This window comes from Brachyistius frenatus, unplaced genomic scaffold (genome assembly GCF_029030835.1).
Source record: "Brachyistius frenatus isolate BFR_SWC_R1_liver_20210118 unplaced genomic scaffold, ASM2903083v1 Contig_29, whole genome shotgun sequence".
NCBI lineage: Eukaryota > Metazoa > Chordata > Actinopteri > Embiotocidae > Brachyistius > Brachyistius frenatus.
In genome coordinates, this window is record NW_027210628.1 from 1,399,950 (window position 1) to 1,645,779 (window position 245,830).

General features: G+C 41.1%; 13 protein-coding genes across 25 annotated transcripts in view; 5 read left to right on the forward strand and 8 right to left on the reverse strand.

Moving 5' to 3' along the window:
* acbd6 (acyl-CoA binding domain containing 6) overlaps positions 1 to 23,404 on the reverse strand; it is a 32,242-nt gene extending 8,838 nt beyond the window's left edge. The window contains exons 1-6 of the mRNA XM_069699065.1: positions 22,942 to 23,404; positions 22,658 to 22,722; positions 22,238 to 22,334; positions 19,038 to 19,114; positions 14,461 to 14,566; positions 10,909 to 10,998 (exon numbers count right to left, since the gene is read on the reverse strand). Of these exons, the coding sequence (XP_069555166.1) occupies positions 10,909 to 10,998; positions 14,461 to 14,566; positions 19,038 to 19,114; positions 22,238 to 22,334; positions 22,658 to 22,722; positions 22,942 to 23,217 (711 nt within the window). The 5' untranslated portion in view covers positions 23,218 to 23,404. The remainder of the gene's footprint in view (positions 1 to 10,908; positions 10,999 to 14,460; positions 14,567 to 19,037; positions 19,115 to 22,237; positions 22,335 to 22,657; positions 22,723 to 22,941) is intronic.
* A 1,498-nt stretch (positions 23,405 to 24,902) lies between these two features.
* xpr1a (xenotropic and polytropic retrovirus receptor 1a) lies at positions 24,903 to 90,483 on the forward strand. Its single transcript, XM_069699060.1, has 16 exons — positions 24,903 to 25,305; positions 31,045 to 31,096; positions 72,080 to 72,181; positions 75,647 to 75,867; positions 76,052 to 76,201; positions 76,338 to 76,421; positions 77,044 to 77,125; positions 77,265 to 77,452; positions 77,838 to 78,017; positions 79,974 to 80,142; positions 80,994 to 81,194; positions 86,974 to 87,140; positions 87,338 to 87,477; positions 87,720 to 87,944; positions 88,745 to 88,815; positions 88,878 to 90,483. Exons 1-15 carry the CDS (start codon positions 25,237 to 25,239, stop codon positions 88,800 to 88,802), a joined length of 2,088 nt encoding a protein of 695 aa, XP_069555161.1. The 5' UTR covers positions 24,903 to 25,236; the 3' UTR covers positions 88,803 to 88,815; positions 88,878 to 90,483.
* Positions 90,484 to 94,163: 3,680 nt separating this feature from the next.
* On the reverse strand, positions 94,164 to 111,353 carry sin3b (SIN3 transcription regulator family member B). 3 transcript variants are annotated; one of them, XM_069699057.1, is made up of 19 exons: positions 110,841 to 111,353; positions 109,457 to 109,563; positions 108,749 to 108,902; positions 105,801 to 106,166; positions 105,298 to 105,453; positions 104,750 to 104,878; positions 104,456 to 104,545; positions 104,172 to 104,290; positions 103,584 to 103,797; positions 103,018 to 103,134; positions 102,618 to 102,856; positions 102,052 to 102,235; positions 99,971 to 101,027; positions 97,726 to 97,895; positions 97,456 to 97,629; positions 96,818 to 96,910; positions 96,630 to 96,724; positions 95,591 to 95,789; positions 94,164 to 95,441 (listed from the first exon to the last, which is right to left on the reverse strand). In XM_069699057.1, the coding sequence occupies exons 1-19, from the start codon at positions 110,949 to 110,951 to the stop codon at positions 95,205 to 95,207; spliced, it is 4,011 nt and encodes a 1,336-aa protein (XP_069555158.1). In that variant the 5' UTR covers positions 110,952 to 111,353; the 3' UTR covers positions 94,164 to 95,204. The 3 variants fall into 3 exon arrangements, with proteins under 3 accessions (XP_069555158.1, XP_069555160.1, XP_069555159.1); XM_069699059.1 differs by lacking the exon at positions 110,841 to 111,353 and adding an exon at positions 110,610 to 110,668; XM_069699058.1 differs by lacking the exon at positions 110,841 to 111,353 and adding an exon at positions 110,190 to 110,234.
* Positions 111,354 to 111,748: 395 nt separating this feature from the next.
* On the reverse strand, positions 111,749 to 122,221 carry haus5 (HAUS augmin-like complex, subunit 5). 2 transcript variants are annotated; one of them, XM_069699061.1, is made up of 19 exons: positions 121,694 to 122,221; positions 121,529 to 121,591; positions 121,257 to 121,289; positions 120,862 to 120,886; positions 120,596 to 120,728; positions 120,074 to 120,233; positions 119,797 to 119,890; positions 119,218 to 119,309; positions 119,054 to 119,108; positions 118,824 to 118,951; positions 118,647 to 118,728; positions 118,353 to 118,507; positions 117,783 to 117,945; positions 117,471 to 117,551; positions 117,187 to 117,332; positions 116,614 to 116,710; positions 114,654 to 114,792; positions 114,327 to 114,459; positions 111,749 to 112,049 (listed from the first exon to the last, which is right to left on the reverse strand). In XM_069699061.1, the coding sequence occupies exons 1-19, from the start codon at positions 121,789 to 121,791 to the stop codon at positions 111,947 to 111,949; spliced, it is 1,980 nt and encodes a 659-aa protein (XP_069555162.1). In that variant the 5' UTR covers positions 121,792 to 122,221; the 3' UTR covers positions 111,749 to 111,946. The 2 variants fall into 2 exon arrangements, with proteins under 2 accessions (XP_069555162.1, XP_069555164.1); XM_069699063.1 differs by lacking the exon at positions 121,257 to 121,289.
* A 1,357-nt stretch (positions 122,222 to 123,578) lies between these two features.
* Positions 123,579 to 128,678, reverse strand: LOC138621204 (fizzy-related protein homolog). The gene is made up of 14 exons (XM_069699066.1): positions 128,542 to 128,678; positions 127,908 to 128,017; positions 127,170 to 127,298; positions 126,260 to 126,323; positions 125,849 to 125,979; positions 125,620 to 125,702; positions 125,318 to 125,501; positions 125,124 to 125,189; positions 124,938 to 125,040; positions 124,582 to 124,766; positions 124,263 to 124,496; positions 123,934 to 124,038; positions 123,719 to 123,811; positions 123,579 to 123,625 (listed from the first exon to the last, which is right to left on the reverse strand). The coding sequence occupies exons 2-14, from the start codon at positions 127,977 to 127,979 to the stop codon at positions 123,584 to 123,586; spliced, it is 1,491 nt and encodes a 496-aa protein (XP_069555167.1). The 5' UTR covers positions 127,980 to 128,017; positions 128,542 to 128,678; the 3' UTR covers positions 123,579 to 123,583.
* An 8,140-nt stretch (positions 128,679 to 136,818) lies between these two features.
* Positions 136,819 to 143,257, reverse strand: rx1 (retinal homeobox gene 1). The gene is made up of 4 exons (XM_069698938.1): positions 143,203 to 143,257; positions 142,073 to 142,402; positions 138,348 to 138,601; positions 136,819 to 137,310 (listed from the first exon to the last, which is right to left on the reverse strand). Exons 2-4 carry the CDS (start codon positions 142,374 to 142,376, stop codon positions 136,819 to 136,821), a joined length of 1,050 nt encoding a protein of 349 aa, XP_069555039.1. The 5' UTR covers positions 142,377 to 142,402; positions 143,203 to 143,257.
* A 7,239-nt stretch (positions 143,258 to 150,496) lies between these two features.
* matk (megakaryocyte-associated tyrosine kinase) lies at positions 150,497 to 166,024 on the reverse strand. Its single transcript, XM_069699067.1, has 13 exons — positions 165,791 to 166,024; positions 165,435 to 165,482; positions 163,825 to 163,938; positions 163,618 to 163,733; positions 162,969 to 163,188; positions 161,498 to 161,591; positions 161,274 to 161,339; positions 161,012 to 161,111; positions 160,715 to 160,799; positions 159,725 to 159,798; positions 159,349 to 159,544; positions 158,685 to 158,771; positions 150,497 to 155,042 (listed from the first exon to the last, which is right to left on the reverse strand). Exons 2-13 carry the CDS (start codon positions 165,441 to 165,443, stop codon positions 154,842 to 154,844), a joined length of 1,362 nt encoding a protein of 453 aa, XP_069555168.1. The 5' UTR covers positions 165,444 to 165,482; positions 165,791 to 166,024; the 3' UTR covers positions 150,497 to 154,841.
* A 170-nt stretch (positions 166,025 to 166,194) lies between these two features.
* zfr2 (zinc finger RNA binding protein 2) lies at positions 166,195 to 188,116 on the reverse strand. 6 transcript variants are annotated; one of them, XM_069699074.1, is made up of 19 exons: positions 187,985 to 188,116; positions 185,187 to 185,418; positions 184,782 to 184,896; positions 183,931 to 184,158; positions 182,879 to 183,213; positions 182,486 to 182,674; positions 181,993 to 182,233; positions 180,945 to 181,126; positions 180,389 to 180,508; positions 176,647 to 176,792; positions 175,948 to 176,074; positions 175,531 to 175,829; positions 175,004 to 175,172; positions 173,547 to 173,721; positions 170,112 to 170,200; positions 169,205 to 169,300; positions 168,777 to 168,888; positions 168,382 to 168,479; positions 166,195 to 167,892 (listed from the first exon to the last, which is right to left on the reverse strand). In XM_069699074.1, the coding sequence occupies exons 1-19, from the start codon at positions 188,035 to 188,037 to the stop codon at positions 167,719 to 167,721; spliced, it is 3,180 nt and encodes a 1,059-aa protein (XP_069555175.1). In that variant the 5' UTR covers positions 188,038 to 188,116; the 3' UTR covers positions 166,195 to 167,718. The 6 variants fall into 6 exon arrangements, with proteins under 6 accessions (XP_069555175.1, XP_069555174.1, XP_069555173.1 ...); XM_069699073.1 differs by having other exon boundaries at positions 184,782 to 184,899; XM_069699072.1 differs by having other exon boundaries at positions 183,931 to 184,155; positions 185,172 to 185,418.
* A 1,484-nt stretch (positions 188,117 to 189,600) lies between these two features.
* atcaya (ATCAY kinesin light chain interacting caytaxin a) lies at positions 189,601 to 200,322 on the forward strand. Of its 3 annotated transcripts, none has more exons than XM_069699076.1 (13): positions 189,601 to 189,877; positions 191,443 to 191,542; positions 193,583 to 193,641; positions 193,734 to 193,979; positions 194,372 to 194,545; positions 194,829 to 194,931; positions 195,047 to 195,178; positions 195,434 to 195,520; positions 195,841 to 195,939; positions 196,169 to 196,204; positions 196,479 to 196,550; positions 196,943 to 197,001; positions 198,070 to 200,322. In XM_069699076.1, the coding sequence occupies exons 2-12, from the start codon at positions 191,466 to 191,468 to the stop codon at positions 196,974 to 196,976; spliced, it is 1,119 nt and encodes a 372-aa protein (XP_069555177.1). In that variant the 5' UTR covers positions 189,601 to 189,877; positions 191,443 to 191,465; the 3' UTR covers positions 196,977 to 197,001; positions 198,070 to 200,322. The 3 variants fall into 3 exon arrangements, with proteins under 3 accessions (XP_069555177.1, XP_069555176.1, XP_069555178.1); XM_069699075.1 differs by having other exon boundaries at positions 189,602 to 189,877; positions 196,943 to 196,991; XM_069699077.1 differs by lacking the exons at positions 189,601 to 189,877; positions 191,443 to 191,542 and adding an exon at positions 192,245 to 192,531 and having other exon boundaries at positions 196,943 to 196,991.
* Positions 200,323 to 203,099: 2,777 nt separating this feature from the next.
* Positions 203,100 to 207,822, forward strand: mibp (muscle-specific beta 1 integrin binding protein). Of its 3 annotated transcripts, none has more exons than XM_069699079.1 (8): positions 203,100 to 203,345; positions 204,456 to 204,546; positions 205,121 to 205,169; positions 205,425 to 205,599; positions 206,206 to 206,277; positions 206,423 to 206,529; positions 206,707 to 206,792; positions 207,060 to 207,822. In XM_069699079.1, the coding sequence occupies exons 1-7, from the start codon at positions 203,320 to 203,322 to the stop codon at positions 206,790 to 206,792; spliced, it is 606 nt and encodes a 201-aa protein (XP_069555180.1). In that variant the 5' UTR covers positions 203,100 to 203,319; the 3' UTR covers positions 207,060 to 207,822. The 3 variants fall into 3 exon arrangements, with proteins under 3 accessions (XP_069555180.1, XP_069555179.1, XP_069555181.1); XM_069699078.1 differs by having other exon boundaries at positions 203,103 to 203,345; positions 207,057 to 207,822; XM_069699080.1 differs by lacking the exons at positions 203,100 to 203,345; positions 205,121 to 205,169 and having other exon boundaries at positions 204,458 to 204,546; positions 207,057 to 207,822.
* A 6,858-nt stretch (positions 207,823 to 214,680) lies between these two features.
* loxl5a (lysyl oxidase-like 5a) lies at positions 214,681 to 217,960 on the forward strand. The gene is made up of 8 exons (XM_069699335.1): positions 214,681 to 214,822; positions 214,952 to 215,017; positions 215,669 to 215,777; positions 216,379 to 216,498; positions 217,137 to 217,293; positions 217,468 to 217,563; positions 217,713 to 217,805; positions 217,922 to 217,960. Exons 1-8 carry the CDS (start codon positions 214,681 to 214,683, stop codon positions 217,958 to 217,960), a joined length of 822 nt encoding a protein of 273 aa, XP_069555436.1.
* A 5,623-nt stretch (positions 217,961 to 223,583) lies between these two features.
* Positions 223,584 to 231,976, forward strand: mydgf (myeloid-derived growth factor). The gene is made up of 6 exons (XM_069699086.1): positions 223,584 to 223,799; positions 225,029 to 225,079; positions 225,184 to 225,245; positions 225,549 to 225,630; positions 228,414 to 228,486; positions 230,301 to 231,976. Exons 1-6 carry the CDS (start codon positions 223,638 to 223,640, stop codon positions 230,378 to 230,380), a joined length of 510 nt encoding a protein of 169 aa, XP_069555187.1. The 5' UTR covers positions 223,584 to 223,637; the 3' UTR covers positions 230,381 to 231,976.
* On the reverse strand, positions 231,773 to 241,162 carry LOC138621210 (mediator of DNA damage checkpoint protein 1). The gene is made up of 3 exons (XM_069699081.1): positions 239,815 to 241,162; positions 235,350 to 236,466; positions 231,773 to 231,846 (listed from the first exon to the last, which is right to left on the reverse strand). The coding sequence occupies exons 1-2, from the start codon at positions 240,934 to 240,936 to the stop codon at positions 235,492 to 235,494; spliced, it is 2,097 nt and encodes a 698-aa protein (XP_069555182.1). The 5' UTR covers positions 240,937 to 241,162; the 3' UTR covers positions 231,773 to 231,846; positions 235,350 to 235,491.
* Between the last annotated feature and the right edge of the window lie 4,668 nt (positions 241,163 to 245,830).

Sequence of the window (245,830 nt, forward strand, 5' to 3'; positions counted from 1 at the left end):
TTTCTCCTTGAGCTCTCTTTTTTTTTTCTCTCATTTTCTTGGTTCTCAGTAAACTTTCTTCAGGCTTTTTCATTCTCTCCTCCTCCCCCCCCCCCACACACACACACACACCCCTGGCCTCCCTTTTTTCTGCCCCTACTGTCCCTGACAGCAACATTAAACAAGTGGGAAAAAATGAACAAGCAATTATGATTTATGATCAATGCATGCAGCAGCTGCTGACTTTTATAATGACAGTAGTCGGGGGAGGGAGAGGGAGAGGGGGAAGGGGAGAGCGAGAGAGCGAGAGGGAGGATGAATGTATGTGTGTGAGTCTGTATGTGTGTGCGTCAGTCTCCGGGGTGTGTGTAGATGAGGGGTGAATCGATAGTTGACTGGGATCATTGGTATGCAGATTCCAGCAGATAGCATTATGATGAGCAGGTGCCATTAATCTGAAAGCAGAGCACAGATCTGAGCCAGAAGAGAAGGTGAGCCTCCTTCAGTGGGTCCCATCTGTAATCAAAGCAGCTACTGTGCCACTAAAACCACAGACCAGACTTCCTACACAAGTCAAAAGCACCACAACTCACACATACCTTACAGCTGACACATACCAGGAGTTTGTAGTTATACTGTGTTCCATCCTGGTTTTCAAAAATAGTTAAAAAAAAAAAAAAAACAACAACAACAACATAGAGATAATTTAGTCTACTTCATTTTTTTGTTAAAGTTAAAATATTGTCAGACAGGTGCAGCTTGAAAATTCCCCTTAATTGGTGCTTTTAAGAAAATTAATATAAGAGTTAGCTAGAGAACTTTTAATCCAAAAATTCATACTATACTTTTATAATTATTCATGTTTGCTTATTGTATCTCTGCACAGCAGATGATTTTCTAATCTCTAATGATATGCAGGTGCATCTCTGATATGCAGATACATCTCTGATGACATAATCCTCATCAAAAACAGAGCAGAATCATCACTTGGGCTAATGTGGATGCATTTCCTTTCTCAAGCAAGTTTCTGACACATGATTTGCAATGTGTGCTACTTGATCTGTCTTTAGAGGCACCGGGACAATCAATAGAAATGAGTTGTAGTCTTACAGGTCAGAGATCACACTTATTCTATGTTTTGTAAAATAATTGCCAGAAATGTGAGAATTACACAGAATAAAGACAGTAAATCTTCTGAAATCATAATGTTTGAGACTTAGACATTAGACGGACGTGTGCTTGCACGAGTTTGCCCTTTGTTTGCCACGTATGCTTCTGAGTGTTTATCCTCGTGTGTGCGATGGGAAGGCCCTCCTTTTAAAAGGATCTGCAGACCAGGGGCCAGCCCTAATTGAATCTGGATCTCCTCTCTGAGCCGGGAGATGTAACCTTGCCACTCAGCGTGTGAGCACTGCCACCCACGGTCAAATTAGCCTGACACCAAATTCACTGCCCTTCACACCTCCTACGAGTGTCCTTCAGGTGTCTGGGTGTTCCCCCTTCCCTCTCACACCCATAGCTGCCGTCAGCAGCATCACAGCTGTTGAGGCCTTCTGAACAGGTTATCCACCCCAAAAACAACGATGTCTAAAGCCATGTCTAAATATAGTGTCAAACCTCATTTAAATGACTAGATCTTCTATCCTCTCTCTGTCACACCAGACAAAAGAAGCCTTGAATTCTCAAAATCTCCATCTCTTGTCCTGTTTCCTCCGTGCACATCTTCCTCCCCTGCACACTTGTCTCCCCTCCCCGTGTCGCTGAGCCTGCTTGTTCCCATGGGACACCTTAGCCTCCATTAAAGCCATCAGAGGAGGAGGATAGGGTTAAGGCTGAGAATTAACATCGCCAGAGGCCCCGTCTGTCCTCCTGCGGCTCATCGATGATGTTTAAAAAGAAATATATGAAATAAATAAATACATAAAAGAGTGTAATATGAAAATCAATGGCCGGGCAGTGGGGGCTGAGGCTGAGGCATTTGGAGTGAGGGACTCATAAAGCTGAGTACTGCGGGAGACTGATGGAAGGCAAAACACTTACTTTGTTTATTCTCTCTCCTCACCCCCATCCCCTCCCCTCGCTGTCTGAATCTAGCTCTCACTCTCTCACTCTCCTCCTCCTCCCCCCTCTCTGTCTGAAACAGTCGAGGACAGCTTTAATGCTCCTGACAATTTATGTGGACGGTTAAGAACGATGGAAATCAAATAGTTGAGTGTAGGCAAGGCCCCAGTGAGTGGCCAATAAGAAAGAAACAACAGCTGATGATGGCAAAGAGGACTGTTACCTGCTGGAATGGCTCTTTAGGCTGCACTATTACTGTCAAGTCGCTGGCTCTTTTCTGAGTGCTCATATTATAGATTCATAACCGTATCTATGTCCGATAGGCCCTTTTAACACAGCACGGCAAGACTTTCATTTCATCGAATCGGGCTAATGTGCACCGAGTACTAAATATGAATCCTATAAGAGCAACTTACAGTGTGACTTATAAAATGTCAAGAGCTGTGTGAGGTGGCTGCAGGGCCTTTTAATGTTTGTGAGTTATACTTGAAGGAGGTTTGCTTGAAAATGGTTAACTTGTAAGAGACCTGTTTACCCTAATCTTCCAAAAGAAAAAAAGAAATCACAAAATAATAGCAAGAGAATTATTACCTTCCATGCCAGATAAACATGTACCACTGTCATGCTGCAACACATTGAGCACATATGGTGCTCAATGCTGATTGGTTAAAGGCTGCTCCAATAGTTTCAAAATTAACCTGAGGTCTATGTCCATTGGGATGCAACAACTGGAAGCAATCACCAATGAAGCATGGTCAGACCCATCTATTCACACAGTGAATTATGGTCTAATAATACCAGGTTACCTTAACAGTACTGTCCTGCTTCCCCTGCACTAGTTTCTAAAGTTAAGGAGCAGTTTTATCATCGTATATCTAATATGATCTGGAATGAAGAGGCATTTTTCAGACCAAACAGTTTTAGGTACTCTTGACATTTCTTCACTGGTAAAAGCCTAAGGTTGCTTGTTGAGAGGAAATACCAGCGAAGATATTTATATTTTGCTTTATCTCATAGTGTTGTCTTTTGTGGCATAGAGGCTCAATAAAACGTGGCCTTCACTGTTTGTCTAGTTGTCTGTGATTTGTTCTATTTTTTTAGGCTTTTGTGTCTGCTGTTTACACAGCTTATGTTTTAGATGGAGTTTTTAAACTGGCGGTTGCCTGTGCTCCACTGGTTAATTGACAAATCAATGTAGAATTATATCACCACAGTTCCTCATGTAAAGGGAAAGAAGCGACAACCTGGAGTAGGACCTAAAAAAGTACCCAAACACAGAGTTCTAAGAACTTCAAGGGTTCTCGGTTCCTGCTGTGCAAACACAAAACAAGGGGGAACTCCTTCCTATACTCTTAAAAGTATGAAAAAGCTCTTGCAGTTTGAAAACGACTGATATGTATTTTATAAAAGATCCAAAAGAGGAAACAAAATACCAGTGTTCATTTCTATCTGTCCAGAGAATTAAACACCTGACAGTTTTTTTTTTTAAATCACACAGCAGATGCAAAAGGCGTAAATACCATGGTATAAGTAATACGGCAAAATCTCAAACAAATCAATGTTCTATCAGAGTGTACATTATCATATTGCGCGACCTTACTAGCGTCCATCTTGCATCTTTGTTTATTCTGCTCCATTTCACCCTCCATCTTATTTTGTTTTCCATTTTTATTCTTCTCAATTCTCAATAGATTTCTTCTCCTTACTTTCCCACCTTGCTGCCTTTTCTTTCTTAACGACCCTATATATTCTGGTGGATAGGTTGCACAATTACACACACACACACACACACGCACGCACGCACGCACGCACGCACGCACGCACGCACGCACGCACGCACACACACACACACACACACACACACACACACACACATGCACGCGCACATACACATGCGCGCACACACACAATTATGACGAATCTTGCGGGATATTTGTTATGACTGGGCTGACTGAGCCATTAGTTATAGGAGGCAGTGCTGGGAAAGGGGAGGGATACAAACGTGTAATAATGCCTCTACCATAGAATTTCAATCAGCCATCGCGGTGTGTGTGTGTGTGTGTGTGTGTGTGTGTGTGTGTGTGTGTGTGTGTGTGTGTGTGTGTGTGTGTGTGTGTGTGTGTTTGATCACAAAAGCAGTTGACACCACAGTAGAGGACACAGATGAGAGGGTTCTGTGTTCTTTGTTTGTACGACAGTAGGCCGAGCTTCACTGCAAAAAGCTGGTCCACAGTAGAGCTACATAAGATCCATAAAAAAGACTGCACTTTTTGCTGAATGTTGCAACTTCAATATGAAAATATGAAATGTAATTAATATTGATACAGTTTTACTATGCTTTTTTGTGAAAAATGTGCATGAACAGATGCTAATGCTTACGATGTGTTCAGTTTGATTAAAGTGAAATATTTTCTCTGACATGCGACTTGATTTGTGAGCCAGGAATTTGGCAAACCAAGAACGTCTTATTTAGGAAGCTGTCTGAAAACACTTTTTCTTTTGAGAAAAAAAGGCATCCTTATGCTCCCTGCTAAGTGCGGTAGTCAATATTCATATGGCAGATTGACTTTTTATATTTTTTCCATTAATTTAACATGCAGTACATTCAGTCACAGCAACACTGGATTATTAAACTAATTAGTGATTTAAGAGTGTTTTCTTACAAATCAGCACTTGTGTACATCTTGACAAAGTGTCACTGATTTTATAAACATCCTGCAAAATGGTTGATTAATCGTTTAACTCATTCAAGAAGCATAAAAGCTATATATTCTCTGAAATGGAATATTTTACAGCTTTACTTTTATAATTGCTGCAATCTTTAATCTTAATATTGCATAACAAACATGTTTACGTTTTAAACTGTTGGTTGCACAGAACAAGCAATTTAAATTTGTTTTCTTGCACTTTAAACAAATTTGCAAAGTATTTTTCAATACTTTCTTATGTTTTAGAGGCTAAAAAATTACTCGACTAATTGAAACAACAATCATCAGATTCATTTGTGATGAAAACATAGCAGCCTTAACTGGTAGAGATGCCTAAGCTTAGCGTGGATTGACCTCAGTGTGATATTGAAGCTTAGAGCATTTTATCATGGCTCAGTTTATAAAGTATACAAATTACCTACAAGGTGCCTGATGACAAATGTTCAGAGTCCAATATTTAAAATTTTTGAAATTTATTGTATTGTTTAAGTCCAAAATTAAGAGGTACCAGATGTTTAGGTTACTTCTGTAACCCTGGATCTCAGAGTAGAACGAGTGAAATGTTTAACTATGGGATACTATTGTCATTACATCCCTTCATTTTTATGAAGGACCATCGTGGTGTCATCATGATTCAAAATAAGCACACCCTTTCTCGCTCACCCAAACAGAAAGAAGGGCGGCCTGGTGAGACAACCCTCTTCATGCTACTCAGCTATGACAAGAGATTATCTCAACTTGTCTTTTATAACACTTATTTTGATGTCTCACTGTGGGACATTGAGACTCCTGTATAGCCAGGCAGATTTATCTCAAACAACTGACTGTCAGCTCTTGTCACGCTGAGGTGTGTGGATGAGGCGGGTCCACAGAGTGAGCCACGCTCAGGACAGTGGGGGCGAACAGTAAACCGTACTGTACTACAGTATAGTAGTAAAAAGTATGATGACATACAGGCCAATGCAAATTTTCTCAACAAAAATACACAACATAAACACAAATATTCTTGCTTTTAATTAGCCAATATACTGTATATGTACATATCGATAGAATAATAATCTCCTGTCTCCACACTAATATCATATAACCCTATAGAGGGTAAGAACACATACTGAAACGGCTAAGTTCAACAGATTTGCTCAATTCTTCTCTCAATTCTTCACTGTCTGACTGTCAGCATGAATCAGTCTCATGAATTCACTGTTTGGCTTCATTATAAACATAAATCAACAGTCTGAGTCCTCCCACACCCTCCACAACAATATCAAATCAATGGGTCCATGGAGAGACTATGCTGTTACAAATCAGCTATACAGACATCTACACGCAGAGCTCTCTCCCTATTTTACACATAAAGCAGACAGACACAAACTAAAGCATGCTGTGTCTGATTTGCACAATAAAAAGGTACATTCAGACAGAACTTCCAAAGGATATATCCTGCTCCCAGTCTCCAAGGCCCAGCTCCTGACACACACAAGCATCCATACTACCCTGATGTCTGTGTAGGTTCCTCGTGCAGACTGTGTGTATCAGACTTGTTGTGTGCTCTCCAGCCACCAATTGTAGGCCACCCAGTCAGATATTTATTACTATTGATCTAGCTGGTCCTGGCTGGAGACTTTTGTTCTGCCGGCTCGAGGCTCTGACCTCAATTAAGTTATGAATTTCTATCTGATAGACTGGGAGTGCTTGGGGCCGGCCGTGGCCGTGCTACCACGCTGGATTAATTAGAATTAGCGGTGCTGCGAGTCGCCCTCCCCGCCTCATGGATCATGTTGTTTTAATACAAAGTAGAGGCGCAGGCAGGGAGGGATGGAGTGAAGGGGGACGGGGGGCTATTGGGGGAGAGGGGAGAGTGATGAGGAGAGGGGAAAGAGGGAGACAGACAGAGAGGCAAAAAAAAACATGTAGGAATGAGTCGAGTGAAAGCGCGTGAGACGCAGCCATGTGCTTTAAACCTGCGGTGCCTTCTCCTCCCATCACCTGCCCTCATCTTAGACATTAATGTTTCCTTCCTTTCTAGCATTGTGTTTGTGTTGGGTTAACCTGCATCTCACCTGCACTTCCTCTTTGTCAGCCTAATCCTCCCTTGGTCACTTACCACCCTCAGTAATCACAAATCAGTCATTATGAAATTCTAGTCCTGAACACTCCTGGTCTTTGTTGCAGTCTGCAGCCACTCTGAACCTTTTTAACTCCACTTCCAGGTCACATCCTATCTCTAAATACATATTTCTATAGCAACCTGAAAGTTTTCTATGAAGGATAATGGGGCGTCTGGGATTTCCACCCGGAAAACAAAAGTTGTGTGCGCGGGATGATGGTTTGCTGCGAGTTTGGGATTACAACATCTGGACAGAGGACACACAAACAAACATACATCTTTGTCCCATGAAAGGACATAGTCTTTAGCTTTAAGTTATTCATTGTAACTTGTAAAATCACTTAATTCCTGAGATTGGGACGTTATGCACTGCAATTTCCTGTGTTTTGCTTTTATTTGTTTCAGTGTCGTTAACACCGAACGTTTCTTAGTATTCTTATTAAAATACAGCGTACACACCACAATACAGTCCTGAACTTATATTTGCTGGTGCTTAAACATTCTGCCAACTTTTATTAAGACTCAGTGAGGTGTGACACTATTAAACATTGATTAATTTACATTTAACATGTTGTATTCAAAATGTTTTTACATGTTTTTCACATGGGTTTTGTTGACTTGTTTCCTTGGTGTGGGTTTTGTGGCCATGCTACATGGTGATTTTACACTAAACAATAGATTTAATCTCTATTTTATTCTGTTGCATTTCTACAATTTTACTGGAAAACATTTTATAATTTAGCCAGGTCAGAAACTTGTAATAAGTGCTGGGTTTCTGTTGAAATTTGAAGACATCATTCCCAGTTGTTTTGCTCCCGATATTAAACCATCTTTTTGTTACCAGAGAGTAAAGGTCTATTTTGACAAAGTAAGCCAAACTTGTATTAGCGTTTAAATTTGCCTTCACATACATCAGCTGCAAAAGAACTTTGTTTGACAAAATACAGTCTAAAATAGCAACAAATCACATTCTTGTCTATGAGTCCTAAGAGAAGTGCCCAGAAAAACATGAAATTTAAACATCTACAAACAGATGACAAGTAGGCAGCCTCAATTTGCTAAAGAAGATCAAGCAATGTGACTGAAAGCTACAGAACAGCAACTGAATGTGAGTTATTTTGTCAGAGAAAAATAATTATTAAATTTCAAGTAAAGTAGACTATGATTCTGACAAATTTCACAACTTTTGATTATCAGAGCACATTTCATTCATTAGCCAAAAAAAATACTGAAATGTAATATCCAGTTTTATTTGTAATGTCCTGAAACAGGCTACAAATGACATATTTAGACAAAACTGAACACTAATTAGTGATGGATTTGTCCTGTTTGGATCCGTTTTCCCTGCTTTCGTGATATGATGGAATGTCCTAAACTTAAGCTTATTCCTCATTAATTCTAGCACAAAGAATATAGTCCAGTATTTAAGCCTTATTTTCCATTATTACATTAAAATGAGGTTTTATTGTCATCTTTCCTACAGTTGGTGCGGTCTGCCCCACTTTCTGTGGGTGTATTAGCTGAGGGAGCAGTGATACGGTGAGGAGGAGGAGGGTTTAATGTGCTGCAGCAACACCAGGGCCTGATCTACAGTTGGCAGGTGGCAGATCTGTGATCTGTGTATTCAAACACACACAGCTACCTATTGTAGTCCCCCCCTGCCTTGATCCTGGATTAACTATCAAACGAGCCCTTAATGCAGGTTACCAGGGTTTGGGAACAATTCACTAAAACAATCAGTTGATTAATTTCAAACGATTTCCCTCCTCTGCCAAGCAAATGATAATAATACTTTTTGTTTTAACTCTCAAGGCCCCCTCCCCTTTTTAATCAACAAATTAAACATAAATCATGTTTGATCTTTATTTACTGGTTGCTCGGCAGTTGGTAGAGGTCAAGAGAGATTACTGGTTGCTCTAATAGCTTGCAAACAACCCAAACATTCCTCCATTCCTCTCATGAATATAAACCTCCCATACCCTTTGTTTCCTATACTCTTTATTGAAGCAGACAAAAAAAAATACTCTCCTTTCCTTCCTCTCTTCCCTCACTGCTCTTCTCCTTGACTTCACCCCCCCCCAAAAAAAAAAACCAAAACAAACAAACTAACAATAGGATGTCCGAGCACGTCCTAATGAGAAGCATATCGTTCTGTAAGCTTTACATAGTGAGATAATTTGGCATTGTGGGGGAGTGGTATGATTTAGCGGACTATATTTTTCTCTCAGCCACCTCTCTGCCACCTCATAAATCTGCTCCCAGTAACTCTGATGCAGAGGTCCAGTTTTTTAATATTCAGTCTCCTCAACGGCCGACTTTCTCTGACACCTGAGAGATGGGCAGGTGGGAAAGGTCCCGATGGCCTGTATACACGAATTCAGTTTGAGTCTATGCTCTGATTGGCTACAAAAACCTGCTTCTGAAATATGCTTTTAAGCTTTTTAGGTTTTGTGAGGACATAATTCCTAAAAAAAAATAATGACAATTTTAAAGCATGATGGGATTTAAAATAATTTTAATTGATAAATCATTAACTATTTTCATCCTGTTTCTGTTTGCTCCATTACAAATGATTTATGAGGAAGACAAAAACATATGTGTTGCAAGACAAAGTTAGGTAGAATCAGACAAAAGTATGCAGGAAATAAATCAAGTCAAATTCAGTCATCTTATCACTACCTGGGCAAAGATTTATGTTTTCTGCTTTGACTGCTGAAAATTCGTGGCACTTAGAATTATTAATTTACATTTTAATGATGGGTACACGACTGTAAATGTGCTACATCTTGGAAAAAGGGACAAAAGCTCCTGTCTATACATCAATCCTCTTGTGCTGTCATTATCTTGATATGACTGTAAATCATCAGTGAAGTGTTTCATAGTTATCCCACTGTTAAGTCTTTTATGAGCCATTCGCCACAAATCCACCCCTCCCTTGCAAGTAGTCCAAACAAAAGGGCCACGCATGACCACAAAAGAGAAAGTCATTTGTGAAATGTCCTGATTATGTGGGTTGTGCAACGTAAAACAATTTGCCTGATTACTTCCAATTGATTCGTCCTTACAGTTAAAACCTCAGCGTGCAGCCCGATGAGCTGCACTGTGTCGTGCCGCCGGGCAGAGGCAGAGGAGTAATTTCTCCGATGCGCAGCTGAGCCAGCTTACCGCCAAAGCTAAAGCCTCCTGGATGCTGCTAAACCTTGGGGAGCCTAAACACTAGGCTAGCTACCAGCTAACTCTGTCTGCTAAAGCCCTGAGGGATTTGTCTGAGGCATAAAGTGAATTAAAGGTGACCTTCTAAAAGGGATGCAGAGAGAAAAGAGAAGGGCAATGGGGATGCTGGAGATGTCACTATCTGCTTTCTGTTTACCTGTGCATATGGTCAGAGCAGTGCACCAGGAATTACACACCTCCTGACACTTCCCTCTCATCCCCAGCACTAATTCTAACCAGCACAAACACTGATATGTAGTCATCCACATCGAAAACATTCTGTACGACGTTTAAAACAACATACAGCCATGGATGTGTGTTAAAGTTATGCTCTTCCACGACCCAAAAAATACAGCTCCACAGTTTATTTCTAATAGTTGAAACTAATAATGCAACGGAGATCTGAAGTCATGCAACAGTTCTGAGCAGGTTGTTGGTCCACAAGCATGCTCTCCAAAATGTCATACATTTTCTGGAAAAGCTGTAACATATTATTATTATTAAATTATTATTTCTATTCATATGCTGTATGACAGAAAATCACAGGGCTTGTAGTTGTTAAATATCTAATATTAACAAAATAAATGCTGTTTTATGATCAAATGAAACTAAAAGTTAGCTTGAAGTCGGAGTCTTACTTTGGCCGCATCGTCAATCACTTCAAGTTAAACATCACAAGTATTTGAAGCAGAAGCAGTCTTTGTACAATGTCTGGTCAATTTTTACACCCGTCCATAATTGCTATTCTGAGTTTTAGGCACAAATTCTGAGTGCTGTATATGCCTTTAATTGTTAGCGTAAGCTGAACAATTCATGTTTGAGACTGGATAAGCTGCTCACCTGACTGTTGATGTCTGCTTTTTGCTGCAGTAGTACAGACACCAGCTCCTTGTGTCCTCTGTCACAGGCCCAGTGCAGGAGAGCGCGGCCCTGCAAACACAAACACAAATGTGTACTGTGAACGGCATGGACAAAAACACAAAGAGATGACAAGACATTTAAAAAGGCGCGGGTATGCTTAAATCAGTTTTTATATGCAGTGTCATCTCTGATTCAGCTTTCATTTCAGACACTGTGAATCAGCTATGAATTCACACATTCTCTCACACACACACACACACACACACACACACACACACACACACACACACACACACACACACACACACACACACACACACACACACACACACACACACACACTACAGGGATCCTTCCTCCTCTATCTCATTCAAATTAACCAGACTTTAATCCGTTCCTTTACTGCTAGACAAAATGAATTATGCATTTCCATTCAAACCCTTTGGACCTGAGCTCCATAATGACTTGCAGACAGTGTGACAAGATATGTGGACTTCTGTATATGTGTGTGTGTGTGTGTGTGTGTGTGTGTGTGTGTGTGTGTGTGTGTGTGTGTGTGTGTGTGTGTGTGTGTGTGTGTGTGTGTGTGTGTGTGTGTGTGTGTGTGTGTGTGTGTGTGTGTGTGTGTGTGTGTGTGTGCCAGGAAGACCAGCAGGTGGTTGGAGCACAGGCCGAAGTCTCCAGGACAAATTACAGAAACCTGCACACATTCTGTAAAGCTTGATCGATGGGACACTGTGCACAAAACATGAGCAGCCCCCTACTCTATCTCTCTTACACACACACACACACACACACACACACACACACACACACACACACACACACACACACACACACACACACACACACACACACACACACCCTCTCCTTAGGTCCAAGATCCTTGTTCTAATAAAACCACACAAGCTCATTTTTCAGTGAGGCCAATTAGGTAAAGCAAACTCTCCAAGTCCAATTCTGTTGCTTAAATCATATTGATCACCATGGCTGCATGTTAAAATGGGTACTTATGAGCCAGGCCAGAATACCAATAAGTTGGTCTCTCTATGTCTCTCTCTGTCTCTCTCTCTCTCTCTCTCTCTCTCTCTCTGTCTCTCTCTCTGTCTCTCTCTCTCTCTCTCTCTCTCTCTCTCTGATTAAGAAAACACTGAATGTGTCAAATAGAAAAGGCAATCATTTGAAATTGAGAACACAATAAAATTTAGACCAGGCTTTGGTATTAAGAAAGGTCTCCTGTGATCAGGGCTGAAAAGGTCCTGTCCAGAAAGGTGAACCAGTCGTTAATAAAGTAAAAGCCTCCCTTATTTTACTTCAAAAAGTTGGACATATTCCTTCCCACTGTGGAAGACAGAAGCACTGCTGATAAGCATTTACTAGAAATAGTACCACAAGGCCTCACTAACCACACACGCAGAAACACACATGCACACCCTCGTTAGTATACTGTACATATACATGATGTATGTACAGGTATGAAAACCTCATTGCACCTTTCCCCTCTTTTATCACATCGTCCTTCACTCGCTCAGCTCTAATACTCACACTTGAGATTTACGTGTGTGACGTAGTGCACAACAGTAAGCATGCAAAAAAATTATGTAAGTGCGCCCGTTTAAAAAAAAAAAAAAAAAAATGCATGCAGTTTGGTAATTTTGATATAAATCACATGAACAAATCTCAGACTCAATAAAACTAAGTAAAAATAATTATTTAAAAAAAATACTCCATAAATTTACAGACCACTTTAAAGGCAGGCTATAAAAATAATTTCTTAGAACAATTTAAAGATGTCATCTGTTGTTTATTTGTTAAGAGAGTAAAGCACAGTTTTGGTCCACTCAAGCAGTCAACAGCTCCACTTCTAGTGCTGCTTTGTGGTATTATTCACAGTATCTCACAATATTCTGCCTCACCTGTTACTGTGGTGGTATTGCACCTATAAAATGGTTTTGCTGTCCGGCACAAATGACCAAATACAAAGTTGGAAGTTCTGACATGCTAGGTCCAACAAGTAATTCTGCTTTAATAGAGTCATTTAATGCCCAAACACTGATAATCAAATAAATAATAAGAACTGCAATTCATTATAATGAGTATGGTCAGGGCTTTGAAATTTAAGCATTTTAATGGTTTTGATACAGCAAAAATTAAAGTAATCATATCACACAGATATTTAGAATTGTAAATAAAAGTTTTTATTTAAGCAACACGTGTGTTCTCTCTTTGGGTGAACGATAAATAATTAAATTTATTACTCTTATTTACCTGCAAATAATGTATGTTGTCGTCAGTCACTTAATTTAGAAACTGCATTCTTCTTTGACACATCACACATTTTAATTTATATGAGTTAGATACAAAATAGAACAATCTGACATTTAAAAAATGTTTCTGAGAAATACCAGAAAGTTTTATCATAGAGAATATCACATTATTGCCATGTCTTCCTTTTTCATACGAGTTTATCAACAATAATCATTGGTGGCTCCATTAAACTAAACTATTTTATTACTCCTTTGGCTCTCTGGATATTTTTTTTCCCTGTTTTTTTGGTTTTATTGTCTCTTGACTATAAAGCGAGTGCTAGATGAGGCAGTGGGATAAGTTAGCCTGGCATTGTGAAAATCTACCACTCACTTAATGTCTAACTTGTTATTTAACTTGGTTGGTAACTAGAAATCTGTAGCAGGTGGGTATTAAAACAGACAGTACTGGGACTGAGCTTCCTTCTGCTTCTCTCTGAGCTGCAGACGCTGATCAGGCCTCCCGATGATGTGAAACTTCGCCACTGCCCTCTGCTGTCCAACAAGCTCAACTACAGGTTAGAAGACAACTACAATGGCTGTGAGCAGACAAAGCTTCCTCTGCCGAGGTCCCTCAACCATCTGGCCTTTGACTGTGAACTCACCAGCCGACAGGCTGTTTATGTGGCGATGAAAGAGAGGCAGGGATCGAGCCATTTGGCCTGGCCGATAATGAATGGATCTTAGGGTCAATCCAGAAAACACTGCGATGGTAATAGCCGGTCACACAATTTACGCATTTGAGCCTGAGCAGTGGTTCCCCTGTGTGTGTGTGTGTGTGTGTGTGTGTGTGTGTGTGTGTGTGTGTGTGTGTGTGTGTGTGTGTGTGTGTGTGTGTGTGTGTGTGTGTGTGTGTGTGTGTGTGTGTGTGTGTGTGAAACCATTATGTAACGATTGCAAAAAGAGAACTATCTCCCCACTGACCTGTATTTATCATGACACATCTCTGATCATTTTCAGCTGGCCTCCTGCGCGAAGGGTCACAGTGAAGCATAAAGCCACACAGCTGCTACAGATTCAGCGTATGACTTAAACACACTTCAGCTCGGTGAATGCTTCCTGACACTGGGTTCTGAGGTGAAAGGTTGACTTCCCTCCTCTACTTCCAAAAATAAAGTGTTGCCATGGTAATCATATTCTACAGAAGAACTATCAATAGCAAGTCTCACATGCGACCACTCCAGCTTCCCTTGACATGTTTCTTGGCTCTGTGTTTTGTACGTACCTCTTCATCTTTAGTGTTGACGTCCACTTTCTGGGAGCTGATGGCCTTGCTGATGTGGTCGATGTTGTTTTCTCTGCAGTAGTCAAAGATGTTCTTATCCTCTTCCCTGAGAGCAAAACATGAAGAAAAACAAAGACAGAAAAGAGTCAGTCAACTTCATCTTATTTTTAATCATCATTTATTGTTAAAGAGTTGGATGCTTTGCTTTGGTTTTTCTTGGCCAGATTTTGAGACGTATTTCTGAGATTTCAGAGTATTAGGGGTTGATTTTAAATGACTTATACTTCACAAACAGTGTCACTTTCAACAAGTTTTTGGGTCTGAGTTTTTCAAATTCTATTCACCTCTATGGTCCTGGTTGGAAACACATCTCAGAGATGAACCTTTGGACACTGGCAAATAAAACTAAAGCTCCTCTAAGTGGCTGAAATATCAGCCAAAATATTGTCTTTTAAAATTTGGGTGAACTGACCCTTTAACTTCCTTGTGGGCCGTTAATAATAGTACTAGTATTTAGTCATCAAGCAGAGATAACAGATAAACATAAATCGCGTCTCTATGTCTCATACTGGAGCCACACGTGCCACATCCCTCGGGAACACTGGCATACAACACATACGAGACACACACGCACGCACGCACCCACCCACACACACACACACACACACACACACACACACACACACACACAACGACACCATCCCAACTCTAATTATATCTCTGTGCCTCTAATCACCTCCTGGCATTGGGGACAGGAGTGAGTGCTGACGGGGGGGGGGGGGGAAGCAGGGTACAGTGGTGGCAGTGGAGAGATGTTGGGTGACGGGGAGAGAAGGGGCAAAATCTCATTTGGAGCTTTACGCCTTCACCTCCCTCTTACCCATGCCGGCCATTCAGATTAATTGAATTTAGTGCTCTATTGTCTGACAGCAACCCCACATACCTGCTGCTTTACTACCACACAGTCATTCATTTATCCCCAAAGCCAAAACCCCCAATTCCTTTCTCTGACACCTGCCTGCTCTGCTGCACTGAGCCTCACGAGTCCCAGAGCGCATGGCTGGTTCCAGCCACACAGGAGCCACTGGGTTGTTTCCTCGTGAAGACTGCAGGAGGATGTTTAGCTCAGAATGGGGCTCTCGCACTCTCAAGGTTATGGGTTAAATAATTGTACCAGTCCTCCGTTTGCACGGTGGAGATTTGGTAACAGCAAATCATAAAAGTCCTTTATAAACGAGTGGCCCATAGTGATGTTTTTAAAACTCACAACAAATTAAATGGGTTTCTTAGGATTTCCAAAAAATGTGGTGAATTTCTACAGACCTCCATGATTTTGAAGAGAGAGAGCAATGGTTTTGCCATATTAGAAGTTTAACTTCCACTTGGCTACCCATGCAAGCTAAACAGTTTTTCTTTCCTGCATGGTGCAATCAGGCGCATTTGGAGGAATCCTGCCAACTATAAATTGTATTATCAAGTCAAAATAAGAGGCACATGGATGTTATGGGTTTATCATGGGAAAAGGGTATCTTACAATTGATGACACATGACAATTGACGATAAGAAATCAGAACAGAAATGTCAAGATGTTTGAGGTAATTTAGAAGCAGTGCCAACATCATTTAGTTCATCCGTCAGCGAGCACTGGCAGGTTTATTTCTCACCTGTAAAATGTTCAGTTTAAAGGAGCAGTGTCTCGGATTTAGTGCCATCTAGTGGTAAGGTTGCAATTTGCAACCAACTGAATACTGCCTTCCCTTACAAGAACATCGAAATATCTACGGTTGTGCTCTCTACAACCAGTGTTTGGTTTGTCCCTTCTGGGCTACTGTAAACATGGCAGTGCAAAATGGCCTGCTCCGTGAAAGAAGACCCGGTCCCAATGTAGATATGAAAGGCTCATTCTAAGGTAAGGAAAACACAACGATTCTTAGTTTCAGGTGATTTTTTACACTGATGACAACATAATTATGAATATTATATTCCATTTCTGACAATAGATGTTCCTAAATCATACACACTGAATTTAGTAACTTCAGTATATTGGTATTAGGTTTTTTTATACACATATTTTTTTTATATTTCTCAGTGTTTTCACCAATTTGGCTTGCTTTTCAGTTTAGTTGTACTCAATCACAGTACAAGGAACTCTATTATATTCTATTCAATATGAGTAGTAGCTTCTATAGTATCACTCGGGTTATCGTCACAATTGCAACACAAAAAGGGAGGTAGGTCTTGGATTGGCTTTGCCCTCCTCTTAAGACAACTACAGGTCAGGTTTAAAGCAGTCGTTCCCACAGAGATCCACTGCCCTCCAACATCATCCTCTAACAGGATGACCAATCAGCTAAAATCTCCATCCATGGAAGGGAAATTCTTTTGGCCCACAATCAAAACATTTTACTGTTTACTACATGAGGATACAAAACTGACACCGATACAGCAACACACAAAGAAAGTTTTTCATCCGCTGTTTGTTCTTTGATGCTCCCCTGTACTTCCTTTTCTTCAGCTTTTCACCTACATGCTTTCTCTCTTTCCCTTCTCCCCCTCCCTCCTTTACTCTCCCCACCATCCTCTCATCAGCCTGTGGTGAATTATGAATAACTCATTACATTTTTATCACAGCTAGGTTATGTATGAGCACATTCATTTACATACTCCTGATTACCACTGCTATGTTTATTCATGAGACTCTATGCTGGGACACTCCCACTTCCTTGTCTGATGGCCATGGTGACCCCAAGTGTCCCTGATGTGTGGCCGCCATCCGTCTCCCCCGGCAACTAATCAATAGGCCGGCTCATCAGTCTTCTGTCAATGGTCGGACAGGGCCGGCCTGACGGGTGCATGACACATATAAAGCGCAAGCGAACACGCGCGCGCACACACACACACCTAAGTAGGTAGTGTAAGGTTATATAATACACACAATTGCAAAAAAACAACCAACATTTGTAGTTGTGATCACTTCTCGCACAGTGAGAGCACACAGGAACCCTCAGACACAAACACACAGGCTATAAACAAACACATGATTAATGTGGGGCCTATAAACGACATGACATCAACAATGCCGCTAAGCATGCTGGGAAGGTCACAGGCTACTCTGTCATCACTGGGGTACCGAGGGTTTTGTGTTTGTGTGTATATATGTTTGTGTGTACATGTGTGTCCAGTCTGGTGTACTGGCAGATATGTCCTTCATCCATCAGGCTAAACTGGTCACAGTGGTGGAGAACACTCATCTACCTGGCCTGAGCTTCACTGATCAACACCAGGGCCACACCATCCATCACACACACACACACACACACACACACACACACACACACACACACACACACACACACACACACACACACACACACACACACACACACACACACACACTACACAATCTGTCATCACATTCCCGATAGGACCCTGGCCGATGCTCCATGGCGGTACGAGAAACAATGAGAACTCAAATAAGTCAGCTTTGGCTCCAAGCAAAGTGTTCGGACAACAAAGCCTCCAGTGTTTATCAGGATCCTTTTTCAAGGTGGATGAGAGAATTACAAATGTAGCATTCAAAGCCTCCTCAATCACACACTGATCAGCTCAGTAGCCCAGGGACATTGCTAATCAATCCCGCTTTTGTCGATACACGCTCCGCAAATACACATACACACTCCAAGGTTGGGATGAGCAGTGAGCAAAGCAATTAACTCCCTGTCTGGTTAACAGGTGCTTAGCTGTTTAATATGGAGTGGGTCTGTGTGTTTGTGTGTGTGAGGAAGAGGAAATTGAAATGCAGCAGAGCAGTGACTGTGACAGTTCTGGCTGGGTATGTATAGTTTCGGATGGAAAATCGCAGTGACGTATAGCAGTAAGTGTAAGTTTATGTGTGCACACGTGTGCGTACGAGTGTGTTTGTGCCACGTTAACGCCCTCTTTCTTGCTGCTTTCCCTCGGGGCGTCACAGGCTGCTGGATATCACTGAGAGGAGCATCGTTCTGGCAAACCTGCTGTACTTGCCTCGCCCCACTGTACCCGCCGCGTCTTCATCACCCCTCGAATCATAACGTAATTAAAAAGGGGAGACTCTTCCTGAGACCGTGCATACTAATCACATGGAGCCTTTTATGAGGAAAACCTGCAGGATTCACACATCTCATTTTCATCTCCAAAAGAGCTCTTTTTTCATTGAAATGAAGATGGGTTTTTTAAGCTTGAGTAAGTTTGCCAGCAAGAGTAAATGGAGGATATATTTAATTAACATAAATCAGAACTGTATGCCGTCTGCAGGCCCTAACTGCGGTTACGGTCTGTTGGATACAATCAAACACAGTATCAAGACCAGTGGTTAACAATGCCAGACTTACACTGAGTTGACCTAAGCATTGAATGAGGGGTGATTCACAACTGGAGGAAAAAGAGAAGTCTGTTCAAGCAACCTCAAGAGCTGGGAAAAGCTTTGGCATCTGAAGCCAAGTCTGAAGACTTCCAAAAGATGGCGTCTTTCTCTGCATTATCAATATAACAGCTAGTTTCTGATGTGTCTGTGTTTGTGATACTTGTGCTATAAATACCTGATCATCTCCTCCTGGTATAGAGAGCTGACTGTTGCTCCTCCGAAACCTGTTCTCCTTTCTGCTCCTCGTCTTTCCTGTGAAAACAATACAACATTGAATATCCACCCTGCACACACTTAAATATGACATTTACAATACAGATGTTGGCCACTTTTCACTCACTTAAAGTGCACTGATAGCTTGTGCCAAATGCCAACCCAGTCTACTTTGGCTTAGTGGGTTTCTGTCCTGTATGGACAGAGGTACTGACCTTACTGTTTTGTATGAACCCAGTGCAAAAGGGTTGGGCCCTTCTATTCACCACGCATAGCTCTACCTATAACCTTTCACCTATTGCTTTTGTAAATGCAATGCATGACAAAGAGGACGTGTCATTTTGAAATAACCCTCTGGGGCTTTGGACATGACCTCATTGGTAATAAATGACCAACAACATGCATGAAAACAGTAAAATCTATTGTGTCTTTGTGACTCTTGTTAATCTTCTTACATTCAGTTCAGCCGAGACTTTATTACCCACAGGCTATTCTTCGCTGACCAGTCTCGACTCACAAAAGAACCCACACAAATCTGATTTTACAAAATGGGGAGAATAGGGCGAACATGACAAGCGAAGCAAAACAACTGTGCGTGCACTTTTAGGACAACCTAATTCACTTCAGAAAGTCAGAATATTCGCTGATGCACAGGCCCTGCTCCTCTGCAGTATAATGTAATATAAAGCCAGTGTCTGCTCAACAATTGAGACAGGAACAGAGGTCAAATTGTGGCTATTATTCTCTCCCGTGCTTCTCTGTCCATGCACTCCTACTTACACCATTTAACTGTGCTTCCAATAGAATAGCCGCTGCCATGCTATGGCACTTTGTTACAATACAATCAGGCTCTTTTCAGGGTGTGTGGGGGGGCAGTTGTGCATTTGCTGGCCTGTCTGCTGGGCTCTTCCCTGGCATTGTGTAACCATGGGGCAGAGTCAGCGAGTATTGCCCCGCCGCATGGCCAAAGAGAAATGTGTAAGGATTGGATATTTGGTTGACAGTGATGCTATTAAAGAGACACAAATGAGGAAGGAGAGAAAAGAAACGGGGAAGGGAAAAGAATGAAGGGGTTAAAGAAGAAGATGGGGGTTATGATTACTAGAAGAGAAGCCGGTAGCACAGAGGTGGAGAACAAAGAGGAAACGTAGTCAACGTTGCAGACATCAGACAGAAACAGCGATGAGACACAACAGTTCGACTGGTCTCACAGCACATGACAGGCTTTTTAAAGCAGATCATGGTATTCTTTTGCTTTTCAGTTGTTGAAGAAAATCAACCTAATTCCATCTCTCTGGGGCTGTGCTTGCAGATGAGACTGGGAATCCATCCCCCTGTTTAGGGGGTCTACTACACTTGTAGAGGGAATCCACACATCCTGTTCAGATGTCTGCATAGTGAATACATGGCAGGCACCCCTTACGTGTCCTGACAACCTGAAGACTTGCACTGACCAACTGGAGGAAGATGTTTTCCAGTTATTTCATTTACTATCAGACATTAAGAATACCTGCCGTGTGGATTATTTACCATTATCTTAAAACAGATCTTTTAAATACTTTCAACATCTTATTCTCAGTACTACTACCATCACGAGTAGGTACAAAAAAAGAATGGTTGACATCATTAATGTCAAGTCAGACTTTTAAATAGTTATTTAAACTAATGCTACAGCCAGTGGCTCCAAAACATATTTGGACACTTAAGCCACACAAACTATAAAAAAATACAGTCAAAGCACGTATCTTAAAGAAAGACAACACAAGTAAACTTGTCATGCAAACTATTCTACAAAAAAAGAGAGGAACAAGATGATAAATCAATAAATACACAGTTAGAAATGAAGCAAAATAATATTTGGACACTCAATAGTGGCTTTACTAAAGTGTTTTAATATTCAGTTTGTCATCCTTCAGCTTGCATGATTTCATGAGAGAGTCTGGGCATGGAATCAACCAGTTTCTCTAATAGCTGTGGCGAAAGTTTATATCTGAAGGAACTTTATCAGACGCGACACAAAACATTCTAAAGAATCACAGACACTTTAAATCACGTTTACGGCCAAGCTGTGAAACTGGAGCCCTTCCACTGTACTGCTGCTATAAACTTGAGCACTATAGGTTTTTAGATCACCATTGGAAAATACTGTATTCAAAAGCTGACTTTTAAATATATGAAAGCTATGCAAAAATGCAGCTATTTGCCCTGTTAAATGCTAGAAAAACACATTTTATTGGTCACATCATAAATGGCAAATGTGTTCTTCTTTATGTGGCAAGAGTAAATCTCTTCCAAAATAAGAATGCAGTACAAGTACTAAATGCTTCTGTTGTTGCTGCCTCAAAAGACAACCTGTCCATGGCAACACAACTCTCCTGACACAGTTGAATGACACGACGCTGGAGTGCATAGAAACGTAAACAGTTACCACACAAACTGGCACACAACAGCAGCCATACTAAAACAGCTTCTTGTATTATTTATTTCCCAAAATGCCAACTACTGTGCAAAACAACACCATCCTTGCATTTATTTTTAATGCTAGTTACAGAAAAATTTGCCACTACAGGCCTGAAACAAAGTGACAATGTGACACTGACATCTACTGGAAAACACGCTGCACTGCATCCTGAAGGCTCAGCAGTGACATTGGATGGTTCTATATTTGTCACCTTTCTCATCTTGCTGTGGACGTCTTAAGGCCTGTTTTAGGCAACATGAACTGCTTGGGGGATGGGAATTAACATTTAGCAACATTTTTCTATCTGGTATATGAGGCATACAAGTTATCAATCACAGACAATTTTGTCTGATTAAATGAATGACCTTCAGTTTAGTGTCAACAAATGTGACCAACCAAACCAGATAGACAGACTTTTAAGCAGGACAACAAGTATATATTTGACCACATCTACAACTCACTTATTAATGATGTTAATTCATTCACTTAAAGGCTTTTAATTAAACCTCCCTGTTCCTCATGTTAATAAGCATGTCCACATATTAAGACTTTGAAATATGTATTGCTCATTTTAGAGTGTATTTTATAACAATATGCAGAATACTACATATTTCTTTAGTATAGTAAACAATATGCAGTAGTTAACAATCAAGATTAGTGTTGAGAATCACCTCTGACTTCTCAGAAATGGTTCTTATTACCTTCGTGCTGCCTTCAGGGTCTAACACATTGACACAGGAGATGTACTCTTGCATTGCCTGATCCGCATCCATGTCTCCAAGCTGCTTCCAGGCTTGCCTGTTAAAACAGTTCAATTCTCATCACAATGATCCACAGTTGTACATCAAAATTTGTATTTTAGTTTATGTATTAACTAAATTAATAGTTGTCAGTAAAAAAAATAGCAGTAATCCTGAATTTTATGAATGAAAAATGGTTTAAATTTAATCGATGCTTTTTATTTATATTGTATAAATGAATTGATATAATATCTTCCAATGGAGATGCATGTTAACATGTAGGTTGTCTCGTACACAAACAGTCTCTCGCTCTCTCTTTCACACACACACTCTAACATTGGTGCGAACAATAACATCACCAACAACTTAAAAGTTACATACCATTTTCTCTGCCCTTCAAAGTCAAAGAAGCCAGGCTTTGGTGTATTGCACTTTCCAACTTTCACCTGTGGATACAAGAGCAAATGATTTAGATGATCTGATATTAACCAGGCCTGACACACAAGCTGACAATATGCACCCACGGACCTGACTCATCAATCAAAACCCAGAGCGGCTAGATAAATATTCAACATTCACTGATTCTAATCCTAAACCAGTGTGCCGGTACTCGAAGGCTTAAATCTGACCAAAACGAGCATGCTGCCGTTTAATCCGACACTTACCTGCTTGTAGCGAGCATACAGGTACAGCAGCTGGTCCCTGCTGGCCGTCTGAATCAAATCTCTTATGCGGTCGGCTGCAGACTCAAACTCCCGCGCTAGCTCATCTCCCTCCAACCGGCCCATTTCCATGGCACTGCAGTCAAATTTATCCAAACCCAAGTCCGAATCCGAGTCCGAGCCTGCTCCACCGAGTGGCTCCCCTGTGTCGGGACGGGCTGGATCCGTACCTGAGCCCGTCGCGGTGTCCGGAGAGGACGACGGCGACCCAGAAGCCATTGTTATTATTGTTTACGCCGTACCGTCTCAGACGACGAAAGCTGCAGATCTGTGTGAAAAAGGTTGAAAACAAAAAGTGAGTAGCTGCCTGATGGATATTTGAAAAGTATTTAAACGGTGATTTCGTTTTTAATCCGTTATCGTTGCGAATCCGTGACAGTCGGAATTATTTCCCCCGTTGGTCCGTCTCTGGTACTGTCAACTAAAGGGGCCGGTTAAACCCACGGATAAGAAGAAAGGTTCCGATGTCACACCTGTGCGCTTCAATTGCTTGTTGGTGAGAGAAAAACACATCAGAAACAAAACCACGAAAGTATAATAATAATAAGTGACGTTCTCTATATGTTTCACAATAACTATTTTAAAGTAACAATATTAAAATGTACAGAAAGTTTTTTTTGAAGTGTTTTTGTAGTTTATGGTATGCATGACAGGTGAACTGATCAGAATAGCTGGCTATTAGCTAAAGTAACTTGCAGTAGGCCTCGTGATACTTTCAATTGATAAGAAATTCTTATGAAGACATCTGCACATGTAAAATGTAAAATGTTTGTACTCTAGAACACCTGCCAGGTCGGGGATTTCTGTGCGTAACGTGAACTGTGTGCTGCTTTTTGCTTGTTTGTTGACTAACATTAATATATGTCTGCCAGGTGACACTTCACCTAACCCAGGTAAATATAAGTTGGGCTTTAATTGTCTCAGTTATACAGCAAACCACTTGTGTAATTACTTTTCTGTCCAGTATGAGTGTCCTGTATCAGGTTCAGTTTGCAGGTGGGAATTGTAATTGTATACGATTGAAACAGGCGCATTACAATTGACCTGAAACTAAAAGGTGTGAAGGTTTCTGTTGGCAACTGTAATGAAGCGCATGTCGGCTTTCGCACTGTGCCAACGTGCAGTTGCGAAGTTTGTCCAGCAGATGCTGCTATTGGCATAATGATGATTTAGTTTGGTGACTGCGACGGGCACTGACCAAATTATCCCAAATCAAGATTTCCCCAAACAAAAAGCAAACATAGCCTACTGTCTTAAGAAATAATTGAGCAAGAGTCTAAATCTGACCAATAAAACTGTTAAGTTAAGAAACCTTTTTTTCCTGACACAAACAGAACATAGCCCAATACAAAAAAGACCATCCAACTTTAGGAGCATATGGCCAATATAATAAGTATGAGTATCTTTTAAAAAGGTAAAAACTACAAAAATAATAAATTGATAGTGTATTATTGTGTTCTTGTCGAACTTTGCTTTTCAGGTCACAAACTACAAACAAAAACTTCTGTTAAACATCCACGTAGCCTATCTGTAATTTGCTGTTCCACTTTTAGGTAACATGTAGGCCATAAGCAGATGGTCTTCTTTATACATAACTGGACTGTTTATTAGAAGCATAACAAAGAAAAAAGATACGCAGTCAGTCATGATTAAAAATGTGTCTTCATAGTATTTTTGAATGGAGTTTGGTAGGATAAACACTGGATGTTAACAGCAAAGTATCAGACAATGTAGGTGTACTGTGGGCGTAACTTGTGTTTGTTTACAGACACTGTGCAAAGGGAAACGAAGATTAAGTAATAAAGGTGACGGGATCCCGGACTGCTCTGCCAACAGTTTAGGAGGTCCCAGCACCGCCCGGTGCCACTGCGCGCCCTGCTGACGCAACCACGTCACTGTGGTTCATTGCGATGGCGGACTGCAATGTCCCCAGACCTGCCCAGGGAGGGACCGAGCAAAGTCACTGAGCCACTCTCATCGGCTTCGTTGTACTGCCGTCTGACCACCTGTTCAAGCGAGCCCGCTGCCACTGCCGTCCTCCCCGTGAAATAGTATGTGGGACGGGATCCGCTCAGAGTGCACTGACCGGGACGAGCCAGAAGTGGAGTGAGAAGGAGCGGAGTGCGCCGGGCTGACGCGCCGCATGTTGAGCCAGCAAGTTGCCTGACACAACAAAAGTCGCGTTGACGGGGAAGGGGACAGCCGCTCACGGATTTAACGGAGACTTGTTCCGGCAAAATGAAATTCGCGGAGCATCTTTCGTCGCATATCACTCCGGAGTGGAGGAAACAGTATCTCCAGTATGAGGTAAAGTGAAAGTCATCTTGTATTTAAAATAAACGCCTTGAGGATATGGATATTGGAAAACAGGTGCATTCATTCGTTTGAGGAAAATACAAGATAAAAGTCATTATTAACTATGACATATTTTTAAAAGGTCATTCAAATATATACATTTTCCAATTTCAGTCCAGCTCACTCCAGAGAGCAATAAACAACGGGAAAAAAGATAAGGAATGCCCTATTGTTTATGGAGGGGAAATTGACTGCAGTTGTTAAGAACCATAGGGAGAATTCAGCGTTTATTATTCCTCTTTGCTTAGTTTACATCATGCAAAAATGAACAGATTGAGCAGTTTACCAAACAACTGAATTTCTTTTACGCTGGGAAAAATTAACAAAATAATTTAGTATTTCATTTTAATATAAATATTTTGGTAAGCTCTATAAATAATTAATTTTAAAGCCTCACTTTATTTTTTACATTTTCCATACAAAGCAAATATTGGTGTCTTTAGTTTTATTGGCAGTAAATTTGAGCTCAATGCCTGGATTTTTTTTAAATTTTTTTTTTTTTTTTTTAGTTTGACCATCACAGAACTGAGCTTGTATAGACTACATGAAAAAAATGAAATTTTTATTGTCCAAGGTCATATCTCCAACAAAAGCAAATATTATTTGCATCATGCTTTCAATTTTAATATTTGCATACATTTAACAAGGGTAATATCCCAAATGCTGATTTGTTGCAAAATTTTGAATTTGCATTTCTAATTTTTAATTTTTTTTAATTTTTAATTTTTTTTAACCAGAGTTTTTAAAACAGATGTGTTCATTGTATTTTTATAATTTGAAGACGTTGTAATTCATATTTTTTACAATAATACAGGAATGGCTGTCTTTTATGAATCACATTGGAGGACTTCATCTAACAGGATTTTCTGTCTGGTTTCTGGTGTCTGTGGATTTAGGGGGATCTTTGTGTGCATGGATTTTCTTTGTTGGTGTACAGTGCTTAAGGAGTATTTTATTTTCACACTCCTTTTCTTGCTGGCTCTACATTGAGAGCCTTAGTGCAGGCATGCAGTGACAGGGCAGACTGCTCAGTTCCATTTAGCTCTATGAATTATAGACAAAGACCCTGTTCTGTTCACCCTCAGTAGCCTTCGTGCCAGACTCAACAGACTCACTGCACTGGTTTTATTTTGGTAACATGCCCTGAATATTGTTATTAAGTTGGGTAGTTGCTGCAGCAGACATTTGGATCCCCATCCTGCCATGAATGACACGCTGTCATCATTGTGTAATGAAAACATCTTCAGGCAGCATAATTACAGTGATAAAAAAAAATGAAAGGGAGTGAGATATTAAACAAACACCAGGAAGAGGTCAACTTTACAGTGGAGCTTTGTTTAAAATGATTATTAATGTACGTACGCAGCGTATCTGGTGTCTTTGTATGTACAGACTGAAGCACAATGAGCCCATGCAGGGACAGATGCATGTCCATACCAGCCATTTTACACCTCCAGTCTTCAACGCGGCACTCACTGACCTGAGATGGATGATGATAGATTTCCTCTGTCATCTGTGTTTTTATTCAGAAACAGTTTTATTTAGTAAAATAATCTTGAATTTGAACATTTTTGTACAGCATTTTACCAGGATATACCAGTAACAAGTAATTATATTCTGTTATGTATGGTTTTTTGTGTACACAGATAATGTGATTGATTTTATGTGCTCCAAAAAGTATGTGGTAAATGTCTGCGAGAACTGAAAGGTTGACTAACTAATGAATCCATTAAAACACAAACGTATCCAATAATTGATACGTAATTGCAATAAAGCCGACATCAGCATTTTCTTTTTTAGACCATTCCAAAAACGCAGCCTGTCCAGACATGTTGTTGTCACGTACGTGACTCACTATTGCGGAATTATGTAAAACAAGAGAGTTTTACTCCTGTCCATACACTTTGTATTCTTTCTCAAATCTGAATTATATATAGGCTGTAGCGAGAGAGAGCCTTTAGTCTTTGTCTCACATCTGTAAACACCACCTGAGTGGGTGCGGTAGGGAGAGGGCTCAGGCCTATGGATGATGGACATCTCATTCAAGAATAGGATGACCCCTGGAGCAAGTCGATAGACAAGGATAAACAAGAAGTTATATTCAAGGGAGTAAAGTCAGTTGACTGCAATAAAATTAATCACTTTGATAAAATACAGACTTTAATTTCATTCTGAAAAATACAAAGCATTGACATGTTGCTATGGTGCAACTCAAGCAGTCTGAGTCTATGGACTTATTCAGTGAAGAGATTGGTGGAGAGAGATTCAGTTACTATACAGTTATGGCCATCACAAACAGCCCCTATGGTTTGTAAATACAAACCATAGGGGCTGCATTCGCCACTGCAGCTAACACAGTATTGTAATTCAGTTGTGTATCTATTAAACGACACACTGATTATTTGAGCAGCACAGGTCATTTTTAGTCCATGCAGGAGCCAGTGCCACTCACGCAGCAGCTGTATCTGTGACTTATGCAATATTACATCTGCCCACATCCAAACTGACTGCAGGTTGAAGTGATATTATTGCCTTTGTGTGCTGTTGGATTAATTAACCTCTTGTCCAGTTTTCACTCTCCTCCGTTTTTAGAGCTCTCTATTGTGTAGAAAACTGTGTGCCTTCTATTTAGATTGGTCAGCCAGTTTCTATGCAGATGAGAAGGATGCGGCAAAGTGGCCGTTCCAGCAAATGCAGGCTCTTGTTAGGGAGTCATTTCATTCGAACGTGGTAGCATTGACAAGGCGATTGAGTGATAAGAGTAATTAGGTGTGTGCTTCATCCTATGGGATTGTAGTTATAGACCTTTATGCTAAACAAGTGTTTGGTATGGAGGTGAGCGTGTCCTGCCAACTCCAGAGGCTTGTACCAAAAGGCAGGGGATGTAGGCTGATATGAAGAAGATTTAAAGCAGTTGTATAAATCTCAGCCACAGTGGGAATTTACTGTCTGCTCCTTCATTTGATTTCTCTACATGCCGGAGAGTCTTATGTAAAAGAAAACTTACATGTATTACACTAGTATTATCTATGGCAACTGTTGAATTTAGATGCATATTGCGTAACTGTAATGTAAAGTCCAGGTATACGGAAAGGACGAGAGGTTGGGATTCAGGTGTGTGTATGAGTGTGTGTGGGCGAGAGAACAAGGCCACTTATGCCTCTGCAGTCTAATCAGTCGTGTAAGCTTAGAGAAGGAGGAGGAGGGGGCATGTGGAGATTCACATTTACAATTCAAACTAGCAGAGTAATGTGTTGAAGAAAATCAGGTGTGTGTGATTTGGGTAACTGATGTTTGTTCAAAGGTTAAGCCTTGTCGTTCTCTAATTAGTCTTAGTGATGTAATTTGAATGTCTTCAGGGGCCCCAGTGAGCTATGATTTGTTGCAGACATAATGGAAATGGTACATAAAATGTACAATATTGCAAACAGAATCTGCATCCCGTGCAATGAAAATATGATTTAGCATGTTCTACAATATGAACATTATGTATACAACAGGCACGGCATGGCGACTGCTGTGAACCCCCCTTTCTATACCTCCCTCCTTCCTTCCATCCTCACCTCATCGTTCCTCCCCCACTGGGAGGACATCTGGTCCCCGACCAGTCCTGCCCTCTGCTCCCCTCCTCCCATCCTCTCCGCCCATACGCTCTACTCCTCTTTCTACACGCAGGGATCCACTTAGACATAGAGCTTCACATTCAAGTGATCCATTGGCTTTCTGTTTGAGCCATAGATCTCTTCAGATTAGCGATGCCTACCTGTCCATCTGCTCAAGCACAGCGATAACAATCTCAAGCATCATAGAAGAATGAGCATCCAGCACTCATATATGTTGGTTACTTTCCACTCAACATAACACTGCTATTAATGGATCCAAAGACAACTTTCAATCAGCTGGACCCTCTGCAGAGGAAGCTCCAGTTTAAGACATGTTTGGTGCGTGTGTCACGCATAGTTGGTTTACTGAGCATCCATTACCATCATGTTAATGCATGGTCATTGAAACCGATGGCCCCATTAGGTTTAGCTTAGTTATTGTCTACAGGTTTCACCACTGATTACTGCCAAGCCTGCAGGTTTATCTTAAGTCCCCAAAGAGCCACCCCGCCCCCTTTCTCATCCCAGCCATCACCATGGCAATGCCTCCATCTTAATGACCCCCAACCCCCCCCCCCCCCGTCTGAATCTGAATGTCTATTTCCCACCTATTAGTTGGTTGCGTTGGCTGTTGGCTATTGGGTATTAGCCCGGCTTTAGCCACCTCCAGTGGTGCACTTGCACAGTTGGTCTCCTCCTCTCCTGTTCATCTTTATCAGACAAGAGACAAGGCTACATAATGTTTACCTCTTGGCTGAGGCTCCAGTGTTGGAGTATCATTGTACGTGTAATTCACAGAGGAGAAAGTATCAACAATCCAGGCTGCCACAGTATTTCAGAGTGGTTTCCACCCACTCTGCTCTCTCACTGCCATGTTACAAAAGCAGCAGGTTCTATATGAACCTGGACAGAGACGGGAAAACATACAGCTTGTCAGATTTTGATAACACAACAATTCCCTCCTTTGACCGTGCAGGATATTTGGATATTGAAGTGTGAATTGAATTTTGTGTGGAAAATTTGGCACACCTCAGATTTTAGCGGTTTACACTCCGAACCTTCTAATTAACAGTTTTTATGAAATAAAACTTAATAAAGTGTACTAGACATTTTTGGCTATTTTACTGGGGCCATTTAGTTAGAACAATGTCTTCATTGAGAAACAGGACTCAGCTCCAGTCTTTTTCTGGCTACCACTGATATGTCCTGATGAGCCAGCATGCAATCATCTGTCAGTTTCCATTTCTTTAAAGATCAGTCTTATTGCAGAGAAATAACCTCGTTTAACCACTGCAGCCATCTCCACTTTGAATCTGTCAGTTTGTCTGTCTGCTTCTGTCTTTCTCTGCATCCGCTCTTTAAATTGGCAACATATACACTTTTATAAATGATCAAACTGTCGTAAACCATTGATTTTGACTACAACAAAAGTCTTAGTCTCTATTTGTCATGTGAATTATTTTAGAAGTTGTTTGACAAAAGATTTTGTTACTCCATTTAGTGTATAATCTTCTGTTTCTGTGAATGAAAGTTGCTTTGAATAGTGAAACAGGAAAGAAAAGCAGATGGTTTGACTCCACATGACTTTGCAATACACAACAACAAATGTAATAAATATTACAACCTGATAAGAAGCAAGTATCATTTAGAGTGAAGCATATGCAGCAAAGACTGTTCCAATGAACAATGAACAGCTGTGGCCATTTCTGTAATCTTCTCACATGGAGAGTCAGTGCTTAGTTAATGGCTGCTGTAAAAGTAGATGTTATGTTTCTAATACTTCTGTAATATCTCAAGCACTTGAAGCACTTTTCTACTTAATCTACTTCATGTACTTTAAATACACCTGCAGATCTCATTTGGAACAGACTCATGTCGTAATTGTTTAGACGATTAGTTGTTAATCAGTCCATCTAAATCATGCTAGATTTACTTCATATATTTATAATCCTCTCTCTTTGAGAAATCCATAGACTCTGTGAATGCTGACATCCTGGCAAAAGTGAATCCCCATTGTACACACTGGTCTTTTATGTTTCTTAGGTTAGTGTTTCCAGACAGTAATTTTTTTCTCTCATTTCCTCATCAGGCGTTCAAGGAAATGCTGTACGCGGCCCAGGACCAAGCTCCATCCATAGACGGTAAGGAGACTCCCTGTTTGGATAAACAAACCCAGACACATGGGCAGACAGAAAAACACTCACAGACACACACTTGTGTACCCGGTGCCCCCTGTTTGGGCATCCCCAGAATAACAACCCTTCATATGCTAAAAATAGGTGGAAATCACTGCTAACATGCTGCCACTTACTCCAGTGTCTGACTTAACAAGACCAAAGTCAATTACCAACTCCATCTCAGCTAACCTGCTTAGAGTAATATCACATGGAAGGAGAAAAGTGCTGAGAAGTAGAAGAGTTAAATGTTTGATGTGATGTGAAAAATATATTTTTATTTCACTTTGTGTCAATGAAAAACAGGCATCATTTAAACTATCTGGATGCATTCAACTCTTTTATGAGTGTCAAAACAACATCCTAAAATTTGAAAGCATTGCAGCCGACATGGCAGAACAGAGCTAGAGTTCAATGGCCAACAGTGCAACTGTAACTGTTGCTACACAAGTCTGCAAAGATAAGGAAGGCCACTGGCTATAATTACTCTTTGGCATCAACTGCTGTGTGATGAGGGGAAGAATGTAAACCATTTGTTTTTATTTTAGATACCCGTTTGTAGAAGTAAACAACTTTTTTTAGTTGCAGGACTGAGATGTACTTCACGATGTTGTGACACGCAGCACTGTCGGTGTGACTGTGTGTGTCTGAAGACTCTGTGACATAAAAAAAATCCCACAAAACTGACTTCTACCATGCTTGCAACGGATGTATGTGTCTGTACAGTGATAGATTTTTCAGTGTTGTGCAACATGTCCCTCATAGAGCTGCTGCTCCCAGAGCTAAGTTCAAGCTGATGGACTTGATGCAGATGGGAGTGTGATGCGATTCTGTCCATGAGTGACAAAGACGTAACACAGTCAATGAGCCTGTGTGGAGGACAGTGTGTGTGTGTGTGTGTGTGTGTGTGTGTGTGTGTGTGTGTGTGTGTGTGTGTGTGTGTGTGTGTGTGTGTGTGTGTGTGTGTGTGTGTGTGTGTGTGTGTGTGTGTGTGTGTGTGTGTGTGTGTGTGTTTAAGCCTGCATGCGAGTCAGCTTCAGGCACAAAGATCAGTTTCAGATACTTGTTAACTTTTGGCTGCAGTGAAGGGAGACACTTAGGATTTGTTATGTTAACTACTCTATGACATTTGATGTAAATGTATACACAAGTAAACATTGGCCTTGTGTGCCTGTTTGCAGCTTTACTATTGCTTGTCCATTTACTGTATACTTTTGTAGGACACACATCTTGTTCATTGATAACATAGCTGTGTCTCTCCTTTAAGCAGTGTTGGTGTGTCGGATGATAGATTACTTCCTGTCTCAGGTCTGAGTTGTTGTCGTGGGTCACTGCTTACTCTCTGCCAGCTTGTCACATGATATGTGAGCATTTCTTATGAATAGAGACGGGATCAATCAATCAGTATGAAATCATACTGTGTCATTCAGCTGCTATCATTGTGACATTTCAAAGTTCCCCACTCGATCATATTCATTTGTCTTCTTTTCACACTTTCTTTTTTTATTGCAGTGTATCAGTGGCATGTGTTGTGTTGGATAGAAGAAATATTTTGAGCCTTTTGGTGTTTTGTGGGAAAGAGAGAGGCCGTAATGAAAACAGCAGCAGTGACAAATAGTGTTATTGAGTGCTGAAAAGCACATTCTCCTGTGGCTGGGATTCGTTGACTTTTCATAAGAGAAACAAGATTAGCAGGTGTTATAAAACACCAGCTTACTGCAGCACTTTCTATTCACATCTAATAGAGCCAAGCCGTCAAATCTGATTAATCTTAAACTGGAGGAGAATGATATTGGGAAAAAAAATTGATTGCACATATAATTTTTTTCTTCCCATTTTAGACAAAGCCCTTTACACTGATGGTGGCACAGGTGTCAAGCAGGAGTTCAAACCCCCAATGAACAGCTCACATCCTTAGCCACAGCTGCCTTGTTGTTTCTCATCTTTAAAAAAAAAAATCAAATAATACAACATATATTTTCAGAGACAGTTTTTACAATCCTATTTTCCTATTACTTGGACGGCTTTACGTTGCTTGTTTTGTTCAACTAACAGTCCAAATATATTATGTTTGCTCTCACATTAGTCAGTTAGAAAACAGCCTATCCTAATACTAAGGAACTGGAAGTAGGGTTTTTTGCATTTTTGCTTGATTAATGAATGATGAAAATAGCTGCATTTTTTTTTTTTTTTTTTTTTTTTTAGCGATTGCCTTATTGTTTACTATAAGGTAGAGAGAAGTCTACCAATGAAATTGTGAAGCAGTTAACATTGTGCATTTATAAATTATATGCTGACATAATATTAAGTGCAATATTAAACCATCATTTTATTTAATCAATACCACTTTCACTGTTTTGTTGGGTAGGATGTGGTTGAACCTGGCAGCCCAAAAGTTGGTTGTTATTATTGGTTTATAACTGATTTGGAAAGACTAAATTAATGATTTATTAACATTTAGTAAAGCCATTATTGACAGCTTATAAAGACTTTATAAATGGTGCTGTATCAGAAAATGTTACCATTTAATATGTTTCCTGAGTGGAAAACTAATTATGAGAATTTGATTCAAGGGTGTGCTCCTCTCCCTCACTCTCACTCTCTCTCTCTCTCTCTCTCTCTCTCTCTCTCTCTCTCTCTCTCTCTCTCTCTCTCTCTCTCTCTCCCTCTCTCTCTCTCTCTCTCTCTCTCTCTCTCTCTCTCTCTCTCTCTCCCTCTCTCCCCCTTTCCCTCTCTCTCTCCCTTTGTCTCTCTCCCTCTCACTCCCTCCCTCTCGCCCTCTCTCTTTCTCTCTCTCCCTCTCTCTCTCTCTCTCTCTCTCTCTCTCTCTCTCTCTCTTTCTCTCTCTCTCTCTCTCTCTCTCTCTCTCTCTCTCTCTCTCTCTCTCTCTCTCTCTCTCTCTCTCTCTCTCTCTCTCTCTCTCTCTCTCTCTTTCTCCTGTCTCAGTCTTTACAAAAAGCAACATTTTGGTATTCAGAAGATGTATCCCTTGCCTGAGGGAGACAGTTTACTGGGTAATAAGTATTTGCTCACCCACTCCGCTCTGGACACCCTGCAGTACCTGATAGAGACCTGAAGCAGACAGACTGAACACTGAACAGGCAGCACTTCAAAGCCTCTGTCAGGCCCTCTACATATGTGTAGTTGTCAGATTGTGAGACTGTCACTACACATACTCAACAACAGTAAAAATATGTGTGATGTTTATGGTTTGATCGTTCCATAAATGCATAATTGTCTCATGCTGTGTAAGGCCGGGTACCAAACTACAATTCTTTTATGGCACTGACTGATTTGCTTTTATTCTATCTAATATTAACATACAGAGGCTCCACTTGGGCAGCCCACCCAGGTAGATTCCCAGGTGTTTCAACGTAGGTAAATCTTACTTTATAACACACTAATTTCACTCTTTTCAAGCTGACTTTTGGCCACATATTGTTCTGAATTGTGTGTGCTGCAGTAACGGCTAGCTGGCATCAACCGATATCCTGCACGTGAGGCGTTTAGGTAACATCCGTTAATGTAGTTTCTACCTATAGTTTGGAAATTCTTTAGGGGACATCCTGAATTGTAGCTACAGAAAATAACCTGGGTTACCATCTCTTCTAAATGACATGAAAAAAAAAAGTGATGTAATTTTCCTTTTCTTAACATGGATATATAAAATTGCTATTAAAAAATGTATCATTTAGGAACCAACATTTTTGAAAGATACCTGACCTAATGTTGTGTTATATGTTGGTGTGCTTGTTTGACTTTTGACTGTCAGCATCTCCTTTGCAGAGCGCCTCTGTGGGACCATACCACAGAAATCTTTCACCACCATTTTTAGTCACATTTATTATTCCATTTCAACATGAAGGCTTCACAGTAATTAAGAGAACTTGCTGCAAACTGACATGCACCAACACATGCGCAATAAGTTGTCTCTGCTGCTTCATATGACCCGTCACCTCTCGTTAAAGTCCTTTGTTCTAATTCCCTCCATCCCTCATTGGTCCTTGTATAATTGTAATTAAAACACGGCTGTCTCTGCACTGTGGCGAGCCAGTGGAAGACAACAGAGAGAACAGCTGGTTGGATCTGTAGTTCCTCCCGTTCCAGCCATTAGAATGAAGTATGCCACAATCCAATTCAATTAGCCCGCTGATTATTACAGAGATCTGTGAATAATGGCCCCAGATAATAAACGCCCAGCTTTAACAGGAATCGGTTTATTGTCTGTGTGTCATTCCAGTAATGTTCACATAACTACATTTATATTATAAAGTATTTTTATAATCCTGCAAGTCATTCATTTGTTGTTTGATTCGTTCGTGCAGCAGGGGAAGGATTTCATTCATTCATTGTGTCTGTCCTTCTGCTGCTCTGTTAATGGTAACTGTGATGGTATCTGTGCAGGGCTGGGTTAGAGGGGGAGTTGTGGGAAGATGGTAGTGATGGCACTGCTGGATACACCCGAGTCGAAGAACACATGTCTAAGGAGGGTAATGGGTTGACACTTTATTGACTTACAGCTCAGGGAAGCAGGGGAAGGATTTTCATCTGAATCAGTTAATGTCAGAGATGAATGAATCAGAGCAAAGAAAAACCAACTAGAATGAATGGATCATTTCTCATGTTACACAACATATCTTACATTCAAGGTCCTTCTTCACTAAATGTCCTCCTTCTTTTCACTGCTCTCCTGCGCCTTGGCTGTCAGTTGCCACATCACCTCAGGGATTTTTTGATGATTTGCAGTGAAATAAATAATGGTATAAAAGCAGCTGTGTGAAAGTACAATGCTTGCAAGGCTTCTTGGTGTGGAAATGAACTGCTTTACCATTTTTATCAAAAAGAAATGTGAAAGAAACTTTATGTAACCTTTTATACTTTATCAAGCCTCAGCAGTAATGTAGTTTAAGGTGTTGAAATAAGGCGTCTATACTCCATGAATGATGACCAAAACTTTTCATCTGGTATGTATGATGTTCAAATCACGTTTTAGTCAATGCAAGGTCCTTGATCTCATAATGGATTTTGTCACTCGTCATCTTCGGAGCGATGTCTCATTCAAAACAGAGCAGATAGAATGACAGTGTCGTTATACAGCAGAATGAAATGAAAATGTTCTGCAGGTTATCTTCATTTTACTGAGTGTGAAACTGCTGATGGTGACATTTAGGTACCAGTGAACCGTTTTTGAATGTCCATACGTTTGCATGTATGCAGGTTCTCATCTGTAGCATGGGTGCAATTGAACATGCAGACTTCACATTTATAGAGAGATCTAAAGTGTTTCAAAACATTCTGGTGGTTCTGACTCGGTGCCGAGCCAATTGTGTTTAAGTCTTCTAGAGTTGCTAAGCTGTGTTCAGAGTCGGGAGAGAGACATTTTTTTCTGTCATTTCAACAGAGAGCAATATAAAAACATCTTTTAAACTTCACTCCATGGATATGTGATAAAGATAAAAGAAAGAATAACATAAAACAGAACACAAACAACACCTCTCCATAGAGGCAGATGGATGCATGGATGAATCAAATTAATAAATCACTCGTTAATTAAGTCAGAAGAAGGAAACCTCAAAGCCAGATGTTCATTGTTTCATCCCAGACACCTGTACCATCACATCATTCTGTTCTCTGCAGTGCAGCCCGTTAGGTTTTTGTTCCCACGCTTCCCTTGGACAATATCATCCCCTCTCTGCTTTTTGTAACTCTGATTACAAACGAATAAACAGAACAGCGAACCACGCCTCTTAGCTCCAACCACTTTCTAATGAATATTTTTGTGTGCTTGTTTTTGTACACCTCATCTGCTTAATGAAAGTGGCAACATGAATCCCAGCCACAAATCACCTAAACTACACTTTTCAGCCAACACTTAGTCTGCTATTTTCTATTGCTGCCTATGCCTGTTGCTTGCCCGCCATTTTGTCTGCTGCTGTGGACGACCACAATAAGGGGTTAGTTGAAAAGCTGCTGGCCTGTGTAATACAGTGCTGATTGTTATTCAGCTTGCGTATTTGATGGAACAGCAGCTGTTATTACTGTTGTTGCTCCCTGTTGGTGTCTTTCCTCACCTCCTCTGTGGAATAGCATTCTAATTTCTGTAATTTTCTTGCTTTGGCATGTAGTTGAAGTTTATTGTTCAGGCAGGATTACAAAACATACTGTATTGATGCATGTGTTTTTTTGTTTAGTTTTTTTCCCTTTTCTTTGAAAATTGTGTTGTTTGTTGCTTTTATGTGAATCCTTTCTTACAGATCTCTTTGTGTGTACTTAAAAAATACCTATACAGTATCGTGCAAACATTTTAGACACTTTAAATGTTTAGATTCTCATCGATCAAACAATACCATCAGGGCAATATCTGAACAGTCACAAATTCAATCTCTAGCAGCAAGACAACAAGCCTGGAAACACAGTCACAGTCACAAACAACTATCTGTAGTCACAACAACAACAAGGAGAGTTCAGGTAATGGCACAGGAACATCATCAAGTCAGTCTGGGATTACATGAAGAGACAGAAGACACCAAGAAGAACTGTGGCAAGTCCTTTGAAGATCTTTGGAGCAACCCACATGCAAAAGAGCCTTGAAAAAAAACTGTGTACCTAAGAAAGTGGTGGAGTGTTAAAGGCAAAGGCTGGTTACACACATGCGTCGCTATAGCTAATAAATAAATTAATACATAAATATTTCCATACTCTCCCAAGACACAGCAGCTCAAGGATACATGCCGAACACACCAGATAGCTCTGTGTGTGTTATGAAAGACAGACGCTGGCAGGATGGCACGAGGTCAGGCAGTCAGGAGGTGATAGAAGCAGGAAGGGAGACAGATGGACATGTAGACAGACAGGTAGACGTGCAGAAGGGTGCAGCAGGACAGTTGTGTGGTAGTCGGGGTCCCCCGCCTGCCTGCATTATTGATGGGCTCTTTGACAAGCTGCTGCTCGTGCTTGCGACCAAGCACTAATTATTGGGTTTTTGTGGGGGTTGGTTCCTTTTTTTTTTTTTTTTATTGGTCCTTAATATTGGTGTCACCTCAGTAATGAAAATGCAAGTCAAAGTAAATCAATAGAGCAACACTGGTGAAACACAACTACACTATGAGTAGGGTGAATCTAATGGCACAAACTGAGTGAGACCTTTTAGACGTATTGAAAATAAGCTGCTGTATGCCAGTGCCTGTTTCACTGCTTCATACCATATTTTTTTTCCAGGAACAGAGAAATATATATCCTGTTGAGATTATTAGTCCATAATAGTGATATCAAGATCCTAATTAATTATATACCATAATTTATTTTGTGCTTTTGCATCCATAATCAGATTTATAAAATGGTTTTCTCTTCACTCAAGCAGGTTTAGCTTCCAGAATGGATTCAAACTAACCTTGATCTTACAAAGCGATGTACGGGGGACATGGCTGTGGATTCAGAGGTTAGTCTTTTGATGAGGCTTCTTATTATAGGGGAGGAAAGCCGGAGGATCAGGGTCAATAAAGTCCTTGGATTGCTATCCCAAGGTCAGGGACTAATCGAACTGAGGTAATGACCGATGAAAAACATGATAGGTAATTGGGAGGAAGAGTGGGATGAAGAAACATGGCCAGCACTCTCTGCTTTTATATTTTCTGGGATGATTATGAAAGAATAAAGACACGGCAAGTGTTTGGAAAGAGTTGGGATTGTCAGTGACCAGTCTGGAAGAGAAAACGATAGAAACAGTGAGAGAGCGAGAGAGAGAGAGAGAGAGAGAGATCCTTGAGGCAGCAGACAGACAAACAGACTGAGTGGGAGGTCCCTGGGCTCATCTCCAATGCATGTTACCCTGCATTAACACAACAGCCATCCCGCAAAAGAAAGACAGTGAGAGAAAGAGAAGCATGGTAGATAAAAGTCTTCTATCAGCCATCCATTATTCATCGGTGAATTAGATCTCGCTTGAATGAAGTGGAGGAGAAGGTGAAAGAGGAGAAAGAGGGAGAGGGAGAGAAAGGTATGGGTTGGTTCCGAGGAGGGATCTGGCTAGCTAATGTTGTGGTGTTAGAAAAGGGTGAGTAGTTCAGATGAAGATGGAGCTCCAGCAGAAGGGGTAGTTATAGATTTGGGGCATTTGAAGAGTCTGTGGGGGATTTCCATGGATGAAAATGTAGTGTTTGCAAAAATGGATCTCAGGTGTAGACAACATGGCAAAGAAGGAGGAGAGGTGATAGGGACGGTTTCGGGAGGGGATGGATCAGAGACAGGGGTGAAGGAGAGGTCAGTTGTGCTCAGAAGAGTCGAGGTCACCCTGTAACCCTCTCACATCTTAAATGTAGTTATGAGGGCTCCCAAGGCTTATGAGTCCTTTCGTCAACAACTTGTCATTACTGTGCCTTTCTATCCCTGCATGTGTGTACGTGTACATATGTGTGCACATCTGTTGTGGCCTTATGAAAAAGCTGCCATTCAAAGGAGGATAACAAGCTGTGATCTCTACATCTTCAAAGATGGACACAAACTAAAGACTGGTCCTTCAGATGAACTCTAAATATGTTTCTGCAATGCAGCATCTTTACTCAAATGAGTTAAAAGTCCTGAAGAGGTTAAATACACAAAAAGCATAGATCATATGATCTGGCTGTTTGCCACGTGCACATGCTCATATACACAGCACCAGCAGTGATCTCAACAATCTCAAGCATGGTGGGCATGTGAATGTAATGAGATCTGTCTCTGTTGATCAAAAACTCAGCTGTCAAGGTCTCGGGGGTTCATTATATTTGTGTAGCATTAGTAGGGCTTCAAAACCTTAATCTAACCTCCGTTGTAAGGCAAGTTATTTTTTTTTTAATCGCTGATGAGAAGCCTAATCAACAACTTTGGCTGCCAGCCAACAGATCAGCGCGGCTCTGCAGAGTGTAACCAATCAGTCATAGCTGACCGCATGGCATTTATCTAGCCTGGATTCACACAACTGTTTCAATGGATTAAAATCAATCCTTTTTTCTTTTTGTCAATTCCATTGCTCGGTGGAAATTGATATGAAAAAAAATTGCACCAAATGATTTGGATGTCATGCACACTCATGTGACTTCTGTTCTGCACTCAGAGATTAAAACTCAACAGTATGAGTGATAGAAAATAACAATGCAAAGCAGGGAGGTGATGATGGATGGATAGAGAGAGGAATAAAGACATGCAACCTTGTCTTTGCAGCGTGTTTTGATGTTTTTATCTTCTCATGCTGTCTCTGCCACACATACAACTGACTGCGGAGGGTTTCACAGAAACACACTCGCATGCATGCAGAGACACTCACATGCACAGAAGGAGTTGGATGCTACTGGGCGTTTGGGTGTGATTGTAAGCTATAGGTGATGACAGCAGGGCCATATGCTGATGTATTTCTGTTTTTTTTTTAGTGCGGCAATTAGAGTACGACCAATGAAATCATTACACTGCGCCCACTCCAATCTCTCTCTTTTTCTTAATAAAGGTACTGGGAATATTACACAACCTTCATTATTGTACAAAAGCTTAATCGTAAGCTTTTGATTTCTGTTATCTTAATAATTTCTCTGCAAATTATACGTTCGTTTCTGGTGAGCATTTGTGTGGTCTTGTGATGCATAGTGGCTGTGTGTGGGTGGGTTTGTGCTGTATGTGTTAGTGGGTGAGTAGGGCGTTGCAGAAGACACAGTGTCCTTCACCGTAACGGTTCACTGCTGCATTTCTCTGGAGAGACAACTGGAACCTGGCTCAGATTGGCTCAGAGGCATGAACACATGGTGATGATGTACCAGTATATCTGAAGCTCATACCAGTCTCTTTTCTTCTCTCCATATTGCTGTATTGACTTTTGGTCGATTGTCAACACAATTACTGGAGGAGCAGCAATAGAGAGATCTATTTAATTGATGGAACTTTTTTTTTTTTTAGCAGCTGACAGGTTCTACAGAGTTTTTACATTAAATGGTGATGGGCTCCATTGTATCAGGGCCACTGTGCAAGACTGCATGTACTGTATGCACTATGGATGGTGGGTTATAAAGGTGGCAAATACAATATTTGTGTTTCCTGTGGTCCGATGCTCCTGATATTTATTTTATGTTCTGCCCACGAGCAAAATGAGAGGGAAACACTCAAAAGATAAAGAAGTGGCAGCAGAGATTGAGTAAGGGCTGACAATGACAGATAAAATGAGAGAAGCATGAAAGAGAAAAGGGAGGTGACATTGGTGGTAATTGGAGGAAAGGAAGCTGAGGCCTCAGGGAGCCTCTTTATCCAAACATTACTATGACTCTCATAAAAGATGTGTGAAAAAAAGAAAAGAAATGGAGTCAAAAAAGATGAGAGCCTGGCTCGAGCTCTTTCATTTGCTTATTCAATAAATTTGGACTCACTGCACATTTTAAAAGCTTTCCATCTATGGCAGCAATAACAAATCATAATTTAAAGTTTAATACATTTGAGGTGAAGGGGGAGTCCTTTCAGGGGGCAGGAGGATATTGGTCCAGATATAATTTCTACTCTTATTTACACTGTATTGTCTTATAATCCAGAGACAAGAGGAGAAAGAGAGAGAGAGAGATCAATAATTCACAGCTATTGTTCCCTCCCGGACAGTCTGTCTGTTTTTATATTAAATGTTGAATTATTAACTATGTGTGAGATTAGAAATACGGTTAATCTTCCTCCTGCTGCCTGTGGGCTTTCAAAAACTGCCCCGTCACTCACTGGCATCCACAAGAGCCAGCAAAAACACCGACATGGTTAAGTGGAAGATAAATTCAATTAGTATGAGAGTATTTTTGGCGAATGGTGTATTAGAAACAAGTGGGGAGATAAGAACTGAAAAACAACTCCTCTGTGTGTTGGCTCACATCCTGTTCTCTCTCACCCTTATCCATCATCTCAAGCTTCCTGTCACTGAGTTTAAAGTCACCATGTCAGGACTGTTAGTGTTCATCATTCTTAGTTCCTGTTAGCCAACCCTGCTACCATATGCTGGCCTGAGGGAATATGCATATTTCACGTTTCCTGGTCAACATGTGACTGTTGATAATAACCAGTGAGTTTAGTGTTGGTATAATTGACTCACTGTGAGGGTGAAGTCCTGTGTCTCATGGTCTGTTTCCTGACTTCTGAAGTGGCCTCTTCATGTGCAAATTTTTTTTTTAAAACATTCCTCTGTGGCTTTTCATTAGAAACAACAATTTGTCTGTGTTTCACATTTCGTCCTCAGGCTAACTGCATGGCTTCTTCTTGACAAGTGCCATCTGATAATTAGGCTTCATAATCACCCCATTAGTATGCAGCTCAATTGAGCAGAGAACAGCTTATTGTTCCCCTGGCATGAGCAGCAGACATTTGTAAAAGGATTATTGTAGATTTCTTGTTAGTGTCTTTATGAGAATGAATCATGTGTGTAATGAGTTAAATTGTTGCATTGTTAATCTCACAAGCATTTGTTTTTAATGTAGCCAGCAAGTTGTGAAGCTAAATTATTGCAGTGGTGACAAATCCTATATTAGGATTCTAGTTATGTTTTTGAAAGCATAAAAACATTGAGGTGGAGGGAGTGGTGCTGTGCTTCTAAGCGGGTTTCACTGTACAGTTGCAACCTTAATGTCTGTACCTTTTTGTGGACACACAAAGCCGTGCTGAACTTTCTCCATCACAGTTACCATGGTACCAAAGAAACAAGCCCGAATCACTTGAGCCTTGTTTTGTTCCTGTGACATTCAGGACCCAAACACAATAAACCTGGAACATGTAGAACTGAGGGCTCGGGTGTTAGGGAGAATTATAATGCTGTTTTGTGAAAGCATGCTGATTCCTCTTCTGTCCACAGATGCATACGTACAGGAACTAAAATTATACTTGGCGGTGTGACAGAACAAACCTGTTGTCGCACTGACTCTGACCCTGTTTTACAGGGCTTCAACCTGAGGATCTGTGTATAATAAGAACGCCATATACTCTTATACACACTGTATTTATTGTGTACTACTGTCAGACAGACAAAGAAAAGTTTTTTTTTAATTGGTGTATACTATTTACACTGCCATTTTTCCTTTCTTGTAGAGCAGCTCAATCACTTTTCTTGTAACCAAGAGGTTTATTTGTGCTGCTCCTGCTTACCTCTATCAACAGCACCTTGGAATACAATATTTTCACATATTACAAGTATCCCTGCTACTTTAAATCATAAATATAGAGGTAGAAGATGTATTTAAATATATATATATTGACTTTAATTTTACTTGGAGTCTAATTTTGATGTTGGGCACCTTCTGCCGCATCTCCTTATTTTTCTTACTTATGCAGAAGAAGTGACGGGCTTGTTTCAAAAAAATATATTTTTATTTCTCTGGAGTCTTCTCTGAAACTTGAGCCACTCCTTGATTTCAGATTTCTGTAAAGTAGGAAGGGACTCCTCATCCTTGCAGATCTTGTCCTTTAGTGCACCCACAGGAAGTGGAGTTTCTGTGTGGAGGGCCTGGATTAACCTCTTCAGCAGCATTTGTTGAGGTCTGTCTAGAAGTTTGATTTTCAGATCCTCCATCTCCTTGCCTCCCTGTCAGAGGCGTCTTGTTGCAGGAGTTTAATCTTTTGCACCATTTATGTCAACTCTTCAGTTTAATACCTCTGGAGAATCTCCTGGTATAAAACTGTTAATGTCTCAACCTCGTTCCTCATTGCCTTTTCCTTATTCACAAGCATCTATACTCCTCTGGTCTGTTGAGCCAGCTGTGTTTTGGTTTCCTCTACTTGTTGGCCAAGTTTGGTCCTCGGTGTCGTCAGCTCCTCAAAACACTTGGGTCTCTCTTTGCGTCACAGGTTGCTCTTCTGCTTTGTCCAGGTCTTCACTCTGTGAAGCTCATTGGTCACATATTCTGCCTGGTTCCAGAGAGATTTCTTTTAATTCACTTCTGACTCCAGGTTGACAGAGAGCTCTGTGACCTTTTGATCATGAAAGAAACTGTGTTCCTCTACCCTTTAGAGTTGAGCTTTTAGCTCCTCTACCTGTGCTTTCCACCCAGGCAATTGTTCATGACCATAGTGCACTGAAAGCCACTGTTAAAACATATCTCAGCCAAACATAGATAGTTTGGATTGTGGCAGATTAAAACTAATATCAGTAGAGATATTTATAGTAAATGCAGCAATTTAATTTCCACTATTACTTATGACAGTTTTAACTCTCTTATTGTCATTACTGCAACTGCTCTTTAGTTTATGATGACAGTTATCCTGAGAATTTTTTTTTTACCCATAAAACATCTGTACCTGGGGATACATTGTAGTGGTCTTTGCTACATGATTCGATTTAATATCTTTGTGTTTGAATACCAGAGACTTGGAATATATAACATGACAAGGGAGTTTTTAAACTTTTGTATTGCACTTGCATGGGGCAGCAAATATCACAATGTGTATACTTATTCAAACTATCACATTTCTGAGGCTGAACTTACCTAAATATCTTTGATCAGTGACACATTGGGCGACGACCTCACATTTGTGCTGAATGAGGACTCCAGTCTGCAGAATAAGAAGTGTTTTAACAAATAATTAAATGACCAATATGCTCACTTACGTACATGCTTTAAATTAGAGTCTGACTGATACTGGATTTTTAGGGGCCAATACCGATATTAGGGAGTAAAAAAAACATATCAATTTATTGTCCAATATTCTTTATATATATACTACAGAATGTATAAATCCCTCAAATGTGATAAAGACTAGGCAGGATTTTTTTTTACAGTTTATTGTCCACTTTGATATCAGTGCAATAAAATAAAACAAATAAAACAATGAATTTTACATTTTTACCAAGATTAAAACAAGGCTATAGTTTTGTTGTTGAAAAAAATTCAAATTTTTACAACACTCCAAATGCAAAATAATTTCCTGTGAGAATAGAGTGGAAATTCAGACTGAAAATGTCTATTTCTGTTGTGATTTTTGTTTATAGTACTGTATGATGGTTTTCTGTCTGGGCTACACAGAAATACTGACTCAAGAGGTTTGTATTGTGCAGTTGTTTATGTTTTTGTGCACATTCCAGGTTAACAAGGAGCAGGTCAGATCTTCCAGGGTAAATTTGCCTGCGCTCAAAAAATATCAGCCAGATACTGTTTGCTGCAGGGCTTTAGGAGGCTGTGTCAGGATTGTCTGCTGACATACAAACATACAAACATGCAGACAAACACATGCACCACTCTGACACCACAGAAATCTTGGGCTCTGATTTGGTGGTCTATTTGTACTGAGGCCAGATGAAGGTATGGATGGGAATTCAGAGCCCCAGTGCTGGCTGATGGTTGACAGACAGTGGTTGCTTCTCCTCTATTTGCTGCTCTTTAAACCCAGCAAGTAACTACCCCATGCTGTCGAGTGACACACACAGACTCTTGCACATACCCCCACACACCACACAAATACCGCTCACAAAGTACACCCTCCAGTCTGTGTCGCACACACAAAATCTACACAGCATGCTCACAAACAAGCCATGTGTCCCATATGCTTCCCAAACACCCCCCAAAGCACGCGCGCACACACACACACACACACACACACACACACACACACACACACACACACACACACACACACACACACACACACACACACACACACTTTTGCATATCTGAAGTTGTGAGGACCCTCACTGACTGCATTAACTAACTGAACTGTAACTTTAATCATCTGTCAAAATTATGGAAATTTAAGATGCAGTGACGTCAGATTAAGAAAAACATTTAGGAAGCCAGTTCCCACCCGAAAGATCTGAGCTCAGATAACTAAACAGACTTGTTGGCCTAAACACTTTCTAACAGTGCGATAATTATATCTTGATGTCTCTTAGAGGATTGTGAATATTTATGCCTACAGTTCCTACAATTTTCTGGCCTCATATTTGGTGACTGAAAGATACTAAAAGCGCATGACAGTTTTGAAATAAACTATATTTGTTTGGTATTGTTTTCATGTATCGCTTTCTAAAAGAAAAGAAACACGGTGGTTCCTGCTCATGTAAATCATTTTAATGATATAACACTGAAGCACCCCAAGGTCAGGGTGCTCCTAATCACATTGTGTCAGGAAATTGCTCCTAATTTAATAACATCAAGTATTGGATTCCCTTCTCCCCCGCCAGGATGGCATAGGTAGAATGGCTCATTTATAAGTTTGCGTTACAGTATTATAATAAGGAAATGGAAACAGAAGTTCCAATAGCAGGGTTCATCCAAGATTAACCTGGAATAACCTACATCAATATCCACTGGGACTAGAGTTAATATCAGCATGGAATCATTTTAGTGTTACAATGTTGAACTATCCAAATACAATGATGCAAAGTCAGTGTGCTATATTAGTGAAGAGCAAACAGGCTAAGTACATGTGTGACACTCGTGTGTGGCGTTAGTGTTGGCATTCTTATAACAACACACATTTAGACATCCAAGAATACTTCAAATCTGTATTTTAATACTCATCCTTTCTTTACTCTTATTTTACCTTTTATCTTCCATTACACCATTTGAACCTCAAACAGCTTCCCTTTCCTCCTCTTTTTCCACCTCATACTTCTCATAGACTGTATATTTAAGTGGATGCAGCCTCTGGCTCTTACAAGTGAAGCCACTTCAGAAATGCCTTAAAGTGCAATGCAACTGAAGTCCACTACGAGCTGGCATCAAAAACCTCTTACTCCAGAGACTCCCATTCAACTTCTTTCATGATGCTCAAAATTAATCAATTTTCCACAAGTCATTATGGTGTCTTTCGCAAAAGTTACTTCCTCTTATCAGTGTTGTAGCGGTCCATCTGAAAAGAATTCCGTAATCAATCAGATGTTGGCCCGATTATTGACATGTCTGAGGTGCAGTCAGTTTACCGGTTTAGAAAGGTGTTGTGTCCTGGGTTCTCAAGTCAGATATGCTACCCTCGAGGCTTTTAAACAGCAGTTCACTAACCACTGGGTTACCTTACAGTAGGTTGCCACCTAATGCTACCTTCTTACCATTGATTCCCTCTGTCACCCAACTGATCCTTTCTCTGCTATTCCTCCTTTACCTCTGCTTCATTGGAGACATACTGAGTTGATCTTGAATGTCGCTAGGACTTTTTACGTAATATTGGCTGTGTTGTTGTTAAGATACATTCAAAACGTTCCTGGCAGCAATGGCAGCTCTGCTTGAGGATTTTTCCCAAACTCTGTAAAATGTGTTTCCTTCTCAGAGGAAAAGGCTTTGTTCCTTGTTTGTTAATCTGCCAGCTTCTCAATAGCTCCCATGTTACACAAATGTAATGTGTGTGTGTGTGTGTGTGTGTGTGTGTGTGTGTGTGTGTGCGTGTGCGTGTGTGTGTACGTACGTGCACACACTTGTCTGAGTGTGTGCGTTGTATTTTTCTCCCTACATTTAAATTCATTTTGACTTTAAAGTGAAGTTGTTTAGTGTGACTCTTATCGAGAGGCTGCAGCTGCTGTTGTGAGAACACCGTAGCAGCCTGGAGGGACATCTTCACACACACGCACACACACCTTGGTTTACTCGCACTGAGCTGACGAGGCATACACCCTTAAACAAGCATGAATAATAGCATGTTTGCACATGTACCTGCAGTATGATAGACCTGTGGGACTCTTTTGAGAGTGGAGGAATATCTCATTTAGTTACACGCTAATTTAGTTTCACACTGCTCAACGCGTTTGTTTGTGAGAAAATAGTATTGGCACTTTTTCTACGAATCAGGCCAATTTTGATTTGTGTATCCAATTAATGACAATAAATACTACACCCAGAAGTGGCCATTGATGATGTAAATTAGTGTTAAAACTGATCAATATGTGATATTAGTACCATACCTGACATGTTTAATGCTTGGTGTTGCCTCTGAATTTGAGAAGAGGAGCTGTAGTTTTCTGTACATAAATAGTGCATAAAATAGCAATGCTGCTCATCTTTTTTCTATATGATGCCATGTCTCAGGCGACATGCTCAGTTTCATGGGTGAGTTTTAAGCTATGCCAACGTCCATGCTGTCAGTGTGCAGGCTATGACCCCGTCTGTTAATGGCATGGCCACCTTGTAGGTTAATGGATACTGAATTTCATCCACCTCTATTCGCGGCCATTCTGCGTCTGCCATGGTTACAGTAGTGGAGTCAGGGCTCTGTTCTTCTTAGATTAATGGCCTCAGCTTGGACTATTGACACAACACTTATCTTGTTTTTATGAGTTCATCGGCTTCTATAAACCTCAGATGCACACATGCGCACAGTCACACACACCAGAGTGCACACACAGACACACACCTGGCAGAGACTGTTTTACATACAGTTACAGTTATGTCGTTTATTCTCCGTATCTCAAATGTAGTTTCCAGCCCAATCCCAATGGCTTTACGCTCCAGATAAGGTGAAGAGCTGAGTTGGCCTTTACCAAACTATCAGAGGAGTGGACTGCATAGGGACAGATTATAATATGTTTTATTCTGGAGATGGAGGTTTATAAATCTATTATTACAACCTGGTATGTAGTTGCTCTGAAGATGGTAATATTCATCCATTGGTCAAATACTACATTGCATTTCACAATGCTGTAAATCTTACTGACATCTCTAAGTAACTCCTTTTCAAGAAAATGTTTTTACTCGAGCTATCATATGCTCTTAACTGTCAGTATCCCGTTGTTTACAGCTGTTATCAACTAGCTTTTTATATCTTTTATAATCTGTTTCCAAGTGACTATCTCTAATTATGCAGTTAATTATTAATAATGCACAATTTCATTTCAAGTATCACAGAACAACTCAGCTATACCACAACTACAAATCATAACGATACAGGTAGAACTTTCATGTCAATAATTATATAGATTTTTATTTTTTCTTGTTGGAGTGTAATTTAAATGTTAGACTTCCTTTCCTTCCTTTTCTTCTTCAAGCTGAAGAAATGACGGGCTAATTTCCAAAGACAATATTTATTTTTCTCTGGAGCCTTCTCTGAAACCAAGATCTCTTCCTTGAGTTCAGGTTTCTGGAAAGTAGGAATGGACTCCTCCTTCTTGCAGACCTCAAAATAACACCCTCAAACCAACTTTGGACAACAGAGAGGGAGCACTGTTGTTTTCAGCTTAAATGAATCAGCTTCATGAATCTGACACTAAACATAAAAACCAGTTGAACAAGTGTTTTTCTGTGCATTTTCTTTTCACTTGTTTCCCTTACTTGTTCTCACTGGATTTATTTTCCTTCCTGCCGGTTTCTGCTGCTCTGCATCAGGTGTTCTAATGCTGCATTGCTATTTGTTGATGGAGAAAGTAGGAGTGTTTGTTTTAATGCAGCTGATGTCTTTAAGAAGAATGTTGCAGAATCTTTTTCATTTAGAAATGAGAAAAGAGGCATGAATCAAGATCGCAATTTTAATACAATTATTGTTCATCTCTAGTTAGACATGCTTTCACTAAGATGGTAAACATCATGGTGAGTCTGTTAGTTCAAATTACTGCTGTCCAACCTCATTAGCATTGTTGTAGAGTCTGTTAAGAGTTAAAAACGTGCATCAGAAGTCTTTTGAAATTCCAGAAAGAAACAAATATAGAGGAAAAACACCAGTTTGGTAATTACAATAACAGAGAAGGTATCCCAAGCTCTATGTACTGGTGATGTTTGTATTGTTATGCAGTGTTGCAGCAGATCAGAGAAGGAGAAAATGAGAATGAGCAGATGAGGTGTCCCTGTAGGCTCCGCTTCCTATGTACCTGGAGGATCAAACACCAAGAGTGAACCAGATATCACAGGAAGCGTCAGCCGCAATTAGGCTAACAGATTGCCTTGCCCAAACTTATGTCTGTCAAAGTGAGGAGGGTGCTGCATGTGTGTGTGTTAGAGGAGAGGAGAGGAATTGGTGTGATACAAACTATTTCACCTACACCACATTCAACCTTTGTCAGCCCTTCCTGAGGTGCTTCTGTCAGCAGGTACTGTATATACCAACACACACACTGGATCTGACCAGGTAATAATATGCTCCATAAGAACTGTGTTTTCATCTGTCAGATCCAGATAGATTTCAGTGCAGGTTGCTGAGTCTTATAGAGCCACACTGGACGAAAGAGGAAATATTGCAATATCTAATTTAGTTAAATATGTTTTCTGTCATGCGCCTTCACACTTCAGAGCTTTGAGACCATATTTTTCTGCAGCGAGAGATTAGTTTGAATGGCATTTGCCACAGTTTGAGGGAGAATTGGTTTTAAAAGAGGCAGATAAGAATAGGACAAGTAGTCCAATGGACACTTTAACACATAAAATAAGAAAGTTTTAGGTTTCAATTGTGAACTCTTTAAACAATATACTGCAACATAAATAATTGAATTGATGAGAATCTGGGGTCCAAATAAGCAAACTAAAAAAAACAAAGTTCAGTAATTAAATTGGATTTTATAACTGCAGTATAAAGAAATACAAGTCCAGGTAGATATACTGTGCTGGTGGGTTGTAACCTGTTAAGTCTACAGATGGTACGAGACAGTTGGGCGTATGCTGGGCTGGTTGGCCATAATAATAGCTCCCTGCTAATAGCAGCTGCTTGACATCAGTCATGATTGGCTAAGGTGGGAATTGACGCTTGCGATTGGTTGATGGTGGTTAGATACAGGCTGCTGATGCTTGCCGCCCAGTTGCCTGGATACAGCCATCCCTCACTGTGTTAGTGGCCTTGGCAAAGTGACGGACAGCATAAATGCTCTGCAGAGGAATTTGTCAATCTGTTGATTCTACTGAGGATTTCTTTATCATGTCTATGTAATGGATCTGTACTGTTCTCGGCATTGCTTCGTATGTCTTTATCTGTCTTGTTCTCTCTTTTTTCATTCTTTTTTCACTGCATGCTTTTTTTATTGCATTGATCCATCAATCTGAAATGAAAATTACAGTACAATATGCTGAAACACAAAAGTACATGAACAAAAAAAATTGGGTTTCTCAAATTAATGTTTTTCATGCAAACATAAATTTCTTATGACATTGATTTTTAGAGCTAAACAGTAATAATGTCTGACATCCCCTCTGTGTCATTCACTTTGTTTCTGGGAAAAATATATTTACAAATTTTCCTTGACATTTGGAATGAACTGTATATTCATCTTTCTCCGACTCCTTTAGTCACCCTATAAACCTCAGTGGTACCACCATCAGGTTACATTTTCCACATATTGGACACTTTGGTCAATATGAAATTATCTAAAAAAAAAAAAAATCTGGATTTTCATTAAATTTGCTGTAGATAAACCACAATTTATTGAGTGTACGTAATCTTTTATGTGTCATACATCATGATTTTGTCTACCTGTTAAGACCAAAAGCAGCAGGGTAGACGCAGTACTCGTTGGCCCGAGGCCACGAGCTGCACCACGCCTCCTTCATTGCTGCATGGTATGGCTGCAGTCCAGACTCCGAGTCTCTCAGCAGACCGCCTGTTAATTTGTTTCTCTTGGTGGACAGACAGAGGACTCCACGACGGCTCATTTTCCTGGACACTTATGGTCTGTTTGTGTGTGCATGTGTGTAACCTTCCTGCAGTCAGTGTGTCTCTGTGTATGAGGCCGAGACGGTATAGTCCGAGGTGGCTCGTTTTCATCTCTCGGGAGCTTGGCCACAGAATGCTGCCAGACCGTGAATGTCTTCTGCTTGTGATTCATATCTCAGTCACGTTGTTAATCAGGCCAACATAGATATGAACAAAAATACACGCTTTATTTTACTTTGAAAATCACAAGATAGCCATCTCTCCTTTGCAGACTTGTCTACTACTAAAAAATGGCAGGAGGACAATGTAAAAGTGAAATAAAAGATCTAACAACAGAGAGGATGAGGTGGGCATTTTACAATAAGAGCAGGAAACCGACAGAGAGATTTATGCCAGAGCATGCAGTCATTTATGTGTGAACACACAAAGAAGATGAACTCATTAAACTTAATGTGCTCAGTGGTCAGTGAGTGGCCAGCTGAGCATAAACAGACCTACACATGGTTTTTCACAATCTGACTGTAGTTAAGTAGCCCCATTATGATGTCCCCTAACCTGCTGAATTTCGACGTCTTCACAGCAGCAGAAACATTGAGGATCTTTGTGGTTTTGCATCTGTAAAATTACTAGAACGGTCCTCACCTTTCTGCACTGCAGTATACTAAGAACAAAACCCCAGTGACTTCCTGTCAGCTCCCAGTGTTGTCATCACCTCAGCTACCTCAGCCACTCCCACCCTGATTGTCTCTCAAGGCCAGTGACATGCTCCTGTTGACCCCTCGCCTCAGTTGCCTTGACAACTGTTCTTTATCTGGGTGAGGTACTGCTCACTTTCTCAGTGATGGTGCGATAAGTGCTACAATTATGTAAATTCTGTCCAACCAAAGTGTTTTTGCAGATTAAGCATAGCTAGCTTGAAAAGCTCGCCTGATGCTTTCAGCTCTTAAATTCTGTAGTTAACAATCATACTGCATTGTTGCATTACTGCACACCTCTGATCCTATCCTTTCTCTCTGTCACACCTGATTTAAAAAAAAAAAGAGGAAATATAGCAATCGTTACAGGCATCCTTTTAACTAGATTAATGGACAGATAAACATTTTAATTTACTAAAGACATAAAGAGACTTGTCAAGATATTCTAAGGAAATATATAAAGACCATCACAATGAACAAAATCACTGCCTTGTTTACTTATTAATAGACACACAGTACTTCCCCATTGTGAGAAAAGATATTTTATAATTATAATTATTATAATTATTATATCTATAAAATGCAACACATGGAGTTGTGGGATCATTATCTTAAAGTAGAAGTACCATGAATAATATTTATTACTCAACTCTCAAGTTTTTTTTGGGAGGGGGATATACTTTTAAGTTTTCACAACTTCAAAATTTTAGTTTAATGAATGATAAATGAAACTAAATGTAACTGGGAGAATTAGTCATTGTAAGTTAAAGTGCTGAAAGAGATGAATGATCAGACTGGTGTTCTTTTTACAGCAGATATCAAGTACAAACAATTTGTCCTTTATTGTTTTCAATTTAAATAGTTAACTGCAGTACTTTTGGCATTTAAGTTAATTCTACTTAATTAATGCATTACTTATTTACTTAAGTCATTTAAGTGCAGTCACTTGCCTCAACATTATGAAGTACAATCAACTTATCTAGGTTTACAGTGTACAGTGCATTTAATGTGTTTCACAGTGAGAATTGGGACAAAGCCCACATTGCTGTTAGGATACATCAGCAATTTAGTCATAATTTGTTGATGCTACGTTATATTAATGCGGCATTGGAATTGAATATGTATATAAGCTTCAGCTTGCGAAAATTGCAAAAGCCATAAAGTGTAGGCCCAATTTTAGTAAACTGATAATAGCAAAGTCTTTGTGACTGATTGGTTTAGATGTCTCTGCCCAAATCAAATAAATCTGACCACAACTGTATGATAGGCAAGTTTTACGTGTTCTGTTTTGCAGATTTACCTCAGTAGTGTTGAAATAAGTCTCTTTTCTTGAGTCATGCACATCTTTTAGTTGTATTTTTCAAGGATGTTGCCGAAGCCTTATCAGAGCAACATATTTCCTGAATTTATTTGGCATGTTTCTAATTCTCAGTCACCCTCTGCTCTTTCATATCGTCTGCTTACAACCAAACCTCATTGTTTCCATAATCCTGTTAGCAGTGCTTAGTTATGGCATTTTGAGGGAACTCTTGTTTTCACTTTCAGTAGCAACCCTGTCCCTAAGAGACAGACTCTCAGGGGCTGACACAGTTACACCAACAGTGGTGCAGTGGAGTTTGGCTTTGGCACAAACTCTACTGCTGTGACAAGTCTTAAAGTGTTTCCCTGGAGAGCTAAGGCTTGAATCCTGGTCTGTCCTTGCGTTGCCATTCTTCTCCCTGTTACCTCGTAACTTTGCCACTTTCTGAATCACAGCCAAATTTAACTGAAAGTGCTTTAAAGTGTTGTGTACTTTACTTGTATTAAAACTAAACAGTAAACCATATTTAAGAATCCTATTATCTTTGAAGAGAAGAGCAAAAAAGTATCCGAGTTGCATGGCATAGTTATTTAACTGATGATAGAGGGAGAATTTCTGTGTACGTATCTGTGAGTGAAGCAGATGTTGCTGTAGAAGAAATAGACTGGGCAATTGTATATCAAAGATGATTGTTCTCCACAGGGAGTAATGCTGCAGCTAAGACCACAAAGCCGATGCCACCTGCAGAGCTTCGCCACTTTAGTCATGATGTTTTTAAAGACCGTCAGTGCTTTCATATTGGAGAGTAGAAATGGATTTCTTTTGACTCAGCAGATCTCTAGCGAATTTGTCTGAAGGTCATTTTTAGTCTCCAGTTTTGTTTGTTTTTAACTCGTCACTTATTCCCTTATTTTAAACATTACTTAAATATATGTTGCAACCAACATAATATGTCAGCAATAGATGACAAAATCTTCTTTAAATATTGCATAAACAGAAATCTAAATTATATAGTAAAAGAATGCTTGAGTCCTCCTGTCAGACAAATAGAAAGAAGAAAGAAATATTGTGGATATTTGTTTTTTGGTTTGTGTGTGTGCGTATGTTGTTGAGAAAATGTCTTTACCGTCCTTTAAGACCCCTTGAGAGTTGGGAGTGTGACCATCAAGTCTTACTCAAGAGTGTCCCCTTATTACCCAATAGCGAAGGATAAATTATTACAACTATACATTAATATACAGACAGGTTCAGTTAGATGTTAGTGTAGAGCTCAGTTTAATACACAACTGTACTGTGTGAAAATATACTTCTACTAGTGGTTAAAGGGTGATTTGGTGGGACCATGCTTGTTGGCGTATGCATATGTGTTTGTGTGTGCATTGGTAGATGTTGGTTGAAAGGGCTCTTTTGAACTTTGGGGCAGTGCTGGTCTTTTGTTGTGTGTCTGTCAGTCGCCCACGCTCACTACACCCCCTCTCACTCACCCAGCATCCTCCCATTCTCTCCCTCCTCGTCTCCCATCCTCCAACCACAGCTACAGGCTCTTTCATCTACCCTCTGTTGGATGAGGGATGGAGTGGTTATCTGTATGTGTGTGTCTGCGGTTTCCCATAGTGAGTGAAGAGCAGCAGACATACAAACATTTGACCTTTCACCCTGTGTGTTGTTGTCATTCATTGTGTACCTGGCTCGTCATGTTCACATTAGCTATCTGAACATGGGAGATGACTGCTGATGCTGTTGCTGCTGCTTGTAAATGGGAGATGCTCACAAACACACACACACACACACACACACACACACACACACACACACACACACACACACACACACACACACACACACACACACACACACACACACACACACACACACACACACACACACACACACACACACACACACATACAGACCATATTGACACATGTGTCAGGAGTAGAGTAAGATCAATTTTGCCCCTGGTGTCCTTCTAAATGGCATTAGAATAACATTAGAATACTAATAACCACAATATCATTCTCTGAGGTCCCTGCTGAAAAAGGTCACTACAGACAAGACAATGCAGGAGCACGAGGTGTGTCACAAAAAACACAGAAGTATTTATGTTGAGATGTAATGTTTGCATATTTTAGTTGAAATCCAAGATTTTACCTTTACAAATTCCATTGAATGAATTAAAGGACTGTGCTTTTTTTTTTTTTTTTTTTATCTCGTGGCCATGTGTTTAATTAGGTGTGAAATAGGCTTGAGGATTTCCTTGTTAAGGATTTTCCAAATGGACAAAAAGGATACAATAGAATTCTCACGATTGACATCCAGCTGTATCCACGGTAATACAATGAGGCGCCCAATACCGCCGCATTCAGCAATGTACGCGCACACAAAAACACACATGTAACACACACACAGTGCCTCATTAGGAATTGCAAAGGAGGGGCTAAACCTTGTGCTGAAATTGGATGAGAGGTGAATGTAGACAGAAGGAGAGCATGTCGCTTTAAAAACAAAGCGCTATGGTGATTTGCTGTGATTACACATGAAAAGGGAGGCTTTTAATGGTGAATACACATGTTTATTTTGATAGCTAATCATTTATTCTTTGATTGTAGAGTGTGAAAGGTCATTTAAGAGAGAAATGACCTTCATCTCTTTCACTTGGCTGAAAAATCGTCATGAATCTCCAGCTGCGTTTTCTCTTTCTCAGCATCGTATTGTCCTTCCCTCAGCAGATGCCTTGTTTGTCACTTGTTCTATTTTCTGGCCTCTATCCATCTCCTGCTGGCCTCAAGGCCAAAGTCCACACAGCTGTAATCACTCCTCTTTAGCCTGCTAGCCCACATAGGACCTTTGCACTGTCACTGCTACTGTTGAGACAGAGGAGGGACTGAAGCAGTGTGTTTCATTTGCGGGATGGTTCATTGGCAGACTAAACAGACAGCTGGGGGAAGTGTTATATAGGAAATGTCTGGTAAGGAGACTAATATAATTCAGACTGAGCCTGCTCTCAGATAAAGTTACAAGTGCTTATTGCCTCAATTTTGTGTTTGCCTCAAGCACCATACAGGCAAAGACTGTTAAACTGGATGACTGTTTTCTTTAAAGCTCCCCGGCTGTGTCAGAGAATAATTATGGTGCATATGTTTGTTTCTGTGTTATTCTTCTTGTACAATATGTGTTTAAAAGTGCATACATGAGGTTAATTTCCTTGAAAGAGGCCTTCACAGTACTGCTGGTGCTCAGAGCTGTAGGTACACACACACTCAAAACTTCAAACAGGCTCAGATATGAACATGTTGCACAATCACACACATACCTGATGAGTGGCTAAAAGTAAATGAAGCCCCAGCAGTGATCCTGTGAGCCAATCTCTGTAAAATATTAACTGATGTTTGGCCAGAGGCAGACTACAGTATTAACCTATTTATTAGTTCACAAAGAGAAAGAAGACCCAAGAACATGCTGTCTGCTCCAGTGCACTGCTCTGTCTGAGCTGAATCATCAAAGTCATATTTAAATATATGTACAGTTGTTGTTAGCATTTGACAAAATGTTGTGATTTATTTCTGAAATTCAGTTAATCAGTAGAAAGTGGTTTTTTTCCCAGCAAACTATATGATGTTTTTGATAAAAGTGATTTCACATGTAAATCTATCATTTGGAAGATACGGATTAAGGGTCAAATAAATGTTAAATATATTGTTTAAAATAAAGTACAAGCCAATACAGGGCCTGTAATATTTTGTGTATTCAGTAACATCACTTCGAGTGACTTTAATGAATAGCTTAATAGCACTAAAACTGACTAAAAGCAACAAGCTCTGTGCTAACTGTGCATTTAGTTAATTAAATGTAATTAAACACATCCGCACTTGTGTAAAACCACCACATTAGAAAAGTATGTTGCCTTGTTGCACTGCCAGCAGCATGGCTGATATACCTGTAGGTCCTCTTGGGCTGGTGCTGCCACATCCATCACAATAAAGGTTGTTTGTGTTGAGCACCGCTCTGCTCTGTGGCATTTTAGGGTCCTTAAAGGACAGTCAAAGCCTGCTGTAATGAATAACCCATCAGCCAGGCTGGTACTCCCAGCCGCCACGTGGGCCCTATCTGTCACATCCATCATCTGCTGTGGGGGCCGCCCAGCCCAAAGGGAGGGCCGCTTAGTCAAAGATGGGGGGTACAGGTGTGTCCACAAGGAGGGAGGGTTTGTATGAAGGTCTTAGGTCCTGCTTTCAGGAATAGTGGCCCTAATGAGCGGTGATGAGTGGAACAAGGTTTGAGGTCTTGTTTTCTATTTCTTAAATGTGACATAGGAACAACAACTGGAGAAGAGAGAAGGGAGGGAAGAGGAGGGAACTATGGGAATAGCAATGTAAGTGGGGGTTGGGGTGAGAGGGAGAGGTTGTCCTGGTCCAGAGGGGCTTCAGAGACACAAAGAGCTATAGCTCCCAGGGGACCCTCCTCCATCAGCCCACCCTGCTTATATTACTGGCCTGATTAATCTCATGCGCCAGCTATAATGTAGCTATAATGTATGATTTCTTTCTCTCTCTCGTTCTCTCTCTATCTCTCTCTTTCTCTCTCCAACACACAAGCTTCTCAGGTATTCTTGGGTCCCTATGGACACACCCCTGTGATCTGTCACATGACTAGCTCCCATGGTAACAGAGAAAAGACTTATTAGCATTCTTAATTAGCACTTTATTTATCTGCACTGTATAATTGTGCTTTTAATTGGTGTATTTTTCCATCACTTCACCTAATAGTATGAACTAAAAATAATTATACTACTTGAGAATGACAGTTTTAGAGAGTTCAGTCAATATTTATTTGTAATTATTTGAACATCAGCGACTATATTCCAGAAATGTAATACTTTAATTCTGATGTGTCAGAAGACATTTTTGTTCCACTTTTATCATCTATTATGGCAACATTTACATCAAGTAAACTAAAGCAAGATACAACGTTGTTGTTTCTGTGCAATCCATACACATACAGTCAGAGATTCCAGGCTAGACGGGTGGGAGATGAGTTTTCTTTTATAAACACATACTCTCCCAGCAGGGCCTTCTACATAAAAGGGTTTTCATGTTACTGTGCCAAAAGGTGCCTAGAGTGTTGACTGTGCTATGTAACATGTCAGTGTCAAACTAAAGGTTAGAAGATGGCTGTGAGTGAAGTGATTCCTCGCTCAGCTGCTTCTGACGTGCCTTTCAGTAAAGTATTTTATTCTGCCAACAGTGTAATGGTTTTGCTAGAGAGCCAGGAGCTATGAGTGTATGCAACTTTATTATAAGGACCTATCAAACATGCTTAATACTGCTTCTCATGAAGAATATCAATTGTGCAGCTATGTATGTGCTGACATTTCTCTTTAGCAGCTGCGTTTTGAGCCGGAAGTATACATAATGCCTCGTCTATGACTGAAATGCTTTCCTCTGATGCCTTTTAGGAACATGCATTCAGCTTAATTTGTGTTCTGGGAAACTCAGCCCACAATATTGTTTTATTTTGCCATCTATCACAGACTGGTGCTTTTTCAGGCTCATTTCACAGTCAGTTGGTGTGCATTGCTCTTTTCCTTCCGTTCAGTAAGATGTGCAGCCCGGTCTAATCAGAGATCACAGTATTGATTCCTGGGCGCACACAAAAAGGGCTGTTGCTTGCCATGCAATACAAAGGTACTGAGTAGGCCTAATCAACACCAATTGATTATTTTATGCTGACTGCTTACTTCTGGTGTGCAGTTTTCTGTTCAACATGCCTGCTATGAAATCTGTGTGCGAGATATAACGCTGTCTGGAACATTTGTCTTGACACAGGAATAAATTGAGAATATATAAGTAAGTGAGACTGCATTTGATCAAATAATCAACACAGACACACTAAATCATGTTGCTATCATAGTGACATATCTGACATACATACATACACACACACGCACACACACACACACACACACACACACACACACACACACACACACACACACACACACACACACACACACACACACACACACACACAGATACTTGCAAAAGGAACACCTGCTCATTCGCATGCATGCACACAGTCACACAGTGATGTGAAAGCAATTGGTTGCAACAGAGGAGAGGCCAACTCCCAGAGTTGGTTGCTAATGGCTACAGGATCCAGCGGAGCAGAGAGAGATGTCGATAATGACAATGTCACTCCTGGCCAACCAGCGCTCAAAAATGGGACAGGACACACACACTTACCCATACTCATGCAAGTCTATTGGTGATTATGTAGCGCACGCAGGTACACACATTCAAGCACACACAACTCGATGCTGAAATGGAAGAGCAATTTTCTTCTACAGGTGACTGTGTTATTATAGCTGTCAAAAAGCAGCTCTTTTCCTGAGGGATCATTTTAGCTCCAAGTCTAATGTTTGAATAAAGGTTTTTTTCTTTCCTGTTTTACACTGCGGGTACTATAATCAGCATATGATTTTCCTAAATATTCATTTGAATTTCAAGGTCAAGTAGCAATTCATTTTCTTAGACCAAATTATTGCTTATTTCAATCCTTGCTTTTGCCATTCATATGTTTCCATCTTTTATTGGATTTACTGTATTAAATGGGAGAGTCTGCCCTTTTCATTATGTCTGCCCTGGTCCTCCAGTGGGTTGTGGCTGCTTCAGATGTGAGACAGTTAATTTCCTCATTACATCCATCAGCAGTGTCCACTGTTTCTGAGGTGGCTGGAAGCATCCCTCTGTTTCTTTGTTTGTTTCACAATGATCTTGACTCAGTTTTTATTTTCTTCTTTAAATGCCTGATTTTGCTTTATGACTTTTCACTTATTAACACCAGTGAAATCTTTAGCGCATTCAATCAGTCGGATTGACCAGAAACCTCCTCTGTCTTACGACACCGCATACGTTCCCAATGTAACTGCAGGCCAACCAGATAACAATGGAGCTCATTTAGATGATGTAAGGCTATGCAAAACCAACAAGGCAGCTTCTCTGTTCGGTTCTTCAAACAGTGTGTTTAATAGTGTTTCACACAGGCTTTAAATATTAATTCTGAAGTATCACCAAGTGAAGTATGCATAAATGGAGAAATGAAATAAGACAAGCCTCGAGTTTGGTCCGTTTAGCCTTCGTCATCTTGCTACTTTGGAGCCAGAAGTGACCATATTTGGTCGAGCTTGGGAAGCGAGCGGTGGATCTGACTTGGTCTGATTAGGAACCCGAGGAAACTATTTCCCGCCCTCTGATAACAGAAACCTGAGTGCAACAGCGGCCTGTCAATCAAAAAGACACGCCCCCCCCCCCAAAATGCCGCTTTTTGAAACCTAATATCGAATTAATGATGGGATTATTTTCAGATGGACTGCCAGACAATGAATAAGAAGGAGTGACTTTAGCGAGTGACACCACAATGACTCGTGTAAAAAATTATTGGTTTGTTTTTCTCGAGAGAAGTTGAATGGGATACTATGGAGCAGGAGACTTTTTGGAGCCAACCTCTCGTGGCCCTCTGTGGTATGGCAGTTTAAGACACTGCTGCACTAGAATCATTTTTCAGACCTGGAAAATACATCCACGTTATACACTGTCTATGGTTGAAAGCCTTGACTTTCTATATCTACTGTAGAAATGGCTGCACCATTACAAAGTAAATCAATACATATTCACAGGAAACAATACTAATCTGCATTTGTCTTTGTTTCTCTTTATGATAGACAGTCCCTCTGACAGCATATTACTGCTAATGTAGTTCAATGCAGATGCAAACAGGGGCCCAATGACTTCCTCTGTGGCTGCCCGTCCCTGTTATTGTCCGTATGAATGCAGTACATCTAGGATGCCACCCTCATTCCTTTCACTTGGCTGCATATGGATCAGCAGAACAAGCTCAGTGAAGAGGAAACATGGGGAGAGCAGAAACAGTGAGGGAGGTGTGAGAGGGGGTAAACATGTAGTCTGCCTCAAGAAGAGATCAAGAATGAAGCCGAGCGGTAAAATGAGACATCAGCAGCACAGTGAAGCATTTCTGATGCTCTCTTTTCTCCACAGAGCAGATGATGATTAATATCAGTCATGTTTGTGTAACGCTGAGAGCGGAACATAAACCTTATTGTAATCCTAATGAGCCATGACCATGTAGACCAGCCCTGACTAATGGGGTTAAACTGTCACATGGTCATCCTGACAGAGATTTTGTTCTGGATCTAGTCAGTGTTCCCACTATAAGATTTATTTAGTTTTCTCTGCTTTGATTTTCCAGGGGTGAGACTGTGGTGGAAAAAAAAAGATTTGAGCTGGACAAAGAGTATTATTCGGTCATTAATTTAATGGTCATGCAGATACGGACAACTTTCTGCGCTTATTCAAGACAGTTGCTTAAAGTTAAACAAATTGGAATAGATTACAAGCTAATACAGTGGAAATATATGCATTCGCCTCAGGCCGTTGTCATGGGCTGTGAGTTCTCTCTATGCTGATGACATCTGCTGCCCTCCACCCGTTGCTCAGCCACCAGCCTCCCTTCTGTCTCCCATAATCTCCCCACCCTTCTATCTCTTACTCCAGGACCACTCATCTTCCCCCCACAAACCTATTTTTTGTAATTAGGTGTTGCTTCAAATAACTTTTTTCAGCTCAGTGAATCAGGGAATCATTTTCCCAAAGCACCCTGGTATGTTGCGTCCCCGAGCTCTGTGCTGCCATATTGTCCAGTCATAATCAGAGCATTTCTATGATTTAGGGAAACAGTCATTTCTAATTGTCTTTAGAGCCAGATAACTGAAAACTCTGAAATGACAGAGGGATATTTAATCACTGGCCATTCATTCCATAAACATGAAATTTTATCGATACATACTTAAACATTGCAGACACCAGATGTTTCTTAAGCGGTAGCTATCAAAGTGGCAACATCCCCTAATCCATAAACCCATTGATGTTTAGAGCACTTGGGTTTCATAGTGTGAATCTTTGTTTGGTGGTAAATGGCAGCAAACTTCAGTCTTGCAGTTACTTGATGGACAAAAATTCTGCTTAAAAATGTAGAAATTATTGCTATAAATGTGTAAGCAGAGATGTACTGTTATATTAAGGTGGTGTTTTTGGCAACTGAAGAAATAGTAATAACATTACCTACAAAATAATGTTTTTAGTAGAAGCATGTTCCATATCTGCCTCCATTTTTTGTAAAAAAAACTGTAACAGTATACCGGAGACTCTCAGAGAGGGTATCTTACACTCACCTCACAGACTGACTCCGCAGTGACTGTTCCCTTTTTAAAAAGGTTCCATGAAATCAGACCTGATCTTTTGCGATTAGATTTGCTTCAATTAATGTTGTATTAGGGATCTGTGCAGTGCATGAGTTTGCATACTGAGACAGTGATACTCATCCATGTCCTTTATTGGACTGCTGCCAGGAATAAAGTCTGTATTAACCAAGCTGTGGCACACAAAGAAAAGAAATGTGATATTGACAAGAACTATCACATTAAACAGCAAGCACTGAAATGGCTCCGAATGTGATGAGATTTAACATATGATAAAAATATAGATTGTTCCGACTCCACAGTGGGTCTCCAACCACAGAATTAATGTATGCTTCATTTTAGTTTATAATATCCCATAGCAATCTTTACTGACAGACAAATATTACTTTAAAATATTCCTGATCTAAAATGGCTTAAGATGTCTGACAAAGTTTGAGAGATGTGATTGAAGCTGAAAAGTCCAGCTGAACATTTCACTCTGCGAGATAAATCGGACAGCTTAATTCACGCTGTTATCAGTTTGCCTTTTCGCTCGGTCTCTGCCTACCTGTAGGGAGATGCAGGGAGTCAGTGAGACTCGCAGAGAAACTATCCTGATCTTCAAGGCCCTGCGTGGTGGTGGGAGGAGAGAGAAAGGTCTGGGCCAAACTTTCCTTCACTCTGACTGTCGGAGATAACACTTCACAGCAGCAGCTTAGTAAAATAAGAAGAGGGAGGGAAGAAGGGAGAGAGAAATAGAGAGGGGAAGGAACCGATAAAGACCGGGAATAAGGGAGAGAATTACTCAAACTAACACACACTGACTTTTTTTTGCTGGCCTGTGAAGAATTAAAAGCAGCAGTAATTGACTTTCCCGTCAGCCTGCTGGTCAGTAATACTGTCTTCTGTGGACTTCCTGTTTGTTTGATTGGAAGAATACATAGCCTTTTACTTCTCTGTCTCATTCCCCCCCATGGAATTTCCTCCTTCATCTCCCTTGTTCCCATTTAACCTCCTCTGTGTTTTCAACCATACCCATTTAGCCCTCCACTGAACTCCAAATCGAGTCACCACAATGTTTATTTCTTTCTGTGGTGTGCTCCTCAAATTGTGTGTATCTCTGTTCTGCAGTCAAACTGGGTGTGTATATCTGGGCTTGTAAGGGATACAGGAAGTATCAGGGCTCAATACAAAAATGTGCAGAGGATGCAAGGGTCACTGACAAGGCAGATTTTACAAACAACATCATCATACACATGTATAGAGGCTTTAGTGGAAAAAGAGAAGTTACAGGATTTGTTATGGACAAAAGAATAAGCAGCAAAGATGACCCACTTCATGTGATTCTCAGAAACTTTGCCTATTAGTGTGCTTCCATCAGCCTTATTGTACAAACATCCACATCTTGTTTAAGGACTTACTTCAATAATTGCTACTCAGTGAAAAGTTTTGTTTTTTTTTATATATATATATATATACACCTACTTAGTTATAGAGTTTATTTTAAAGTAAAAGTTTCTGTTTTGTGATAAACAAGCAATTTAGAAAGTAATGTGTTTTTCCTTGAACTTTTTGTGTATAAGAAATATACCATAAGTTCAAATGTCCACTTTGGCTTTCACAGTACATTAAATGACCTACTGACACCAAGTCATCTACAACAAACCCTTTTCACTTTAGTTTCATCACACATACTGCCTCTGTAGCCGTGATTGACAACATCTTGAGCCTTTTCCCTAACGACACAGGAACTCACGCCCGAACGTGAATGATGATGAGCTGGTACTGTTGGTACTTGTAGTTGTGCCAGTCTCCTGACAAAAACATGACAAGAATTTATGGCACTTTGATTGCTTAATCTGACATAGTCACCATTGTGAAAAACAAATATATTGTGTAGTCTGATCCCAGCGTAATTAAACTTTGCGTTTAATCGACTTTAGCAAGCCTGTATCTTCCTCCCTGGATGTTCCAACTTCCACCCTCGTGATTTCAAACTCTGCATACAGTTATTAAAAACGAAAGAAAATGTGTTTAAATTTTTAAACCTAAGCAGACAGAATATCCTTTCAAACAGTGCTTTTAGAGTTGTTATATCACATGTATTTTTCTTCCTTTACAGCTTTCCGTCTCCATCTCTCTCTATATCATTTCTCCCTCATATTTCCCCCTTGGCTCAGTCTCTTTCTTCATGCCTCAGTGTAATTCTCCCGTGTCATTCAGTGTGTTTGGGTGTTGTGTCTTTTCCCTCTGGTTCCCGGGATCATCTCACACCCCATCTGGCCTCTTGCTTATACTCTTTCCCTCTCATCAAGTATTCACTCTGCTGTTGGTAATTTACCCATCACATGTGCCTCTCACTCCCTCTCAACCTCTCTCTCTCTCTTTCACTTTCTTTTACACACAAGACAAAGATATTAACACTTCTTGGGATGTGTGATTTTTCTCCATCATATCATATTCACTGCTCTGCCTGGGTATAGTTTATTTTTTGGAGCTGCTTAGCTTGCAGTCTGGCAGTATAAATAGTGCACAATGGATCGGAGGCTACAGTAGTTCCTCATCCTGCCTCCGGTCCTCCCAGGCTGGCAGTCTAGCCCAGTGAGTGTGCATTCTTAATGTTCCCCTGGCCTCGATGAGAGAGATGATTGGTAGAATTAATTGTGGCTGCAGGGCTGAATGGGAATAAGTGAGAGAAAAAAAAAAAAGGCGAGAAGGGGTGGGGGTGGGGGTCTGACTGGTTTTAGTGTTGTGTTTCCTTCCTTAAAGCCTGGCACTAGAGGATGTTGAAGTTGTTTTTAGGCTCTCACTCTTTTTGTCTCTCTAGATTAATGTTAGACGAGAGTTAGGGCAATAAAATTCTCTTTTATAGCTCCGTTTGTCTTTCTTTTTGTTAGTGATTTACACCTGGGGGCTTGCAGGGAAGAGATAAGTGAAGCTGGTAAGAGACAGTCGTAATGTAATGGTCTCCTTAGCTCCCCTGACAATAATGCCATCAGAATATAGTTTATATCGTGCAGTGAGGTGTCGTTAAATGGGATAAACGGAGCTTCAAAAGAGGGACATCCAATTTGTGAGTGTGTCAAGAGGCCTCTTTCCATTTGTGTGTGTTTGTTTTAGAGGAATGTGAAGAAATAGATGCTGATGTCCTCTCCCCTCTCGGCTCCGATGTAATGAGAGGTGATATCTGAGCTCCCAACACAGAGGAAACCATTGCTCTGCCTCTCAGTGCATTTTTATCTTCCTTGTCTCTCTCAATTTAAGACCAGTTGACTTTCAGCTTGAAACATGTAATAGAGTAAAACAAAATATAAGGGGGTGATAACAACAAATTGAAAGTTCAACCAGGAAATTCTGTGACTGTCCTTACAAAAAAGCAGTCCTGGTGTGAAGGAGTGACATGTTTGTGTTCGTGTCGGTGGTTGTTCTCATCATGGTCGGCAAGTTGGAGGGTCTCCATGAAGGATTTATATGCTGGTTTCATGAGGTCGCGTCACAGAGTGCCTGTATGGGAATATAAGTTGGGGGTGGGGGATGTGTGTGTGTGTGTGTGTGTGTGTGTGTGTGTGTGTGTGTGTGTGTGTGTGTGTGTGTGTGTGTGTGTGTGTGTGTGTGTGTGTGTGTGTGTGTGTGTGTGTGTGTGTGTGTGTGTGTGTGTGTGTGTGTGTGCGTAATGTGTTTCGGGGGTGAGTGTAGTAGGGTTCTGGGGAAGCTGTCTCATCATTTATTTATACAATCTACAGAAGAAGGGGTTAGCGGAGAGAGGGGGGCTGCCTTCTACAAGCCGTCCTGGGAATACTGTAGGTCAAGAGTTGTTTTTCTAGCTACCAGCACAATTCTTTGTCTGAAAAAGTGAAGCCAATGAATGAACACAAAATAGTAGCGTAGATCTACTGCTCTCATAGCATGTTGTGCACATGCATGTCTCATTATTTTGAACACAAAAACCCTGGGTATGCTCCCTCACCTCTGGCTGGTTTGGATAGTGCTGATGCTGAGTTTAATGACTGAGAGTTAGGGACACAAAATATGCTTGTTCATTTCATATAATTATAAATGGAATATATAGATTATAAATATTTCTTTATTTATTGACCAACAGTCCGGCAGAATGTGTAAAATCCAGGCATCACATTGGGCTCTGAAGACTTGTTAGCAATAGATATGTTTGTGGGCTATACGTCTATGTTATAATTTTTTATTATCTGGGCTAAAAACATCTAAAACTTTCTAAAATGTTCTTGATAAAGGATCAGTTAAATAATTAATTTACCAACTTGTTTTGGGAATGAGGAAATATGTAGGTCTTATTGCTTCTGCGTGTCACTCAATCAATTGCTGTAATTTAGAGTAGTTAAAAGTTCCAAAGCCATATATTGATTTTTCTCTAGCTTTATTAGGTCTTTCATAAATAATACGATGCTGTGAGCAGAATGAGAGGCTCAGCTGCCATAAATTATCTGTCCTGGTTGGTCAGGTATATCAACATCTTACTGACTGACAAATGTCCTCACACATACTCTAAACACAAGTCAGTTTAGTTCTCTGAAGGCAAAGGACAGTCGTGTTTGTTGTTGACACATGAAGTGCCTGGACTGAAGTAATGTCCAAGACCTGTAGTTTAAATACACACACACACACACACACACACACACACACACACACACACACACACACACACACACACACACACACACACACACACACACACACACACACACACACACACACACACACACACACACACACACACACACACAGCTGTACAACAGAGGCCTATCACCACACAGCTCACACACGCGCGCGCGCACACACACACACACACACACACACACACACACACACACACACACACACACACACACACACACACACACACACACACACACACACACACACACACACACACACACACACACACACACACACCATGAAACAAATGCCAGGGCATTCAAGACTCCAGGGGACCTTTAAACATTGGCTGGAGGATAGGATGGAGGGGCCTCTGTTTGCCCTGCTGTCTCTATGTTCTGTAGGTTAGTGTAGATGCAGATGTCTGTTTGCAGACCTGAGTCGCACACGTAAAGGAGGACACTGACATTTTGGCAAAAACAGAGAATCAAATCTTGAAATGGGAGTTTAGCAGTGAAACAGTGTTCTTTCATTGTAAAACAGACACAGTACACATGTTTCAAGATGGATTATTGTCAACAACATAATGATGGATTGAATTTGTATCCATATTTTTGGGGCAGAACGTATCTGTAAACTTAGGAGAACAAAGCTTTCCCATCCTGTCTGTAGACGTTTGTCTACCTTCAGACCCATTGTGTGAAAGCTGCTGGATTCCTGAAAGCCATCTCTATCATCATCCATCCAGACTAGAGATAATGAGAAGCCATACTGTACAGCTGACAGAGACACTGTAAGATAACATGAACACTGATCCAAGATATGCCACATGTCACAGTTGCTGCATTAATGTAGAATGTTTCTATAATTAGGTTTCATTGCATTTCCTCTGTAGCACAGAGGCAGATAAAGGATTTGGACAAGGTAACTGTGAGCTGTAAATTATGTGCATATGTTCTATTCCTGGTTGAAGGTAAAGTGAGAGGTTGAGAGGAGGTAGAAGACAGAATCGTTTCAGCTGAGCTGTTAGTAAAGTCTTCAAAACACAGCTGGGAGGATGAATTCAAAGATGAACTCTGACTGTTGCCTTTGTTCTCACACATCCAGTGCTTCACACACATAAACGTATCAACATAAAGAGACGTGTGCATGTTCTGTGTGCACACCTACATCGATGTGCTCCTCTATTTTCGGGGTCGGCAGGAAACAAAGAGACAGAGGTGCAGGGTCACTTCATAACCCCACTCAAACCTGAAAACTGCCCTCACATCTACCCTTTCATCCAGCACCACTGCACTCCCACCAGCACACTCACTCTGTTAGTCAGTGTCCAGGTGGGAGAAAAATTCACAAAATATACCTTCATCCAAACATCTCTGGATGCTAAAATAATTCAGAAAACGAATGAAAGAATACAGAAATCATGTTAAGTGATAAAATGTAATTGAGTCTTTTATGAGTCAATTACCGATTAAGGTTCCTGACATTTTCCAGATTTTTTTGTGAGTGCAGTATGAGATTATGATCAAATTCCACCTGCCATTTTAAAAAAGAAAAGGATTCTGTCTCTGATTAAGGGACATTCACATAACTGGATGGTACCCCACAGTTTAAGTTATTACACATAGTAAGACATTTCCAAACAGGTGGTTTAGACAACTTGTTTCTAATTAAAAGAAAGGTTTTTAAATTGTAATCTAATTGACAATAGTTTCATAGCTATATCAGATTTATTTGAATCCTAATATTAGGTGTATGGATGTAAAATAAGCCAACGTTCACTAACTGCTCCCCATCTTCTCCTTTCCTCTCACTCTGCATCGCTATCCTTTAGTGCTCCTTCATACAAAGTGTTCATTAGCAGTGTAACCTTTTGCTTTGAATTACATTACAGCTCAGTTTGCTGCTTGCCTGCAGGTCCAGCTGAGGAATTGTGTTGCACCATCATTCATTGTGTCATGGCACACTGGCCTGAAAGGTACTCGGTCATTCAGCAAACCTGTTAATGCTAGCTAGCCAATCCCTCAGCAGTTTGAGCATGCATCCATCCATCCATCTGCAGAAGGGCAGCCAGCCAGTCACCCTGTCAGCCTGCCGGTGCTGAGGTAGTCAAACTCTGCAGGGTTGTAGAGCTCAAACAGTTGTGACCGGAAACCAAGTGCTTACTTTTCTCTTTTCATCGATTCTCTGTACTTCACTCCTTGTTTTAGTAGATTACGTGCTTTCTCCAATTTAGTAGCTTTTTCTTATCCCCCCTTCAATGTTATCATATTTTCTTACCTCGTCTGTAAAGCGCTGTGACCAATTCAAACAGGCACCATGTGCTACTACCACAGCTCTGTCTCGTGGATTTCTCCTCTTTATCCCTGATGAACTGACTTTTGACCCGAAGTGGAAGTTTGTTCTTGTTTGCAAACTGGATGCAAACTGCATATTCCTTCATAAAGCGATGTCAGCTGTATGCAGTCCCTGTTTCAACTGTTGTCATTACTGTAATGGTCTTGTTTTGGATGTTTAATGAGCACTACTTTCACTTACTCAGAATGTAGCTAACATGGAGTGAAAGGTATTTTTTCAGCAGGAAATGTTCCTTTCTTTATGCTTCAATGGATTTGTCCTTTTCCAGTAGACGTTAGGCTATGGAATTTTTTGCACCTGGAGAACACACTTTAATTAACTCGCAGTATAATCGATTACCCCAACACATGTGCAGGCAGTTTTCATTTATATTTCAGTGTAGAGCAGTTTGACTTTAAAGCTGCTGTTGAAGAGGTTTCCACCTTTTCATCACACTCTTATACATCCCTGCTACAAGTGTGTGTGTGTGTGTGTGTGTGTGTGTGTGTGTGTGTGTGTGTGTGTGTGTGTGTGTGTGTGTGTGTGTGTGTGTGTGTGTGTGTGTGTGTGTGTGTGTGTGTGTGTGTGTGTGTGTGTGTGTGTGTGTGTGTGTGTGTGTGGATAGAGCGAGCAGTGATATTGACAGACTGCTGCCTGGGGAATCTCTTTCTTATTACTGTGCCGAATAGAAAAGCCTCACCATGAAGCAGTAGCAGTCAGGGCTTATTTTGTGATAGCTAATGTTTACAAAGTGATATCATCAGTGGATCTCTGACACTGTTGCTACTTTATCCAGCAAAGTCCACATATCTCTGTATTCAACTTGGAATTAACTTCTGCATTTGACATTTAGGTACTTGTGACTCCGTAGATCTGATTGATGAGAATGTCAGATATTTATGGAAAAGATATGAATGGTACATGCAGGAATGTTTTTTTGCAAGCTGGTTTTATAAATGTATCTGATCTTGTTACAAACTATTTGACCTGTTTGCCATTATTATTATTGCACTGCTTTGTTGCTGCTCTGTCATTTTTAAGGTAATTTTAGCAGTGTTTAGTATATGTGCAGTATATGTGAGTGTGCAGAACCATTCACAGTGTGCCTGTGTATGTGTGTTTATAGGGTAACTGGCCATTGGCTACATTATAAGCTCTGTCAGGTGTTGGCTGGTCTGCTGTGAATGAGGCAGAGGATTATTTGAGACAGAGCATCAATGCTGATTGAATTGGCTGTTCCTGAAAAAGACATGCAGGGTTTTGTCAGACAGAGGAGAGACAGGAGGAAGCTGTTGATCTAATTGTAGCTCTGAATGGAAGTCTGTTTGCCTCGGTGCTGATGAACCTGAAAGGAGTACTCTGAGATTTTGGAAGATTAGCCAGTTGGTGAATTCACGTAATAGTTGATGAATACACAGAATCCAAAACAAACAGCTGCACATTCCCATACTGTAGTTTACTTTAATAATTGCTAACAATTACAGTAAACACCTTTCAAAGTGAAGAGATCCTTGTTTTTGTTCTAATATGCTTTTAGTGTTTATTCCATTATTCTGGATTTGTGTACTTTAGTTTAGTGGCACTAACATACAGGGTAACTTATTGACCACCAACTTTTTCAGTAATAACATTATAATCCAACCAGTCAATAATAAAGCAAGTGAATAAGACTAATTCATCACTAAGCTACAGTAAATATACTGTGATTCATATTTAACATTCATGTCCTGAACTTTGAAAGCATCAGTAGAGAAAAGCATGAAGAGAAACTGTCCTTCACCAAAAAGAAAAGCTGTAGATGTTATCAGCTTAAAGTGTTTTAGCCTCTTTAACATAACAGATATACATGTTATGTACAGTGTTTTGTAAAGCGTTAACAAGGGGAAACACGATTTTGGTGTCTACAACCTCAACCTACTTTAGCTGTATATGAGTACAGCTGTGTTGCTACCTTTCTTGTTCACATCCTTTACAAAAAGCTTTGAGATAAGCTTTATCCTTCAGTACCAAGTTAAATAGTGAGCTTTGCCATTACTTACTCAACTCCTGTTGTGTTTCCCGGGTGTGTGTGTGCAGCTGCGGGAAAGTTAATCACAGAAAAGAACATCATGATCATCAATGTGCTTTGAGTTTTCTAACATGTACTTATTTCTTTGGGCAAACAGCTGATCACAATTTCTTTTCTTTTCTTCTTTTTCCAGTCACAGACGAAGACACAGTGAAGAGATACTACGCTAAGTTTGAGGAGCGTTTTTTCCAGACCTGTGAGAAGGAGCTCCTGAAAATCAACACATTCTATTCGGGTATTTATTTACTTCAGTTACTCTTCAGATAACAATTAATGGAGAATGCGTGAGATCTAAATCAAATAACAGATGCAGTTTCAGATCAAATAAATGAAATAGTAATCCTGTGAATTGTTGTATTGACTGTGAATCAATCATCTACTCCAATATCACCATAATGTAATTAAAAAAAAAATGCTTCAATCATCTTTAAATATTGTGTTTAAACCATAATGTAAATACTGTTATACATGTCAGCTTTCATCACATATTTTCATTTAGATATTAGAGTTGCTGCACAATGCTTTCAGTTCACACACATATTTCTATATATTCACATGTCTATATTCCATTGCGTCTAATCTCTGTCATTTGATTGAAGTAGCCAGTGAACGTCACATTTGGGGGGGCGGGCCTCCTTGTGTGTATTTCAGGGAGCAAGGGGGAATGTGTGTGCTGTGAAACATGAGATGAAGGCCATGATATATTCTGGTATTCTGGTACCAGAAGGTTGCCTTGTAGTCTTGAACTTCAGCTCCGGGGGAAGTGGGAGGATCTCTAAAGACAGGCAGTGCTTCCTCTCGAGGCCGTGTGGGAAACTGCAGGCTCACCAGGTCAACAGAGAGCCAAGGTTGACTGGAAAGATTGTTCCAGCTCATAATGATGGGACATTTCTGGCAGATTGATGGCAAGAAGAGCAAACCAACTGGGCATAAATCATCGGGGAGCTTGTTAGCAGGAGGTTGATTTACTGAAGTACTGAAGCAACTTTGAATCTCTTGAGTTTTACTCTCCAGCAACAGTATATGTCTCAATCACTGGCATAAGTCAGACGTTTACAGTTAGCTGTTGTGTGCAGGACATGCCTTGTTAAGGAGTCCTTCATTATGTTGATCCATTATCTTCTGCTAAAAATCGCAACATACATTGTTTACCTTTTTTAAGAGCAGAATGGGCACATTAAAGTATGATAAAAGGATGTAATAGCACTTTTTGAAAAAGCCAAATTACTTTAACCCAATAACAGTATATTATTGTCTATCTATGAATGTCTGCATAACTTATAAGGAAAAGAATACACTAGAATAGAAAACAATATTCATTTAGCTGTCATGTCTGATCTTTTCTTTGCTACATGTGACATGTGGTAAGTCTGTTGACAGCAGCAGTCATATCCCATCAGTATTACAGTCAGTGAGTCACCGTATCTTCACCAGACCAGATGTGTGAGGTTGCTTAAATGTTGTGTATGAAAACATCAACATCTCCCTCGCCTGCTCTCTGGCGTCTTGTTTATCAGGCAGCTTTATCTGATGCCAGCTACTCTGCCTGTATGTGTGTAGCGCTGGAGAGCTGGAGAGCTAGAAATAAATTGTGTGCTGACTTTACATAAGACACTTGCCTCCACATAGCTCTTTTCCTCCATATCTCCCTCTGAAAGGGGTCCGTGACCTCTCAAAGCCATTCTGCTGCAGTGCGCTAAAATCTAGCCTGTTGGACAACACTTTCATCATTATTGGTTAAACACACACCAAAAAAGAAATGGCAGGTTTTGCTAAGTTTGCAGACTGCCATTTACTGTCTCTTTCTGGAAACTGAAGAGGAACACAAGATTTTTTTTGAATACTCCTCTAAACCCACACCAGTGGAAATGTAAACCACCAACACCTGTCTGTTTAAGGTTCATTAGCCCCACACACAGACGAACTGCACAGCCATGTCCTCTGTTGTGCCTCTGCACCCCAGACCTCAGATTTAATCTAAACCTATTTGTGTCAGGCAGTCTGGGTCCTGACTTTCTCACGCCTCCTGCTGCTGTCATGTGTTCAGTCGAGTATTGTTATGACAGACGGTACGGGTCCGATAGGAGGATTACTGTTAATTTAGATGTCAAAGAAGAGCTGTGGCATTCCTGTGAGCCAGGTAGTGTGATATCCGGAGCATGTGTGTCGGGGTGTGTTCAAGCAACAAAGCGTGAAAGTGACCAGAGGGTGAGCCCTCATTTTAGGAGAAGAGGAGCAGCTACTGGAGCCCCAGTTTTTCAAACTGTCAGGCTGGCAGCGTGGTTCAAACCACAACAGATTTTTTTTTATCAGACTACTGTCACATATGCCACTGCTAAGAAATGTCAGTGTACTTTTTGCGAGTCCATGTCTGTTTCCACTACTGCTGGAGAAACTTTAAGTCATAGCCAGAGCTGAATTCTCGAAAAACACAGATTCATAAACAGTTAGTTTCGGTAGTTAGCTTATTAGCATATTAATTAATTATTAGTTAGTGTATTAATATCTTATGTAAACACATGTCCAATAACAAATCAGCACTGTGGATGAGTTAAAAGCCACAGTGTAATAGGAGTGATGGGTAAGGATGGGAACAGTGAGGAAGGATTGGCTCAGCCTACACACACTTAAACCCACTAAGCCAACTCATAAGAATTGTGAACAGAAATTAAACCAGCAACTCATTGGTAGTTCACTAGTCGACTTCAACTATGTACTTCTATTATAAGCTTTGAACATGAGTTTCATACAAAATAATATAACAAGGAGAAGAAGAAGAGGAGAAGAAAAATTAGAGAAAGAAAAAGAAACGCGATGGGATTTTATTGTTAAGAGACTGAAGCTGGGATGACTTCTGATTGGTTAAGAAAATACAAATACAATAGGAGAATGAGGGTTAATGTCTATCAGAAAATATGTAGAACTGTGAGATGAGTTAGTGAAATGCAGATTACTGCCCGGGCCCTAAGTGACTCCCTCCCCTCCTCTCTCAGTCTGTCTCCCTGGATGTATTAACCTATCTCTGACCCAGATAATGTTTCCTCAGTCTCAGCATTGACAGGATGAGAGGAAGAGGAGAGGAAGAGGAAGAGGAAGAGGAAGAGGAGAGGAGAGGAGAGGAGAGGAGAGGAGAGGGAGAGGAATATATGAAATATAACATATTAAATTGACATCCTCTGTAGTTTCTTGGAGATCATTATAGGAATCTGTCCTCTACCAAGGTCAGTGGTGTCAAGCTGAAGCAGCTAGTTCCCAGAGCCAAAGTTAAGAGGCTCCTTTTTTTCCCTCCTGCAGGAAGAATTCTGAGATCATCAAAATTCATGTCCAACAGAGCAAGAAACTGTTTGCTTCTTCGTACTGTTTTTAAATTATGTTCTTTTAATGACTGATATATATATAAACCTTCTCCCAGGAGGATGATATTGATCCAGAAAATATCATCATTACATAACAGAAAAGGACTCATTTGAATTTTTGGGATTAAACTACACTGACTACAAGTTTTTAGTGTTAATAGCCATTAATGCAAACAATGGATTAAACTGGAAGGCTTCAGTTGTGCTGTGCAGTTCTCTGAAGTGTGGATATGTGTAGTACACGCGTGTATAATTGTGGTGCATTATGTAAAGTGCTCCCCCTCCCCCCATAAAGCATTCAAACCTCAAACTCTTTATTTATCGTCTTATCTGCCCCTCTGTAGAAAAGCTCGCTGAAGCCCAGAGACGATTTGCCACGCTGCAGAATGAACTGCAGTCGTCACTGGACGCTCAGCGCGAGAGCAATGCTCCGCCCGGCCTGCGGAAACGCAAGACCATGTTTCACCTGTCGCAGGAAGAGCGCTGCAAACACCACAACATCAAGGACCTGAAGCTAGCATTCAGCGAGTTCTACCTCAGCCTCATCCTGCTCCAGAACTACCAGGTTTATAGCACATACACTCAGAGATGCACCTGCATGCAGGTTAATTAAAGTTCAGTGATCAAAATAAGGAAACAAGCAATTGTCTAGATTAATAATCACTAATATTTTCATACAATACGTTATGCTTTTTGTTGTTCTGTTTGTTGTTGATCTGTAACAGCTGTCCCCTTGTTGTCGTCCACAGAATCTGAACTTCACTGGTTTCCGTAAGATCCTGAAGAAACATGACAAGATCCTGGACACTTCTCGCGGGGCCGACTGGCGTGTGGCTCACGTGGAGGTGGCACCTTTCTACACCTGCAAGAAGATCACACAGCTCATCTCCGAGACGGAGGTGCCAGTTGCTGCAATCACACGCATACACACTATAACTGTAACACAGAGACATGAACGGAAAACAAAACACATACATCAAACCCTACAACAAAAACTCCCACCACTAAAAGTAACTGTTGTTTTTTTGCGTGTAGACCCTGGTGACCACAGAGCTGGAGGGAGGAGATCGTCAGAAGGCCATGAAGAGGTTGAGAGTTCCTCCACTGGGGGCAGCTCAGGTCAGAAGTACAGCTGCTTACACCGGAAATCAATCAGTGATTTGTATATCTAAGTTTTACCTCTCAAAACTCTCGACTTTTCACCTCTCCTGCAGGGTAATGCCTAATTATATCTTCAGGATGCAGGAAGGGTGTTAATTTTTAAAAGTAATAACTAAGAAAATTTATGAAATATTTAAATATTTGTATATATAAACATATATATAAATATTTGCCGTCATCTATGTATTTATTTATGTTTGCCTGTACACAGATAAAAACCAAAAGGTGAGAGGTTTTCATGACAGAAATAGAGGGAGTAAGATGGGAAGACACAAAGAGAGAGGAAACCATCAGCCTTCAGTATTGATTTTATAAGTGCCTTTCCATTGTTGAACAGACAGGATATCTTTCAGAAATAATCTGGGCCAGTGGCCCTTCACCCCCTGATGTTATATCTACTGTTATTACTGCATTAATTAGTGTCATGTCAGGCCCACAGTTTGCAAATGTTCTTGCAGGACGTGCCAAAAAAAAAAAAAGACTAGAGATGCATCAGTGGTATCTGAATTTCTGAATCAGTACAGTGGTTAGGTGTCTGTATTAATCATGTTTCTTTTGTATTTCTCTCTGCCTGGATCAGCCTGCTTTGGCCTGGACAACCTTTCGTGTGGGTCTCTACTGCGGCTTCTTTATCATCCTCGCCATCGCCTTCGTTCTCACTGGTGAGTCACACAAACATTTGAATTAATCCTTTTTCAGTCCCGCCTAATTTTGAATGTGTCCCTGTAAGATATCTGGTCATTTTGGTAGGTTGTTTGAGATTGATAGACAGTGTGTTGCTTCATATTTTATCTTCATCAGGTGCTGTTTTCATCCGCTACGAGAACGTGTGGCCTCTGGTGCGAATCTATCGGGGCGGTTTCCTGTTGATCCAGTTCCTCTTCCTGTTGGGCATCAACACATATGGATGGAGACAGGCTGGAGTCAACCACGTCCTCATCTTCGAGATCAATCCCCGAAACAACCTCTCACACCAGCACCTGTTTGAGGTCAAATAATGCATGCAAAACACAAAGGTTTCTGTAATTGGACTAGAGTCCCGTGTTTTCAGGAAATATACTTTGTGATAAAGAAAGCCAACTTTAATCTCAGATTGATAATCATATATTATTTAAGTATGCACCGGGAATGAGTGGGGTTGTTTAGTCACAAGGGTAATCCAGATTCAAGGAATACATTATCATGTAAAGTACAATTTCATTCAGCAGAAACAGTATGTTCCTAAAGTCTACAGGGTTTTATTTAGACCCTAAAATTACAAAACAGAACATAATTTGCACTTCATTATTCAGATTACCGTGTTAATTCTGATCATGTGTCAAAGATGCTTTCTTTTAATGCCGGTCTCCTCTGTTTTCCCTCTCTGTGCTGCAGATCGCTGGTTTCCTGGGTGTGTTGTGGTGTCTCAGCATCCTCTCCTGTCTTTACTCGGAGTACACCTACCTCCCCATGCAGATCAACCCCCTCATCCTTTATGGCTTCATGGTGCTTTTCCTCATCAACCCCTTTAAGACCTGCTACTACAAATCACGTTTCTGGCTCCTCAAACTGCTGGTCAGTCCTTTACTGAGATTTCTTTTTCTTTTTTTCAATTCAATGTCATTTTTATAGCGCCAAACCACAACACAAGTTATTTTTAAGGCACTTAAAATAGTAAAGTCCTTAAAACAAAACCTTTCAGCATTATAGAAAGGAGCCCAACAAATTTAACAATTCCCATAGAGCTAGAGCCTTGTGTAGTATATGATTCAAAAAGGGATTAGACAAACTGTTGGTGACAAGGGTGTAATTTCTCTGTCTTGGTGATATTATGGCATTAGTTAGCTGTATGTGTCTTTCAATGCTGTGTACTTTGTTACCACATTGTGCTGCAGTTTATGCACTGAATGTGTATATGTGCGCATGTGTTTATGTGTAAGTGTGGGTTCGCATGTCAATCTCACACAATGAATTCAGGTACCATTTAGATATCCATCTCAAATCTCATGTTTACAAAATCCTCCTATGTTACTCTGTTCTTTGTCTAAGATGTGCTACAGGAGGGTGGAGTGTGTGTGTGTGTGTGTGTGTGTGTGTGTGTGTGTGTGTGTGTGTGTGTGTGTGTGTGTGTGTGTGTGTGTGTGTGTGTGTGTGTGTGTGTGTGTGTGTGTGTGTGTGTGTGTGTGTGTGTTGTGAGACAGAGGGCAGAGGGTTGAGGGATAATAGAATGCAGCTTGTCTCAGGGGAGGTGGAGGCTGTGACTGTGCAATCATTACAGGCATAGATCTATCAGTATGCTGATGCCCTGAGCTCCTCCGCCCCTCCTCCCTCCTCCCTCCTTCTCTCCCAGCTTCAGCAGCCGACCCCCTCCTCATATACTTGTCTTTTCCTTCACAGCTCCCCACAGTCCCCAGCACGCTCCCTCAGCCCTCTTCCACTGATGTGGCTCCATAATAAGTCTTTATTGTTCTTGCACCGACACAAATTTAGAGCGGATATAAGTCATTTTTTTATGATGATCAGACATGTAGTGCCGTGGCTTAAGCAATAAGTGATAAAGGATATATCAGGAGACACTGTAGTTTCATTTGAGCAAACACTGTTGTTTTCTGTCTGTGCATGGCGTGCTAATGTCCTCTGATGACAAACACCAGACAGAAGAAAAATATTTCATCAGAGGACAAAGTGCAGAGCCAGCACCTGGATTACCAGTGTTTACTCAAGAAATGAAAACTTCAACACGAGAGTGCAGTAGCCTTAGCCTTGAGACATCCTCACAGGGTGGATATGAGCAAGATGGTCACCCGATCGATACTGACTTTGACTGACAGGTTCAGAGGAATACGTAATGAGCTGATATGTGTAAAAACAAAACCAGATCAATATTCTTTGACATTTGCTGCGAAGGGAGAGTATGAAGGGTTTATGTGAGAGCGTGTGGATGGAGAGTCACTCCTGAATGGCAGACGTGGCCTCGGGGGGGTAAATGGAAAGAGTCGAGCAGGGTTGTATCAATTAACAAAGCGTCGTCAATAACTGAGCTCCTGCCAAAATCATATCCCAAATAACATTCCCTGAGAAACGGGCCACAAAACAAAGGCAGGTTGTTTCATGTTTGTGTTGTACAACAACGATTAGTGGCACACAAATAAACCAATTCATGCATGCTGACACAAAGCACAACTCATTAGAGTGTCCTGCAGCGTGCTGATAAGGTCCGGAGGCTTCATCCTTCTGTGTGTTGCAGATCATTAATAGAAGTCGCTCCCTGCTTTGCACTTCGCTACTGGAGCACTGCAACAATTACGTGCTAATTATTTGTCGACTAATTCAGTTCCAGCGTTGAAACATAGACTTATCTGAATCAATGTGGCATCTGAGGTCAAGTTTGCAGCAGTTAAATCAGCCAAGGTGTTTTGTAAAATGCACCAAACATTTTTACTTGTGCTTTAAACTATTCCCACTTGCAGAGGTGTATCGTTGCATTTCTTCTCTTCACCTGCTGTCTTCTACACTCTTGTTTGTCTCCAGTTTCGCGTGTTCACTGCACCATTTCACCGGGTGGAATTTGCAGACTTCTGGCTGGCTGATCAGCTCAACTCACTGGTGTTTGTCTTGATGGACCTGGAGTATCTCATCTGCTTCTACGTCTTTGAGCTGCAGTGGAGCAACAGCAAGGGCCTGCTACCCAAGTTTAAAGGTGAGGCTTCAACCGATGGTCAGAATGGCTGTACCTTTAACTTTATGTTGGTTTTGCCATCTGTTCCTGGTACAAAAAAAAAAAAAAAAAAAAAAAAAAAGTATAACAACTGAAAATACTTAAATTATACACTAAAATTTCTCTAGACTCACAATTTTCCCCAACTCCTCTCAAGAAGAAATACTAATTTGTGTAATGACAACAGCCTGAGTTAACAACAATGCATTTCAACATTTGTAGTCCTACAGAAAGTGCATGTTTTTTAATACTTTTTTTCTGTTACTGGAAAAGTTATTCTCTACGTATGTGTAGAAACATCACGTGTATTCAGATCTCACAGAACACTGATGAAAAGCATTTAGTAGCACGTTAGAAATGAAAAAGGAAAGACAAACTCAAGTAGATATAAAATATAAAAGAGGCATGTTGAGCAAAGTGGAAAAACAAAAAAACAAAATTGCAACTCTTAAACACTAAGGGCCTGATTTACTAAGATCTCAAATAAAGGGTACTAAATTGTGTGTTTTTTCCAAAAGTTTGCACATTTATTTTGCACCCGTTTTGCGGGTGATTTATTAAAAGTTATTGCGTCTTTGATATCAGGTGCAAATCGCTGTATTTAAATGAGGTGTTTGCGTGTGTTAAAGTGATTCCAGCAATGGAAAACAGAGATAATGGAACGTAAATGCTTGGCCACACAGAGGTCGGCATGTGACTCTCATAATGATGAGCTGTTTAGTGGGAGGAGGAATGTGGAGAGAGGGTTGTTGTAGAGAAAAAGCAAAGAAAATGAAAAAGACAATAAGAGATAATAACATAATAATGTGCTATTTTATTTTTTTCTATTCCAGATCCTGACAACTACGTGTGCCACAGCTACTCATACGGTCTGCGCGCCATCATCCAGTGTCTGCCCGCCTGGTGCCGTTTCATCCAATGCCTGAGGCGTTACCGTGACACCAAGAGGGCCTTCCCGCACCTGGTGAATGCTGGGAAATATTCTACCACCTTCTTTGTCGTCACCTTCGCCGCCCTCTACGCCACACACAGAGGTAGGATCCAGGACACACAAACATACTGTAATATCTATTTAATGAGTCATGTATCTGAGGTAGTGGGTTTGATCTGAGCTGAGGAGACATGGCAACACATCCTCTGTCAGCTGCACAGATGTAGCTCCCAACACTGAATTATAGAGGAACTCAAAAGAGACACAAGTCTGTCTGAAGCTGGAAATCTACAAGCTAAAGCAACAGCACTGGTGTGTTGCTGTGTTGAAAGAGCATGTCAACACACAGGCTTCGCAGGCTTTTGTGTTGAGTCTTGTGCGTGAGAGAAGATGTGACCTTGAGTGCAAGCGGTAGAAGCTGGCCTTGGTTTCCTTGTCAGTGCCTATAGCTATATAATGGAAATGGGAAAGGTTTGTCAAACACTACTGTGGTGAAGGAAGGAGGGATATTTCCAGTTGAAATCTACCAGAAACAAGATGAGAAGGGAAAAAAAACATGTGAAACGAGAGTGATCCACATTAATAGTCAAGTCACTCTCCCTCTGACAGCTTCACAATTAGCCTAAAATTATTCGGATTCAGAAGTCATATCACAAAGCGGTTCATGTTCAAAGACACAGAGCCCAGGCAATAAAAGTGTCCCTTTAGCTTGCAGCCTTTGCATTTCAGCTCTCCATCACAGATATTTGTCCATGTGGCTCGTTTCAAAGCAGGCGCTCATGCATTTAAACTCTAACTGGCATTTTGCAGGCAAATGTATTTATTTCCCAGCAAAATGCCAGCTGTGAAACTTCATCTTCAACCTTTTACGCTGCTAAATGTTATGTCTCGGCATGACTTTATTCTTTTCCCATATAAATTTAAATCAATACATTTTCTTGGCAAGCTGACTGCCAGTCATGTTGAATGCAACAGGAAGAGAGACAAAGACTGACAGACTTCTTTTTTTTTTTTTTCTTCCACAGCTCAGTAGGAAAGGCATCCATTAAACCATATCCTTTCCTCCTCTTCTGGTCTGAAGCCTGTGTACCTTTAGACTAATGGCCTCTCCTCATGTGTTATTCTGTATGAAGCTGTCTTTGATAATGGAGGCAAAAACTGATCACTGGTTAAAGTGAAGGAGGAGGGTGGGAAGACAGATACTTACACACACTCGTGGACTGTGAGTGGGGAAGGTTGAGGAAATTGCCTGATGTCAGGATATTTTAAGTGTCTCTTGCAGAAATTATTGTTCTGGTATATTTTGAAGCTTTTGATGAATGAATGTGGGTACCAAAATCCTGCATCTAAATATGGAAATGATGCGTAAACAGCCTCAGACACACCACAAGTATAAGGTACTGATATTCTCTCTAGTCTCAGTGTAGACAGGACAGATGATATCTGCATCACCCAGCAGACCTGCAGAAAGTACAGCCGGTCGGTGTCGTGTTCATACCGCTGGGTCCAGCTGTAAAAGGCACCCGGAGTGTCAGTCAACATCTGGCAAAGGTCCCAGTGTCAGTGAGTGGATGTGTCACCTTCATTGCTAACCTGATCACAGCTCCGCTGGTTTCAGTGTGACCTCACTGCCTCGCCACCTCACTAATTCCTGGAACTGCCCACATTTAGCTCCGGGAAAGCAAAATGATTAAACCATAAATGCAACAAATATATCATGGGCTTCTCTTCAGTGAACTGAGTGGTGTTCATTGGCCAGAACTTCCATTTGCTGATCTAAATCTGTAAAATTACGAGCCAAAGTCGTCTCTCTAGTGTTTATGGGTCAAACTGGGATGCAGCATTTGGAAAGAGAGTCACAAATTTATGTTTTTTGTGGGGTTGAATCCTTTTTTATGTGGTGCAGCAGCCTGTGCAGATTTCTCCCTTTAGAGAGACTTTCAGTTCAGTGCTGTGAATAACTGATTGGACACCGTCATGAAAGTGTAATCTCAGCAGATGCTCTGAGGCCTGTAACCTGAGACATGATGATGGAGGATTTCCTGGTTTAGGCAGGCAGAGTTCCCAAACCTTGTGAGATGTAGTGCGAGGCCTGACAGTGAGGCAGATGCTTTACTCAGGATCAATACAGGCTCAGCTTTATGTACAGTTGCTTAAGACGTATTGCTGTTTTAGATGCAGGGGAGTTAAAGGCCTAATGCTAATTTAGACTCTTTGGATTTATCCAGTGGCTTAAAGCACAGACATAAGAGCAGGACAAAGAGAGGGGATACCACTATGCAAAACGTAAATCAGAAAGTATTATGTCCAGTCAGTGCCTGGATCGTTCTAAAGACGCCCGTCTGTATGTGATATCAACATCAAATCCTCTCAAACCAGCCAAAATAACCCCCAACCAGAGAGGAACATTTGTCTCGTCTTGCTGGTCTCTGTGAGAGGTCGACTGGGATGATGAGGTGTGGAAATGGATCGAGACCAAAGAATCAGTAAATTTAGTACTGATACAGCAGCGAGGGGAGGGGGGGAGAGGAGAGGAGAGGAGAGGAGAGGAGAGGAGAGGAGAGGAGAGGAGAGGAGAGGAGAGGAGAGGAGAGGAGAGGAGAGGAGAGGAGAGGAGAGGAGAGGGGAGGGGAGGAGAGGAGAGGAGAGGAGAGGGGAGGGGAGGAGAGGGGAGGGAGGAATTACCCACCTGGGGCCGAACATGTCTGCTGGAATAGAGATGAGCCCAGAACTGACAGCTTTTATAACTTCATTTCATGTACTGACCCCTCGTTCATTATCAGGAAAGGAATTGCTGCACACACATTAACCAATGAAGATAAAACGACTCTGCTCTGAGCCAAACCTCTCTCTCTCTCTCTCTCTCTCTCTCTCTCTCTCTCTCTCTCTCTCTCTTCCCTGTCTGCCTGCTTGAACTTTAATTCACCCCTGCTCAGGCCAAACAGACTCCTGCTACAAACGGTCACATCTGGATTCAGACACAGCCTGAAAGTTTGAACAGCACTGGATATGTTGAGATGGAGCTCACAGTGTTAGAATTAACGTATCTGGTTGGATGAGGTATGTGGGTAGTGGTGGAAAAAGTCCTTAAGATCCTTGACTAAAATGACCAAACCACACAAAACACAAAATGTAATTGGAAATATTAAAAGTAAAAAAATACTCACTCATGACAATTTACCCCTCTAATCGCAATTATTGTTTACTTGTTAATACTGATGGAGATATAACTGCTTTAGTGAGGTTGTAAAGTCCCGTGGTTCCCAACCTGGGAGTCAGGCCCTCTCCAAAGGTCACAAGATAAGTCTTTGGGGTCGAGGCATGATTAATGAGGTCCAAAAGAGAAAAAACTAAACAAATTTTTCTTTTGGTCTTTTCTCCAATCATTTTTTCTTTTTTTGCAGCTAAATCTCTCCTACTTTCTGTATAGTTAAGCTGAACTCAGCAAAATCACACAGGGGATTTATTCTGTGAATATAAAAATAAAAGAAGAGCTGGAAGAGCTCTTCAGGTGTAATAACTGTTTGAGCGGAGGGGAAAAAAACATCCAAAACTAACAAACCTGCTGTGATGTGACTTGGCTGTCACATCACAGTGATGTGATTTTAATGCCAGATGTGCACAGGGTCTTAAGTTACCTTCCACCTCTGTGAGACTGAGCGGGGCAGGATTCTTATTTCAAACCTTTTTAGAAGATTAGATTTGCCTTCATTTAACGGCTGACACTTTAAAGAGAGACTTGAAACAGGGGCAGAGACAGAGAGGACACCCAAGGATTTCTAATTACCTTGTTGATAGATTGTGCTGCCATGGGAACAGATGTGAAATCATTCCAACAACAGGTCTGATTAATCTTGTTGTGAACTTGATTCCATCAGTTGGAGATGGGCCTGAATCAACTGAGCCCACTGAAGTGCTCTGTCTTTAATAGTGTTTAACCTCCTGGGTGCCTATGGACAACAGTCGTAGCTGTGTGTGTGTGTGTGTGTGTGTGTGTGTGTGTGTGTGTGTGTGTGTGTGTGTGTGTGTGTGTGTGTGTGTGTGTGTGTGTGTGTGTGTGTGTGTGTGTGTGTGTGTGTGTGTGTGTGTGTGTGTGTGTGTGACACAGGCATAGAGATTGAGTGTGTGTGACAGCAGCCAGTGACCACCGTTAGCTCGTACTGAGCGTCCAATCAATGTCCATTTCACAGTGCTTAACCTTTAAATGGTCGAGCAGCGAAGCAGTCGGGTGGACAACAACATCAGACCTCACAGAAACTGAAGGGTTAAATACCTCAACACTTTACAGGCTGAGGAAATCACATCAGTGGATATTCTCCAGTGAAAAGAGTCTATTGTCCAGGACTAAGTTGAATGTACAGCTGCGGCCGTAGGGACTACTTGCATCCCATCGCTCAGCTGCGGCAGCGAACAGCACAATGGACGCGTCAGTTTACGGAGCAGTGCAGCAGTAATTCTCTGTTAGAAATGTCCCCACTCAAATCCCCGGCGTCTCGTTGGCTGGCAGCAGGAAGAGGCAGCGACTATAATAAATGGGAGCAAGCCTGGTCTCTGTCTGTGTGAGTAACTGTGAGAGGCCGCTGGGTGCTGATTTATACATCAGGCCCCACTGAGGAACAAGCAACTCACATCCACTGTGCTCCCACATAGACACAGAGGCGCTGCTGAGCACAGCTGATCACACTGGCATTACACAGTACATCAAACAACTGTAAACTAACGTAGAGACTGTTCAACAGGCTTATCATTATCATCAACAAAAGATTAACTGTTCAAAAATAGGATGATGCCAAAGGATACTTTATCTGGAAACTGGAGAACTTGTAATATTACCATGAAACTGCAGTTAAAAGCTTCACATTATTAGTGAATAATGCAGCCGACAAGTCTGAGTATTTACTCCGCCAACAAAGTACAGAGTCCTTATTTGGACATTAGAAATATGACAGATGGATGAAGCTGTCTTTCATTCCTCTCTACATACTTTCACAGCTCGGAGACACTCGGGGCAGAACAGGCATGCCACTTTTACGCAATTAAAATCATGTTGATGCTTATCATGGAATCAAACACTGAATTAAAAGAAAATTAGTACAACTACTTATCATATAATTTATCGGTTTATAAACTGAAGATGAATCATCAGCAATTTCGATGATTGATGAATTGTTGATGGGATTTATGGTGTGAACATTTTCATATTTTTCTGTGTTATGTTCTTTAATATCCAGAGCAAACTGACGGCAATTTTCCACTATTTACTGACACTCCATAGATAAACAATGAAGCGAGTAACAGAAAAATTCAAATAATTGATACTTGACAGATTCTTTGATAATAAAAAAATAACTGTTAGTTGCACTTCAATAAGAAATACATAGACCTGCATGAGTCATGCATGTCATGTCAGCCTTCTAGAAGTTAGGACACAGTGTTTGGAGAAACATGTGTTTTATTAGGACAACATACATTAATATTGGCATTAGCTCAGAAGAACACGCATATACGCACTTCTTCATGTCTGACTTCTGAGTGGAGCCACAACACAATGCAGATTAAATATTTTCTCTTTTTTTAAAAACAGTTTTGTGAACAGTGTTGTAGAAACTCTATAGTCTCGAAAGTATAAATCTTAGTGAAGACATGAACACTGCCTCTGGGTGTTTCTGAAATGAATCATTGCCATTGCAATCATGACAGCAGGGATCCCTCTAGTGGTCCAAATATGAATTAAACGTTGCACCCACAAGTTGAGTGAGGTGGTACATGTGAAGCTCCTGTTTCTTTAAGATGTGAACAGATCATGAGAAGGTCATTGGGACTTAAAGGAAACTCTTGAATGCAGTCATTTGACGTTAGTTGTTATTGTGTGTTTGTTTCAGAACAAGGACATACGGACGCCGACATGTTCTTCTACCTGCTGATCGTGTTCTCCACCATCAGCTCCCTGTACACACTGATCTGGGATCTGCGCATGGACTGGGGTCTGTTTGACCGTGGAGCCGGAGAAAACACCTTCCTCAGAGAAGAAATTGTTTACCCACACAAGGTAAAGTCTGGCAGAGACCTCCTACACACACACACACACACACACACACACACACACACACACACACACACACACACACACACACACACACACACACACACACACACACACACACACACACACACACACACACACACACACACACACACACACACACACACAGACAGACAGACTAACCCTTCCTCCTCCATGCCCAGGCCTACTACTACTGTGCCATCATAGAAGACGTGATCCTGCGTTTTGCCTGGACGATCCAGATTTCTCTGACCACAATGACCAAGATCCACTCTGTGGGCGACATCGTAGCTACTGTGCTGGCTCCTCTCGAGGTCTTCAGGTGGGTCTGAATTACATCACAACTTTTAGTTCCTCACAGACTAACAGTCAGATGTGGTGCTCTGGTCTACAGGATCAGGAACTCTGACTAAAAAGACAGGTGGAAAAATTCTCTAAAGCTTATAGAGATACAGTAATAAGAGATGATGAAGGCACATCTGTCTTCTCTAAAAAAAAAAAAAAAAAAGCCAGACAGTCCCACAGCACCCAGACTGACTTGTACCTTCATCTTCCTCACGGCAGGCGCTTTGTGTGGAACTTCTTCCGTCTGGAGAACGAGCACCTGAATAACTGCGGTGAGTTCCGGGCGGTGCGCGACATCTCCGTGGCGCCGCTCAACGCCGACGACCAGACGCTGCTGGAGCAGATGATGGACCAGGACGACGGCGTCCGGAATCGCTCTGGCAAGAAGACCTGGAAGAGGTCCTACAGCCTGTCACTGCGACGCCCCCTGCTGTCCTCCTCACAGTGAGAACTCCTTACTGACTTCAGGCTCCTTCACTCTGGCACAAACATAAAAAGTTTAGTTTGATTTCTGAAGACTGAAGAGGCAACAAAGGATAAATGACTGTCGATTTTTTTTTTTTTTTTTAATCTTAAAAATATACTAATAATAAATAGCCAGACCTGAAAGAGATGAGACATTTCTCCTCGTCCTTATTAGGTTTCTTGTATAAGGTAACACTACAATAACGTATATGATATTTATGAAACACAGTCTATCAGTAATGTTCTGGACTTCCTGCCGTCATTGCTCCCGGTGTTTTTACAGCACATTTTTATCAGGAAGCAAACAATGTTAATGTATGGCATAACTCAACATACAAATATGAAATGTTTCAAACTCAATGTGTAGGATTTAGAGGCATCTATCGGCAGAAATAAAATATATTATTCACAATTAGGTTTTCATTAGTGTGTAATCACCTGAAATTAAGAATAGTAGTGTCTCCTTACCTTAGAACGAGCCCGTCATATCTACACAGGGAGCAGGTCCCCGTCCACAGAGCTCGCCATGTTTCTCCAGTAACCCAGAAGGCACAAACCAAACTCTGACTCCTTAGAGGGCCTTTTGCCTTTTTAACGGGTTTCGCTGCTGCCAAAGATTCTCTTACATGCATGGAAACAGAGAGCGTGAGGAGAGATGTTTAGTTGGTGACAATCTGCAACCTCACCACTAGATGCCACTAAATCCTACACACTGCTCCTTTAAAAGGTCAAACATAGAACATTAATATAAACAACTCTTTAATCCTCTTTTTTTTCAGATCGAAGAAGGACACAAAGGTGCTTATTGAAGATACGGATGATGAGGCCTTCAGCTGAATCCACAGCGCCAACACACACACACACACACACACACACACACACACACACACACACACACACACACACACACACACACACACACACACACACACAAGCACACACTTACACATTTGTACTATACTTATAAGGACCTCATTCACTACCACCCAACCTCAACCCTTCTCCTTCGTAGTTTTAACTGTAAGTCTGAAGCTTCAGTGTAAACCTATAAACCAGCGAGGCCTGTCCTCGCCTTTATAAAACTTACCTCATCTTTACATCTTCGTGAAGAGATTTTGGTCTTTATAAGTATAGAAAAACACACAGTATAACGCAGAAACGCACACAAAGATAAACCCGCTGAAGCACAAGCATGGTGTAACGTTGCTACAGTCGAGGAGAGAGAGAGCGAATGTCACAGTCAGACCGATGGACAGACGTCAGAGGGAAACCTGCACGTTACTGGACAAGATACAACAACACTGGATTATCCTCTTCTTTTTTTAAAGGGACTTCTTTAGTATCTGTCATTTACGTTGACATATTTGTTCTTTAGATCCTTCTTGAATTTCGTCCTGGGTTTATTTAGGAGGTGCTGCACAAACAGGCTACAGACGACTGTTTACACATCTTTTCTAACTCCACTAGGATCAACAGGGAGAAGACAAAGCCAATCAAAAGACTAAACACTCAGAAATAGAAACCTGAGGAAGGACTCTGCTCACATTACAGCATATCAAAACAAATCAACTGGTTTCAACTCGTTGATTCTTTTTATACTCCCTCGTTTTGTTCTTTTTTTTTTCTTCCTTTTTGTTGTTGTTGTACAATCACACACCCTGGAGGCACTTGCAGGAAAAGTGCATTTAATACACAAACCATGACAAAAAAAAAGGATGTTTTGATTGAAACATTTCTAGTCTGTGAAGTTGCTTTGTATTATATTTCCTATATTTCGATGTGCATTATTACTCTATTGTAGTTGTTAAGTACTTCTACATGTGTCGTTTATACTAGTGAGACTAGTTGGAGCATCCTCACGATGATTTTTGATGTATTTTATAACGTTTGGAATGTTTTTTTTCTGCGTTCAACTCGTGCCACGTTTTTTAATGAGCTCTTAGTTAGACCTCAGTTTATTCCCCCGACCTCAGATTAGTGCAAAAACTGGCTTGTAAAGCATCGTGTCATGTTATCTTAAAGTGCCCTGTTAACTACAGCAAATGTACATGCAGTGCTAATCTTTACATTATTTACCAAAGTTTTTATTGTTATGAATGTGACTGCGGCTCGGGTATCTTTGTGCATCGAGCTGAGAACACAGCGCTTATTTAAAGGTGTTTTTTAATTCAAATCAACGTTTTTTGGGGGGCTGTTTTAGCAGGCAGGATCTGTCTTGTCGGACATCCCAGTAACATCAGTAGAATTACTCATATTACTGTCAACATGTATCTGAAGGATAGATAGAAGGATAGGATGCGATGTTTGATAACCTCAGTGGAAATGTGAGTGTATATGTCAGACTGGGAGCAGGAAAAGGAGCTGAAACATGGAGCGTTTTTTTTAACATTGATTCATGGAGGTACATTAACCAAACAAGCGCTGTGTTGTTTGGAAGGATTCAGTCAGATTCAGGTCAGAAAGATGGACTGTGACAGCACAATGATATGTATTGTCCAAGATGGATAGATTTCTTACAGGAAGAAAAGGAAATGGAAAAAAGTGATCAAACAGTCCAAAAATATGGATATGAAAAGGCTTCTTCACTGTCCTTATAGAGCAGAAAGCCTTGTGTGTTGTTTTGCTATTTGGGCGAAGTTTAAAATGTGTTTGCACAAAAAATGCTGTTTCACGTTTGAGATAATTTCATTGCAGTAAAAATGTAACTTGGCTCTTTTGTTTGTTTCACCCTCCAAACTGGGGCCAGACAGAAAACGTTTGAGAACCACTGGTATATGCACTTTGTGCATTGTGACAGTTTCTATGATTTACCACACGGGGGCGCTGCTACCCGTGTTGCCAGATTAGGCGGTTTTCCACTGAGCTGCTCTGCATCTTTCGGTGTTTATTTGTTAGGTCGTGGATACAATTTTGATTGTAATAGCTTAAACAGAGAATACGTTAACAACAACATCCTTAAATTTAAAAAAAAAAAAAAACCCTGTCCTACTTCTATGACCATCAGGGTTTTTTTTTTGGCAGGCAGTCTTCAAATCTGGTGACACTTCATGAAGTCATTCAGTTCTCTAATAGTTCATATCTACGACCTGTGGCATGTTCCCGAGCAGATCTGACCCTGCACCAGTCAGCGCCCCCGTCACCTGATACTGTTGCTTGTTTGTTGCTATTATTCAGTATCTTAAGACATGATTTCAAGTGTTGTGGCTTGTTGGATCAGATCTAATCGTAGATATTTAAAGTTAGTATCAACCAACGCGAGATGTGGTTCATACGAAGAGCTGCTGGTTGTAATTTCAAAGTGAGTCGCTGCCCGGTGTTTGAAGCTCGTCGGCTTTCAAGAGTAACTTTAATGCTGGTGTGTAATTTGTGTTGGACTTTCTCTTCCTGTTTGACCCCGTGGCTCCCCTCTCTGCTCCACGGTTCCTCCTTGTGACGACACCGTGTCACCACCGAGTAGTCGTAAGACGAAGCCCAGAGATCTTAGAGACACATTTCCTACAGAAAACTCCTCTTTCCTTCCCTCTCTTTTATCTTTTCTTCCCCCTCAGCGGCTGATAGACTGAACAGCTTCTGTGTGCAATGAAAGAGCTAGAAAGTTAAAAAAAAACTAAAAAAAAAACTGTGTTGTATCTGTTAAAAGTTTAGAAGGCAGAAAGCTTCTGTCCATTTAGATACACTGAACACACGCCATAAGCACACACACACACACACACACACACACACACACACACACACACACACACACACACACACACACACACACACGGCCTCTCTCTCGTGTCGGAGAGCACCACACCAGATCGTTTTGTAAAAAGGCTGTTGTCTTGCCTGCATGCTGCTTTAGTTTTACATTGTACATAGATCTTAATTTATTTGACATATTGTGTATATTAGTAATCATTGTAGCCTCCCAACAATGATGGATTTCATACGTTGCCATTGTTGCTCCAGGACAAGCAGTATTTTGTAGGTGATGAGGAGCTTTTTTTGTTGATTGTTCACAGTCCTGCACTCCTTCTCATGTGTAAATCTGTTTTAACGTGTTTGTATAAAGATAGAAGAAGAAGAAGAAAAAAAAAAAAACAAGTCCATAGAAATGGAGAATGTGATTGGTTGTATCTTGTTGGTGATTCCTTTGTATTTCAAGGCTCCGTCATCTCCGGGGGGTTTTACGTGCAGGGCTCATGGAGGAGGTGGGGGCGAAGGGAGTCCCGTGTCCTGGAGCTGGAGTCCCGTTGGGAACATGTTGTGTAGGTTACATCTCACAGAGGCGGTGGAGCAGGACACAGGGACTGACCCCCAGTCCAGAGAGGACCCACACCATAACAAGATACCGTTAGACTGATCCCAGATCTGCCCGAGTAGCTCTTAAATATCTCGCAGATCTTTACGTGCTCGCCGGAAGTATTTCGAGGTGCTTCACATGTTTTGGTGACCAGCGTTTGTTTCCACATGTTTAGTGTGTGTGACCTGCTGGGAAAAAAACACACAAAAAAAAACAGGGTAATTTTGTACAGTTTGTGTTCGATGAGATGATCATAAGCCCTGACACCCCGTTTTTTCCTCTCATGGGAGGAAACCTCAGACGATGAACTGCTTGCTGAAACCTTCATGATGTTAAAGTGCTTGATATGTGTGCATCCTCCCCTCCTCTTCCTCTCTCGATGTTGTTTGTACCCTTTCTCTAAACTAGCTGAACGTGACAGTGCCTGTGGTTTGATAGATGGATGTTCTACTTTGATAAGATACAAAAAAATAAATAAAGAAGAAATGCATTGTGGCTAAATGTGATTTAAAGAGACATAAAGAAAGGAAAATGTCTTACAGTCTGAACCATCCTCCCCGAGTCCCTTTTACAGAGTAGTTTGTACATGTTGAGTGTATAACACTGTTCTATGATGGTTTTTCTGATAGTATTTGTATTTCTGTATACACTTTGGTGATCCTGTCATATCTGGGTTTTATAAACCACGATTATTTTTAAACTCACTCCGCCTCGTCCCTCTTCTTCTGACTGACCGTCTTCTTTAATGTCTCCAGGATCTTTGTCCTCTCAGGTGAACAAGCAGCTTTGCTGAGTGAGTATTTCCCCTCGGTGGGGCCCCTGATGCAGCTCTGAATACAGAGACGCATCTTTCCTCCTGCACACGGTCACTTTCTGTGGTTAACGGGGTCTTTTCCGTTTCCTCCTCGGCATTCTGCTTTCACTCCTTCACTTCAGTCTTGATGTCTGGAGCAGTGTTTTTGCAGCGCGAAGTTGATTATTCATCCGCTCTTACCTTCAAGTGCGTGCACTCGTCCAAAAGCGCTGGCAGCGTCTGGGGATTTGATGTTTCTTTTCCCTTCATTCCCGGTGGGCAGACTGATGCAGTTACGTTGAGCGTGCCAGCGAAGGAGAAATGAATCATCCTGAAAAGCCTGAAAATCTTGCTTCTTGGCAGTGAAGAAGCACCAAAGGAGAACACCGTTAACTTTGTGATGAATCATCATCCAGCAAGCCCTCTTAATCCTCCAACAACAACAACAACAACAAATCACAACAATCTCTTCCCGTTTCGCAGATAAATGTTCATTTCTGACCTGCAGTTAAAGAAACAATCTCTCCTCTGTCCCGTAGCTTTTCTACAGTCACATCACACGGTCTCCCTCAGCGCATGACGTTTGCATAAATAAATCTTAATATTATCCAAATCTGATCTTTAAAGAGCAACACTCTGACAGCTGGGGGAACTCGGCGTGCTGAGGATGATGGTGTGACGTGATCAAAAGCGACAGATCAACTTTGCGATGCGTTTTGTCAGCGTTCGCACGAAATCAAACTTCGATCCGGCGCAACGGGCCTGCAGTTAATCGAGCTCATCATATTTAGCTGCACAGAACAGTCAGTCATTTGCGACGTCTTCGTTTGTTCTGCCGACAGTCAAAACCCCCAAACACGCTCAGTTTTCAGTGATAATCCTCACGAGTCATCTACAAGCTACCGATTTTCCGTCGATCGCGTGTCGTTTCAGCTCCAAAGTAGTTTGTGTCGACCATCTCAACCTTACAGGCTCTAGTTGTACATTCAGCCGACCGTACGAAATAAGGGCTGCAAGTTCTGTTCCCAACATACTGGAAAAAAAAAAACCAACAACAATGCAGCGGCTCAAAGTTGCATCCAACATACCCACAAACAACCTGCCAGTCACCATCTAAGAAGGTCACAACTAGGTTGTTTATTTTCTGATAACTGATACAGGATAAATGTTATACATTCTATTTTAACACTGATATTTTGCTTTTATTTTCAATGTCAGTATGCAAAAAACAAACAAAACAAAACAAAAAAAAAAAAGACAATGCAAAGTAAACATTTGGTGAAATCATGATTATGATACATAATTTGACTGCTTCATCAATATTAAACCAATTTGTTTTAAGGACTCCTTGTTGCCCTGGTGATAACTTGTTTAGCTACAACACAAAATTGGAAGAAAATACAAAGAAACAAAACACAAACATCGAGAGTTGGCTGATAGCAAACACTGTAAGGAACCACGTGATCTGTAGATGTATCAATCAGCGCGTGTAGATGCATATATAAAACTACAGGATCCCTGTTGTATATATGCACATACAGTAATAATGCAGTTACTATAGTTGTAGAGCCTCCGCTGGGCCTACAAACAGACAAAATGAAGAGAGCGGGATACACATACATACACACGTTAACCATGATCTCTCCATATAAACACGCAGAAACCAACCAATCAACAAGCAGAAGGCTCTCTGGCTTTAGAAACTAAAAACTACACGACTTTAAAAAAAAAAAAAAAAAAAAAAAGAAAACAAAAAACAGACATTCACATTTCTGAAACAAATTTAATGATCTCATGACTTGTCGCCTGATCAAACGTCTCTGTCGGTCAGTCTTACCAACTTTAGTGCCACCAGAGAAGCTAGAATGATGAAGATGCCGAAGAGGATGAGCTCCGTTTGTGCCGTTGTGTCCAGCTCGCCCTGTCGATCGGGGCCGAGTTCACTTCACTGTCTGTGGGCCCTCGTCTCCACACAGTCACTCATTCACTGACTCGCGGTGTTTCTGCCAGTTTCTTCATCCAGGAGTGAGAGTGAATGAGTGAGCGTGTTGTGGAGGAAGGTGGAGAAATGGGACTGCAGCTGTTTATGTCTGTGTTTAGTGTACAGATGTCCTGTAAGTCCATGCATTTACCTGTGTCTGTGCGAGAACTGCGTCCATCTCTACGGTGAGGGGGGGGCTTTGCTACCACTGTAATGGACCTGGTATCTGTTGACCGTTTGCCCTTTCACCTCAGTCGACAGGCACGTCGTCTTGCAGGGGATGATGTCCTCCTCCTCCTCGCCCATCAGCCAGTTCTGCACCGAGCGCTCGGCCGAGGCCGTGACGTGATTGGCCAGCCAGCCCTGGTGCCACTTGTCAAAGCGTTCGTGCTGGCTCGCTGCCACCGTGTGCTGCGACTGCGGAGGGAGAGGAACAAACAGGATTTAACGAGCAGAGAATGTCCCGGCGACGTCGGATCTCCCCGGCGTTACTCGGGTCCACCGGGACACTGACAACACCGCCTCGTAGACTGATGTCTGAACATGCGACGCCGACTCCGGCCTACCTTCCTGGCCTTGACCAGCGCTCCTCGGCGGTACATGTAGTCCTCGGAGTTCATGACAAACACCATCTTGTGAGTGTTGAGTTTAAAGCGACAGTCCAGACTGCCGGCGTTCTCCACACCCAGCTGGCGGTGCCACTCTCTCCTGCAGCGCATCGCCTCCACCTGCCGCACCTGCCAGCGACGGAAACGCCGCAGGTTCCTGCCAGACAACACGCACGCGTATTATTACGCTGAAATGGTTCGATTTCAGTCTTCGTCTGATGCGTCATCAGAATGAGATGTTTGTAAAAACCCGGTTAATCTTAACAAATGAGAACATGAGATGATGCTGCAGCTGTAACGAGGTGACATTAAAGTCAGATACATGTGGGAACAAACTTTCTAATTCCAGTAACAGGTTGTTGTTGTTTTTTTCATGGCTGTGGCACAAATGAAGTAACCGAACTTCAAACATGAACCATGTCCTCAGCTACAGCGATTGTTGTGTTGTAAACATTACAAAGATAGATTTCTATTTTGCACATTTCAAGTAAAGCGGATGTATTTTTCTTAAATGGTGCACTGAAACAAATCTTAGCAGCATCTTTGCAATCTTGAAGTAAAAAAAAAATGCAGCTTTCTGCAGGATATCGCATCAGTTATAGGTGAGATGTTAATGAACTATATTGTCACTTTGGAGGACATAATTTGTGATCATCACATTATACACATCAGGTAGAAATGTGCACAAGAAAAAAAAAAGTTGAATCCTTGTACTCTGCGAGCACTACATTCATTTATTTTCAACAACACCTAAACGCCGACTGTGCAGAAATTCAAACGTTAGTTGGTGTTGTATTCAATTCATTTTAGTATGAAATGTTGAAAGCAGGAAAGAAGCCGAAAAAAGATCTACCGAAAGTGTCTCAGTCAAATAGTCACAAGTTTATCTGCCCGTGTTACTTCTGCTACACAACAGCTGGCTGTGAAACTTGCATGCAACAACCGAACACTGAGCTGTGTAGAAATAATATGTGTGCAGCGTGTGCGAGTGTCATACCTGGGCAGAAATACAGGTTTGAAGAAGTATCCCTCTGCCTGAGAGCACAGACTGGACTCTGCCCCGACAAACTGCTCCATGTAGCTCGACAGGCACTGACGGAAGAGACAAGAAGTTGAATCAATGTTCGACTTAAATCGGACGATCAATTCGAACAGTTCTGTGCGGTTTCTAAAACGCGCGTTTACCTGAACATCCAGCGGGTCGTCAGCCTGAGCCTCCTCAGTGTCCAGCAGCTCCACGGTCATCGTCACATGACCCTTATTTTGGATGAACATCGCCTGGCGAGAAAGAAACGAAAGTAGAGCGTTGTGAATCAACTCGGAACAGGAGGTTCATATTCTTACAACCGATATTAAAGTTGTTAACGTGTGTTATTAGCGCATTACGTTGGTCCAAGAAAGGTGCTGAAGTTCTGGCAGCTGATTGTATGCGAATGAGAGTCAAGAAACTGTTGGTGGTGGTGCAGTAAACCTGGCTGTAGTTGAGTCATGTCATATCCAGGTTAATGCTGTTACACCACAGTCATACTATAGAGGGTAAAGCTGCAACAAACTTCGTAAAAAGCCTTCAATGTCCTCAGAAGGAAAAGATTGAAAATGATGCTTTCGTGAAGCAGTAAAGCAGGCAGAAGCTCTCTTTGCTAGAAAAACAGCTATTAAAGTTGCACTTTGCTTCTCACAGTACATTCAGTGCTGAGACTTTTACTATCCTCTAAAAGTACTGAGAAGCTGTAAACAGCACTTTCCCACTGCAGAGAAATTAGAGGTTGATGATGAGAAACGGGCCACGTGCGCATTGACCAGGACTTTATTTCCCCCCTCACCTTGAAGCAGTTCTCCTCAGCCATGACTCGCTCGGCTTTCCACTGGTAGCTGGTCTCCCACGCTGCTCGAACACACTGGGAGGACAGGTTCCCCCCCGCCGCCCCCCGCTTCCTCTCCGCCAGGTACAGATCAACCACCTGCAGACACACCTCGTCGCTCACCAGGTGCTGCAGCTGAAGTCAAACAAGCGCGGATTACAATACGACAGTCTTTAAAAACGTCTCTGCTGTCCAACACGCGCGCTCAGCGTAAACGTGAACTCCTCTTACCTGCCGAATGATGTTGTGGATGACCTTGTCGATGGTGAAGCCGATATAAGCGTGGATGGTGAACATCTCCCTCAGCGTGTCTTCGTACTGTGTGGAGTCCAGGTTGCCGTCGAGCAGACTGCGCACCATGTCCAGGAAGGCAGGGTAGTACTCCTCCAAATCCACCTCACCTGTGGGAGTGAAGGGACGTCACAGTTAGAGCAGCGTGTCGTTACAGTGCTGCTGAGTCAGCGCGGCGGTAAGAGTCATAGCGGCGGTAAGAGTCAGAGCGGCGGTAAGAGTCAGTGCGGCGGTAAGAGTCAGAGCGGCGGTAAGAGTCAGTGCGGCGGTAAGAGTCAGCGCGGTGGTAAGAGTCAGCGCGGCGGCAAGAGTCAGTGCGGTGGCAAGAGTCAGCGCGGTGGCAAGAGTCAGCGCGGTGGCAAGAGTCAGCGCGGCGGTAAGAGTCAGCGCGGTGGTAAGAGTCAGCGCGGCGGCAAGAGTCAGAGCGGCGGTAAGAGTCAGTGCGGCGGCAAGAGTCAGTGCGGTGGTAAGAGTCAGCGCGGCGGTAAGAGTCAGCGCGGCGGTAAGAGTCAGCGCGGAGGTAAGAGTCAGCGCGAGCGCGGTGGTAGGAGTCGGCGTGGACACCGTGTCTTCATTTGTATCGTGACAAAATACCAAAGTTTCAAAAAATATTTCGACTGACAGCAGTGACACAAAAAGGTGGCCAGTGTGGAACTACAGGACGCTAATTCAGACCGGTAGCTGCAGCAAATAACAAGCTGAAGGAAAATCAATCAGAAAGAAAAAATACCAAACGTGATGTTTGCAGCTTTTCTTGGTCTTAAACTCTCTACTCTTTTAATTCCTTTCCAGTTTTGCTAAGAAAAATGAATGTTTAGGAGTTTTGGACTGCTGGTCGAACTACACAAGATTGAATGATCGAAGATTCCATGACATCCCCTTGTTCTACAATATGGCATTTTTCATTACTTTCTAAAGTTGCATAGGCCAAACATCAAATAGAGAAGATAATAAGCAGATTACGCCATAATTAAAAAAAAAATATATATATATAAATAAAATCAATCATTAGTTGCAAATTTCTGTGCAGTTTTTGTTGCTTCTAAAGTTTTGGGTAAAAATTTAGTTTAAACAATTTTACCTGGAGCCCAGCGGGTTGCAATAATGATCCAAAGTCATTTTCAAAAACATCTTTGATTGGCCTTGAAACTTGTACTGCAAATCAGTTCAGGACAATAAAAAAAAACAACATTGTGCTACACTCCATTAAAACTCCACCTGAACTGAGACCAAATATCACACCATACCACGATACTAAGTTTGTAACCAGAGTCAATCAAATAAAGATCTTATTCAAGCAGCACATAAAGCGCTTTCTTTTCTTTTCAGTCTTCAATGGGCTGCAGTTTTAAATATTGGCAACTGTTTTGATAGTCGGTTAATGGTTGAGTAATTTTTTAATGACAAACTGCTGAAATTGTCTGATTACAGCATCCTAATATTTTCTGGTTTCTTTGTCCTTCATGGTAGCAAAGCGAATATTTTTTTGGTTGCGGACTATTGGTCAGGACAAAGAAAGACATTTTAGGCTGCAACTTGGGCTTCTAAAAACACTAGTTGAAATTTTAAAAACAAAACAACAAAAACAATTTTTGGGGGGAATATAATCAACAGATAAATTGATAAAGAAAATAAGCATTAGTTGCTGCCCTAAAAGAGTTGCATGTCTTTCAATACAGTGAACCCTCGTTTTTCGCGGGGGTTACGTTCCAAATAGAAACCGTGATAGGCGAAATCCGTGAAGTAGTAACCTTTATTTTACAATTGAAATAGATAGAACTGGACATTAAATATATCTACGTTACATATAGTCGTAATGTGATTTCAATGCACGATGCAAATCCGTGAAGCAGCGAGACCGTGAAAGGTGAACCGCGTTATAGCGAGGGTTCACTGTATACCATTCTGTGTATGACTGTGACCATTATTTAGGCAATACAACTCAATGAGAAACTGACTTAAATGCACTTCCTGCTTCAGCACTCTTTAATAAAACTTATTATCACATCATTCTGATGAGGGTTTTTGTATATTTGCGCTTGTGATTATAATTCAAGGATTTGAAACAAAATAACCACCTACACTGAGCTCGTTTGTCCACACCAACTTAAATATGACAGCTGACTGACCCAATTTAGATATATATTAATATATGACCACTTCTATAACCAGCAGCTGAACTCACTGGGCTGTTTGAGGCGGAGCTCCATGGCCAGGTCACACGCCTTTTCCCTCCTTCCCTCAGCCATCAGCAGCCTCTCTCTGCTCTGCTCCGCCCGGTGCTCCAACAGCTGCCGCTCAGCCTGACGGTAAACCCGCAGCAGCCGCGAACACAGAGTCTGGTGCAGCCGCAAGAAGAAATACCAGTTGTTGTTGACGAAGAAAAGGTTGTAGACACCGTCCAGGTCCTTCTGGTGCTCTGCTTCGGGGTCGCGCAGGTCCACCTTCTCCGCGGCCACACCTGAACCCGTCTCCATAGGTGTAGACCCAGGGGTGGATGTGGTGGTCCCTGCTGGCTGGCTCGTGCTACTGGAGGTGGTGGAGGCCTCTGTGTCTGCAGGTTGGGATGGGCTGCAGCGCCTCCTCCTGGACTCACCATTGAGGTGCTGCTGCAGTTGGGACTGGTTCTGAGACTGTGATTGGGTAGGCTGGGGTTGGGACTGACTACCTGTGGCTGCTGCTGCATTGTTAGAATTACCATTTCCGCCTCCTGCTCCTCCTCCTGCTGCTGCTCCTCCTCCTGCTGGTGCTGCTGGTGGTGCTGCTGGTAGTGCTCCTCCTGCTGCTGGTGCTCCTCCTGCTGCTGGTGCTCCTCCTGCTGCTCCTCCTCCTGCTGCTGCTGCTGCTGCTGTTGCTGCTGCTGCTGCGGCGGCGGCGGCAGCGGCGGCGGCAGCGGCGACGGCAGCAGCAGCTGCTGCCGCCACTGCTGCTGAGGCTCCTCCTCTCTCACCTCCCTCCTCAAGCTCAGCCTCCTCATCTGTCCAATCTTCAGTATCACTGAGCTCGCCGCGGCGAGAGAAGAACAAGTCGGGAACAAAGTGCTGGATGATGCGCTTGATGTGGTCCTTGTCATCTTTGTGGATGGTGGGCTGACGTTTGACATGGTAGATGATGAGTGAGGCAGCGTCCTCCAGGATCTGCTTGTCCTCGTATGTAAACACCATGTGAGGCTCGCTGGATGAGGCCGCGCCGTTACGTCCCTGCTGGCCAACCCCGCCCTCCTCTGTGCTCTGCTCCTGACGCTGAGATAAGAAAAACAAATAGAGATCAATGCAGGGAGATGCACACATGCCGAGCTGCATCGTGATTTAAGAGAAATTAATCCCCTGTATAAACTACAGAGAAAAAGTTTTCCCCAAACAGCAGCATTAACACAAAGGATACAAAGTAAAGTAATGTACAAGGGCTTAAAACTTTCAACTCAAGGTCTGTTTTGTTGCTGGCTTGTTCTGGAGCTTTCGACTGACTCCCACCATCCTCATCAGCAGCCAGAGAATAATTGGTTGCCATAAAAGGTATTTATGATTCCGATTCACTCTTGATCAATAATTAGAGCCTTGAGTTGAGATCGTTATGTCAACGTCTGTTTCCATTATGTTGGAAAAATTACTCAAGAGGCTCGGTTCAAAATCAAACACATCGGACATTTATTCTTGCAAGAAGGAGGAACTACATGCACCCTCAAAGAGAGGTGTCCAGCATTGCTCCCCCAGCAGTGCTCCACGTCACTCCTCCGTAGGGCAGCTTTATACAGTTGACAAACAATTGACAGTCACCCCCATTCCCTTTGTATCTGCTTTTGTATGGTAATACTGAGTTGGTTGTAGGTCACAAGACAAGGACACCGGGGAGTCGTCAATTAGATGTAGAAAGTAAAACAAAAAGAATCACTTGCAAATAAGAGAGAAAACAAAAGAGACTTTTTGGAGCCTGCTTGACAAGAGACTTTCCGGAGCCACAATGCAAACGAGAGGAAGAGACAAATCTTTTTTTTCCATCACATGGTCACTAACAAGATTGTAAGCTCAACTTTTAACCACTAGATCGAACTGCTGTTTTTGTTTTTGTTTTGAGAGCTCCGGCTTTGAATGCATTTAGGATGGGGATCATTATCAAACTAATGAACAATGTTACAGCGTCTTACTGTGTCCAACTGCAGATATGGATCTACAACATTAACCAAAAAACTATACAGGAATGTCATTAGATGCTTCACACCTCATTATCTTTTCATCATCATTCAGGAAGGAGGACGAGAGGTTTTACCTCATCATAGACGCTTTCAATCTCATTGAGAAGACTCTTTGACCGCAGGGCCTTCATGTCATTCTGTTTAAAGTTGACTCCTTGGTGGTCGAGGGACTTCAGATAGGCCTTCTCATACTGCTCCCTCCAAATCTTATTAAAACCCTGTTGGGCCTCTCTCCACTCCTCTTCCTTGGCTTTCAACCTGGAAAGGAAACCCCAGCTTTAACAGAGATACAGTACTTCAAGAAACTGGCTCCATACTCTGGAATAGGTTGTGTCACCATGTTTGTTAGTGTGCCTGCTTATTCATGTGTTTGATTGTTAGGACTAAAGTGTCTGTAGAGGGAAACATTTTAGTTTTTCACAATGTGACAGGACCACTGCCACAAAGATCCCTGCCTGCTGATACAAGGATCTTCCTCATATTGTCAGCAATTAAACATTTCTATCAGAATTAGAGCATTTCACAACATAATGTTAATGTATGTGCATATATAGGTGTAAAGCAAGCCCTGCAAAAGCTAGTGCGGTCTGAGATAATAAGATCAGTGAAGAAATGTGAAAGAACACCAAAAATTCCTGACCTCTTCAGCACCACAGGCACAGCGGTAGCAGGACTCTTCTTCAGTCCCTCAATGATCTCGGGGGCTTTGTCGCCATAGATACGATACACAGCACGACGCTGGATGACCTCAGAGGTGCCGCCCAGGCAGTCGTCTAATCTGAATCGGTCCTGGTCCTCTGGGGAGAGGCGGGACAGCTTCTTCTGGACGCTCTCTAACACCCTGATGGTGGCCAGGTTTGTCTCCAGAACAACATCCAACTACAAGTGTCACAAACACAGAGCTTTTACAAATACAGGAAAGTGCTGTATGTGTTAAAGCATACAATCTCCTCTATAAAAAAATAGCAGGGGGTCACAAAAAACATCAAATAAAATCCTGAGAGAAGCGTGAGCAGAATCATTGTTAAAAATGTACGTACCTCGAATCTTTCATCCTCACAGCGATGCAGCTGCTCCTCATAAGGAGTCTTCTTCGAGCTGACGAAGGTGGAGTCCTCTGACCAGGAGGGGAACGACACCCAGGTGTCGTTCAATACCTACACGTACAGATGGAGATGTAAAAAAGTTAACCATAATCAATGGGAAGAGCCTTTTTACAAGAAAATATCTCATAATGACAAACATTTTAATTATTTGTTGTTTTTATGAGTGGGCTCCTGTTTCATTCGTATCTATGTGCACATTCAGTAGTATTTACGTGCTCAAACGCTGGTGACCAAATACACATTCCTGTCATCTGTGTCACACAAATATTAATTGATCTACAGGTGGCAGTAATGTTCAAGAAAATGCATCAATGCACCAGCAAAGGCAGGGTGAAGGAAGAAAACACAGATGTAAACAAAGACAAGTTTCAAACTCATACAAAAAAAAAAATCTGGAAATGTTTTGTAAAGATGGAAATTTACAAAAATGTACACAGAATCTTTGCTTACAACTTCAATGATCCAGTGACATGTCTCTGGTAAAATGAAAGTGGGTGTACCTCCTTGCATAAGGCAGTGCGCCCGCTGCATTTAGGCTGCTGGTAGGTCTTGGGCAGTGCTCTGTAGCTGGACCCTAGGCGCTTGCAGGAGGCATAATCCACCTCCCTGCCTCCTCCCCCCTCCATGTAACGATCTGACAACCCCGACACGACATGAGAGAGCTCTTTGTCCCCCAGAAAGGACTTGAACTGTGTGTACAGTTCAGGAAACTTCCTGCAAGGAGATTAATGAAATCATGATTGACAGATAAATCAGGACAACACCAGCTGACCTAAAGCTTTTCCCATCAAAATAATCATCTTAATACATTGTTCTATCATGCTCCTGTAATTGTCATATCAGTGCCATCTGAATATAACTTTACAGATTCTTAAATGGACCCGAAAGTCTGTTATAAAAATCAAAAATCAACACTTTAATGTTGCACTAATACCAGAAAGCCTTTTCCACAGAAACTGACATGAGCATCTACACTTTGGTCAGGCTCCCTGCAGCTACTCTATTAATTAATTTGCGCATCAGTTTTTCTCATCTTAACCAGTCATCGCACACATTTATCCAGCTCCATTATCTTTCCATCCACTCACCCCAGGAAAGGAGTTACTAGCTGCAGCAGCTCAGCTCCTGAAACGACCTCCTGGTTAAACAAGGCTATGCAGCGCAGGAAGTTCTCATACACTTCCTGGCTTTTAAACAGGCGACGAACCTAAAAGATGGGTGGATTGACAACAAAATTAGACCGATCACAAAACAGTGTAAGGACAGGAAGAGGAAGAAGAAGAAGAAGAAAAAAAAAAAAGGAAGCACAGTGGCAGTGGGTCAAAAGAACAGTAGGAACCAGAGATTACTGCCACGGAAACTGATGCCTCACCTTATCAAAGAAGGAGAATTCTCTTAAGACTCCATGTTTGCCAACTGAAGCAAAGGACTGATCTTTGGTACAGGAATACTTCATTTTTTTCTAAATAAAAAAAAAAAGAAATTTATATTTAATGATCTTTACAAACTGTACTTATCAAAGTTCTTGTTGTTGGAGCATTTCAGATGCACTTGGGAATAAAAAAAAAAAAAAAAAGGTTGTTGAAACTTTTAGAGATCAAGGACATGTATACATACAGCAGCTTGATGCATTGCCTGAGGCGGTTATTCTAAATAGAGACTTTACCTTTAGTAGTGGGGACATGTGCTGCAGGAGTATGGGTCTGGGCCTCTTTTTGTTCTGTTTAGTTATCATGTCCTCTTCCTCCGGTCGTTTCAGCTGGTCTTTCCCCCCTGTCAGCGAGCTCCCTGTGAACTACAGGAGAGGAAGCACACAGGGAACATTTTAAAAGGTTAATTGGGCATTCAGTACAACTGAAAATCATCAGTCTCAATGAATTGATTGGTAAAGGAAATAGTAAAAAAAAATAATAATAAAAAAAGGCACCATTAAAATAGTTGACAATTATTGTTCTTAATTAACTATTTCAGCTCTACTTTGAACTGATCTGTCATGTTTTGACAAAACACTTTCCATTACTGTTTTTTTACTGCACTGACAATTAAATGTGAATTTTAACAGGCTGACATGTCTGAGTAGTATCATAGGAATATAAAATGTCAATAACAATTCAACTGTGAGCTTTGTTAAAATACTGGGAAAGGAAAATCTTGGTTTGGTTTCAAGTGTGACTGCAAATTGTTTCTGTCCCAACCGATCTCCATCTGACTGACCAGTGATCGCTTGGCGTCAGGCAAGAACTGTCCAAACTCGGCCAGCAGGTCTTCCTGTCCCTTGAAGAGACTGGCAACTTTAGAGAACACTTCATCTTCTGTCATCCCACTGCTGCCTCGGCTGCCTCGACTCTCCTTCACCTCCAGCTGCTCTTTCTGAAGGGTTGTACGGAGAAACATGATGTAAACATAAAAATTATTTTAGGAAAAGCTAATTGAAAGTCTTTGGCCTTTGTACACATGGCCAATAATATTACGTAGGAAACAGAAATGCTGTCACCGTCCTCAAACGAACAGACTGCTGTGGAAATGTTACACTTCATCGATGATTTTTATTTTGTCGTTTAATTTAATGAAAAAATAGTATAAACCTATTTAAAAAGGGCTCTGACTCAATACTGGAGTATCAGTGCTGAGGATGTCTCCGTCAAAATCTTTGTGGCAGAACCGTATAAGAAAACTACTCTATCATAATATGCATCTGCATTTCATTTCTACAGTACCTGATATGTGTGAAGAATTTCTAGAAAGGCTCTGTAGATCTCTGGGTGGTCCAGGAAACGGTTTTTAATCTTGTTTACATAGCTGATGGCACTGTCAAACTCTACGGGGCTCGTCTCAGAGGCAGGTGGGGACACAGAAGAGGTGGTTGCCTGATTCTGGCTCTCTCTGCTGGTCAGGGGAAGAGAGAGTCTGCTGGGAGGCTCTGGAGGTCCTGCTGAGGTTGAGGACGATAGGGACTCTGATGAGGCCGCTTTGACTTCACTAGTCTGGGCAGGTCCAGCTTCAGTCTGGGCGGCAGAGGCACTACCTGCGGTCACAGCCACTGCAGGGGTGGTCAGACTCTTCCCCTGCTGGCCTGGGGATATCTGCACAGATGGACAATGAGAGACAAAAGATGAGTTTTATAAAGGTGCTTTGAGCAAACTGTTGTTTACTTCAGCTCAGAATTGGGGATAAATATTAGCCAGTATACTAGTGCAGGTTACGGTTCAAATTTAGAAGTAATAAATTAAAATGTACCTGTGTTGCTACAGAAATATTAAACTCTTAACATGACTTGTTTCTGAAATCTCTTGCTGGTTCATTCAGTGGAAACCCCACAAAAACACCAGTCTGAGGTGGAACAGGATGGAAACTGATATAAACAACTTTCAGAAAAAAATAAAAAATAATGTGTGGATTATTTCTGACATCTTTAAAACATGGAAAATTGCAAGGCAGAATTGTTATGTACATCTCATGGACATCCTTACACTTTGGGATTTTCAAGCAGTATATCCTGTACAAATTTCAGATTTAGTACCTGTACATTAAAATAAATTGATGCACAGTAAACATAGTGGACTCTATATGGTAAATAATGAATGACTTCCAACACAGAAGAAGTATACGTTTAATGCTGCAACATCACACATGTATTGTGTCTACTTTGCTTAATATTGCAACTATATTGATGGAAATAGTGAAGATCCAACAGGCCACTTCTAATGACTGCTATTATGTTGAATGGATACAGGACTCAGAGATGTGACTATTTGTATACAACTATATAAGTTCAAAACTTTATCGTAAAACTGTATTCAATCAACCTGGCTGGCAAAATGGTGTTGTAACAACCTGATTGTAGAGCTCCTCTGCTCTTCATGTTGTCAGAATTCCTTTATTAAGTCATCAATCCCCCCCCCCCCCCAAAAAAAAAAAAAAAAAAAAAAAAAAAACATATCTCACAGAAGAAAAACATCACTGGCTTGTGGTTCTTCACTATTTCTTGAAATAAAACTATAAGTACAACTTTGCAGTTGAATGCCTACGCCAACAAGTCAAGTTGCAAGTTTACATCCATATCTGTCCAGAGTCATAATAGATGTAGTGAAGAGTTTGATGAAATTCAATAAAAAAGGAATAAGTGAAAAGGTTACCACTATATTGACATGTATAATTCCAGTTAAAAATGTCCAGTGAGAAACGTGCTGTTCAGAAAATAAACTTGATTAACACAATAAAAACATCAGATTGAACATTCATCTGGTTTCTTCAATGTTGTCCATTAATGGGAGTTTTTCCTCATGCGAGTTGAAGGGCTAAAGATAGAGGATGTTGTTTGCTGTACAGACTTTTGATTTGTGATATAGGGATATATAAATAAAACTGTTAGACTAGGCTTTGTTAAGTTTTGATGTTCTTGTTCTATTTTATATCAACTATATTATTAAGTAAATTCATCGAGAGAAACAAAAAGGGGCAAATTTGTTTTTGTCTTCACGTACTTGGTGAGTAAATTGGATTTTAATAGAACACAAATTTGTTGCCATGACAGCTGACAACGCTTCCAATATGGACATTGCTGCAAGGAAACTACAAATTCAAACACATGGAAGCTTTGCATACATTTTCAACCTGACAGCAAAGACGATCTATACAATCAGCACAGCTTCCAGGTGAACACCCAAGATTAGTGTCGCCAATTTAGCATCCAACCAAATGTGAAATATGGTCACGATCTCCCCTTCTATTCCTTGGTTAGGGGGTTCAAAAATTAGCCTGGTGTTATCAGACCCAAATTCACTGTGTGACTAAATCGGTGAGGTCATCGGCATTGACCACCATATGCACTGAAACTAAAAAAACTTGCCTTCAACTTGAACAAATGTTAATGTAAACAGGGTTTGCAGACTATAATCACAGTGAAGACAACTGAAGGGGGGAGCCCTAGTCTGGCGTAGTCAGCTTAGTGAATAATGGCCAGAAAAGATTTTTTGCAGAAAATGTTGATGCCATGGAGAAGTTGACCTTTAATCTTTTCAGTATTAAAAGTCATCCCTACATCTTTTTATCCTGAAACTTTTCTGTGAAATGTTGTCATAATTAGTGAAGGAGTTCTTGAGTTGTGGCCAGACATGTTTTGTGAGGTTACAGTGACCTTTGACCTCCGAATAGATTTGATTTGGTTTTGAATCACACTGCATAAATTCATTAGAAACTTTTAGTTGCAGTCATTATTGTATTACGCTCTCAACGATGTATGCATCAAACTGTCAAACTTTGTCTACCTTTTATAGACACCTTGCATTTGTGCAGCTCAGCATGGCATATTTTGGATCTTGTGATGGATATTTAAGTGTTTGTTTCTGTAAAACAAATAAAGAGAAAACGCAGCACTCCAGGCGTGAATCTAATGTAACTACCAGACACGACAAATGTGCTGCCACAATTTTTGGTGAAACCTTCATCAGGGCTGTTTTTGAGAGGCAAAGTGCTCCAGTGCAGTAGAAGCACACCTGCTTCTTCTTAAGAATTTAAAAGTTCTGTGAGCTTGAACATACAGCGCCTCTCATCAGGGTACAGATCTGTAAGTATTTTCTCATAGTTTAATAGATAGGAAGATAAATAAAGTACTAGTTTCAAGAATGTATCTACTTTGTATTTACTTCAACTGTAAGTGTCTTACCTGTGCAGAGAATGGAGACTGGAGAAAAGCCATCCCATTCTTGGGGACCTCTATCCGATACCCCGGTGGTAGGAAGGCATTGAAGCCCAAGACCAGGTCTGGGTGTCCATGGAACAGTTGTGACACGCGGTTTATCACCCCCGGTGTGTCGATGCTGTTCAAGGGGACAGACACAGACATGTTAGTGGTGCATTTCACAGAGCCAAAGTAAGATTAGCTCTCTCATACACTGCAAAAAACAACAAATGCTTCATCAGCACCTTACAGCTTACTGTAGTTAATTTTTTTTTAAATCATATCACCCACTCTTAAATTTAAAGTTAATAATACCTGTTGCATAATCGGAGGGGGAGGCTATTTGCAATTTCATACTCATTGATAAGCTCTAAAATGCGTTGCTACTCCTTAGGTAATTTATGTTTTGCAAAGTAATCAAACGCCACAAAGAAAAATTTATGATCAAAACTCTCTAACTTGGGGCGACTCAATAGCTGAGTGGTTAGGGCGTGTGTGCCTCCGACAACAAATCCCTGACGCCAGCTGGATCTTTAACTGCATGTTGTCCCCTTACTCTCTTTCCCACTATCTCCACAGTCATGATCAAATACAAGGCACCCAATGCCTCCCCCCCAAAAAAAAAAAAAAAAAAAAAAAAAAAAATCTTTAAATAGATACTCCTGGATTGTTTGCACAAATTCCCACCGATACCTCTGTGACTTGAACTCTTTCATGATGTCGAGAAACTTGTTGTATATGCCAGGGTCGTTTGCGAAACGAATTTTGACTTGGTCCAGATATGACAAGGCATCTTCAACCTAAACATAAAGAATTCAAAAAAAAAAAAATCATTAGCACAACACAAAGCACCACCAGCCTCAGCTGTGTGGAAGCATGTTCCTCAACATCCTGATCACAGAGCTGTTAAACAGGGCATGCTTGCACAACAACACAACATTGAGTCTCATTAATACCTGCATACATTGGCCATTACTGCGATAAATGCGAAGTAGTGCCGCTGTACAAACAGAAATATTGGTAGTTGGCAGTATCTTCTAAAAGCTGGGTGATATCTTTCACAGTAATTTACATATATAGGTAGTTTGCTTCCCTCATTGTCAGCTCAAGTGCTACATCAACAAATCCTCTAGTTAGCAGTACAAGCTGTACAAGTAACGGCGAAATAAATAAATAAATGCATGGGCAAAATACGAGAAACCCCCTTCGTTCATTTGGTCCGCATCTTTCCTGATCTCCCAACAAGAAGCCACGCTGGGGTTTCTTTTTTTCTTGGGGAGGAGGGTAGCGATTAAAAAAAATAATAATAATAAAAAAATGTGTTCACACAAAGCATTGTCACAAATAGTGCACCTCAGAAGAGGGTTGTTGTAGCTAACGTTAGCCAGCCTCCGACAATAACTCCACCAACACTTACAACACCTACCCGCATACAAATTTACACAATACGTTTTAGTCGCAGCTGGTCTCCGTCCAACAGTGTCGTGTTGGCGAAAAAAAAAACAACAAAAAAAAAACAACAAAACAAACAAACAAAAAAAAACAGAGCGATTTATCAAAGCAACTGCGATTAACAAAAGAAATGTGTAACGAAGCTGCTAATGAACTGAAGTAGCCTTCGTCGGCTAGCCTGGCTGACGTCCTCCACTTTGTTCAGGGAGGCTGAAAAAAAAAAAAAAAAAAAAAAAAACCCAACAAGGAGGAACTTCCCACAACCGAAGGTCTGAGTTACCGTCTCCACACAGCGGCTGCTATTCATCTGGTGAATAAAGAAAGTAGCACCGACCGAGCCGCTCGGCTGTCACTTAACATATTTATTAAATGCAATACGGCGTCCGCGTCTAACCTTTTTAACGTGGCTGTTCGGCTGTTCGGCTGTGAATTACTTTTAATAGGCCGGCGAGCTAACTCTCGTTAGCCCGCCGTCCGTCTCGCTCCTCTCGACGACGGAGGAGAGAAAAAAAAAAGAAAAAAAAGAAAAGAGCCTCAAAATCCAAAACGCAACGATCCGACCGACAAAATGGTTGTGACTCCGAGGGACTTTTCCCCCCTTGTCGTGTCCGTTTCGTCTTCTTACCTTCAGCTTCTGGAAGTGCTGCTGCTGCACTTGCTTTTGTGTTATAACGTAAGGCTTGTCTTGAATTTGGTTTACTTGCTTCGCGGTGCTGTGCGCCTGAATCTTCGCCATTATCCCGGGGTGACGGGGAGGCTCGAGAGCCGCTAACCGCAACTTGAGAGGGAAGCTTCGGCGTTACCTCCGGTTGTTGGCTAGCCGACAAACCGTGCTCTCGGTCGGGGAGCCAGCCTGCCAGCGAGCGACCCTACTTTGCCTTAGCTGGACAGTCTCGCCTCGGAGGCAAAGAGGACGGGGGATCCAGCGGAGCGGAGGGTGATGACCGACGAGCGGCTACTCGCTGCGACTTTGATTTAACGTCGCCATCGAATAAAAAAAAAAAAAAAAACAAGCCGAGGCGAGGAGCGTCGGAAAATAAGCACAGGGACAATGGTTGCCGTTTATCGTATTTAAAATAACTATCGCCTGTCTCTTTAAATTCGGCGGCAGCGGTCTGTCTTGGCGTCCGGAAGCCAGAGTAGGAGTGAAAAATTGAAAAAAAAAAAAAAAAAGGAGTGAAAATTTGAACTGCGCAGCCGCAACGATGGGAGGAGCTGAGCTCACAAGAATCAGATTGCTCCACTCCCCCCCTTCACTGCTACAAAGGAACAATGTTACTCCATGCAAAACGATAGCCACATACTTCAGACTGTGCCCACAACTACAAGATCAACGGTGGACGGAGCGCTGGCTGGGACACAGATCAATACTGGGCTATTGATAGACATCAGCAGCTCATTCAGACGGCATATGACCAAATGCAGCATGGACACAGCTTGATTTTCAACATAGGACCTGGAGGCAGTTTGAAACAAGTTCACTGTATTTGTGAATGCATTTCAAAGAAGACAGCGACAAATATTTGGTTTAAATTTCTTGAGTATTTATTTCATGACTGTGCTTCACTTTGTAAAACATGAGGAGCAATGATGACAATGACAAACTCAGGAAAAAGAACTGATTTATGTATTAGCACTTGTGCACTTCCAAACTACTGCAGTGTGGTCATGTTGCCACTGAAAGGTGCTGAGAAAGATCGTTATCATATTTTTAAATCTCCAAGGAGTCCACTACGAGGTTTTGGCAGCTAGTCTCCACCTTTGTAGCCACTGCTGAAAAGTCAGTCCTCCTTTACTGATCTCAGGTAGGACATGTTGGGCTGGTTTATCCCACCTACGTGAATGAATTCAAACAACACAAAAAAGTTAACACAGAAACCAGACACTTAACTCTTGAGTGAAGGTATATATACACAAATTAATACAAATACATTCTTTAAATGCAAACAAAACAACAACAGTTCAAGAAAAAAAATTTGCTGTTAATGATTTTACCGTTGTAACTGAACATACGACTAGAAAAATATCGAATCAGACTAATTATGAAATGCAAAAATCACATAAAATAAGTCATTCAGAGAAAGTTCAGTAGTACACCTCATCCTTTGTATTGTAATGCAGCTGTATGCACACAATGTAAAAGTCTAGCCAATAAGTTCTTGGAAAACCAATTGGTGTTCAGAAAAGGCTGTTTGCATGATAACGTGTCACATTCACTTTTAGATGCGGTTTAGGTTATACAGTTGAAACCAGAAGTTTACATACAAGACACATAACACTTTTTTTCTCACTGTCTGAAGTTAAATCAGACTAAACCTCTCCTGTTTCAGGTCCGTTAGGATTACCAAAATTATTTAACTTTTGCTAAATGTCACAATAATGAGAAAGAGAATATTTTAGAGAATTTTTCATTACTTTCTTCAAGGTCAAAAGTTTACATACAGTTCCTTAGTATTTAGTAGCATTGCCTTTGAACTGCATGACTTGGGTCAAACGTTTTGGGTATCCTTCCACAAGCTTCTTACAGTACTCTGCTGGAATTCTGGCCCATTCCTCCTGACAGAACTGGTGTAACTGAGTCAGGTTTGTTGGCCCCCTCGCTCGCACACGCCTTTTCAGATCTGCCCACAAATTTTCGATGGGATTCAGGTCAGGGCTTTGTGATGACCACTCCAAGACATTGACTTTGTTGTCCTCAAGCCACTTTTTAACTATTTTGGCAGTATGCTTCGGGTCATTGTCCATTTGGAAGACCCATTTGCGCCCAAGTTTTAGCTTCCTGGCTGATGTCCTGAGATGTTGCCTTAATATTTCCAGGTAATGTTCTTTCTTCATGATGCCGTCTATTTTATGAAGAGCTCCAGTTCCTGCTGCAGCAAAACAGCCCCACAACATGATGCTGCCACCTCCATGCTTCACAGTTGGGATGGTGTTTTCAGGTCTACAAGCTTCCCCCTTTTTCCTCCAAATGTAACGGTGGTCATTATGGCCAAACAGCTCCACTTTAGTTTCATCAGACCACAGGACATGTCTCCAGAAGTTAAGGTCTTTGTCTTGGTGTCTTTTTGCAAACTGTAATCTGGCTTTTTTATGTTTCTTTAGGAGTAATGGCTTCCTTCTTGCTGAGTAGCCTTTCAGCCCATGTCGGTGCAGGACTCGTTTTACTGTGGATAATGACACTTTCTTACCAGCTTCAGCCATCATCTTCACAAGGTCTTTAGCTTTTGTTCTGGGGTTGATTTGCACATGTCGGACCAAAACACGTTCATCTCTGGGACACAGAGCCCGTCTCCTTCCTGAGCAGTGTGATGGCTGGACATTCCCATGTTTATACTTGCGTATAATTGTTTGCACAGATGAACGTGGCACCTTCAAGCATCTGGAAATTGCACCCAAGGGTGAACCAGACTTGTGGAGCTCCACGATTCTCTCCCTGATTTCTTGGCTGATTTCTTTTGACTTTCCCATGATTTCAAACAAGGAAGCAGAGTGTTTGAGGTGTGGCCTTAAAATACATCCCCAGGTGTGCCTTCAATTAACTCACATGTTGTCAGTTAACCTATCAGGAGCTTCAAAAGCCATGACATCATCATCTGGGCTTGCCCACGTTGTTTAAAGACATAGTACTTTTGGTGTATGTAAACTTTTGACCTCAAAGAAAGTAATATAAAATTCTCTAAGAAATTCTCTTTCTCATTATTGTGACATTTAGCAAAAGTTAAATAATTTTGGTAATCCTAACGGACCTGAAACAGGAGAGGTTTAGTCTGATTTAACTTCAGACAGTGAGGAAAAAAAGTGTTATGTGTCTTTTTGCACAGTGTATGTAAACTTCTGGTTTCAACTGTATGATAGACAGAAGACGGCGCTGCTTTCCCTACTGCAGTCCACTGTAAAGCTGTGTCACATGAGGTGATCTTCAGACCCCAGCAATGAAGCTGGAAGGTGACATTTTATCCAATACTAATGAAGATTAAATTATCAAAATATACACCCAGATTGGAAAAAAAGAATTGTCCTTTACACTTATGAAGGGAAACTATGTACTAAAATATTAAACGTGTTGCATCCATTGTTTTAAAGCAGGTTCCACTTCAGAAATGTGACTCACCAGTAACAGATGGCAGTTTTGACTTGGTCTCCGTAAGAAAGGCCTTGTGCACAGCGGTGGGTGAGGCCTCTGACTCTTGGTACCAAAGACTTCAGAAGCTTCTGGTCCTCCTCCATGACTCTGGACAGCAGAGCTAGGAGGCGTAGTGTAGACAGACAGTTTTGCTGTTATGAAAACTGATTTGAATCCATTGACCATTGTTTTATTTGCAGAGATAACACAAATTCTTCATTATATACAGAATGTGTACAAACAGCCAAATGCTTCACTTCTTTCTGAGTTTTAAGCATGAGAAAAGCTTCTCTGTTGATGAGTTCCCCTGATTACCTTTTTGATCAGATGCATGCAGCTGCTCTGTTTCCTTCTGTATTTTCTGCAGAGTTGCAGAGAGAAGTTGGAATAGCTGACGGAGAAAACGCAACTCAAGCTGTTGGGAGCACGACTGGGAAAACAACTCCTCTGGAGCCTGAAGGGTAAGAAGAAAGAGAAAAGTTTGTTTGCATCAAAATCAGTGAAAAACAAATCTATGAAATGGCATGCATACATACAAAAGTTAAAATTACACAGTGAGTGTTTGTAAGAGTTGCAGATAAAAGATAATTCACAGCTGCCCAATAAATACAAGGCTGGTTGTATTGTGCCTCTGCAGGAAATCTGATTTTCACGGATATAATTTTTATCATCTCTGCTCGTGAGAGGACTGGAGTCAAATGATGATGGTGACAGTCAACTGGTTCATCAAAACCACTCGGGAACATTTAAAGAGCAGCTGCTAACACTACTTTCATAGAACAAACTTCTATAGAGATATAGCAATTATCCACAGGCATTTTCATTAAGCATTTTAAGGCTAAGACGATCAGAACTAACAAACATGTTCTCAGTGTTGATTGTAGATCAACGTGTACTTCCTCCTTACCACTCAGAGCAAAAGAGCATCTTAAGGTGACGTGAAACCTGCAGGAGGAACCATAAACTGTGGATTTTACTCATGTTTTGTGCACCTTCAGCATGAACAACAATGCTCTTTGTTCAGTAACATTTGATATAAAGACTGTTTAAATGAACTACTCCAACACAAACACACAAATTAACTGAATAATTGCAAAATAGATTTGGCAGTTACTGTTGTCTTCTTCTCGTGTACACACACAGTCCCACATGCAAATATACAGTAAAGAGACAGTAAATATAACATTCACATCTATAGATTCATGAGACCCTCCAATTCTGTCCTCCTGCCACTCAATGTAAACCAGAGTTTTTCTGAAACATCCTACTGAAGTTCTGTAGACAGGCCGTTTACCTACTTCTACACTTCAGACATGTAAGCAGTACCACATACAGTGGGTTGCACGTTAATACAGTCAAGCAAAGGTCGTCCTTTAGACATTCCAACAATACTGTAAAACTGATTGGTTTAATCATTTTTTCCATCTTTACCTGTTTGAAATTAATGTTATAAAATGAGGCTCTCAGTAACATTAGTCGTAAGAGGCAGCAAACTGGAAGCTGTACAACAGGCATTATTTTTAGGAATGATTTTAAGTGTGAAAAACATTTCTCTGTGTTGTTTACAACACAAAATGCAGCACATCTTACCAACTGTTTAAAATGCATGATTCCTTTAAAATGTAAAATATTTATTTTCAGCACCACGGACGGCCGATCGTAAGAAGCTCTTAACGACGTGTGCAAGCAATTGTTCTCAAGTGCTGTTTGGAAAACATGTAGAAATTTAAGACCATTTGTAGACACCCTCAATCAGTATTGGGAAACGAGGCCCAGTTCTTTTAGGGGAAAGTGATTCCAAAGATTTTTTTTTTATTTTTTTTTTTACAAAATTCACACTGTGAAGACGAGTTGTTGGAAATCACAGCTCAGGACGCACAAGCTGCTTGGCAGCGCTCTTTGTTAACACAGCGACACACTTCATTTCAAAAGAGGAGACCATACATGTGTTGTGTTGTAGCGCATAGTTGGACCCATACTTCTACTTTGACCACTACTACTAGTAACAGATTTTGGTAGAAATAATATTCAATCTTAAAATCTATTTTAGGTGGTTTGCTTTTGTCTACAAATTTATGGTCTCTGGTGAAGTGATTCAATATTTTTGAATCTGGTAAAGAGTTTAAAATACATAACACTGCTTCTCTGTTTTATTATGTTTTTATATCAATCAATAACTATCAACTCCAGTTATTTATCAAACTGACTTAACCCAAGGACAGATGTGAGTATGAAGCCTTTGTTCTGGGCAACAAGACAAAGAAGGAGCTCTCACCTTGTACAGAGGGAATGTCAGGCTGTGACACAAGTTGCTGAAGGTCGGAGACTGCAAGCGATGGATGGACAACCACAAAGCAGGAATTCTTTGTATTCTGAAATATCAGAATTTTTTTTTCACTTTTCTATTATTGTCAAGCAACTGTCACCACTTAATAAAGATGTTGATCAAATGTCTTTTTTTGAAATGCGCTCTTTTGAAGAGAGTTAAATGCTTTGGTCTGCTGCAGCCACAGATGCCCCACGGATGAAGCAGAAGAATTTCCTGACAGATAATCATTGTTCTGCTGTGCTGCTCTCACTCCCTGTGTGAATTTGTTAATCATCATTACAGACAACAAAATTGAACACAAGAGACAGCGAGGATAAAAGCTCGGCAGCGTGTTTTGTGTAACCTTTTTTACTAATATTGCCAACACATTTTACTGCCAGTAAAATGTGTTTTGGGATAAAGGCACAGTCTGGGAGTAAATTTAGGACCCTTTTCCAATCTGTGTATTACTAAAATAACTCTTTGGTTACCTAGTAACCGAGAATTACCCCCTTCAGGTATCAAGGAGCATGTTTTTACCCTTCAACAGTCCTGCGGTCCAGAGAAAGAAGTGAAATTGTTCCAAACTGTCTGGCCTCCTTAGAAATTGAGTTCCTCAGACTGTTGGCTGCAGTGGTGACGTCTTCAAACTGTGGCACAAGCTCGGCCTGGATGAATTCCTGCAACTGAATCAAAACAAAGCGATTGAAATCCTCAAGAGATTTTATAAAAATGCGCATTTGTGGAAAAAGATTTTTAGCGCAAGAAGCAAATCATACAAATAATTCCTCTACTTCAGTGTGATAGGTACAGAACATGCAGACCTCTCTGTGAAGACGAATCAGCTGCGTTTTGGCTGTTGAGTTCCCCTTAATCAGACCTCTGATCTGCTCCTGTCTGAGCATCTGCAACGACACAACAGCAGAACACGTTTAACGATACGTGACGTCACAAAGGCAGCGACATCTCTGCACCTTGACTTCGTAAAGATTTTTAACTCCATACAAAAAACAAGCACATATAACTAAATTCTCAACCACATTTACTACATAGTATTTAATGTACACAGAACATATTTTATCCAAGATCGACGTTTAAAAAAATGATAACGTCTCATACTGTCCATTCACTCTCACCACTAGCTGTCTGAAGTCCAGAATGCTCTGCCACTGGCTGCGGAGATTTCTTAGCGCCTCCTGTCGGCTTCGTGCATGTTGTTCAAGTTGGATACAGCGGTCTCTGATGTGATCTCGGGCTGCTGCCTGCATCACACACTGCAGTTCCAACTCGAGAGCTGACCTGATAACAAGGCAGAGTCCCAGAACTTTAAAAAAGTGTAGTAAAAAGAAGACAGAGTAAATACTTTTCAAGACTTGTTTTGGTCCAAATCAAAGCTATGTTCACATGCAACAGTGGTGGTCTCTGAACTTTTTGATTGCACTTGTAGCTGTTTGCAAATACTATACAAAAATAAGTGTAGCAAAATTTGAACAAAAAAACCCGGACAAACTGCGAATGTAATGTTCAGTCTTTAGCCAGAAGGCTTAAAGATAATTAGTTCCTACTCACAGAACAATTGTGGTGTTTTGATTGACTTTTGTTCTCTATAATAGGGAACTCAGCTACAAAATGCAGTACTATTATGCCCTGGATGACTACAGTAATATGCTTGTCAAAGTAAGAACCTGTAATGTGAGTGTACTTACAGTGCCAAGGTATCATTGTGGAGTTCGTAAGCAATACCCGACACCTCCTGCTCAACCTCCTTCTTTCTCTCCTGCAGCTGGTTTTTGAGCTGCTGGACTCTGGAGCGAGTCTGGGCCAACTCTACCAAACTCTGCTCCACCTCTTTCCAAGAAGCCTGGAACAACAAACACACATGCAAATCCACAAATGAAAATATATCACGCCAAAATATCAGGAAATGCATGAAAACGTACTCTTCTGCTGTGATTTTCCTAAACGCTATATTACATTGAATGTGAGTGCATGAGTGGCACCTCTAACAGCGTCTTAATCGGTGGTAACTCATTCTCCTCCTCTGCCGACATATCCAGGAGGTGATTGCTTTCATAGCGGAACCTGCAAGTAGCATGGCAAAGAAATATTTCACATTGAAAACTCTCAGTTTAACATGACATGAAAAGATAACATCAGTCATATGCAGGCTGCCTCACCGCAGAGCTGACACATCCCGGGTCACATCCAGAGAAGATAGTTTCTCCTCCAATTCATTCTGCTCTCTCGAAGCTAAATATTGCAACGCAGAGAGGACGTGGTTTGGAGGGTAACCACCCAGCACATTCTGATGACACGACGAGCAACATGTTATTTCAATGTCAAAATTAAAAAACAGTTATACCCAAGAAACAAAACATTTCGTGAGCTCTGATCAAAGTACACAAACCTCCACAGCGCTCAGCCAGTACTGAAATACAGCAGTCCTCTGTTCACGGGTCATACTGAGAAGGGAAAAACAAAGATGTAAAAGACTGAAAAATGAAGATTATATATTTTCTTTTTTCAAAATCTTGTGAATCTGTCAGATAGTGTATCCACTGTAGTCCTTACTGTTTGGCAGCAGAGTGCTGTGTTTTCAGTTCACTCTCTTGTAAAGACTGATAGAAGTGGACCCTGTCGTCACACAGCTCTCTCACTTCACGCTGGCAGGAGAAAAGAACAGAAAAAGACGATTTCCTTCAGTCAGCAGCTGATCTACAGCAGCTTCTTTGGTCTGCATTTTATTTCAGATTTGTGTGGATATTGTTGATCAACTTTATTTTCTGGCAGAATTTGAATGAATTTTCTCAAAGCTGGCAAAAGAAAATCAAATCATGTGTATCTCCTCCAACTAAAGTACCATGTTATTAGTCTGAGGATGATTCAACAAGTAAAAACCAGCAGTAATTTATTGCTGCTTCTCACCAAAGATTATTTATACTGTTTTAATTAATTATCAAGTGCCCTCAGTCCACTCACACTGTGCAGCATTTTTGTCATATGCCCTATTTGCTGTTTATTTTTGGGGGCTTTCTGATTGAGATATGCAGAAATAGCTGGCAGAAATATTCTGTGTAACTGTGTCTGTCTGATGAAGAGCACTTGAAACTCAACTCAGTAAAATACAGACCGGATTTAGGCAGCTCTTACCAGGACTTGTGCCTCTGCTGCTTTGGAGTTGAGGTTGTCGTCATCTCTGCTGCAGGAGGACTTATCATCAAACAGCACTTCAACCTCTGCTTTCCTGCCATACACACACACACACACACACACACACACACACACACACACACACACACACACACACATTTTTTTTTACATATTTTAATAAAGAGAACTGCGAACCGATTTATGATAGTGTGTAAAACATCTACATTAATAACTACATAAATTCCAGTTTAAATACAAAGTGAAATATTTGCCTTACCTAGCCATCTGTTTCAGTTCCTGGCAGTGCCCGCTGACTTTTTGCATGTCAACAGAGAGCACATGGCGGCCCAAGACGCAGTGCTTACTGAAGGCCTGGAGAAGCAGCTCTCTGCGTTGGCTGTCCTCCACGTGGGCCCAGGTACGACTGATAGACTGCTCTGTATAATAACAACAGCAGAAAACATTGACACAGGAGACCACTTTCAATAGCATAACTACTAAAACATAGTAAAGGATAGCAGTGAGCCTGCTTTCTGCCCTTCACCTCTCAAAAGCTAAATAAATAATCTTGTCATGAACATCTTGTAAAACATTTTTTGACCTGCAACAATATAAAAAAAAAAAAAAAAAAAGTCCATAATCATAATTTGCACCCCAAAGCATTTTTAATAACTTATATCCAACATATTCTTCATTCCCTTCATCAATCTCAGTGTCTCTCAAGTCGGCATCCACTCAAAATAGTGTATATACAGTAATTCCCAAATTACCCAGGCTACATTTCATATGATGGACTAACCTTGTGTGGCCACTTGCTCCTCTGTTCCACTGATTTGGGAATCCAGGTGACTGATCTCAGCTCTCAGCTGCTCGATCTTCTTCTGAAGCTCTCTCCGCTTTGCAGCCTCACTCTGGCCCTCAGCCTGCTTCAACTGTGCGTGCAGATATACCGGCAGGAACAAACATAGTTCATGTATACTGAAACAGCACTTTGTGCATCATTAATGAAATAACTGAATATTAATGAATTTAACTACTGGAGAAAAAAGACAAGTTGTATCCTACCTCTTTGTCTTGAAGCACTTTGTACCTTTGAGATCATAATGTCAAGGAGATAACTATTTGATTATTTGACAGCACAGCGGAAGTAACTGGTGGCCGCAATCATGGGGAAAGAAGGAGGGTGACGTACAACAAAGGTTTCCAGGCAGTTGCTTAAACCAGGCCCACTGTGACTTCGTGTTATGACAGGACTTTGAGACACCCCAAAAAAGCATGCATGGTGATCTTGGAAAGACAGGAGTGGCACAGTCTCCAAGTGGTGTCAGAGACACTCTCAACTGACCAGAATATTTAATATACAAACACTACAAAAAACAACTTGAATTTCACAAAAATCTACCTCAAATGGTCATGTCCATAGTGGCATTAAGAGTCTCAGTCCATGCCAAAAAGGATACCACTGAAAATTGCCACGCATGATCCTTACATTCCTGGAAGAACAGATCAACAGTCAAGAAACTGCAGTTCATTATTTGCTACTTCATCGACTTTAAGAGTGCACAGAGGGAGAGACTGCAGGTTATTTTATAAACCAAGGCACTCATCAGATGCCATGATCTTTTTTTTATTATGAGCAGACAAATAGGGACTTAAAAGGGACAAATAGAGGAAATCAGCAGTACTTTAACCATGAGTCAGTGATCAAAACATTAAGAACAGCAAGACTGACCTCTGTTGAAAAACGTGTTGAATGACATATTTCCATATTGACTTCCCTGTCCCGACACATAGCCTGGAAAACAAATAATCAGCATGAGATCAAGGCTAAAAGTAAGCATCAATCAGCAAACGTCTGTTTACTTTGACAGGAGAGAAAGTAATATTATATACCCACGTTTTAAAATAGCTGTCATTTGGCAGGCTGTCCGGGGGCAGATTAAACTCGTCTGTCGCCCAGCGTTTCAACTCCTGCACCAGATTTCTGTCCGCCATCCTTACAGACAAACTTGTAGCAAGCTAGCTAAAGCTAGCAACAACAACAGGCTACTATTGTTGTCAGCTGGCGCAGTTTGCGTCAGTCACTGACCTGATTTTTGTCCTTGAATTTACAGTGCCCTTACGATAGATTCGTCTTCATTTGAATATATAAAAGTTGCGGTAGTAATAGCAATATATTTTTATCCAAATTACTCGAAGTTCCCGCTCGCTCACGTTACTTCCGGTCAACATTTCCGTTCAACTGGCGCCGCCTATTGACATGTTCCGTATCTATGGCACCGCCCCTGGCTGCAGTTGGTTGTTGTCATGGATACAGACGGTATTTGCAGGGTCGACGCCAGATTGGATCAGCCTGGAGGAAGGCCCCTGCTAAACTGTATGCTGCTATGATTGGTTGTTTCAATGTCAATCACCACGCTAATGTTGACCCGCCCACAACATAACAGCCAATCAAAGGCAGAGCATCCCTCCCGCTGATTCGCTCTCGTACCAGCCGTTTTTTGAGGCGGTTTTATCAATGGGTATTCTACATAATACAAGAAATGGACCGAATCCACTTTACTTCAAACGGAACAACTTAAATATGACAGCACAAAAAACAACAACAAACGTATGAAAATATTTTTTTATATATATAATGTACCCACACAAACGTTGCCAGTTAAGCAAACTAAAGCTTTCTAATACACCAGAAGTTTATAATGTTCAGTTTCCATGAAAATGTTTTAGAGATTTTTATTTGGAAGTATGAAGTTGGTGGTAAATTGCATTATATATTATTTCGCCTAAATAGTGTGGACAAAATAACAGAAACACCTGTCAGTTAAAACTGAATATAACTTTCATGTAAGTAGGATTTATTACATAATTGTTTTATCAGGCTATCTTTTAGATTGGTGTACCTAATAAAACTGACTATATACATGGCATTAGCACACTAAACCTTATGTATTCATTATAATTTCTCTTTCAAATAATCTCTCATTTAAAATTAGTGCAGTGAAACTAAAGTAACTAAAAGAAGTTGTAACGTTTCAGAAAATGTAGGCCTAATAGAATAAATTAAATACCACACCACGTCGGACACTCAGTCTTCAGTCCCTCCCTCTTTTATTCCTTCTTTTACTGCAAAAATGTAACAGTGTAGTAGATGTCTAAATGCACAGCATTAGACTTTTTGCACACAGAAGCAAAACTGCACCATTTCAGCCACTCAGCCAATACTCTTCACAAGATCACAGTAATTATGGCGATTATGTTTAGTTTTTCTTTTTTAGTCATAGAATGACATGGCATTTTTCTCCACTGAATCTACATCCCATAACAGATGAAGGTTTTTATCATACAACAAGTGAGTTAAATAAATTAGACCTGAGATAAAGAAAAAGAAAAAGAAAAAGAAAAAGAAAAAGAAAAAGAAAAAGAAAAAGAAAAAGAAAAAGAAAAAAAATATTGTCCACATTTCAGATTCAACCATGTTGAAAACATTATCACAATATTTTTAAGTAAGGCTTGTGATTTCTAATTGTGAATACAAAACAAAAGGAAATCAACCCACTCCTGCATTTTGCAAAAGTAAAAAAAAATACATTCATAATGACCACACAGAAGTCAAAATTTCACAAATAACTGTTAGGAAAAAAAACGTGGTCAGTTCTGAAAAATATCTCACGAGATGCCTCTGATTGTACTGTATGTCCTTAAGCACCCTTCTGATGTGATATCCAGTAATGACACCACGATCCACTCAAACTAGTTTTTTTTTTTTATTATCTTATTCGTTGTATTACCGTATCCTGGTGAAGAGGTTTAAAACTGATACAGATTCCTAAGATAAAAGACAAAGAAACGTGGTTAATTACTGTGCAGGTATGAGTGGGTGCGAAACTGTAGAAGCTATCCCAAAACTGTGCTGTCTCACCTTTGTTGACCGCGTCTTACTGAATACGTTCCAGAAACGGAGGGTCTCATCTCCAGCTCCTGTCACTATTGCCTCACCGTCCGGGGACATGGCCTAAAAGAGAAAAAAACAAAAACAAACTATGACTTCCAGATGTTCAAGCAAATATGGCCAGCTTCTGCATTAACATACGTAATAGCAAGATAGTAGTCTGATCAGAAAGAAAACACACTGACCAGGTAGAGCACTCTGTAGGAGTGTCCGGTGAGTTTGGCCACCTGAGTGAGAGCTGGATATTTCCACACCAAGATTTGGTTCTGAGAGTATCCATGGGTGCTTACCTGGAAAAAAACAGAAGATTGTTGTTGCTTCTAATATTGAACTGCAGTGGATGCACGTTTAGGAAAAGGCAGTATTTATGAATACAGCCAATTAACAGATGCACATTTAGTAAGAAATCTTTGCAATTTGTTATAAATAGTTTCAAGGAAAGTGTTGCCTTCATGACAGTTACTTATAAAGCCAGCCAATCAACTATGCACTGTGTGTATCTGGAGCCACTTACCAGCTCATTAGCATGTTTGGACCAGGCCAGGTTGCAGACCTGAGAGCCGGTGTCCATACACTGCAACGGCTGTGATGTCAGGGTATTCCAAAAGCGAATACAGCGGTCGGCAGTGCCGCCCCCAGAGGCCAGCAGGCCGTGCTGGTGGGGGGACCAGGCGATGGCTTTAACTGCGGCCAGGTGATCCATGTATGTCTGCACGGGGCTCAGCGATGAGTGGTTCCACACCAGCAGCTGAGTCCACAAATGGCACCCTCATTAATGAGAACAGTGCGTAAACAAGCAAAGACAGAGGTGGCTTCATTAGCTCTAACTCTACCTTATTGTCGTTGCCACCGGAAGCAAGCAGCTGATGGTCAGTGCTCCACTTCAGGCCACACACTTCCTGTCTGTGCCCCTGCAGCCGTCTCTCTGACTGGAGTGGAGGCGTCCGCACATCTCTTTGAAGAATCATACGATCACGGCTGCCCGAAGACAGCTGGTCTGCATTCCACGCCAACGCACCTGTGCACAGGGTAAACTTTATTTATGCTTGGTTACACTCACGACATGTGACTAAATTGCAGAATTTTAATGACTAATTCAAATTAATTCAAAGACTGTGGCTTCCGGTCCATTTGTCTTAAGCATTCTTGTCAAGTCCCTTTAAGAGTTAAAACACAGCAAAGTTCTCACCAACTCGGGCCGTGTGACCCTCTAAGGCAAAGAGTTTTTTGCCAGCACCAGCGTCCCATATCTGAACGTAGCCTTTGTGAGTCCCCACTGCCACGAGGTTACCCTAAAAACACAAATCATTCTCTCACTGAAAAAAACCCAACTCAATTCCATAAAGTTTTCTGACAGTAAGCTGTGTGTACTCACTCTTTCAGACCACCCAACGGATGTTACTGAGTCTCCCTCCACTGATAAATCACACAGCCTTGTTACCTGAGGAAAACATAATCCAGCTCGTAAGTCATTGTGGCAACAGCATCGTAACAATCACTGTCGAGAAACAGAAACTTTTGTTCAACTTCATGATCCAAAATGACTTGCAAAGAGACACTCTGCCGTACCTGGCTGGTGCAGGCACTCCACAGGTAAACACATGTGCCCAGCCCGACACTGAGCACATTGAGAGATGACCAGTCCACCAAGTTGAGGTAAAAGTCATCCTGCAGCTCTGGAGCATCCAGAACTTTAAAGGGGATCTTGGAGATCTTACGAGTTGGTTTCCTTGGTGAACGTAACAACTTCTGACTGCAACAGGAAGTTTAGATATTATGAAACCCTGACGCTAAAATGTCCAGTTTCCTTATATGTGGGGCTGATTAGTAATGATATCTAAAAACAAAAAAAGCATTTAAAGAGCTTCTACCTTTTATTGCTGACAGGTGATAGAGAGTAAGGAGAGATGTTGGTGCCATCATCTGGTGACGATCTTTTGGTGTTGAGTGAATACTGCAAAGAACACACATCAGCTTCATTAAAAAGCACTAAAGAAAAACTGCACACAGTTTGAACAGAGACACGCTACTCTGTCCTGTCAATGTATGATAAATGTGCTGCATAATTCAATAAAGGAGAAAAAGAAGAAATGTTGATACATTGAAGAGACTTCTCTTCTCGGGTGTTGATGGCTGGAGACGTCTGTCCTCCGTCTGGGGGTCCTGGATCTTTTCTATTCCTGCTCCCAGCAGCTCGTTCTTTAGTAAAGCAGAGTAGGCCAGCCCGTCCGCTACAAGCACAACACAGGGAATTATTTGGTCCATAAGACAGTAGAAACTGGCATGAAAGAACAATTATACAGTGGTGCAAACGCATGTAAACCCTTTAGAATGTTTTATATTTTTGTATAAATATGACCTAAAACTTCATCACATTTTCAAACAAGCCCTAAAAGTAGATAAAAAAAAGAACCCAATTAAACAAACGAAATATAGAAAATTCAGAAGTATTCACAAACACATAGACAAGTCACAGAATTTCCAAAATAATAATTTCCAAAAGTTATTTACCTTTGATGTTATCAGAAGAGGCATCCTTTGTTTTTCTGTTCTGACTTGGTGACTTCTCGTTTTCCTAAGTAAAAATCAGAAAGATACCGTCTTTGATCTGTCACAAACTTTTCTCTGAATATTTAAACCATCAACAATCTCACCCAAACACACGGAAACATTTTGAGGCTTCAAAGAACACCAACAGTACCAGTCAAATCTTTGGATACACTTACTCATTTAAGGGTATTTCTTTGATTCTAACATTTTCCCAATATTGTCAATATCTAAGAACAAAATAAAATTATGTATTGAACCTATTTTCATATTTTAGAATATATGTAGAATATATATATATTTAGAATATGTAGCCACTTTTTGCTCTGGATAAGAATAAGGATAATTCTGGTTTATTTCAACCTGTGTTTTTTCCATTAATATGTCTATTGTGGCTCTATGGGTCACGCTAACTTTGCGTTGTCCACCTCCATTGCAGACATTTAAGAAAACGAAGAGTCACTCAAGACAACATACATCGAGCTAGCGTGTTCAAGCTTTCTGCCGCTGCCCAAAAAAAGTTTATTTCAAGTCTAATTGAAAGTAAACAGCGTGTAGCTGCCCAGAACGGCCATTTTGCAAATTGCTGTTGAAATCTCGAACTGAGCGGCTCTCTGGCATCTACACGCACACAGGACAATGAGACAAACCAAACCTCCAGGCTCTTTAAATAATATTTGTTCTTTGTTTACACATTGTTTGCTTACTGCATGAATTCAGATGTGACATTTCATAGTTTTGGTGTTTTCAATTTTGTTCTACATTGTTTAAAATAGTACAAAGAAAGGGAAAACCCTTCTGTAAAAACAACTCTCTGACTCATAGCATAGCATAGATACACTCCTCAACAAATTTGCAGATTACAAATTCATACATTGATCCTGTGAAAGTTGATGTTCCAGTTGGCTCCCGCTCTGGTTGGAATGAATCTGTCTCCGAGTTTGCTGGGTGAAGACAATGGGGAGCTGGTGGGCGTCCGACAGTGCACACTCTGTGGCAGCTTCTGCAACAACAACAAATGAACTATATTTGTTAAATGAATTCATGGAAGTTTGGTCACTTTCTTTATCAGTTCATTTATGACCTATAAGGATAATATCATATATTCTGGTGATATACCATGTGTTGTTAACAGCTCCAGCAAAAGTAGTATTTTCTCTTTTAACTTCTCACAAAATAGCTTTTGAAATGATCCAATACTTTACCAAAAATCAAAGATTAGAGAAAATGCCCAAAAACAGATTTGTTCATTAGAACTTTGTTTCTTCCTCCCAGCAATCATCTGACGGTTTAACCCCTTGTCGTCATAAAATAGTTAAAACTGGCTCCACCTGCAGCAGCTACAATAGTAACATGCTGCTTACACACCGACACTTCACCATTAATACTGTAATGATGTCATGTATAATGATATATTAGTCGGAGGTACCAAACCAGCGCTGTTATTTCTGTACTTTTACTGTACTTTTACTTCAATAGAACTTTTCATACATGAGTTTTACTTGAAATGAAGTATTTTTTACTTTGCTGTGTTGGTAAAACATTTGAATACGTCATACTTCTTCCACCATTGACAATAAAGAAGAGGAAAACAAAATAATAAAAGACTCACAGCAGGGCTCAAGTTGTCATTGTCAATGTTGATTTGGCGGAGGAGGCGATGTTCATATTCGGGATCCATCATCGACCCTGATCTCTCAGCCACAGGCTGGGAGGAAAAACCTGTGCAACACAAGTAACACTCAACAGTGAAAACCTATTGTGACTGGTTTTTTTGTTGTTGTTTGTTTTAAAGGGTATCCCACAATGCAGCAGGGGGAATAGGCAATGTAGTTCATTGATAACACTGCTTGCAAAATATAAAAGCAGGAAGTTCAATTTGTAATTATAGTTAAGTCTATCTTGCATGCTGTTGGCAGAAAACAGCTCATCGACTGCCCAGAAAATGTACCCCGATCATCAAAATGACAGCAAGTCATTTATTCAGCTGGATCAGATTCTGGATCGAAACCAGAGCTGCATTCAGACAAAATACGGCACGACTAACTTTCAACCAGCTCAATGAATCTGAAAACATTTAGGAGCCTCGCCCGGACCTATATGTCATCAAATTGGCTTCTTAGCAGCAATTTTTGCACTAATTTTTTTTTTTTTTTTTTTTTTAAATTGAAGAGGTAGCTAATGATAACAGGCGTTAGCTGCCTATGCTAACTGCTAATGTCCTCATATCTGTCCAGATAACATACCTGCCTACACGGAGCCAGCTCCTGAACCCCACCACGGAACAACAACAGCAGCGACAACCCGCAGGTCAGAGGAATCCGTACGATGTATTAAAAGTTATTCACTCTCAGATGGAGCTGGTTGTTGTAGTTCACTTTGGTTGAGGTGTAAAGTGCATTGTGGGATTTGTGTGTCACCCCTGTGACGTATGCCTCTCAAATCAAAACAAGGAAATGCCCCGTGCGTTGCCAGTGGCCGTTTTGCGCACATTTATTAATAATAATAAAAAAAAAAATTAAAAAAAAGGGATTTATTGCAGTGGTGGTGTGTGAGGACTGAGGTCCTCAGAAGTATTTCACTCCTAAACGATCATCACACTGCGGATACAAGCTTATATGTAACAGTAAAAGTATTGGAGAGATAGTTCTTCTCAAATGGTTTCTTTTAATCAGTTAAATTTAATTCAACTCTATAAATAATGTTGGGATCTGATTTGATCTGATGCACATCAAACTTTAAAAAGACGTTTGAAAATATTAAATACAATGCATCTCTCACTTCCTTGTCATGTCCAACTTTTAAACATAGAGGGCGCACTAGATCTATGTTAACTCAACACCAGGGCGTATCAAACTCAATGACGAGAGGGCCTCATAAGATCATCAGTTAATAGCTACAAATAACTATATATGGTAAGTATACTACTTCATGGAATAAACTTATAACACGCATCACTTTTATGGTATTCATTTCTGACAGCAAAATACAAAATGAACCTAGTAAAACAGATTGCTAGACTGTTTATGATAGGCTACTATCAAAACAATTTCAAGAGACATGAGGTAGTTATAGCCGTATTTGTAAAAGCTGAAAACATTAAAACAGCATCCAGACAGGCATATTTTTGCAGGCTATGCAAGATTTCAAATGGGCCATATGTGGCCTGTGAGTTGGAATAGCCCTAAGCCCCAAGCCCTACGCCCGGCATTGGAAGCAAGCAGTGGTAAATGGATCTTTTTATCCTAGCAGTCTACAAAATAGTTACAAAATATTTGGATTAAAACACACACCAACGGCAACAGAGATGCCATTAACTTGGGGTTCTGTCGTGCCTGTCTTCACCATATAGACTGGAGGAGCCAGGGGTTGAACCACCAACGTAACAGTTAGTGAGCAACCCACTCTATCATCGGAGCCAGAGTGTTGTGACCTCTACTTTACTTAACACAAGTCATTATTCAGCTTGGAACCATCGTGTTTCTAAATTAAATTGTTTTAACGTTCACTTGGCTTGCTTTACAACTTTTACCTGAAATCTGATAAAGATGTGTTCATACTGTGCTTCTATGGTGGAGGATCATGTGAGAAAAAGTGCCAATGCAGCAATGTATTGACAGGTAAAAGTAGTCTGTGACAACTTAAAGTCCTGCAGGAAAAATACATTCTCAAGTAAAACTACAAAGTATTATACATATATGACATCATTAGATTATTATAGTGAATCAGCATGTTACTGCTGGAGCTGCTGGAGATGGAGCTAGTTTGAACTATTTTATATACAGTTAACAACAACACGCCACATTGTTCTGTGGCCTGTAGTGTAACGTTTTGCTGAGGGACTCTTGAGTAAAGTGGATGCTTGCTTTCAGTGGGATACGGAAATTGTTCCATTGGATCGTTTTGTGCACATTATCTGTTGCAAATCCTGCTAAAACTGGGAAAAGAGGGGATGCAGAGTTATGATGAAATATTTGATAATCTAATCAAGTGTGAAGCCTGGTTTTTGGTTTACCACAGTTCAGATGTATTTTTAGACCTGATGGCTTGCGTGCCCCACTCTATTGTTCTAGATTATATTGTAAAAAGATTATACTTAAGATTCATAATGTGTGTTTGTGTGACCGTAATAAATGTTTGGAGTTTGTCTTCATGTTTTGTGCTCATCCAAAAACACTGCTGAATGTACTTTCCTGCCACCAACCCATTCTATACAATGATGCAGACTCTGAAATGCACAGCTAATGACCATGTAGCAATAACAAAAGGCTGAGCTCTGGGCCTTCAGTGATGGCAATTGTGGTGATAATAATCACACACTGAGCGCACAGAGGGCCCCCCTATGAACTTCACTGTGTTTTCTGGTGAGTGAGCCTATAGAAATTTACCACATCAGACACACAACATAGTTTCACAAGTGTGAAGGAAGCACCACACACACACACACACACACACACACACACACACACACACACACACACACACACACACACACACACACACACACACACACACACACACACACACACACAGTCTGTCTATCTGTTTCCCCTCTCACAGACACACCCACACAGCACTGGCGCCAACAACCAAATCCGCTGCCCCCCACCCCCTCCTCCTTAACTGACCTTTAATTATGTCATGCGAAAAAGCTGTCCCATTGAAAAGCTCTCTTAATCAAACCCAATTAATTCCGCTATTTTCCCTTATTATCCTTTGCAAGGAACGCGTCTTTCCAATAAGACTGTTAACTCCAGCCGGGGCCTTTTCAGATCTACTGGGGTGCAGGAGCAAAATAATAGACTGCACAATTAATCAATTAGTCATTAAGGACTCAGTTGTTCCTAATGAACACAGTTACAGTGCAGCAGAGGCGAGTTAGGGCTCCCTCTGAATGTCTTTTTATTTGTGGTGTCCTGTGGCATCTTCTTTTCTGGAACCTTTACAGTTGGACTGCACAGGAAAACATGAAAATGTGCAGATGAAAGAACTGATCTCCTCTTAAAGATTTTGTATTGATCACTTTGTCATGCTGTTTACAGGCTACCTTGAGCTAGTCCAAGTCAGTTACAAATCTTTATAAGCAAATTGCATGACAATTTCAAGTCTTTCAGAGTAAGAGAACAGTGCGACTTCCAAAACCTCATTTGAGATATTGCGTACTACTGAAAAACTTTCTACAATAACTTTCTGCATCATCTGCTGGACGTCGGCCTTTAAAAGGACACAGCATTGGAATAAAGTTGGATACAGTGGGATTTTTTTTTTACACGCAACTACTTGAAGCACTTTCAATGCTTCAGTTTAATAATTAAATATTAAAGCTGTCAGGCTTTTCATGATGTCTATATTGCTTTGATACTGAAAAAAGTCTGAAGGCAGATCAGATCTTCAGGCGATCAAGTCATAAGAAGATAAAGTTTCACAGTAGTCAAGTCACGCAGTCCCTTTGCTTCAGAAAGCCATGAGATACAGTCAAAAGCTCCAGGAATGTTCAAGCAAGTGGACATTTAGAATATTTACTAAACATAATATGTTTATATTTCTCCAGGTTCCCAGCCTCTGTTTATCTCTGCATACATGTTCAGTTTTGCTTCTCTTAGTTGCAGGTGAATACCAGCCCCCATACGCTCACTGGTTATGTTTAATCAGTGAGTGCTTCATTTTTGTGTGAGGAGACAGAATGATGATCAAATTTGTTGTCCCAGGAGTCTGGGACAGGGAGGATTAGGAGGTCGGGTCCTGCGTCTTACCGCCACAAGTCTCAGCGTTTTTGTCATCTTGTGATTTATCGTTTGACATCAAGCAATATTTTCACAAGATTGATTTTCTGTACAATCCAGATGTCCAGATAAGATTAGGTTATGTTTTGGGTGAGCACATATGTAGCCTAATACCGAGATGTAAAAAATAGATGTAAAGAATATTTTTATCTTTTTGGCAAATTCTTAATAATTTTTAGAAACCTTAAGCATTTTTCTGGTAGTTTAAAGACTAAAAGTTTAAATAAAAATCGAATTTGGCTCATTAAATATTATAAACGTTTATTATAGCTTATGTTTATGTTTATAATAACTTTCCATCAGAACTTTTTTTGGGCTCATTAAATATTATAAACGTTTGTTATAGCTTGTGTTTATGTTTATAATAACTTTCCATCAGAACTTTTTTTTTCATGTTGATCTGCTGCTGCTCTTTTTCCCATGCTTTCTATTGTGCCACTCACTCCGGCTCAACGCATGCCTACCCCGGCCCCCGGCTGTGACTATAGCCCCGACCCGGCCCCAGCTGAGCAGTGCCAAGCTGTCCAGCAGTTAGTTAGTGTCTGTTCAGGCCCAGCTCGGCCCGGCCCAACCCGGGTACTAATCCCCGGGCTGTCAGAGGACCCCGCTCTGAACTCATCCTGCAACACAGGAAAACGCTCTAATTGGGGGATTTTCTACATCATTAACTCTGATGAGCAGCCATCCACCCTCGCCCCCCTCGCACTCTCTCTGTCTCTCTCTCTCTCCCATACTTTTCTCCAACTTAATCTCTTTCTTAATGTTCTGACTTCCACACATACTCTGTCTCTTTCATCCTCTCTTGTCGAGAGCATTTTTCTCTTTTCATACATACGGTGTTGTGTTTGTTCCACTCTTCTAGAAACCCACTGACCCTATAAAGCCTAGAATAAGACATGAAAACAGTGAAAGTCAACAACAAACATGTTACATTCACAAAAAGTTAAAAATCTATTTCTGTAATCCCTGACATCAAATATGGCTTTTCTTCTGTTTTTCGTATCACATAAAGTTACATCACACGATTCCTGATTCTGTATCCAGCTCCAGTTTGTGCTTTTAATACATGACCAGTACATTTGAGTCACAGAGCTAAACATCTGATTTTCTGACAAATCAATGAGGCAGTCTTTGAAATACACAGACATCCATCAAAACATAACTTATTTTGAAGGTATTTCCAGAATCCTAAATCAAAAGAAAATAAGACTGTGCAGATAGCTAGAGACAACGTAAGTCCCTGCCCTAAACACAAGAGCACCATGTTACTATTTTTCATAAACTGAAAAATATGGGGAAGAAAAATCCTGATATACCTACATTTAAATGTATTGTACATCTTAAAATCCTGTTTCTTACTGAGCATAGGAAAATGCAACTGAGAAATGGGTTAAAAATCTTTTTTTTAATCATTTAATGTATGGAATGTCTTTATTTGTTTCAGAAAGTTGAAAAGAGACTAAAGATTTTGGAAATACTTTCAGAACAACTGTAAGTACTGTTAAACAACATTTTCAGGTTTATCAAAAATCATTGGGAACATATTTTGTAAAAATTCAGATACCAAGCCAAGAGATGTTCTGGTAACACGAGAGGCACAAACCAACCACATACCAATCTTGCGTAAAGCCGAATCTAATCACTTTATATGACATGCCAAAAATCATACAAACATTGCCCTATTACATCCGCGGGCTTATCCATATGGTCCTTGAAGTGAGGTCTGTTCAGACCTCCATCTGTCCAGGAAAGTGATTCACACGCTGCGGAGGCCTGCGAGCGCAGCGGCACTGGTCCCCTCTGTGAACATGTGTTGCAGCGGCTCAGCCTTCCAACCTGCCTGCCTGCCTGCCTGCCTGCCTGGGGGCAATTAGGGAGCTGGGCCCTGTGGTCAGAGGCCCCCCTGGGAAGCCCTGATTGATTGGAGTCTCATCTTCCTAACAGGCTGGCACCCTGCCACCAAACCCTGGAACAGCAGAGAGGATTGGGGAGGGGGTAAAAGAAAGAAAGAGCTCTTACATGACAGAGAGAGAGAGAGACGAGGAACACAAGTGTTAGCAGGAAAGAAAGAATGTCTCTGCCCATGTATGTCAGATGATAACGATTATACTGTAGTAATCTTGGATTGCTCTTTAGTCTTAGTGAGGTAAAAAAAAAAAAAAAAAAGAGAAAAATACAGTGACTGTGTGGGAATGAGTGCACAGGTCAACATGAAAGCACTGCAGTGAGAGAGAGATAAAATTTCTATCAAACTATATTTATTTTTCAGTAGATCTTCATTCTTTCCAGAAAATGGACATCAATGATCCAGACAAAATCCCCCCAAAAAAGAAAGAAATAAAACAATGATATCACTAAGACAGACATAACTAGGACATGTAAGACAATATCCTGTACATTTTCACAATTAAAAAAAAAAATTAAACAAAACTAAAACTGTTCTAGTGCAATTCTGTCCATTACCTAACCTTTGGCTTATTCTTGGCCCAAAAATCACACTTAAATGTTGCGTCCTAAAGAAGCTCTTAATGTGCAAGGTAATCCTCATTTCCTGTGGGGTGTGAGGTCCTGGCATCATCCAGCGGGGAGTCTAAACATCACTAATGAACAAAATTGAAAAACTACACGAGGACAGATGAAGAGCAGCGACTGTTTTCCCTCTCTGAGCATGTACAACCACAGATTTTAAACGACTAAAGATTTTTTTTGCGGTTTTGACATCATATTGAGGTGAAGTATCACGATCAAATAATGGGCAGTCATGGAGAAAACAAGTCTCCTCTTTTAGAAAAGAATCTATGTATATAAAAAAAAGGAAAAAAAAAAAAAAAAAAAAAAAAGGGTTCTGAAATTGCACTTTAAGATAATGGGTTTTCTCTTCCTCTTTTTCCAAGTCAAAAAAAGTTACCATATGACATTTCTACCTGCACATATTCAGTTTAGTGATTATGGTACCTGCAGATGCTAAAATATCTCACAGCTGAAGTCCTCTCTATTTAGTCCTACTGCCCATGTAAAGCATATCATGTTTAAGCTCGAGCTTCTCTACCTTTAAGACAATTAGAGCTTAACTCTGTAACAGATGGTAAAAGACCAATATTGTGTCACTAATGACCATAGCAGCGACAATCCATGTTTCTTCTCATTTGATTGAAGAAAAAAGGACTTCCATAACAAAATGGTTACAAGGGCCTATTTAGTGCAGCCTGAGACCGTTTCCCCCCCTTCAGTTTTAGACAAAGAGGATACACTTGGATCAATTGTGCCGAACAAAGACTAAACTATGTGGGGTGACGCATCACACAGGGCTCTTTCTGCTGCCCTGCACGTACACGCAGCCACCCAACACTGAGCTGCCAACAGGTTTTCTCCTCCAACAGCCACTCAAGCAAAAACAGGGTTACTCCACTGACGAGCATGTTTTTCTGCCTTTTTTTACTTCCTCGTTTCCTCCTTTCCTTCCTTCCTTCCTCCTTTCCTTCCTTCCTTCCTTCCTTCCTTCCTTCCTTCCTTCCTTCCTTCCTTCCTTCCTTCCTTCCTTCCTTCCTTCCTTCCTTCCTTCCTTCCTTTCTTCCTTCCTTCTTTCCTTCCTTCCTTCCTTCCTTCCTTCTTTAAAGCATCTCAGCACAAGTTAGAAAAATATATTTGTGCTGGTGTATTTTTGGTATATTCTCATCCCTGGTCCACAAAGGTGCTATCACATCTCTGACAGTGTTAGTTCCCACCAAGCAATTATGTATTTTACATTTTGTGACCCCATAATTGAGAGATTCTTCTCTCCTCAGTGAGGCTCGCTGGTCCTTTGTTGTCATCTTCCTCCAGTCACACCAGGGTATCTAAGATACTCTATGGGCTCAAATATCTAAACAGTAGCAACATAAACCAGACTACAAGTGGGAGATGAACTGAAAAATCACTCGCACAGCTCTTATAATCTAAATAGATGAGTGACATGTGCAGTCAGATACATTGTGTTTTCATGCCTCGATTTCACATTAAACTGAGACCAGACCTTCACTCACAAACTTCTCTGCGACTCTGATCAGCTGACCCATGAAAATTTGACAATTGGATTAATTAGCAAAAACACAAATTCAGTGAAGAAAATGGGAAAAGAAGGGAATGGATGTGATATTTTGTTTGACTCAAATGATTTTGATGGCCGACAAGAATAAATGAAAAGGATTGGAAACAATGATAATTTCCACATTTTGGCAATTTTCATACCCCCATTGGGTTCCCACTGACAGCACTTCTTCAATAGAGCTGCAGCAAAGGAGCAATAGATTTCACTCAGCATCAAAAAATGATTTTGCCGTGACTTATAGGTGTTAAGAGCTTGTTTGTGACCTGTCAGTATAGAAGTTTGTATGTAACAGCTCCTGGGGTGCAAGTTAAACGTTTGCTTTTACAGCACTGAAGGCAAAACTTAACACCTACAGATTCACGGGAGATTTTAAAATTAACAACTTGTCTGTTACATGTCCTTGAGATGAAGGGGGGAAAAAAAAAAATTAAAAGAAAGTCCCCCAAAAAAGGTTGTAACATTCTCAGTTTTCACAGTTCAGGATCCACTTCTTTTGCTCTGTGGGTGACAGACGTATCACTGCCATCTTTTCCAACATGTTACTCAGCGTCGTTACCCTGAACCCTAAGAAAAGACTTCAGCATCTCCCTTTCCCAACGTCACTCACATGGTCTGCCAAGTTTGTTAGTCACATGGGTTGCCAAGTTTGTTAGTCACATGGGTTGCCAGGTCTTGTCCATCGACTGGATGTGCTCCTTGGCTTTCATTCTCAGGGCAGCGATACTAGAGCTGCGCTGGTCCACGTCCTCTAGAGGGTATTTATCAGGGTACGGTGCTGGACACTGGTAAGGAGGAGGAGCCATACTCTGCATCCCCTGACCCATGGACGGGTGAGGATGAGAGTGAGAGTGAGAGTGAGGATGAGGAGCATGAGGAGTGGAGTTGAGGAAGCTGTGGCTGGGATAGCTGGGCTGGAGGCCTTGAGCTGGACCCATGAAGCCCGGGATACTGTGGACAGGTGTAGCGCTGGACAGCGGGGAGGTCAGCCACGGGTCCAAAGGGAGGGAGTTGGTCATTGGACCCATGCTGGTGTGGACTGGTGCCGGACGGTTGAAGGAAAGCATGGGTGAGTCGTGGAGCTTCATGGTGCTGGCGTCCATTTTTTCCTGTCGACGCCATTTAGCTCTGCGATTCTGAAACCAGACCTAGAAGAGAAATTAAACTGGACGTGAACGTAATGAAGAAGGTCAATTTACAGTTTTGGATCAAACCATATTTGTTTTGTCATTATGTTATTAATCTGTCTGAGAATATTATTTGAGTCTATAAGACCAGGACCATCAGTCTTGATGCAAGAAGATGACTTCTGAAGGTATCTGTGGACAACTGGAACAAAATAAACCAGTACCCGGTGAAAAAAAATAGGACATTCACAAGTAATGAGACCAAGGATGTTCGGGAAATCCCAGTTGTTAACAGCAACTCAACTTTACATAGACAACTCCTGCTCCTCCTAAAGCTATTTGAATTGAAAAAAGCAGCAAAAATGTGGAGCTGTACTAAAAATCTACCAACACTTTTAACCTTGGAAATACCAATCTGATAAAAAGTTTCTTATTTTGTTTCCATTTTTGTCATGTCATAACAATTAAGCAAACATCAACCGCTAATGAAGATCCTTCAGATGTAGCTAAAAGCTCTGGAAAATTTCCAGTCAGTGGACTTCATGCTGGAGAATTCTTAGTTTCTCCTAAAGAAGGTGGTTTTGTCTTCTTCACCTCCTGTTCCCGGGACCAACTGCTTTTTAGCTGCCTTTCATGCCATCCAGTCTTAAGCTTGGCCCTTTGGTTCCTCTGAGGAAACCTCTGTCCTAAAAAAGAGTTCATCTTCTAGTCCTCGTGAAGTTGGCAGAGTATGCTTGGAACCACGCACCCGTCTTGCCTAACTGTCTGGTACAATCTCCTCACCTGAACAAACGCCAAGGGCTTTGGCTTGATTTGGAAAGGCCAATTTAACTCATCAGGTTAAATGAGATGGGAACTGAGGAGATGTTTACTGTAAGGACAGCACGCAGATGTATAAATCACAAACTATTACTGTATCATTGTGCTTTTGTAGTATATTATACTACAGAGTAATGTAATAACAGTCTGGCACAAGAGAAAATTAAAGAGAAGCAAACTACTACTGGCTTCTTGTTTCACATGCTGAAGGATCTCTATGATGTCGTGGTTCACCTTACCTGAACTCTGACTTCAGGGAGGTTAACCTTCATGGCCAGCTCCTCGCGGCTGTATACGTCTGGGTAGTGGGACTTCTCAAAGGCACGTTCCAGCTCATGCAGCTGGTAGGTGGTGAAGGTGGTGCGGTTGCGCCGGTGTTTCTTTTTGGGCTGATCATCCTTGCCTGGCTCTGGAGACTTGCCTTCATCACTTTCCACGCTCTTCCTCAGCTCGTTCAGCTCCTCGTCACACTTGTTTGTGAATAAGCCAGTGTCTGTTCGGGGCAAAAGACAAATTAATCAGCAGGTTTTTTTTTCCTTTTTATATTTCATAAAATAAAAATTTAAACATTTAAATGAATATTGAAAATTTTGATTATTAAAAGAACATTGTAAAACAGAAGGACAGTTCAGACAGAAAGGAAACACAAATGGCATCTCGAAATGAAGAATGCAATGCTCACTTTCCAGTAGAGCAGACATTAATTTGACATCTGCAACAATAGGCTACTGTAGGTCAGTGAAGCAAGCAATTCCCTGAAGCTCAAAAAAAGTCAGAAACATTCCTAATCAGATTTAGAAAAGTTGTTTCCAGTGTTTATCTTCTCCAAAGGTAAACAGTCTTTAAAAAGATATTTGGAAACAAAAGTCTTACCTTTCTTTTCACGGACTCAACTGTAAATCACACCATTGTTTCCACAGAATCACATATGTAACAGGATTTACTGACTGAACTGCACTGAACGGCTACACTTAGTTAATCCCCTTAATACAGTTAACATGAAATCAAAAGCAACAAAAATATATTTTCCTAAAATGCATCAATAACATAAAAAATGTCCGTAGTCCGTCATCATTTCATAAGACCAGAGCGACAAGCTAATGTTTCCCAACACTACGAGACTTTCACTGAAACAGTCCCTCTTTCTCCTCATGTCAAACAATTTCTCCTGGCCTTCCTCTCAACTGTACCTCCTCATCTTCATCCCTGATCTTCAACGTGAATCCCCTTCAACACTCAAGAAACACAGAAAACACTGCAGGGAAAACAACAAAATCTTTAACATAGTCAGGACCAGACTGTTGGCAGTTAGAATTAGCGTAACCGGTAAGTAATTTAATTAAATAAAGTACAACCATGATGATCATCCGGCAATCAGATCAGTTGCTCTTGAGCAGCTTCTGCAGAAGTCTTGATGTCTGCCAAGATTGGACCTGAGTCAAAGACTACATCACTCAGGTTGTGTTAGATAAGTTGTCAATCACAGGAAGTAGGTTAACTTGACTTTAAATACTTTCTTGTGTAAGATGTGCAAATTTAGAATCCCGGTACAGTGGAAATTAGGATGTGGTCTGTCAGAATTTGAAATAATAACTGCAGAAATTATTAATCTCGTGTGAACCTTAAGCACCAACTATATAGTTGGATTAAAAAAAAAAAAAATCCCATGTGGTTGTTGTAAATCTAATTTCACAGCCACATTCAGTGGTTGGAGTTTGCTGAGTTGTTGGAAAAAGTGAGGAACTGGGCTGCAATACCCTTTGGCCGCTGGGAGCAGCAGAAACATGTTGTGATGTGTTTTGAAGTTATTCATAGGGCAAACAGTTGCTTTCAAACACATCCAGCAGTTACATCTGGAGTCATGTTCCTGCTCACCTGATAAATATAATGTCCCAATAATCACTATACTTTTTGCTGTGTTTTTGGGTAGCAAAACAGTGAGCTGAAACTTGCTGTAAAGCGCTGTAAAACTGAGAGGACTTGCAGATTCAGGTGGTAATCCTCTGTGAGGTCTTCATTGTTTTCATATTGTCACAATATATTAATAGCCTACTAGAAAAACATCGATTACATCTTTTTAATGTCAAATGTCAGTTTTGAAATTCAAGAATGAAACCTGCACCAACTACGACTACAATAAGTTTAAAAGTTAATCTTCCTCATCACTAGAGTTTGTAATCTGTATGAGGTTTATCAACATCACGGTTCAATATCACAAGATCTTCAAAATGTCTCCATCCTTTCAGAGCCACATCCTAACAACTGCTTCTATGAGTCTATGTTAGCTCATTTCCGTTAATGGGATGTGTTGATGGAGATAAAAGAGAGGTCACTGGTCTTTCCACTGGCAAACGGGAGCAAAGACAAACGCAAAACCAGGATTCGGGGGGTTCATTTATCCACCTCTCATTAAGCACCCATGACAAAGGCCAGGCTCTGACAAAGGCAGAGGTCAGGTCTGGTTCAGTGACCAGCTCTTGGCCTGTCAGCCCATCACAGCCGAGGGTCTGAAGCCTCCCCACTGTTTATCAGCCAGCAGAACATCTCAGCACAGAGAGGGGGGCCGACTGACACCGAACACAGAAGAGCTGCTCATTCAGGAGGAACTGGGCTGACTTCATAGGACTGATAGATATAAAAGGGTGATGTCATTGGTGTTGATGTACGTTAATCCGAACAAAACTAAAATGAATCACTTAAAATAATGTTCCTGGAGGGGGTAGATCCCTCCGCAATTCATGTAAAAAAACATATTTTTGTGGGGGATGGGGGGGTTCTGCCTCAAAATCTCCAACCACCTGCCTGATCCTGCAAAATAGCTTCAGATTAAACGTAACAAATTTGATTCTGAGCGAGAACGATAACAATAACACCCGAATGAACGACTGTACAATCTCATCTATGCAGAAGAGAAGATTAGGGGAATTCCACAAGGGGATGGGATTGGTCTTGGGGACATAAACCCCCTGTACCATCTTGTCCTCTGATTTATCTCTCAATCTCAGTCCACACAGTTCATTTAATGCAACAGGCTCTGCATGGCAACAGTGGCACACTAACGCTTTGAATCTTTTCTCTTTAACTGGATGTAAAATGCACAACTATGCTGCATGTACACATATGATCTAAAGCTACTGGAACAGTCTTGTTGCAGAAGGTCTGACTTATAATAATAAAAACTGAACCTCATGTCCACGGAGACCAGGCTGCTGTCATGTTCTTACACAGATGGATAGGATTGATTTCAAAATTTTTGTTGTTGAATAAAATTGTTTGTATTAAAGGGATGTTCCATTGTTTGGTTAACGTTGGTTTATCGTAGCTGCAGTTTTTTAACTTCTTTGAAAGAATTATCCGGACCAGATTGTAAACTTTTTGTAAAAATGTAGAACCACTGTGGATGTTTTTGTCTGTCTCCATCTTTCTGTGGTCTCCTTTAAGAGACTGTTTTAATTTTTAGGTTTTAAAAGCATGTATTTTTTTTAAATGTATACTGTGTCTGTTATTTATGCTGTTTAATGTTTCCAAGTTACAAGTATATTGTGAAACTTGACCAGTTTATTCTGGTTCTGGAGCAAATTTTGCAGGGAGTATGAAAGACTGAGCCTGTCTTGGTGGACAAATAACTTTATGGCCAGCAAATGTTTGCTCAGAGGCATCAGTGTCTTAACTTCAGTACAGCAAAATCTATTCTACTTTACCTGATTCTAATCTCTGAAACTCTGAAGTGTAAAGTTTACACCAATCTAGCCTTTCGGGACCAGAGGTGCTGCTACTGTATTTCCTTGAACAATTTTATATGTTTTGAGGCAAAAAAATCTGATGAATCATAAACTTTACCCTCAACAACAAAACCTCATTTTTCAATATAATGAATAACTTATGTGGTCAAACTAAATGCTAATGCTGTTAAAAATAGTTCTGTTTTGCCAGTATGGACACCAGCATCCTCAGCTCAACTCACCGTGGTACTGCTGCTCTGTGCTGCTGCCCCTCAGAGAGGAAAGGTGCCCGCTGTAGGACGGGTGCGACGAGGGCTCCTGCTGCTTCTCAGGTTCTGCCAGGCCATCGATGTTCAGTTTGTGGGGTCCCGGCGCCCCGGCGGGACTTAGCAAGGGGTCCTGGTCTTTACTGAAACCCAGGATGACATCAATGCTGTGGACGCGGCCCCCTGCTGCGACGCCCCCACCTTTCCCCATTTCGTGGAAGTTGCTGGGTGAGAGGCAGCTGTCGTCCACCATGCTCATGGTATCCAGTGATAAATGCATTCGAGCGTCTGGACAATCACCTGGGCCTGTAATCAGAAGAAAGAGGTTTAGGTGAAGGACTAGGTATAGGTCGTCAGCAATCCCCTAGTTATCTTTGACATCTCACCTCTCAAACCTCCATCCATCTAAACCTGATTATCCCCTTCAGAGATCAAAGGGGTGAGAGGTTACCCCTCTCTAAATGGTCAGCACTTACAGCCATGCAGTGTTGATTATGACGATAAATCAACTCCATAATTAAACATTAACACTTAATTTCCACTCATTCTAAATCAAATAAATAATTATCATAAAAACCAAAACAATTTCATACAAAGGCTCTCTGTTGAAGTAGAAAGATGATATTAGACATATTATTAAAAAAAAAAATTGGTCATCCAACTGAAAATATCTACCATACCAAAAACCTCTGACAAAATTGTTCTTGTTGTTGTCATACCTGATCAACTAAATGTATAAAGTCTGCTGTTATAGATTATTTTTATGCACAGTTCACACACAGACCATAAAATCTTTAGATAAAACAAATAATTACAGTGGACGTGTTGGAAAAAACATATCTGCAGAAATAAGTTGAGGGGAAAGGAACTGCACATGAAAATGAGCCTTCTGGCAAAATCTGTCACTTCAATGTGAACTGTCTGATGAATAAATATGGAAGCTGAACAGTAAAGTCAATTCAGAGGATTGAAAGCTGAAAGAAAAACAGATTTTGTTTCCTTCTATTTATACTGTAGTTCATTTTCTATAATGCAACAACAATTTCAGGGACTTGTTACCTGACAAGAAAACAGACCCTATAAAATGAGCCAGTGGCAGTGCCTACCTCTTAGAAGTAAATGTGTTGAACTGTTGAAGTTACTGATGCCAGTGCTCCACCTGTTCCTCTCAGCAGCTCACCCTCCAACTTCTCTCTTGCCAGCTCCACTATGTGCACCGCCTGCAGTCTCTCAGCTCTGCTTACCTCGCATCTCTCTAAGTAGTTTCCCTGTGTGAGACAAACAGTCCTGACAGAAACACTCCAAGAGAGTACAACTGAGAAAAGCCACCCGGTGCAAAGAGCATTCAGCAACTGAGTTCAGACGCCATCCACTCCGGCTCAGAGAGGAGAGTGGGAGAGGAGGGAGACGGCGAGGGAGAGGTGGACAAAGCTGAGGCGGCGTAGGAGGTGAAACGAGGGGATTATAGGACAGGATTGTTAATTGCAATCCTTCCCCTTTAAGAGTGATTGACAGAGGTTTTTTGCTCAAGTAACTGTTTTAAATGTCTCCTCCATTCACTCCCGCAGGAGAAGGCCGGGCGAGTGAAGCCCAGACGAGACTTTCTTTCATTAATTTATTGTTTAAAAGACAAAAGAATCACTGAAAGTTTTCACCGAGCACACCCAGCCCCCATTATGTGGAACTACATGAAGAGAAGAAACTTTAAAACTGTAACATGATGTACGTTGTACAAAAAACAAATCACAGAAATCTATATGGGGATTTAAATAACAATTTATTTTTACATTTATTTCAAGCTCTAAAATGATAAAAAGGAAGTCAGATCTTGGTCTTAAATTATGTTTTATTTTGGGTTACACTTGTGAGTGATTTGTTTTTCTTCATCTGATCTGACAAACATTTTTAGATTTACAAGGTAAGTCAAATGAAAAAATAATCACGATATACAACAACTCAATTATTGATATATTTACAAGAGGAAAGTACAAATATACAATATAAAACAGATCTGCCATCATAAATGTAATTATATAGTTCATTGTGAAGTTAATATATAGTTATTATTGTGTTTTCTTAGATATGAAAATTATTTGCAGTAGCTATTGCCAGCTTGTCATTTGTGAGAAGGAACTGGAAAGTATTTTAATCCTTTTGCGTATCACCCTTTTACTTCCACTATTATTTCCCTTCTTATTTCACTTGCATGTTAAAAAGCAACTTGATGAATACCAGATTTTTAAGGTTTATTTGCTTTGGGAGGAATTTTTTTTTATGGATCTGGGGCAGATGGCACTTTTTGGACAATACTAACTCTTTAATGAAAGGCCAGTTAATGGGCATGCCCAAAGACATGAAACATGTTTCCATGAACACTGAAGTAGTATTGTAACACTTTGGATTTAAAACCGTTTCTGTTTTGACAGGAAGAAGAAGAATCATCTTATCTGCCAGTATGTTAAATACATGTTTTTGCACACAGGAACTTCAGTTCTGCATTCAACCCATCCAGAGCAGCTGCAGCATCTAGGGACCTGTTGCATGTTAGTTGACTTGCTTAAGGGCACTAGTCATGGACATTTTTCCTCAGCGATGTATGGAATCGAACTATCAGCCCCTCTGTCTTTTAACTTTCTGGCCGTCCCAGAGAGCTAACACACTAATCCACAGAGCATGAGCCTAACCACTTGGCTATTGGATCACCTCCAAACAGTCTGGTATGATGACAGTAAACTCCTTAAGGTTGTGATACTTGATGCCGGCTAAAACAAAGTCAAAAGGGTTAGTTTGTTTCATCGAATACTTGAATCTGGTTTCCTTGTGTCTAGGAGCACGAAAAGCAAGTAGAATTCGTAACACACTGCAGAGATTTCTTGTGAGCTCAAATATCTTTAAAAAACATTTCCAATATTAGATTCTGAACCACAGTAATGTCACCTCCATGTTGGACTAATTCAACCAAGCAAACTTTAGCATGGCTGCACGGTTTATGATAATAAAATAGTCATTAACATTACATTACAGACGCCAACTACATCTGGACCTTATGGACTTAAAATTTACACTCAGCAACCTCAGATATCCACACTGCTGTACCATAATTTTCCAAGTATTTGATGATGGATGTTATTATTGTGACTATGGTAAGAGAGAGTGCCTTTCTGAGTTTTTCAGGCAATTGGGAGTATTTATCAGGCATCTGGAACAAAAATTAGCAGGGCTTGGGACCAAAAAGTCTCCGGTTTGATGGAGCAGCAAGAAAAACATCCATAGCTGAAGTGCACCTGAGCAAAGTACATCAACCCCAACTGCTCCAGGTGTGTGCGTGTTCACTGATCATGGCTGGGTTAAATGCAGAAGTGAACTTTCTGTGTATTACTATAAACATGTCTGCAACACCCAGGCAAAAACAGTCTTATTCTTCAAAAATTAAATGTTGAAACAAAATCACAGTTCAGTCTGATTATCCGGTGAACTAATAAGTTGAAGTTATAACATGGTGATAAACTGCCTCATGTAATGTCATTTGAAGTAATGTCAGCTGGGGCTCAATAAAATAAGTAAATAAAAAAATATGTTGAGATAGAAAGAAGTGAGTTTATCAGTCTCGAGGCTAGCAGCTCAAGGCTACATTTGCCATGACTAGGATAACATGCGTTACTTTTCTCCTCGCCTATATTTCTTTAAAACCTGTCCTACTCACCATGTGATTGGCTAGTACTTGTTATCTTTATTAGTTACGTTGGTTAGGTTCAGGCCAAACGCATGAGGAGTGAGGTGGTTTGGGTAAGACTATCAAGGTCCGTGCTAATCAAACGGAAGAGTAGGGCTGGGTCTAAATTAAAAATGGTGTGCATAACACACCTGAATCCACGATTGAACAGTCACAGTGCTGGAGTTGCATTGTGGGTAATGTAGCCCAAAAAATTTTTTTTTTTTTAAAAAAGCGTCCAATTGTGGGGATGCAATGCTAAATGCTAAATGATTGACTGTCAGACTGTTATATATACTGTCACTGAGGTACTGCTGTTATAGCTGAATGCAAAAACTAAAAGTCGTTTTAATTAAATTGATAACAAGTGTGGGGAGGAACTCGGTACATCAAACATATGATTAAATTACATGTATTTTGAACGTTACAGTAACTCAGAAAATAATATGTATTACGGTTACTATTCAAAATGTTGGTGATTACAAAGGGGTCACATCAGAATATAAAAAGCTAATATGTGTAATATAATATTCTGCTGCTTTGTATCTTTTCGCCACGCAGAAATGTCTCCAGGGACCAGATCAATAGTATTAGAATTGATAGTTTTCCAAATATCTAACATCCTTTTAACACATCATTAGAAAAGTAGTCAAAAAGTAACACATTTTAATAAGCTACATTACTTTGACGAAGCAATTAAAACGGTTACATTATTACATTTTCTACAGTGTAATCTTTAACCTTTTGCATTTTAAAGGACCCTTCCCCACACTGTAGATAACTTATTGGTGTAATTTAAAGAAGGCAAATGAGTGAAAGGTCAGTATAGCTCTGGATTCAACAATTTCAATTAAAGTATAGGACAATATAATTACATTATAATATACATCTCTTTAAACTGAAGTATTAACATCATGAATAATCATGTACATTTCAGAGCAGAAATTACTGTCACACAATAAGAATATTTATATTCCCTGAACAACCGTCCATCCCCATTAGAGCCAGCAGTGTGTTGGCAGAGGGACTCTCATTGCCTACAAGCTTATGGTGCAATGATAGTCTAAGGTGCTCATTTTACCCTCATGATTTTGTTTACACATTTTTGTCCTTACGCAGATTCTCCGTTATCCCAAATGAGCACAAATTGGTTAAGAAGGAGCAGTGTAGTTATCAAGCTGCTTAGTTTTATCAGATGACATTGTAAGTCCCCCTGATCCTATTAGAGGTAAAAGCAGCTAACGTGTAAATGCGCAGTGTCAGCTTAGTGAGGGAGGTGGAGAGAGAAAGAGGAGGAGGACGGGACGGAGAAGGAGAAGGAGGGAAGGGAAGGATGAGAGAGAGGGTGAGGCGGAGGGAAGGCTGAGGAGGTGGTGTGGCAAGGAGGAATTCATGTGACTGATGTCTGTTATTCTCGCACGCACGCACGCACGCACGCACGCTCGCTCGCACCTCGCACGCACCCCTGACCATCCCCGACCTGTTTCATATTTTTACAGCAATATATTGGGTGGGGTGGGGGTAGTGGAGAATTATCAGCACAACCGTGTTTCCAAAAAAGTTGTAAAATGTAAAAACAAAAAAATACAGAATGCAATGATTTGCTAATCATATAAACCCATATCTAATTGAAAATAGACCAGAGACAACATATCAATTGTGGAAACTAAGAAATCTGTTTTATGAAAAATATTTGCTCATTTTGAATTTGATGCCAGCAACACATCTCAAAACAGGCAGCGGCATGTTTACCACTGTGTTGCATCACCACTTCTTTTAACAACACTCTGTAAATGTTTGGGAACTGACGAAACCAGTTTCTGGAGTTTTGAAAGTGAAATGTTGTCTTATTATTGCCTGATATTCAGCTGCGCAACAGTTCGTGGTCTTCTTTTTAGTATTTTTTCTTTTAAAATATTTTAAACGGGTGACGGGTCTGGACTGCAGGCAGGCCAGTTCAGCACCCGGACTCTTCTACTAGAGAACCATGATGTTGAAATCTGTGGTTTGGCATTGTTTTGCTGATACAAGCGAGGTCTTCCCTGAAAAAGACATTGACTGGGTGGCAACATATGTTGCTCCAAAACTTGTGTATATCATTTAGCATTAATGGTGTCTTGGTCTTTTTTCTAATTAATATGGGTTTTCATGATTTGCAAATCATTGCATTGTTTTTATTTACATATAAAACAGTGTCCCAACTTTTTTGGAAACAGTGTTGTATATTTGAATACTGTGATATTTAATTATGGCCCTGCTGCAACCACAGTAATCAGTTGATGAAATGCTAATTTGCTTTGGCAGTAATGCTATTGCAGGTAGTTAGGTGAAGGTGCTAACAACTGTAGCTCTAAACAGACTGTTTAAGCCACTGTTTACACTTTGGACAAACAGGCATACAGATCAATGTGGCCAAGCCATAGCTTTTATTTGTTCCTAAACACTGGAGCTTACACTTCCCACAATGCACCTCGACAGCGTCTGTTGTTTGAACCTCACCGTCTTAGCTGGTAAACACTCGTCTTTTTTTAACCCCCGAGTCAATGTTTGTAAAGTTTCAGTCACCGAATAATAACATTTGAGCTTTAGCTAAATTGGCAAATGTTTCAGGATTTTGATCCACTCGTTGTGGATAATTAGATCTATTATCATGGCTTACACCTCTTGCTTAAAGTGATGCTCTGATATTACTTAGCTCCTTACATCTAACAAGCTCTCGAGATCGGAGCCAAAACTTTCTTACACGTCTGATCGCGTCATTGTAGGGTTGGTGTCAAGACCCTTTACTGAATGCAAAACAGTAGATACGCAGATTGTGACACATTATAACTTATGCATCGGAGCCATATTTAGCTTAAAGTTGGATTTAATCTGATAGTGACTTTGTTTCTGAATTCAGTTATTTGCAACAGATAAACTGCCAACCTTTTCAGTGTTGTGGAACTCTGCAAAAGGAACTGATTGAGCAAAAACTATTATTGCCTTAATGTTGTGCAGTGCGTAGTTATATCTGTATCTAGCCAGATGAGCATGGGGAGTGGACACCCAGGAGAAAGTAGATCTATAAAATGTTTATGAAATGAAAACTTTTCCTGTATTATTAAAATCAGAAACCACTATTCCAGTATTTTCAGAGTAAAAAGTAAAAATATGTGGAAATGAAAGTATCATTGAATCAGTGCACATTATCCATCCACAAACAAACAGACAGCTGCTCTTGACCTTATTTTTATATGTAATTGAATTAGAGGTGCCCTCCATCCTTCCCCCCAGCAGGTTAATCGTGGCAGCATGTTTCGGCTCATCCTGATTGGTTCACTAATATGACTGTCAGCAGCAACAAGATGAATTTCAGCTGAAAAATTAGTTTTCTCTCTGACTTTGAGACTGCACTCTTACTTGTTATTTGTCAAATTTGAAACTAAACTAAATAGTGGCATGTACACAAGTTTGGGGACCTTCCTTCTTCTTAAGTGTCAGAACTTCATTAATTTGTTAATTGACTTATTAGGACTTGTACGGCAGGCCATCGGTTGTCATTAGAGATCGTCAGCTAATGAAATTTCAGCGCTGGTAAGCTTTCTTAAAGTCTTGTGGTAGAATTCAACAACAAGGATCCTCAATGCGACTGAGGAAATGAAAATGAAGGAAGCTGACAAAGCCGAGGAAGCAGGACTAAAAGAAGATGTCAAAGGGTTTCCAGTCTGCGAATAGATCCGGAAGCTCAAGAAAACTTTTTGATAAAATGTCACATCTGATGGGCAGACAGGAAACGATAACCTCAAGTGTGACTGCTAAGAAGCTGCAGGACGCTGTCACAGGATGTGGTCCAACGTTACAGGGTCTTCATCGAAGAGGCACCAGAGGAAAATTTCTCCTGCAACCTCATCACAGAAGCCAACGTTTAAACGATGCAAAGCAAAGAGTCATTTTTAAAACAAGTGCTGCGGACTGGGAAATTGGAAAAGTGTTTGATGAGAAGAACGTGCTGCCATCTGTGAAGCGTGGGGGTGGGAATATTCAGCTTTGGAGTTGTGTTCACAGAGACAACTATAGGATAACTGGGACCATGAGAAAGACAAATGTCCTTCAGGACAACAATGTGATGCAGAAGGTTACAGAGATGATAAGGTGGGAAGCTCCTTTGCCTGTTAGAAGAGTTCAGAGTTCAGCCAGGTCCGCGATTCATACCGACTCTGCTAAGCTTGACCTACTTACATATAGTACTTTGTGTTCTGGCCTAATTTATAGTTGGCAGAAAAGGTGAATCCGGGCTGCACTATTGACCCCGTATTCACGTCACTCGATGACTGATCCCAGTGTAAGTAATTGGGTAAAAGAGCTTTTCTTTAAAAAGTGTGTGTGTGAGTGATCAGCCTCAGAGCAGAAGGTGCATCACTTGTATAAAGGTGGTATGCATTGATCAAGAGGAAAATTCTGTGGCAGGAATTATTAAAAGGAGTGAGACATAAAACTCAAAATGACTAGTTTTGGCACAGATAAAACTTCTGCCAACCAATGTGGTGGATCGACTCAATAATAGATGGATTCGCTGACCAACTAATGTGACAGTGAAGAAGATCTCATATCCTTCTCTTAAGTAAAAGTAGCAACACCACTTTATAGAAATACTCTGTAATATTTTTAATATATAACATATTTTCTAATTACATTTTAACATGTTTTTATCTTCCTTCGAATAATTGTTTTATGTGAAACACTGCATGTACTTTTCTTGCTGTAAAGCACTTTAAGCTGCATTTCTTGTATGAAATGTATTAGGTTATAATCATTATGATAAGTAAAAGGCTGTATTTAAATTGTTTCCTAAGAATTAAGTAAATCATAACACCGTAATTATAGAATGCTCAAAATAATGTACTCAGAAGTGTCCCTTTCAAATCTTGGCCCCAATTAAAACATTTTCCCAGAGTTCCCAGGTCCCAAAACTGTGCAGAGATGGCAAGTAAACCAATAATCGTAATGGATAAAAAAACATATGCAAATATCACACCTGAGAAGTTGCCTTTTAAAGCCAATCAGTCTGGCTTACCACACTAAAGACTTGTCTTTAAAGGGTTGCAGTTGATTTCTTTAGCAGAGGAAGATTGCTCTCCAGGGATGAGCAGCTCCTGCCATGATACAATTTTCTAGGAAGAGCATCTTTAATCCAATACCTATATTGGCTCAGACAGCTGGGCTGCTGCTTTGGTAGTGACCTCAGACCGGCATGAGCTTCTTAGCGTATCTATGGTAAACAAAACTGTGAGGTACGGTGCCACGGCTGACATCCATTCATTTTACATGACACAGTTGTTGTTGGACATGTAACGTCGTGGAGACGCAACTTTTGAAAGGCCAAAAATAAGGCTTATATTGTGCAGCCTGTAAGTCGAGGCACAGGGACACCAGCAAACTGAATTTTAAAAGGTAAATAGTGACGAAGTCCAGACTCTCAGCTTTAATTTGTTTACATCCACATTTAAACTACTAGGTGTGACTGCAGGATTGTTGCAGTAAATCATCCCTGTCAATGAAAAAACTATGAAAAACTGGGAGTTGCTGCAGTACAGGCCTGCTGGAGCATCACCAGGGACGAGTGTCTACTGACGTCTACAGGTAAAACACTCCAGCCGGTCATCCTCTACAAAGGGTTTACAAACAAAAATAACACATTAGGACTACAAGGTGATCTCAGTTTGTCCAACTACAGCTGGTCCCATTATAATGTCCCGTAAATGTTACAATTGATTAATGCATCCTGAAATCTGAAGCTCAAAGTCAACATTTCAGGCTCATAGTGATGTGCAAGGACACAATAAGATTGTGTTAATGGCATCCTACTTGTGGGCTGCACTGCATGTCTGCCCTTGTCTATCCTCTGTAACCACTGAAAACAACTGCTGACAGCTCATTGTCTGTCAATGCATGCCGCTACGGCAGCATTAGCTCAGTGCTAAGTATTAGTAGAAAGCGCACTTTAGAAGGCATTAGACCATCTGAGAAAAACATCTCACCCACTGACATATGGTTACCAGGAAAGCTTTGGCCCGATATCTCCACACATACACACACACACACACACACAACAGCAGGGAAATATCTGCCGATATTCGTAGAGCTCATCCTTAGCAAAGGAAGCACATTATTATTATCTTCGTTTATTTATTTTACATTTGGTTCCTTTATAAATCCTTGCGCAGAGAATTGCCGCTCATCCCATTAGAGAGCTTCAGAAAAACACCGAGCAGATTGGACAAATCGTGGAGGACCCGCGCTCTCGCTGTGTGATAACGAGAGGCAGAGGATCAAGCCTCAATTTGTGCTCCGTCTCTTGAGACACTGACAAATACCAGGCTTACGTAGACTTAAATCAAATGACATCTTTAATTCTGTCTTGTGACAAAAAAGAGGCTTCATTTTGTGATGAGATTTGCGGTGAAAATGTTTTAGTATTATCAGGAAAATGAAAATTTTACTGCATTTTTTTTTTTAGAAGCAGCTGATAATCACATGCTTTGAAATGAGCAATATGTGTCCTGTGATAAATAGAGTGTGTGAAATAAACATCTGAAGTCCAATAGATTAGGGAAAGCACAAAATATACCTGCAAAAAGCCCACGAGATCCCAGGAGGACAATGGATAACACAAAGTCACTCCTATAATCTCAAAATCCAAATAAGGATGGAAGAGAAAGTAATAATAAATGCAGTATTTCCCATAGATTTAGTCCTGTGAAAGAAATTAAATTTGAATGAATTGAATCAAAGTCTACACCAAGTACTCTGACCAGTGGAGTGAGATGGACAAAGGGACAAAAAACAACATTAGGCTTGGTTTCTAAAAAAACAAAAACAAAACATTATAAAGGAACCCCCAAGATCATCTTCGACCACGACATTCATAAAAGTCAGAAAGAAGTCCTGCGAAACCCTCCTAATGTTTGAACTTGTCCATTTCTATCCTCCCTTTCTCTTTCCGAGTTGTATGTTTCTTATTTTTCTGGCATCTCTCTCTGACATAAATACAAACTACACCTGCCGACTTTACATGTAAAACAATTCTTTTTTAAATAATATCATATTCAGACATCAATAACACACTAACTAAATTCACTTTCAAACATTTAACATGTCATTCAGAAGATTCAGACTCCGTGTGCAGTATTTCTACAACACTATGGCACTGCCACTCATATCCATTCTATGAAATACTACTTTATGGTGATACTCTTATATTTTTGTCAGCTGTCAACAAATCCCATAAAAAAAAAAAAAAAACAATGTGGCAGCCCATTTCTCAATACTTTGGGATATCCCTTCTTCTGTCTGTGGCTCATTTGTTCCGATCAATGTAAATCTTAAAAGGAGCGCGACAAAGGTAACGTTTAGTTTCCTTTACAAAACAGAGAGGCACAGGAGATTTTAACTATTCAAAAAAAAAAATCATGAAACAGCGCATTTGTTCGGAGAGTTTTCAGCTGCAGATTTGGCGAGCGTTCAGCAGCCAGTTGTGTGTGTGAGACCCAAAATGAACTGTTCTTTCTAAGTCTACCCATTCAAATTGTGGCTTATTGCTGTGTTTCTAAAGAACACGAGCATAGTAGAGAGGAATAAGTTATATCAGGATATAGCTAAACACTCAACACTGGTTAATACTTCAATTAATTCTTTGCTGATTTTTGTCTTGTCATTGTATTTGTTGACTTAAAGAAAAACACAAGATATCACCAGACTTATCATTCAAGCTAACCGTGAACATGTTTTGGTCACCGGCTCAGTGCTACAAGCATAGCGTCACCTGACCGAGTGGCAGAGCATTGTCCTGTGAATTGCGTTCCCTTTTAGTTCTTAATGTCCAGATTGAAGCTCCGCCGTAGATGCAACTCACACAAAGAACAAAACAAGATCAAGAGTCATGTAATTTAACTAAATGCTGATGTCAACATGCTAACATGTGCACAGTGACGGGAGTAACATGTTGATGCCAGCCATATGATCTTTATCATGTTTAACATCTTAGGCCGTGTCTCATTTTGCATACATACTTGCAGATGTTATTTGGAGTGCACAAGTATGACAAGTATGGCAACATGCAGTGGACTATGCATACTCTTAACTATGAAATATCTAGCGCTTTTCACCCTCGACAGTTATCATCAGGGCTACGTAGCAGAAGTGGAGGGACCACCGACTTACTTTCAACCTGCTGAAATTGGCAGCAAATAAAATGACCAAACAAAGATGGCAGATATTTTGGCAGTGGGATGCATTCAAATGTTATCGTCATCATTTCTGGTTTGTGCAAAACGTCTGTGTCGATTTGAGAAAACACGAAACTGTCAAAATTCATGCGCAGCTCCAGTAAATGTAGTAACGTGGAAGTGTACAGACGGAAACACGCAAATTAAGGTCCCTAGTTTATGTTGTTGGCATGCTAGCATTTTCTAATTAGCATAACATTGTAATTGGTTTTGCATTATGGATATGTACATTGAAATTTTAACCATAGAGGAAAAAATTAAAGGTCGACCAAAGTAATTAAAATTCATCCATCAAATAGTTGTTGACACATTTCTGTAAAAAAAATAAATAAATAAAAAAAATAAAAATAAGGGAACCTCCTGGTGGTGGCGCTCGAAGAGAAGTCAAGACATCACTTAAGTCTTTGAGGTGAATTGTCTGTACAATGCTTAATGGCAATCCTGTGGGTTTTTCAGTTTAAACCAAAGTGATGAACCGGTTCACAGACAGACGTTATCATCCATATTGACATGCTGCTAGTGTGGCACAAAAATCTGATGGTGAACCTGCCTTGTTCGGATTTACACAGTTTTGTTCTGCTCAGACCCAAAAGGCAAAGTTTAATAAGTTCATAGCTCCAGAGTTTTAAAAATCACAACTTTACCCTCCACTAGATTAAACAAGGAGGGGTAGCATCATGTGTTTTACCTGACCCAGAGCTGGTACTCCGTTTCCAACATTGTAAATAACTCAAGAACAAAATCCATATCCAGATCCAGACCTGATCCCTTACGAACACTCCGACACGGGGCCCAAGGTGAGTTTACCCATCTCCCGTTCAAGTTTCTCCCTCAGCTTGGAAAAGCCAGGTCTTCTGCGAGGCTCCTGATCCCAGCAAAGCCTCATCAGGTCATAAACACTGGGGGGACAGTCGTCTGGAGCCTCCATGCGATAACCTCCCTCCACTCGCTCCTTCACATCCTTTAGAGACTACAGCGAAGGAGCAACAAGGGAGACAGAGGCAGGATTGATTTTTTGCAAACTGATAATTGTTAAACAGGTTTTTATCTGAATTAAAAGCAATTCCAACAAAACGGTTTAGCTGGAGTAAAAAAAAAAACAATCACTAGAGGCAGTGACAGGAAAGCGTTATGACTGCTTTGGCAAAGTTCAGTACTCATTAACACAATAAGCACCTCAAAATGTCAGATAGTAGGGGAAATTAAAACAACTTTATGACATAAATCATGCACACCCCTCAGATTTATCTTAAGAAACCTTCTTCTTGGAACCACTGACTGAACAACCTCACCATACATAAAGTAGAAAAACATGCTACAATTTTAAACTACAACTCTAATAAAGCAATATATAAGATAAGATTGACTTTATTAATCCCACAATAGGGAAACTCAATATATATACATCCGTTACAAGTCATTTTCTCTGTCTGTTTTAACTTGATGAGGATTTTTACGCACGCATGCGCACACACACACACACACACACACACACACACACACACACACACACACACACACACACACACACACACACACACACACACACACACACACACACACACACACACACACACACACACACACAATATTGAGTTTCCATGACTTTAGGGGACCTTACACTGACAGCCTCAAACCATAGCCATAACCACTGTGATACTTACCTGATCTTAACTCTTACTCTGACCTTAAACGCCACCTAATCTCACTCCCACTGTAAACTGATGCTGTGTTCTAAATCACGTACTTAGGCGACGTAATTACACCTGCTATTTTGAGTGTTTCCAGTGCACTAACAGTATCTAATTGATGTACCCATACGGCTCCATAAATTGCGTATGAAACGATAAGACACTTTTCACCCTCAACGCTCGCCATTATGGCTATGTAGCTGAAAGGGAGGGAATTACCAACCTGCAGTATTTTCAAACTGTTGCGGCCGAGAAAGCAGCAGCCGTAGTGAAACACCACACAAAAGTACCACTATGCTGTTGGACAGATTCCATTAGTATGTTTATTGTGTGTGTTAAACAGAGGCATTTCTGGGTAAAATAATCAAAGCCGGCAGACGGATTTATTTGGAACGCAGTCCAAGTCTTCATTCTAAAATTTAATGACTTAAGGATTGTATTTTTGTCCACCTGAGTGCAGCACAGTGCATCTAAGGTGCAGGTAGGTGTGGCTAATTTGTTTGGTATTTTGGTAGAAACAAACGCAGGCGCATTGCAGCACAGTGGGAAAGTAAGAGGAATAGATAATTGGAAGGTGTACCACAGCCGAGGTTAATCATGGCCAATCAAATCAGCTCCTCTCACTCCTTTTAAGACCGTTGCGATGCAGCAGACTGTCAGTTTCTTATGAATGAAGAAAGAGCAGACCGACACCGCCATCCAAACTTTACACTGGAAGAAACATATTTGCCTTGAGGTAGCTCTTACTACAAATATTATGAGAACTGCCGCCACAAAACCTGCATCTTATAGACGTGTGAACAAAGAACACTCATCTAATACAGTGAAATCAGTCATTGAAACGATGTTGAGGAGTGAGCAAAGGTAAATTACACACACTTAAAGCTCCCTACACAATTAATGTATCAACAACACTGATGAAGAGCAATGTGCTCCAAACGTTACTGATGTTCTGGTGTTAATAAATAAACTGCATTGATGCTTAGAGTGTGCCTAATTTAATTTGCGATCATTAATTAAATGACCTAAGATGCTGTATGTAAACTGCTTTAACTTTATGTGCATAAATGATGCATTGTCACACTCTGTGGTCTTGCATCTTGCACGGCTGGCGAGACTACTAAAGCAGATGAGCAAATAGGAAGGTTTTTGAATTGTTACCTCTTCATGGATGAGTCTGACTACTGCGTCATGACGCACGGAAACTGCCTGTTTCACATCAAAGTCAAAATGTCTTATAAAAAAAAAAATCTTTAATTATTTATGTCAATGGTTTTAAATACGCAGGACATCCACCAAACCTGTCTGTAATTTTAGATAGGTCTGTTCATGTGCACTCTGGGGCTCTGAAGCCACAGAAATAGGCCTCTAGAGCAGCGAGTTCACCTCAGAGCTGACACCAAAATAGCACTGCACCAGCGCTTCTTCAACCATACACCCCCTGTTGCGCAGTTCCACTCATCTTGGTGCAGCCAGGTTCACCTTGGTCTACGAAAATTTCAAAGCGCCGCAAAGCCCGGTGACTTCACCAAAATACCAATGAACCTGCATTTGTGTTGCGTTTGTGTTGTCCAGGGACAAAAAATAGGCCCCTTACTCTTTGTCTTCACGAGGGAGGCAGGTCCCCACAATGTGACAGCGTAAACCAACTTATGTCCCTACAGTAGTACACACACACAGACAAACACTTACACTCCTTCTTGGTACCTTTTTTTTTCTCAGTGTCAGCTTGGTCTCTCTGCCAACAGATAACAAATTAATAGGTGCAAAGTTTAATTGAGGGAAATTAAACTTGACCCAAATAAATCAACCTGCGTATATGTTAAACAGGCTGTAATTAGCAGGTAATCATCTTGAATTTAAAAGGGCACCACCTGAAGTAAGGTGCAAAAGATTCACCGAAGTCATGTGGTACTAACTACCCCTTCATTTAATGCCACCTGATCCTGCTGATCCCGATGTCCTCACTGAACCTCGATCGAATTACCACAGTGGTCAGGGAAGCACAGATTACCCGAGAGAGACTAGTGTGACAAACAGAGCTGTGTTTCAGTAACACAGGTTCCTCCCTCTCAGAGTCTCTCTGTCGCAGTCGACTTGTCCAAGACATCCTCTGACATTAACCTCTGCTCCCTGTCAGCACTTACACACACTACATACACTGACGTCACAGACAGAGAGACTTCCTCTTGCTACAACAAAAGTCCATTAAGTAAATTAAGTCACTACCTGAGAATAATGAGATTATTTCTACATGTTGTCCAATCACAATGCACAGCACAGCTCGTGTTCACTGTTAAACCTCTATCCTCACTGACGCACTATTATGATCCGAGTGACCTGAAGGGACTTCCTGCTCAGCTGCTGTAAGTCGATCCAGTGATGACGACCTGGTGACGAATCTGACCACTAGGCCTGGCAACTTTTCCACTGACAAACCTACTATGTGAAAGAGGTGCATCCTGACATGATATGCAAACATGATACTATTTCCTGAGTCCTTATGCTGGAGGAGGAAGTCAGGAAAGTGACCTATTTTGATTCAGAACTTGCAGACTCTTTGTGGCGTGACCTCTCGAAGCATCACATTTGCTGAGAAGAAGATGCTGACTGCTGGTTGATTGACAGTAGTGACCCATCATAAAGCCACATCTTGTCATTTTTACAATTTGGCTTGTTAGGTAAACTTGTGATCTGGCTGGAGAGTTTTTTAGGAGAGAGCTGGGCTGTTTCCCATTTCCTTATGTTTCCACTCTTTATGCTAAGCAAAGCAGCTGCTGGCTCCATATTTATTGTAAAGATATGACAATGGTAGCAATCTTCAATCCTAACTCTTTGCAAGAAAGGTAATGATGTTCTATGAGGATGTTGTAACTGACACACAAAAAACACCGACAGTGACACGTACTGGTGCTACATACCATCTTAGGGTAAGGCTGACGACCAAACGAGAAAACCTCCCAAAGAAGAACACCGTAGCTCCAAACATCTGACTTTGTGGAGAATTTCTGCGTGATGGGAACACATATGTATGTAAAATGTAGTACCTCTTTCTAAGAGGACACACTTTGTAAAAGGTTTTATAGCTTGTTACAAATCCAGTAAATCATCCAACTCTTGCATACTGATTAAAAGAGGAATTAAAGGAAAAGAAAAGGCAATTCATGACAGAGAAACATAAACATCTGGTCCTTCCATCAATTGTTTTCTAGGTAACTAATAATAGCTATGCTTAAAACGAATAAAAAAAGATGATTTAAAAAAAAAAAAGGCCTTATTATAAGTACCCAAAAGAACAATCATTTTTTCATTGTTAAATTTTTGAATTTTGAATCAAGTAAAACTGTGTTTAGCTATTTTATGTACATACATACACATTAATTGGATTGCAGGGATTCAGTGATCACTAAATGTTCGCACACCAACTGTTAAAATTAGCTGTAGGAGCATTTAGCTGGAATGACCATGGAGTACTAATAATTGTATTTAATCAGGAATATAAGCACAATGTAAAAATATAGATACTCATACAGATACCTAAATGCAAGTTGAAATAAAAGCAGCGTAGCACCTTCTTAAACTGACCTCTTTCTTCAGAGCTTCCGGTGCGGTCCATTTGATCGGCAGTTTGGCTTTATCGGACACCTTGGAGTCCCCTTTGGTCAGACCGAAGTCGCTGACCTTGGCCACGCTGTCATCAGAGACCAGGACATTGCGAGCTGCCAGATCTCGGTGAACCAGCTTCTTTGACTCGAGATACTCCATCCCTTCACACACATCGCTGACCACAAACATGCACACACAAAAACACACACAGAATACATTGTTAAAGACACACACAGTGTAATGCAGTTAAGAATCCTTCCTTCCCCAAACTCCCTCCACAAATCTGCACATGTTATAGATTTTTCTGTACGCAACATAAAAATAATTGAAGCTTAATTTGAATGTTCAAACTCACAGAGTGAAGCGGAGCAGCTGGACTGAGTTTACAACTGAACGTCCCCTCGACCTGAGAAAGTTAACAAGGTTTCCCTGCAACACACAAACAAGTGATAAAATACAAAATGCTAAACAAAGTGATGCTTTAAATGATTTTTCAAATCTCACCAAAGCACTTAATACAAACCATACTGAGGCCCAGCAACCAACACAATTTCAAAGGTGAGAAAGGTCAAATCTGCAGGTGCATTTTGGCAATTCAAACTGACAGCAAGACATATGATTGTATGATTTTTTTTTTCAATGTATTTACCCATAATACAAATAAAGCTACTCTTGCAAACTAATAGGTTAATATCCTGATAAAAAATATTTTATTAAAACGCTGCTGGTGGTGAAGTGGCAGAAAGCTTTTTTTGTAGCTGCTCAGTCCACTTTTCTGTTGAGACCAACTTTCCATCCAAATGAAACGCCAAATAGGAAGTCTTCACTGATGCTGTTCGGGAGAAAGCACATTAACTACATTATCCACCAGTCACAAATTTTGATACCTAAAAGAATTTTGATAGGGTGACTAGAGTGTGGCTTTTATTTCCTGAATGTCATTTTATTTTCGGCTTCACCCTGTTATAACAATAGCATATTTTTATACAGTCCTATTCAGCTTTAAGTGAGTAGTGGTAAAATAATTCTCTGTTCGCAGCCTAGCCACTTATTTTCTGGGAGGGTGGGGGAGCACAATGAGAATGTAAAATACACAGGATGTATCACTTGTTTTAGGATTCATCGTAGTGGACTGTACAATTTTTGAAGGTACTTATCATGTTTCCTCTCTCTTAATCTTCTTTGATTCCCTTTTACTCATAATAGCTTTAGTGTTTTAAATAAGTGCCACAGTTGGTTTATACACGTCCAAGAGAGGACATAGATGAGTGGTGTGTGTGACCAATCTGGATCAAAATGCCAGAGCCAATTTTTTTTCTCCCCGTCCAGCCCTGGTTAACTGTACCTTCGTCATGAGCTCTGTGACTATGTGAAGTCCTTTGTCAAGGATGACCCCCAACAAGCGCACCAAGTTTTTATGCTGCAGCTTCCTATATGAAGTGAATCCACATGAAAGTAAATCAGGACTGATAGCAGAAAAACCAACCCTAACGCTCCACATTTAAACTGATATAATCACAGTATTTTTCAATGAGCAGACGACATGGACGTGGGTTATTTGCAGTTAATACAAGCCTTTCTGTATTTTGACAGAAGTGGCAAAATGGGAAAACATTTCAAACTGAGAAAATGTGTGACTCACGTCATAACTGTGGTCTCCTGCAGGAACGCCTGAGCTGTGACATCACATTTAATGGTCTTCACTGCCACCCTCTGGCCCATATACTCTCCTTCATAAACAGCTAGGGGTTGAGAGTCACACAATGTTTACCCATCAGAATACATCTGAATAACTGACACTTGTTGCTGACACTTCTTTGCTGAAAGGGTTGTGAGGTTACAAATATAGTTTGATAAAAAAAAAAAAGAAAAGAAAAAAAAAAAAAAAAAAAAAGACAGCTTACCCCCAAACTCCCCCTCTCCAATATTCTCTCCCAGTTTGAGCTTTGTGATGTCCAGCAGCCATCCAGCTGCAGAGGACAGATACATGAGCAACTCAACCTCCCACACAACTATTTGACATGCAAAAAAATAACCACATCTTTCCAAAGAAGCCCTCATCTTGTGATCATATTTTTACACTCCTACCACAGTTATCTATAGACGTACTCCTGCACATGAGGCTTACTTTTAGACAGCTCCAGCTCAGCTGACTTGGTTCCTTGTTTCTGTTTGGGCTTCAGAAGAGTTGTAGCAATAGAGCCCTTGTTCTTTGAGTAGAACTGCAAAGATGAAAACACACGACACTGAACACATTCAGTTATTTATAGTAGATGTTTTTCTGTCATCTGGTTACGCTTGGTTTCTCTCTGAATTCTTAAACCATTAAGAGTAGAGGCTGCCACAAACATAAGGTTTATGGATATACAGGTGTATATTGTTTTCTCAATCTCTAGACAGTTTAATGGACTCACTAAAACTCTGACAAGGGCCCCTCTGCATTCAAGAAGGCGTTTGAACACACAGACTCTGGGGTGACAAAAAAAACAATGACTGCATCTGGTAAATCTATTTAAGGACAGCAGGTTTTAACAGTGAGAACATTCCATTCATGATGTGAGAAACACCACATGGCAGTGTAATGTCTCTGTTTTCTAACAGCTGTAACAGAGTACTGCTGCACCACTAAATGATGAGTTTTAATTTATCATGACACATTTGGCCAGCCTGCTTTAATGGTCTGTAGGCTCTGGGACAAAGCAGGTATGACATGACTCATCTCAACTATTCAGCTGTCCTCCCTCCATTTGCTTGCAGCAGTAAGTCAGCCGGTCTGACTCAGGCCTGAAGCCATCTGTAGCTCACTGATAAGACGCAGCTGAGCAAGAGCTGCCATCTCTCCAGAGCAAAGCTTTCAATGCACCCTCACACAAACACAGGACAAATACAGATAAACCGTAAAAGGGCTGTACTTTGTAAATATCACTATCACTACTCCATTTCGACTCATGAAGTATATATATTTTTACTCTGCTGTCAGTTTTACTGATGGCTTCCAAAACACTGGCCATAAATACAGCAGGCATCAGAGTGCCTGGGACTGTGGCCCTGTGAAGCCTTAAAATGGGGCACTATCCACACACACACCCCTTTGTCACAGGTTATAGCCAAATAATGACATGACAGGGATTTATTAATACCATTTACTATTACTAGTCTTCGTCACTGTGAGGTTGACATTTCTGATTTTCAGAAAAATTATTAAATATAAAAAAATTGGTACACACATTCTTCACACACTTTAGGTCACCTTGTCAGATGATCAAATAACTGGAAAACTACTGATGTCTTCCTCAAGAGCATCAGCTTGTGTTTCATACTCATTACAAAATATTACTGCGCTGACATGCTGAAATAGGAATGCAAACATAGAAAACATTGAACCTGTGAAACTCCATGTTAACATTATTATTGTGCTCAAAGCACTGCGGTGCTTTAGTGAAATCTCACATAGCCGCAATGGCTGTAGACTCTTGTTCCTTCTCAGATTGGTGACTTAAGTTGCGTCTGAAATCCCTGTTCTACATTCAGAGTGAAGAAAGTGCATACAACTTTGTTTGACTATCTGAAAGTAGTGCTTGAGTGAGCCCTTTTCCTACCTCTATCATGTCAATAAGGTTGTAGAAAAACTGTGTTTTGTCGATGGTCAGCTTGTTGTCCTGATAAATCACCCGGTAGTGGATGACCTCTCCAGACACACTGACACACAAGACGTAGTCGCCAGGATGACGGATACTCTCTCGCACCAGGAACAGGCCGTCTTCGGCCGGCTGGAGCTTACACACCGCCTCTGGACCAGAGATCTTCCCATGAAACCAGCTGGTGAAAGAAAACAAAGGTTTGGTACCATAAACATTTGCCTAAAATTAATCCTGTGCTTCGTGCACAAGTTGTCAGCAAATCACACTGACACAGTATTCATATGGGGTCACAGATAAGCCCTAAATATCTCACATATTTAACCTGTTCAACAGGCAGGAGGTGAAAGAACAGAGCTATCCAACATTCGGCTGTTAACATCTCAAAAAAAGGAAGTTGAAGTGATTAATGTTTGTTTGCACTTCCAGCATCGGCCCACACTGTGTAGTCACAAGATATGTTTTAAAGGTTGACCGCAGTAGCTAAACTTAGACACAAGAGTGCTTCCATGTCAAAGTCACAGTGCATGTGATCTACGTGACAACATAGGGGCATCCCAAAGATATACGAGCCCATAACGATTACTTGGGAGGTTCAGAGGAGACTTACGGCATGAGACTGAGGCTGGGGTCGACTCGCAGAGCCTCTCTTTCACGCACGTTGTTGGAGTTAATGAGTCCCTCCTCTCCGGTGGTGTTGTGTCTGGCCATGTAGTATCCCTTCTTCTACAAAAGAGCGGAGTCTGATTGTATGAAATTATTCTCACTTACAAACGAACTCCTATACAGCCTCTGTGAAAATAATGAGTGACGATACCGTGCTCGTGTCAACAATAGTGAAGATGTCCCCTTTGTGGTACACCAGTTCTTCAGGTTTGGCTTTCCTGTGGTGCCCCTTTGCTACACACTGTGTCCCAGCAGCCCAACTCATCTGACGAGGAAAAACAGCAGGAGAGGTGTAAAAGTGTAAAATCAACCAGCAGCATTGTCCTTAACCCTTGATAATCAGAAAATAACAACGAAACAAATAACAAAAAACACATTAAAACATTCATGTTAAAAAGTAGCAACCCTATCCTAACTATAACCTTTATCAAAAAGGAGAGTTTTAGGTCTAATCTTAAAATCAGAAAGGGTGTCTGCCTCTCGAACCCAAACTGGGAGCTGGTTTGACAGAAGAGGAACCTGAGGCCTGAAAGCATAAAGCTCTTCCTCCCATTCTACTTTTGGAAATTCCTGGAATCACAACTAAGCCAGCAAAGCGCTCTGTCGGGTAATATGGTCCTATGAGGTCTGTAGGATATGATGGAGCTTTGTCATTGAGGGATTTCAGCAGAAGGATTTTAAACTCTATTCTTCATTTCACTCCAATAAAAGAAAGCTAATATGGGAGAGTAATGATCTCCCTTTCTAAATCCTGTCGGTACTCTTTTTGCAGCATTTTGGATCAACTGGGGGCTTTTCCAAGAGTTATTGGGACATCCTGATAATAAGGATTTACAATAGTCCAGCCTGGAAGTAACAAATGCATGGATTACTTTTTCAGCTGAGACAGGATGTTCCTGGTTTTAAACATATTGCACGGATGAAAGACAGCAGTCCGAGAGACTTACTTTATGTGTCAATTGAATGACATATGCTGGTCACAAATAACTCTGAGGTTCCCCAGAGAAGCACTGGGGGCCAAGGCAATGTCATTCAGAGTAACTCATGGTTAGATATTCAGTTACTGAGGTGTTTGGGGACAAAAAACATAACTTCAGGTTTAGAAGGATGAAATTACAGGTGATCCAGGCCTTGATGTCTTTAAGACATGCTTATGGTTTGATTAAATGATTTGTTTCATAAATACAGCTGCATTGGAAATGTATGACTTGAAAAGAAACCTTGTGGTGGACCTAATACAGAACCCTGTGGAACATCAGGATTAACTTTTGTGCTTTGAAGAGTTATTGTTGACATAAACGCAATAAAATCTGTCTGATGAACCTGCCTATACTGCAGTTACTTTAATCCTAATGACAGCACAGTGGAGCCTCCCTCCCACCATCCAAAAGACACGCAGTCAGGTGAATTGGTGATGGAAAAAATTGCCCTTAGGTGTGAATGAGAGCGTGAAGGGTCTTTGTTTCTGTCCCGTCTTTCTGTGTTGGCCCTGTGATGACTGGTGATCTGTTCAGGGCGTACCCTGCCTTCGCCCAAAGTGAGCTGGGATATTACAGTGATATGCGACAGTCACTACACTGTACTGAAATGTTGTAATCAATGGTGTCAAGAGCGGCACTAAGATTAAGTAAGAAAAGTACAGTCTTTGACATAAACAGGATTTTTCAACAATGAGATTTAAGGGCAGTTAATTGCCACTTAAATGAATTCCAATGAAAGGTAAACTACACCTGTACACAGCTGCACGTCTACAGCGCCTACCTTTGCCATCAGCAGGGTTGGATGTGAGAATATTTCTGTGTTGAACACCTGTTAAGACAGAAAAGAACAACCAGATACAAAAAAAATAAAAAATATTGTAGACTACACAGTAAAGCTACGTTTTATAGTGTGTGTACAAAACATAGCTTTACTGTGTAGTCTACATGTATAAACACGAACCTTGAGAATAGCTCTCAACAACGGGGCTGTAAATACAGTTTAGACCAGAGAGGATGTTATTGTGCAGAGCAGCTTTCTGCCTGGCTGCTCCTGTCGCACAAATTAAAAGTAGAAGCCAGAGGATAGCTGCCCTGATAGCTTTGTCTGCTCTCTGGTCGACATGAATGTTTCAGTACCTGCGGCTCTGTGGAGAGATGCGGAAAGTCTCCCTCCTCCTCCTCCTCTCTGTACAGGACAGCTGGAGAAACACGCAACCACACACGACGGACGACTTCAAAATCCTCAACAGCTGCTGCAGCCTCCTGGTGTCATTCAGCGGTCACATTTTTCTATCAAAAATCTCTCCATTGCACCCAGCTTCCGCGCGGGTTTCAGTTCAGGACAGGCACCTTGGCGTGAGCTCGCGATCTCTGCCTCTCAACCCACTTCCTCAAAATTCTTCAAAGTGTTATTTAGAATGAATGAGGCGACGCAAGAAGTGACGCTGCGGTGGCTGGCATCTCTCCTTTATTCATTGCTCATTTCCCTCCCAACGCAGTGTCACACGTTGTTGCGACAGAACAAATCCTGGAGGCAAAAGTGGCTTAAAAGTGTTTTAATATCTCCCCCTTTAATTTTAGGCAACACTACAAAGACATTCAAATAATAGGACAGCAACGTTCACACTTCCCGTTTAAACAACACAAAAAAGACTGCAACATCCTTCAGAAATAAAAACAAGCAATATATGATGCTCTTGGTAAATTAATATCAAACTAAAAAAATGCACAATAATTCTCGTCCGTTTATAAGCCAGAGTTGTGCAGCTGTTCCTTCCCTGTCCTCCACTGCTGTCAAATCAGATCATTACAATACTTATCAGACAAAAACAACTCACATGTACCCCTTTTCCTCAGTTTTCTGTAACACAACATGATGCAGGCACATGGAGGAAAGTCAGACTAGAACCATTTGATCATTACAGTAGATATTCAATCTCATTTTTCTCACTAAAGCTTCTCTCTTCTGCTAACCATACTCTGGAAGAAAAAAGATTACTAGGCATATTCTTTTTAAATGATAAAGTTATGGCTGCATACATTGTCATTTCTTAAGTGCTTCATTCCCTCAACATGCTACTGTGCAATATAAGTCTCTTCAGAAACACGATTCACTCTCCAGTGTGACTTCCACAGAGAAGCTGGTGGGGATGATGTTGCACAAACCAGAGTTTCTGTAGGTTTCAGAACATTGATGTTATTTTAGTTTTGAAGATGTGATGAAGGGCCTTTGGTTGGAATTCAAAATTCGTTAGTTTACTCTCCCTCCAGCTTTTGAAATTTATCAAACAAACAGCTTTTAGAGGGAGAAAAATCAGCATGAAAAGTTCACCATGGTTTGCTCAACAGCATCACACTATCTTAGTATTTCTAATGTGTCAATAGGCACAATAAACGTCACAGTAGTGTATGTATGTGGCTCCTAAACAGTCAGTCTTCTCTTATCTCGCCCAGTTTCAAGTCTCCTATCTTGTTTTTTTTTTTCAAACATTTCAGCAGCACACGTCATGCACCGACGTCAGTTCAGCGAGTCCTGCCTCAAGAGCCGGATGTTTAAACTGAACCGGCCTGGAGAGCAGCACAGGTCAGCCTTTTCTTCAAAGAGCAAAGATGAAAATAAAGCTTAAGGTGCTGATGTTTAAACTTTACCGGAGGCTTTAACAGCTCCGAAAACTTCACAACTGCAGATGGAAGTGGTAGTTCAGTTCTTGAGAATACTCAAGGGAGGCATGGTCAGTAGTTAGTGTGCTGTTAGACTGAAATGGAATGATGGAATCAATACTTCACTGAGCTGATTTACTCTGCACACTTTAAAATACACTATGTCTGCATGAGATCACTATACAGGAGAAGGAATCGCAGTACAGATCCTGAAACTTCAGTCCCTAACCTCCTCTGACGCGTTATTCCTCACAATTCAAGGGTAGACATGTAACATGTAGAGTCAAAGTTATATTCATGTGTATAGCTGCGTGTTAAGATTGTTTCCAAGATAAGAAAAGTTTAAAGTTGTGACATTCTACCAGTCTCTAAACTAGCAAACGCCTCCGCTCCGGGGGCAGAGGTCAAGCGCTCGCCGCTTCTTCCTTCTTGTCCTTTTTGCCTTCCCCCTCGTCTTCAGCCGTGTCACTGACGTCCCGTCTGCGTTTGCGGTTGCGAGCACTAGCCTTGGACGCCGGCAGGGACTCCATGCCTAGCACCTTGTGGATCTGACGGAAAGCGAGCAGCCGCAGCGCATGCTGCACGCAGAGAAGAAACACAAGAGATTCAAGAGTTTGTAGAAGCGTAACAAAGTGTTATTGAACTGGGAAAAGGGAAGGTTCTGACTTCCGACTGGGAGGATACACATGTTGAGGTGGGAATATCATTCTAGTAGGGTGGGAGGTTTTTGAGAGCTTAGAGTAGGCTTGACGTCACTTGAAAAGGCCGAGCTCGTTTTCTAGCCGTGTCAAATATTAAAAACATCAGCACATTAAAATGTGGAGAAATAATATTGACCTCTTCAGCTCCTTTTCATCCTTGTGTTTCTGTACATAGACTTTTCTGTATGCTGACATCAGAAATAGAGCAGATTTTCAGGAGGCTGCCATGTTGCCTGGTTATGAACGCTCTTAACTAACAAGCGAGATGTTCTCCAACTGCAGCTTTCCCAAATCCAGGCTGCCTGAAAGAATGATGAGCAACAGTTTCTCACATTCAGATGTAGAATATATGCTGTGTACGAGTACCTGAGCGCTAGCAGTTATGTCCTCTCTAGCTTGAAGCATTATGCTTTCCAAAGCGTCTGTTGGCTCCTTCTCACAGGGGTCCATCAAACCTGGTCCGTCTGTGAATAAAGAGGACGAAACAGGTTAGAAGAACTAATGTGGTGATGCAAGAAGTAACGAAATCAGAGGCAGGATATAGTAAATCTTCTTGGACAAAAGGTTATAGTGAAAAATCCCAAAGGGAGACACGGTAGTTCAAAAATATCCTTGAGACAACCACATTTCCTTTTTAGGTTTTAAAAAAAAAAAGCAAAAAAAAGCTCTCCATGTGCGTGCGGCATTCATCAACTCGAAAGACCTTCTGCTCCTGTTAAATAATCTACTTATTCCTTATTTCATCGACATGTTTGTGAGACCTGGCAGCAGGATGCCGGTGGAGATGCACTCCAGGACTCTGCGCATGGCCTCCCCTGGGGTGAGCGGTCCTGTGGCACTGCTGATCACCTTCTCCACCAGCAGCTCCATCGCCTGCAGGGAGAGACGCACGGAAGGAAACACACATTGAAATGGAAGAACACCCCCAAGACTGTAGTTTTATTTATCCTCTACCTCTCTGTGACTTGACTCTTCATAAAAATAGCTGCTTAGGACATTTGGTGTGCTTAAACTATCACCCCACACAAGATGCTGATGCAGCACTGAGTTACAAATGTTTGCCAAGACACTTTTTATAATGTCCTCTCACGGTCCAAGTAGGGACAGACGTACAGGGCAAAAAGATGATGCAATTAAAACAAAATATATATTATAAGTCAAAGCATACCAGACATATGCAGTCACTTACCCAGCAGGGCATCTTCCCCCAGGTGGGAACTCGCTGACATAAATCTCTCAGCACCCGAATGATGATCACACAGGACTGCAGCCCGTTCGCTCGAGCCTTCAGGATTTACAAAAACAAGGCCACATTATACAACAATACTTGGGAATTTCCTCTTGATATTCTGCACTTCTGACAACATCACTGTGACAAGCACACACATCGTATGTTAGCCCACATGGAATTACAAATCTGTTTTGTGGAGAGATCTTAAATTCTGAAAATATCTATTGTATTATTTTGTTTCAACAGCCAGAGCGGCCATACTAATGGGGACTTCTTCAGCAAAATACATTTTGTCATTATGGTAAAGATTCCCGTTTATAACGAGATGCTGAATGAGCAGACCACACATATTACTGATGATTCGGCATAACAACAAAAACATGAGAACAACAATAAGTTCGATAAGAAATAAGGGAGCAGGAATAATGTTGAACGTCACACTGGTGAACCAGGTGTTTTTTCTTCTGTGGAGCCACTGAGCTGGCAAAATCCTGCTCTTCCTAAAAACAATCACTACCGCTTAAATAAAAAAATCCAATTAGCAGCATTTTTATCAAAATGCCAATGTATTTATTCACAGCAGAGATTTTAATATTTCTCAAAAGGAAAGCACAGGTGCAATTAAAGGTCCCATATTGTATCAAATCAGATTCCCATTTTTTTATTATAAATTAGGTCTAGCTGCTGTACAAAGACTGTGAACGTGTCAAAACCCTGAGTCCATGGAGACGTGCATACAGTCTGTATTCAGCAAATGTGCCATTTGGACTTCTGTTAGTTTGTGATGTCACAAAGTCACGCTCATGTAACTGGTGGCACAGTTCATGTTTGCCAGAAAGGTTTAGGCTAGTTGTGGTGCATTTACCTGAAACCATTTGGCGTGTCGGAGAGCAGCCAGGTATTCCAGACATTTCTTCTTATTCAGAAGATCAAGAGGGTCTTTCTCAGCCACATCTGATAGAGATAAAATGTACTGACTCGTGACTTTTCAAACTACTGGAACACATGACGACTGTAATACGTAGTTAGTGTTGTTATCTGTTGATGTTCAGTCGCTGATCAGAGATGAGATTATTCACTGGAAATTCATGTGTACCTCTCGTGACAAGACATTTCCCTCAATTTTTAAGATACTCCGATTTAAATTCGTTCGGTGAGAAAATTAATGAGGGAAAGATATGAAAGAACAAAGCAAGCATCAAATAAGGTTTTCTGTTTTACAACTATTTTCTGAGTCAGAAAATAACAATAATAAAAAAGTAGAAAGTAGCATCAATGTGTCCTTTACGGTAGAGGGTTACAGGTGCATGTAAAAAAAAAAAAAAGAAGAAATCTGAGGCATTCAGAGAGAAGAGTGGATGTGTTTTAATTTTTAGTTTAAAGACGACGAATCCAGTTTCCTTCCATACTTCCTACCATCATGGTCTAAGTGCCACTTTCTTTTATGAGACATTTTGACTCGTCAAACACAGATGTAACTAATAAAATGAATAATGTTTACATTACATTTAGGTGCTGAGCGTGCTGCCTCACTGTCACAACTTCAACACGTAAAATGTCTTAAACATAGTTAATGTCATTACTTACATCTCTGTTTTTCCGACAATGACCAGTCAAAATGTCTGCCGTTAGAAAGGTGCATAAAAAAAGATTTGGTTATATGCCATGAATAAACTGAAGCCGTTTTCTTCTCATTATGCGCATTTCTGTCTCACTGTAGTGATCAGTTTTGGATCTGGTCATTGAGTCCTATTTGTGAAAAATTTTCCACCATTTTATATTCATAAATAAGTGGGTTGTCACGCCACTGCTAACACGCTATCAAGATCTTCATGTGGTAAATTTGTAATGATTTAAATTCTTAATTAATAATATTACGATTAATAATTATTTTCAGCTATTCACATTAAAACTCGCCACAAAACCTTTGGAATTTTCTTTCAACTCAAACTTCATTTTTGGATTTCCTCTTTTTTTGCGTTTGACTTTGCACAAGCAGCCGACGGACACAAACTGACCAGAAATGTATTTAGTCATAACTTTTGAACATTTAAAAACTGAAACAAGGATTTCATCCTTTTGGAGAATCAACTGATCGACTTTGTGTTTTAAGAAGATTCTTTCTCCACCAAATGCTTTAAACTGGCTCTGAGTTGCATGGTTTTAATTACTCCACTGTAATTACGTCTAAAAGGAAACTTCTTAAGCAGATAGAGGAGACAGAGCAAGGATCCTGATTTCCCTTAATGCCTCAGTATTTTAGGAGAATATCAACATCAACAAGCACATCAATTAAAGTGAAGTCAGATCTTAATTAGTGGTCCTAAAATGGAAGATTACAAAGACATGTTTTTTTTTACAAAATATGCTTGTGTCTGTGTTGGATTTAGAGGTTTATAAAATTGTCAAATACATTTTGTGGTTAGAGTCTGAGGACACATTTTTAAGACCAGTCACACAAAAATGATAAATGATAGGTTCCGAGAACATTCAATGTGGTTACTGATGACTGTGATGAAGTAATATTTCACAAGATCAGTCGTGGGGCTTTCCACAGTTCCATATTCACGAGAACTGTAGCAACAACAGAGCAGATTAGCTTTCTTACAGGGGCAATACATAAGGAAAACAAAGCCACTTTTTTGAAGTCTACACTACCATACCACTCGGAATCAAAGACCCATATTTATCAAACCTCTCAGAGTTTTAACTGCGTTTTCATCAAATGGTACAGCTCAGCTCAAATCGCTTTTTGTACCAGGTACTTTTCTCGATTTTTTTTTTTTTCCTTCTGCAAATAATAGCCCCTCCGCATAGCTGGTCATCACAGCGACACTGCATGTAACTACCGTGACGTAATCTTCAACACGACAACACACTTGTTGGATCCTTTCGTTAGCAAACAAACAGAGAAACGTTGGCTCCGTCTTAATTGATTGTAACTTTGCTGGTTACCATTAAACCGAGCAGTCCAATGAATTAAAAAAAAAATTACACCTGCCATGGTAACTTTGCCATTTCACAAGGGTGAGTTTGTTCAGGATGTCCCATGTCACAATGATGACAGGGTGATTTTCTCTGATCAGTCAGTGGTGCGCAGTGTTTTCACATCACCTTTTAGTATCGGCTGAGCTCTCTTAGAACCTCAACGGAGGGGATATCGAAAAAAGTACCAGGTACTGTCCACAACTTTTGCTCCTTGGAAAACTAAAATCGTGACTGTAGTCGAGTCAAGTTGAGCCGGGCGGAAAAGCAGCATTAGATTTCGCAGCAGTTCAGTCCCTCTGATGGGGTATTTCTACTCTGAAAAGGCTTAATAAACATGGGCACACTCGTTACTTTAATTGTTCTCTTCTTCATGGTATGTGTACCAGTGTGGTCTTCACGAGCTTCTGACTTGCCTAGGTCTGCTGATACAGAATCGGGGGCACTGATCAACAAACCCAAACAAAATTTGAAAAAATAAAAAGACGACAGCCACAGAAAACATTTCTATCATGTTTTCCAAATGGGAAGAAACACATTAAAATGCTGACAATTATCGCAGCAGGCGCAGGAGTGTCTGGATCTGATCCTGGAAAGTTACCATCACTTTTGAATCAGGGAAGTAATGACAATGTCACTAATGTCACCTTAATAAAGTTAAATACTCATCATTGTGAGGCGATAAAATGACACTTCGACACCCTATCATTGATAATGCCACATCATGACGCAGGGAAGAGAGACGAGGGAATGGGAAGTCGCTGGACCTCAAAATTCCCTCAAAGTCATCGTCACCAAAGTGCAACAAGCAAAACTTTTCCTGTGACTTTAAATGAGGATACTATTTTTTTTTAAATAGTGTCACCATTTGGAGCATTTTCATCCCTGGGCATTATCTGAACAGTGATCATCTATTACTGGACATTCCCGAAGGTTTGATCTGAGCATGTGTTCATAAAATAAACACACACCCTAGTGGCACAGAAAGGTCGGAGAGCCCGGCTTTTGATTCCCATGTTGTGGAAAAGAAATAAAGAAATTGGGGACTAGTGTAGCTGCAAAAAATGGGGAAATGAAAAGAGTGGGACAAATGAATATGTGATTTAAATCTTATTATAGGGGTTAAAGAAAAGAAATCTTGAATGTGGGCTTACTTAAAGTCCCACCTGAGATTTCATGTCATTTTTCAGCCTAAAATTTAGGCTGCTAATGGGCGGAAAGGTGGAGCAAGGGGTATATATATAAAATATCTAAGTGTATTACACACATGGCTAACATTTGGTCGTCTGGTACTGAAAGCTTTGGCTTCTCTAACCTTTCTCAGCCGCTTTTCCTCCTGCCTGCTTGTCCTTCTCAGCAGCAGGGTCCTCCCTCATCAGCGGCGAGGTGAGAGAAATGGTCACCTGCATTTTGGGTTCCTTGCTTGAAAATATCACGATGTTCGCCTCCTCGGGGTGAGCCTGCACCTCATACTGATCTTCAGAAAATGTCTGCCGGTTAAAAGGACACTTGGCATTACTCACTACAGAGGAGGAGGGGTGTAGGGGCAAAGGGTGGCCTTGTTTGGCAACGTTACAGGGCAACACTGCTTTGTGTTTAATTCTTAACTTGGATTTTTGTATTTTCCCTTAAGTAAACTGGGATTTATTTCCCTTGTGTAAATGAGGTCAGAGACATTAAAAAAAAAAATCTCAATAATAATGTCTTTAAGTAATATTTAGAAAAGCAACGGGGCAGTTAACAACCCAACTCACTCTGTAGGATTCAGGTGTCATAACCAGGCAGTAAATCTAAAGATCAGTGAAAAGCACCTTTAATGAAACACTCATGACGGCTAAAGCAGGAAGGAGAAAAGAGTGAGGAATCACAACACATCACATCACCTTGTACCCCCAGTCTTGTTCTGGTCTTACACTGAAAGCAATTTAAAAATGTATGAGGGTTTTTCTCTTCAGCCTAGGTGCAGTTAGTCACTTGTGAACTTGGAAAAGTCTCTCCCACAGCTAGAATACAGAAAGTATTCCCAAGACGTTACTTCCATGTCTTTTAAGAGCAATAAAGGAAAAATAGACCGAGTGGGGGGGGTGTAAAAGTAGCTTTACTGTGTCTTAGGGATGTTGATATCAGCAAATATTGAACTGGATATCCATAGAAAACTGAAGCGTAAAGAGAGAAACTCAGGTTTTAAATTTTAAAATTGAAGACGCCCATGATTTGACTTATTAGTGTCGAGGACTCTCATTTCTGGATGTGGGGGACATTTGTACATGTTCGCGAATGATAAATGAACTGCTCTAGTTATAGATAGAGATAAACCCAATCAGGAAATTTGTATCTCTGCAGTGGAATTTTTCTGGTTATATACTGTGGTTTCAAAAACTTCTACAACAAAAGCATTAAGGCTGAAAACTTCTGGTTCCCACTCTGTTTGTTACACAACTGTAAAATCTTCCAGTCCATCAGTATCCAGGTCTTATGACACAAGTCAGAAGGCAGGAACTGACAAAAAATGTGTTCTTCTTTTTAAATATCCACTGAACCTGACAGGATAATATTTACATAAATCCAGGGGAAAGAAGTTTAGATTTCAGTTCTTCTTTCTGATTCAACAGAAAAAGTGAAAGAAGAAATAGTCAGATCTAAAATAAAGCTTTAAAACGAGAGTTGTAAATTCCCAGTTTAACACAGTCCCTCCCTCCTCACAACTTCACACACAGCATGAAGAGTCCAAATCGTTCCTAGTTTGACAGTTTGTTTGTGAGGTTTGCTTACCACCAGCTCTTTCGGCAGCTGCTTGGCGATGTTCTTCAGTAACGAGACGGTGGGTTTCTTAGCAGTCAGCAGGATGAGCTCCACGTTCCTGTCCCCACGAAGCAGCAGGCCTTTAGCCAGGATGCCCACCCTCATCACACCCTTCAGCAGCCGGGCTGAGTTCTCAGTACTATCAGGGATTAAAACAAGTTAAGACAAAGACTAACAAAGGCTGTTTTTATGGACATTTTTACATTTTATGCAGCCTAAAGGTGAAAGCTTCAAACAGAACCCCTGAGGACTTTTGTTCGGATGTTAAATGGAGACGGTCATATTTTACTAATGTATCACTTCTGTTTTTTCCTGCCATCATATCTGTAGCTCCACATTTAGGACTTGTAAAGCTGTACAAATACTATGAATATATATAATAATATATGAAAAGATCCACATCCACAAACCTACACTGACGTCACAGGAGTCACAGACATCCTTGTTTTTAACCAACAGAAAAGGATATGAACTATCTTCCAAACATCGCTTTTTACCTTTTTTCCTCTCCTCCTTCAGTAGCAGTATCAGTATCAGCAGCAGCGGCGGCGGCAGCAGCAGCAGCAGCAGCAGCAGCAGCAGCAGCAGCAGCGGCGGTGGCGGCGGCGGCAGCAGCTGCTGCGGCAGCAGGTGGTGTCTCCTCCTCCAGCAGGGAGTCTGACACCAGTTTTAAGGCTCTCTCAGAGTGGGAGACAATCCTCTGAACAGCCTGGAGCTCCTCTTCCACTGGGTAAATGGTGGAGTGTTTGGCCATGATGTGACGGTCATCAGGCGAGTCCGGCCGACGTACACAAGTCTTAACAGAGAAAAGGGAATAAGTTGATCACAGTTGAAATTAAATGCCACTGAAAGTTAGATTTTCATTTTTTAAGTAATGTACACATAACACTAAAAATGGCATTTGTGATGCTCACCAGTAGAGGGGGCACTGGCATACCAGGGCGGCTCATCAGAGGTGGAGGAGCCATCCTGCGTCTCTGCTCCCCCCAGTACATCTGCTCCTCCTCCATCCTCCTCCAGTACATGTCCTCCTCATATCGCCTGCAGCAGAGGGGGAGGATTTTAATGGAATTCATTAAAAGTCACTTATTCCAACAGGGGGATGTTATTGCTGCCATTAAAAGTATACGATAGTCCATAAAAAACACTTTACCACATGTATTCTGATCTAATCTTGATCATTCTGTGTTAAAATCACTGTGTTACTAAAAGGGAATCTGCATATGAGACACTTACTGAAGTGATACCGCTGTACAGATGTTATGATAAAATTATCACATTTATGTGATTGTAACTTTTCCGTGGTTGTTGGGATTGATAGGATTTTATTGTGCAAACATGAAAGACCTTATGAGTGAACAGGGTCAGAAAGAGTCGAGACAAAGGGACGAGTCTAAAAAATAAAGCACCCAGTTGTAATTTTTCCATGCGTACATGTGAGTCTGTCAGTCAGCTGATCAACGACAGCACCTCTGCTTTACTGATATCATCTGTATGAATGCATCGTCCTCATCTTTTCATTTTTAGCCTGTTCTCTACCACCAAATGAAACCTGCAAACTTGACATCGAAGTGGGAACAAGTTTAGGTCTGTGACTAAAAGCTGAATCCGACCTCATCTCCATGTGCCAGCGCTGCTCGTCGTCTCTCTGTCTCTTCAGCACCGCCTTCTGCTTCTGCTTCTTCAGCTTGCTCTCCTGCAGCTTCCTGGCCCGGTTACTGGGCTTGATCTCCACAGGAAGCTCTGGGTTCACTTTCTTCTGCAGAGAGAGAGAAGAGGACAGGACGGATGTGAGGGGAATCTTACGCAAATCTAATGAGACTCGGTGCACGTTTGATTCTGTAAGAGTAAGGCTGCCCCCAACTAAAGATACTCAGAGTTGACTAAAACTAAGCCAAGAGTCGACTGGTCGTCGCACGTTTTTGAATTGAATTTTATATATATATACAGTGGGTACGGAAAGTATTCAGACCCCTTTAAATTTTTCACTCTTTGTTTCATTGCAGCCATTTGCTAAAATCAAAAAAGTTCATTTTATTTCTCATTAATGTACACTCAGCACCCCATCTTGACAGAAAAAAACAGAAATGTAGAAATTTGTGCAAATTTAGTAAAAAAGAAAAACTGAAATATCACATGGTCATAAGTATTCAGAGCCTTTGCTGTGACACTCATATTTAACTCACATGCTGTCCATTTCTTCTGATCCTCCTTGAGATGGTTCTACTCCCTCATTGGAGTCCAGCTGTGTTTAATTAAACTGATTGGACTTGATTAGGAAAGGCACACACCTGTCTATATAAGACCTTACAGCTCACAGTGCATGTCAGAGCAAATGAGAATCATGAGGTCGAAGGAACTGTCCAAGGAGCTCAGAGACAGAATTGTGGCAAGGCACAGATCTGGCCAAGGTTACAAAATAATTTCTGCAGCACTCAAGGTTCCTAAGAGCACAGTGGCCTCCATAATCCTTAAATGGAAGAAGTTTGGGACGACCAGAACTCTTCCTAGACCTGGCCGTCCAGCCAAACTGAGCAATCGTGGGAGAAGAGCCTTGGTGAGAGAGGTAAAGAAGAACCCAAAGATCACTGTGGCTGAGCTCCAGAGATGCAGTAGGGCAGGGGTGGCCAACCAGTCAGAGACTAAGAGCCACATTTTTTACTGTGTTACCGCAAAGAGCCACATCATACACATGGGCACACATGAACATCACCCCATCCCTTCCTCTTACACACACACCTCTGCTCAGCCAAATTTATTGTGTGACATTATCATGACACACACCAACATGATAATGACAGAAATTGACTCCTACAGTACTAAGACCACAGGCCAGTCATTTTCAACAATGAACATTGTGTGCACTGTCTCACACACACAAACTCTCAGTTCAACAAAGTCCACAAACAAAAACATAATAATTTACAATAGCGTTTTTCACTTACTATGCATGTTGCTTAGTGCGACTTCTGGCATTCCTTGCCTTGAACAATCCTCTTCAAATCTGGCTTGTATTCTGTTGTTGCCACTCGAAGCAATTCTTTCACACGGGTGTCAGTCAGAACAGATCGATGCTTTGATTTCACGTGTTTCAGGGTAGAAAACAGACTCGCAGACGTATGTTGACCAAAACATTGACAGTATCTTAAGCGCAGCCCGTTTGACATTGGGATATTTTTCCATTGGCACACTTTTCCAGAACTCAATGGTCCCTTCCCTTAAAGCAGGTTTCAGTTGGTCCTCCTCACAAAGATCGATCATCTCCAACTCAGCCGCAGCCTCATCTGTGACTAGCGGGGCTTTCAAACAGTCCGTCTCCGCATTAAATGGGTCGACGAGGAACGTAGTAATCTGTGGCCTTTTCAGTTGTAGATCACGGAACCGGATGACAAAGCTTTCGTGCAGGTTTTCAACCAGTATTGCATATCTGGCTCTTTGCTTATTCAGGGCGGCGCTGGTGACTTGCCCGCTGGCTTTTAGCAGAGTGGGAAAATGCGTTAAATCTCCCTTTTGAATATGCGCCTTGAACAGCTTCAGTTTGTTGACAAACGCAAACACACTTTGCACCAGGTCAGGCAGCATTTTTAACTTACCCTGCAGGGTCAGGTTCAGTCTGTCCAAGTGACACAGCATGTCGACCAAAAAGGCCAGATCCATAATCCACTCGACGTCCGAGAGCTCGGGATAGTCCTTGTCCTTCTCTTCCATGAACAGTTTCACGGCATCCAAAAGCTCAAAGAAGCGAGCGAGCACCTTGCCTTTTGACAGCCACCTCACAGTGCAGCGGCAGGTCACCTGGAAGTCCTTGGTCCAGCTCAGCGATGAGATTCTTGAATTGCCTGTGGTTAAGCGCATGTGTGCGGATGTAGTTGACGATTTCCATCACAGGCTTCATGACGTTGTTTAAATTCAATGATTTAGACATGAGTTGCTCCCTGTGGATGATGCAGTGGGAATTCCAAAACTCGGGAAATGTTTGGTCAGCTTTGCACAGCCCCACAAGTCCGTTCACAGATCCGATCATGGCTGGCGCTGCTCCATCCGTGGCTATTGCAGTTAGCTTCGGTATGGGCAGACGGAAGCCTCTCCTCAGTGCAAGACATATGAAAGCCCGCATAGAGTTTGCCAAAAAGCACATGAAGGACTCCCAGACTATGAGAAATAAGATTCTCTGGTCTGATGAGACCAAGATTGAACTTTTTGGTGTTAATTCTAAGCGGTATGTGTGGAGAAAACCAGGCACTGCTCATCACCTGCCCAATACAATCCCAACAGTGAAACATGGTGGTGGCAGCATCATGCTATGGGGTGTTTTTCAGCTGCAGGGACAGGACGACTGGTTGCAATTGAAGGAAAGATGAATGCGGCCAAGTACAGAGATATCCTGGAAGAAAACCTCTTCCAGAGTGCTCTGGACCTCAGACTGGGCCGAAGGTTCACCTTCCAACAAGACAATGACCCTAAGCACACAGCTAAAATAACAAAGGAGTGGCTTCAGAACAACTCTGTGACCATTCTTGACTGGCCCAGCCAGAGCCCTGACCTAAACCCAATTGAGCATCTCTGGAGAGACCTGAAAATGGCTGTCCACCAACGTTCACCATCCAACCTGACGGAACTGGAGAGGATCTGCAAGGAAGAATGGCAGAGGATCCCCAAATCCAGGTGTGAAAAGCTTGTTGCATCATTCCCAAGAAGACTCATGGCTGTACTAGCTCAAAAGGGTGCTTCTACTCAATACTGAGCAAAGGGTCTGAATACTTATGACCATGTGATATTTCAGTTTTTCTTTTTTACTAAATTTGCACAAATTTCTAAATTTCTGTTTTTTTCTGTTAAGATGGGGTGCTGAGTGTACATTAATGAGAAATAAAATGAACTTTTTTGATTTTAGCAAATGGCTGCAATGAAACAAAGAGTGAAAAATTTAAAGGGGTCTGAATACTTTCCGTACCCACTGTATATATATATATATTTTGGGGGATCAGATAAGGGTATAAATTCAAAGGCTAACAGAGGAATATATAAATAACATTGTTAACACTGTTAGCTGTGCTACATTATCGTAAAATGCTCAACTTTAATAATGATCCTTTAAAATAGTGATTTTAAAATATTGATTTTGTGGCTTTCTAAACAGAAGAGGAGGAAGAAGAGGAGACTGCGCTGTTTTTGTATTATTATGGGGTTTCAATGTGGATGGGGAACTTTTGAGAAACTATTTGAAAATAGTGCAGTGAATGAAACCGTGCATTTAAAGTTCCTGTAATCAGATCTATCAGAAAGCTTTTGAGGATGTACCTGCTTGTAGCTCTATTACATAATTTAGGCTTAGCGATGTTCTGACTTTCTTACTTTGTACTGCAGCCTGTGCCTTCTTCCCTTCAGGTGCATGTCTTTAGCGTTGGGGTCGTTGAAACTGCACTCGCACAGTTTACAGTGGAATCGAATCACTTTTCCATCATCGTTACGAACCTGAAAAAGACAGTTCAGGTAAACACACACACTGACACACAAATAAGAATCTCGATTAATGCAGATTATAATGTGAAAATTACATTAATGTTTAAATATGTTGTCCTGAAAACATAATTACAACTGAAAGCTGACCAAAAGTGTATTTTTGGATAGGAATAGATATTAATGAGTACAATTATGATCTGTACTGTAAGAAGAGTACTTTACAAATTGTAATTTTACATTTTAAAACCAAAGTCATATTTTATGACCCTGCACTAACATCTCTGCGACAGTATTCTGAGTCATGTAAGCAATGGAAACTGCAGGACAAAGTATACAATAATGAAACTGCTAAATGATAAATACCGATATGTCTACAATACACCAACAGTCAGAAACAGTATACTGCAGTGTTGGTGATGTGATTATGCAGTGTGTATTTCCAGCCTACCTCCTCTACGTAGTCATGTCCCACTGGCTGGATGTCCCCCTGCCCTCCAGCTCTGTCACCGTCCTCATCCTCACTCTGCAGCTCCATCTTCTGGACTAACGGCTGCACAGGCTCCTCCACCTTGGCTGCCACCACCACCATCGGTGCTGCTGCTGCTGCTGGAGCGTTGAATGGCTTATTGGCTGTGAAGCAGGCCAGATGTTACCGTTTTAAATAGGGTCATTTTAGGAACACTATCTGTCGATTTGTTGCAAAACAAAATCTAAAGTCTACCTCTGATTCGATTCCAAAGGCTGACAAATACGTTTCAGAAGATAACAAATGTCCTTTTAGATTTGCCATGCAAGTGCTTACAATTACAGAATAACAATTCCAGCTTGAAACGGATTTTGTCACATTAATTGTAATTAATTGTTGTTATTTTCTGATAAGATTCAGATTGATACATACATTTTTCCTTGCTTTGACACAACTAGGTAATAGGATATATCCTCAGTGATGTTAAGTTCACACTTTACTTGCTGGTAAAGTGAAAGGCTGAAGCTGAAGTAAATCCATTAAAAGCAGCCACACAAAGAAGTACAGTGTTATAAAGAATGTAAATGCTATATCTCTTGTTTGTTTGAAAAAAAAAAAAAAAAAAAAAAAAAAAAGAAGACACATTTAATCTTTTAAGAATATTCTGCAGGTGTACCATGCCTATAAAGTGCTGTTATTGTCTGAAATTGCATTTCAATTTATTTTGTTCATAGTGAGGATGAAGAGGGACCACTTCACCCTATCTGAACCTCAATGCCTCTGCTCTTTAAGACTAAAACACCCGTCTTTGGTAATATCATCTAAAACAGAACAGGAAACAAAGTTATCAAAATGATGTCCTCTTGTCTTTAAATAAATGTAGGTGTACAAAAGTAGGATACGTGCGCACTGTGTTGCAGATGTAAACATTAGAGAGGTAGTCTGCATCAGTAAATATTCAATATTAACTGGGTCATATGAGGGGAAAAAACATCCCTAATTATCTGTATAACAAGATCAACAAACTTACAAATGACAGCTATTTTGGAAGGAGCTGGTTTCTTGACTGGCGCTGTTGTTTTAGCCGTGGTGTTTACAGCCACCTGTTTGGGTGTCACAGCAGGAGTGGAGGTGGTTGAGACAGAGGCGGTGGTGGACGAGCACACTGGAGGTTTCCCAGCTGTCGAGGTTGTGATAACGAGAGTAGAATTCACCACCACGGGTTCAGTGGAAGGTATAGGTTTACCGAGCTTGGTGTGAAGTTTCACCACCTTTCAATGGTTGACAAAAAGAAGCAGAGGAAGATACAACCATTTAATGATACTGATACTTAATCCCATCCCAAATCCCTCTGGGAGGTTTGGTTCCAAGACTTGGCAGCGCAGATGGAACATCACATGTGTAAACCACAGTCTGGTCCAATAATGAAAACATGTCAGCAGCACACATTTTCTGAAATAAATATTCAAAGACTAGAGGAAGATAAAAAAATTTTTTTTAAAAAGCATCACAACTGTGCTTACCTTCTGGTGTTTGGCTCCACGGATGTGGGCAGCATAGGCATCCACTCCAGTGCAAGAGACATCACATAACTCACAACGTAACTGAGTCTGGACCCCTCTGGGCCCATTGCTGGTCCCTGTCTGCCCCCCAGACTTAAGGGCTGCTTCCTTTTTCTTATGCTTCTGGCCCTCGAGGTGCTCCCGGTATGTCTAGTGCAGTAAATCAAACCAGTCAGTGAGAGGACGCTTCCAAAACAACTATGCAATTAGATTATACAAATCTTGTATTTAATGTTACTATTCTGCTGTGTTTGTTAAAATTGTGTTTGTTTTCATACTCTGCGATGCACAACCCATTTGAGGCATGAATACAAATTTTGTAGCTTCATCTTGTTATCAGTTATATGCTCCTACCTGAGGGCCTGCACAGCTGATCTTGCAAATGTCGCAGTAATGAAGTTGCGGCTGCTTGGGAGGCCCTTTGGGCTTCTGCAGCTTGTTCTGGTGAAATGTGGGCTTTTTGTAGGTGTTGCCAGCCGGAGCCGTCACCATGTTGCTGCCCGAGTTGCTCCAGGACGAGCTCGTCAGCTGCTTGGGTGGTGGCTGGATGGGGGCCTGGGGCTGCTGGGGCTGCTGGGGCTGCTGTGGTGGAGGCTGGGGTTGGGTGAGAGTCTGCTGGGCCGGCTGGTAATAGGAGGGGGTGGATGCAGAGGTGTAGCCGATTGAATCATAACCAGAGTAGCCGATGCCTGAGGGCGAAAAAGCAGGAAGAGATTGATGACACAGAGATACTAAAAGAAAAGAGCGCAGGCAGGATGTGGGTCAAACATGAACAGTCAGCAGTCATACACGCAATAAGCTGCACTTCAGATTTCACCAGGGACAGCATCCAATCTGCTTTAACAGAGGATGTAAAAAAATAATAATTCAACTGCACTTTTTAATTGGCAATTTTTTTGACCAGAACATATAGGACACTGACCACAAAGAAGAAATGTTATGAGCTACTGGATACAAGTAAATACACTATAATAAATGTCTCTGTTTTCACTGCAGCTTTTTTGAATAACAGACATTAAAAAAAAAACTTTAAAAAAAAACTTGCATTTTCCTCCTATTCTCCCTATTACCATGCTCCATATGTCTGTGCTTGAAATTTGTAAATCAGTAACACAGTAATGCATCTTTCTGTTCATACGCTGTGACTATTTAACAGTACTCTAATATTATTACATAAATGCACCTTCAGCTTTTGCATTGCTTTAATTTGCAACATGATTACCGCACCTCCCTTTATTTTATTTATTTAGCTTATTGTATTTCAATATTCGTGCGTATATTATTATATAGCATACTATTCATGCACATACAGTACATTTGTATTAGTGCATATATTTATGTTTACAATGTACATCGAGCAACTTTTTTTTAGCGATAATTAAGTCTTGTGTGTGGTTTTATCTCACCAGAGTAGGAGGGGGCTGAAACGGTGGAGCTGAACGAGGAGCCGAGGGTGTAGGATGAAATGGGTGTTGGAGGCTGCTGGACACTGGTGCATACTGGGTAGATGTTGTAACTGGTGGACACAGAGCTGGAGGGGGCCAGAGGTTTGAGGGCGGTCACTTGCCTCTGGGGAGGAGGAGGCTGGCTGTACACAGTGGAGGGGGCTGGGCTGTAAGCGCTCTTCACGCCTACTGATGTAGTAAAGGGTAAGGGAGGAGATGAGGGGAGTAGAGGCAGGACACCAGAGCAAGGAGAGGAAAAATGCTGTGAAACACAGACTGCGTCCTCTGGGACTTTCTGTCCCAGACAGAGTAGGATCCTAATTTCACTAACAAACGAGCACCAAATACAGTCCACCCAATGTTTAGACATTTAAGATGTTTAACTTTGAATCATTAGGGAGGCCTCTGATTGGTGCCAAATTCATTCAGCAGCAGGACTATGACCCTAAACATACAACCGGTGTTAACCGTCTTCAGAAACAGAAGAACAAGGCGTCCTGCAACAGACATGGCAGCACACAATACTGTGTTTTACACCTATGAAGGAAACAAACTCCTGATGAGTGAAAACACGACCAAAGATCCATTTCCTGAGTGGGATGTTAAACAGGTGAAAAATAAACTGCCCTCTTGGGGACAAACTATTTAAACAATATATATTTGTAAATATCCCATAATCATTCATGATGAGCTTAAATCAAACCATTATATTTGCTATGCTGATCCATCATTTAGACCCAAGTCAAGACAAAACTAATATTCTGATTTATCATTCAACACTGATTGTAACACTGAAAAATAAACAGACTCACCAGTCTGGTAGTAGTTCTCTGTGGGTGTCCTCTGAGCCGAAGCTATACTCGTCTGGTAGTATTGTTTATTGTCGTAGGCCGTCACAGCAGCAGGGCGTCCGTAGCTGTAGTTGTCCTGCTGGTGTTTAAAAGAGGACATTCAATCCAAGTAGATTAAAGGTAGATTACTGCAGCAAAATTTAACAACATGCACAGATATAACGCCATATTACAGCCACTTTGTGTTAATTCTACAAGACAATCCTGATGAATACTGTCTGCCCTGGTGTCTCAAATAACACCAGAAAAAGTCACACTAAATGCACCAAAAACAACAGCATTTATATAATACTCAGCATGCGATCTCGAACTGAAGAGCAGAAATCATAAGAGAAGCAAAAGGAGACTGACCGTGTCCGAGTATACCTGGTACGTCTGTGGGGTGGTGGTGGGCTGCGGGGGATCTGGCTGCCTGTAGGTGTAGTCTGGTGGTGCCTGGTGGCTCTGATAGGCAGGGTAAGGGGCAGAAGCCACAGGCCGGGCTGCCTGGACTGGAGCCGGAGCGTAGGACGCAGTCACTGCATGGGCCACAGCCGGAGCCTGCTGGACGCTGTAACTGGCTGTGGAGGGATGGGAGTAGGCCGGAGGTGGCTGGGTACTGAGGGAGAGGAAAAAGGGGGAAATGAGGTGTGGTCAGATGCCAAGTAGCGCAAGTTTACCTCACAAAAAACAAGCATGGAGAGGAGCACTATAATGATTTCATGACTTTTAATCCATCTTTCGTGACAAAGTCATTTGTCTGCACTTGAGCAGTTTTAAATCATTGAGAAAAAGGCTGCTGCTAAAAATGGTTTTCATTAAGGATTAGTCTGCAGATTATTCTCGCAATTATTTGATTAATTGTTTTTGTCTATAAAATATCAGACCCTAATAAAAAAAAAAAAAATCCATTCAGGTTTCCAAGACGCTCAAAAACTCTTCAAATGTCTTGTTTCGTCTGATTAACTGTACAAAGGCCAAATATATTCCATTTATTATCACAGAAGTCGAAGGCAAGAAGCAAATCTTCACAGATTGAAACAGGGAATACTTCATATTAATTATTCAAAATTACTCTAAACGGTAGGTGAATAACTGTCAATCAAATATTTCATGAGTCACCAACAAACTAATCATATAAACTACAACAGAAAACTTTCTCCAAAACTACTATTTATATGCACTAAATGCAACACTTTTAATTTATAATGGACCCAAAACTAAAATTCCACGAGATGAGTGTGTCGGGGATTCAGACAGCAGTTACTGCCAACGACATCAGGAACTGATGCTATCAACATCTTTATTAAACCTTCGAAGTCAGGATGGACATGAAGAAGCTAAAATTAAACGATGCCTTGAGGACATAAAAGAGTGCATATGCTGTGTAATTAATCATAACACTGTTTGAGCCTAAAGAATATACTGGTTCCACTGCAAATACTTAACAGCTGCACAATAAAATGTGAAGAGGGATGTGTGTCAGAGTCGTAAAAGAGAAGCTCCTCCATTGTTGACCAGTCTGTGTATTGTCCATTAACGACGGCTACTCGTCATGCATTAGGGTCTGACACCATCCCAAATATTTCACCAAAGCTAAATAGGAAAACAAATCAACAAGTTTAGTGGTACTCAGCTGCTGGCCTACAAGTCTACTTTGACCCATCCCTGCTACAATTTTTTTTTTTTTTTAAATCATATACTGTATACTGTGACTCTGAGATAATATAAATAACTCCTTTGTCATATTATAAAGTACTGCAGCCATTCCTTTCATTTCTCTTTGTGTGTGAGAGAGGCTGCTTTATGGGACTTTTGCTTTGCAGTGATCGAGTGCATTGATTTTGTAGGAAACTGATTTACTGGATTAGCCATTCCAGTCTGATAAGTTTATATACACGCCAGTGTGTTGCGAGTCTCTTTTTGATGAAAAAAATGCCAAACATTCTCCTATTTCATTAATGTGAATACATTCTGGTCCCTTTAGTCCTCCACTACAGAATACATTTTAGGTTCACCTTGGGCTTTTAAGGGATTGTAAAGACCAAATAATTAAATTAATAAATACATAAAACAACCGACAGATTAATAGAAAATGAAAATAATTATTAGTTGCAGCCCCAATACAGTATAACCAGTTATTCAACAGATATTTACAAAAATGTACTATAATGCAATATGCACTTTAATTGGAAAGATGACACTTATTGAATTCATACTGCTGACACCTTGGTGACCCCGTCACTTAGAGACCTTTTCTGCAAGTCAATCGCATTGACATGTCTGAGGCTGAGGACGTTTCAGTCCAATCAAGAAGAAGGATTACAATTTCAGAACTGACATCTATGAATCTGGGTACATCTTTGGTGAGTAAACTCAGTGTTGAAGAGAAACATGTGCAGGTAGGTATTTATGAAAAGGAATACGATGGTGCACATAAAGTAGTCCACTCCTGTTTGTCAGGTTTGTTGGCTTGGAGTGGCAACCAGAACAACAGATAACACGGGGGGGGGACGGGGACCTTCACAGGTCACTGCCCTGCAGGATGATAATTACATCGCATATGAACTGATTGTCTGTAAAGGATCGATGATTCAGACAAACTCCAGTCCATGCTGCTGTTTTTACTGGTGACCAATCTTCTGCTACACACAAGTCTTCATCCAGTTTGGAGCTGCATGTCGTTACGACATATTGTACTCCTAAAACGCACTGTTTCGAGGCATAAGAGCTTCAGTAAAGCTCGAGCAGGGTTAGCCCTCTTAATCCTAAAACGCCAGCAAAAAAAAAAAAAAAAAAAAAAAATCTCAGCAGTCACAGCTGCAGCCAGCTCGGTTTAGTTAACCAGCCGCCCGACGCTTGCTGTAACCGACCTTATCAGTGGCGTTAGAGTATCACGATTGGCAAAAGTCTTGAGCCACCTACAGCAGCTTTTCCCAGCTAACATGACGGCACCGGGGGGTTCACCTAATGTCAAGCAGGGCGACGGGACGCGCCGGCCTACGAACCCAGGCTAGCTGTTAGCTCCCCGAACCATCGGGTCAGGCCAGCCGAGCAGCAGCTCTCTGCACCGCGACGCAGCGTAAAACCCGACAGACGCCGTGTCCCCGCCCGATATGCTCCGGCAGCTGATGCCTTGAGACTCCACACACACGCTGACACCGACCTACATCACCTGAATTTACCTGTATTGCGGACCGGCACCATGTGTGAAGCCGAAATAGTTGCTTGCAGCCATCTTGGCATCACCGGTACAGTACGGTCCTGGCAGCGAAGCCCTGAAGCCCACCGCCAAGATAGTTCCGCCCCTCGACGGCTGCTGATGGTAAACGCGTCTCCGCCACACCGGAACTGCGTAAGACAAAATATATATATATATATATATATATATTTTAAATATATATATATATATATATATATATACTTCTTTCTCTCTCAGACTCTGAGCTTTGAACGAAAACGCACCGAGAAATTTCGTGTCGGCGCATAAATTGAGTTAACTTATTGTAGTATTAGTAAATTTTAATAACTTGTTCATGACTTTCCACTTAGCGGTGTTGTGCATGCGCATCAAAAACTTGGAAAAAATATCTCTGAAATAAAAAAATATTTATTTATTTTTTTTTTTTTAAAGGATTTCCATCGTCACGTGATTTCAAGAAACATAGAAAGTTAGGAGTGTTATGACGACTGTGGGCAACAGAAACAAAAACGGGTCAAAGAGATGCTAAAACCTTTCTCTTGCACTTCATCGGAAAAATACGGACAGATTCCAGCGTAGAAGGAAGTAGTTCGAAGGGAATCCTCTCGCTTTGGTTTCGTATTCTCCTGCGGTATCTGCTGAATGGCTGGATGTCGCGTGTGTGTCAGTCACGCCGATGATCGAGATGCAATCTAATGTCAAACAAATCACCAGGCAGTGAGCCAGTTGCCAATACAGGACATCGTATTTGGCTTCTCTGTCAGGACGGTGTTAAACCGCCAGGAAATTATATTCATGCACATTCGCAAAAAAAAAAAAAATGACCTTGGGTTTTAAAGGCATCACCAGGATAAAATGATGCAAAAAAAAAAAAAAAATCTTGAACGGGTTAGATAAAGACACTCTGCAGGTAATTAGTGCTGATGCTTCTTAGTAACAAACAGAGTAACAAAATGCACCAAATTATGGCATAAGGCCTATTATAGGGATGTGAATCTAAATCTTTGCAGCATATTTTGCAGGGAAACTGTAGGGGTGATATGATTGGGTGAGTGCAAGTGAAGTGAAGGACTGAATAATTAATCTTGTGTGGAGAGTTGTGGTGTAGTAGGTATGAAAGAGGCTGGGGCAAGGAGACAGAGAGGGAGGGGAGAGGCTATGTATGGAGGGAGATGCTGTTGCCAGGGAACATCAGCCACATAGACGACCACTGAAAACAACAGCAGGATTATCTAATGGTGTGAAGGGACACAGAGACTAATGCTCATTTTTTTCCCCCTAAGTTGCTGTACGGATAAATAAGCTGCTTCCATGGAGGGATTTGGATACAAGAGGAAAACTCAAAGAAGCTTTTGAATTGATATTGTGGTGAGAAAAAAAGATAGTCCAAAGGTATTTGGATCCACATGAAGAGAACAGGGGGAGATAGAGAGAGAGATCATGATGCCAGAGCAGATGCATTCCCATTAAAGGAATTTTGTGTCTTGATGGTGTGGACGTAGGAGCTGAGAGGCAGGCTGTCGACTCGCTCTTCACGGCCAGTCTTTCCCCAACAAAGGTGGCCAGAGGCGGAGGAGAGGAGGGGGTGGGAGAGGGGGGTCCAGAACAGAGGTGGCCCCTGTCTTCAGACACCTGCTGCTGGCTAGCTGCTGACATCGAGGACACTGTATGACTGTGTCCGTGCATGAGTGTGTGTGCATGTGAATTAATGAAAGACAGAGAGAAAGAGGAGGAATTTCAGCCTGGACCAGGCTTTTCTGTTGATGTGGAGGATCAGGACGTTGTCCCCTCAAAGCTTTACATTTGTGACTGAGGAGGAGGAAGGCGCTCAGGCACTGAGCAGAAAGAGCGTCTGAGGGGATCTCGCATCGCTCATGTGAGTACAGCCACCGATGCACAGGTCAGACACCTTGCACTGCCTGCAGATTGTGTATTAACATGTGAAATCCATTGTTTTCTATTACTTGTTCCATTTGGGGTTGACCTAGAAAGGCTGTGGAGCCATTTTACTCTGTGATGGTGATGTGCTGCACATTTGGCTGAGGTTCATTTAGCAGAAATGTTCCTGTTGCAGCACTGATATTATCAAGCAGCATAACACATGGAGAGCAAATTACCAGCACAGTGTCTATTGATTACAAATGCAATGGGTTACTTCTTATATGCATGTATGCACAGTTACATTTTTTTTTACAGTATTTTACATGTTGTTCATGTCATTGTCTTAAGGCAAAGGGCAGTTTGTCCATAAAGCATTTTTCAGAATCTGAAATTGTCATTACAGTCACGATTTTTTAAAACCTCGATAATCCTGTGATTATAAATGTATTCTCTTTCTTGCTTTCTACCCATTCCGACTTGATTGGATTTAACTTCACGGTGCACTCTATTATCTTTGCTTTGTGTGATATAAGACCTGTGGAAATAAATTATTTCCTGTGTGTGAGACTTGGCAGTCTTCCAGTAAATACTCAGCCACAAGCGCTGCTGCCAAAACCACCAAAACCACTCCACTCCTAGTAATTATAGGAAGCCATGTTGAATTATGTCTCATTGTCAGCATTATTATGCACTACTGATGTCGTCACCATACTGTGTTGCTTGTATTACAGTTGTGTTTTGTGCCTCTGCACTCCTGCAGCATCTCTGTTTCTAAGTATAACCTGGGAATCCTCCCTCTCTCAGCAGAACCTGCACAAACATCGTGGATTTCATACATGACCAGAGAACTACAAAGAGAACATGCAATTCACCAACCAACACAAACCTGGTGTTATTAATGTGTCACTATTGCATGCGTGAGAAATCTTTTATTGCAGAGGATTGGAGTACCCATCAATGTCACCACTGATTATGGAATCAGTTTGTAGTCACTGTTGATCGAAGTCTTTAGCAGTGTATTAATTCTCTTCAACCTCTGGAGCACAAATGAATGAATGTAATCTCAAGTGAAGTTTTTCTTTGAATGCTGCCGGTGACATAGAGCCTGAGTAGTGTGAATAGAGATCAAAAGGCAGCAGTGTGGTAGGATTAAGCAGCAGCGAGGGAGGATTAGGCCTGAATGTCGTCCTCCGCATTGGCCTCTTGAATTCCACGCAGGAGGAAATTTACATGTACTATTTGACTTTGAGGAGCGCTGAGCTCAGAAAGTGGGATCTGTCTGTCACATGTCTCTAACATGTGCTCCTGTGGGTTAGGAGAATGAAAACAACGTGTCATCCTGTGATTTCAGCCCCAAAATGTTAATTAAAGAAACTAAATTATGTGGATAAAATCCTGCCACACAGCTGACTTTTCCCTTTGTCGTTCAAGTCAAACACATGTTCCTGCAGCGCAGCCATGCAGCTGATTGTCAAGTCAGTAAACTAAAAAATATGTGACACATCTCCTCTGTGACTGTAAATGGATTTCATTAATACAAACTTCTCCTCAAACCTCCAGGCCCCTGCTCTCCTCTCCGAGGGATGGGCACAACAGAGGCAACTTTACGAATGGAGAACATGGAAGTGAAAGACGAGTGGCAAGATGAAGACTTCCCCAGGTGAGATCCTTCTACCTTTTCCTTCATCAGTGTCATCATCTGTTTAAGTGTCCTATTGAGGTTAAATTTAGGCAACTGGTTAATGCTGGAAGTTGATAGTTTTCAGATAAAGAGTTGGATCACTTTTATGGCAGATTCTGGTGTATGTGTTGATTAAATATGCAGCATTTTTCAATTGTTTATGATTTATTAATCAGTTAATTAGGGATTAATCTCCAAACTAGATTGCTTCATGAGCAGCAGCTCTTACTCTGAATGCTTTTACTTTTATAAGTATGACATATTTATAACAGCCTAATCTTTTTTGCGCTGCTTTCTAAGCATCAGTGGATAATTTAAAGTAGCTTTGTTGTTTCATGAATTACTGTTCTGCTCTAAAATTATTTGTATACAACGATTTGAGCTCAGTGTGACCATTAGCTTCATGTTCCCAGAGAGATACTCTGAAATACGACAGCTGATCGATGATTTTCCACCACAGCATGGAGAGATGAGACAGAAAAAGCAAGATGCAATATTTAATGCACCTTAAAGATGACTGCATAATAGGGAGTACGGGCATTTAGATTACAAAGTTTAAGATGCAGAGCTTCATAAGAAGAAAATAAGTAGCAGAGAATGACACTCCTCTGCTGCTGGGCTCCCTCCTCCTCCCTCCTCCTCCCTCCTCCTTCATGGGGGAGGCAGGAAGCCAGGGAGCAGGTGCAGCTCTGTCTGTATATGGTCTCAGGCAACGTCATGTGACGCAACAGCAGTCACCGATCAACAACACCACTCCAGGAAAATGGTGGCAGGTTTTGGTTCAAGACAGACAGAGACGGAGGAATAGCCAGCAGCCAACCTGATCTGAGAGATGCTCTGCTCCGGTCTGCCTGTCATCAGCCGAGAGGACAGGGAATGACTAAGCAAGTCAAATATAGAGGTGTTTGAGGTTATAAAGCTAATTTGCATCGGCTTTGACAAAAGCAGCCCCGTGCTCCCTCCAAAAGGTAAGCATTATTGGTTCATCGTCATACTGGTGTGTACAGATGAAGGACAATGCAGCCATAAACAGGAACAAAAGAGATGCCTTTGTTAACCCTCAGTCAGTTTATACAAAGGGATTTATATCTGACAAAGGAAGCGTTGGACCAGTAATCACTGTGGGGGTCCTCAGGGAATAGAGTCAGACTGTTCATCAACGCCTGTTTCTCTTGGTTAAAGCCAGCGCCGATGGCTCAGGAGGAGCAGACTGTCACACAGTGTCCTCCTGCCGATGGGAGGATGAAGCAGCTTTCATGGGAATGCAGCTAAGAGCCTCTCTGCTAAACAACACTGCACTGTAGCTCTCTGCATCTCCTGCTTTTAGTTGTATGACTTCCCTGTTCCTAACACGCCTCCAACACACCTCTAACACGCGTGTTAGTAAACTATTGTATAACTATAGTTACATGCAACTATGCACCTATTGTTGCATGGGGAATCACACAAGTACATGTAATCACATTTAACATAATTTGCATTGTTTGGTTACTCTTATAATAATCAGCACAAATACAAACACACACATATTCAGAGGAAGAAGACCTCCTGTCCGCTCCTCTCTCTGCACAGGGTGTCAACAGTAAATTACATGGAAACAGAGATGCGCCACTTTGTTTGTATGCAGAGACGCACTTTTTCTGTCTTCAGTTCCTCTCCTTTTCTCCTCTATCCCCTTCTCCCCCCTCCCTCTCTGCTCTGACTCACACCCTGCCTCGCAGCCCTATAATCTACATCTCTCCTCAGAGAGAAGTTAATAACCAGCTCTATCCTCCTCCGCTTGCTCCTCTTTTTAGTGCGTAGCCAGATCAGTGACAACACCCACGCTTTGACTGGTCCGTTGAACGCCGTCCTAATCATAATGGCGCATTTTATTGTGAGGCCACAGACTAGTGTGTGGTTTTAAGGTTGTGTTTAACTTACAACTAACCAATAAGTCATGAATGTTTGACTGAATCTTAGCTCTGCAGCTTTCAGTCCTAATGAGCACAGCAGTTACCTTTGCATTTTTCCCACTAGGCCACTACCAGAGTACGGAGACATGGATCCCTCCTGCGGTCTCACGGACGACAGAACCTGTAAGTACTGGAGGGTCACTGAAAAGGTCAACCCTGCTGCTGAGCCACAGGCCCTCATCTGTCCTCCCTCTCCTCCTCCGGCCTCCCTGTAGCTCCTCCTAACGTCCTGAATGTGAGCCCCTCTGGAGGCAACGGTGTGTCCTCATCCCACCGGAAACGGCGTACGTTGGTTGCCCCGGAGATGAACCTGTCCTTGGATCAAAGTGAAGGTTCTTTGCTGTCAGATGACTTCCTGGACACGCCGGATGACCTGGACATCAACGTTGATGACATCGATACTCCAGATGAGACAGACTCTCTGGAATTCATTAACAATGGCAACGACCTGGAGTGGGAAGGTAAGTGGACAAGATCGCCTCCACAAATGGTCATAGTTAATGTGTTGTAAATCCTCAGCTGCCAAAAACTTGAATCTAAAAGTTATAAACTGAAACTTTAATCATTATGCCACAACTGTCTTTAACCTATTATTCATGTATTCTTCACGAGCCTGAGCCCTAAATCCTAAACTAACATTAGCCTTTAACAACAGTGACAGAATAGCAATCGAGCAGAGATGAACATAATCTTACTTCGTCTACAACTAATCCTATAACTCAAATGCTCATCCTGCCTCTTGGTAAAGATAACCTCACTTAAAAGAAGCCTGCACAATTCAGTTTTCACCAAAACTGTGCAGCATAAACATAAACATGTGCTGAGAATCAAAACCCTGACTCTGCCTGTCCAGATGATACGCCAGTGGCCTCAGCCAAAGCAGGTCCCGCTGCCGGCTCAGGAGAGGTTGGCGAGGATGGCAATGCCAGCAACGGACGCCTCTGGAGAACAGTAATCATTGGAGAACAGGAGCATCGTATTGACATGCAGGTCATCAGACCTTACCTGCGGGTCATCACACACGGAGGTCAGTGTCAGAGAACAAATCAGTCTCGTAATTCAAAGAATTCTGCAGGTAATGGCTGCCAATAATGTTTAATGTACTGAGTCTGTAGTTAAACATGCAAAACCAATGTTGTAATACTTTCAAAGTTAAAGACAAACCACATAGTATGAACACCATTCTTGTGAAGAAGTATCCAATAATACTGTGTGTATCTTAGATGTCTGTCAGATGCAGGAATCACAATAGCTGCTCTTACAAACACCTGAAGCTTCATTCATTATTAACTGAAACTCTCTCCCTTCAGGCTATTATGGAGAAGGTCTAAATGCCATCATTGTGTTCTCTGCGTGTTACCTGCCTGATAGCAGCTGTGCCGACTACCACTACATCATGGAAAACCTCTTCCTGTGCGTCTGTCACTCAGAAATGACTTTTTCTTCTTTTCAGTACAAACTTTGATCCTTTTATTATTAAGTATAAAGGTTTTGTGGTCAGCCAGTAATACCACATACTGTCCACCAGGTATGTGGTGAGCAGTCTGGAGATGCTCGTGGCTGAAGATTACCTGATCATTTACATGAACGGAGCCACTCCTCGGAATAAGATGCCTGGGATCAGCTGGCTCAAGAAATGCTACCAAATGATTGACAGACGGTACGGAAAAGAGAAACGACTAAAAAAACATAATAAGGTTTCAGATATGAAAATCCAATTAGGCTTAACCAGCTACTGTATTTATAACTACGGAGCACTGTTCTCCATCAGCAAACAAATATGAGTGACATGGGAGCCTGTGTGTGATGTTTGATGTCCAGTGTTCCTTTTTACACAATAACATGTTCACTATAAACTTGAAAACAGTGGCCTGACTTAGCAACCGTTTACTGAATGGCTTTTTGTTTGTGTCAGATTGAGGAAGAACCTGAAGTCTCTGGTCATCGCTCATCCCACATGGTTCATACGCACCGTCCTGGCTATATCAAGGCCTTTTATCAGGTAACAAACCGACCAGCAGACAATATTCTTTATTTATCCTAATTCTGACAGAGTCACAGAGTTGGAATTATTGTCTGAATGTTGTTTCATATTCATATGAATGTTGAATGCATTTTCATATTTGTGCTAAAAAAAACAAAAAAACAAAAAACAAAACAGTAGTGCCACAATAGATACAACAATTACATATTTATTTTCTATTTTAACTGTTTATTATTTTAAATGAGTGCAGAGGTTGTTTTTTTAGGCCTACCTGAGAAATAAGTGATACAGCCACTGTAACTGTGTTTGTTTTGTTGTTAACCTTTTGTCCTCTGCAGTGTGAAGTTCATGAATAAGATCCAATACGTTCACAGCCTGGATGAGCTGTCAGAGATCGTCCCCATGGAGCATGTCCATGTTCCCGAGTGTGTGATGCAGTAAGTATCTGTGACCACCAGGTGGAGAACTTCTGCTGCAGGAATGAATCTCTCCCTGCAGGCAGAAACCAATTCTGCAATTGTTCATGTAAACCTAACTGAGAACAAGTCTACTGTGATCTTACTTGAGTACATACAACATAAGATTATTACTCTAGTTTTTAAAAAGGACTTAAATGAGAAGATTTACTGTGTGGTTTGAGGATATAACATTGTTCTTCATTTTCAGATTTGACGAGGAGAGGATTAAAGCCCGCAGGGAGAGGTAAAATACTGTTTTTGTTTAATTTTGATAACATTACTTACCAACCCTCATACATATTGCTCACATAGGATTACAATTAAAATGACCTGTGGTTTAAGCACTTAACCTAAATTACTTTGTAACACAAGAGTGCCTTTTAAAATGGTCTATTAACATGTGTGTGTGTGTGTGTGTGTGTGTGTGTGTGTGTGTGTGTGTGTGTGTGTGTGTGTGTGTGTGTGTGTGTGTGTGTGTGTGTGTGTGTGTGTGTGTGTGTGTGTGTGTGCGTGTGTAGGATGGAGCAGGAACAGAGACAGCAGGAGCAGCAGCAGTCGGTCCCACAAGAGCCAATTAAAAAGTCTGAGAGGTACTGGTCCTTGCACTGCATTTTATCATGTTCCAGCCCAGTATCACAGTTCACTAGAGTTCACAACAGTGTGACGGTTGGCCTCACCTCAGTGTGAAAAGTAGATATACGGTATATGACACAAGTGATGTGAATTTCTTTAAAGACATTTTTAAAACCATGTGTGTTTTTTTTTCCTGAAGCAAACCACATGGTGGTTTCTCAGATGAGGCCAAACCATGACACTGACATACTGTCCATTGTGGATTAGCGGGTGTATTACACACTTTGGCATTATGTCAGGTTGCACATTTTCCCATAGGATATTTAATTTGTTCGGACATTCTGCAGGTTTATGGCATTGTAAGCTTTTTAAAAGTTCTGAGAGCATCTTTTTTTTTTCTCGTTTCCAGGCCGAAGTCAATGATTGTAGATCAAGGACGGTGAGATGGACAGAACCAGGTAAGAGAAGGTAAAAATGTATAAACCACTGATGTATTTCCTATTTTAACCACAAGATGTCTCTGTGCTCTAAAGTGGATTTACTCCATACTACATAGCCCTCCAAACAGACATCAGACTACAGACCACTGATTACACATTCTAGAGTTATGTTTTTACATAATTAATTGGAAAATTCAGGTTCAGATCCATATTGCATATTTTCGCCATGTGCTGTCTCATGTTCCTCAGATTTGATTTTTTACAGACAGGGCAAACATAAAGGTGAAACATCTTGACAATAAATAACAATGAAAATCTACACAACAATAAGTTCAAGTTTGGCTTGAATGAATATAAGAGATAGAAAATTGTTGATGTGTAAACATACATTATAATATTTAAATTATTGCGTAATAATGAGAAATATGTGCATATATTGCACACTATACAAATTGATTGGTAAGAGAATCCCCATATTTGTATATCAGCGCAACTATATTGTTTTGATTCCTTAACTGATGTGTCATGTTGTGAAAAGGAGCTGACAGGGTGGATGTGAGGGGGAAATATTTAGTGGTTTGAGTTGGTGCATGTAGGAGGCGTGACTGTTGTCTTTTTAACCTTCAATAACTTTTAATAGGTTGCTTTGAGGGTTTTTCTGCTTTACACATTTTAGTGTGTGAGGCTCGGTCATTGGATGTGCTTGTAGATGTTTAAATGTTGCGTTCTGTCCTTCAGAAGCCTTTCCCTGCCTCATTACATTAGGTCTTTAGATAATTTTTATATTAGGCTCCAGGTGATTTACTTTTAACACATATTTCTTTGGGTTAAGTTTGAAAGCAAAATGTAGCTAATTTCAAAGAGACAGACAGCTAAATTTCCTCCATATCTCCAGACAACACAAAGCCTGTTGTCAAAGTGTCTTCATGACTCAATTTACAACTCAAAATAATTTTCCAAAAACACTGCAGACTCAGTGATAATACCCAATGACAGTTAGCTGCACCTCTTAAAAACACAGGGATAAAGTTGCCCATACTGCCAGAGTGTTTTTAATATCCTGTTATCATCTTATTCTTTATTTCTGTTCCTGCAGGATGTAACAGAAGTGTGGAGCATGAAACCTCTTACACCTGTGAGAAGCAGAGGTTCAGCCAGTCTACCCATGCTTCCTTTTTTTTTTTAATCAACATCCAGCTCACAATTTCAAAATGATGAATGCTCCATCCTGTAATATATCACTTATTGGGATCTCCCTCATTCTCTCACCTGAACAGGGGGGTTTACTGTATAGTCCAACTTGAAAATGTACAAAAGAAGTCGCTGCTCTGTTACAAGAACTCTTCTTTTTACAAGAAACTGTTGTTGAGTTCATTCATTCATTCACCTGCTGTGTGGTAGGACATGTTGATGCTCATAGAAATGTGGGGTTATCATGAGGCTTTTGGCAGCATTTGGGTGAAACAGTGGGCTCATAATTTCATCTCAGAAATAGTGAAACAACCAGATTGATTCAGGTTTTGTAAGATTTATTCGTGCAGCATCACTGGAGCTTTGGTCAGGATGAAACCACTACAACAAACTGGTGACACACATTTATATTCATGCTGGTTTGCGTTACTTTAATGTGTGTCAGAAATAGATGACCAGGGTTTTACACTGTGTCATATGCCTTCATCTTTATTTTTTTCCCCTCATAACTGCTGTATCATAAGGCCTTTTCAAGCTTATGCTGTTCAGACATTTAAAAATAATGTCCAAAAATGTACTAACATTCACTTGTGGGGATCGTTTGTTCTGTCTGGTCCCATTTGCTTTGTGAAGTTTCCTTTGTGCCCTTCCACCTGTACTGTACCTCGTCTTATGATGTGCCTCAGTCGTCTTAAGAGGGGAAAAAATGCAGGGACATGATTGCTTTTTGCATTTTGTGAGCGGGAAGGCCCATATGAAAAAAATCTATCAGAATCCTATACAGTATGTTGTTAAAGGTTTGTAAATGAATTCAAGCAATGCTTCCTTATTTTGTGGCCACATAAACAAACTTAAATGAATATGCTTTACATTTAAACACTACTGCATAGTAGACATCATGTATAGGATAAGTATAATACTAACCCAACCTATTCACAGCATCCACAATAATACTATATAAAATCTGTCTCAAAGTGGCCATATTCAAGACAAAATACACAAGTATCGTATGTTTGTTTGCATGTTATAAACTGCACATCTCTGTAATTTTTATGGATCTTTTTCATATGGGAACATTTGTTGTCAGCTCGAATTGAGAAAACATCACCCTACCACTGATTAATGTGATGCTGTATCTCAAATGAGAATTAAGAAACTTTGGTTTGATTTCAGATTAATGCAGTTAATGTAGCTTTGCTGGAGATTTAGATTGCAATTTTGCTCATTTCAACAAAGTGGCATCCTTGCCTTTTTAATCTGGTTGGTTTTAGTTAGAAGTAGCAACACCGTCAGCACATTCTCATATTTACCAGAAGTTTAAACATCCTAATGCATTATGGATTTTTAATTTTTTTTTTTTGAATGGGGTTACATTGATTTTCTCTCATGTCTTCCATCTTTTCAACTTATTGTAGCAGGAGGGCAGAAGAGTAAGATTTTTTTTTTTTTGTAAACAAATATATAATGATGTTGCCTGTATACTGTTGATACTGTTTTGCACTACTGGATTTGGTTCTAACATAACTTTTGAATAGTTTCTGAATAGAATATGATAGGTTTGTGTTTAGGAGGTGATGTGTTCTCCTAAAATGTAATTTGTGTTGTTGTTACCATGACTCGGGTCATGCATTTGTTGGTATAGTGTCTGAAGTGCCATCTCAGTTCTTACTACTCTCTTGTTCTGTTGCCTTTCTGGAGCAGGAATGTCAGATAATTATTTTTCTCTGTCTTGTAAAAGTGTTTTTACACTGTTAAATTAAGCCTGAGTAGTTACATCAAATATTGATGGAGCAGTCCCAGCACAGCGACCGCAGCTTGTCATTGTGTTTCTGGTTTGTTGGCTGAACTGAGTGCCTATTGTTAAACCAAATGTTTAAAAGAAATTCAGAAAAATTAAAGGAATGTAAAGTCTAGCCTTTTTAATTTTTACTTATTACCTTATGGGTCCAACCAATTAGCAAAGAAATGCCTGATATGACCTTTCCAAAAGGTTCATTCTGTCAAAAAAGCACAACATTTATATTATTACAGATTATTTGCCTACCATTTGTCTGCTGTAAAATTATTGCTCAGATTTAAGTGGTTAAATGGATTATCATTCATGATCCTGAAGTTTCCATCATTGTAAATATGACTGAATAAATTGGTCCTCCCCAAATCCACTCTGTTTGGGTTCTTTTTTTCACTCTTTCTGTGTTTGTACAGGGGAGATGATTTTTACTCTTTAACTGAACCAACAAACGCCTTTCTGTTTTGTAAAGCACCATAAATTAGAAACATACACTTTATCTCTGCAGGGTGTTTACTGATGTCTGCTAATGCGTCTGAGAGGTGGAAGCGGATGGTTGAGGGCTTTTTCACAGAACAATGTGTAGAAAAGGGGCGACTCGTGCATGGTTAACGCTAAATCTTGTTAATGAGACTTCAGCATCATAGAAAAATACATATTCATTGTTGATGTAATATGACAATACAAGTAGTAGCGGGGGGGGAATCAACTCCATTTCTCCTTCCATCTGACACTGATATATATAACTCCATTAATCCCAAACCGCATGTGAAGGGTCTTAATTCTCATCTCAGACCTAGGATCACGGACTCCTCTACAGTTGCGGTTTCTAAACTGGTCAGGACTCCCCAAGTGTTTGATTTGATTTGTACCTCTTCACTCCTAAAAGTATGAAATACTTTAAAGTGGATGTCAGTGGATGTCCTCACGCCACCTGAAAATCAACCTTGACAAGACTGAACTGCTCTTCCTTCCAGGGAAAGACTCTCCCACCCTCGACCTGACTACTACCTTGGACAACTCTGTGTTATCCCCGACCCTGACTGTTAGGAACCTCGGTGTGACACTCGACAGTCAACTCTCCCTTACTGCCAACATCGCTGCAACAACACGTTCCTGTAGATACATGCTGCACAACATCAGGAGAATACGTCCTCTTCTCACTCAGAAGGCGGCGCAGGTTCTGGTCCAGGTTCTGGTCCAGGTTCTGGTCCAGGTTCTGGTCCAGGTTCTAGTCATCTCACGTCTGGACTACTGTAACTCCCTCCTGGCAGGTCTACCTGTTATTGCCATCCGACCTCTGCAGCTCATTCAAAATGCAGCAGCTCGACTGGTCTTTAACCTCTTAAATTCACTCCCACTACTCCGCTCCTCCGCTCCCTTCACTGGTTATCAGTAGCTGCCCGCATCCGTTTCAAAACATTGGTACTTGCATACCGTGCTGTGAACAGATCAGGTCCAGTCTACATCCAGGACATGGTCCAACCTTACACCCCAGCCCGTTCACTCCGCTCTGCTTCTACCAATCGGCTTGTCGCTCCCTCGCTGCGAGCTAAACACTCTACAAAATCACGACTGTTTGCTGTCCTGGCTCCTAAATGGTGGAATGAGCTCCCCACTGACATCAGGACAGCAGTAACTGTACATCTTCCGCTGCAAACTAAAAACACACCTCTTCCAACTTCACCTTGAACAGCAGAACTTTAGTAGCATTTAAAATGGCACTTACTGATAGCACTTTGTAGTTTGGCTTTCTTGAAGAAATTGTATTTTCTTGATTCTTGTTGTTCTGGGTTTTGTACCCTCATGGTTGTAAATGCACTTATTGTAAGTCGCTTTGGATAAAAGCGTCAGCTAAATGAAATGTAACGTAATGTAATACATCAAGGCAGTTACTATCTACGTGAAAACCTCACACATGGATACTACCCCAGCATGTGTCAGAAAATAAAATACCAGGAGTGCTGTATACTACTCTGGTTCACGTCCGAACCCATGACATCTGTCCCAGTTGCAGAGTTTCTTTTTTTAAATGTACTGTAGGCTCCTGCTTGTTGTCCCACATTGGAGCTCACACTCCTGACACACTTTCCACATAAAAGCTCATCCAGGATGATATATTGTGTTAAAAGAAAAGTACCTAATCAAAATTAGCTCTACACCCAACAATTTCTAAAAAAATCATACCACTGACACTGAATATATAATATACTGTATATTCAACAGATCTGATGTATCCTATAATATATTAAAAAAGTCATGTGTTTATCAAATGATTTATTTTAGCTACTGGAGGGATAATTTTCTTAATATGCACTTACCTGATTATCATTTTAATGGAGTGTATTTTTTAATACAGGTACTTATTATATATGTAACATCCTTTATTAGATAGGTAGGAGGGTAGGTAGGTAGGTAGGTCGGTCGGTGGGTTCGATCGATCGATCGATAGATAAATACTATATTCATTCCAACAGGGAATTTCACATGTCCAGTAGCTTACACACACAAAATGAAATAAACAACCAATACAGTATAGTCAATAATATGTCTAATGTATTGCTATTTTTATTCATAAATCTAATAACACATGTGATGACTGCCCATAATTTAGTTGGAGAAAAGAAGTAGGCTACATCCATTTACCATGAATCTGAGCATTTTTATACCCATTTCGGTAGTATTTTCTAATATTTGAATTGATACAATATTGAATTGATAATGCACACTTTTACTTGTTTTTATGTGATTCGATCACCTGCATATCTTGTCTTAAACATGATCACAAGAGTAATTTTACATTTTCTTTTTCCTAAATACTTATTTTACTGCTGTTAACAGTGACTAGAGCTCATCAGTTTTCTGCAGCAATATAAAATAGACACAGTTTTTGTGTCGTATCTAAGAGAGACCATCACGGGTAGTTTTCCACGGTACATCAGCTCATGTGATCAACTGAGTAACTGCTCTGTGGAAGAGTACGAACTGCACCTCCATCGGCTCCTCTCTGTCATGGACACCACCAGGTGCAGGGGAATACGTAAACACGTGAAAGTTCGCGGGCTGGGATTGGCTGGTGTCAGGCGCTCTGCAGGAGCTTAGGGCACCACGGAAAAGCATGGCTGAGAATGCCGTGACGCGTTATGACGCAGGTCAGATATAACGCTGAGTGCCGCCTCCCACCGGCATTCAATGGAGGAGTAGCGAGAAACGGCAGCAAACTATAATTCAAATTTAAAGTTTTTGAAGCTTTTAATCTGTGGGATTTTTTTGATTTTTTTTTTTTTTTGGCCTACTTTGGCAGCACGGACTCGTGACTGATTGTTCAGCTGACGTTGAGCAGGACCGCCGAGAAGAGACGAAAAGATGAAGTACATTATAGGAATTGGCGGGTGAGTTTTTTTTTTTTTTGTTTTTGGTCAAACGGCAAATTCTTTGTTTACTTTTTACACGTATAATTACATGTATTCTTATGATAGATCCAGTAAGACCAAAACGATTAAACTTGACTGAAAGTTACGTGGAATTACATACTTTGCAACGTGGCGAAATAATCATTTGCAGTGTTGAGTTATTAATCGTAATGGGATCTTGAGTCAAAGTAGTGGTTTATTTAACGTTGTATTATATGTAATGGTGATTAAAGTTAGCTCCCGGTTGACGGTTGTTATCCTTTTGGCCGCATGTTTTATCAGCTGCCCGCTACAAAGCAGTTTGAAGTCACGTCCGGGTTGGTTGGTCTGTTGTCATAAATCGAGAGTGGGACTTTTGCAAATTTTACCGCCAGACTTCGTTCAGAAATGGAGGGAGATTTGACTCCAGCACCATCCCAAAACTAAAGCAGTTCAATGTTATCAGAAGCATTCATGGAGAAGACTTAAAGTTTGAAAATTGCAATATTTTAGTGCATTCAATTTCATCTGATTTCATGAATGCAGAGCATTGTGTATTTTGTTCAGCACCATTTGTTTATTGAAACACTTCAAGTCACACACATACATATTGTAATATATTCAAGCCTTTTTTTTTTTTTTTTTTTAGGAAAATTTGAGTTTTTGACTTGCATGTATACACCAAAGTATAAATGTAAACAGTAGGCACCACTACCTGTATTTCTTTTTCAACAATATCTAAATATATATATATATTATAATTTTTTTTTTTTTTTTTAACTCAGTATACAACCCTTTACACTTTTGGACAATTAATAACAGCACCATTTAGCTGCTGTTATTCTGACAGATGATGATTCATATAATTTAAAAACGAGTCTTGGAAAAAAGAAAGCTCGCACAGCCAACTGAATATTCAAATTTGTTTTATAATTTCAAAAGTTATTAAAGCAAAGTGTGTGGTTTACAGCAGTTACTTTTCTGTTATATCTAATCTCTAACAAAGTTCATAAAGAGTACTTCTAATCAAGATAATTCAGATTTATACCTTTAATGTAGCTGACATTTATCATGGTTGTTTTCTGACTTTTTTTTTCTTTTTGCCTACAGCATCACTAATGGTGGCAAAACCACTCTGACAAATATACTGATCAAGACTTTGCCCAACTGCTGTATTGTGCACCAAGATGACTTTTTCAGGGTGAGTTTTAGGAAATGGATACTAGTAGATGAGTTTGTTGTTGTTTGGCTACTTTTTCCTTGCATGGACACTTCATGAGCGTAAGCAAAGTAGGCAGTAGTGCTCCCACGAGCTATGCCCCACATTGTTCTCCACACTGCATGTGCAAATTTCCTTGATTGCTGTGCTGAATACTTCTAACCTGGTTGATTGTCCTCTTCCTGTTTCTATCATGTTTACCCTCGCCCATATAATTTAAATTTCTTATAGTCCTGAAGCACTTATTCTTGTGGTAGCCATCTGACAGACTTTAATTCAACTAACTTTACATTCATCATCCTTCTCCTCTTCTTCATTTCCTGTATTTCCTATTCTCCTTTATCTCCATAAACACAATCACATTATATTGTATAGTGTTTATTTCCTCCAGTTTGATTGCAGCTGCATTCTTTTGTGCATTGCTAACTTTATTATGTGCATGCCCTTTGCTGTGTGTTCCATTGTTTTGCCTTATTTCTCTGGCATGTGAGTGGGATCTGCAAGTGTTTAGAGCTGTGAGGTTGCAGCAATGTTTTATTGGTGACTGTTATTTCAGAAACCTGATCAGATAGAAGTCGGGGCGGACGGCTTTAGACAATGGGATGGTAAGACTTCACTGAAGACTGCCAGTGACTCGCTGTTTATCTTATATTCACATAACAGCCCCATTCATTGTAATACATCCCCACCCACCATGATTGCATACACTAAAGCCATTTAACATGCACCACATTATTAGTTTTCAATAACCTACAGTAATTTACAAACATACCCAATACATTACATCCTTTGCTTGTGTCTATTCTAATTTTCTATCTGTTTTTTCCATCGTCTTCCTTTCTCTAAATCTTGTTCCACAGTGATCACAGCTCTGGATATGGAGGCCATGATGAACACCGTAAAAGGCTGGATCGAGAACCCTGTGAAGTTCGCCAGATCCCACGGTGTCCCTCTGTCCTCTGCCTCTGATGTGGCCAACCCTGACGAGGAGATCCACATCCTGATTGTGGAGGGCTTTCTGCTCTACAACTACGCGTAAGTTGATTTTTATTCTCCCACATCTGGCTTTTTTGTTTGTTTTGAACTGAAGGGGAATAGTTAAGCAAGTGTATACCTGGTGTGAAGGCGCTGTCCTGGAAAACTAACTTGTATGTTCACTTAATGTTGACCAACATATCAATACTTTTGTTAATTCAATAAGTATAGTTATCTCTGTGAGCATGCTGTCTGCTTTGTACAGTTTAATGTGTAAAAGGTCATGTTTCTGTTCCTCTGAAATATATTTTCTGTTGAAGTGAACAGACCATCTTGGTTCATGCAAATTTTAAGAAATTCATAGGAACATGCATTAGATGGGTGGGGTTGTTACTGTCATGTGACTTGATAAGTATGCATGCTCACCACTAGCTTATTTGCACAGACCCCTGTGAGCTGCCCTGGGCAGGTCGGGCTGCTAAAGATAAGAGTTTCAGCAGAAAGTGGCTGCCGAGTTGTTGGTACACTGTGTGCTAGTGATGAATGACATGTACGCTGCAGAGATATAGATAATGGTCTCAAAGAACAGTTACATAACTATACTCCTCTACTCAGACGATGTGCTGTTCAAAACCCCTTTCATCTCTTTATCGATCTCCCCTTTAGGCCCCTGTTGGAAGTTTTCGACAAGTGCTATTACATCACAATTCCCTATGTGGAGTGCAAGAGGAGGAGAAGGTGAGTGTTCACTCGTATTGTTTATGTTTACCTTCACAATTCCAAGTCTTCACACATGTTTTTGTAGTCATTGACTTCAGTCTTTCCTCCTGTAATCCTGGCATGGTCAGTGTAAGTTCTTAAGCTTTATATGTACCATTTCCAGTTCAAGACAGTACACGGTCCCCGACCCTCCCGGCCTGTTTGACGGCCATGTGTGGCCCATGTACCTGAAACACAGAAAAGAAATGGAGGACTGGGGCTTGAATATCGGTATGTTGCAGCTGCTTTTATATGACAACATTTGCTCATATTTTCATAGAGATATACCACCCATTGAGGAACAATATTTTGGTATATTTGTAGTGATTTAAAAAATTGTGTTTTTTTTGTTTTGTTTTGTTTTTTACCACATTTGATTAATTGGTTGTTTTTTTCTGTTTGGTGCAGAGTACCTGGATGGTTTGAAATCCAAAGAGAAGATTTACAACCAGGTGTATGAGGACATACAGAACAACCTGCTCAATCGTTTATAGGTAAGAAGGCTGAAGGAGCGTGCCTCTGTTTGTTGTAGAAATGACATTCTGGGATTTTTATACTAGTTTAGAAATGTCACTTCTACTTTTAAAGATAGTAGATAGTGCCTCAATTGTGGCATGGTGCATTTAGTTTTGTTTGTGCTGCTTGACATATTTTACTTTTGAAGAAACATGAAACAATGAAAAGAAAATTTATTGGGACAGTGTAGCATTAAACATGTCAATACACTTTTCTAACAATGTTTTCTGTGTTTCTTGCAGCAGGAAGACTCCTCTTCATGCCTGTACAAATTTTGTAAATAGTCCCAAGAATTCTTTTTTTATGAAGTTTTTGTAATTTCATTCTTTTTTTTTGTAAATGGAGTAAAGCAATGTTAAATGATCAGTTGTCTTTGTATCATCTTCAGATGATCAATACTTTGTTTATCCTTAAAAAAAAGATTGTTGAACTGATCATTACTGTGTTACTGTTACATTAAACCACCGACCTCTACTGGACCATTTTCACTGCCAACTTCGTTATCCTGCCAATAAATGCATTAGTTGCTGTTAAGTTACATTAAACATGTTTTTTTTTTTCACCAAGGCGTAGAATATATCTGCAGCTGACGTGATCCACATGTTGAATTTAATTTTCTCAGTTATGCTAAGTTACCTCTATCTTACCCAAAACACTGAACACCATGTTCCCTTAATACCATGACTGCTCTGACCCTTTTTTTTTTTTTTTTTTTTTATTTAAGCCTGCTAGGGCTTTTAATGCTCTTTAGATAGTATGCCTGTAGTATAATATTGATGATTGAGTGCTTTGTGTAATGGATTGTTTTGAAATACTGCTGCATGAAATCAGCAGGCCAAATGTTTTGTATGGTTACATTACATTTCATTTCATTTAGCTGACGCTTTTATCCAAAGCGACTTACAATAAGTGCATTTCAACCATGAGGGTACAAAACCCAGAACAACAAGAATCGGTTAAATCTAAAATTATTTGTGGAGAATTAAAATGAATATCCCCTTGTTTAAATTAGTGGCTGAATGGCATGGATTACGGTCTTTATTTTGAATAGATTAGGCACCCCTCATTTGAGGCATACAGGATTTCAGCACCCTTTTCTGCCTATATATCAGAAAGCAAATGGGTAGTGTATACTGATGTATGTGCTGCTTTGACCACAGCTCTATTAACAGTATTTGAGCTGCTTACCTTTTCTTAATCACACTCTTTGGACATTCACAGACTGGCAGGTGGCTATTAATGCTGGAGTTAAAGTACATCCTAGCATGCATAAGCATTTATTTGTTGCCCTGGATTCTTTTTTTGGTTTTGTGTGGAGGTTAGGTGCCACCTTTGTTGTTTTCTGATTGTGCTTTTTGTATAAATCTACTAAAAGCTACTCAAAACTACAGATGTAAACAATGTAAAAAGAAGAATAAATTGATAACAAAGTGTATCAAAAATCAACTATTTTCTCCTGATATCTACCAACAGCAATAAGAATACATGAGGGACCTCAATAGACCTTTTTCATGGTGGACATTTTGCCTTGTGGTAGGGAAAGAACAAGTGTATGGCTTCATATTACCTTAGGGAGACCCTGCTTTGGTGTTTGTTGGTTCACTGTCATGACTTACTGGGACACTAAATGGAACTGAGCCATCATTAAGTCCACCTGTACAACATACCTTCTCTGACAGGTCAAAATGTCTATTGTGAAAAAGGCCAGGTGAAGAGAATATATCTGGGAACTGCCAACAGTGCACAGACATGCAGCATGTAGGAGACATTTTTTGTTGAGTTTTTGTGTGCCACCATCTGTGTTTTGTGTCACAGATCCATTACTTTAGAGCTACTTTAAGTTGATCAGTGTCCGGTGTTTATAACTGGAGAAGAGGCATATATTTGTGCATGCATAATGAATATAAACTTTGATCATTGAAATTAGTTGCCTTGAGTCAAAACATGCATCTACAGCAGCCCTTCAGTGGCTTTTGAGTGTCATAGTCAAGTTACTACACAACCTGTGAAGAAGGGTTTGCTAATGACATTTCTCATAACCTATTGAAGGGTCAAAGTTGGGAACATTTCAATAACGACAATGACCAGTGCCACATATTTTAGAGGACTGTAAAGTGTGCCAGTTCCAGCATGATGTAGCTGCTGGGAAATTTATTTTTAGGATAACTTAATTACATACAATCCATATTAACCTATTCCAAGTTGAGCCAATTTTGAATGCATCTATTTTAGAAACAGGATATGCTCTTTCAAACACCTTTCTGTCCTTGTGTGTGTGTGTGTGTGTGTGTGTGTGTGTGTGTGTGTGTGTGTGTGTGTGTGTGTGTGTGTGTGTGTGTGTGTGTGTGTGTGTGTGTGTGTGTGTACCTCTAAAATTGCTATCCCTGTCTTGCCTCAAGTAGCTGCCTGAGTAGGTCACAGTCTCACCACAAGATTTCGGCTATTAGCGCTAGGTTTACGGCACCTGAGGCCTGAAGCACATGCTGATATCACCTCTGTCTCTCCGTGTATTATTAGACCAGAATAATTTCCCATTTCCCCCCAGGGAATACCTCATCCTGTCAGAGTAGTTTGTGAGAACTTCAGCTTACCATAGTGCAGCTAAATATAGAACAGGTCAGGTAAGGGCCTGTATTTTAAGCGTCATCATTTCCAAAGTGGAAGTCCAATGATACTTTGATCAGAGGAGCAAAAGAGGATTCGGATGTCAAAACCTTTCTGGGCTTTGTCACTAATGCTCAGTTGACTGGGCAGCTGGGCTTGTATCATTTGTAGATGATTTGATTTTGTGATTAAGCAGGCTCAAATCCTCAGGCAAGGCTCTGTTAGCAGTTCCTAAGTCCTGGTTCAAGACTAAAGGGGACCAAACTTTTGCTGTCAGGGCTCTGCAACTCCCTGCCTGAGAAAGGAAGGCTTTTACATCATTTCTCAAACTTACCTTTTAAAAAAAAAAGCTTTTTTTTCTTTCTTTTTTTCTTTTTTAAATTCCAAGCACACTTTATACTTTCTCTTTTGCCTTTAACACCTTTTCCCTATTTTATTGTTAGTTGTTACCATTGTCATATTTCTGCCTGGTTCAATTTTCCTCAGCCCTGTAACGTTTTAATCCTGGAAAAAGCATGTAAAGCACTTTGTAACTTTGTTTTTGAAAAGTGCTGTATAAACAAGTTTATTATTAACTTAAAAACTTTTTCTATATGTCTGCCAGTAATCCTCATGTAGCTTTACACTTATTAATATTTCAGTAAAAACAAAAGGTCTGTAATGACTAAAATAATAATATATATAATAATAAAACATCTTCTGCAGACAACTAGTACAGTAACAAGCGCTCTTTTATTTCCTGATGATGTCAGCTGTAGGTCCATGTAATCTGTCATGTGCGTGTCTTGTGGAAATGGAGAGATAAGGTGATTGTTGTGACTCTCTGACAGGTGGTCGTGGACTGCACTGGACACCCGGTGCTAAAAATGACAGCAGTGTGTGTGATGACTGAATCCACGCAAAAGCAGGTGAATCTGTTGACCGGGGACAAACATAAGGCGGACAAAAAATAAAAACTTCTCTTCGCAGATAATAAGAGAGAATGCTTCTGTGTTTTGGACAATTTTCTGCAAATATTCTGATAATGGTACGCACTCCTACTATGAATGATAATGCTCCAAAAGACATTTTGTGCGTCACGGTTATACATACACACTTCAACAGATGCACAAACAGGTGAGTGAAACAGTGGCTGCATTATCCTAAGCTGCTTTACGGTGAAAACAGATCCAGTCTCGACATGTTCCTGTGAGTGTTCCTGACTTCATTCCTCCACATTTCTGTTTGGATCATGTGACTGAAATGCCTCCATCAGCAGCGGTGACCTTTCTGAGGTCAGTAATATATCAGGTATGATTCTGCCTCCGAATGTAACACTGTCTATCTTTTGTTTTTATGATCTGAGCACTCAGCTGCTCCTCAAAGTGTTTGCATTATTTCTCACATACAGAACATTGCTGTAAAGCTGTGAATTCCTCCCATTCATGTTTTTATATCTGTTAACTGTCTTTCATGAACAGGCAGCTGTGCTGAGTTGCGTCAATCACTGGGTTACAATGAGGTAAATATACACAAATCAGTACTGCATGTTCAGTCTGTAATTGGGAGAAGCATTTAACCACAACTTCCTCTGCTGAAAAAGACCCCAAAATGTGACTGAAAGCTTTGGAAACAAGTAAGTTTGGTCTTTTTTTAGGTGAGATTTTTTTTTTCTAAAAAATTTTGTTTCTTTGTTTTTGTTTTTGTGCTCAAGCAAAAATCTTCAGCCTCAAATTGTGAATTGGGTTTTACAAGGATGTTGAGGTTTTAATTTTGTGTTACTAGGAGGGAAACTGGTAAGAATCTTGTGGATGATGATTGATGTTAGCATGCTAACATGCTAAATATGATAAACATTATAGCTACCTGCTAAATATCAACATGTTAATTCCATTAGTTCAATTAAAAGATTTGGAGCAACAACAAAAACAGCATAAATCCTGTTCAAATTATAATAAATTCAAATTTGTCTTCTTTTCTTTTTAAATCATAACCACCAATATTTCTACAACAACCAACAGCCACAATGTGGTGCGGTTATGTTTTATCATGTTTGTACAGGCATGTAGATGAGCAATTCGACATTAGATTTTTTTTTTTTACATTTATTTTCTATTTGATTTTTAAAATTTTAAATAAGGGAAGGGTGGGTATGATGCAATATGAAATTAAAGTCAGGCGAGGTTTGTGTTTAAATCACGTGTGCTAACAGAGGTGGTTTAGGAAGGTGCTCAATAGACTGTCTGACATGCTGAAAAAATTACTCCAATCCGGTTACAACCTGCCTGAGTCAACTAGACCTCTACCCCGTGATTATGGCCCACAACTTGTACGCACTCTCCCCTACTTCTGTTTCTCACACTCACTCATGGATTCATAGTCATACAGATTGCTGAAAGGCACGGAGTGCTTGCCAGGGTGTGTGGGTATATTTAGAGGGGGGCTCTCATAATGTTTGTGTAGAGCAGATACAAGAGGTTTCATACACTCTGACCTCTGCTAATCCTCAGTGGACTGATTTTCTTCGTCACAATGCCCTCAGGGCTGCAGGCTACCTGGCTGTCTGCACGTCTAAGCAGCCAGAATGACCTTGGATGAATGGGACAAAACAAAGGCAAAGGTGAGAACACCTCACCTACTTCAGAGCGATAATGACAGCCTATTAATCATGAGGACATATAGGCAGTCAGATCACTCAAGCCTGACTGTCCACCAGTGAATGCAATCTTCTGTGCCTTTGTCTTATAGTGCACACGGCTTGTTCAGGATTTATTCAGTGATAATATTTGAGATTTGAGATGAATAAAATAAGTATTAGTGCTTGAAGGATGAAGAATATTTACTAATTTATAAAAGCTTCTACTATGGATGATATTTTACTGATGTGTCACCCCACAAAATGTCGTTATAATATGAGAACATTTTAGCAACCAAGCCCTTAAATGACATTTAAAAGTGTGAGATGTTGTGATAAAACAATACCAGAAAACAGTCCAGGACTATCCATACAGTCTTTATACGTTATAGGTTACATTAACAATGAATCCAGAGCAGAGTATAACAGGTGCCTATAGAGTTCAACTAAAGTATAATATGTAGTGCTGATGGAAAAAAACGATTTGTCCCTTCCTCTTGTTTGCATTGTGGCTCCGGAAAGTCTCTTGTCAAGCAGGCTCCAAAAAGTCTCTTCTGTTTTCTCTCTTATTTGCAAGTGATTCCTTTAGTTTTACTTTCCGCATCTAATTGACGACTCCATTGACGGTGTCCTTATCTTGTGACCTACAACCAACTCAGTATTATCATACTAAAGCAGATACAAAGGGAATGGGGGTGACTGTCAACTGTTTGTCACACTGTATAAAAGCTGTCCTACCGAGGAGATCTGGGAGCACTGCTGGACACCTCTCTTTGAGGGTGCATGTAGTTGCTCCTTCTTGCAAGAATAAATGTCCGATATGTTTGATTTTGAACCAAGCCTCTGAGTAATTTTTCTAACAAGTGCATACTCCTAAAATATACCAGACTGGTCCATCATGCAATAAAATGAGTGGTAAAGAGTGAAACACATACAATGTCAAATATAAAGCCCCTATTTACATGTCTTTTACATTATCCATTAAACCACATTGAAGGATGTGAATTCATTAATTGACTTCAAAACTGTGTAATAACCACAAGTTTAGTCTGATCACAAATTTCCGAGCAGAATTTTAGAGTCACTTCACCATTGTCTTATCTTCAATCATGTTCAATGCTGTAAAAACGGGTCGTGAGTGACGTCCTGAAAGACGTCAGAGTCACGAGACTTTGGTGAATGTGGTTTACAGTCGCACAGAGGACAGTTTGTCTCCAGGGGTCCACTGCCATCTTGTGGTGAAGAGGTCAACTCGGCCTCAGTGTGGGATGGATCAGGTCCCGCATACTGTTGTAGACCTGATGCTACCGATCCCTGATTGCTCTCTGCTGTATGCACAATGTGTACAAGTACAATGAAATTAAATTCCAATATAGAAATGCATATTTGAGGATTTTCAGTGGACTTTTGGGATCCTGAACGCTAATGCTGACCTTCACATTCACGATCTTGTCGATCATCAAGTTGTCTGTAATGGACCATAAATCCAGACTAAAATATTGACTGCACTTTGCATACAGCCTAGTGTCATAATGCACGTCTGGAATAACACTGAAATGTGTGCGTCCTGGCGCAGAGTTTCAGCTAAAAATCAGACAGACTGTTTAGAAATATTTGATGGTAACAAAGAGACTTTGACTCTTTTCCACTTTTAGATAAATAATGTCAGTTAACAGTAGCTAGAACTACGTATGAAGCCCATTGAGTTAATGGTGTTAACATGTTTTAACTGATAAGCTACATGTTGGAGTGAGTGTAGCTTCTCACTCTGCATGGGTGGAAAAAGTTGTAACTCACATTACAGACGCTTAAGTCCTCTCAGACCAAACCCTCTCGCCTGTGATGCTGTGCGCAACTGCGTGACGGAGTTGAGTGTATTCAAAACACCACCCATGTCACACTCAAATGTTTGTCGTTAATGTCTCAGTTTTTGAGCTCTTCAGGTAGAGACACCATCACACTGAGCCATGGAGAAGTTTGTCTTTGTGTTAATTTGCCTACTTGAAGCGCTGGTGTGTTTTGGTACCGGTCAGCACCATTTACGCGCACGTGTTGGACCGTGGAGACACCGGGTTCAGTGGGAGAATAACGGCCAGGTGTACAGTTTACTGAGCACTGGAACTCAATATCGTTTACCTGCGCAAACTAGACGACGTGCCCAACTTTTATTAACAACAAAAAATAGTTTAAACCAACTTAACCCTCCTGTTGCGCTCGGCAGATCCATCAGAACCAGATCTGGGGAAGTGGGGGACGCGAACGGGGGTCAACCTCCACAAAATGACCACAGTCAAATGGATACGTCGATTCTTGGTTCTGACGCGGGTCAGTATTTACTCGCCTCGGGGCGACCTGCTACACATACACATGTCCCTTCACGCCTCCAAACCACCGGTGAGGCTGTTGGATACCGTTCACTCCAGGCATCGTCTAACGGCAGCGCAGTCGCTTTCACCTCCATCCAAGAGATCTCCGGCAGCGGAGTCCCTCGAGGAGGCCGGAGTACACTTGGAAATGACGCTGGTGCACAACTGGCCGGGCCGTCCGTGGTGAGATTACCGAATTTTACGCATAGCCGAGTAGGCAGGCTAAGATCTGAGAGCTCTGATTCAACTGCTCGGTCACCTGCCACATCTGGATGGGTCACCATGGCTGAGGAAGGTGGGAATACACGTCGTATACCTCAGCAGACCAGTTCAGAGGACGCGCGTGGTGCGCCCAGTGTGCGCAGAGCGCACTCACTGACCAGAATCACACCAGAATTAGATGTGTCTCCCACAGCGCTCTCTAGTAACGCTGTAGATATACACTTTCCTCGGAGAAGACCGGATACAACAAGTACTGCGGACGTGAGTGACCCAAGAGATCCGCACAGTATTCATCATAGGAATTCTGTTTTCTATGATGTTTACGCACCAGACCGCAGGAATAGGATCACCGTGCGCCCTCCAGGAACCGGCTATGGCACCAGGTTCTTCCACAACGGTGAGGACGGCAAATGAGACAGACTATAAAGAGTATAAAAAGTACCTAGGAACAGACATGCATGTTGAACATAATCAAGAAGACATTCTTAACTGAATACACCCTAAAACCATTTGAATGATCAAATCAATCACAGCTCATTTTTGAAGCACTTAATGGAGTTTTGTAGAGGCAGAGATGCTCGTTTTCAAAATCTGCTTCTAATCTGCTTTTAATGGGAGTCAGCGTTAATGTCCCCCTATGACAAAACTAATGTCTGCAGTATGAGAGCCTCTGAGCAAAATCCAAATTAAATGGTTGATTGATAGACTTCTAGATAGTCATCAGTTGTTCGCCAGAAGGGTGGGAGAAATTACCTCTTTAAGTTATGACAGTATAAGTATCCAAAGTTCTCTAATCATGATTCTGCTCCAGTAGGTAGATTAAAAAGTGTTTAATATCAAATGTCGATATCAGAACTAAAATTACATGTTTAACAATGAATGATTTTATGAGTAAAAATTGTGTCTTATTATAAATTCTCTGTTTATAAACAATAATTAGATTAAATACTCTTCTGTATGGATACCGGTTTTGTTGTATCGTTGTTGATGATGATATATTGTTTGCCTGCATATTCAAATCTGACAAATCGGACTGTTTTTTTTACAGGTCTCCCAGACTTGGTTCCTGACCCTTACTACATACAAGCAGCTTCTTACATCCAGAGAGTGCAGATGTATGCACTCCGCTGTGCTGGTGAAGAGAACTGCCTTTCCAGGTGCACTGCTTTATTTGAAATTATACTGCATGTAAGATGTAGAGTCGGTCTAACTTAATTGACTGACATTTTGATATGCAGGTGTGATAAAAATGTGGCCCTCAGGCATAAAAATCACCAGATTGTATAAGTATTGTAACGAAAATGAAAAATAACCATTAGGAATCCTCTGATGCTGCCACGTTAGGATATGTGTTGGCCATTGTCCCATTTGGACGCTACAGCTGAGTGACAGAGCGTCTGGGCACAAACCTGGCAACTGCCTGAGATTCTCTCCTCTGATCTGAGCGGTCACTTTGCCAAGTAAAATAAACCCTGAAATGAAAGGCAAAGGATTTCTGAGGTGAGCGCAAAAACTACTGAGGTAAGACCAGAAACCACTTGGGCGGTAAATCACCGTTCTATCGACTGAGCAATAGAGGGAGTGTGTCTGTATGTGTGGAGGACAGTGTGACAGAAGGACAAAAAAGGTGGTAAAATGGTGCTTCAATCCCAGCTGTGCGCCCAGGGGTTATAGGTTGTCATCTCAGCTCATAGTAAAGGTTGTCTTGGCTCATTCCTTTCCTGCTTCCTTTTCCTTCAGGTCTGCGTATCATCCGAGTGTGAGTGACCTCGACTACAGAGTTCTGCTGCGGTTTCCACAGCGGGTGAAGAACCAGGGAACAGCTGACTTCCTCCCAGTGAAACCCAGACATGAGTGGGAATGGCACAGCTGTCACCAGTGAGTTCACTGTAACCATATATGTACACGAAGACACAACCCAGTCCCTGCATGATGTGTAGACACTAGTACCTGGTCAAATAGGAAAATAAGTCTTTAAAGAGTTACCAATATTACCTTTAGTATTAGTTTTTATTATTTTATTGGGATACTGAAATAAAGTATACTGTAGAAGTCTACCCTAGGGCATCATAAAGAGATATAAAATGTTCAACATTTTAAATTTACATAAGATATAACAATTAAAGTTACACTGAAATCATTAAACAATATGCCTTTAGACAGCAGCTGCTAAAGTCAGTTGAACACAATAATTAGCTTAAATCTTTTGTCCTAAATTGGTTATTGCTCAGCACCTGTTGGGAAAAACACATATAACTGATTTCCATGCACATTTCTGAACAGCTCATACTGTATTTTAAACAAAGTGGCCCAGGCAGCTCTGTTTTGGGCCAGTTACAGTTTGCTCACTTCCATAGATATAAGAAAATAAGTGATGTACACGTTTTTTAGGAACAGAAAGTGATACACACGAAATGCATTATCTTGCTATGTGAATACATTTTTCTTGAATCCGAGCTGAAAAAGACATTTGCAGTGAAGCTCTCGGTTGGGTCTGTGTCTCTCCCTCTTGCCAGACATTACCACAGTATGGAGGCCTTTAGTAACTATGACCTGTTGGACGTCTCCACTGAACAGAAGGTTGCCGAGGGACACAAAGCCAGTTTCTGTCTGGAGGACACGTCATGTGACCCGGGAGTGCGACGGCGCTTTGCCTGCACCGCTCACACACAAGTCAGTGTCCATCCATCCATCGTTTTCTTCATTCATCACTTCATTTATATTCCTTTGGTTGCTTTTTTTTGGTGTCCTTCCATGATTCAGTACTGATCTCTTCACACATAAAAATATAGGTTAACCTCTTCTTTGAGTTAATATATAGATAATATAACATTTGATTTTGCTTAGGGGCTCGGTCCTGGTTGCTATGATACGTATCACGCCAACATTGACTGCCAGTGGATCGACATCACTGATGTACCACCGGGAAACTACATACTCAAGGTGGAATTATAGAACTGAATTTTGAAGATAAATAATAATCAGATTGTAATAATGAATTCCAGCAGGATTCACTGCAGCATGTTTTGTTTTACATCATATTTAACTGCAATCAAACAAAATACTTCATGGCTATTTTGTCTGTTGTTCAGGTGACAGTGAATCCCTCTCAGCAAGTCCAGGAGTCTGACTTCTCCAACAACGAGGTGAGGTGCGACATCAGGTACACGGGAAGCTACGTCCAGGCAAGAAACTGCAGGATCACTGTGTAAGTCAGGACATGCAGCCATCTCATTTACTACAGCTGATATCAGAAGTAAAAATCAAAGCTCCTCCCTGATGTTTGTTCTTCGTTTCACAGGAGCTGAACGAGGACACAAACTTTAACACAGAAATGTAAACTTAGTGCCTTCTTGTTGCTCTTGATGTCCAGCTGCTACTCTGTTGTTCAGCTCTTTTACTGTTTGCTGCTATATATACATTGATCTTTGTATTTATGGCATATGATATATTGTAGCTGGCTTGATGTTCCAATTTCTTATTTATATGAATATTCATTTTCAGTGGATTGTTAAGCAATACGATACTATACTGTTAGCTGTATGTTAGCAAAGTATTCACAAATGTAAAGGAAATAAGGTGTTTAAATAACCTCAGTCTTTCTGTACGACTGAACTGGTGCATCTTTTAGTGAAAACAGTTATTATTTTCTCTTCTCATCTTAAATTTGTTAGTATTTTGTCATGATGGGGAAGATATCCTCTGTTTAATAATGAACAAATGCGTGTTGAAGTAAACAATGTGACAAGGCTGTTACAGTGTAAAAAAAAAAAAAGTTCATCCACGTATTTCTTGCAGAGTGACATGGACGATTTGGTACATTTCTGTGGATATTAACCAGCACAGATTTCTGGTCTTTTACATTCTACTGAAATGAGTTTTGACTGTCTGAAAGATGTTCTGAATTTTGGTTTTTATAATAAATTTAATTTGGATTTTTGAAAACAAAAGTAACATTGACAACTGATGCCTCACTTCAAACTACAAATGACCTCCTGACAGTTGGATGCTTCCACCAACCAGTCAGGTTGCAGTTGACATCCACATCTGTCCACATTCAGATAGTATGTAGTGAAGACTTTGAATGAATTTGGCCAATAAATATGATACTGATAGATCAAAAATATTGAAGCCATGACAGAAGTCAATGCACACATCTTGAACTTGACAGCACAGAAGATCTATATAATCACCAATTTATTATCTTATCAAATGTAAAATATGGTCACAGTCTCCCCTTCTGGTTTTTGCTATAATCAGAGTATGAATTCTGAAATTATGGCCACAAACATCTTTTGTGAGTTCACAGTGACCTTTGACCTTTCATCACCACAATTTAATCAGTTCATTCTTGAGTCCAAGTGGAGGTTTGTGAGGACAGGCAGATGCAGAACCCTAAAACATAATGCCTTCAGTCCCAGCTGTCACCATGCGGAGGCATGACAAATAATAACTAATCACATCTGATGGGATAATTTCAACAAATATTTAACAACATGAGATCATGCCAATGCCCACTGACAGCACAAGCTGATGTTAATTTGAGTCTGGAGTGGTACATTTCTTAAATGCTTGTGGAAGAACATACCTCATAGAAATACCTGAAATTATTCCACTTGACACATTTATGTCTCAGAAATAGCAGCGAAATAAATAAAGCGTCACACCATGAGCCTGTTGTTGCATATTTGTTGTGTTACAGCAGGTGACTGATTGGGAAAACATTTATTCACCTGGCAATAACTCCCCGTCAGCTGTCTGGAAATGTCTCGTTCTAGTCACACTGTGTCATTGGATTAAATGGGGACACTGTCTAGTGGATGCGTGGAAATGTATAAATAATCACCACAACTATTTTTTTTTAGAAACAATTCTTCCCTTTTTGCTCCTTTTTATTGGTTCTGTTCAACATCCAGAATAAATGCATTGCCTTATAGTCTTGTAATGTTAAAAATAGCAGAAATACAGAACCTTTGAAGGGTTTTTACTGAATTTGCCACATTTCTTTCCAACTCATTCTCCATGAACAACCAAGGAACTCTTAAGCAAAGTAAACCAGGGCTGTTGTGTCAAACTTAAACATGACCACTCTGGATTGATTAGTACCTCAACAGAAACCAGTTTATGGTCCTTGTTAAGTGGAGGATTTCAGCAGCTTAAAGCCCTGATGAAAAAAAAAGGAAGCAGTGTCAGGATGTTTGTGAGATGAATATGTGTTTTTTCCGCTGCTTCACAGATTCTCTTATTGTACCATAGCTGTTAGGCTGACTCACTATTTGTATTATTGCAACCTCAGGTCACAGCCAGTGACCAACTTCTCCACTCACTCACATCACGGTGAGAGTCTGTTTTCAACCACGAATTGTTTGTGCTGATGATTTCAATTTGTTATTTTTACACTTTCCAAGGCACCCAGATAATCAGAGGAATGTTTTAAAGTATTCTGCTGCATCCGCTGAAGAGATTATATGGATGCAAATATGCATCAGAAATGGGATGAAACTCTTACTGCATGCAACACATCCTGTAAATACACATCATCCTCTTATCCAAACATGGCTTCTCTGTTGAGCCCTCACCATCTTTGGCCAGGGAGCCCCGGAGGTGAACCACTGATGTGAACCTTGAGTGTGACAGAGGGTCAAGGCTGAGCCGCCCCAGGTGCTGTTTGCTCAGGGCAGGCCGACGTTGCTAAGCCTGCAGGGCGTGCAGGATGGTCCAAGTGGCTGGTCGCCCCTGCTGAAGATGGCGAGGGGAAGAGAAATTCCACAGATGCACTGACGGCCAGGAAAACCCGACTGCAAACTGCTGACATCAGCAGCTCATTCTTATCATGGGCCGGCTGTCTGCGAGACTGATCCCAAAGGACTGACTGTCTGAGACTCCCAGCCAACAAGGGTCAGAGCCAACAGGCTGGACTGCAGTGATGGGAGTCAGTTTGTTACTTGTACAGACACAAACTGCAAAACTGTCAATACAGACCAATAGTCCTCTTAAATTTATCTTCATATACACTAAAACATGTTTGAAAATGTTTTCTGTGTTCAGCAGTTTTACATAAGTCCATATTTTATGGTTGTTTGTTCGAGCACCTCACTGAAGCATTAACTGATACTGAGAGGCATCAAAACCAAGCTTGGTCTTAACAGACACAAATTTACTGCATAACGATATGGGTCTGTCTCCTCTCCATAGGAAATCGTTTCCACTCATTGCATTCTAATGGACGCAGACCTCAGGTTAATTATGAAACTTCTGGAGCAGCATACAGTCAAGGGGCGGCTGTGGCGGATTACTTACAATATAGTACAATACAATACATTACACAAGGAATAGAGCAATAACTCATGTCTACGCATCACAGAGGGGCTGAATCCATACAGAATAAAATGTGACCAAATTAATTATAAATTAAAGCAAGAACATTTTGTGGTAAATACTGCAATTAGCTTTCTTTTAAAACTGGTTAGAGAGTAGAGAGGATGGATTAGAGTGTAGCCTGCAGGTCTTTCCAAAACCAGGGGCCGTAATGAAATACAGTCTCTATCGGCACAAGTGGCTCCTTTGTGTGACTGTAATTTAAAACAGAGTTATGTTTGTCTCAACAATGTTTGTTCACAAAATGAGCACACAGTGAGGAACCTGCTGAGGGATAAAGATAGTAATTCAGAACATGGCAGTGTAATAATCTACATTAATATTCAGATGAATCGACATCAATCAGATTAAATTCAGCAGTGAATATGATACTCAGAAGTGCCATGAAACGATTGTCATTTGTCAACAGTGACTAATCAACGAGGGATGTCAAATTGCTATTTTAACTGGTTGATAGATTTTTTTTTTTCTGGCATTGATTTATATTTTGAGCTGAGAACAGATTGAAAAGTTGATTTTGTATCCACAGATTTGATTCAGCTCTGTAGCAGCTGTTCAAAGTTAATAAATGTGCCAAATTACATCTGATGTATACACAGTAGATGTACCATTGACTTATTGAAGTGTTGATCTTTGCTGCTTCCTACTGTTTGTGTAAAGTCTGGAATATGAGCTTGCATCATTAGTGAAATGATGTGACGCCAACTGGATGCTAATGTTATGTTTCTCTGTCTGTGGGCTGTGTTTACTTTTGAGGGAATTGTTTGTCCACAGCAAAGAGTTGATGCTATTTGTGCGAGCAGAGGGGGAAATGACTGAATATTTTCTGCTCCTGCTGGGAGTGTCTGAAGTCCTGAAAGAGGAAACAATGTTTACCTGGGCAGGATGAGGACTCTGGGAATCTGACCATTTACACATAATTACAGATTCAACAGCTCTCCTTGTTTGAAAAAGAAGAATATGCAACAAATGATCCTGGTACTTTTCCTCTTGGTGCTGCTCTGTAAATATCAAAATACTCAACAGGCTGTCTGAGTGAATGCATGATGTTTATTAATCCTGTTATTGTATTATTTTGGGGTTGGGAAGTGTGACTGGATGGGGAGTTAGCCCGGATGAGGAGGAGGAGGATGAGGAGGGTGAAGAGAGGGGCGAAGTGGGCTGACAGGTTATCCAGCTGAAACCCTCCAGTTATTTTTGGTGTGAACGTTGTTCTGAATGCTCGTGCTGTTTTACTGATTTTACACATGAGCGTCAGACAATGTTCGGGGTGTCTCCTCCCAACCAAACATGTGTTCATCCATCACGCCTGAGACAAAAACACACATAAATGCAGACCTGCAGGAGCAGACATGAGACTGCTGGTGTCTCCTGTTACACAAAATGTGAAATGGAGAAGAATATACATGGAGAGAATTTATTGTTGAAATATATTGCATGTTTTTCAGCAGGCCAGTGTGTGTTTTTGCAGAGATTGTCTGCAAGGATGACACTTGTACTCACGTTTGTCCCTCAGACCTGCATGCGGAGGCACAGGTTTCCAGAGCCTGTCAAGGTTTATCACAAGGTTACATCATAAATCAGAGCTTGGGATTTTAATTGTGTTTCACAAAAGCAAACTTGTGTTAAGTGTGCTTTAAGAAATCTTTAGTGATTCAAAGGCACTGAAAAATATTTGTTCCTTTCCTTTCTATATGTATTTTTCTCTACTGTAATTCAGAGATGAAATCTTATAATAAGACGTCAGCGACATGTGAATGCACATCATAAATTTAGCAGGACGTGATGTGCACTCTGCCCTCTCCTATTTACACCTTCAGTATGACAGCCTTAGTCAAACATCCCGGGCTACAGCCAGGCCGTAAGACAGAGACATGGATTAAACCAAACAGAATTAGATGCACAGACACTGCGTGGCTCTTCCAAAATGTCCATATAGTGTTTGTTTTCCGTTTTGATTTTCTCGGACATACTAGAAACAGATTTTATATTACATGGTTCTAACTACAGTTTCAGCAACCAGTAACAGCTGAGGGCTTTTAACTGTCACGGTCAGTTTGTTCAATTACGATGGAGATTAATCTATTAACATGTCAGTTTAAATTGTGGAGTAAAAAGTACTTGTTCCCAGACTACAATGGAGCAGAAAGTATTATATATGACGCAACAAAACTGTTCTTCAGTTAGTTACTTTGCGGCCACTAATGTTTATTGAGCCTTTGACTAATTATATTACGTTTTCAGAGTTGTAATAACAAGACTATAAATCCACATTTATTCATGCTGGTCATAGTAATACCTGTCCATCAAACATAAAAGTAGGTCTTACTGTATTAGATTTAGTGAACGAGGGCGACATCGTGTGGCCAGACATGGCAGGCCGACAGTGAAATATCGACTACATTTGTTTACGTCAATATATTTAAACGAGTCGACTCCTTAAAAAAGGGACTTAGTTTTCTAGTTATTCGTGTGTGTTTTTTATTTATTTATTTATTTATTTTATAGTTTATATGTTGTTGTAATTTGTTGTTGGTGTGTTGGTTGTGACGCAGTTCATGACGACACTCACAGTCGACGGGACACCTGAAAAAGCCAGGCTTGCCGCTCACAGCTGACACACATCAGAGGAGGAAGAGATGGCGAGCCGCAATAACTTCTGCGTTGTTAATTCGGCGCTTGTGCTTTTCTTCGCGTTGATTTCAGCCACCGTCCCGGGACACGCTTCTCCTGAAGGGGCGAAGACGGTGGAGTTCAACGTCAAACCGGGAGGAGTGGTGCACACTTTCTCGGAGGGGATCGTAAGTGGCTGCTTTCATTATTTGTCTTTATTTTGTTTTAATCTTTTTTTTTTTTTTTTTTTTTGCAAGACACACAGCTACAGTTTTATAAACCCTGTGTTTCCTTCATTTGAAATGTGTCATTTTAAAAATATATATTTTAAACAACATAACTGTAAAAACTACATTTCACCGCTAAGCTGCCGTCGCAGCCTGATGGCGACACGGCCTGTGAGGTGCTGACACGTCGCTGCCGAAGCGTCACAACGACTTCATTGATTGGAGGAGACTGAATTCGTGTGAACTGTTCTTAAAAAAACAAAAAACAAGTTTAAACTGATTTATATACATTAAAGACTGCTCCGACCTGTTTTATTGTTTATTTTAGATTACTAATATATATTTTTTTTATTAATTTACTGTTCATTTGTCCACAGAAGAGTCAAAACCAAAACAAATGCACATGGGAAGTCACAGCAGACATTCTTGGGAGATTTTGACTTGTCATACCAGGAAATGCACAGGTGTCCCCCTCTGATAACACGAATGGTTAAAAGCCATTATGGCGAGACCTGTAATTAGAATATTTTTCTGCAATTCTGATATGCAGAAAAAAATCTGGCAAAAATGTCAGCAAAATCCCGCATCACATAATTTAATCATGTGAACAGTTCCATATGTGAAGTCCCTAACTGATTTTTAAGTTCATAATTATGTTTCTCAAGTCAATACTTTTATAAAGCCTTATAAGAGGATTTTATCACCATATGATTATGCTTAAGAAACAATAATGTCGATTCACTGTCCACCTCCAGCTTAATTTAGTGATTCCTCATTCACAGCACCAGGGATGTGAAAGTGTTGCACTTAAAATGAAATCCAGCCAAATATGATGACAGAAATCACACCTGTATGTTACTCTAGGACTAAAACATTGTCATCAAACCCGCAGCCCGGACAAATATTTGTATTTTTAAAGATATGAAACGCAGAAAACGAATCTTTGTCTCTGAAGCTGTAAAACACATTTGTATGTTTGCTTGATGAATGACGGTGATGAAGGTAATTTTAGCTGCTGACACCGAGCAGTTAGCTGAGATTTTACCTCCAGGTCAGAAATCTCTGAAATAATTAGTAGAGTAATTGAAACTCTTAATTAGTATCATGTCAAAATAACTGACAGAGCAATAATAAAGGTAACATGCTGCTTTAATGATGCACTAATTATCACCATGTGACTCTCATCACAGAGGGAGTATGAATGCTCATTCACGTATGCCTCACAAGGGGGAACCAATGAGGTGAGTGTCTCTGCTGCCCTCACTGCCTGTCACCAGCATGATGTCATTGATTATTGATTACAGCAAGTTTTATTCTGAAATCTTCTTGTTTCTCTGCAAAACAGCAATGGCTGATGAGTGTGGGGCTGAGTGATGACGACAGACTGTTTTCCTGCTCTGTGTGGAGGTGAGACGCACACACACACACACACACACACACACACACTGCAGCGGGACTCTCCTCCAGCTCGGTGACCCCGATTTTAAGTGTGTCATCATTGCACACGTGTCCCATCTGTGCTTCCACCGAGTCGCGTTATTGGTCTGAGCTGATCGTGACAGTTGTAGAAGAAGAAGAAAAGAAGCAGCACAACAAGCGTCTAACATCGTGGTCTAAATGTACTCATGTGTGACAGTGACTTAATAAGCGAGTGAAGGTATGCAAATGACTTCATGTTGATAACAAATATTTCTGTTTCATTTGTGCCAGGCCTCAGGGGAAATCCTACCTGTTTTTCACTCAGTTCAAAGCCGAACTGAAGGGAACCAAAATTGAATATGCCAATGCCTATGTAAGTATGAAGAACTGCAATTAATTTAGCTTTCAGCTGTTCTGTTTACACGAGTTTGTTTTGAAGTTGTCAACTGATCCTGCTCCTCAGCTGAATACTAAATCAAGGTAAATGATGGATTATTTTTTTTGCTGCTTAGATTAACATAATAAAATCAATAGTAGCATCCAGACATCCAATAAACGAATTCGGGCAATCTAATACAACATGGCTTCAAATGGACGTCTTACATTTGCTTCTCTTTTAACTGCGGAAAGTCAAAGACATGATGAGTCAGACTTAAAATCCAGATTTCAATGCAGGTTTTTCTGACCCGGGTTACCCAGTAAATGTGTTGGCTCATCAAAAAAACAAAATAGCACATCCCGAGTCCTCGGAGTAACATTTAGTTGAAAATCGCCCCACAGCCTGGAGAGTGCCGTTACAATTCTGTTGGTGCAACAACACAAACCCTGTGAGGCTTTGCTCCTCAGCTCTTCTCCTGCTGAGTGATTAGTTTGAATGCTGCCTGTGTTGGACAGCAACATGCTCGCAGGACAAAGACCAACTGTTGTAAAAACCTTTTCTTGGTGGTTTCCTCGCCGTCTCAGGCACACTTTCAGTGTCGAGATTAAAGCCTCTCACTCGGGTGTCAAAAATCATTTCTGGGTATCTGCACTAATGTCAAAATATCAAGGCGGAATACTGATGATGGACATTTTTGCAGAACCTGTAAAAAACAAACCGTCCACCTCTGTATCAGCAATGCATGTGTCAGACTCGGGGATGAAATGAGAGGCAGACTTTTCTGTCCTGCAGCTTCTTTTACTTTTTGTGGACCACATGTTGGTTTATGATGCAAACAGCTGGGACCGTCAACTTGTTAATGACACTGTGAGCCTCTTTCCTGGATATGTGTACAGTATGAAGTGCATGTGACATTTCTGTAAGACCAAGTGTTCATCCAAGTCCCATTTTTTGTATGATTCACGAGAAAGATCAGGTGTCTTCAGACTTTTGTTTCGTTGAGAGGTGAGGGAGTGTACGACGTGGCTCTTAAACTATATCGCAATATTTCGGGGTATTTCTCAATAACAACATTCTTGACAACAAAATATTGAAAAATATTTTATTATTAATTTCAATAACATACAATTGCAACAAAATAAGTGTTATAGTTTTATATGTCAGCATAAACATAATAGTTTGCTTTCAAATATTCTGTAAAAACTAAGATTACAGCAGTTTGTTGTACCTCTTCTACTCTACTGAAGTCACTCATGGAACTAACTCCCCCATGCTTGTTGTTGCTGTGCGTAAGTTATGCAGTGTCCTTCATACTGTTACACTGCATAATGATATAAAGTCATTATGTTAACAAGTAGAAATATTGTCATTATAATTGATATAAATTTTAATTTTTCATAGTAAAATTATACCAATAATAACATGAATGATACGATACAGCACAAACCTAGGTTTACAAGATTTTTTTTGTTGTTGTTTTCAATCAACCTACTGATTATTTTTTCAATTCTAAATCATTAATTTAGTTTATTAAATGTCCAACTTGGTTTCCTAAAGCCCAAGTACATTTCTTAAAAATGTCTTGTTTTGTCTGATTGACAGTCTAAATCCCAAAGATATTCATTTAACAGTCATATAAAAAGAGGAAAGATTTGAGGAGCTCGATCCAAAATGCTGTTTTGCAGTGTTGCTTAATAAATGCCCTCAGTGATTAATCAGCTATTAAAATTGTAGCAGATTGATTTTCTGTCGTCTATTTGATTGATTGTTTCTGCTCTAAATGTCGGCACAACTGTCATATCAAAGAAGAGGCGACAGTTGGTCATTCTGAAATCAATCAATAAATAATGATATTCTGTCACTTTTCTCGCCAACTAAAACCCAACCACAGACGTCGGCTCTAGAAGTGCTGCTATGAAACTCGCACCTCGCGAAGTTTCTCGTAACGTAATCGTGACGATTCCGAGTTCTTTCTGCTTGAGATTAAACACCACCTCACATTGTCACCTGAGAGACACGGTGTACCTGACCACACAGTCCTCGCTCGGACTGAATAATACATGCTGCCACTTGCAGTATGGACCTCACTCTTTCTTTACTGCACATCCCTCCACTAATACTTATGTCTCCATGGAAACCCAACCTGCCCTCCGCATGTCCCTGAGCTTTTTTAGAGCCGTTGTCCTCTAATGATGGCTCGAGCTACGTCGGCGCTGGTGTAGCGACTTTCACCGACTAACACGAGCCGAGACAGTCGGAGTAACTTTATTTGGTCTCGAAGTCCAACTCGGAATTGCGTCTTTTGCGCATGATGTTTCGTGGAAGGTTAATGTCTGGACTCGGCCTGAGCTCAGTCACTTAGCGGAGGTTGTGCCGTTTCTGATGCGGTGGTCTGTGAAGTGAAGCACACCTTGACACGCCTCCTTCCCCCAGCAAGGACAGTCCTGACACTGTCATTAGTGAGAGCACATGTTTCCTCCTCCTGCTCTGGCTCCGTGCCCTGAAAGCAAAAGACAAACACACAGAAAATAAGTTCGCTAACTGATGGGACAAAAATAACCCGGTGTACACAAACACACCTGCCACCCACGCGCAGCATCTCCTTGACCTTGCCGTCACATCTTTTTACTTTCCCGGCCCGTCTGTTGCGAAAAGAAATTGTGCCGCCTCTCATCCTGTTTAATTTTTCTCTTTTTTTTTTTTTTTACTGTTTCTTTCTCTCTCTTCCCCTCGTTTTCCTCCTCCTCCTCTTCATCATGGCTGCTGTGTGTGTTCAGGCGCAGACAGCCGCAGCAGGACACAGTGACTTGCCTTTGAAGCCAGAAGAATTTACCATAGGAGAATCAACAGGTGAGAAATTGATTGTATTTTCAAGTAGTCAATCAACTCCCTCTGCTCGTCACATCAGTGCCGCCCCCCCCACCCCCCTCCCCACCAATCACATTGCAAGTTCCCTGCTGATTTCCCTCTGAAGCATATGCTCCAGATGTGAGTGGGCTGTCATTTGTCCCTGAAGCATTATTTGTTGTTATTCAGTTCCTGCACAAATCCCCACCGTGGCTTCAGTTCCAGACTGTGATTAGCAGGATTTGACAAGCCACACCGACCAGCAATTTACTGTAACTGTCATTTTCAGCAGATTAGACACGAGTACAGAGGCTTACAGACGACAAACCCCACAACTAGCACAGATTTAAGGCTAATCCCATCACTGGAAAACACTTGCAGTCATGATTTCTAGGGATAGACTGCTTAACAGTAGTACAGTATGCAAATGACTCATTTTAGGTGAAAAGTGCACCGATTATGAGGCTTGAAACACACGCACAAACTTTTGTGGTCATGTTTAGCTGCAGAGTCTCCACAAGGGGGAACAGTTCAGTCACTGTCTGATCAAACTGCACCGCCTATAGGCAAGGAAAGGAACTATAGATAAAGACCTATAGATAAGGACACCTTAATGTCTCCACCTGCAGGCAACGAGAAATAGCTGCTGTTGGTTTTGTGCCGCCTGCAGGCAATGAGGGTTACAACTGAAGAGATTCACAGCAGGTGTGATGTGTGTGAGTGCTTTGGAAAATAATCAGAGCAAACACTTTTCCACAAATTCATACAGTGAGACAATTCATGTAAACCACAAAACAATTGGATGTCGGCCCATTTTTTTGTGTGTTTTTGGTCTCCCTTCTTTTGCAAGCTGCCCTTTGAGAAAAAAATGATTACAAGTAAAAAAAACACATTGATTCTGTTTACGTTTGGCCTCAGAAAATTACATCCAACTTATGCTACAGATGAAGTGGTTGGAAGGGGAAGGCTAGCTTTTGTCCCTTGCTGCTAGTTTTTATGCGAAGCTATGCTCTGTACTTAATGCACAGGCATGAGAGTGATATCTATCTTTTCCTTTCACTCTGAGAGAGCGCAACTAAGTTCTTCTCCCAAAATACTGAAGAATTCCTTTAACATTTTCAGACACATGAATGTCAGACAAGTGTTGTAGAACTGTATAAATAATTACCCGTCCATAGCGAACGATTTAGCATTACTAACAAACAACAGACAAACCTGCACGTACATTTATACAGCAACAGCCAAGTTCATAATCAAATATTTAGCACTGGGCACAACATAGTCAGCCTTTATTGTTAAAGTTCTTATCCTGCCCCTGTTTGTTTTTTGTTTTGGACAAATGAACACTGCTAAAAGGACCCACCACCCTTTTTCTCTAAAGTAATCTAAAGAACAGCAGCAGCAACACTATGAACACTAAGGTCTTTCTTACTCAGCAGAAAATCTGCTCCGGTAAACAAAACTGTTCCATTTTTCAGGCTGAATATGGAAAACGTAAACACACAAACAGCAGCTGTAACAAGATAACAGAAGCTGCTGTAGTAACTCGTTGCCTGCAGGTGGCACAAGTGTCACAATTGCTACCTCACCTTCTGCATAGATCACAGAGCACATCACAATCTACAGGTATAATCTGCTGATGTGGCTGTGCTTGGCACCAGGCAGTGCAGGTTGGGCTGGATCTGCAGGTCTGAAACTGCTGACTCTGCAGTTGCCGGCTGCTTTCAGGTGCTTTGCAAAACTGACGCTGTGTGTCCTTGTTGTTTTTGTTGTTATATTGTCGGTGACAGTAATTTGCTCTCCCTCCTGACTTCTAGTGACCCACAGCGACGGAAAGTTCAGAGCCCAACTCTCCAAGCTGACGGCCATTGGACGGACAGGACATGACGAGCTATAATTGGTCAGAAGTCTGACATGGCGTTGGACCAATCAGAGCAGCTTGATGATCTCTGAGTCTGTGTTTCCCTCAGTAGTCACTGAAGGATGGATTTCTTCCTAAGTGACAAACAAAAATTGAAGTAGGATGGTTCTGGTATTGCCGTGAGAGCACTTTGCGCGTCAGTACATTAATTATCTGGTCTTTTCTTACCTTAGTGGATTCATGCTACTCGGGACAAAAGATAAATCAGTGAGGTATCAGTTAAGTATCGAGACTTTTGCTCTCGTTAAATTTGTGCCCTAAGAGAAAGTGCTTTCTTAGTTTCTGAGGCTATAAAATTTACAGAGAATAATTCTGCTTAATCCACTGGGGATGTATATGAATATTTGGAGGATTGGTGTCCGGAGGCTTATCGAGTATAGATAACATATTTAGACTAGGGAGGGATTTATACGTTTTGTGTAATCCTGAGAGGAAAGTGAATAATCCCCAATATCATCATAGCACACACATAAACAAGAACAATTTCCTCAGTCGCCTTGTGCTCTGAGCTGCCGTTGAAAGAAGCGCCTCAGTCTGCATCTCCCCCTCTCTATCTCTGTTTATCTGCTCCAGATAACTAAGCACCACATTTGATCCCCCCCCACATCACCAATCAGTACCTCTCGTGATGAGTTTTTGTTTTGTTTTTGCTTGTTTTTGGCCAGAAGCTGTACTTGTAATCGATCAGATAGCAGCTTCTTAACATGATATGAAGCGAAAGATATGCAGGATACATTGAAGATTTCTTTTTGTTCATTTTGCATTTGAAATCCTATACAGTGTCATTGTAAATCTCCTTAATCTAGATTGTATTTAGACTCATGTAGCAGGTGATGCAGCAAAAGATGCAAATCTTTCTTAATGCTCTCATATTTGACATGCAATTTTATATTTATACTCTATTTCAATGACTTCAAAGTTCCATTGTTAACCCCAAAATAATTAAATTTAAGGCACGCCCAGGCATTTGGATGATGATACATATGGCAAAGGGAAGCCAGCACATATTCCTGAGTCCCGGTTGAGCCCTTTGCTTTCATCTTTCAGCGCCACATGTGTGGATCAGTGAGGATAATGTGCAGGTTTGAGAGGTGCTTCATTATTACAGCCCCCCCCCTCCCTTCCTCTCTGCTCCTAACATAAGAGAGAAAGGAGAGCAAAGGGCTGCCTTTATCTGCCTGACATTGATCCAGCCCTCTAAGATCCACACAAGTGTCCAGAGGATGAGTTCTGAGGATTGATTTCAGATTTGAGGATTTTGCTGATTTGATTCTGTGGTTACATTATGTGCGATTGTTGAACCTTGTTTGGTCTGGGTTGGGTCCCCCTCATCAGTCTGGAGTTGAGGAAATGCTTTGCAGGAACGTTTCCTCCTTTTGTCCCCCTTTGTCACCATCGAGGCTCCCTCCAGGGTCCCGACAGGAAATAATCACATCCAGATCCTGACCCGACAGGAAAAGAAAAGAAATGATGTTACTGATCTTTGCACATGTTTTCTTTTTCTACTTGTTGATTGTTCTGATTCATGATGAAATGTGATGGGTGTTTCAATAAAGACGTGTTTTCACTGTTCTCGGGATAACTCAATGTTTTTGTCTCGTTATGTCAATCAGGATCTGATTGAACCTCCCACAGCCTTGTTAGAAGGTAAACATGAAAAGAGGAGAAATCTGAGTGCCAGCTTTGAGGCATAACATATTCTGAGCACCGTCGGAGCCGGGCCACAGCGGAGAGCGTGTTTTATGCCCCCGTCATATCTATTCAAAATAACAGTAATTTTAGTCCCAGCACTAATGTATTCCTAATTTAAATTAGCCAGTTTCTCAGCATACAACTGAGACTTCATGTGAAACTTTCTATTAAAAAAAGCATTGTGAAAAATTTGCTTCAAAATGTATTCTGTACGTGTACTCAATTAACATATATTGTCCTCGGATAAATGTTTCCATGAGATAAAGAGCTTCCATTGTTTCTTAATTTCTGGGGGAGAACGGCTTTGCAGGGAGGATCTACTAAATCCAGAGGCACATATGGGAATGTATAGAGTGCTGATCTTTGCGGGCTTACAGAGATATAGAGTGAGCAGGGGATTTATTCATCTTAAGCCAAGAGAAAATCAGTAATGCAGATTGTCTTTAAATTGGCATCAGTTTGTTTGATGCCGGAACTTCACGTCTAAAGTGCAAGAAAATGTAGCTATGAAACATCTGAATTTTTATGAGAGACTCTCTTGTGTAGTAGCACTTTGGCAGTGCTGAGTTTCAACAAGATCACAACAAGCTGTGCAAAGCAACTCCCACAGAGTCTCCTACTTGTAATTAAAGCATTTTATAGCAAAGCTGTGACTATTTCCAACTGTGATTTCCAGTTTTGTGGCCTTGTGGAAAAAGATTTTGACACTTTGTTCTCAAGTCAGTTGTTCCATCGAGTAAAACGTCTCTGAAGCACAATAGCTCTTTGTTTACCATCAGTTCACTCGGTCTATGGGACTGCGAGCTGCCTCGATGCTGTCATCCAAACCCTGCACACATATCACTACTGTTTACCATCTGGCACCAGTAGAGATGTTTGCTTTCAACTTTTCCCCTCACAGTACAACCATCAGGAAAATATATGCACTATCCTGCCAAGAACTGGCCTAGATTACGATGGCGTGCATTAAAGAGCTTTGATCAGAAACATTTTTAGCCGCTCTCTTAGCAGCTGGTTGATCCACCATTGTCCAGACTGAAATATCCTTCCCTTCTTCTCTCTCTTAACTATTGAGCTGATAGCCATGACATGTGGTGCAGACATTCAAGACGAACTGTAATAACTTAACAATTTCACTTTGTCCAGGTCTTTACTTTTTTTTTTTTTTTATCCAATCCCTGGAAAACTAATGGCATTCTTGTTGTTCTAGTGTTAAATGGCAAGTGTTAGCATCTTAGCCCTCTAAAGTATGACGGTGAATGTCACCGCATGTTAGCACGATAATGTTTGCATTTAGTATTGTTGTGCCTAAGTACAGCCTCATGACAGTAGACTCCTCTTGTTGGCTCCGCCAGGAAGGCTGTGTTTTTGGTGTGGTTTGTCTGTTTGACAGCAGTATTACAGAAAAATTGGTGGACGAGTGTGACATGGGACAAGGGAGAACCTTTTGGAGTGGCTCTAAATCACGCTGTTGGATCCACAAATTATTTTTCACTTTCATCGCAAGATAGACTATTTGGCTGACTAAATGCCACATCTTAAAATCCAATAGATGGCAGTAAAGTTTAATAGAGACAAAATATAGGCCATTCTAGAAATAGAGTCACTACACATTACAACATTCACCAGTGATCCTCTGGGATACACATGTACTTGTTCAAACTTAATAGAGCAAGCAGTGGAGAACTCAGTGGTTTCATGGGGGAAACAGAAGCCAGTAAGACAGCTGAGAAGTGAGACTTCAGTGAGGCGCAAGTGTATTTTGACATCAATGTAGTAGTTTTGGAAATATATCCAGATACTGGTTGCAGTTGCATATTTGCACATCATAGAAGAGTGGACCTTTGAGTGAGGCAATAATTCTGGTATTATTCATAGTTTTTCTTTTTGTCAGGAAATCCCATCAAAAGTCCAGAACCAACAATAAACTGACACCATGAGCAAGTATCAAGTGCTATATATGAGTCACAAAGTTGCACTATGTTTCTTCATCATGAACAATAGCTCTGTGATGTATTTTATTCAATCCCACATACACCATCCTGGTGCTGGCAATGTTCTCCAGAGCACCAAATATGTATTAATCCCCAGCTGAAAATAGTCCACAGCAAAAACATAACTCACTCCTGTTTGAGTAACGTTTTCTAATACCTACAAGGCCCAGTTGTTCTGGGAATTATGTGAGTCTTTTTTTAAAACTGAAACTAGATATCTGCGAGCCAGCTTTTAAGATTCACTGCTTGGTGCTCAGTGCTACAGACAGAAAGTAATTAATAAGTCAAAGTATTGAGAGTTGGACTAAAACAGTGTCGGTTTTAGTCTTTTCATTGGATTTATTTATAAGAGAAAATATAGGGTATAATTTCCAGAGAGGACAACATACGCCCTAGATAAATGAGCCATCGATTTGCTGTGCAGTATTTACGTAATCAATCCGTCTGGTATACTCGTGTCTGCTTTTCTCTTTTTCCTCTCTCACACACCTGCCTCCTATTTTCTCCCTATTTTCTCCCTATTTTCTCCCTTTGCATCTCCTGACATTTGGAGGGGAACAGATGGAGATCGTGGCCGGGTCGGTCGAGCCAGAGGCAGCAAAGGAGATGGGATTTTTGTAACAACAGGGGCACAGTGAAGGGTACAACGAATGGCCAGCTGCCCCCTGTCTCCCGTGACGCTGGCCCCGGCGCTGTGTTGGTGACCCAGTCAGTTCAGAGCCACTCGGCCTGTTTAATTCTTACCTAGCCTTGCTAAGTTTCTCATATTATGAGACCTTTTCTTGTCTCCAGATCTATCACAGATCTCTGACCTCACTTCCCCCGCATGTGCTTTTCACACCGCTGAGCAAAAGTAGTCAGAGCTGCGCTGAGTTCTCGTTATACCATCACGACTCCTGACAGCAATTATCTGCCCCAGACAATGTTGATGCATGTGAAGAGATGTGTCTGGCTGCATGGGCTGAAGTGCACTAAAGTAATCACTTCTTACTTTGTCTTGTCATCTTTGCAATAATTACAATTTCCTTCACATTTTGATCTAATTAGAACTTCTCCTTTGCCCTTTAATTGTGCAATTTGCCTGAGAGCTGGTGTGTAAAGTGAACATCTGTATAGAGGCTCTTGTTACCAGAGCAGGAACCGAGACAGATGCGCTGATGCCCTGTGTATGTTCAGTGTATGTACCCAAGAGATCTGTGTAGAAGGAGAGAGGGAAAAAGGCATAAGCTGAATCAAGCTGTTCCTCCTGACATACTCACCCCAAGTTGCGCCCTGTCACCTTGGAAACTTGGTCTCAGCTCAACTTGGCGAGCCTTAAATCACTCCTCGCTCTTGCAGACTTGTGGCTGGTGCTGTGAATATGGCTCTGTTCGATCAGCCTCCCCCTCTTGCTGCATCGTCTCACACTGTGGTCGAGAGCAGCCTTCTTTTCTCGGGGTACGGAGGAGCTTTGCGGGGCTCCCTCCCTTTCTTTGTGAGGTCGGAGAGTCTGTGATGAGGGTAAGGTGGAGGCTTGCGACCTCTGCGGCCTTGTGCTGTAGGTGGTTTTGCCGTGGCTGCAGAGGCGGTGCCCACGTGTGAAGGTCCTGCTGCGGATGCTCTCCTCGCTCTGTCAGCGATGGACACAGTTTGAGTCTCTGAATTGGTGGGTGGGCAGCTAGCAGACGGAGGCTGGGTGGATGAAGGTGAGAGTGAACCAGCATATGGAAGGTCACTTTGTGGGGTCTGATAAGACCAGACTTTGGTCTCTACGATGACAGAAGGGCTAAGGGCAGGGGGCGGGTAAAGCTTCGGAGACAGAGTGGAAGGAAGGGAGACGGGGCTGATCCCGATGGAGGAGGAGGAGGCCCTGGGGGAGTGAGGCTGAGAACCAGGGCTGCCGGGGTGATGGAGGTTTACTGTCAGAGGGGATAGACCAGGAGTGGGAGGCCGAACAGGGAGGCTTCTTTGGGGAGAGAGAGAGTGGTCATGGGAGGTGAGGTTTCGAAGTGGAGGTGGACTGGATGAAGGGAGGTTACTGGTGTACGGCAGCCGCTCACCTCGCCTGGGAGAAGAACCCAGACTACAGGTGAAGCGAAGAGTCTGACTCCGGTCTGATAAAAGCCCAGAGGTTACCGGGCCCAGCTGCACATTTGGTGGAGACTGGCTCCTGCTACGATGGTCCCTCCTGAGGGTGCCAGATGAGTCCATGGTTCTTGGCTGGTTTTCAGGCTCTGACAGTCTCTGATGGGCGCTACCTACCGTCCCCTCGCTGGAGCTGGAACCTGAACTGTAGGTGCTGTCGCTGGGAGGTTTGGCGCTGCCTCCTTCAGTCTGCTGCTGCTCCTTCTCATTCAGATCGATAGACGAGGTTAGGTCGTCAATCTGTTGCACCACCTAGAAAACACACACAATGATTGATAGACACAGTCAGTATTATTACTTCCTAAAGGGCCTAAGGCCAAAACAAATTGTTGTTGTGCCCCTACTGACCACAACTATACATGACAGTTTCTTTATTTCCTGTCAGTCACCCAGAAACCAAATGCTACTTTAGATGTGACATTGACATTGCAACAATTTAGTGACTAATCATTGAAGTAATTTTTTTCAAGGAAATTTGGAAAAATTTTACATAACAAGAGGTTCTCAAATGTAAATATTTGCTAGTTTCCTTATTTAATAATAACTTGAGCTGCAGAGAACATTGATGGGTATATTTCACTACCTTGCCTGAGGTTCCCTCTAAATAAATTACTTGACACCCAGTGGTCAATAAAATTGAAATAATTTGATAAAATTCACGTTTACAATAAATGAGCTCAGTATAAACTGCAATATTTCATGTTTTAAAACTAGATTTTGAGAGAGCCTGGAGGAGCTGTTATTTTTCTTCAGACGAACAACTTGCCAGAAAATTAATCAAATCCTGCAGACAGAGATAGAGTAAAGTAAACTTTTGGGGCCCCTAGAGGTTAGGGGTCTTCAGGCAGCATGGTGGTGAAAAAAGAGACGTAATGGACTGAAAACAGGGCGCTCCACTGTTTTTTATATGAAGAGATCAGTTTACCTCCAACAAGGAGTAGTACTGAGCCTGTAAAAACAGATGATATCATGGTGATGTTGTCGGTTACTGCAGCCTGAGCTAAGAAACTTCAGAGTTTTTTTTTTTTACAGAAAGCTTTAGTTACCAAGCAGAGAGGGTTTAATGAAAGACACCAAGAGTGACATCACAACCTCTGATGCTTCAGTTTTGACCCTTTTTTGTTCTAACTTTCCCTTCTGAGCCCCCGACTTCAGGAAAGTGTCACAATAAGTAATGTAAGGAATTAAAATTGTTTGCGGGTTATCGTCTGTTTCCATCACTCTTGTAGTCAATAAAACACATTCAAGTGAAAAATGTTGGATTCAATTTTCTTAATTAACGATTTCAAAACTCACATTTGAAAACATCTTGATTAATCTTTACTGGATCATCTCATCTGTTAATTAACAATTAACAGTTTCCACCTTTGCCTGCGTGGGCAGCAGACAGCAAGCAGTATAGAAGTGACAGCGACCGAGGGGAAACAGAAGACAGATCCAATATCCACTCAAAGATCCCCGGCTGAATTTGAACTGGAGACATTGTGTTTACTTGGTCAGCAGCTTGAACTCCTAAGCCACAAGGACATCTGGGAGACTTCTTTCAATATGAGTCATTGCTAACAAAATGATTGATAAGTGTAGAACTGCAGCCTCTGCACTGTATCGTAAAATAAATAGTTTTTAAGTCTGTATTTGTATATGTATAGCTCTAATCTTTAGGTATGCCGCATAATGCAAACATGTTGAAATCAGCCAAGAAAGGATAAGATTACTAAAAGTGAATGTAAGCAAAATGTAAAGGAGCTTCTCAGCTAATACCTCTTACTGGATCGTAAAAAGCACATTATACAGGACAATACATCATACACAGGCATACATGTGTGGATGCATTTATTTAAATGAATGCAGAGCATGTGATGCACAGCACACATAAATGCTCAACACAAAGACACACACACACACACACACACACACACACACACACACACGCACACACACACACACACACACACACACACACTCACGTGTACAGTGATAGAGGCTGGGGAGATTGGAGAAAATTACGCTGGGGAAAATGTTTGACCTATCTCACCACCTGCTCTGTGTGCACAGATGAATCCTGGGCCCATGCTGGATGAAGTATTGTAGTGTTCTCTGTGTTCAACAACATCCTTGCTGATGTCAAGAGATGACCTGATTTGTCTTTTTTTTTTTTTTGTAGCTTTTTTAGCAGGGCATTTCATATTACTTTGAAGTAGAGCACATCAAGTGACTCTGGGCAGGTGCTGCTTGTCAATGTCAGGAATCAGAGGAGATAAAAAAGCAGGCGACCCTGGTTTTCATCTGCCGCTTCCGAGTGTTTGTTAAAAACAATGTTTTTTGGACGTCTCAGGTATCCTCACAGTGCTGATGAGTGCTCAGAGACCTTTGTTGTGGAGCTCAGTCATTTAAGTTTCATTTAACTCTTTAACTCTGCTGCTGTTTCGCCTGACGTTCTGAGTCATAGTGCAGTTTTTGATCTGTCAAACTGCCTCGGCAGAAGACCACGATCATATTCATGTCTGAGCTTGCTTTTTCTGATGTTTTTTTTTTTCTCCCTCTGCAGGAGAGAGAGAGGTCTTTAGCGTTGCTGTAATATTTGTTTAGTCTCTGTCTAAAATGTTTTAAAGGCTCACTCCAATTCCTTTTTATACAGTGATTGATTATTAAATTATCAATGCCTCTGCTTGCTGCTCATGCAACAGAATGATTAAAAAGGGTTTTGAAATAAATATGTGACCAAAGTCTTCTCTGATGCTTTATCTTCCTTTGATCTGTCGTCTCTGTTGTGAAATTTTTTAGATTTTTCCATTGCAGTGTCTGCTTGCAGCCCCTCCTCCTCATCATCTGTTTGTGAAGCCTATGTGCTCTGTCATCAGTGTTACATTAATGCTGTCACACAAAACCTCACCGGCCAGGATGATGAGGTTACTACTTTAGGGTTAGCTGTGACCCTGCAGATGCAGATCAAAATGCCACGAGCTGAGATTTACGTGTGACTCTTACTGGATGGGTCAGAATACGAGGCCGAGATACTCTGACATAAATGGATTACAAAAAGCATCGGACGCTATCCAGCTGTGCCCGGAGCAGCATCTGTCCATAAGAAGGGAGAGTGGAGGAGGAGATGAGAGAGGGGATGTGAGAGGAGGAAAGAGAGATGCAGAGAGGAAAGCTTTGCCTGATGTCAGACAACATCATCTCAACAACCTCTGAATGCATCAGGCAAATGGGGCATAGCTATTGTCTCATTCACCCCTATGAAAATGTGTGCATGACTGGAGCACAAGTGCCGCGTATGTCTGGAGACAGATGACAGAGGAGTTAGAGAAACAGTTGGCAAATTGTGCCGGATTCATGCAAACCTGCTGCTGACTTATTAATGCATATTCAATTCTGCTGAGGACGTGCATTTGTACTCTGGCTTGTTATCTGTAGGTGCACAAGACCTCAAGCCCTTAAGCATAAACGTCATGAACATTTCCTGCATGACGAAAGTGTCTAATTTAATGTAAGAGGATACAGCAAAGTCCTGGAAAGAAATGTGATGATTTGAGACACTAAATATCTTTTGTCTTGTTGTGTCTTTGCAGAATCAACAATAATCAGTCACGTTACCTCTCTCATTTCCTGGTGGACGTCCCTCAGAGCTTTGAGAACCTGCTCTAGGTTGTCCACCACTCGTTTGATTTGGTTCCGAACCACCTTCCTGCTGCAGTCTGCAGTCCTTTGTGACTCCACTTCACTGCGTGGTCTGTTCCGGACCCACGTCTGATTGAGACCCAGGACTGTGACCCCCTCTGAGCTCGGTCTGGGTTTCCTGGGGGCTCGGAGAGTTGCGGAGCAGCTCAGGCCTCTGTGAGGAACCTCAGTGGAGAAGATGGCTCCATTGAGGGGCCCATAGAAACCCTCCACAGGTGGCTCCCTCAGCGCCGTCAGGTCTCTCTGGCTTTGCGAGCTCCTGCTGTGTTTATTGATGTAGCCGAAGCCGGAGCTGAACCCATGCTGCCTCTCTATTAGTCCCTGAGTGTCTGAGCTCTGCCAGCTGGATGAATGGAGGTCTCTCTGCAGGCGGTAGGTAGTACGGCTGGAGTAGTCCCACACCTTCCCCCTTCTGTCCTCCGTACACATCACAACAGGCACCTTACAGTTTGGCTCCTCGGTGAGCAGTGCAGGAACAGGAACAGGAGGGGGTCCCACTAGTGGCCCATACTTCCTGACTGAGGTGCCAGTCTGTTCACTCTGCGGCTGACGTGGGCTCAGGTGGCTGCTGTGGTTCCTAACAAAGTTGTGCTTGTCCTGAGCGGTGGAGGAGCCGTCATCCAGACCCTGCGGACCGTCCCCTGGGCTGATCTGTGTGTTGGGGTCTGCATCCAGCTCTTTAGTCTGTTTCCACCTGGCAGGACTCTCCTCCCTCTGCTTCCCCAGACTCCCTGGCAGGATGTGGTGCCCCCTCAGCACCACTGGCAGCATCCTCGCCATCCCCACGCCATTACACCGAACTTCAGCCTTTTTTGCCCGCTCCTTCCCCTGGATGGAGAAGAAACCGATCCCCTTGGCTCGCTCCAGTGGGGTCAGGTTGTTGCGGGCCTCTGAGCCGGATTTGTACGGTCCGTTGAGCCCCAGGTCACTGCTGTGGTGAGGCTTCAGAGTATTGCGCAGCCACGGGATGAAGTGAGCGGTATGCGACTTGAAGGCTTTCTGCTCCCCAGGTGCCGGAGCCCCGCTGTCGGAGAACATAGTGATGGATGATGTCCAGCAGCCTCACAGAATGAAGAAGAAGCAGGAGAGGAACAGGAGGACTCCTGAGACACAGAGAGCTTCCTCCTCTTCTTCCATGAATCTCCTCCTACCTTTGCCATTAACGTATGCTCTATCCACTCTGATGTTTACGCTCTTTTCCCCTTCCCTCTCACTCTCCAAAACTTTTATCTGCTTTTACCCCTCTCGGCTCAGGTCCCACCCACCCTCTCCCCTTTTCCTGCTGAAGCCTGCTTCTGATTTTATCGCCCTGCCTTTTCTCCCTCTTCTCTTCCCTTCAGCTTCTCCTCCCACTACTCTGTCCGTTGTAGTGCTCTTGAGCCCCTCACCCCCTCATTGGGCCGGCCTTGGAGATGCTGAGGGCCTCTCTCTCTCTCTCTCTCTCTCTCTCTCTCTCTCTCTCTCCGTCTTCTCCTTCCGCCTGCCTGCGTCTCACTGGCTCGCTAGCTGTGGAGGCTTCCTGTCTCTACATCTCTCTCTCTCTCTCTCCCCCCCGCACTGCGCTGCGCTGCCTCCTATCCTCGCTCTTTCTTCCTCCCACTCCCTCTCAGTGCTCTAACTCCCTTTCTCTATTTCCCTCTTCTCTCCCCATCTCTATCTCTGTCTCCTCTCCCGGTTACTCTCTGCTCTCTTCTGAGAACCCCTTATCATCCTTGGTCTTTGCAACTCTCTCCTCTCTTCCTCCCCTCTATGTCACTACTCCATCCGCCCCCACCCCACTTCCAATTTGCAAGGGAGAACAGCTGAAGTTCAATCAAGACGCCAGTATTAATAATCCCCCGTTAGCGAGTCTATATCCACGTGATTCCCCCTGCCTCCGTTCTCATCTGATTACTCCTTCCCCGGCTCAGCCCTCCACAATTAAATGCTGCTTAGGACACCAGAGGGGGGTTAAAGAGAAGGGGAGGATGGCAGCAGGAAGGGATGAAGGAGGAATGGTAGGGGGGCACATAATTGCGACCTACGAGATCAGAAATCAGCACCAGTTTGACAGAAACTATAAGCTGCCCAGCTACAAACAACAGCCTGCCTGTGGCACGGCTCTCCCCAGCTTATTGGAACTGTCAGCAAATAGAGTCACGTTACAGTCCTGTTGTTTTCTTGTTTTTATTTTCTGCCACACATCCACCTTCTATTTGTTCCAATTATGCAGAGACAGCTGCTATTTTCGGGTTTCTCATTTGAATTCCAATTCTTAGCTGTCTGGATTAGATTTCTTGTGTCTGACAAGCTCAAAGATGCCTCCTAGGTGCCTTTTCACTCAACTGCGGCTGCAATAGATGGGTCCCTCCCTCTCTGGCAGCATCCGAAATGAAAAGACGGCAGCAGAGCCACACAAAAGCCCTGACAGTTTGCTGTCACTCAGCACTGAGACACTCAAAGCCTCTGTCATTCTGTTAGTCAGCACAGCAATCTACTCCTGTGGTACTGCCCTGTTAAAATATGACTTCATTCACTGACGTGTTCCACTACACAGGTACATGGAGGGAGAGGAAATACAGTCACAAGCTGGGTATAATCTGCAGGCTAAGAAGATTCCTGCCTACATGTCGACAGACAGCTGTCAGCCTGTAATGACCATTAGTCTGGATAAAAAAACAAAAACAATATAGAGTGGAAGTAATAGAGCAGCCACGATTAATCCTTTGGCGCTTCTTGTTCCACACGACATGCTGCTGCACACAACCACGACTGTTTAACAGTGGGAGGCTGTGTTTGTTTAAAAAAATAAGAGTAGTCTGTCTATATTGTACATTGCATATGTGAATGCATGTATAATTTAAATTTTAAACTGAATTTCTCATTGACATAATGATTCATCATTCAAGATGAAGTGCTCAGTCACATGTTTCAAAGTACTGTGCAGAATGATCAAAAATAGATATCACTCAAGCACAGATAAAGACAGAAAATGCATCCGTACACATAAAAGGCTTGATAAAAAAAAAAACCCAAAAAGGAAACAGTCTCGAGTTTATTCATTTTTGGTGCAAATCTGGGCCTTTTTTCACAAAAACGATTTGCTGCCAGCACTTACACACAGATTGCAAATGGTGACAGCCTCTTGTCATTACAAATGATTGTCATTCCCAAACTGCAGATGAATTTACAAGTGCTACAGTCCTCTTCCACGCTCTTGCATGGGTCAGAAGTGTGGCATTTCTTTTGATGAGATAAAAGTGTCAAAATTAACACAAGAGAAGATGATGTCATGATGCAAGTTCCATGAAATGGGCCCCTGATTCTTGAAGATGTAGGTCGCTGCCCTGCGAAAAGCAAATATCGCCAAATGTTTTTGTATTCTTTTTATATCAAATGAAAGATAATTGTTACTTTATGGTTCAAGAAAATAATTGGATGTATGTAAAAAGCTCAATGTCACAAAAGAAAAAGCAGGGTTATCTCGTGAAAAGTTTTCACAATAAGACCGTGATGACAGGTTTGTTGTGGAGTTAAAAAGTTTAAGATTTACTCATTTCCACAACCTCCCTCAGTGTGTGTGTGTGTGTTCGTGTTCTTGTTTTTATACCCAAGTATGGACTTTACCCTGAATGCACATTGCGGGGATCAAATTAGAAGTCCTCACAGGTCTGTGAGAGCATACTTTTTTATGGGTTGTGACTTTTAGGTTTAATGGTTGGAGTTGGTTTAAGGTTAGGCATTATAGCTGTTATGGTTATGATTAGGGTAAGGGCCTGGGGAATGTATTATATCAATGAGTGTCCCCACAAGGATAGTGAAACAAGCCTGTGTGTGTGCGTTAAAGACCTTGAATTCATGCTTCTTGTACTGTAAAACTCTCAAGACATCCTCCAATCAGCCTCCCACTTTGTGAGGTCCATAAATAACATGGCAGCAAAACACACAATCATTGCTCATTTTAAAGTCAATGTGGAAAAAATAAGTGGCTGTCACAGCTGAAGTCCATCTAATGCTGGCTGGGCAGCCTCTTGAGACTGTTTGCCTTCACTCCATCTATTAGATTAATATACTGCATGCTGTATGTATGTGAGTGAGTGATTGAAGGGCAACCACAGAGGGGGAATATGCAGGGAAACATTTCACTGTTTGTAATATGTCCTCTTCTATTCCAAACTGCACTTTTCAAACAGGAGGCCTTTTTTGTCACCATCATACATCAGCTGGTAGCAGAGGGGGAAGACAGACAGAGCATATGGCCTCCTTGTAACCTTGTCCACTCCCTCCTGTAGCGCTCCCTCGCTTGTTTTGAGTCCTGTAACAGGCCGACTGCCCATCGAGAGGCAACAGAGCGTGTGCGCTGGCACTCTTCAGCTGCTCGCATGTGTGTTTGCTGAACTTCCCCGCCACTGCAGATACAGTTTCCTAGTTGAATTTCTTTGACACAGACAGAGAGAGAGAGCACTCCAATGAAAACCTTACATAACTTGGTGGAAAAGATAGATGTAAAAGCAGTGCTTTGAAAGGCAAAGGCCCCATGTCTGTCAAAATTTCCTCTGCAAAATGGCTTTTAGTCACAGTGCAGATGCCTCTGGGCACTTGGGAACTTTCTACAGCCACCTGGACGGCAGAAAGGTGCAGTCTGGAGGAGGATTATGTGTGCTCACATGACTGTCTTTGGCTGTGTATTTACACAAAGTGAAAATGAGAAGTTTTTTGAGAACACAATGTTCTTTTTTGCGGTATTAAATATGGAAGTGAGCAGATGTTGTCTTCCCTGAAGTGTCCAGTATCGTGCTGGTGATAATCCTGAGGGGTTCAGCAGGGTGTGTATGTACGTGTGTGTGCAGCAGTGTCTTTCCCATCCTCTCATGTATATTTTTGTGTTGTTTGCTTTTGGATTCCCCTCCGCCGTGCTTTTCATCCTTGAACAACACGTCAGTCAGGTGCTCTCTGAGGACTAGAGTGAGAGAAGAAGAGAGAGACGTGGGGACACCAAGAAAGAGTAAAAGAGAGACAGAGAAAAGGGGAGGAAGACAGGGGGGGAAAAGAGTTTTGAAAGACTTCTAACTTCCAAGCTGACTGTCATAGCTGTGCTTGCCAGAGGGGAGAGCACCTTTAAGCATACTGGATGAGTAACGATGTGGAGGGACTACAAAAGCAAAGTAATACATAATAAGCAGCACTCACTCTGCTCTGCCAGCTAACCTACATGAGATTGGTGTTGGGGGGGGGGGGGGGATTTGGAAGTGCTTAAAAGGTCTGCAAAGGCATCAAGTAAAGAGGGGCTTCTCCTTTACCAATGTGCACATGGCGTAATAAGATTTAGAAAGTGTGGATGTCTCCGCTTGATTGTAATGTTGATCTTGACACGTGGATTTCCATAGAAATGAGGAACAAAAACAGACAATGCGGCGGCTAAATCAAAACGTGACAAAATGTTTTACATACTGTATGTAACCTCAGTTACATTAACTCAACATTTCACCTGTCACTGCTGCTGGAGGATAGAAACCTGCCTCTGCTTAATGCTGCAGTATAAATCAGCAAATACATATTTCACTGTTGGTTTTCTTTGAAAGATACAATAAAGCTGGCTTCATAGAAATAGGCAGTTGAATCATTTCTGTTCCTTAGTGCCGCCCATCCTTTGACTGCAGTCCCAGTCCGTTTCCTCACTCATTAGGCCTAAAAGGCTTTTCTTTTTCTGGCTTCGATGATGAAAGAAAATCTAGAAATAGGGCCGAGTGGTGTTGTTGTACGAGTGCAGACCAGTGCCTGCTGTTTGAACACAATGCCCTGTTGTTTGGTTTTTGCTACGCCACCCAGAACTCAAACATTAGGGTGTTTGTGCCGGTATTGACATGCAGCCATACTTTACGGTGTCATGCCAAAACCAACCGCCTGTATCCTTGCAGGGATGGGAGCGTGAAACATTCCAGCTCGCTTTGTC

Coding starts and splice junctions, on each gene's coding strand:
- LOC138621204 (XM_069699066.1), bottom strand. CDS start 127,979: ATGATGGATCCCGAATATGAACATCGCCTCCTCCGCCAAATCAACATT. Junction 126,324..127,169: donor TCAACTTTCACAGGATCAAT/GTATGAATTTGT, acceptor ATTTTTACTTAG/GAAAACGAGAAGTCACCAAG. Junction 125,502..125,619: donor TCACCTGTCAGCAATAAAAG/GTAGAAGCTCTT, acceptor TTCCTGTTGCAG/TCAGAAGTTGTTACGTTCAC.
- loxl5a (XM_069699335.1), top strand. CDS start 214,681: ATGGCTGAGGAAGGTGGGAATACACGTCGTATACCTCAGCAGACCAGT. Junction 215,778..216,378: donor GAAGAGAACTGCCTTTCCAG/GTGCACTGCTTT, acceptor GTATCATCCGAG/TGTGAGTGACCTCGACTACA. Junction 217,294..217,467: donor CCTGCACCGCTCACACACAA/GTCAGTGTCCAT, acceptor GATTTTGCTTAG/GGGCTCGGTCCTGGTTGCTA.
- matk (XM_069699067.1), bottom strand. Junction 163,189..163,617: donor CCCAGCCTCAGTCTCATGCC/GTAAGTCTCCTC, acceptor TTCTTTCACCAG/CTGGTTTCATGGGAAGATCT. Junction 155,043..158,684: donor GTCAGCCTTACCCTAAGATG/GTATGTAGCACC, acceptor CCTTCGCTGTAG/TCTCTAAAGGATGTGAAGGA.
- haus5 (XM_069699061.1), bottom strand. CDS start 121,791: ATGGCGGACAGAAATCTGGTGCAGGAGTTGAAACGCTGGGCGACAGAC. Junction 119,109..119,217: donor CAGCACTCTGCTGCCAAACA/GTAAGGACTACA, acceptor TTCCCTTCTCAG/TATGACCCGTGAACAGAGGA. Junction 117,333..117,470: donor TGATTCGTCTTCACAGAGAG/GTCTGCATGTTC, acceptor GTTTTGATTCAG/TTGCAGGAATTCATCCAGGC.
- mibp (XM_069699079.1), top strand. CDS start 203,320: ATGAAGTACATTATAGGAATTGGCGG. Junction 203,346..204,455: donor TACATTATAGGAATTGGCGG/GTGAGTTTTTTT, acceptor TTTTGCCTACAG/CATCACTAATGGTGGCAAAA. Junction 205,170..205,424: donor CGGCTTTAGACAATGGGATG/GTAAGACTTCAC, acceptor CTTGTTCCACAG/TGATCACAGCTCTGGATATG.
- mydgf (XM_069699086.1), top strand. CDS start 223,638: ATGGCGAGCCGCAATAACTTCTGCGTTGTTAATTCGGCGCTTGTGCTT. Junction 225,080..225,183: donor CACAAGGGGGAACCAATGAG/GTGAGTGTCTCT, acceptor TCTGCAAAACAG/CAATGGCTGATGAGTGTGGG. Junction 225,631..228,413: donor TTGAATATGCCAATGCCTAT/GTAAGTATGAAG, acceptor GTGTGTGTTCAG/GCGCAGACAGCCGCAGCAGG.
- atcaya (XM_069699076.1), top strand. CDS start 191,466: ATGGGCACAACAGAGGCAACTTTACGAATGGAGAACATGGAAGTGAAA. Junction 194,932..195,046: donor ATCATGGAAAACCTCTTCCT/GTGCGTCTGTCA, acceptor ACTGTCCACCAG/GTATGTGGTGAGCAGTCTGG. Junction 196,551..196,942: donor CCAATTAAAAAGTCTGAGAG/GTACTGGTCCTT, acceptor TCTCGTTTCCAG/GCCGAAGTCAATGATTGTAG.
- xpr1a (XM_069699060.1), top strand. CDS start 25,237: ATGAAATTCGCGGAGCATCTTTCGTCGCATATCACTCCGGAGTGGAGG. Junction 81,195..86,973: donor CCTCTACGCCACACACAGAG/GTAGGATCCAGG, acceptor TGTTTGTTTCAG/AACAAGGACATACGGACGCC. Junction 87,141..87,337: donor AAATTGTTTACCCACACAAG/GTAAAGTCTGGC, acceptor CTCCATGCCCAG/GCCTACTACTACTGTGCCAT.
- LOC138621210 (XM_069699081.1), bottom strand. CDS start 240,936: ATGTTCTCCGACAGCGGGGCTCCGGCACCTGGGGAGCAGAAAGCCTTC. Junction 236,467..239,814: donor TCCACCAGGAAATGAGAGAG/GTAACGTGACTG, acceptor TGTGTTTTCTAG/GTGGTGCAACAGATTGACGA.
- zfr2 (XM_069699068.1), bottom strand. CDS start 188,037: ATGGCTGCAAGCAACTATTTCGGCTTCACACATGGTGCCGGTCCGCAA. Junction 181,127..181,992: donor TTCCAAAATAGCTGTCATTT/GTAAGTTTGTTG, acceptor CCTGCTTCACAG/CCAATAAGCCATTCAACGCT. Junction 180,509..180,944: donor GACATGACTACGTAGAGGAG/GTAGGCTGGAAA, acceptor TGTCTTTTTCAG/GTTCGTAACGATGATGGAAA.
- sin3b (XM_069699057.1), bottom strand. CDS start 110,951: ATGGCGAAGATTCAGGCGCACAGCACCGCGAAGCAAGTAAACCAAATT. Junction 103,135..103,583: donor GCACTGCCTTATGCAAGGAG/GTACACCCACTT, acceptor CTGTACGTGTAG/GTATTGAACGACACCTGGGT. Junction 95,442..95,590: donor CGCTGGTCAAGGCCAGGAAG/GTAGGCCGGAGT, acceptor CTCCCTCCGCAG/TCGCAGCACACGGTGGCAGC.
- rx1 (XM_069698938.1), bottom strand. CDS start 142,376: ATGCATTTATCACTGGATACCATGAGCATGGTGGACGACAGCTGCCTC. Junction 138,602..142,072: donor CACAGAGCAGCAGTACCACG/GTGAGTTGAGCT, acceptor TGCCCCGAACAG/ACACTGGCTTATTCACAAAC. Junction 137,311..138,347: donor TCCCTGAAGTCAGAGTTCAG/GTAAGGTGAACC, acceptor TTTCTCTTCTAG/GTCTGGTTTCAGAATCGCAG.